The sequence below is a fragment of the Argiope bruennichi genome, chromosome 7 (genome assembly GCF_947563725.1).
Source record: "Argiope bruennichi chromosome 7, qqArgBrue1.1, whole genome shotgun sequence".
Classification (NCBI taxonomy): Eukaryota; Metazoa; Arthropoda; class Arachnida; order Araneae; family Araneidae; genus Argiope; species Argiope bruennichi.
Genome location: NC_079157.1, coordinates 11,441,493 through 11,729,850, shown reverse-complemented (window position 1 = coordinate 11,729,850; position 288,358 = coordinate 11,441,493). Strand labels below are relative to the sequence as shown.

The 288,358-nt window shown below is 30.4% G+C and overlaps 1 protein-coding gene across 3 annotated transcripts; it reads right to left on the bottom strand.

Moving 5' to 3' along the window:
- Positions 1-81,221: 81,221 nt before the first annotated feature.
- Positions 81,222-277,434, bottom strand: LOC129975179 (uncharacterized). 3 transcript variants are annotated; one of them, XM_056088151.1, is made up of 15 exons: positions 277,116-277,434; positions 111,100-111,290; positions 110,221-110,390; positions 100,680-100,785; positions 93,279-93,379; positions 93,006-93,164; positions 92,798-92,891; positions 92,413-92,476; positions 91,669-91,818; positions 90,737-90,876; positions 88,535-88,809; positions 88,319-88,376; positions 87,313-87,527; positions 87,004-87,212; positions 81,222-86,502 (listed from the first exon to the last, which is right to left on the bottom strand). In XM_056088151.1, exons 1-15 carry the CDS (start codon positions 277,298-277,300, stop codon positions 86,307-86,309), a joined length of 2,313 nt encoding a protein of 770 aa, XP_055944126.1. In that variant the 5' UTR covers positions 277,301-277,434; the 3' UTR covers positions 81,222-86,306. The 3 variants fall into 3 exon arrangements, with proteins under 3 accessions (XP_055944126.1, XP_055944128.1, XP_055944127.1); XM_056088153.1 differs by lacking the exon at positions 277,116-277,434 and adding an exon at positions 173,685-174,073; XM_056088152.1 differs by lacking the exon at positions 277,116-277,434 and adding an exon at positions 138,300-138,627.
- Positions 277,435-288,358: the final 10,924 nt, after the last annotated feature.

Genomic DNA, 288,358 nt, shown 5'->3' with positions numbered 1-288,358 from the left:
CTCAGTGGAAGAGACCAACGGGTATTAAAGCGGATTGTAATGTCTAAAATGCAAATAACTGCAGCAAAAGCGACCGCAGAGCTCAATATCCAGCTGGATTCTCCAGTTTCAGTGATTACAGTTAGAAGTCACAGTTCCAAGTCACTTGTCACAGATGCTAATGATAATCATCGTCTTCAGTGGTGTCACACTCACAAAACCTGGTCGGTTGATAAGTGGAAGAAGTAATATGGTCTGACGAATCGTTTTTCCACTTTTCCCTTGAACAGGACGGATGAACGTTTGGAGGACACCTGCACGAACGTATGATCAGGATTGTCTCCTTCCAACTGTCAAGCAGGGAGGTGGATCTGTGATGATATGGACAGCCATGTCATGGTTTTCTGAAACCATTCGTAATCCTGAAAAAAAAAATGATCACTCGGAAGAAGTATAGAGAAGTTTTACCTGACCAGGTCCATCCTATGTTGCAAACTTTGTTTCCTGCAAGAGATGGAATTTTCCAGGATGATAATGCACCAATCCATACAGCGAGACTTGTCCAATCATAGTTTAATGAACACGAGGATGAAGTTAAACATCTGTCACAGTCACCCGACCCTCAATATAATTGAACCGTTATTGGTCTAGTTTAGAGCGTTCAATACGGAATCGATATCCTCCACCAGCATCTCTCCAGGAAGAATGGTACGATATTACTCTGAAAACTATTCAACATTTGTATGAATCGAGTTGTCGAATACAAGCTGTATTACATGCCAAAGGCGGTTCTACACCATAATAATAAAAGATTTTTCCTTTATTTTGTTTTTCCTTTATTTTGATAACCACCTGTAAATGTCATTTATCTTCAAATACCCCGATTATAACTTCACTTTTTATTTGTCTTGTAGGCTGCACAAATATTAAAAAGAATACTTCTTTTTCAGCTTTCAACAATGGCAGAAAATTTATTCGATAACAGAATGAAAGCGTTTTGAATTACAAGGCTAAAATATAATCGATTGTTGAAAATCAAGTAAAAAAAAATATTTTTAAAGATTGCCAAATTCAATGAATATTTGTTCATTTATTAAGTCAAATTCATTAAAAAGGCAATTTTTTAAAATTTGAAACGATTTTAAATTAATTTGTCCCATAGAAATACCAAAATTCAGTTTAATTTTTAAATTACTGAATTACTGATTCCAAAATAATAATAAAAAAAAACTTTTGAATTCAATTTTAAAAATTAAAAACTTAAAAATTTCAACAAAAAAAATTATCTCCTACGGACGCATTTCATTTTTCCAAAGTATATCCAAGCCACATTTGGATCTGGTCTGTAGAGTGTAAACAAGGCTTTTAAATCACAGCAATGTGAAAGTATAAAACTTTTGCAAAGCGGGAGTTGTAGATAGTTCCTCTAGAATATTAACATAGCTTAAATGAGGGGATAAAACTTAACGGATTTTTAAAAAATTCGAATTATGAATTTGTGGCGTTTCTACAAGTAAAGTTGACAATGAAATTGTAAGAGTTTGAAGGCAATTGTAAGCGTTCATCTAAAATAGTTACATAGTTCCTCTAGAATATTAACATGGCGTAAGTGAGGCGATAAAAAGTATGAACGATTTCTTGGTGTTTAAAATCATGAAATAAGTTATTCGCATTTAATTCTAAAATAATAATTAAGCGACAAAATCTGCTCTCCTAATTCAAGGGCTTACAGCATTCCATATACAGGTTTTTAATTGTTGAGGTTTGAAATGCTCCGAAGAAAGTCGGTTTAGTTTAGTTATATTAACGTCCTGTTTATTAAACAACACTAGGGCTATTTTGGGACCGACCGCGCAATTTTCAACCGCGGTCAGATGACGAATACGACACCTGAGCTGGCACCACCACTCTCTTCAAACGTCCACACCATACCAGTGGAAGGATTCTTAGTTCAGGAACTAGACAATATAGTTGTTAAATTATCTGGAAAATTTTGAGCAGACTATTTGATTGATAAACTTTAAACATATTTTACTTTATACCTGGTTTTAGCCAAATACAGCAATATTTTTCCAAGTGAAAAAAATTATTTTTTAATTGGTGTATTTTTAGAAGCTTTTTCTTTTATCCATTTTATTCAAAATCTCAAATGCTCTCGCTGATGTGGTGTGGATGTGTAGAGAGAGGGTGCCAGCTCAGGTATCATCCTCGTCATCTGACCGCGGTTCAAATTTACGAGGTCCATCCCAAAAATAGCCCTAGTGTTTCTATAAAAACTGGGCGTTAATATAACTAAACTAAACTAAACTCATTTAATTGACATTTTTTTAATTTAACATTTTTTTAATTCCTCCTGAAAAGAGGGAATTAAATTCTTTTCAAAATATCAGGTCTTTCACATTTGTATATTGCTGCATTTTACACTTTATTATTATTACACTTTTTTTTGCCCAAATCCATTTTACTAAGTATATCGAATTCTTTTCAATCGAGTGTTTACTGTATTTAAAAATATGTCACTAATTAATTTTAACACATTTCTTTTTTCGCTTATTTAGATTTTTTGTGTTCAAGTTCAATTTCATTAAGTAAAAATCTAGTATTATTTGAAAATATTTATTCAAAGCATTAAAAAGTCGGAATTTTTCTCTACAAATCCAAGAAAATTAATCTAATTTTTATAAGAACCTTTCTCTACGAATTTAATTTGAAATTCAAAAACACTATCTGTTATCCACAGCTGCACAAACGAAAACTATTTTTGATTGATTCGAAATTGTTACTGATGATCACTTTTACAGTACAAGAAAGAAAGCCTTAAAATACTAGGTCCACAATGAGCAAACGATAATCCTTCAGTTTTGCACCATTTTCTTAATGCGTTTTAAATTGAGCAAATAATGGGTATCGCATGATCTGTAACCTTGCAGGAGAATTCAGCCACGAAATTTTTGCTTATTATATTAAGATTTACGATGTTTCTGTAAATCAGTAGCAGAATAATTTGTTAACTCTTTTTTTTTTTTTTTTTTTTTTTTCTTCTTCCTTTCGTTCAGCATTGCGAGGCACACGGTTTCACGAAGTATTTTTACCATCATTTTCACCGTCGACTGAAGGACGAATAAAATTCACTCTTGGCAAAGTTCCAATAGAAAAAAGAACTCAGCAATTTACATTTGGATACAATTTTAATAAAAATACATTATAGAGGTCTGCTGGTGACAATTTTTAGGATTCTTTTTCATTTTGCTTTTAAATAATTTTAATGGTAGCCACAGCAGTTGGGAAACCAAAGAGAATTTATAAGAAAAGAAAAGTTATTTAACTGTGACTGTACCTAAAAAACGGAAATGGATTAAAGAAGAATTAATTTGAATGGAAAAAATTGAGATTCTTATCTTCTCTTGATAAAAAATTAAATTGTTCTTACTCAAAAAGGAAAGGAATTTCTCTTTTTTTTAAGAATATGAAGAAGGTTTTGATAATTCTTTATTTGTCGGTTGAAGATTTTTTTTTTCAAACAATGGACAGTTTAGGTGAAAGAATGCTGCAAAAAATAATGCAGAATTCCTTAGCATATTTCGTTCATACAAATTGAAAAATAGTTTGGATGAAAAAACTGCTGAAATCGTTTTCAAATATTTCTTTCTACAAAAAAATCAGCCAAAATTGATTTAAAATGTGAATATTGTCAATAATACGATGGAAATCAAAAATGCCAATGTAAGTAAATAATGTGTTTCTAATTCTATATTATAAAATATTTCCTACATCGAAAAAAAATGCATTTCTAGACCTTTTACGAATAGAAGAAGAACAATTCTTTTAAATCTCAAACGAAGCTGCATTTTGCTATATTTCAGAAAATATCTGTATAAAACCTATTTTAATTTATCTATTTTTTTAACTAAAAAAATCTATCTTTAAATTATACCTATTTACTTATCCTTTTTTTTCCTTGAAATTTGGGCAATTTTTATTATTTTTTTAGATAATTTTTAAAGCTAATTTAATGTGTTTTCTGTCAAATATCTAATTGAATTTAATTTCTGTCACAAACTGATTCTTAAGACAACTTAATTCAAACAATTAAAATTAAATAAAACCACTATTTCAACAAACCAGATGGTCCCCAAAAGCGGATAGAATTCCATTAAGTATGCAAATATTTTCAAACATCATCATCGAACATTCCACAAGTTCTAATATGCAAACAGGAAATCAGTGAATGTGTCGGAATATAAGCCAGACCGTCAATTACAGCTACCAAATTTGGCACATATATACTTTAGAGAGTAACAATGTGCAACTCAGAGAAATGTTTTAAAATTTTTGACCAGAGTTTTGCTTAAATAAAAATTATGTAAAATTTGAAAAATTTTAATGCAACGACTTCCGAAAATATTATTGTCCAAAACTAAATTTACACCGCTTTTAAATTTAATAAAATGTTTTTAATGATATCAGTTCATTAATCATACTAATTTTCCTGATTTTTTGAAAATTTTAATTTTTTTTTTACTTTACTTTTTAATTTTACTTTACTTTTTACTTTATTTTAATTTTTTTCTTTTTTACTTTATTTACATTTCATAAAGTGCTATCATGTTATTGCTCATTTCAGTATCCTGAAACGACCACTTTTCGTTGATTCTATCCCACTGAGAGGTGAGATGGAGGAGGAAGTGAGCATTTCTGTAATCATGTCATCATGTCAAGTCGATTTTACCCTCGTTCATATTTTAACCGAATGCCCTGTTTTTAATGGCCACCGGCTGCATCATTTCGGAACATTGTACTTGAACATCCGTGACTTGGTAGGAGAATATCCTCACAAGAACATTTTTAAATTTTTAAAACAAATTGGGTTTTTACATCTTATCTAATTTTATAGTTCTTTAGTATACTTTCTGAAGATTTATATTTTTATAATTGATATTTCTTTTGACAAAAATTTTAACATCTAGATTAAAATTTTTAAATGTTTTTATCTCATTTTACCATATGCTTGGGGCAGTATAGCCAAACCTGGCTCTTGCGCCATAAACATCAAACTCGAACTCAAAATCCCCATATACGATAGATCTTAGTATTCACCAATCCGCATACTGTAAAATCCACTTTAACTGGTTGAAAAAATATTCCCATGCTAAGAAGCCAGATTTTCTTTCAATCATAGCAATTGTGACCCTTTCATATATTCATTTGATATTTTTTCTGTCTTCTTCCCTGCAAAACTCTCAATCTCTTCAAATTTTGTTATCGTTTTTTTCAATTCATTCTAAAACATAGGACATCTGAGCATCGATCATTCTCACAGGGCAATTAAATCCTTGGTTATTACTGCAGCTCTGTTAGTAATAATAAAGAATGACTAATGAAGCTCGATATTTCTTCTTTAAAGACATGATGAAGTTTATTTTACAGCATTGACCACTGGCATTTTAAACGTTCCTAATTTGCATAATTTTCCTACATTCCATGAAAAGTGCCATCTAGAGGTCAAATTTGAACTTTTTTGCGCTTTTCTTTTCTTTATGAATAAACAAATTTCTATGAAGTATATCATCCACAATGGGTTCTACCTGGATCTCAGTACGTTCACTTGTATATATATACTGAATATATATATTGTTATGGAATTTCCGGGGTTCGTTTGGATAGTGGGAGTTATATGGTGTGGAGAACACTCAATCAGCAAGCGGCAGTAGAAAATAAAACAACGACGTTTATTTACACGAAGACACACAGGACAGCACAAAGACGACAACTATATACAGCACAGAACACGATTATCTTCAGCCGAGACGTGCAGCATACAACAGTATACACAGCAGCTCTACTCCGTCGCTGCTCCGCTAGTCCCAGGAAGACGAGTTCTTCACCGTCGCTTCCGACTACTCTTCGACTCCACTGGTCCACGACTACTCAGCAGCGGCAGGACTGCTTCCTTTTATAGGCATCAGGGGACGGGGCTAGAAGCCTCTCAACCAATCAGGAACGTTCGAGGCGTAGCTCCGTTCCTACTGGACGAATTGGGAAAATTCTCTATGTTTCGGGTATAATCTATTTTGGCGCCAAAGTCGCCAAATGGTCGCCAAGTTTGTCGCCAAGCTCTGGGACCTTCTATGGAACTGACTATGCTGGGAAGCCACATCACAGATTCGTAACAATATACAAGTATACTGAGTACGGTGATATCACCATGTACTTCTAAATAAATGCGCTAAACTAACATCGAATCGTCATTTTTCGCAAATGTCCCTAACTGTTGAAATAATGCTGCTAACTTCCTCATTTTATCTCTAGAGGCACATTGAATGATCTGATTATGAAGTCTGTATTTATTTTCCTAACAGCATGTGCCTATTTTTTTACTTGTTCATATATTATACGTCTGCATAATTTATGTGTCCCTTCCATATGCTATACATCTTCATTTAAATATTTTCAGAAGCAAAAGGACATCAAATCTGATTATAATATAGGAGCATGCACTGTCTCCGAGATAACTCTGTTTCTCGTTCAATGGACCTCTCGAATGTAGTATGTCCCCTTACCTCCAGGTTTAATGGAATTCCCTGTCAATCATTGCGCTTCGTTTCAATCTAAACAGTGACACTAATTCGGTTTCTGTGAGCCGTAACAATGGAATCCCTGGCGGGATGATAATCTATGAGAATTTTGTTAATAATTGGAGGTTTATGGAACTTTTTATAATCTTCAAAATCCAGTGGATTGTGATTAACTTATCAGTTTGAGTTTCAGATCTCTTGCGTTGAGTTTTCCGGACATAGTTAACTGCCTGTTTATCGTTTCAATTGTTATTAGAAGAGGAGGAAAATATCTTCAGATTCGAATATACCTTTATCGTCCAAACTTAAACTCCAAGAACTAAGCCATCACTAATGCAGTTCCAAAATGGCATCATACATTGAGATCCAGAATAATACCTGGTTTCAATCAGAATCCCGCCTGTAGAGCACAAGGAGGTAAGTGCAACCATCAAAAATACAGTAGCTCCTTTTTTGAATATAGACAAATCTAAAATTTAATTCATTACAATTCTAAGATCGAGTTGTTATTGATTATAGAATTTTTTTCTTTATATATTTTATATATAAGTAAGGAAAAAAAGGCAATAAATGTTCTTCTATTACATGACGTTGTCTTCAAATTTCGCTACTATTTATCGTTTGTTTTCTTACTTTAAATTGAATAATCTCGAAAGAATCGTCTGAGTATCGTTTGGCATTTTCGAACATTTCCGTTTTAATTATTGCATTCTAGTAATGCGCAATTTATATTTATTCTTATGTTTAGATGTTTATATTAGAAGTTATTAGATGTTTATTAGTTGTTATGTTTTTAAGATGTTTATTTTTATGTTGTTATTTATGTTTTAGACTTTTAGTACTATTTGTAATCGCACTTTTACATCTTTAACAGCACTCTCACAAATGGTACATGTTTCTCAAAAAAATCTGTATATATGATGTTGTAATTAGAATATAATTTTAAAATATATAAACTGCGTTGTATTCATTGTATTTTATTATACAAACAGAAACTTCCAGAATATTCCATAAAATAGTGAACCAGCGATCGAATTATTTGTTACTAATTCCAACTCAAATAACAAATAAAAATATGAAATATTCCATTTTACAAGATCGTTTCTTCTAATATTGTAAGCAGCTTATCACAAGCCTATATTTATTTGTTATTATATTTACGTTATATTACGTTACTATATTAAGTTACTATATTATTTGTTACTATATAAACGGCACAAAAAAATATATTCCTATGCAGCTCTGAATGTGTAAAAACCAGCAACGTTCAAAACTTTCCAGAGCGATATTCCTATCCTATCAGGCACAACTACTATATGTTTTCCACACCATGGTGGAATCTACCGTCTTATGCCATAAAAATCCGCCAAATAAGGCAAGCAACTTCTGACAAAAGCAATAAAGCCATTTTTTCCCCTAATATCTACAAAAGTACGTTACGTAAGTTTCTTTTTTCTCTTATTTCTGCCTGACGTAGAAAACCATAGTTTTTCTAATAACGTTTCTTTTGCTTAATATTCTATATAATATGAAACAACCATTCCGTATTTTTTTTCTGAAATTTTTTTGAATGAAAGATCTTTTGACATATTCTCATATGTCCTATTTTTTATGGATACAACTATTGTTTATAGATCCGTTGCCCTCAAATGACTGTCAATGGAATAAAGGAATTTGATTGCATTAGAAATCGAACATAATATGATTAAATGCTAATCGCCTTTAAGGACTAGTTGGTTTATCTGAGATACTGGTTATTTTTATTTTCATTTATGCCATTTAGATATAGCCTTATGTCTATAGCTCTGTCAAGCCATGTTATTTCAATTGTTTATATGCATTATGTTCATTGTGTGTGTGAAATTTCTTATGGATAAGAGTCCTCTGACATCATGACGCTATTATAAACGTAGTTTAAGCGTGATTTTCTCAGTTTCACTAATGTTATTTAATGCTTTTATTCCTCTTATAAAGTACACAGGTATAAAATAGAATTTCTTCTTTCACAAAATTAAATATTTGATTAAACAAGGAAAACTGTTTGAATTTTAGGGATACAATGTAATACAGTGAGAAATTAGGCGAAAAAATATTTTTAAAATTTCACAATTTCTGAAAAAAATCTCATTACTTTTAAATTGGCTTTATTAAAAGGACATATTTTTTAATTTTTAAGCGGCATGGAATTCCTTTTTGCATAAATGTTATTTTCAAAAGATATTTCGGATAAAAAGCCACTTTAATTTTTAATTAATTAACATTACAATTCAAAAAAAATTGTTCCGATGTGACCATTTCCAGCCTCCAAAATTTAAAATTTGGTAGCTGTAGTTCAAACAATCTGCTCCTACCGTAATCATCTGGTTGGCTAGGAATATTAGTCATGTTTTCAATTAAATCTCTTAAGTATAACTTAGTTGCTCTGATTGCCTTAAAAAATACTTTTATGCATTGAATTGGATTAATAGAGTCCTGTTATTTTTCTTATCCTTGTCCAGCCATTTATACAAAGGAATGTTCTAAATGAAAACATATCCATAATGTGATAAAAAAAAAAGTTTATTCTACTGATAATCTTCACTCAGTAACTTTACATCCCCCCTCCGGGAGCATTTTTCAGATGTTTTAATTTTATTTTTGTTTTCTTTCCACTTTGCTTCAATTTCATTTTGCTGTGTCTTAACTTGGAAAGTCTACATGACAGTACTGGAGAACACGTTTTTCAATTTTAGGACGAATTCTTTTTCAAGCCAGGGAAAGTTCATAGTTTTAATTACAAATATATCCACCAATTTTGTAAATAATAGCTCCAGGAAATATTTCCTTATGTTTTCAATACTGTATAACGTATATTTCCTAATTAGACTGTTTTTTAGCCTGTCTCTTTGATTTTTTGAGTTACTTTTAGTAATTTCCTTATTTTGCCTCTAGGGACGCTGTAATTTATCTCAGTAAATACAATACTCAGTAAATACAAAATCACTTTACTACCGATATACATTACTTCCTTGAATATATTTGAATTTAAGGAACTTAAAAACCTTATTTTAATAATTATCCTGTATAATTATTGTTATGAATCTTTAAAATTGCTTTTCAGCGCAGTGACCTTCATTGTAAAGAAGAGAGCTTTACAGATATTCTTAATGGATGTTGTAGGTCAAGTCAATGAACTATGACCTCGGCGACAGAAATGAATTTGACAAGAATTTTGACGATATTCTCGTTCTGGTTCTTATTTTCTTATGGAATAAAGCATTGTTATTCTTTAAGAAGCCAATTGGATTTCTCATAATACAGCCACCGGTTGATTTTCTGCTATAATAGTTAACTGCCCCCTATTCAATCCACGCAATTTTGCTTTAGATACGAAGTAGTTAAATACATCCCCAGTATTCCTGAGAGCAGCCTGCTGGTAATTATACTCGCTAAAACTGTCACTGGAATTTAAAAATAGCCTTGATCTAAATGGTGAAAGAGTATTGCCGATTATATTAACTTTATAACTGGAAAATGGAAAAACACTAAATATAATTCGTTTCAAACAATTATTTTTGTATAATAGAATGGTTTTCAAAAATAGCGATTTGGGAAAAATGATTTTAAATGAAAGTACGAATTTAAAATAGTCTAAATAATTTTTATATTCAAGAAAAAGCTACATAAAACGTGGCAACACATTAGTAAATACAGTGGCTATTAAAAGTGATTCAAAATTTCAAAAAATTATAGAAATATTTTAGAACTAAATTTATAAAAATATTCTTTAAATAATTTTTCATGGCCTGTAATACCACTATGAGAAGTGTAAATTTCCGGACAATATCAGAATCCGTAAACAATAACCCATAACTTTCGACAATGGAAGAAAATAATTCTATTAAATATTTTATGAACAACGAAAACAGTTATAATTTCAATCCAACAGTGATATATATTGTAGAAGACAATGCAAAAAAATAATTTAAAAAATATATTTTTCGAAAATTAGAAAGATTCGAAAAAACTTACACGATAATTTAATTTTTGTTATTTAATTAAATTTTAAAATGGTATAGAAATCAAATTTTGCAATAATATTATTAATAATTATTACGGAATATTGCCAAAATCTCGCCCGCAGAACATCAATACACTTATAAATATACACACACACGAGAACTCAGAACCATGAGCCATAGTTGATTTTAGGAAGTGGAAATTCGTATATGATGCTTCACTTGAGATTTATGTTCCAATATTCAAACTGCACATAGTATATTTGAAAACTGAAATATAAATCCAACCGATTTGGAATATATAACACGTCGATTAACGCATTATAAACCTAATTTGAATATATAATATGTCGAATATATATTATATAATTGAAATAAAGAGAACGTATATAAAGTATACATGGAATTTTTAAAATTTATTATTAATTAAATATTAATGAACATAAATAAAATTAATATTCTGCAAACGATATATGTAGTTACTCAACTATTTAAAAAAAATAGTTGAATATCCATAAGCAAAAAAAAAATTATTTTAGTAAAAGTATGAATTTTAATCAAGAATTTTATCGTTTGTATTTTATTAGAGAATTTTATCGTTTGCAAAATAAGAATTTTAATAAAAAAGTTTTATGAAATTCTTATAAATAATATATCTTAATATATCCTTGAAAAAATAGCTGAATATCTATAAGCAAAAAAAAAATTATTTTAGTAAGAGTATGAATTTTAATCAAGAATTTTATCGTTTGTATTTTAATCAAGAATTTTATCGTTTGTATTTTATTAGAGAATTTTATCGTTTGCAAAATAAGAATTTTAATAAAAAAGTTTTATGAAATTCTTATAAATAATATATTTTAATATATCTTTAAAAAATAGCTGAATATCTATAAGCAAAAAAAAATATTTTAGTAAGAGTATGAATTTTAATCAAGAATTTTATCGTTTGTATTTTAATCAAGAATTTTATCGTTTGTATTTTAATCAAGAATTTTATCGTTTGTATTTTATTAGAGAATTTTATCGTTTGCAAAACAAGAATTTTAATAAAAAAAGTTTTATGAAGTTTTTATTTTGCAAGCAATCAGGATTATTCAATTATTTCTTTCTTGCATTTATTCTATAGAGTATTCGGATTGTAACAAAAGTATGTTAATATCATTTGTGATTTGTACTTATTTAATTTCAGAATTCAAAAATATATCAAATAGAAAAACTTAAAGTTGGTGTTTTTACATCTTTCTATATAAATAACATTCTATTAGATTTCCCAACTTATAATTTCAACTTTTTCAATTTAAGGTCCAAGATAAACAAATCCTGCATATATATCCCAATAACTCGCTATTGTTGTTGTTTTTTTTTAGTTATTACAATAATAAAAATGATTTAATATTTAATTTAGCTCCAATAATATGAAACAGACTAATGTTTATGGCAACCAATACTTTAGAAGTACTAAAGTACGCGTCTTTTATTTTTTTCCTCTACCTAAAGCAAAAAGTTATCTTTCCTCTGAAAACTATTTGTACATGTATTAAAAAATGCCTTTATGTGAAAAAAAGTTATCATCAATCTTAATGCTCTCATGAAATATACAAAAACTTCATAAAGTATATATATATATTTTTTTTCTTTAACAAAAATGATTCTCCAAAAATAACTCTATCGAGGTGAAAATTTCTGTTTTATTGATTTACAGTTAATATTATTTTGGGAAATCCTTTATCATCCTTTAAACTAGGAAAACAAATCTACCTAGGGACATGCAAAAAAAGTTTTTTTATAGTCTAGTATTAAACAGGTCCTGCGTCAAAAAAAATGTTAAACGTTCGATAAAAATTTCTTGTCAGCAAGCCGGAGGCCGATGGTAAATTCTTTTTCATCTAGGTTAATGTTTGCATGCCTTTTTTTTTATAAATAATAATATTAAAAAAACATTTTTCTATTTTCAGATGTCATCGATAAACCAACTTAATATATCGTACAAAAGAACTTATGATTTAAATATTTTTTGAAATATTTGAGAGACTTTTATTTGATCCAATATAATTTTTTTCAAATTATTCCAATCAAAAATTAATGTCTGTATCGGTATATCAGTATATTGTTACAAACCTATAATATTGCTACCCGGCATAATTGGGTCATCGTAAGAAAGACCGTTATACGATCGGTCCTGTACGTGCTGAGATCAATGAACTTAGAGCTTGGCGACAGACTTGGCGAGCATTTGGCGGCTTGGCGATAAATTTGGCGAGTTTGGCGACTAAATGGATAGTACCGGAAAGTTCGAGAACTTTCACGAACCATCCACTAACAACTGAGATGCAGCCAGGTACGCCCTGATTGGTCAGAAGATTCTGGCCCCGCCTCCCGGAACTATAAAAGACGGGCACTCAGAAGCTACGAAGTAGTTGTTGTTGTGTGGATCGTCCGGGAAGTCGAGTCGTGTGTATCGGAAGAAGTGGTGTGGATCGTCGTCGTCGTGTGTATCGGAAGAAGTTGTGTGTGTGAGAGTGGTCGGAGTCGCCGACGAGTAAACAGATTTGAGAGGATCAGACAGCAAGAAAGCTGCTGAATTAGCAATTAAATGTGCTGCGTCATTACGATATACTGGTGGTATTTGCAGTAGAAGAAAAATTTTGTAACAATATGTATGTTTACTGATGTAAAGACTTGGTAGAAACAAAAGTTTAGGACTAATTCAAGATTCTTGCAAAAACATATGGGTTTTAGTGCAAAACCTTAAGTTTGGCGGTAATTTCGGTCTTTTCTTTTCAAGTTCCAAATGTACATAACTTTACATTGCTTACTAATTACGCTTGTATTTTGATCCGTTCCTTAAACAGTATTATAAAAAAATTGTGTAACAAATCTCAAACAAGTGTCATAATTAGTATTTTATTAACCTTGTTTGAAAAATGAAAATCTATGAAAAAAGTCATATTTTTAGGAAAACTAATTTAAAGTTTATGTTTGTTTGTTTTTAAATTTTTAAGGAGATGAAATAATAATTTTTCTTCAAACTTTCCTAGATTTGTAATCTATTGCCTCTTTTTCTTGAGTAGGATGACTTTTTTTTGGGGGGGGATTTTGAAAATTATTTTTTCTTGATTTTTTCTATTAATGAGTATGTATAAAGATCAGATATCCAGCTAACACCGAAATGTTTCATTATTTCTTCAGCTATTTAAAATGACGCAGTATCTAAAAAAATCGAAATTTTGTTATTGACTCATACGATAAATTGAATCGTTCCAAATGCTTTTATAAAATTTCGAGCTGTATAGATATTTTTTATTAAGTTATCGAAAATTTGGACAAACTGTATTCAAAGGAAAACTATTTATCTGCTTATCCGATAATAAGTGAATAAGATGTCAGAACTCAGAAAACGAAAAGAATAAGATTTATTACACAGGCTTAACATAACAAATAAATCTGTAGTAAATTCTGAGCCAAATCCACCAAATACAAACTAAAGTTCAGCAAAGAAGTTTGATAAATAGTTTTAACATCTGCTAAATATATTGTTACGAAATTTCCAGGGGTTCGTTTGGATAGTGGTAATTATATTATATGGTGTGGAGAACGCTCAATCAGCAGGCGGCAGTAGAAGATGAAACAACGACGTTTATTTACACGAAGACACACAGGACAGCACAAAGACGACAACTATATACAGCACAGAAGACGATTATCTTCAGCCGAGACGTGCAGCATACAACAAGACTCTACTGCAGACAGTAGCGCACAGCTTAGTTCAGCACTATCTTGACTCCGTCGCTGCTCTGGTAATCTCTGGAAGACTCTTTCTTCACCGTCGATTCCAACCACTCTTCTCTGTCGCTTCCGACTGCTCTGCTCTGGCATCACAGACTGCCTCCTTTTATAGGTCTCAGGAGGCGGCGCTAGAAGCCTCTCAACCAATCAGGAACTTTCGACGCGTATCTCGGTTCCTACTGGACGGATCGGGAAAATTCCTGATGTGTCGGGTATAATATATTTTGACGCCAAAGTCGCCAAATTCGTCTCCAAGTCGCCAAGTTTGTCGCCAAGCTTTGGGACCTCCGACGCGACACCCAGACTCCGTCCAATGCAAATGACTGTAAAACAGTCTTTCTGATGATGGAACCAACTATGCTGGGAAGCCGCATTCACAGATTCGTAACAATACCCTTAAAAATTTCTGAATCAAATCCCTTAAAGTGTTGTCCGTCTGTTGGTCTGCACTTTTACATGCATGTAAATGCTGTTAATCTAAAACGTTAAGACTTGAATAAATGGAATTGGATACCTTCTTATATCAATATTTTAACTGTAGTTCTATGTCAAAAAAATTTTTTATTCACTCAAATAAAAGCTGTACAATATGCGTATTTGTTTTTCTTTGCTATACTACGAAGAGTAAAACTTTCATGAGCTGAAATTGAAAATAAAATTTTAAACACTCAGGGTGTTCACACATCCATGTCTAATATCGATAATTTTAAAAGAGAAAACAAATCTTTTGCAGATTATGCTACTAAGGTTGGGTTGCTGTGCCCGGATTTGCTATGTCAAAAATAGCTTGATACAGCATACACTATAGTACCTGAAACTTTTGTATCTGATACAGTCAGTAACAGTCTGTAGCGGATTAGTATGAGCGAGGATAGAACTTGGGGTCTTGTGGCTCTCAGCCGAGTAACAAGACAACAGCAATTGCCTGTGTTTCGTAGCTGTTATCTGAAGCAATTACCCGTGTTTCATATCTGTTATCTTACTTATAAGCTTTTCACCACAAGTCTCTTCACCCATCGCAATGAAACCGAGCAGTCGATGGATGTCGGTTCCCGCACTTGAGCAGATATTGGCAGCTAAAGTAATACGAATAGGATTCCAGATTGGAATTTCGCTTCTCTAGAAGAGGTACTGATGACGATAAGTTGGTGGCCTTGATTTCGACAGTGCTTGATGAATGGAGGAGAAGAAGGAAGGAAAACTTTGGTTGATATACTTAATATAGCAGATGGTAGGATTTCTTAAGTGATATGTAAACTATTAATGAGTAAATGGCAGTATTGGCTGGGAATGAATACATCTAATTAAAAAACATCACGCAAGCTCAAACAGTTATCGACAAGACAATAGCAATCGAATACTTTGAATCGATTAATAATATTAAGAATCTATGATATTACTTCCTCAAGCTTTTATGTATCCTGTATAGGAAAATAGCTCCATTAGGATTCGAGTTCCAGCATTTACTGAAGAAAAGTGAAGGACATAGAAAATTCGAGAATCTTATCGATTGCTCCAACAGGAATCGATGTTTCAGCTTTTGTTCTAGAACATCCGATGGCTATCACAGGATCTATAAAATTTGAATTGCACTAATGAGGATCAGTTTGTAATGAGTTGTCAGTAGCCGATAATGGTCAATGGAGAGGAGCTCAAATGAGTAGTTGAACGAAGTTTCTCCAGCAAGTTCTCTTTGTGCGCATTGAGATATTACGGTTGATTTTTACAGGTTGTTTTTTTTACTGCAATGTTATTTTTTAGAAATTGAATCTGAGTTTTGTTGCCTGTGTAACGGGTGTTCGTATAGAATAGCGAGACATTATTTGTTATTGAACCTTGACGTTCAACAAACCTGTTTAGATTTTATTTTTCAGTAACAGTATAATACCAACCAATCGAAAAGAAACTTGTTCGTGAATATTATCGATACGCATCAGTTGAATCCAAAAATTAATACCGTACTTGATATTCTTATTTTGTATCAGTTTTGATACCTGATACTTTTGCATACCTGATACAAAGTATCAGTATCATACGAAATCAACCAAATCTGTGCACAGTAAGGTTTCACGGAGTCCACTTCCACTGATTATTGGAAGCAACTCCAGATGTATATTGCTCTGGTTCCCTTTCGACTCCGGGAACAGTGCCAAAAGGGGCTTTTATTTATCCTTCAGAGGATTTCACAAATGTCGGTAAAAATGCTCCAGTGAAACCATGTGTCTCGAGTTGGCGAAAAAGAAAAAGTTAACAAATTGTGCTACTACCGATTTTCGGAAGCAATCATTAATCTTAACACAATAAGCAACAATTTCGTGGTTGAATTCCTTCGCGAATTACATATCACGAGGCAAACATCATTTGCTCGATTTAAAACCCATTAAGAAAATACTGTAAAAACAAAAGGATTATTTTTTTATCATTAAGAATCTATTTTATTCTTGCTCTAGCTAATGTTAAAAAATTGATAATTTGTAATGATTTAAAATAAAACAAAAACAAATTCTTCTTGGAGTTATAATGAGTAAAATATATAATTTTAAAATCCAAAATTTCATTTGATTTATAGAAAAGTAAAAAATCACGAATGAAAGTAGAATTATGTGACAAGTCTCTAAATTTTATATGATAAATTAAATACTCATTTGTTTAAATTAATTGAGTATGTTAGGAAAGTTAAATCTCTAATAAGTGAAAAATACTGAAAGCAGTTGTTGAGGAAAGAAACAGAGGAAATAATTCAGAATGACTAGATACACACTTTACGATATTTAAATTGTAACTTAATGAGATTTAGAATTGTTAACATAAATAATACACAGTATTTCACTTATTAATGATATGTATTTGTAATATTTAACATATTAATTTGTAACATATTGTAATGATATGTATTTGTACATATGATATGTATTTGTAAAAAGTTAAAACGATTTTTCGTTTCATTTGGAAAATTTTAGCCATAACGCACGAACTCAAACTGAGTTTAGTTTAGTTTCAGTTATATTAACGTCCCGTTTGAAGCAACACTAGGGCTATTTTGGGACAGACCTCGTAATTTTGAACCAGGGTCAAATGACGAGGACGACACCTGAGCTGGCACCCCCCTCTCCACACCACACCAGTGGGAGGACGTTTGGTCAGGACGGATTTAACGTGCAACAGACCCCTTACACGACGGTTCTTCAGTGGAATCGGGTCTCGAACCTAAAACCCTCCGGTTCCGAAGCCGACACCTAACCACCAGGCCACCGCGGCCAGAACTCAAACTGAAGCGAGTGTATTTTTCCTTTCTCGTATACGTAGTATAAAGAAAGTATAGTAATCGTCAAATCGAACTCGAGGTTTTGACGAATCTCCATTATTTTACACACCCCTAAGTGTGAAAAACACATTTTTTGAAAATGTCCATTTCTCTGCCTGTCTGTGACAAAGATAATCAAAAAAGATTTGCGCTTGACTTTTGAAATTTGATATATAGTCTATACGCCAAATGTGCACCTTTCTATCAGATTTTGAGTAAAATCTCTTCAGAGCAGTCCGCCATCTGACTCTCAGACCCGCCACGAAGGCACAACGATTTAAACCATAAAATTGAATGACCGGACAGCCGCAACAGCAACAATGGTGGGAACTGTGGTTGATTCCTAAGGGCCATCACCGGCCACGGCTCAACCCTCCCCAAAGGAAGTACGTCCAGTCATCGATGGGAGGAGTCAGATCCCCCACCTATTTGTGTACCCTCCAGGGTGACGCGATCCAACCACTATGCCGGAAGCATCTCATCCTCATTTCGAGGTGCCCCTCTGTGGTATCTCTTCAGAGCAAGTCCGTCTCTCTGGCTGTTGTTGTTCGAATATAAATTAACTCGATATTTACAAAACGAAAAGAGCTAGATAGATAAAATTCGGTGCAGCAGATCTGTCATCTATAGTGTAGGTACCTTTCAAATGTGTAGCGAAATCCATCAACGAGTTAACTATCTGTCGGTCTGTATTTTCAGAAACAAGTTACACGCAATAATTCAAGAATGCGGTGACTTAAATTATCAAATTTAGTAGTGGATTTTGTGACTACAAGTGTATTTTTAGGCAATTTGTTTTTTTTTTTTTAATCGGTTGAGCACAAAGTGCCTAAAACACAAATTCAATTTTCGGATGCTATTAATGTACTTGAGAGATAAATCGCCAAATATCTTGCCAAGAGCGACAAATAATGTTAAATTCACGCCAGAAGTTGATATTTTTTAACTGTACAACTGTACGCACAACGCGAAAAAGTTTTAGGGTGACATTCTCGCAGTCTTTAGATATTTTTTTTTCTCTTGTCACATTTATACTAATTGTGGGAAATATGTTTTAAAAATTGCTGGCGGCCTGGCTTATGGGTAGCGCATCTTCACCGTAATCTGGGCGTCCCGGGCTCGAATCCCGGTTCGGGCATGGTTGTCCTTCATCTGTGTTGCCAATGATATGGGGGTTTTAGAGAAGCTCGTAGGCTCGGTAGCCTTTTATCTTATATTCGGTTAAATTGATACATAAGTAACAGACAATATATATTGAATATAACTTTGAGGGTCTTATTATAATATTTATAATAATTATGAGGAATATATTGATAAAAGAAAGAAAAGAAAAGAAATAAAATTAAATAATAATAATAATTAATTTTATTAACTGTTAATTATTAATATTTTACCTAACGTCCTAATATCTGTGTACTAGAGTATGTGCATTGGACAATGGCAGGGAACTTTCATCTGTGTTCTATCTGTGAGATGTGTGAATATGCCCCCCTGTAAAAAGGGGTTGTGCAAGCGAATGTGTGTGTATCATCTTCATATGAGGTAGAAGTCAGACTTCTGCCCACAGGTGCTCAGGGGTCTTTACCCTCAGAAGCTACTGCACCCCCCAAAAAATACAAAATAAAATGTAAAAGAGGAGTTTAAAATTTTAAATGATCGTTATATCACAAGATTAAAAATAATTTTTTTAAAAATCATAAATTCATCGTGCAGACAGTTGAATTAAAATTTGATTCTGATTCGTTTCAAATAATACTAATTGTTTCTTTATTTGCTCTATTTATTGCCTAGTGGACATTTCGTTCCTGACTATAGACTGACATTCCGTCTCTGATTCCCCGTAGCTCCGAAATTAATTAAATTTAGGACCTTCCCATTCCGCTTCACTTCAATTAAATCGATGATACAAATTGAATCGTATACATTACGCAACAATGGCTTCCAGTATTTGAATGCGAGGTTATGAGCATTTTATTAATAATACGGCAATCACGAGTCTTGAGGAAGGCTACATGATCCCCGAGTTGTGAATGACTATTGATTCAGGGTTTATTATAAAAGTCAATAGATGGAATCGACGCTTTTCGTGTTTACGGACTGCTAACTAAGCAATTAATAGGGCGATATGAGCAAATGTTTTGCACCGTAAGTAATTGATTTGATACTCGGATCAAATTATGATGATATGGCGATTCATGAATGCATTCTAATGTCATGATAATAAGTATTATTTGTCTATGCTTAGATTCTTTTATTTGTCTATATATTAATAAAATAGGTAGATTAACAGAAAATTTTGAATGAAATTATTTCAATCGAAATTGTATTTAACTACATGTACAGGATAATCGGCAATGTTCTTTCAAGTCCTTTAAATTCAAAATTATATCTCGCAAGCTAGGGAAATAACTTATAAGTGGGGTAAAATCACTTGAAATGTCTTGATCTAGACTGATCAAATAACGAAGCAGAATTTCCAGACAATTCTTTATTTTACAGCCTTATATATACAAAAGAACAACTTGTTCTAATCTTGGTTAAATAAATAGTAATTTACACCTGTAGTAGGAGACACAACTGTCGAAGTCGAAGGTTTATCTTGAAACTTAGTTCTCCATCAATACGGAGAAACAACACCACAGGGAACTAACAGGTTGTTACTCAACACGACCACTCCAGGGGTAGTTCTCGGACTCCGAACTCGTGGGCGTAGTCCAACAGTCTGCCTGCAATTCGTTTCTTCTCCTCTCCCTAAAAAAAAAATCTCCGCACTTTATTTCGGCGACAATTTCCGCCTTTTAATTTACATTGGTCATTTAAGCTCTCTTTCGGCCAATCGGGGTTCAGCGATATGCTCCCTCAGCGGCGCCAGTCGGTCGTGGGAAGGTCCTTTTAGTGATGCACCTTTCATAACTGACTATTCTGGAACACGGAGTTATCATAGTCCTTTCACAATGATAAACATTTAGCATCCAGATGTTTGGACACCCCTTTCTCTTTGAAGATACCATCAATATCTCTTGGACGAGGAATTCCCACATGGTCTTTCACTGTAGTCGCTAATGAACAGATGCGAAACCACCCAGGTGAAAAGATCCACCATCTGGCTATCTCGAGGAGTTTAGTAATTAACAGCGACGACACAGCTGGCTGTAAATGTCTTATAAGTACTGAGAAACGGAGAATGTTACACACTGTATTGTATTTATTCAGAGCTCATTGAGGCGAAATAAGGAAATTACAAAAATAACTCAAGAATTAAAGGATGTTGGCCAAAATTTTCTAATTAGACTTTTTGACTGATATCCTTTAATTCTTAAGTCATTTTTTAATTTTCTTATTTCGCCGCTATGAGCTCTGTAAATATCTTAATATTTACAGAGCTCAAAGTATAGTATGGTCATTTATAGAAATCATATGTATAATAAGGACATTTATAGAGCTCATAGTTATGGATGTTTTTCCTCCATAAACTACCAAATAAACCATGATAGTAACACGTTTTATAAACGCTTTTGAATAATCACGTCTACGAATCTAGCGTTTTAAATAATCACGTCTACATGAAACGAAGACACAGGTGCCCTTTTTTTTCCGGTATACTGTGTCGTTGAATAACACGTGTTCCAGCTGATGGAATACTTGAGTTTGTCCAACGATTATATGTATGCTTTCTTTATAAAAAAGTTAAAAATATATAGAATAAATAGTTTAAGAAACAGCCAACAAAATAACATTGAAATTATTTTTCCAACAATTATTTTTACTTGAGAAAAATTAACAAAATTTCTTGAATGAATAGGTTTTAACATAGCTCGCTATAGCTGAAAATTATAAATCAGCTTGATTTAATTTTTCATGTCTTATTAAGAAAGAAAGTTAAAAAGGAATTTTAAACCCTTTTTCTTCATTTATTGTTGAATTTAACGGTTTTAAAAGCGAGAGAAGTTAAATGTTCCATGTAGTGGAAAAGGGTTATGAATTTCGAATTCACTTCTTGTTGACTCAATTTGATTTTAAAAATATTCACTTTTTTAAAATATATATTTCTTTCACTAAAAATATCTTCTTACCAAAAGGGCGTCGTTGATTTTCTAAAATATTATTTATACAAAACTTTTTTAAACATAACAATCAATTATTAATTTTACAATGAATCGTGCCGATTTTCAAAAACATTATGATTTTACAATAATTATGGTGTAAAAAAAACGAATATTCAAAAATACAAGTCGCTAAATGCTGAATTCGAACATTATTCTGGTTGAATTGGAACATTATTCTGGTTCAATTGGAACATTATTCTGGTTGAATTGGAACATTATTCTGGTTCAATTGGAACATTATTCTGGTTGAATTGGAACATTATTCTGGTTGAATTGGAACATTATTCTGGTTCAATTGGAACATTATTCTGGTTGAATTGGAACATTATTCTGGTTGAATTGGAACATTATTCTGAATTTGAACGTAGGCATGGTTAGTTATATCACTGTAAATTTTTTTCAAAATTCATTATTTTTTTTCATTGGTTACTTTATGGTGGAGATTATGCATGGACTCTTAATGATTGGGAATGATGTACCTATCCTAATATTCTTAAAAAAAGAAAAGCATGAAAGTTCTGGAAAGCACTTGGGAAATATAATACGTAAAACGGTGCGTGGTGTATACGAATTTCTTATCTGATTTTGAAATTTGAAAATTTGTTCTATTTATAGATAAAATAGCATTTTATAAAAAGGCGATTTCAAGATAAATATTCTTGCATCACTGTAAAGTTTTGATGTGACGTGCTGTCAAGTGCCTCGTTTTTAATCGTATTTTCTATTCTAACCATGAAAGGCTACTCCCCCAACAAAAGGCATTCAGATAAATCTGAATAACCCCTACCGCAGGTGCCCCGTAGAAAGTAGATAATCTCACACCAGTTCTGTTTCTACCAGGGCAACGAGAACCAACCACCATGCCGGATGGATCTCATCCTCATTTCTGGGATAACCCCCGAGGGAACACTTTATTATAAAAGTAAATTGTTTCTTAATACCTGATCTCTCATCAAAATTCACAAACAACTTTTCAGAACTCTCTATATAAATTTCATTATTTCCATTATTCGTAATAATTCATATTACACCAAAAGATTAACTATATGTAGATTCTGGGATGTTATGCCAACGATATGAAAGGAATGTTTACCGAAAAGTAACTTTTTGGTCTGTTTTCATCCAAAAAAACATTTGAAACTTTGTACTCATGAACTTATAATATCCAAGTAATAACACATTTCAATAAATAGCAATAGTAATTCAAGGTAATACAGATTTATTAAAACTAATAGTTGAAAACAAAATTTTCAGCATCAATAGGGGAACTAAGATATGATCATATGATTATCTTGACACACATCCTCACAGACTGACTACTTCGAACCGCCCGAAAACACACGGAAAAACTTGAATGACAGGGACGCCGCAACAGCAACACCGGTGGGAACTGTATTTGAGTCCTAAGGGCCATCATCGGCCACGATACAACCCTTCCCTGAGGAAGCACGTCGAGCCATCGATGAAAGTAGCCAACCCCCACCTTTTCATATATCCATAAGGGTGGCGAGAACGAACCACCATGCCGGAAGCTTCTCATACTCAATTAATAGGTCCCCCCCCGTGGCACTATCTTGACACACATAAAAAAATTAAATAATTAAAAATAAGATTAAACTTAAAACATATTCAACAGGATTATTAAAATCCATATTAACTGATTGCAAACAATTAAAATATTTGCACTGATTATATCCTTATTTAAGATAATCTTATATGAATCATATAATCTTACAAGAGTCTTATTCTAGGTATGATTCTATGATCTTCTATTGGCCGCGGTGGCTTGGTGATAAGGTTTCGGCTCGTGAGCCGTAGGGTTTCAGGTTCGATACCCGATTCCACCGAAGAACCGTCGTGTAAGGGGATCTGTTGCACGTTAAATCCGTCAAGGCCAAACGTCCTTCCACTGGTGTGGAGAAGGGGGTACCAGCTCAGGTGTCGTCCTCGTCATCTGATCATGGTTCAAAATTACGAGGTTCGTCCCAAAATAGCCCTAGTGTTGCTTAAAACAGGACGTTAATATAGCTAACTAAATAACTAATGATCTTTTATTAGTAAAAAAGGGTTTAGTGTTACTGCTATTTCTACCTTTTAATTTGTCTCTTTATTTTATAAATGTGTATTACTTTGTATTTCTTGTTTCGTATTCTTATGTATTTTATCTTTATCTTATTTTATATTGTTTTTTTTAATTGTTTTTCCTTTATATTTAGTACTTTATTGATTCTGTAAGTATAATGCAAATAAATGCGCACTTTGCTTTGAATTTACACCACTATTTAAATATCAAATTATTTTTATGTAAATATTCGGGTTATTCTTCATTTGGTGGAAGGGGGTGGGGGAAGGTAGTAGATCATCATTCTTTCGTGGGTAACAGAAAGGGAATGGAACTTTTCTCATATTGAAGCAGTATATGCTTACAGATTAAATTTAATTAACGGTTAATACTTTTGACATATCCTGTTCCGCTTTAGTTCGGAAATAGTTTGATCTATCCCCTCATCAATGCGTCTCGCCGTGGATTTTTGGTTTGTAATTCTTTTCGCTACCAGCGCTGCTTATATGTAAAAATAGTTTTCCATTAAACAATGAAAGGGTGTTTCCAATCTAGTTTAACTTCGAAAGCCCTTTCGTCAAAATCTGTTTTCTACTAAATTCAGCTTGTATCAATACATTTATTCTTCATGTTACAAATGCATACTTGTTACATGACAAAAATGAGGTAATAAAATCTAACAAAAATGAGGTAATAAAAATGAGAATTCTTGATGAACCTAAAATCTTACATTATAGTATTGGATCATTTTCGTGCATGTTTATAGAATTTGAAAATGAAAGTTTTTACACCCTATTTGAATATTAAATAAAATCTTATATTAATATTTACTTCCCTGGGGCATCTCGAAAAGAGGGTGAGAAGCTTCCGGCATGGTGGTTGGATCTCGCTACCCTGGAGGGTACACGAAAAGGTGGGGGATCTGGCTCCTCCCATCAATGATGGGACATACTTCCTTAGGGAAGAGTTGTACCGTGGCCGGTGATGGCCCTTAGGACTCAATCCAAATTCATGCTAGTGCTGCTGTTTCGACAGTCCGGTCATTCTGTATTATTTATCCGTATGCCTTCGGGCGGGCCGGAGAATCAGTGATATGACTTATATTAACATTTATGCAGTGTGAATTGTTTCTTTAAATTTGCTTTAACTTAGTGTCATTAAAGCGTCACTTAAGTGTCTGAATGTCATTTTTTTACCTATAAAGTCTGCATTAGGTAATACTGCATGAAATTAAAGAATTATCTCTTTAATAATACTAAAATTTGCATATATGTTACTAGATAACTCAAAAACGCAATTACTTAAATGTATGAAACTTTATATGTGATTTTGTACCACATTTGTAATACTGTATTAAATTTGGATTTCAATCGATCGGACAGAATACATCCTAAATAAACCTCCGGTGTTCTGGTGCTTCTGTATTAACAGCATCCCAGCGATCAATGGCCAAAAAATTTCGACGAAGTACATACGCTATTAGGTAACTGTTGCTTGCAAACGGCATATGGTTAACAATACACAAGAACATTTATTAGAAAGTAAGCGAGAAAAATTCAGAGAGGCATTCCACTGGTTTAAATTATAGTAATAAAATCATTTTACTTCTAAATTTTAGTAAATAAAATTTTAAAATTATTTTTGATTTATTTCTTAAACTGAACATGTACTTCTAAACATGTACCGTATTTCAAAAAAAAAAAAAAATGTCAGATCTAAAGTCAATGTTAAAACTTAAAAGAATTTCGAATAGAATATTTCCAATTCACTCATTATAAAAGAAAGATCTCAATTGTGAATGAATGAAGCATTATAATTCTTGATTAACAAATCTCAACTAAATAAATCCAAGGAAAATCCAACAAAGCATATTTAATCTTATAAATTGATGATATTTCAGACATCTCACAAGTTTTTATAAAAGCCAAACCCAAGATATCAACGGATTCATTAAAAATTTATCTCTCAAACGTCAGTTCAGTTTAGTCATATTAACGTCCCGTTTTAAAGCAACAGAAGTTGCCTCGTAATTTTGAACCGAGGTCAGTTAGCTTTCACATCTGAGCTTTCACCCCCTCTCCAAATTTCCATACTTCCAGGGAGTGAATGTTTGGCCCCGACGGATTTAACATGCACCAGCGCCCCTTACACGACGGTTCCTCGGTAGAATCGGGTCTCGAACCTGAAACGCTCCGCTCCGAGATTTTACCACCAGGCCATCGTGGCCCGTTTCAAGTGTCAGAAATTTGACAGAACTAGAATTTTGTTTCAATATTTAATGGGAAAAAAATCGCTCTTTTTAGAACAGTGAATATTTAAAACCCTTTCAATAATGTTTTGTTTGTAAGTTAGTTCTTTGTGAAAGTTGAATTTATTAAGGAATGATAATTGGACAAGAAAATAATTTTTTTGTGGCATTTTGGGGTATTTTTTTCTATTTATAAAAAAATCTGCATCATGACAAAGCGGAAAGAAATATTAAATCTTTTCCTCGATTTTTATTGGTTTACTTTCTTTTCTGTTTAAGTAAAAATTATTTAAATTTTTGTCAAGAGAACATTGGCTTTTTCTTCTATTTCTCATATGCCTGAGCTCCCCCAGTGAAACTCATAGTTAAATTAATTTTTTTTGATAATTAGTTTTGTTCTAGTTGCCGTTAAAAATTATTTAAAAATCCTTAAAAAAAACGTGCGATAATTCTTGTAAAACTTTTTTAGTAAGATCTTTTCTAAATGTAATTTGGGGAGCTGTTTTCTTCAACAAAGACGGTGCTTTTATTCATTTTTTATTAAAATGCAAATGGTGGCAAAAAGTCTCTAATGAAACCTGTGTCCCATTTTGGTTTAAGATATTAATTAAAATTTGTATTGCTACTAACTTGCAAATGCAATTATTAATTTTAATGTCGTATCAACAGTTTTGTTTTACACTCGTAAGGTTACATATCATGTGATATATCATTTGTCACTTCAAAATGCTTTTGGAAATTGGTGTAAAAAATTATTTTTGATCATTATGAGCTTACTTTAGTGTAGCTCTAATCGTATACTATTTATACTCAGTAACTATTCTGATGAAGACGAAAAACATTTTATCCTGTAAAATCTATCAACACATATGGATGAAAAAGTCTGTTTGTTTTGTAAGAAGTACACTGAAATCTCATGTTCTTGTATATCGGAAATTCTGATGTTTATTAATAGAAACTTTATTTAACCACTTTTACAGCTATGAGGAATATAATTAACCCCAATTCATAATATAAAACCCAACATGTTTTAGTTTCGTATTTCATCCTATAATGAAATATTTTGAGATTTTAATTAATTATTATATAGCCAAATTAATTCAAAATTAAATTACTTTATTTTAATAAGCTTAATGAATTATCTTTCTTAAACCTATTTAAATCCAAGAAATTTTTTATACCATTACTAAAAAAGAGTAATTCTTTAAAGGATTAAGAAATTGTGTACTGTGTTTGTTCAAGAGATTTGGATATTTAGGATATATAGGATATAGATATTTAGGATACTCCAGGTTACAAAGAATTAGTTGCTTAAATTTGTGTTGTAGATGAAGTATCAACTAATTTTTAAAATAATTAATGTCCAAATAGTAATAAAATGTAGTATCTAATTAGGAGTTTAAATTAATTCAAGGTTAATTGATAAATGTTTATCATTTTATTACATAAAATAATATTGGAGATAAAAATAATTTTTTTATTAATTATTATGTATTATTAATTAAATTTATATATATTATGTGTGATTTTGTGTAATTCTTTAACTCCATAAGATTATAATTAGTCCTCAGTTATTTCAGATTTTTCTGCTGTATCTAATGGTGAAAAAAAAATAAAAAATAAAAGTCTAGTGAGAAGATTATTCTGTTGGATTCTATTACTGACAGAACAACGAGAAAAAAACTCAGCAAGGTTGGACATTCATTTGTCCATCAACGTCGGATTGTTTTCTAAAGTAAAGATGCAACTATTCTCTGACCTGAGCGGGTTTCTTATCTGAGGAAGGTCATTGCTTCTGCTCATCAAAGCTCAGAAGCACGATAAGGAGCAAGTTATCCGAAATGGTGAGCTAACGGGAGAATTACTGCATCAGGTTGCTTTTCTCACCTTATATGGGACTTCGATATCTTCTGCAAAAACAAGCTTCAGTCTTATTTCGGAATACGAAATCCTATTCCAAGCTCTCATTCTTCTATTCTACATTCTATTGCAATTCACATTTCAGATATACAAACATACGCGAGGCATTAAAAAAAAAAACTTTATTTCAAAAAATAAAAATTGGTTAATTTATTTGAATAACAAGCCAAAGATGGAGAAATTAAAAGGAAATTAAAGATAAAGGAAATTAAAAACTTCTTCGTAGAAAAATTCACGCATTTGCGTTACCATAACTGGCGTTGAAAATTCACGCATGCGCATTGTGTTCTGATTGTTGACAACTATTATCAACGGATGAGGACTTGATTTAAATTATTTATAGGTTAGTTTTAAGCTTTTGTTATCAAATTGTATTTATGTTAGTCATATATTTTTTGTATATGCTTATAGTTTTAAGTGCATCGTTTTTTAAGTAGTTTTTTTTAACCTGATTTCGACCGATTATTTTAAAAGATTCTGTTTATTTTCTTAGTGTTTGATGCATTTAAAACTAAACATTGTTAATGAATCGATCCGTTCATGATGAATCTGAGAAAATTTTGTTGAAAAGCTTGAGATATTACATAATTAAGAAATATAATCTTTAGCGCCCATAAGGTTTAAACGCTCAGCGACTCTGTTATCAGTAATCATATTTAAAAGAAATACTTCGTTTCAGTAAAAAAAATATTCTTATATCAATTGCACTTTAATCATTTCCACTTTAACTTAAAACATAAATTCTACGGGAACTAACAGAAAATGAGAGAGATACATATCACGTTATGACTGAAGGTATTTATAATATTATGAGTGAATTATATGACTATCAAAATTTGAAGCTTTAAAATATTTTGATGAAGAAGCTATTAAAGTAGGAATTGCATAAAATACTTAATTATTAAAATTTTAACGAACATTAAGATTGGCAAACCAACTGGTCGCCAAAGGTGGCTAGTTATAAATAAAATGAAATTTTAAAACTTTTATTATAAGCAAGCTGCACTTTAGAATTCATTCAACTTGGAAAAATAAGCCGAATGTTCATACTTTGAGCATCAACAATAGGAAACCAACAGGATCTTTCTCGCATCCCTAATAAACTTGTCATGCCAGAGAACGCCTTACATGGCATTGGCGTACTATAGTTACGAAATATAAACCTTTGACGTGAATTTAACATTTTTATTGAATCATCATATGATCCTTGGCGAGTTATTTGGCGATTAATGCCTGGCATGTAGTTAACAGTATGCGACTTGAACTGAAACACGTCTATGAAGCCTCCTTCATCTTTTCTTCGAAAAAGGAATTATGCCGTTTAAATTAAATCAAAACTCCCTGTTTACGCTTTCACAATATAACAGCATTTGGGCGAGTTAACATAAGCGAATTATTGAAAAGCATCCTCTTGGGCACGAGTTTCAATGCCTAGCATATGTTGTATATTAAATTATGCTTATCTTGCTGCGTTTTTGTATCTGTTAATGTAAGTAACTATAAGAGATTTTGAAGCACCATGTATCTCCATTTAAGTAATTTTCCCTTAAGATAAAGAGTGCGGAGAAAATTAAAACCGTTTTCCGCAACCCAATGAGAGTGGAAACTCCAGTCTGAAGCAGAATACCCAACCAAATGGATGTGTAGATTAGGATTCGGTTGTAAGTCATTACAGTTATATTATAATTATATTTTTACTTTCTCCTATACAGGGTATTGAGGAAGTATTGTAATCGTCAAAAAATTCGAATTCGTGATTTCGACGAATCTTTATGTTTTAGACCCTCCTAAATTCGAAAAACCCATTTTTGGACAATTTTCTGTATATCTGTCTGTGACAAAAATAACTCTCCAATTTGGGCTAGAGAGATGAAATTTGGTTTGCGATCTTCACACAATATTTGCAGATTTCTGTCAAATTTTGAATGAAATCTGCTTAGTGGAAGTCCGTCTGTCCAGATTTTCGAATATAAGTTAACATGATAAGTACAAAACTTAGAGAGCTATATAGATGAAATTCAATACATAGGTTTAATATCTATAGTGTAGACATCTATGAAATTTCGAACCAAATTCAAATGTGGATTTATTGTCTGTCAGTCTGTCATTTCAGAAACATGTGAAAGCGATCGTTCAAAATGCAAAGACTTAAATATATCAAATTTGGCATGGCATTTTGTGATTACAAATGCCATTTTGTGTCAATTTTTTTTTAAAATCTACTGAGAGAAACTTGTCTAAAATTAAATCCGATTCTTGGATACTATAAGCGCATTCCAAGGATTAATCGCCAAATATGTTGTCAAGGATGACAGAATATATTGAATAAAAAAGGCACATTCAAGCAAATAGTTAACATTTCGTAGCTATTGTACCCCTGTGCCATGTAAAGCGTTCTTTGGCATGAAAAGTTTATTAGAGATTATGCAAGAAAGTTTTAGGGAGAAAAATCCGCCTGGTTTTCTAAGTTTAATGGTATAGTATTTTATGTTGGCCGCAGTGGCTTGGTGGTAAGGTTTCAGGTTCGAGACCCGATTCCACCGAAGAGCCGTCGCGTAAGGGGGCCTGATGCACGTTAAATCTGTCCTGACCAAACGTCCTCCCGCTGGTGTGGAGAGGGGGGTGCCAACTCAGATGTGGTCTTCGTCGTCTGACCGCGGTTCAAAATTACGAGGTCCGTCCCAAAATAGCCCTAGTGTTGCTTCACACGGGACGTTAATATAGCTAAACTAAAAAATAATGTTTTATGTTATTTTATTTAGTTAATAAATAATGGATAAATTTAAATCTCGAAATCATCTTTAAACCACATTTGATACAACATATCACAGCATTGTTGGACTAGTGACTAGGGATTGCAATACCTGTATACCAGGATACCGAATACCGGTATTTTGAGCCATTTGTACAATTTTGTAATACCGGTATTCACAAGTTTAAATACCGTTTTCTCGGTATTTACTTGAAATTTTTTAAATTGTCTCCATTATATGTTCAGGGATCGCAAACATAGCAAAATAGTATACGTTTTTGTTTTTATGTCTCCCTAACGGGCGAAATTAATTAGACTGTGAATACAAAGTTGTATCGTACAATCGTGAGAAGTGATAAAATACTGTTTGTCAAAGGATTGTAAAACCCTCCGAGCTTTTGCGCATGCGTTAGGATGGGTTTAATTTGACAAAATAGGGATGAAAGAAAAGATGAAAGGAGGAGATGTTTACATTTAGCAATGAAGACTCGCGGTTTTATGAGACGTAAACATTACAGATAATTAGTAATACAGAATGTCTTACGGTATTTACATAATTATAATGATTTTAAAAATGAAAATGAAAAAGAAGAAAAGAGATTAATCAATTCAAATCTGATCAAATTTATAGTAAATTTTCTTAAAATTTTTTACCCACAAACCTATCCAGATTTAGAAGAATTCGGTACAGTTATCGAAGATTATGATGATACTAATGTCGATCGTGAAAAGGAATTGTCTCTTGAGCAAAAATTAGAATTAGCGATAAATCAAAAAAATTTCAACAAACCAAAATACAATACAGAAATCAGCTATATCCGAAACCATCCGACGAAAAATCGATTTATTTGAAAATGAGGAATTTAGAGGTAAATACTTGGAAAAAGTATATTGCGCATTGCTAACAGTACCACCCACTAGCGTAGATGCCGAAAGAGCGTTTTCGACAGCTGACAATTTTTTGCACAAAATTACGTTCCAGGTTTAATGACTGTACAATTGATGCATTCTGTTTTTTAAGATCACATTTCAAAAATTTGTAATAGCACCACTGAATAGTGGTATTTACACTTTTTTGTGATTTAAATAAATAAGATGTTCCTTTATTTTATATATATATATATATATATATTTGCGATTCTTTATATACTGTTATAATAATATAATACAAATTAATTTTTATGATATTTACACTCTCTAATAAAATTGGCAAATAAAACAAAGAAACACCTGTGTTTTCTTTCTTTTCCTAAAATTTCTACTACCGGTATTAAAACCGGTATTCCGGTATTAAGATCTAAAAAATACCGAATACCGGTATTGAGCTTTTGGTCCGATATTGCAATCCCTACTAGTCAGTCACATCGCATTCCTTCGTCTTTTTACAGACTATAATTGGTATAAAATGGATGGAATTGATAAGTTCATTTGAAACCAAACAAACTTCAAGCACACACATATGATAGTGTTGCTTATGTGTTACAGCGCAAATCGACTTATTTGGTTATACCTAAATTACTCTTAAAGTTTTTCCCTGATTGAGAAAAATTAAAGTTTTCTCTTTGTAATACATGTTTCTTGCGTCCTTAGGAGAAAAATAATGATGGCATTACCTACATAACGAAATTATACTCAAAGACTCGATATTAATGTAACCTTGTTTACATGGCCTGTAGTGCGATAAATACAGCAATGACTGTGACCTACTTCCAATGTGGTAAAGGAAAGCTGAGGGGCTGCGTTGGTCTAGTGGTAAGGGCTAGGCTTCTGGTTCACAGGGTTCCATGTTCGAGACCTGATGACCGCAAAATCGTCATGTAAAGGGATCCGGTGCACGTTAAATCCGTCAGGGCCGAATATCCACACCCTTCTGAGGTGCGAAAGTTTGGCGAGAGTAGTTCTAGTACAGGCGCCGTCCTCGTATTCTGAGCGCGGTTAAAAATTAAGAGGATTGTCCCAAAATAACCCTAATAGCATAAAAATGGCAAGTTAATGCAACTTAACTTTTATTTTGGAGTTCTAATGAGGGAAGAAAAAAGATAAAAGATGAAAACAAAATAAATTTACTATCAAAAAATATATGTAGAATTAAGGGGGTTCTTTTCCGATATAGAAGCTATGGAGACATTTTCATATCGGTGGATCAGGTTTCTTATCCCTTTTCCAAAGATGTTACCACCCCATCCCCCTTGATTTAAGATGAATCTGAACATTCCTTTGAAGCTCCTCATTAGACTTGAGTTATTATACAGGCATCTTATCCAGTTATTCAATTCAGCGAACAGATGGAAACCACTCGGCTCTAAGCCACTTTCTCCGTGAAAGAGAACAAAGACGCAAGACTCTCGAAGCAGAAGATCGTGTTCAATCTATCAAGTATTTCGAAAAAAAAAAAAAAAAACAGGGAAGTAAAATTATAATTAACGATTTCGCTGATCAACAGGCCACAATTGCGAATCCGGAATGCGAATGTTCAGACATTCCTACTCCATATTTTTATCCTAAAGGAAAATAGGAAGAAATTCTAGACTAGTTAGAATTTTTAAAGGAACATTAAAACCTATTACATAACACTAGCGGAATGGTTCTTCGAAGAAGAAAGAGGGGACTTAGTATATAAATACTTGAATTTTTACGGCGATTATATCGAATAGTGACCATGACTGTACACAATATTGATTACACACAATTTGTTAATAAGTTCATTTAGTTCTCTAATCTTGCCTATTTCTTATGGCTTATTGGAGCTTTGAAGGAGCATACCCTTTTTATCCTGTGTTTTATGCCTTTTGTGTACATCGCAAAATAAATGAAATGGCGCCACCAGTCAGCTTGTAGTTTCATCACAGATTCTTAAGTATGAAGTTTGGCAATTCAATTCGTAAGCTGTATGAACAAGATAATAATATCAGAGAGGAGTTTGTAATGACCGACACCATAATAGAGGCTATTTTAAGCAGGTCACAATGCCTGCATTATTATCTCAGGCTCCCATTATTCATTGTTCTCGGATATTTCAGTAGGACAAAGTTACTTTCCTTACATTTTGTCGGAATCCATTTGAAAACCCTATATATAAATATGTACTATTTTTTTAGTAATTTACATTATGTAAGATACAGTAATATTTTTTAAAGGTGAACAGTGCGTTGTATATTCTATTGAGTTGTTCTAGTCAGTATTTCAACGATGATCAACAAAACCTAATGAAGAGTGCAGTAAGTCACTTTAGAAAAACTTTTTACTTTTACTTAGGGACTTTTTTTTGTTTGGGTTTGACGGCAAGTTCGAAAGAATTGTAACTTAAGAACTTTTTTAACAATTCCTCTAGATTTAGAAAATAAAGGGGGACTTTAAACGGTTTACTCGATTTTCCTTCAGGTCTACATATTATTTTTCAAAAATATTCAGAATGATGCCGACGTCCTGGCCTAGGGGTCGAACGTTTAGGGATTTGGGAGTTCTGGGTTCGAGACTTGCTTCGGGCATGGTTGTTCTTTACCCTGTGTTCGATCTGTGAGGTGTGTGAAAGTTCCCCCTGTAAAACAAGGTTGTGCAAGCGAGCATGTGAGTGACAGCTTCTTACGAGCTAGAAGTCAGACTTCTGCCTTCGAATGCTCAGGGGTCTTCCCCCTCACAAGCTACTGCACCCTCTTTCCGTTGTAACGCGGACACGACATCATCATCATTCAGAGTAATGAGTTGAAAATCGTTCTATGTCAGTTTATGTTGTCAAAAATATGTTACACGTTTTGAATTTCATTCTATGATTTATGAGTTTTAAGCATGTGATAGATAACATGTTATCTCACTCTTCCGCGTTGATTTTTCTTTTAGGAAAAAGGTATTTTTCTATTTTAGAAAAGTATACGAGAAATTGTGAAAAAGAAATTTCAAACCTTGGTCAGGTCTCAATATCGATTTTATTTATTCATTTGAGATCCTTACATCTTGCAGAAGTATTTGGTTTCAATGTTAAAATATTCATAATATTACATTCTTAAATTTAACTTATAATGAATATATAAATTGCCATTCGGGAATTGCCACCACGATTCAAAAGAGTTCACAACCATTAATTCTTAGATCTACTCACGTATTTTCTGTGTAAGAATGAGTAAGGTCATTCATTATTTCAAACAGCATTTACTTTTTTTTTTTCATAAATAAGTAAATGTATTTCATCTGCCCCTAATATTTTAGGAACAAAGGCTCTATGCAGATAACATCATTCTTATGTTGCATCTCGTGCATTCTGTTTAAAATTCTGTTCTGGTAAGAACAATTTATTTTGTCCTTAGAGCAGTTTCGTTCAATTTTACTTGAATAAGCATCTTACAATTGAAATAATATCAAAAATGCAAACAAAAATCAAATGATACGAACTATTGTTTTCCAGGAAATGAAAAATAAGAAAATAGGGAATCTAAATGTTTAATCGTTATTGCTTTTAATTGCAAATGTTCTTTTATAGTATACGCAAAAATTTCTGCCATCTTCTTGCACATAACACAAAACCGTAATAAATATATCCTTAGTATTGCATTTTATAACATTATTATTAACACGAAGGCAAGAATGCATAGACAACAAATGCACAGACGAGATGTACACGAGCAACACACAGAAGCACACAATAATAAGCAGTAGCCCACAAGTAGTAATCTGTAGTAATAACAACCACAGTACACAAAGCGGCCAGACAGAATTCAGCAGGAGGAAGGAATCTCTGTAGCTACTATCTACTGTCTCTCCAAAAGCCTGCAATTCTCCACTGTCTTTTCGCTTTAGTTATATTCAACTGCCGAATCACTACTACAAGACTGGCTACTCCTCACAGGACTCGATGCTGCTTCTACAATAAACATCAGGACTCGGCACACAGCTCGATTCATCAAAGCTCCACTCAATGCATTTCGCTGGACGGATGCTACTATTCACTGTTGACCTGCTATGTTACTTTAAACCTCTCGACGACTCTTCCCAAGACTGTCTTCAGCTTAGACCTTCTATGGTTCCCGGAACTGGCAGAGAAGATTCTGGAACAATCAAACATATATCGTTTCCTATGGATTCAATCACCGAAATTCTCGAAGATTCCAGTATTATGTATTTTGTCGCCACTCTAAATTCGTCTCCAATTAGCCAAATGGTAGCCAAGCCCTGGGGTCACTGATTCGGCATCTGATCAGCATATAACAGAACTGATCGTAAAACGGTCTTTCCAGTGATTGAACTAACCGTGCTGGAGAGCAACATTACGTATTCGTAACAATATATATGATCATTAGTATGTTAGAAAATAAAGGGTGTCCCAAAATTAACGCAAAATGTGAATTTTCCACCGTTCGTGTAGTAAAATCTTGGCAACTCTACTAAAAAAACCGTTTGACAGCTGATAAATTAGGGTTAGTAAAACTGGAGCGTTAGACAATGGAATAACGTGTTTTCATAGTTAAACAATATTTCAAAAATAATGAAAGCCTGGCGGCCACAGCTCAAAAATTTGAGAATTGGTTCCCTAGATCATGTGATTTAACACCATTCGATTTCTTTTTATGACGTTATTTGAAGTCAAAAGTTACGCTCCGTGCAAATAGGCACACAAGCAAGCGTGCATTGAAGGAGGAGATTCAACGTTGCATCAAAGAAATTCAGCCACATGTTCATTTCTGTTCTACTAGTTCGTGTTCAGCCACTATTCAATAAAATTGTAACAGTTTAGAAAAAAGAAAGAAAGAAGTTGTTTTTTTTATTTAATTCAAATTTTGCATTAACACGTTGTTCTATCGTGTAACGCTCCGTTTTTACCAACCCTAAACTATCAGCTGCCAAATGGTCTTTTTAATAGGTTTGCCAACATTTACTGCACGAACGCTTTGCTAAAAATCCATTTTAATGCTTTTTTATAATATAAGCATATCATATATTAAATCTTTATAAAATTTCTAAAAGATATGAAATTCTCTTTCTATGTTTCTGTAATTCTACAAAAAACTGCAATTTAGCATCTTATTCAAGAAAAAGTCACAAAGATAAAAATTTCAAAATTTGTTCCAGGAAAAAGAAAAATTTTCTATAATGTTATTTCTTATCTCTTCGCTTTAAAATTTGTGATAAACAAACTCAGAATAATAAGAAAAGCAATTCATAATTTTAGGATCTGCTCAAGGTTTTTTTCTACTTGTTTTAAATTTAATCAAACTTTTTCTGCCCTTTATTACAGGTTTCAAAACATTTTGATTCCATAGAAGTTTTACTACCAAGTTTGCAACCGATTTTTGTTCACATTGCAAATCAAGGTTTTTTGAAATTTATATTTTTCAGAAATACGATTTCCTATTATTCAAACTAAAGAAATTTTTTATGAAAGTAAAATCTTTTGAACTTATTTAGATATCGGAAAATATTTTAACCGTGAAATCTTTTCACTTTGAGAGAATCTTTTTTTTTAACAGACAAATTAATATTTACTTTAAAGGAATCTTTTCTCGGCTTTTTTTAAAACAAAAAGAAAATTATTAAACAAAACAAAAAAAAAACACGCAACTAATTAATATTTGCTTAAAGAAAATATCCACTTTTTGAAGTTATTATTGAAATCAATTCAATGTAATCACTGCGAACAATACAATATATCACAAACTTAAAAAAAAAATGTTATTTATGTATTAAAATCTTGAATCATGGTTTTATTTCTTTAGTTACTATCGTCATATTTTTTTTATATTTTTTATATTTCTGTTGTCAACATATCTTTATCTCAACTAATATTAAAACTAAAACGATTATACAGTAATCAATGACTAAGATTTTTTCAACTTTTTCAACTTGCACGCAAAATTTTTAGTATAACTTATTGTAAAATATAGATGCATACTCTTAATTTTAAAAGTTTATGATAAAGTTAAACTGATTCAAGACAAATTAGATTTTAGTTCCTCTTCCAATTATCTCCTAAATTTAAAATAAAAACATTTTTATTTGATTGTGCTATAACGAAAACAATAATTCTATTAAAAACTATATCCCTTAGGGCTTCTACTGCTTCTTAAATGATTATTAAATTCTGATTCTCTGTAATTGTTTCCGGAATGACTCGATGTCTCGGCCTGTGGACCTCTCGAATCTGACCTGTCCTCATATCTCCCAAATTAACTGAATTTATGTCAGCTTGACTTCAGTCAAACTATGACGCAAATTTGATTGCAAACATTCAGAACAATAGTACCCGATGGTTGGAAGCTTGTTCGCAATCTGACAAATGGGAGTTTTAAGCGATATTACAAAATACTAGCGTTCAAGAGGAATACAAATGCTTATTTATTCGATGTTTAATTGTAAATGGTAATAGACTGAACTGATACTGGCTGCACTATTTAAATAAAACAGTTAATAAGCGGATATCAGTAATAGTTTAACTCGTAAGGAATGATTGATGAATATATGAAATGAAAAGCTTTAAATCTCTACTGATAATAACGCAGAACGTGTGTGTGTGTGTGTGTGTGTGTGTGTGTGTGTGTGTGTGTGTGTGTGTGTGTGTGTGTGTGTGTGTGTGCATGGGTATTCCTGTACATGCGTGCGTGTGTGTGTGCACGGGTAAGCCTGTACGTGCATGCGTGTGTGTGTTAAATATGTACTAATAATAAAGTAGAATGTGTGTACATGTGCTTAAATCTCTATTTATAATACAGCAGAATGTGTGTATGCTTAAACCTCTACTAATAATAAAGCAGAATGTGTGTGCATGTGCTTAAATCTCTATTTATAATAAAGTAGAATGTGTGTACATATGCTTAAATCTCTATTTATAATACAGCAGAATGTGTGTATGCTTAAACCTCTACTAATAATAAGGCAGAATGTGTGTGCATGTGCTTAAATCTCTATTTATAATAAAACAGATTATGCGTGCATGTGCTTAAATCTCTATTTATAATAAAGCAGAATGTGTGCATGTGCTTAAATCTCTATTTATAATAAAGCAGAATTTGTGTGCATGTGCTTAAATCTCTATTTATAATAAAGCAGAATGTGTGTATGCTTAAACCTCTACTAATAATAGAGCAGAATGTGTGCATGTGCTTAAATCTCTATTTATAATAAAGCAGAATTTGTGTGCTTAAAGCTCTACTAATAATAAAGCAGAATGTGTGTGCATGTGGGCTCGCGAGCTCTACAGACCAATTGACCTGGAGCTGCCAAATTTGGCACATATATGCCTTAGAAAGTACAAATGTGCAGAATTTCAGATTTATTTTTTAATTTCTGTTAGAAGTTTAACCCTGTTTTTAATCGTTTAATTCTACAGATTCACACATATTTTACTTTATCATTAGCATAAATTTAAAGCCTATCATTTCATATATTCATCAGAATATTAACCATTTCTTGCGAGACAAACTCTTACTGATATCTGTTTATTAATAGTTATCGTTATCATTAATTTTTAATCATCTAATTAAACGGTTAAAATGGAACCGTTAATTGTTAACTTTTGAAAATATTGCATTACAAAAATTAATTTTTACTTCATCTTAACATCAAACCAAAATTATTTTTCTGTTTATTATTTTACCATATTTTTTTCTATTTTTAATCCATTTACAAAACCTATCATAAGCATATTTTACAACATCATTGTTGAAGTGAAATTGTAATTTTATTCATCACTGTTCACCCTTTCTAATTCTTTCATTGATGAGAGACAAAATATGAAAGTTTGGCTTATTTTCCTAATCTGAGCCAGTATGTGGGAGAGTCCATCATTCTGCGATAGATAATGGATAAGTTTCTTAAATCTTATAAAGAAGATAATTTTTATAAGGGGACGACAATTTTTATAAATAATTGCTTGTAAAAAACAATTAAAATTATGAATCATTTATTATACATAATATTTTATATTTATTTTTGGACAAATTTGATATTTATTGAACGGAATGGGCGGAAATAGAAGTTTGGGTGGAGAGGTTGTAATCCCGATGAATGTTGAATCCTCACTTCACTATTCAGATAATTTTTTATTAGCAAGACTAAGAAGAATTTATGTCATATACTAATATTTTTGAATAGCAACAAACTTCAGATCTGACTTTGAAATAAAAAATCTCATGTTGTTTATGTGTAAACTAATTTTATCTAAACTATAAATCATATACTGCTTATCTAATATTTTTGAATTCAACAAACGTCAGATCTGACTTTGAAATAAAAAAAATCTTATGCTGTTTATGTGTAAACTAATTTTATCTAAACTATATATCTATACTAGGGATTGCAATACCGGACCAAAATTTCAATACCGGTATTCGGTATTTTTTAAATCTTAATACCGGGATACCGGTTTTAATACCGGTATTAGAAATTTTGGAAAAAGAAAGAAAACACAGGTGTTTTTTTGTTTTATTTGCCAGTTTTGTTAGAGAGTGCAAATATCACAACAAATAATTTGTAACTTATAAATTATAACAGTATATAATCACAAAAAAAAGTAAAAAAACATCTTATTTATTTAAATCACAAAAAAAGTGTAAGTATCACTATTCAGTTTGTGGTACTATTACAAATTTTTGAAATGTGATCTAAAAAAACATAATGCCTCTATTGCACTGTCATTAAGCCTGAAAAGTAATTTTGTGTAAAAATTACCAGCTGTCGAAAACACTCTTCTGGCATCTACGCTAGTTGGCGGTACTGTCAGCAATGCGCGATATACTTTTTCCAAGTATTTACCTCTATATCCCTCATCTTCAAATTAATCGATTTCTGGTCGGATGGTTTTGGATATAGCTGATTTCTGTATTGTATTTTGGTTCGTTGAACTTTTTTTTATCGCTAATTCTAATTTTTGTTCAAGAGACAATTCCTTTTCACTATCGACAGTAGTGACATCATAATCTTCGATAATTGAACCGAATTCTGAATGTGGATAGGTTTGTGGGAAAAAAAAATTTTAGAAACTTTACTCTAACTTAATCAGATTTGAATTGGTTATTTTCTTTTCTTCTTTTCATTCTCATTTTTAAAATCATTAGAATTATGTAAATACCATAAGACATTTTCTATTTCGGTATGCCTTTCTTCTGTGCGATTTTTCAATGTAATATATAATTCTTCAGATACTAATGTGTGCTGTTCTTTCAGTGACTGCAACATGAAATTTATTGTTGCATTAGCTGTTAATAAATTAGAATCTCTACGATATAATGCCTCAATAGTCAGTTTTATTGGAAGTAGAGATGATATAGTTCTGGATATTAAGTCGAATTCACTATCTGAAAAATTAATTTACAGGTTTAAGTCGATTATTGCTTTTTGGATTGGATTTCTCAGTTTCAAAAATCGTTCCATCATTAGGAGTAAACTGTTCCAACTGTTTTTAAATCTAATATTAACATATATTCTGTTTTATTTTCAGTTGGTATGTATTTTAGTAATATATCCTTTTTATAGGGGAACGTTTAAATATCTTAACAATTTTTCGAACTTTGTAAATTATAGGAAGCAATTCTTGATAGGTTAATATTTCATCCTCATTAGCAATATCTTCTTCAACAATTACCTTGTTATTATCTTCATTTTCAATATCACTCTCACTCTTACTCTTTTCAAAGTTGGAATCCGAAATTTCTATATCCAGTATTTGGATTCTTCTGTTCTTTATATTTTTGGTATAATACATCTATTACTCCTAATTGAATTCTATGTGCATTGATTTGATCATTGCAAATGGAAAGGTAGGAATTTGCACCAATCAACTTTCCAACTTTTTTCATAATTGTTGCTCCATTAGTCGTTATGGATACAATATTTTCTTTCAGAGATAATCTATGCTTCGCTAATTTAGTTTTAAGCAATTAATTAAATCATTAATTAGCTAATTAATTTCGCCCGCTAGGGAGACATAAAAACAAAAACGTATACTATATTGCTATGTTCGCGATACCTGAACATATAGTGGAGACAATTTTAAAAATTTCTAGTAAATACCGAAAAACCGATATTTAAACTTGTGAATACCGGTATTACGAAATTGTACAAATGGCTCAAAATACCGGCATTCGGTATCCCGGTATACCGGTATTGCAATCCCTAATCTATACTGCTTATCTAATATTTTTGAATGGCAACAAACTTCAGATCTGACTTTGAAATAAAAAATCTCATGCCGTTTATGTGTAAACTAATTTTTTCTAAACTATAAATCATATACTGCTTATCTAATATTTTTGAATGGCACCAAACTTCAGATCTGACTTTGAAATAAAAAATCTTATATTATTTATGTGTCAAATAATTTTATCTAAACTGTATCTCTGCAGAAAGATCATTTGCAACAATATTCATTTCTGACCTAACAAACCATCAATTTGTACATGATATGGAGCTTTTCGAAAAACAATCAACTGCGAAGTATTTACTTTCTACGAATCAGTAACAGCGCAGTTTGTTCAATTTTTCCTACCGCGTATACATAGTAAAGATTTGGTTTGGTTATATTAACGTCGCGTTTGAAGCAACACTAGGGCTATTTTGGGACGGACCTCGTCATTTTGAACCGCGGTCAGATGACGAGGACTACACCTGAGCTGGCAACCCCCTCTCTACACCAGCGGGAGGACGTTTGGTCATGACGGATTTAACGTGCAACTGACCCCCTTACACGACGGTTCTTCGGTGGAATCGGGTCACGAACCTGAAACCCTCCGGTTCCGAAGCCGAGGCCTTACCACCAGTCCACCGCGGCCCACATGGTAAAGAGAAAGTATAGCAATCATCAAAAAATGCGAACTCGAAATTTTGATGAATCTTTACTTCTGAACTCGAGGAAAACATTTGTAGAGAATGTCCATCCGTCTATCTGTATGTGAAAAAGATAACTCAAAAACGCTTTGAGCTCGAAGGATGAAATTTGGTGTAAGGTCTTTATACCAAATTTCTTGATTTCTATCAAATTTTGAGGAAAACCCTCTAAGAGGAAGTTCGTCTGTCTGGCTATTCGAATATAATTTTATACAATAACTTTGTTTTCATTTTGTAATTTAAAAAATTAGATTAGTAAGATTCGATTCACAGATTTAACATCTATAGAATAGACAACTATCACGTTTAGCACCAAATTCAATACGGGGTTTACGGTCTGTCGGTGAAGCATTTAAATGCGATCAATCAGAAACGCAATGATTTAAATATATCAAATTTAGTATAGCATTTTGCAACTAAAATTGCAATTTTGTGTTAAAGTTTTTTTTTTTTTTCAATCGGTTGGGAAATATTCGTCTACTACACATATACTATACCTGGCACGCGGATAACCGCATGTCAGGGAATTAATTTCCAAAAAACTCGCCAAGAGGACCCGGTACATTCAATAAAAGTGCTAAATTCATGCCAAAGGTTAATATTTCGTAATTATTGTACGCTAATGTGATGCAAGTCGTTCTCTGGCATGAATCTTTAATAGAGAGTATGCGAGAAAATTTTAAGGAGACCACTCTCTGTTTGTTTTCTTTCATCTTTACGAGAGACACATGTTTCCGTTGGCACTTTTTTACCATCATTTGCACAGATAGCCAAAGAAACTATAAAATTCATTTTTGGCAAGGTTCCCTCAACGCAAGTGAAATATATATATGGATACATTTTTAATAAAAAGTCCTTACACAGATCGACACACGCTTGACAATTTTCTTTCATGTTTGATTAATTAAAATAAGCATCGCAGGAATTAAGAGTATAAAAAAAAATTTTGAATGAAAAAAGAAGTTATTTAACAGTGACTGAAACAGCCAAATCGCAAATTAAATGAAAAAAAAAGGATAATTTTGAATACAAATAAAATGGCGGTGCTCTCTTGACAAAATTTTTAATGGTTCTTATGCAAACAAAAAAATTTTTTTTTTCTTGATGGGGAAGACAGAATAAAGGAATTCATTTTTACATCTTGGTCATTTTTTTCCTCACGTCATTGTCAAGTTGCAAATTCGTTTATTTTTTATTTTATTTTTATTATTATTATTACGGAAATAACCATTCAGAGAAAAGAATTTTTCAAAGAATAATTGAAAAGACACAATACGCATTCCAAATGTTCCCTTTTTTATATATAAGTTAAAAAGAAATTTGCAGAGTAATTATTTTTAAAACTGTTTTTTTAAATATTTATTCTTCTAGAAAAAAATTTCTTTTTCATGCTATGTACTTCCCGCATTCTCAAATTTTCTGGCACTTTTTAATTCTTCAAATGGCTTAAAGATTGCTATTAAATAAAGCACTGGTGTTTAGAGCATGACTGTTCCATAAATTAATGAAATAATTTAGATTTCATGAATTGATAAAATTTAAATTGCATATTGAACTAGAAGTATGTACCGCTATAAACGAGATATTATCTTATTAACACTATTTCAAATCTAATTGTCACAGATTAACTAACGAAGTTGTAGTAGAAAGTATCAGTGCTGTGGGAACTGGGACGTCCTCCACAAAAAAAAAAAATAATTGAAATTTCAGTAGTTTATAAAGGAGGGGTATTTTTTTATAATTTAACTTTAATATCTAGTAGAAAAATTAGGACAAACAGAACGATTGATTCATTTTAACTACTGAACAATAGAAAAATATTTGTTTCTGAAAGTATTTGCTTCTTATTAAAAAATCGAATATACATAGTGATGTGATAGTTTTCAAATTTTTAATCTATGCTCAGAAAAAAAAATATCAGTAAAATTACTCCAAAATTAGTTTAATATATGAGCATAGGTTTAATAATTACAGTGAATTTAATTTTCATTTAAATGTGCAAATAATAAAATATTTTTTTCTAAAAATAAGGAATATCGTGGAACTTGTTAATCTAAATATATATATATATATATATATATATATATATATATATATATATATATATATATATATTAGTAGTTTAGTAAAATCATAATTTTGTAAATGTTGTTGTTAAAATTTGATACAATTGTAATTAACAGAATGTGTTCTATGCTTACCGAAATTTGAAAAAAAAAAATGTTTCGAAAAAAAACTCTTATCTTTCTATCGTAAGAGCTCCTGCTAGATTTATTATTAAAGGACAAATTATATATTTTCCCGACTTTTGAAACCTATGCAAAATACACAATTCTGAAATCAATGAAATTAGTTTAATATTTTATTAAGCTAAAATTGAAAAATCAATTTTTTGATAGTATAAATGTTCCCAATTTCCTTAAGAAATAAATATATACTCTTTGGATGTAAATATATAATAACGTTAGAGTTAATCCTAGCAAAGAGATCTTCTTTATCCATGATGTTCAGATCACACCTAATCACGTGAGTTCAAAACAAATTGTGAAAAACTAATAGAAAAAAATATAAAATAATTTCAAATTTTCATGCTATCTAGAAAAGGAATTCCTATTAACTGACAAATTAAAAGAAGATAAGGCTAAAATATACTTCTAGGAAAATATCAAACCATCTAATTTCTATAAAGCAGATAGAGCACTCGAAATTATATGTAATACAGCATCAAAAGTGTGGCAAATAATCTATACTTATATAAAGCTCAATGTATGTGTGTGTGTTGGCGCTCTATAGGCCACACCGTTTGACATACAGCTACCAAATTTGGTACATGTATACCTTAGAGGTCGGAAATGTGCACCTGGGGTCCCTTTTTTAAATTTTTAATTAGAATTTTAATTATTAATTAAAAACTAACTTTCCAGCCAAAAAAATCTTCATTTCCCCACCGTCAAATGAGTAAGTCTTCAGGGTTTTTTTCCCCACGCTAATAAGGTTAGGCTTAAGATTTTTCGACCGATTATTTCAAACGATTCCGTTTATTTTCTTAATGTTTGAAGCATATAAAATTAAACATTGTTAATGAATCGATCTTTCAGATTCATTCTGAAGTACTTTTGAATTAAAATAAAACAAAATAAGGGAAATTAAAAATATTTAATCTGCAGAGCGTTATCCCAACTGGCGTAGAAAAATTCACGCATTTGCGTAACCAACTGACGGTGAAAATTCACGCATGCGCATTGTGTTCTGATTGTTGACAACTATTTTAAACGGATGCGGACTTAATTTAAATTATTTTTAGGTTAGTTGTAAGTTTTGTATTATATTTATTGCAGATTAATCATTTCCACTTTAATTTAAAGCATAAATTCTACGGGAGCTAACAAAAAATTAGAGAGAATATTACGTTATGACTGAAGGCCTTTATAATATTATGAGTAAATTATATGACTATCAAAATTTGAAGTTTTAAAATATTTCGATGAAGAAGCTATTAAAGTAGGAATTACATACAATATTTAATTATTAAAAATTTTAACTGCATTAAGATTGGCGAACCGGCTGGGCGCTAAAGGCGGCTAGTATAAACATAAAGATAAAAAGTACTGAAGTCCAATTGATTCATTCAAATTCATTTTCTTTCATTAAAAAAAAACACATTCTAATGTTCTGTGTTTTTTTTGTTTTTTTTCTTCTCTCACTCTCTTTTTCTATTTTTCGGGAAGTCGGTTTTCAGAAAGAAAATAAACTTCCTGTTATTAGACTTTGGCCAAAATATTTTATTTACATTTTGAAATTGAGAACAAAATTCAAAATTTTATTTATCAGTTTCGTTTTAAGCTGTCATGTTCACAAAAAAAATAGTCCAAAAATACTTTTGGTTTTGTTGTTTTTTTCGGACTCAGTTAGGTCTCAAAAGAGGAGATGTTTCACAATCAAAAGGTGAAAATTTATGGCAATCAAATTTCCATACATGTTTGAAATGCAGTGAATAAATAAGAGCTGTTCTGTTTCTTGTTATCGATTCCTTTTACACTTTGAATACACACTGCATAAATTATAAAGTATTTTCAGCCGTCTATGCTGCTCCTATTATTTATTTCCCTTTAACAGTCTTTGATGACCAACTGGTTTGCAAAGAATTTTAGTTGGAATTACTTCCAATAAAATCCTCTTGTGTGTAACTTAATAATCACGATTTTTTCAAGGAAATTCTTTTAAACATCCAAATTAAATGACTATTACCTACTCCGTTTCCCTGTACACGAACCATCCTAATAAAATTAAATCAGTTAACATCATAAAACGTCATTGCCTTATTTGTCTATATTCTAACATAAATGCTTTTCTAATTTCACTTTCTTTTACATCATGTAAGCATCTAAAATATTAAGCACAATCCCTCTTTTTCAGTTTTCAACAACGAAAGAAAATCACATGATCAAATATTTGGTCAAACAATGAAATCGGTTTGAGTTTCACGACAACAATGTAATCTACTGCTGAAAATCAGACGAAGAAAATATCTATATATGTATAAAACACTAACGTACGTAGCTCAGAAATTGAAGTTATTATTAGCTATCGAATGGCAACAGTTAAATATAAACAAAATATCATTCGAGTTCCAGGCTGCTTCATTCATTGAGAATTTTACAGCTGTACTGAATCAAACGCTTCACTTAGCTAATCAATGGAGCTGCAAAATATTATTAGAAGTGTTCTGGAGAAAGTTCGTCATGTCACCAAAGAAAACATTTAGTCAGAGGAAAGAAGATATAAAAGAAATCAAGAAATAGGCTTCAAACAAAAAGTTCAATCAAGTGCAAAAATAGGCTTATCATCTGCCAGATAAGTAATCGTGGTAAGAATTAAAATGTATGTACCTTTTCTCGCCAAACACCTCAAAATCCTGCCAATCATCCAAAAACTCCACTGGAAGCCAGCAGTCTTGGGTAGATAGCTTAATGTTGTGATAAGAACTTATCACGATTATATTTGGCGTGAAATCAATCCAAAATGTTTCAATTTGGCGCAAGTATATTATTCTCAAGTCTAGCCGTAATCGTTGTGACTTGCCTACAGAAATTGATACTCATATCTTTCAATTTTCTTATAAAGAAGCTTTATGTATTATCTTAAGACTAAAAAATTACCTTTTTAATTATATCAATTTCATTTTCGTAAATTTTTTCATTTAACTTTAATAATATTTCAAATTCAATTCGATACATTATCAAAAACAATGTTTTTATGGAATTCAAACTGCTAATAGAGTTGTAAGAAGTACGAAGTTGTAGAACGTACTTTTGCCAATCATTCAATCCGTTGTAGGATTTTCACTTCCGTTTTTATTTAATACTAGCCGCCTTTGGCGACCAGCCGGTTCACCAATCTTAATGCTCGTTAAAATTTTAATAGTTAAATATTTTATGTAATTCCTACTTTAATAGCTTCTTCATTAAAATATTTCAAAATTTCCAATTTCAATTCATTCATATTATAAAGACCTTCAGTCATAACGTAATCTATATCTCTCTAATTTTCTGTTAGCTCCCGTAGAATTTATACTTTACATTAAATTAAAGTGTAAATGATTAATCTGCAATTAATATAATAATATTTTTTACTGAAACAAAGCATTTTTTTTAATAATATGATTACTGATAATAGAGTCACTGAGCGTTTAAACTTTATGGGCACTAAAGAATATCTTTCTTAATTTATGTATTATCTGAAGAATTTGTCAACAACATTTTCTCAGATTCATCATGAACAGATCGATTCATTAACAATGTTTCATTTTAAATGCATCAAGCACTAAGAAAATAAAATGAATCGTTTAAAATAATCGGTCGAAAACAGGTTTAAAAAAACTACTTAAAAAACGATGTACTTAAAACTATAAGCATATACAAAATATATATATAACTAACATAAATATTATTTACTTACAAAAGCATGAAACTAACCTAAAAGTAATTTAAATCGTCCGTTGATAATGGTTGTCATGGGAACAATCGGAACAGAATGCGCATGCTTGAATTTTCTTCGCCAATTACAGTAACGCAAATGCGTGAATTTTTCTACGCCAGTTGGGGTAACGCTATGCAGATTATACATTTTTAATTTCCTTTATTCTGTGTTATTTTAATTCAAAAGTATTTCAGAATGAATCTGAAACATGGATTCATTAACAATGTTTAATTTTAAATGCATAAAACATTAAGAAAATAAACAGAATCGTTTGAAATAATCTGCCGAAAAACGTTAACCCTAGCCTCATTTCTGTTGGGAGAAAAAAAAAACTGAACTCTTACTCATTTGGCGGTGGGAAAAAGGGAAGATTTTTTTTGGCGTAAAAGTTGGCGGTGGGGAAAATGGAAGATTTTATTGGCGGGAAAGTTAGTTTTTAATTAATAATTAAGATTCTAATTAAAATTTCAAAAAAAGGGACCCCAGGTGCACATTCCCGACCTCTAAGGTATGCATGTACCAAATTTGATAGCTGTATGTCAAATGACTTTGCCTGTAGAGCGCCAACACACACACACACACACACACATTGAGCTTTATTATAAGTATAAATTACACTTTATTATTTGAAGTAAACTGTTTTAATGGAATTCATGTGTTTCAATCGTATCAAATTCCAAGGTGAAATATTTTTAAAGAAATGCATCATATTAATAATTTAACAGCTTAAAACGTCTATAATCTAGGCGAACATATTGGTCGCCAAAGGCGGATAGTTCTTAAAAAATTACTAAATTCCGGGATGATTTTGCACGATTATTATGAAATGGGTTATCACTAAAAAAAATAACCTTTTTTAAAGTTTCATTACAGTAAAAATAATGTTAGTGTTGATTTTTGGAAGTTGTCCAGGTAAAACGGCGAAATTTTGCTCAATTTTTGATTAATTAAAATTTTTAAAAATCTTCAAAAAATTGTATTTTTTTATCCTCTTAAGTATACCTGAGCCAAACTCGATAATTCTCGGTTAAACAATATGGGCCGCAGAGCACCTACATGCTCATAAACGCACACCCTTCTTATCAGTTTATTTTCTCGTATATGAAGTACAGTAGAAGTCTTGTAATTGTCAAACATTTCGAATTCGAAATCTTGACGAATCTCTATGATTTATACCACCCGAAGTTTGGAAAACACATTTTTGGCGCTATGTCTATCTGCTACCGTCAATCTGCTTGTGTGCGTGTGACAAAGATAACTGAAAAACGCTTTGAGGTAGACGAATGAAATTTGGTATACGTTCTTCACTCCAAATTTGTAAGATTCTATCAAATTTTGAGCAAACTCTTTTTAGAAGAATTTTTCCTGCCTAGCTGCTTGAATATAAGTTATCATGATAACTACAAAATGAAAAGAGCTAGATAGATAAAATGTGGTACACAGATTAAACATCTACTTATCAAATTTTGAACCAAATCCATTCAGGCCTTGACCGTATGTCTGTATATTCTTCCAGCAGTAGGTAAACGCCATAACTGAACTGCGTTCTCTGGGTTACGTTTAGTTTAATTATATGAACGTCCAGTTTTTAAAGCAACACTAGGGCTATTTTGGGACGGACCTCGTAATTTTGAGCCATGGCCAAATAACGAGGACGACACCTGTGCTAGCACCTCCACAACAAACAAATGGAAGGACGTTTGACCCTGCGGATTTAAAGTGACCTAGGCCTATTTACACGACGGTTCTTAGGGGTGAATCAGGTTTCAAACTTGAAGCCCTACTGTTCTGAAGGCGAGACTTTACCACCAGAGCACCGCGGCCGTAGCGTTCTCTGCGATAACACCTTTATTAGAGTATATGCAAGAAAATTTTGAGGAAACCGCGACAGTTGCTTTTTAATATATATCTTTCCTTTAATTCTTGTTTTTCCAAACTTCTCTTTGGTATCTTTTAACAATGAAAAGATATCAAAGAGAGGTAGTATGCTCTACTTCAGACTGTTTTATTGAGAGAACTGTTTGTAAGAAATCTAAGAATAACAGGGATCTATTCACCCAAGTTTTTGTTCTGATGCACAGATACAACTGCTGTCTGACATGAATGGTTTTTCTTATCTGAGGTCATTACTTCCGGTCATCACAGCTGAGAGGCTCCCTAAGAAGAAAAGAATACGGGATTTTGACCGAAAGAATGGAGAGTTTGCATCCGTGCCCCCCCCCTTCCTGTTTTCTTTTTTTTTTCTTTTTTGTCTATCATTGATGGAAAGAAACACTACATCAAATGGAAGGGTAAAACATATTTTAATATGAAAATAATAGCGAACAATGTTACACCCTTTTATTACCCTTTTACATCCTTTTTTATCTCCTATGTTACATTCTTTTATTATTTCAATTTCGAATTAGGGCATATTTTCTTTCTCCTATACGAAATATCGATGAAGCATTGTAATCGCCAAAAAATTCAAACTCAAATTTTTGACAAACCTTCATGTTTCAAATCTCCCTCAGTCCAAAAAACACATTTTTGGTATTATATCTGTCTGTCTGTGAACACGATGATACATATTTTTAAGCTAGATGGCTGCAATTTGGCATATAGAACTACTGTCAAATTGACAGATTTCTATTAAATTTGGAACAAAATCCATTCATAGGAAACCAGTCTTCAAAGGAAGCCAGCTCGAAAATATGTAAACTCGACAACTCTAAAAAACAAAGAACTAGATATAATTTTGTACATATGTTTGGCATCTAAAATATAGATAACAAGTTTTGAATCAAACGGTTGGCCGTCTGTCTGTCTGCACTTTCGCATACATGTAAATACAATAAATCATGTATGTAATGGCATATATCAATAAAATTTGGTATATTATATTATGACTACAGCTATAGTTTTCTGTCAAATTTTGATACCAATCAGCCGGCAAAAAGCCTCAAAACTGCATATGCTCTAGATAGATTCAGTAAAATTGGTAGATTTATGACAAACATTTATATTGCATATATAGGGTGTCCCATAAATATTGGGACACCCTATATAAGCATATTAAAGGGAGGTAGGTGACATCACAAGGATTCAGATTTGCATAGCAACCGGTGGTCGGAAACGCCATGGGAAAGTAGTATGACAGGTACAAGAAATGAAGAGACACAAGATTGTGATCATCTGAAATGTTTTTTGGTCAAAGATCTAACATGTGCTGTGGTGCATGATATTTGAAAATGTCGTAAAAGATGTTCAAAGTTCCCACCATTGTTAGCGATGCATGTGTTACACCTTCGGACCACAGACTGGCGAACTCTCTCAAATACACCGGGATTTTGTTGCATATCCGCAGCAGCACAGACGATTCTTGCAACTAGATCTATTTCTGAATCCACAGGTGTTGCGTACACAGCTCTTTTCAGTGCACCCCAAAGAAAGAAATCGATGATGTTTAAATCAGGAGAGCATGGTGGCCAAGAAACGGGTCCACCACGACCAATCCATCGGTGACCAAACACCTGATTCGAATTTTCACAAACACAACTGCCATAATGGGGAGGTGCCCCATCATGTTGAAACCCCATATGGTGACTGATATGTTGTGGCACAGGGTCAAGTAATGTTGGTAGAACCTCTTGCAAAAAGATGAGATATTATGCAGATGTTAGTGGCGATGGCAACAAATAAGGTCCTTCTAAGATGTTACCAACTACACCAACCCAAACATTCACTGAAAAGCGATGTTGGGCAGCATGTGGTCTTATGCCATGGGGATTCTCGCCAGCCCATAAATGCGCATTGTGGTAGTTGAACATCCCATCTCGCGTTAAGTACGCTTCACCCGTCATTAAAACGTAGGATGGGTAATTCGCATCTTGGCAACATTGATCGAGACACCACCGTGAAAAACGTTCACGAGGTGAGTAATCTGCGGGGAGCAGTAACTGTATGCTTTGCAGATGGTATGGGTGTAAGCCTTCACGTTGCAAAACACGATGACCACTATTCCGAGATCCTCCAACGGCAGTAGCGACGGCTCGTACGCTGGCACTCGGATTCCTTCTAACGGTATCCAACACATTTTCTTCCATCCTGGGAGTTAAAGTCACTAGTGGCCTGTCCTCACTTTGTGTATTACCTCGCAACGACCCATATTCGCACAAATTGTGATTCAAATTACTGAACATCCGGGGGTCTGGTGCATCTCTCTGTGGGTACCTTTCCCGATACAACCTTTCAGCCGCTCTTGCAGTTCCTTCAGCCAATCCATAAATCAGGTGCATACCTGCCAGCTCCCTGTTCCATACTCCTCTACGGGCGGTCTTTAAATAGCAACGATGAGTTCCCGCCCGATGTGGGCTACAACATAGCAACGTGGATTGAAGCCTGGCTTGAGCTAGAATGACCTGGACTGGACTTTCTCCTAGGTATATATAAGATTTATCAGTGACCAATCAGGGACGTCTGGTAGGCGGCGTGTGGGGGAGGGTGCGGTATTCCAGCAAATCCGAAGCTCTCCTGTCAGATGTTCTGGATCGAGAATCTCTTTACAGTTCCAACTTTCTCCTCAGGATGTTGAGAGGGGTAGGGATGTGGGGTGGTTAACTGCTCAGCTTTCCCATTGGCTGCTTGCGTGGGCGAAATTTTTTATACCAGTATTAAGATTTAGTTTGATCAAACTGTTAATGTGATTTAATGGGCAATGTGATAACAGGTATACAAGAAACACAGAGATAGGTCGGAGGGGTGGATGTATTTAAATATCAATGTTTTTGGATTTAAATTAACAGAACATTGCGGGGTCTTTTGTATTTAGGATCAGGAGTATATGGTATTAGTTTATTTAATTCCTCATTTTCATGAGTGTCGAGGGATTTAAAGAAATTTGTTGCGAGTTTTTTAATTATTTCCTTGAAGGAAGGATAATTCAGTGTCTTCCTGATGTCGGTGTTTCTCATATACCATTTCGCGTTGGCTATTTTTCTAATTGTTAGATTATATTGCGTTTCTACAATTTTTAAGTTTGAATTTGCAGTGCAGCCCCAAACGGGACATGCATAAGTTAGTACTGGACGCCCTCTAGTATAAGTGCATAAGTTAGTACTGGCGGTCTACAGGTCTGCTTCCTTATATGCTACTGTGAACAACGCCACCTAGCGCCGAATGAAGGCGTTTCGTATCATGGGTTGCTATGGAAATCTGAATCCTTGTGATGTCCCCTACCTCCCCTTAAAGTTTGTCCCAATATTTATGGGACACCCTGTATATCGTTCACCAATGCTTGCAAGTTATTCATGGATTTATCCAAAGTAAGCGAGAAAAGTCCGGGGAGACCATTGTGGTTGGTTTATTTTGTCATAACAAAGATGCGTTCACTGTAGAGCCTATTCACTATAGAATAAAAGTTTCATGAGCGTGGAATCATGCTACTACCAGGAAGACCACAAAAGATATTACATCAGAATGGGCAATACATAATTCAACAAAACATTCATTCATTATAAGAAAATCGTCTGTCATTTTCATTAAAAAAAAAAGTAATTACTTTCCGAACAACCCAATAAGTATTTGAAACGAACTAAAAATGACAAAATAATTTCTCCTGGTCACATGCAGATTCACAAACTTGTAAGTAATGTCTGATTATTTTATACTTTTTAATCCATTAATCCATTTTTAATCCATAAAAGAGGCATATTAAAAAAACAGTTTTGTTTAAATAATTATTCCCTTCCTGTTTTTTTAGTCTTGTGTGTGTGTGAAATTTTGCGATCTACTTTAAACAAACTTTTTGATAAGCTACACCCTGTGACAGAATTTGAACGAAAAGACAAGAAAGTGAGTTAATATAACATTTTCGTCCAGTTCTCGGCTATATCTAAGGTTTTAAATCTCTAATTAAAAATGAAATTTCATAATATCAGATTAGTCTAAAATTGACTTCAGAATTTATACTGAACATACAAAAAGAAAACTGATAAGGATGTGATTTAATAAAAAAATAATTTAATGAAAAGTATCGTTGTAAAATATACCAAAACATAATTTTATGATATATTAAAACTCAGAAAAACAATTAAGGTAGCTGACTACGTTCGAAGCAATATTTTTGAAAAATTAGATTTTTTAAAAACTATTTATGGTTTTTAGATGTATTGTCAATTATAAACACTATATATACAAAAAAATTATTTGGAAATATAATATATTTTGAGAAATAGGAAAATTTGTAGTAAATTTTAATGAAATTTAACCTAAACGGCTAACACTCTACACAAAATTGTAATGCAGCTATCCTATTTTTCTTTGTACACAAGTTATAGAATATAATGAAGAATGAAATGAACCAAAATCTAAGAAACATTTTGAGATGCAAAGAAATTATGGGTAAAAACGTACGTATATATACATTTTTTACATAAATTTACAACTTAATTTTTCTAAAAACACCTATAAATGAAAAAGTATTTCACCAACAATAAAACTTTTGGTTCATTGCTGTTGTTCACACGCTGAATTTTTTATGTAAATACCTCAATTAGTTTTTGAGATATCATGTTAACGGTGGAGAATTTTTATAAAAATTAAAGTTTGAGAAAATTGAAGTTAAAGAAATATTTTAGCTAAAAAATTGTTTAAAATTATCCTGGATGATAGATCAGATCTTCCTTTTCCTAGAAAATACTATTTTGGAAAGAGGAAAGCCTGAACTACAAGAAATAATAATAAAAGAAGAATTCGCCAATGGGGTCGAAAACCAGTGTTTTTAACGTAGTCGGATACCTTAAATTGATATTTCTGATTTCAGTATCAGATAACAACAATTTTATAAGGTAATATATTCCGAAATTATTCAAAAAATAAAAGAATTTGATAGATTTAATGAAAAACCAAATTAAAATATGCCACATAAAAAAATGCATATAGTATCCAGCAATTTACATACAATATATTAGCTTATAAATATTATCAGATTAAGACAGATCAGCAATTTCTCTAAACACGAAATCAGATTATGTATTTGTGTAGAAAAAAATGTAGATACAGTCTTCTAAAGTGAAACCGTAATTGAATTCCATCGCATTATATCAAATATATTGCTTTTCCTGGAATAAACTAATGATCTAATCTTATTTCAAGAAAAATGATTTATCATTAATTGGATGACGAACGATTTATTGTTATCTGAATGTAAAAATTCGTCGCATCATCTTAATTCTGGGCGAATATTAAGTAAAATTAACTGGATTAAGAGACATACGTATCCTGTTTCGTAACTCAATTACATTGACTGGTAGACTGCGGTGCTATGATATTATTAAATTTGCCTCCAAAAATAAGTATTCAAAATACCGTTATTGGAATCCATCTGCAGAAAATCATTCCTTTTTATAAATTTTGAAACCATGTTCCTTAAATATCTGTTTTGCGTTAATTTATCTAAAAAAAATTTGTTTTTAAATATATTAGATTCTTGCCTTTGATTTTCATCCATTACTTTTTAAATTTAAAAAAATGTTTCTAATTATACTTTCTATGAGTTTTTAAACTGTTTAAATAAGATAAATTAAATAAAAAAAATTTTGAATAAAAAAGAGACATACATTCCAACTTTCCCTTCACGTTTGTAACTAAGAATTTAATATTTTATTTAAGAAACAATGTAAGGAAAAAAATTGGTTTTGTTTCATGTTTTTTGCAAAGATTGTTCATAAGAATTCTTTGGTGAATATTTTTGGTGCAAATTTTTTAAATTCTCTATAATTTGCCTTTCGCCTCATTACATCCCAAACAATAGTATGTCGAAGCCTCTTCAATGTCAAATATTTTTACGTGTATTATCCCATTATTATGAACCTTTAATATTACTCCCCTTCAATATCAGCATCAATGTTGAAAAAATATTTACAGATAGCCTTTGTAAATACTAAATGCCGTTGAAGTCAGTGACCTGTAACATTTTCAACAAATTTGGCGACTTACGAAACAAAAATGAAAACGCAGGATTTTCGGCGCTATCTCTAGTAAGAATCAAATTCGTAAACCCTTCTAGAAAATTATTTTCATTATTGGGAGATTATAAAAACGGAGACGCTCACACGAGTATCAGTTCCCTTTTTGGAATATTGATTGCGAAATAAGCTCGCTAGCTACTGCCTGAGCATTATTATGCTGTTGTTTAATAAAGATTTACTGTTTTCGCATGTGTTTTTGATTCCTGCAAGTGCTGTTCTTTGAACATGATACGTACGAATTTTGACACTTGTGATTCGTGTTTTCTTATAGAAGAATACGACGACATTTCTTATCAAGCTTTTGGGGCTTCTTACCATACATCAATTAGGAGATTTCCGTTTAGTTTAGTTTAGTTATATTATTGTCCCGTTTTAAAGCAACACTAGGGCTATTTCGGGACGAACCTCGTCATTTTGAACAGCTGTCAGATGACGAGGACGACCCCTGAGCTGGTACCTCCCTCTCCACATCACACCAACGGGAGGACATTTGGGCCAGACGGATTTAATGTGCACCAGTCCCGCTTAAACGACATTTCTTCGATGGAAGCGGGTCTCGAACCTGAAACCCTCCCACTCCGAAGCTGAGAAATTACCACCAGGCCACCGCGGCCCAGATGATTCCCGTAATGTTATGTACTACATGAACTTTAGTGTTCTTGTTTCTTTTTCATTCATCGGAATAAAGCATACTAAGTTTATTCATAGTGTTCTTCATTCGATTGGCCATAATCGAATAAATAATATAGAAAATCATTTAATTTAGCTCAAATTAAAGCACTTATACGTACTTTTATGTAGCAAGGAAACAAATATATGAAATATATCATCACAAGAAAGCAATGCATTTTCATATGTGATGACCGAGTGATACCTACTTCTGCAAATTTACATTCCACGCTAAAGCAAAGCGGTTGGCCCTCCATTGATTAAGCGTATAACAGGCCCACATACATAACATATTTATCACGGAATTGAGTGTCGAAATAGTGAGCCTCGAAATCAATGTTGAAAAATTTATCACGAGTCTCTGAGTGGAAGTTCAGTGAAACATCTTTACAGCTGCTACTTACAAATGCAAAAAAAAAAGGAAAAGAAAAAGAAAGAAAAGAGAAAAAAGAAAACGACCACTTAAGAAATGAACGCTCTAAAGTATTTTCATGTTAGAGAAAGAAAATATCGAATCAAACTATATCTATTTAAGAGGATTATCGTTCGTGTGTGCGATTTCCTTTTTATAACTTCCAGACAGAGTATGGAATTTTCTAGAAGGGTTCACGACTCTCGGCTCCTAACAGATGTATCAGTATTTAAACACATAAAATAAAAAGGTCGAAATGCTGATGGTTCTTATAAATTACTAGACAGATTAAATTTAACCAAGACATATTCTGTCATTTCCCTTATAGAGTAAATTTTAAGGATCATTTAAAGAAAAGCCTGTTTTATTTAATTTTTTTAATAATACCATTTCTGTTTTTCTGCGTTTTTTCGTATTTTCGAAGTAATTTTTAAATTTTATTTTTTTAATTTGAAAAATAAATTCCCGATCCATTTGTCGGTGATTACCGAAAAATAAAAACATCATTTTTTTATTTTTTATTATTTATTTATTTATTATTTATTTATTTTTATTTTTTTGCGTTAAATTTGTGTTTCCTGATTTTTCTAGATTTCAGATGATGTCATAATAGTTGATTTTTCAGTAGGAAGGTAGTGAAAAATAAATCTGAAATTTAATATTTTGCCACAATTATTAAGATAGAATTTATTTTCCACAAATCCTGTCGGTACGGCTACGTTCAGTGGTGGCGGGGTGGTCGGCTGTACGCAAGAAGCAAAAAGAATTTATTTTCCGATGATTGCTGCTTTTGCTAACAATACTTTTTAAAGTTTATCGAGAATTAGTTCTCCTTATAGTCTCCGCTTTTTTATTGAAATTAATTTAAACTTTTTTTTTCTTTTTTTGAAAAATCTGTTATAATAAAGGTTGGATTCGTAGGATAGCACTTTTAGTAAACGATTTTTTTTTCTCCTCTCTGAGAATTCAAACAAATAGAAAAGTACTAAAAACATTTTTCAATAATGTCAGTTTTTGAAAAATAAGGAGAAATCGATCTGAAATTTTTATCAAATAATTTCTTCTCTATAACATACATTTAATTGAAATGACAGAAGTTTAGCTGAATTTCAAAAAAAATAATAAATAAATAAATAATAAAAGTTAAAGATAATAATTATTTAATAATAATTAAAATTTCCAAATTTATAATTCTTATTAACTTTAATACAGGGTGTTGCACAAGATATGCAGCGTTTAATATTACAAATTCGAATAGAACACGTTAAGACTAGTATTTTGATGTATAACTAGTGGGATTCCGTAATACAGTGCCATAGCTTAATTACCTACGTGTTATACATCAAAATACTCTGCTTAACATGTTCTATTCAAATTTGTAAATATTGGACGCTGCATAACTTTTGGGACATCCTGTACTTACTATCACAATGTCAGACTGCGTATTTTAAAGGATTTTTCAATGCCTACAGTTTTTTAAATTAAAGTCTTTCTTGCGGATTTAAGGCTGCCTTAATAGCATTAAATTTAACCATTAAAATTCAGTTCCTATTTCCAACACCACCTTCTTCTTCAATAATTTGCAACGTATCCTAGTGCCTATAGGCAACATAGCCTGCTGTAAATAATCAAATCAGAATTTAAAACAAGTAAAATCTCTATTATATATTTTTTCCATTTCAAAATACAATTTCTCTTTACTACAAAGCAAAGGAAAAGTCCTGGTTTCGAAATGAAATCATGGCACACGCTAAAAAAGAAAGTTGATTTGCAAATTGTCTTAATAACATCTAGTTTCATTAATAAAACAATTAAGGAAAACAACTCCTAATTAGGGAAATTACTTTTAAGACATCCTTTTAGAAAAACTCCCGTTTCTTTCAATTGCTTTTTTTTTTTTTTATTCCTTTACGAAACATTTTGACTTTGTCCAGAAATTTTCGCGGGAACAACAAAATGATGAAAAGACATCTCACATTTTAAGTGTTTAGCCTTGTTTTCAGAATTTTTTTAATTAACTGAAGCCCTAAATTAATAAAGAAACAAACCTTAATAATGATTTCAGAGCCATTTCTATTTTGCTCAAGGACATTTCGGCATTTTTTTCCCCTCTCATATTCGCCATTTACTTCCCCTTCATTTTCATTAATGAATATCTTCAAGAAGAAAGGAAAAATTCCAAATGTTGTGTTCGCAATTAAGGCTTCGTTCGTAGCCTAGAATCTATGCTAAACTGTAAGGAATTCTATCAGAAAAATAAAAAGTAAATGGAAGCAATCTTTTTGTCCGCGTTTAAAAAGAAGCTTCGGGCGGTGCTAATTCGCAAGAGAGCTTCGGATGGTTCTAAATATAGCTTAAGACGAAGAACAAAGTGACTTTTATAACAAAGTTTTTGTCTTAAGGATCATGCAGTAAAATTCATTAAAACTTCCATGTTGCAGTAAATAATATAATAAAATAATTGTCTTTTTATGGCCAGCAGCCTTTCGCGATAAGCTGATTCATCAGGAATATTGAAAATGTTTGTTTCAAATAATTATCTTGCGTATAACTTGAAATTCATGGATCCTTCAACAAGATACTTTGAAATTTGAAATTTAAGCAGCGTTATCAAATATCTTTTCTGTTCTATGTATGTATAAACTTTCATATTGGAGTCAAGTTACATGTCAAAATCATATAGAAATTCTTACAATCCACTTTATCATATGTATAGTTTTTCATTTTGTAACTTTATTTCCTTGACAATCGTCTTCGACTACCAGTAGGTTCACCAGGGTGATTGGAATTCTTTGGTTATATTTTATTTCTAATAAATAGCTTAGACGTAACATAATGTCTTTGACTGTCAAAATGTCCGATATTAAAACTATGTTATTTTAATAACCATGCATGGACTTTCCTATTGGAAACTAGTCCCAAAATATCATAGCAGCATTAAATACGTAAATGTACTGTCCAACGATCTGATACTTTTCGGAGTACTGTACCTTTTTATTGATGATATAAACTGCATAATTAAACTGAATCCTTCCTCTTTAGTCATGATATTGAATATTTGATTTAACATCGAAAACGGTTTTTAATTTTATGGCAGCAATCTATTATTAAAAAAAAGTTCATTAAAAAAAACTTTTATTAAACTTTGAAACGGCGTAAAAAATTTTTTCATGCTACAGTATTTTCGGAAATTCGTATAACAGTAAAATCATGTTTGATTTTTTTAAGATCATGTTTAATTTTAATTAGGATTTCAAAAAATAGCTCCGGGGGGCTCATTCTCATCCTGGAAAGTATATATATATTGTTACGAAATTTCCGGGGTTCGTTTGGATAGTGGGAGTTATATGGTGTGGAGAACACTCAATCAGCAGGCGGCAGTAGAAAATGAAACAACGACGTTTATTTACACGAAGACACACAGGACAGCACAAAGACGACAACTATATACAGCACAGAATTATCTTCAGCCGACGAGACGTGCACACAACAGACTCTAATGCAGACCGTAGGGCACAACTTAATTCAGCACTCACTTGACTCCGTCGCTGCTCCGCTAATCTCTGGAAGGCCAATTCTTTCTATTCCGACTACTCTGCCTACTCTGCCCTAGCAGCTGCGACCGCTTCCTTTTATAGGTCTCAGGAGGCGTGACTAGACGCCTCTCAACCAATCAGGAACATTCGAGGCGTATCTCCGTTCCTACTGGACGGATCGGGAAAATTCGCGATGTTTCGGGTATAATCTATTTTGGCGCCATAGTCGCCAAATGGTCGCCAAGTTGCGGGACCCTCCGACGCGACACCGGACTGTCATAACATCTTAAAATACAAGCAGAATCCTCATTCTTTGGATTTTAAAAATGTAAGAAAAACATGTTATTAGATACGTCCCAGGTTGAGGGCACTCGTCATTGAAGATGAAAAGAATGGTGGTTGGTTCTAGCTACCCTTGTCCGTATGAAAGGGTAGGATTGGCGGGACGTACTTCCTTAGGGAAGGGTTGTACCGTGGCCGGTGATGATCCTTAGGACTGACCTAAAGTTTTCGCTAGTGTTGCTGTTGCGGCGGTCCCATCATTCAAGTTTTTCCATGTGCCTACTGGCGGGTCGGAGTAGTCAGTGGTGTCATTAAATATTAGATGAAGTATTGAAAGCGATTTTAATTTCACTGCATTAATAAGATTTATCATTGTAAATTATGCTCGAATATATTTTCCTTAGGGAAGAGTTGTACCGTGGCCGGTGATGATCTTTAGGACTGACCTAAAGTTTTCTCCAGTGTTGCTGTTGCGGCGGTCCCGTCATTCAAGTTTTTCCATGTGCCTTCTGAAGGGTCGGAGAGTAGTCAGTGGTATCATTAAATATTAGATGAAGTATTGAAAATGATTTTAATTTCACTGCATTAATAATAATTATCATTGTAAATTATATTCGAATATATTTTATTAATTTGAAGCTAAAGAGAAAAATGAATTACAATTTAATAGGCATGATTTAAAGTAATTTTTAAAATTTTGAATAGGTTTAAAGATAATTTTTTGTGTAATAATATTTTCGGAAGTTCTTATTAAAAAAAATACCAAAATCTCTCACAATTTTGGATTATATTAAATTCGCAAAAAATTTGCATTTTATAATTTACCCTCTCCTAGAAGTTAGTAAGCGTATTTCTGAAACACCCTGTGTAGTCCTATGGGATTAAAATTCTTCATGTATAAATTCATTCAATTATTGACGTTTTTCAATTAATTGAACAAAACATCAAAACACTATCTAAGAAACTAGATGCATAGTTTGTATGGCGCAGTTAATAATTTAATTAGAATGAAAATTTCTGGTATGCCATACCCTCCCGCTGGTGTGGTGTGGAAGCCTGGAAATGGAGGTGCCAGCTATCATCCTCATCACCTGACCGTGGTTCATTCCAAAATAGTCCTAATGTTGAATAATGTTAAAAATGGGACGCTAATATAACTAAACTAAACTAAAACTAAAGAAAAACCTAGTAGACCATTTCAGTTTGGACTTCTGAAAGATACTTGAGTTATATACTCATTCACTTTTACTGAAGGATTACATAACATTCAATAAAAGGTCCTATGCTTTTGTTTATTAACAAGGTGCTCAAAGATTTATTCATCCGGTGAATCCAATTGTTAAAGATTCTCTCCAATCAAATTTCCGTCGTCGTTTTGTAGGAACCGAAGCGGAATGGCTTGTAGTGAATTAATTCAATTAGTTCTAGGAGCACGAGAGGCATGTCATAGGCTCACTGGACAAGAAACAGAGCAATTTCGAAGTTAGTGCCTTCGTTTCTATAATTGGTTTGGATTTGATGTCCTTTTACTCCTTCTTTATTATTTATATAAAGATTGTTTAATAGAATATTAACAGGTGAATAGCCGTTTAGTTATTGAGTGGATGTGGCTATTATAGAGCTTCAACTATCCGAACTCTATTTATCCGGATCATCAATTATACGAATTATTTTGAGGGCGAAAAAGGAAACTGGTAAAGAAAATCTTGTCAGGCAAAAATGAGGAAAGATGACCTCGATTTTCTTATATTCAAAAAAAAAAAAAAAAATGATATTTTAATGCAGATTGTAAGTACGTAAATATTTTTAAAAATCATTGTTGTTTTTTTCTGTCATTAACCCGTTATAGGCATCTGAGTTTTGTTTAGTTATATTAACAAAACTCCCATTTTTTAAGCAACACTAGGGCTATTTTTGGGACGAACCTCGTCGTTTCAAACCACCATCAGATGACGAGGGCAACACCTGAGCTGGCACCCCCCTCCAAACTTCCACACCACACCAGTGGAAGGACGTGTGACCCCGACGGATTTAATGTGCACCAAACCCTCTTACAGTTCTTCGGAGGAATCAGGTCTCGAACCTGAAACCCTTCGGTTCCAAAACCGAGACCTCCCATCGTGGCCCTATAGACATATGAGATTGCTTATATTCTTCTATGTTTAATACGTATTCTGTAAAGATAGCATCTTTGCCAACAAAATTCAAAGTGTCTAGTCTTGATGACAGAAGTGGGAAAGTTGATCGAATACATGTAAATATCAGTAGAAGAAGCAACTTAGTTCTTCAGATATACTAAAGATGTTAATTTTGAATAATTTTTTAAAAATATGTTAAGCTTTTATTTTATTTTTTTTAAAAAAATTAATGAAATTTAATAAATGCATCATTTGCAAATGCATTTTGTTTCCGCTCTTTTAATAACTTTTTCTGATGTGTATATTATCTCTAAAGAAGGAATACGAGAAAATTCGCTCCCTCCCAATCTGAAATACGGTAAAATGACGTATGTCAATAAATTTGTCTTTTGGTATCTCAGTTAACTTTACAAAATGAAGAATGAAATTTTGTGTGACTATAGAATATTTTGTTCATTGTCAGTTATTCACTATGGAGGCCTGTAAAAGTTTAATTTTTGTAACTTCTAAATCTCAAAGTCAACAGAAGTCAAAATATTGACGAATATTTCAGTAGCTTATTTCATGAATCTTTGGAATTGGAAGTGTATGCCTTATAGAAATAAGTAAGAAAATAAACGCTAGCTCCATCTTTTTGTAACACCCTGTTTATATCCATGCCAACCATCTACAGAATAGCAGAAAGTACTAACTGTGTTTAATCTTCATTAAACTTTATGCATAACTTTGATACTCTGGCTTTCCTTAAAATGTATCTTTAAGCCCGAGATCATAATTGATATCTGAACAGTGCTATTTTATCAGCTCTGTGAATGTTATATTTATCGTGTAAATGAGCTGGAATCGCATCCTAATGGAGTAGAATTCCATGACGTCACATTGTCATTAAACATTGTAATTGTATAATCTATTTTTTAATAGCCCGTTATATTTACTTTCTTATTGAGCATACGATTTGCCTTGATCATACAGAATATCGTTTTTTATCGTTCCCAATAAAAGATAAGCACACGGTCAAATATTTGATGAAGCAATGGAAAGGGTTTGTATTTCATTACATCGTTGAAATATATTCTTGAAAATTATGCAAAACAAAAAAAAATATTTTCTTGAAACTGTCAAAAATTCAATATATATATATATATATATATATATATATATATATATATAATGATATTTAATTCTAATTTCAATTTAATTAACTTCCAAGATTTTATCTTAAATTAGCCCATAGTAACTTCATTCTAAAAATATTCTCTTATATCGTGATCCAATTCCGATTTAATTCATTCCTCTGTAAAACTAATGTGCCATCAGTACTACGTATCAAATGAAAGTGATACTTCCGTTACCCTTGTCAAAGGTCAACATAGTATTCCCTCGGCGCGTGGCCGGAAATCCCATCTTATATAAGACTAGTGATCATTTGTTCGTCCCTTTTTGCCTTTTCTTACTTCTGTTTTTGTGTCGCACAGCACCTTCTTGTAAATAATTATGCTTTCACGAAATGGATTTTAATATTAAATTAAAAATACAAAGTCTATTCACTGCTTGTTAAACCTGCTGAATCAACCAAAATAACTTTACATATTATAGCATAGGAGGTCCCAGAGCTTGGCGACCATTTGGCGACTTGGCGACGAATTTCGCGACTTTGGCGCCAAAATAGATTATACCCGAAACATCGAGAATCTTCCTGATCCGTCCAGTAGGAACGGAGATACGCCTCGAACGTTCCTGATTGGTTGAGAGGCTTCTAGCCCCGCCTCCCGAGACCTATAAAAGGAAGCCTGCCGGGCAGTGGTGAGTCGAGTGGTGAACCAGTGGTGAATTGAGGAGAAGTCGGAAGCGACAGAGCAGAGCAGAGTAGTGGTGGACCAGTGGTAAATTGGAGTCGTGGACCAGTGGAGTCGAAGAGTAGTCGAAAGCGACGGTGAAGAACTCGTCTTCCAGGGACTAGCGGAGCAGCGACGGAATAGAGCTGCTGTGTATACTGTTGTATGCTGCACGTCTCGGCTGAAGATAATCGTCCTATGTGCTGTATATAGTTGTCGTCTTTGTGCTGTCCTGTGTGTCTTCGTGTAAATAAACGTCGTTGTTTTATTTTCTACTTCCCATTTCTGATTGAGCGTTCTTCACACCCTATAACCCCCACTATCCAAACGAACCCCGGAAAATTTCGTAACAATATATATATATATTATACGACAAATAAATATGAATGTAAAATATGTTTTAATGTAATAATATTTTCGAAGGTACAGTGGAAAAATTCCAAAATATTGCTTTATTTTCACTTTATTAACTAATGCGTGATGAACGTCTATACACATATACAATCTCCTTTATTATTAGGAGCATTCATCTTTAAAATTAAATATTCGTATCTACTACCGAAATTTTTAAATAGTCTTTGGCTTTTTAAATAGTTTTTTAATAGTCTTTAGAAAAATAAAGACAGACGAATAGAACAGAATAAAATAATAGTTCCTTCTTTTTTCGACAACATGGTCGAATCATCTTTTTTTTTCTTTTCTTCTTTCTTTTTCTTTCTTTTTTTCTTAAGGCTTCCAAAAACAGTCGCATATTTTAATGCTAAATGTTTTAGAATATAAAATTAAGTCTTTTTAGCCTTTAGATTTAGATCTCCTAAAAAAGAAATATAAACTCGCATGGTATATTGAGTTTATACTAAAACGTTTATAAGAATTTTAGTAGAGAAGTATGAATATTTAAAGTGTGGATTAAAATTTTTATTGGAAAAATGAGCATCCCATTCGACCTCGGTTGCTCTAGGTAATAAATATTCCAAGTAAAGCAAAGTCAAATATTTTTCTTCTTTAGAGCTGTCCAAAGTTATCGAAAAATTTCCAACCACTTCTACTTAAAAATTCGTTTGCTGCCACTAAAGAAACGAAAAGGACTTTTTTTTTTCATCCATTAAGCCACTTTTCTTTAGTGCTTTCGATTTCTTGCCATTTGCAGTATTAAAATCATGTGTCGGTTGCTCCATATTTTGACGGCTTACATAACTGCAGAATTCCTTATAAACTACATTTCTTGTCATGGATTCGCTCGCAATTTTTGCATATATATTAAATACTCGGTATAATGAGTACAATTTACAACGGAAATGATGCTATAATGAATGATGATGATGTCGTGTCCGCGTTACCACGGAAAGGGGGTGCAGTAGCTTTTGAGGGTAAAGACCCCTGAGCACCCGAGGGCAGAAGTCTGACTTCTAGCTCCTATGAAGACGAAACTCCTACATTCGCTTGCTTGCAAAACCTCTTTTTACAGGGGAGCACATTCACACACCTCACAGATAGAACACAGATGAAGAACAAGCATGCCCCAACCGGGACTCGAACACAGGACGCCCAGGTCACGGGGAAGATGCGCTATCCCTATGCCAGGACGCCGGCTGCTATAACGAATGTTTTGCACTTTCACGTCAAGAAAATGTAAATAGACAAAAAGTGTAATTATTTAATATCCCCCCCCCCAAGAGCAGTGAGTTTAAAATTGATTATGGAAATATAGGACCATTTCCAATAATTATTCAGGCCTGCAAAAAAATGATTTTTGAAAATCATTTTAAGTTATTCAGTTGTTTTTAATATATTTCTCAATGATGAATCTAAAAATAAAATTCGTTTTTTTTTTTTTCCCCTTAGGTAAGTTATTTTAGAAAGCGATTTCATATTTTGGACGAAATAACTCATTGTTGATGACGTTCAAATGTATCGTGACATGCTGAAAGTAGAAGCAAACAGACGGTCAAACCCTTGGGAGATTTGGTTGGAATTTTATAAAAGGTCTATATTTTAAATGTTAAATCTCTCTACGAAATTTTACTTAGCTGGTTTTTTCGTTTTGTAGAAATTGTGTTGCCTTATGCTCTAACAACCAGGAAGACAGGCTGCCTCTAAATATATTTCATCCAAAATATTTTAGAAATTTACAAATTTCAACCAAATACATAGACGATAAACCAAATTTCATCTATCTAACTCGAAGTCATTTTGAGTTATCATGCTCACAGATAGATAAACATAATTGCGAAGGTCGTTAAGGAGCGGTTCTATAAAAAGTCCGAATGGGTGCAACAGTTATTTATTATGTTGCACACAGACAATTTACATACAATAGTTTGGAATAATTTTAAGATAAATATGTAAAAGAGTATGGATCAAAGCATGCGGCACATGCCATCGCCTGACCTGAATGGAGTCATTGAGCCACAAAGCATCAGAGGGCGCTGTCTCTGATATTATTGCATATTTGCATATCATATATATATATATATATATATATATATATTTGTGTGTGTGTGTAATGATATTTTAATTCTAATTTCAATTTAATTAATTTCAAAGATTTTATCTTAATTTAGTACATAGTAACTTCATTCTAAAAATATTCTCTTATTTCGTGATCCAGTGATAAAAGTGATACTTCCCTTGCCCTTGTCAAAGTCAACATATGTATTTCATCGGCACATGGCCGGAAATCTTATGTTATATGGGACTAGTGATCATTTGTTTCGCGCTTTTTCTTACTTCTGCTTTTGTGGCGCACTGCGCCTTCTTGTATCATGCCTGCCGAGAGAGAATAAAACGTCTCGTCTATGTTTTCAACCTGCATTCTAGCTTCAACCAAAATAGTATTATATATATATATATATATATATATATATATATATATATATATATATATATATATATATATATATATATATATATATATATATATATATATATATATATATATATATATATATATATTAATCAAGTAGCTTTAACAATGGAAAAAGAAGATGGAGTTAAAAAATTTGATGAAACAAGAAAACAGTTTAATTTTTATTATAAAAATTAAAAGTGCTGTAACAATTTATACTAAAATACAATTTTTTTAAAGGGTTTTTTTTTTATAATTACAGAAAAATTCTTACATCAGTAATGATAATATCGTGTAAGCCTAATATATATTTTTTTAATTTTAAAGTGATATGTAGAATTAATTTTACTCGATTGTATTTTTAAAAGATGTAATGTGAAAAGTTAAAAACTTGCTTTATCTTAAATGAATTGCTATTGCGATTTTTTTTCCCCCTTACTTTGAAAAGTTAACAAGAATTTTTCTCTCGTGTTTGAAGAGTACAGGTACGAAATTTTATCAAGATTGTACCAAAATTTAGATTTCTATAAGAAGCACTCACATATTCACACGTATGGACTTTACTTCTAATATGAAGATAAATTGCTTTTGTATGTTGTTCATTAATCTCCCCCCCCCCTTTCCCCTTTATATCAGCGGATCTAACAGAGAAACTGGCGAAAATTTAAGCGCGAAATCTCGAATGCGTCAAATATTTGCTTGGCAGGAATTTCCTTTCTATACTTGTTCTTTCATTAAAAAGAATACATTTTCATTGAACTCCTGAAGATTCCACTAAGGCTAAAGATATATAAAACAAGGCTAAATTTGAAAAATAAGTTATTAGGTACTGCTTTACTGCATACCGTGCAATTATTTTTGGGGGGGGGCCTTATTCTTCTTTGTAAGTGGATATTATTCTAAAATAATCACCTTTGATAATATTTTTATAATTTCTATCGCTTTAAGAGAGAAAGATATGAAGAAATGTCTTTGTTTTTCTCATTAAATTTATATATTTTTTAGTTATTTCCTATAGATGGCAGCACGATATTTCAATATATTTTTCGAATTATCTGAAATTTGTTACGGAAAATAATTTCAATGTGCAAAAGAATTTTTGCACATTGTAGTGTTAAAAATTTTCTTCACTATAATGACTATCAATAAATTATGTAGAAGTTTAAATGAATTTTTTTTTAATATTTTAGGCAAATATTTGATAAATTTGCACATGAGATTTATTATTTTCCGAATATCCTTAGAAAACCGGAATAGTAAAATTCAAATTCCTGTTAATGTTTCATCAAAGGGCAGTTATAAAACTTAAATATACTTTAATATTTCCTGTCGAATTTAAGTAGATAGCCTTTTGAAGTTCTGAAATCAATTTTCATTGTTTGATTGCTCACTACTTTCATTTATTTATTTACTTGTGCGCTAATTTAATATATTTGTAATGTATCCGTTTATTGTAAATAGTGAAATCCTTAACTTTATCTATCTGAAATAAGAATTACTCTTCATAAATGTTTTCAAATACTAGAATTATTCGAAATTTTCTAATCGCAACTAACAATATGCCCTTTAAATGGTAGAGTTATGATGATAATGTATGTTGAGACAGAGTTTATTTTTAAAGTGTGAGAGTCAAATTTGTCCATCTGAGCAATTGTTTCAATATTCGAGAGCAAATAATACATTTTTGAATAAAAAAGATGTCTGAAGCTATAGTTTTATACAATTAATAATAATAACGTAAATCTATTTTGTATGTCATAACAGTGTTGATATTATTACAATCATAATATAATTAAGCAAGTTTTAAAAAAATGAAAAGGCAACAATGACTGAAATTAGTTTTAATTAGTTGATCAACGACTTTGCATATTTACTGGGAAATTTTCTGCGAATATTTTATAACAAGTCATTTTTATTTTGAAATCTATTATCAAATGGTCATCAATATGTTTGATAACTCAAATTAAATTCTGCGTGAATCTTGTTGGAAAAACTCCATTCAAATATTAGTGGTATATATAATTTATTTGTGGCCCTAAGAAGTTCACATTACTTCCCTTCCTTTAATAAAATAGGCAATTTACTTTCACATTGCAGCGCATATTTTCAACACACTAATGATTTATTTCAGATTAATTATTTATTATTATTTATTTATTATTTGCTATTATTTATTTATTGTGACTAGAGATTGCAAGCTTATACGATTTCAGGCATTGTCATCGTTGCAGGTGACCGGTTTTATAAATACTCTATTGCGTAAATGAACGTAATTAAATGTATGAATATCTGATCAATTGTATTGATAAAGTGATAATATCATGTAATATTTTTTTCATTCATAGAATTTGAATGTTTTTACAGACTTATTTATTTAGCAATTAGGAAAACAATTAGGAAAATAAAAACTTTTAATTCACAGTTTGTGGCACCTTCTTAGCTGAGTGGGCAGCCTAGGCAGTTGCCTAGTTTAACCGTTCCTGACAAACATGAGAATCCGAAGACACTGAGAAAACTTGTCGAATATATTTGTTCTGTTATGATAACATGAGGTTGGTGAGTTCAGTAAGATTTTTCATCACATGATGTGATTTTCAATGGATCGAAAATTTTATTTTTGCGACACTTTTTTAAGGACAATAAAAAGAATTGGCTTTGAATACTCTATTGAGTAATTACTATGTAAAATTGAATTAGGGCCCCAAATGGCTTCTTGAACCTGGTCCCCTTCATAGAGAAGGCCGGCTCTGGTTGGCAAATAAACACACTGGAAATAGCAAATATTGTGCAAGAATATTGTGGTATATTGTGGAATGTGGGCATACATTCAATATTTGGCACAAATTATAACGTTCTTGGTAAAAAAAAAAATATGTGAGGGAAAAACACGAGGGATTTACCATAACAATGAAAAATCTTGATATTGGCAAACATGGCTATTTCTGGAAAAATATTGCCGAATTTCAAATTTGATTTTTTCAAAATAATATATTAATAAATACCTCTTTCATGATAATTATGTTACATGAAACAAAGAAAATACATGCGAAGAAGATTTAAATGACTTAGATGAAAATAAATTCCAATTTACTTTTATAAGAAATTAGTTTTCAGGTGTCCAGTCTGCAGCATGTAAATATTCCTTGGATTTTTCCGTGGAATTTTCCAAGGATTTCACGGATTTGTTAAGATGTTTTACGCTAGTAGAGGGATCCTATAAAACACAAGATATGATGAGCATCATCATGATGTTAAATAATCTAAATGTTATACAATATCGTGAAGAAATCTTAACGATATTATTGGTCATTTCATCTAATAGCGATTGCTGAAGTTTTGGTAACTTTTAAAATAAAAGACCATTTTATGAGTAATCTTTCATAAAAAATACAATAAATTTAATATTGATGATTTTCTTTACAATTGTTAATATTACTTTCTAATGAGTTGTTCATGTCCAAAAAGTCACAGTTTGCCAACCAGAGCCGGCCTTCTCTATGAAGGGGCCCGGGTGCAAGAAGCCAGTTGGGGCCCTAATATTTTGTGAAGTAAAAAAAAAAAAAAACACGAACACATACAGGGTGTTTATAAAGTCCCGGACCCATTTTGATGTTTAATAACTCATAAAATAATAAAGATATAAACACACTTATGACATTTATTGATGGAATAACTCATATATTTTCCTTTTCAGGTTTGAATATTTTTACTTTTATAAATATCGTCTGCGCGTGTGGTTAATTTCAGATAATTTCATTTTCCAGTCTAAATATCTGTACTTTTCTAAATATTGTCTGCTTATTAATCGCATTTTTCTCTCTTTTGTTTTTGTCAACTATTGCAATGTTATGTTTACTTTTGATGTGTTTGTTCTATGTAGTACTTTTGTATGTGATGTTTTATTCGAGCGGATATTAAGGAGAATGCATACACCACAAGAGAAAGCACAGATTTTATGGTGGTTCATAGAAATGAAATCGATAGTGCAAGCACAGAGAAATTTCAGAAGAATTTACCAAAAAGATCCTCCATCCAAAAACAGCATCTTGCGGTGGAAAAAGAATTTTCTAGAAATTAGAAGTGTCGAAGATAAGAAACGTTCCAGACTTCCTTGCACAAGTGATTTTGATGTTGAGCGTGTCAGAGAGACATTTTTACACAATCCTAGAATATCTGTGATATCAGCGGCAACAGAATTGGATATGCCAATTTCGACGGTGTACAAGGTTATTAAGAAAAAATTAAGACTGCGTGCATACAAAGTTCAAATTGTTCAAATTTTGTAACCGAACGATAGACCTAGGAGGATGGCCTTTGCAACAGATATGCTAAGGAGGATAGAAGATGCTGCTGATTTTCTGAAGAGCATAATGTTCTCCGATGAAGCATCCTTTCATGTTTCTGGCATTGTTAATCGCCATAAAGTGCGCAAATGGCTCTGTGGATGCCGACATGCTTGTCGCTACCTGGCGTGAAATTGACTATCGACTTGATATTCTCCGTGCGACGAAGGGGGCACACGTGGAAGTTCATTGACAAGGGTCATGAAACTTTTTGAGTCTATTTAACCATTTATGTTATTAATTTAAATCTATCTTTATTATTTTATGAGTTATTAAACATCAAAATGGGTCCGGGACTTTATAAACACCCTGTATTATTAATGCATGATTTTGTTTATGTTAATATAATAGCCAATTACTTCAGAAAAATTATAACTTTTTGCAATTACTTTTTCGGTGCTTAATATTGCAAGTGCATTTAAGCGTTCTGAACACATGATAGACCGAAGATAATTCTTTATTTATTATAATTTACTGAAGGAGCGCTCAGCACTTGTTGCAGTAACTGATAAAGTAAAGAATAATTTTAACAGAGTTAATATATTTAGAAACAACTCATTATAATTATTATTTAGCATATATTGCAACATGTCTTGTGCGTTACTACATTTCTTTCATTCAAAATCAAATTCCGTAGCAAACAAATTTCCTGAATTAATTTTTCATCTCGATCTTTGTTACAAAACTTTACAAAATTTTTGGAACATTTCTTTAATTTATGTTTTTCTAAAAAAATTATATCAGTGACTAATTTGAAATCAGAAATAATATATGGTACACTTTTAAATTTATCTTCTATTGTACAATAACACTATCAATTTCGGTGTTAAAAAATAGCACCTGAATTCCTTTACCGGGTTTTTTATAACTTCGTCTTCTGCTAATTCGGAATATAATCTTTTTCTGAATAAAAAGAATTAGGAAAGAGGTTTAAATGTAGTAGTCGGTGGATTTGGATATATAAGAAGTTCATAATATATATTATAGTCTTCTGCAAGTGTGCAAAATACTGTTAATATAAGGTAGATAGATTTACAATCCCTTACCTCACCTACTAGGTAATAGCTTATAGTATAGCATATAATAATTTGATAATTCATTCTATTAACTGCTTAATACTTTTAGGTACAACCATATACAAACCAAGGAAATATCCCTCTGAGTGTCAAAAAAGAAAATTACCAGAAAAGTAAAAAGAAGAAAAGCTAAACTTCAAGAAGTCACAAATAGATCTATTTTCTTACTACGAAATAATTCTGGCGAATAAATTGCTTCAACTTCAGAAATTACAATTCAAACTTCAACTGGGGAAGAACGTTCCGCGCAAAGTATACAGTCTAGCAATGAGATGTTGAAACGGTGAAATTTGTTGAAGAATCGTATGTTTACACAAATGTGACAGAATCAGATAATAATGACAATAAAAAATATGATCAAGACAGTATAAATGATCCTGGTTTATGGCCAAGTATTATCACTGATAAATTTAGAATGCTTTGTGTTAAAATCAGACCTGTGCAACATAAAGGATTTTTTGCTGAAAATACAAAAGGTAGATCATTTTCCACTACTACATACTGCTTTTAAAAAAATGCCAAATGGTGAAACTCAACTTAGCAGCTGGTTAATTTATTCAAAGACGCAAGACTCCGCATTTTGTTTTTGTTGTATACTGTTTTCCAAAACAAGCAGAAATGACCAAACTACACGATTTATAGGTGGCTATAATAACTGAAGAAAACTATCAACTGTAATCCAAGATCATGAACGCTCTAGTTGTCATATTAATTCGTTTATTGCTTGGAAAGAATTATTAAAACGACAAAATTTATGTTCGACTATTGATAAAAGAAATCAAGTTAATATAAGTAAGGAAACGGCACTATTCGAATTACTATTTCAAAGAAATGCAGATGCGATTCTATTTTTAGCTTGTAATAATCTTCCACTTCGAGAAACCTACAAAATAATAGGTAAGTTTAATAATGGAAATTGGTTTTGTTTAATCGAATTACTAAGTAAATATGATACTATGCTAATGGATCATATAAACAAAATAATAAATTCTAAAAGTAAAACTGTGCATCATTTTGCACATAGGTCACAAGAACAAATTATTTCTGCGTTAGGAAATGAAGTCCTTAACAAAATGAAACACGATATAAAAGCAGCCATATACTATATAGTGTCCAAATGGATTCTATTCCTGATATTTCCCATAAGGAGCAAACTTCAATCACTATTAGATATGTAAATTTTGAAGAGAAAAGGTTAACTATAAATGAATCATTTATAGGGTTTATTGAAGTAACTGATCTGACTGGTGAAGAACTAGCAAAAACTCTATTGGAAAGATTAAACGAACTTGATTTAGATATTCTGAATTGTGAAGGGTAACCATACGACAACAGTAACAACATGAAAGGGAAATATAAAGGTGTACAGACAAGAATACTTTCTCTAAATCCGCATACAGTTTATGTGCCTTGCATATTATACTCCTTTAATTTATTAATTTGTGATGCCGTTTCCAGCAGTATATATTGTAAAAAAATTAGGGATATTGCAACGCTTATATTACTTATTTTCTGCATCTACAAAAAGATGGGAAATTCTAAAAAAGCATTTAAACATTTTACTTAAACCCTTATATGACATTCGTTGTGAAGCCAATATAGATTCGTTTAAAGCTGTGTATACACAGTTTGAACAAACTTGTAGTGCCCTCGAAGAATTTATTGATGTAAGTAACGATAATACAGCGGTATCCGAAGCTAAAAGTTTATTAGATGCAATACAAGAAATGCCATTTATTTTATGTTTAATAGTATGGTTTGCAATATTGTCCAAAATTGATACTATCAATAAACTATTTCAAACAAAAACAATTGTTCTTGACTCGGCTTTCAATTTAGTCAATAAAATAAAAACTGAAATCCAAAATTTAAGAACGAAATTTAACACATTTTTAGACGAACCAAAAGTTCTAGCACATAATTTGAACATTTCAGAACATTTTCCTGTAAAACGAATTCGAAAAAGAAAAAGATTATATTCCGAATTAGCAGAAGACGAAGGTATAAAAAAACCCGGTAGAGGAATTCAGTTGTTATCTTTTTAACACTGTAATTGATACTGTTATTGTACAAATAGAAGATAGATTTAAAAGTATACCAAATATTATTTCTGATTTCAAATTAGTCACTGATATGAAATTTTTAGAAAAACATCAATTAGAGAAATGTTCCAAAAACTTTGTAAAGTTTTATAACAAAGATGTAGATGAAAATCGAATCCAGGAAATTTGTTTGCTACGGGATTTGATTTTAAATGAAAGAGATGTAGTAACGCACAAGACATGTTGCAATACATGCTAAATAATAATTAAAATGAATTGTTTCTAAATGTATTAACTGTGTTAAAACTATTCTTTACGTTGCCAGTTACTACAGCAAGTGCTGAGCGCTCTTTCAGTAAATTAAAATTAATAAAGAATTATCTTCGGTCTATCATGTGTTCAGAACGCTTAAATGCACTTGCTATATTAAACACCGAAAAAGAAGTTGCAAAGAGTTGTAATTTTTCTGAAATAATTGATTATTAGCAGAAACAAAATAACGCATTAAATAAACATGCATTAATAATATGTGCTCGTGTTTGTATTTTTTTTTTTTACCTCACAAAAAATTAGGGCCCCAACTGGCTTTTTGCACCGGGGCCCCTTCAAGCGAAGGCCGGTTCTGCATTTACCCTTCAGTTCCTCATTTTTTTAAAAATTGTTATCTTTCTATTATAGATATGTTTGTTTCTATATGACTGATATATTTAATGTTCGAGTTGTTGAAATAATTATACTATAAATAAAGAGATTTCTTTAATATTTTAAATAGTCTGAAATTTTCAAAAAAATCAAAGTTTTGAAGTTTAATTCTTAAAATATTTTTTTCCGCTGAATAAATGAGGTTAGAATTTAGTATACGTTTAACTAGTATTCAAAATATTTATTTTGTTATTTTTTTTTTTATTCTATAGTCTTAAATTAATGTCCATTTTTAGTAAGTTCCAAAAATGGATTGAAATTTTAAGAATACTTCATATTATTTTACTTTTTATTTTATTTAAAATTAAACAAAGAAAAACACGAAACAAAAACAATAAAATTGCAGGAATAGAAAAATGGTTATATTGCTGCGAGAATTTTACAACCGTAATGATAGATGGCAGCACTAAACACTTTGAAATTAATTTTTGAAAGTGTGTACATAGAATGTAATATTTTTTTTTTTTTTTAAATGATGAGTGGAATAGTTTTGAAATTTACAAATACTTTCTTTTTCATTATCACTCCCCCTTCCTCTCCACACGAATAAAAAATTATACTATTTCAAATCGTGTATTATTGATAGTGCAACTAAGAAATTTACCCAACAAGCATACAGATGGCAGCATGAGCTAAGTGAAAACTTTAAGAGATTTCTCCTCAAATGAGAACGAACTCTTACAAGAATTAATGGAAACCACGTTAAATGGAAAATGTGTTGTCCATATGGTATAAATTACCTTCCACTTACTTAGTTTCAACAAAAAAATTTCATGAAAAAAATGCTTTCTTTTTTGATAAAAACTTAATAAAATATTTTTAAAATCTTTATTAATTTTATGCTTTAAGAATAAACAGCAAGGAAAAAAATCAATAAAATCTTGTAGCTACATTCGGTTTCGTTCCACTTTATATAAATTCCATTTTAATTAAATATGAATTGTAATAACAATAATATTTATATTCATCCCAAGTATCACTTTTAATTCTAAAATGTTGGGAAAATGTGCAGTTTATTTATTTGTTACATTAAAATCCATTAATCATATAACTAATGACATTAGGTTAAAACAAAAGGGATCATTTTCAGTTAAAGAAAGTATTTTTCATTGGCATGAGAGCTTATTCAGTCTTAAAATTAAAAAAAAAAAATGTGGCATTTATTTTCCTATCATTTGCATAAACTTAAACACACCTATTGCCTTTTATCAGCGTTTTATAATTCAGAAAGAGTAGATTTGATAAACTATTGCATTAAGTTGTTATTATTTTACTTGACCTTTCGTTAATATTATCGCACTTTCAAAATAATATTCATTCTTTTATTAAAATTAATACAACTTTCATTGCTATCTTCTACGAGAAAAATTTAATTATTATAAATTTTATTATGAGTTGTTTTATTATTATTATTGTTTTGTTGTTTACAAACTTTCATCTAATTTTTGATATCGGCTTGGATCTGAATATCTTGGAATTTTACAATCTTTTAAATTTTTTTTAACCAAATGTTCAGTAATACTTCAATTTATTTTATAAAAATACAGTACAATATAATATTTTTCATTTTAAAATGATGCTTCGTTAAGTGTGAAATCTCAGAGCAGAAAACGTTAAATGCATGTTGATTAAATGATATATTGACAGCTATTTCTAAATTGTTTAAACAAAAATTTACATGGAAAATAACTCAAAAACTATGCAGCTAAATATACTTTATATTTGGTTGATTCAATACTTATACTATTGAAAAGATGCTAAATCTAAACGAAGTCTAAATTTTTATGCATTCTCCTGTTAATAAAATTTAGTAAAATATTCAAGACACATTAATTTTTTAGGGATAAAAAAAAATTCCACTCTTCTGTGGCAGAAACTAATCAAGTGAAAAAAGGTTTTAATGTCCTTTCTTTAAGTCAATCAACGGCCGCCTCGAGTCAGAGCAGGACTTTGAGTGGGCGGGGGGAGAGGGGTCTTCTTCAAAAAGGCATTGAAACAATCTAAAATAGTGATAGCAAAGCTTCAGGCGGGTTTTTTTTAATTATTATTACAAAAGAATGGAACTTTGTTTGTTTGTTTTTTAAATGTTAGTGTGTCATAATCACTTTTTCATTTATAGTTAATAGAACCGAGAAGCAGTATAAAAAAATTGGAATCCATAATTTGTTTAGCAGTTTGTTTATGACTGAGAATTTTTTTTATGTCATTTGGAACTTACTTCTAATTGGAAGTATTTGCTAGCTCTAATGATTTAGAAATAAGCAATTAAATAATGATTTGAATGTACATATTGTTTATGTAATGAAAAATTCATTATTAAAAATTTGTTTTATTTTTCTACCAATTTCACTACTTTTCATCTATCCTTTCACCAATAAAAATTAATTTTCTTTTCAACCAGATATATTTCTATGACTCAAGAAAAAAAGTAAGTGTCTGAAGAATTATGAATAATATAATTTTCATTAACTATAAAAATAAAATGCGCTTTCAGTTCATATTATCTTCTCATGCAATGTCAGTATTTAATCAGAAAAACTATGAAACTTTTAATAAATTATTATATTTAATTTTTAATTCGGCTTAAATTTTTAGCATAGTTTTTGCTGCATTTCATGACTGCTGTTGTATATAAACATTTTCAAAGTAATTTATTAATGATGAATATTAAAAAAAATTTCTTTTTAAAACTTCAGAAAGTTTTTTTAAAATTTTAAACTTTTCTCTCTCTTTTTATAAACTTTTGATCTTAAATGGGTTCCTTTACCCATTAAGATAACCTTATATTGATGCAATGAAAGAAAATTTTAAAAAAATAGAAATCGCATTTTAAACCCTTCTCAAATTGTATTATTGTGAGATTATTATTAGCGGAAAGAATAAAAACTTATTATCAGTGGATTATTACAGAATAGTGAGATATATCGCATCAATATATATCATTATTGTGGTAATAAAAAAAGACAGTTTTTATTATATTAAGGTCGTATTTGAAAAGGACAAAGACTGAAAATTTTAAATCTTTAACCAGTATTTCAATCAGAAAGTTTTAGACAAATTATTATATTGAAAATTCAAGTTCGTAACATTTTCATTTGAGCCGACATTATGTATCATTTGAACTTATTGCTGTTTTTCGCAATATGTGTAAGAATTCATTGCCATTCTTGAAATGAAACTTCTCTAACTCTAAAATGGCAGTAATAGATTATAATCAGTGGATTATTATACATTTGTTTTAAGGTTGGTTTGTTTTTTACGGTTTAAGGTTTGTTTTTTAAAAGTTGCGTTAGCCTTTTTGTATAAGCGATCGATATGTAAATACAAGACGTTGGACAACGTGAATTCTCGTGACGTCGTAATCACATGATAAATATAACAATGTACATCATCTAACTGCTCATTGTCAAGACCACGTCTTTTTTTCTCTTAAAAATATAAATCGTTTCCATTTTCTTTGTGTATCATTTCAAAATAAAGAAATTCAATGAAATGGGAAAACAAAAATTATATTATTTTCTAAAATTTAAAAAGTTTCATAAAATTTAACCAAAACCGAATTAGCTTGAGTCTTAAATAGCTATTAATGAGTGAAAAAGAATTAATACATAACGTATAAAGGTACGCAGAAATAACAATTTATTTTGTTTTAATAATTCTTATTTTTCATGCGGAAATAAATGAGGAATTCATTGTCATTCTTTTAGTGCTTTATTTATCGAAATCCTGTCAAATTCGTAGGAATTCAGTCATCCAAAATGAGTTGTCCAAATCAATTTAAAGGGGAAAAGAAAAATCATACCCGGAATAGTGTCTTCCTTAATAAAAATGAGTTGGAAAGCGATGCAACTTAATGACAGATACGAATTAAACAAGAATATTTTAATACAGCATGCAGGTACAGAAAACGTTAGCATTGTTTCTGTAGCCATTAAACGAATTCATTCTAAAAATATTTTTTTTTCTGGGTATCAGAAAGAAATTTACTTAAAATGTATATGACTTTAAAGATGTAAATTTTTTTCGTTAATTACCCAATGATATGATTATTTGATTACCTTGTCGGTTTTCTATCCCATTAAAAAATCGTTTCTATTATACCTAAACCAGTTTGCATTAACCACTAACAAAGCTACATCTAGCCACTTAATGATTTAATGAATGATGAATACTTAATGATTTTAATCAACCAATAATAGAGCTACAACTAGCCACTAAATGATTTAATGAATGATTTTAATTAACCGATAATAGAATTACAACTAGTCACTAAATGATTTAATGAATGATGAATACTTAATGATTTTAATTAACCAATAACAGAGCTACAACTAACCACTTAATGTTTAATCAACCACTATCAGAGCCAGAACTAGCTACTTAATGATTTAATGAATGATGAATACTTGAGGATTAACCACTTAATGTTTTTAATTAACCAATAACAGAGCTACAACTGGAAAATACCGAACTCAAATAAATTATTGTTCCATATTTAACTGTATTACCAATAAATCTTTTCAGGCTGCATTGCATTGATTGTATAAATTTCAAAATGCATGTATATTAAAATTTATAAATTTTACAGAGAAATAATATTTTAATATGATGCATCCTATATTTGATAGCATCAGGAGTTATTCTTTGTGTTCTAGTAAACAAAAATTATTCGTATCATAAAAAAAAAAAAAAAAAAATTAAATAATAAAGTGTGTAAAGGAACTATTAAAAAATCAATTTGAGAAATTTTATCACTGGTTTACAATAAATGTTTATAAAACGTGAAATAAGGAGACACAAACAAGTGAATGAAGTAAGAGCACTTTAATACTCAATATAAAGAGAACGAAAAAATCGATATGATGAAAAACGTACACAAAACACATAATGATATAAATTAGGCTGGCCTTTCACTTATAGGCAGTGGCAATAGTAAAGTGGTACGGAATCTTTTTCACAAATAAACTTTGGACCTTTCTTTTCATTCGAAACAAAGTTGTCATCGTGAATTCTCACAAAAAAAAGTAACATTCGTATGAAATAAATGATGGAAATTAAAGAATACATAAAATACAATAACAAAAAAATTCGTACAATTTTGCATCAAAATCTTCGCTCAGTTACTCTTACTTTCAATAAACACGTAAATATTCTTTCATATAAAATATATGTTTTTTTCCAAAATGGAGTTTGAGCCTTCTTTAATAGTTGGAAATTAAAAAACGGTGACAACTATTTAGTTTAATATTTAAAAAAAATTAAGAAAATTTGTGTTCATTTTGCAATCGATTTTTTACTAAGAAATAGTTAGTTAATTTTCACAAAAAATATGGAATATATGTTTATTTCTTACCACATTAACATTTATTAAAATGCATCGGAATTTTTTTAACAAAAAATGCAATTGTACTCTTTTTGTTACTAAGTTACAGTTTATAGATTTCTTTCAGTCAATTATGTTATGTAATGTAATATATGAACACTTTATCACGATGTAATAAAAACAGGCTAATACTTGAATCGGTTTTGGAGATCATTTTTCACAAAAATTCTTTCAAAAAGAGACACTACATTTAAAATGAAAAGATAATTTGTGAAATTAATACATATCTGCAGTTCTTCACGGGCAGATCGAACACACATAAGGATAAAACCTCGAAATAAAAATTGTGTAAAAATTGTTGGCAGTGCAAAATTGTTTTGTAGAAAGGAAATAATTATTAAATATTCTCAAGTTTATACATCCATCAGGTAATACCCCAGAGCATTCAACAGGCTTTATATACAAATTCTAAATTTCAAAATCGTCCATCTTTAGCTTTCAATAAGAATCAACAAGGTACTTTCAAGTTCGGAATCACCAGAACAATTGTAACAATCCAAGTTTTAAATGACGGAAAAAAACTGCATAAAAATCAGTTATATTCTCTATAATTGTGATAAAATATTAATATTTAAGAACTAAAAAATCGCAATATTAATAAAAAGCGATAGATTTTCTTATCTTCAAAAGAATATCATACTGAATTTTAACCAAAACAACACTTTAAAAGAGATAAAATAAGAAGATACATACATAGATAAATAAGGGAGGGATTCAAATAATCATAAAAGAAATCCCCAATTTAAAATCAAAAATGTTTGAAAATTATTAAAAGAATTACAAAAACACATAAATAATTTACGAATATCAAGTTTCAAATTTTACAAACGATTTTAAAAATCGTACAGCAAGAATTTCTTTTTTATGCCATAAAAATTCCAATCAATGGATGAAAAAGTGTGGTAATCATTAGCGATGCCACTAAAACACTGCGACATAATGCAACCCTAAAGATAATAAAAATCAAACAGAACATTCGAAAATAAAAATAAAAACTAAATTTTTCTACAGGAACCAAAAAGTTAATATACAATCTTTGATTTAGATAGGACTATGTCTTTTACAAAAATTATAGGAAATACAAGACACAAAACAAAAAAAAAAAGAAATTATAATAAAAACACTGTGAAAGGCTGCATTAGGATCACAAAGTCTGTACTGAAATTTATTAGCATAAGATTTTGGAATAGATAGATAACAGTCTCGATTAGCACCTCTAACGGTGATATCACAACAGTAGGAACGTTAACGTAGTATAAAAAAAAAGAGACTGTTTCTACTAGTTGTATCTTATTCTATAAAATAAGATTACAAGAGAGTGGTTACATTAGATATAATAGCATAAAAGATGAGATTTTCAGAAAATGAGGGAAAAAAAAGTTTAAAGAATATACGTAAAGTTTTATCACGATAAAGTAATCATTCGTTTTAAACAAAATCTTCAGATCTGAAATGACAATCTTGGTTTATATTAAAAACCGAATGACAATAAGTTAATAAAACTGGGTCACTTTATATTTGAATAATTTTCAAATCATAACATCATGTATAAAGCGATGCATTAATCAACCGTGGCTGTAGAGTAGAACTTCGATTATTCGGATTTTTACCAACGGACGTCTTTGATAACCAAACTCATTGCAAAAATAATAATAATAATAATAATAAAATTAAAGTATTTTTCAGAAAAAAAATTGAAGCATGCTTTGGTGCCAATGTTTTACCCACGAAAACGAATGGAAAATCTTCATTGTAAGATGATCATTTAAATTCAAAAAGAAGTTTGGAGCATTAAAAATATAAAACTAAAAAATCATTTACATTCTTAAGCAGTTGAATAGTGATCTCAAATTCCAGACATTTATCTGAAAAAGAAAATGGCATTCTAAATGTGTCAAAAAGTTTCGCATTCTTAAAAATGAAATATATATATTGAGAAAAAACGTCCTTGAAAAATCACTATGAAAAAGCAACGGAGAAAGAAAATGGTTATCAGAAACAATCTCAAATTCTTGGACAAGAAATATAATAATAAATAAAAAATAAACTCGTTAAAATGTTAATATACGGATTTAATTTTATAATTTCAAATTAAAATTTTTGTCAACAGCAAAGAAATTCCGATTTAAAATATTATTATAGTCTCTAGCAATTATAGTCGATCATAGTCTTTAGCAACTCGAATAATCGAAGTTCTACTGTAGTATTATATCAATAAAAGTGCACATATGTTCAAATACACATTCAAATAGAAAGCAATGTTAAAGTCATCATTTTTAAAAACATAGATATAAATTAAATTGGATTCATATATTTGCTAATAACTACAAAAAATAAAAAAAAAACTATAATTACTAAATCTCTCAGCCATAAAAAAAACTTAGTCATGAAAATATAAAAATGTTTTAAAAACATAACTTTTGCACATGATTTTTAAACTCTGTGTTGCAAACTTAAATATCATTTGCTTTATATACAACTAAAAATCTTATCTTAAATACAGCTTTCAAAAAAGTTTCCGAGATTATATTTCAATAACGCATAGACTTGTAAAAATAAATGATTACTCTATCGAAAATGTGTATTTCTGTATAGAAGACGCAATTTTTAAAGATAAATGCATTTTATCCATTATTTATTACTACATCTAATAATTTGATAATAAAAATATAATATAAATAATTCAACTTGAAGAATAAATAAATATGCAGTCATTTTTTTTTTCCAACATAATTTTCGACCATCCTTTTTCCCATCATAAACGAATACAAAGCCAAATAAATATATCATTCAAGACATTATAAAAATATAAATTTTTCCATCTACAAATACGTTCATTGCAGTTAGTGCGTAGCCACAAAGACACAGAAAGCATGAAACTTCTCTATGATCGTCGAAGTCACCCTCACAGAGTAGGCACTTGCTGTTGGTTACTACTAAAGAATCTAGCAATCTTTTATAAATATACTCTAAATCGTGCATACGCAAACTAACCACATAAATCGTTATAACACTGAAATACTTACAAAAATCGACAGTTATAAACTTTCCAAACGATGTTCTGCATTTACATCTGGCAAACGAAATCGTTTCTTTTCTCTCATAACAGAAAAAACATTTCAAAACCAATGGTATATATAAACTAGTCACAGGTATGGACAAACGTTTGGAATTTTTTTTTTTTAATTCAGATGAAAAATACCTTTTAAAAAAATATTCATTGATTATAATTTTTACACTGTTTCAGTGCAATAAAAATTGAAGAATAAATACTTATAGTTGATAAATGAGAAAAAAAAATTAAATAAACATAACATTTTAATGCAAATGTAGCTATAAATTGCATTTGTTTTCGATTAAATAAAGTAATATTAAAACTAATAAGAGAAAAATAATTATATACCCAATCGTGATTTTCATTTATCTATGATCCTTTTTTTTTTTTTTTTTGTCCATACCTTTTTATAAAAAAAAAATCATCCATTTGATAATGATACGATGTGTGCAAAATGACATTCTAAAATGGATGACAATTTGAACTTTAAAAAAAAAGATGTATATGAAATAATGATAAAGTCTCACACATAAAATTATTAACGCTATGAGATAATGATAAAAGTCTCACACATAAAATTATCAACACATAACGCACAACTACGGGTGAAGTAAATAAATCTAAACGGATCTTTGTGCATGAAGAATCGTCCATTCAGAGAGTTCTGTGAAAACTGATGGAATATATTCTCAAACATATATATATATTTTTTTAAAAAGACAAAAATAACCTCTTTTTATTAAAGAAAAACGAACAGATGTGATATCGAAGACAGCGTGACACTTCGCACTTCAACTCAAATGCAATACCGTTATAGTCTGGATGGAACAAGTAAAGAGTACTTCGAAAATGCTCGGCATTTTTCCGCCTTCCTCCAACACAATCAACTTTTGTTCTCTCTATCACAAGTAAGAAACGTCACTCGCACAAACACACTGCTCATTTCTCCCAGGCCTTTTCTTCCCGCTTCGACTGTTTTGTAATCATTTGGCACAAGGTACAGGTATCATCTAATAAAATTTCACTATTCGCTTTGTTCACTAGTTTATGTACAAATGAAGAAGAGAATCACATTGGCTATAGAGAGATATTGGTGATTGTTCACTTAGTGAACACAAGAATGTGAGTGACGCACCCTCACACGACTCCAGTTACTGAAATGCACCTCTTTCTTCTGAACACAATATCAGGTTGGTAACCCTGATGGTGAAATCTGCAACACAAACTGATAATAGATATGTCCTTTAAAGGTAGTTATATATATATACATATACAATCTGTGTAAAATAATATGAGGATCACTCAGGTTATCAGCCTGCTGCAAATTCGCATAAAAATAGTCCAGGAAAGTTCTTGACTGTTGGAGGATGAAGTGCAAGTACTAGAGATTGGAGGACCTATGAATGTTTCGGTGGTTGCTGGGTTGCCTTCCTCATGGAGGAGTGAGCTGAGGTGGTTATTTTGGTCTCCTGACGTATCTGAGGACGGCATAACCCAGGAATCTGAACACCACCAGGAACAGGATTAGGATGAGGGTGTTCGCCCACATGGGTAGTGGTTCTCCCGACTGGCTGATGATCTGTTCGAAGGGGATGTGGGTTGTGGAGTTGCTCTGTCGGCAGATCTCGAACATGGAATTGGATTCGGCACATCTACAAGGAATTAGAAGGCGAAAAAAATTAAATTTTGCAAGCTTTTTAAATCCTATTTGAATTCAAATAATAAATTTTAGACACTTGATTATTATTGTATTAATAAGAGAGTAAAAAAAAAATTGTACTTCTGAAGACTTCCTAATGAATTCATTTCTATTAGGAGAAATTTTAATATATGTCATTAATGATTTTTAAATGGCAATGGCAATATTTCTTGCAGATTCATTTTTTTTTGAAGAATATTATAATCATAATCATCTGAGAACCACAGACATCCTTGTCTCAACACCGCATATTCCTAGCAATATCATTTTAAGTTTCTTAGACTCGCTTAAAACTGCTAAAAGGTTCTTTGCGCATTTAAATTATATTAGTCAATAATTCCATTAGTTGTCACTTCACAAAACGGCATAATATAAGATGAATAGCATTCAAAAGCCATTTTTCTTAGTTTTTATCGACTACATATTTTATTATCAATTAAACATTTTTCATTACCTTATAGGCGGTCCACCACCAAATTCTATCATCTGCATATTCTGGAAAGCATAATGAACCATGGAGCAATACTGTAGCCACTGCAACCAGCTTGGCAATGTAGCAGCGTAATATCCACCAAACAACATCGTAGACAAGGAATACAAGGCAGATACTGTCACAGATACTTGGAGATCGACACAGGATGCGCCAACAAATAAACCAACACTCTGTATCGGAAAGAAAAAAGTGCCATAAATATCGCCATCGCAGATAAATTTAGAATCACATAAACAAACTTCTCCAAGTCGTTCCGACTCCTCTACTTACTTGTGCAACGACTGTACTCAACAACAGGAACCCCCAAAGACTGAAGAATGTTTCAGCAGAAGAGCAGCCCATCATGGGGTAGGAGATAATGTGGAAAACAGTGGGCAGTGTCATCACTAAAGGCAGTTCACCTATCATCTTGGCTAGATAGTAGGCAGATAACCGATAAGCTCCAGATGCTCTCTCTTTGTTTATCACTTCTCTTTCAGGTGGGACTGGAAAGGGAAAGGGAAACGCATTTATACAAAACGCTTTTAAGGCTTTCAACTTTCATTGATACAGAAGTCAGTACACAATATATACATATCAAAATTCAATCAACAACCTATAGTTTATGTAGCGCCAATGTCAGTGGCACTAGTGACTTTCTTTGTACTTTAATACTCCTCACTTGCCTTTCTGCAAATACCTGTGAGGCCGAATCGCTGAAATGCGAGTATTGAGAGACTATTGCATTGTAGGCTTTCACCTTTCTTCAAGTACCTAAGGGAAAGCATTACCGAAATGCCAGATTATGGAGAGACTATTGCATTTTAAGTTTTCGCTTTCTTAAAGATTTCTTCGCCAGATTGCCGAAATGCAGACTCTTGCATTTTAGGTTTACGCCTTTCTGTAAATACCACTGCAGCTGGATTGCCGAAATGCTAGAATATAGGGAGACTATTGCATCTTAGGTTTACGCCTTTCTGTAAATACCGTTGAGGTTAGATTGCCAAAATGCTCGATTATGAAGATTATGTTGCATTTTTGACTTTTACCTTTCTTAAAATACCGGTAGGACCAAATTGACGAAATGGCAGAACATGGAGAGACTATTGTATTTTAGTTTTTGTCCTTTTTGCGAATCCGATGAGGCCGGATTACCGAAATGCCAGAAAATGGAGAGATTATTGGATTTTAGATTTTCATTGTTATTAGTTTTAGGTAATAATTTTCGTAATGGAGGTTCATACATTAGTGATTGAGTTGTAAAAACTTGATCAATATATTTAGAAACAATACTTACAAGAAATCAGAGCTCCAAAAAGAGCGAAAAGCATCCAATACGTTGTACTAAAGAACATCTGGAAAAAAAAGAATAGAGTTATTAACACAATTGTAAAAGAAAATCTTCAATAAATTATAATTTTTACAATTCATTGACAAAAGCTAGCAAATATTTTCTATTACAAAAAAAAAACAGTATTCTAAAAAATTTTTAAAAAAATGAAAATTGTCTTACCCATCCTCTGATATCAGCAATTTTCGATTCTTCCCTGGGAACTTGGAACCAGATAGATCCGCAAATAAATCCCAACCCCAGAGTCTGAACCCAGTTGAGTTTTGAAAGCATTCTGGATTTGGCTTCCATGAAGTTCCTTTGGGTCAGTACTTTCATCTGAGTATAAAAAGAGGTAGGCCATTTTTTCTCTTCTTTCAAATCCACCTCACTGCTAAAGGTAGAGCTGGCCACTTCGGACCAAGAAGAACGACCAGAATCGTCATCATCTCTAGTTTCTGCAAGAAAAATATGTATCAATATAGAAAACAACAAGAAAAAGAAATGAACTGTACTATGTCACAGATAACATATTTATTGCTGAGCAGACAATTAATTTTAGGAATAATTTAATCTTTGTTGTACAAAACTGCACAGTTTTACATGAACAAAAAAAATCAAACATCCAAAAAAAAGTTAAAATTAACAGTTAAAGTTGTTTTAATTTTTATATATAAGATAAACAGGTATTAAATAACAGATAGATTCAGACAGCATATATAAACTTACTTTGCACTTAGTTATACAACTATCAAAAAATAACTAAATTTGTTTAATAGTTTACAAACAAAATAGTTTTTAAAATTATCTTACATCCAAACATTTGCAAGCAATCAAAAAAAAAGCAATGGCACAAAAGCACATTTAAATAAGTCATTCAAAAAATCATTTTTTTTTTCTTTTTATGAAATCAAACAAGCCAAATTATTTGAAGATAGGAGAATTAGTGAAAATATTTTTATTACACTGAATCTTCATGCGTCAAAAAAAAGACATTTAATTGAATTTCATACACAAGTACAAGATATTAACATCATGAACAGAAAACCCTCTAAGAACACTAAAAGAGTTAAATTTTTAAAAACAGTCAGCATGCAATTGAGCAAACACTTATAAGGAATCTACAGCTAATTTTTCTGAAACATAATTGTCCCCATAAAGTCCGTCAGGTGCTCTCTGCTCTACTGCTCAAGAGACTTCATGACGCAGTTTCTTTCGGCAGTTCGTCAAAAACAGAGTAAATTGTTCTTACTTAATACAAATACCTGCTATTAAAACAAAACAGGGTGCATTTAGTGATCAATCACCACACATAAAAACACAACACAAGCAAAGCAGCATGCAACAAAAACAAAAACAAAAATAAAAAAAAAACACGCACACACAAGAGAAACAAAACAAAAAGCTGAACAACAGTAAGCATATGTTAGGAACTATGAAAAACTTTCGTGCAAACATTGATACAAAGCATTAAACTTAACTATAATGATACATTTTAGCTTTACTCTAATATATTTCTTATTTTTAAAGCGATTTTATAATTAAAAATAATTTTTAAGCCTTCACTTAGGAATTTAATAAATTATAATTTTTGATTCTAAATGTATATTTTCTTTGAAGTAACCCAGGTAGCACAATATCGTGTGATAGTGTATGGTATTAAACAATATTAAACTATACTGCAAATACGGATCTATGGCGCACACTATTGAATAATATTTATGGGCTACAAGGAATAAAAGAAGTTAAAGATATTCTTAAACATTTATGACACCTAATAAATAACACTCAAATGTAAAGAAATAATAATCTTAAAAATAATTAGTTAAAATAAATAAAACTGTTCAGTTTTGTAAGACGTTTCAGTTTTAAAAGGATCAAATTGTTAATTAATGGTATATTATTTTTAAATATCTTGTAAATATCTTAAATAAATGCAAGTTTAAAAATAAGGGAAAACGAAGGCTTATGAACAAGCTTACCTTCAGTCCGGTTATGGAGTAATGGACTACAATTTAAACATTTTTTTAACACGCAAGTTATTTGACTCGAAATTTAAAAATAGACACACAAAAAAAAAAGAAGTTTGGATTCTTTTTAATACCAATAGGTGTTTGATAATATGTAATAAAAAAAGTTTTAAACTTATTTAATTTTGAAATGAACAACGAATTATATAAAAAAAATTATATTTTTTTCATTTAAATATTTTTTTATTGAAAACATAATTTTCTGTGCATTTAAGATCATTCTTTTTAAAATATTAAATCAACTATTAAGCTCAGCAAAATTTTAATTTTAATAGAACATTCTAAATTTTACTACATACTGGGAAACATTTAAGTACTACTTTAGTTCTTCATCTTAATATCGAAAGTTTCTTACCGACTTTACTGTACACTGTAGACAACTTCTTATCAGGATCGATCATCACACGGAGTTCGACGGGTTGCGCTTGATCCATGGATTCTTGAGACATATTCCAGACTAAGGAATGTGCGCAGGGTTCACACCTCTCATCATTTCTGCTCAAAATAGGAAAATCATTCGTAAGTCACTTTAGCAATTCAAATACATCAATATAAAATGAAATATACCGAAACATTTTGAAATTAGTAAAAAACTCTTTATTAAGAATCTATATATATATAACGCTAACATACGTGGCACAGAAAGCTAATGAATGGGGCTGCAAAATATTAGATGTGTTCTGGCGATAGTTCACCATGTGCCCAAAAAGGACATTAAGTCAAAGGAAAGAAGATATAAAAGAAATCAAGAAACAGATTTCAAATAGAAAGTTTAATCAAGCGCAAAAATAGACTTAGCCGTCGCTTGTTAAGAAATCGCAGTAAGACTTAAGATTCAGGTGCGGTTTCTCGCCAAACTCGTCACAATCGTGCGAGTTTGGCGAGAAACTTTCAAAGTTTTTGGACGATCCAAATTTAGATGTATACCAGAAATGCTCCTAAATGGTTTTTAAATTTGCAATAAAAAATTGGCAAGATTATATTTAACGAGAAATCGCTTTCAATAAAATTTTGACAATCATTAAATAAATCATTTAATGGATTTTCACTTTCGCTTCTGCTTCGTAAAATATACACTTAGTAATTTGCAGTAAACTATTTTAATCGAATTAATGTGTTTTAATCGTATCAAATGACAAGGTGAAATGTTTTTTAAAAAAATGCATCCTATGTTAATAATTAACATCCTAAAAACTCAATAATCTTGGCGAATAAATGGGTCGCCAAAAGTGGCTAGTATTCGACAATAATACATTTACGATTCCGTGGAAATCATATGCTACTTACCTGTGGTTGATACCGGGCCACATCTGTCTGTGGCAGTGGACACATTCCACGGACTTGCCACCGCTTCCCTCATAAGGGGATGAGGATTCAATGACCACAGATGGGCAGTAATAATCGTCTTGGAGCTCTTTGGGATAGTCGTGGTCTTTCCTGGAACACATTTTTTTTTTATTTATTTGCATGAAAAAATATATTAAGAAACTTAGCTATTTCATAGTGCAAGAAGTGTTAATACCTTCCAAATATTAAAAAAAAAAAAAAAAAAAATGTTATTTCTTGCTGGGTTTTTTTGTGACATTCGATATTATTGGTAAAAATGATAGTGAAAAAGGTGGGTATGCAAGGTTTATTTTATCAATTTCATTTTATCATGTCCATACGCCAATCATTATTTAATATGCATACATTCAACTACAAAAATAAAGTTGTTTTTTATACATAAATTTTCAAAAAAATCTCTATAAATTCTTAAATATCTTACATATTTTAACTACACAACACAAACACATACACAAACTGCGAAATACACAATACGAATTTTAATACACAAACTACGAAAGCAAAAAAGTGATTTATAGTTATTTGAAAAAGTTAAGAGATTACATAATGAACTATGGTTAATCATCAGTTATGTGACTAATTATCTAATAAAATAATAATTATATATATATATATATATATATCATTATTATTAAATTGATTAGATTTTGCTGCATTTAATTTTGACAATAAAGAAATATTTACCTTTGTTTAATAGCTGCATTGATAATTTTTTCTTGAACATCGGGACTACTCTTTACTTGTTCCACTAAAATAAAAATATACTTTTAAATAATGAAATATTTAACATCAAAGCCAATTAACTGATCATGAATTTAAACTGCATTTCCAAAAATAAACAGAAAGATCTTTCGTTTCATCTTGAAATGCAACTTCAAAGAAAAATTCTTTGAAAATGATGCATTTCATGTAACAAATTTACACAAAGAAGACATTAGAGGTGCAGATTGCTCTCTTAAACATGCTGATAGTTCTTGTGAACATGTTTTTCTACACCATAATGCTATTCAAAGTGTGAGCAAAAAAAAAAAAAAAAAAAGACTAAATAAAAGGGGAGAATAGCACTTACTGATGTAATCGGCAGGATTATAATGAGCAGATATCTGCATTCCAAGGGTGCTAAAAAAATCCACAACCTTCCCGGCTTCTCCAAAGTAAGCCACCTAGAAATAGAAAAAAAAAGGAATCATTTAGATATTTCGGCATGCGACCACAAATGACGAACACGCGCTTTCCACCGAGCGGAAAGCTCTAGAAGCAAGGGAAAAGGCACAGACCTGTCCGTTGCATAGCAACAGCAACTTGTCGAACATGTAGAAAATTTGGCTGGATGGTTGGTGAACAGTTACCACTAATGACTTGTTTTCTGCACAAAGTCTCTTCAAAGAGACCATCAGGGAATGAGCGGTGCACGAATCCAGACCCGAGGTGGGTTCCTACAAGAGGAGTTCATTAGTAAAGAAAGAAGTAAACATGCTCGACGTTATGACGAAAATAAGTAGCGAAATAATTTGATAGACCTAATAAAAAAAAACTAAATGTGTACTTACATCAAGTAACATGAGAGAAGGATTTTGTAGAAGCTCACAGGCAATGTTAGCTCGTTTTTTTTCACCACCAGATAATCCTCTTTTCAACATATCTCCAATAACTGAAATAAATCCAATTAAAATTATTAAACGCATTCATATAACTTTTAGGCTAAAAAAGACAATAAATTAATTAATAGAGATATTATCATTAGATCAAAACTTTATGAAAAACTAGCCGCCTTTGGCGACCCACTAGTTTCCCCAAACTAATGACATTTTAGACAGGAAAACGAATAATATGGAATGTATTTTTTAAAGTTTCATTTTGTTATTTGATGTGACTGGAAGATATAAATTTAATTAAATCAATTTGCTACAAATTATCCGTGCGTAATTTTTTTAAAATATGTATATATTAGAAAATAAAAGCAGAAGTGAAAATTCCACTAAATATTTAATATCAAAAGAAGAAAATCGTTTCAATCTTAATTTTACTAACTGGTAAAAGCATGCGATTGAAGGTTTTTATAGATGAATTTGAATTTCCTTATAGTATTGTTTCAGACTGATGCCACAGCAAATTAAAAAATAAATATGTTTTTAAAAAATGTATGAAAATAAAATTAATATCATTAAAAAGATAATTCTTGGAATTTTAAGATAAAGCGAAAATTATCTTGTGAAATAAAAGTTTAGGAAGATATGGACAACAGTTTCTATAGGTAAGTCGTACCTGTAGTGAATAGCTTATAAGCCAATTAATACATACCCATTATCCATCTGGCAACTGTTAAGCCTACTTTCGTGCTCGATTAACCGCCTAACTGTTTTGCCCGAGTGCCATACGTGCATCGATTTATCGGATTTTGTAAGCAAAAAATAAACCATTCATAACGATTATAATTTAATATTAAAATTATTTCGAATACATAGATAAGTCAAGTATTCAATGGATTTCCATTTGAATCAAAATAAGAAAATATTCTCAAAATAGGTGTCATCTTATTAGACAGTAAAGAGGGTTAAACTTTGTTTGACATCGATTTCTATCATCTTGACTTCTTTTACATTTTCTTTCCTCTGATTGAATGAAGTTTTTCGTGACCTGGCAAACTCACACTCGAGAAATTTTAATTATATTTTGGCAACTCCATTAATTATTATTCGAAGGGTTGAATTCAGTGAAACTGTAAAAATATTCAATGCATCAATCTGTTTTTAAACTTAATTGTTATCATTCGACAAGAAGCAATATGAGCGATTTCTCTGGCTCATACGTTAGCGTTTTATATAGAGAGATTTTCTATGTAAATTACATTGCATTCATAATTGATATAAAGACTTGTTTAAAATTTCCTAACTGGTATTAAAAAAATAAACCAACATAAGATTTGATTCACTTTCATGAATATATCTTCCCTTAAGCAATACAAATTGCAGAAAGTTTGTAAAATATTTTAACATGAACAATTCCTTCTTTGTACAACATAAATTACATATAGTTTTGAAACAAATTCAACAATATAATTGGGGAGGAAACTAAATAATAGTTTTAAAAAGCTTGATGCCAAATTTCATGATGAATCTTGTTTCCAGCTGAAATCTATGTAAATGAATTTCTGAAAATGCTTTTATTTTACAATAGTTCGAAAAAAAATGCCACATGCTACTTATTAGATATATAATATTATTAAAAATAAAATTTTAAAACTAATAATGAAAAGCGAGAACAACGTTTCCCCGTTTTATTACATAAAGGAATTCCTGGCATTATGACAAGTAGTTTTGGATTGATGTCTTCTTTAAGACTTCAGGAGTGAGTTATGTTTTTCAGCCCTGGACGACACCTCTGACGCAAACAGGCTGACAAGATGGGATCCGATAGAGTCACTACACCATGATATGCGTGGTTCAAAATCTACCAAATAAATGTTTAACTTCTTTTTTAGGTTTTTTTAGGTTTGGCACGCTGTCAAGTTCTGATATGAGAATGGCCACTGATGGCAAACATCGCGTTGTAATACAGGCAGGAATGCGGGAGAGAGAAAAACGAACGTAATATGGCGTTACGTCTTCGCCATCTCAGACAAAGGTGACATCTAATAAAAAGAAAAAAAGGAAGATTGATAGTCCTCGCCTAAGAACAATTTGTTTAAACTTTTTGCAACGGCACGACATTGGAAATGGAGAAGGTACGAGCATGAGATTGGGGATCTGCCAAACCACCTCAACGCCATTACACGGAGTCTAAAAACACACTAACCTTTCGTTCAAAGTTCATGAAACTTGGATCTTAGCCTTCAATTTCACTCAAGCTGTAAACAGAACTAGCTGCGTGTTTCCCCTCCAGAAGGAGAGTGAGTGACAAAGACACATTGCAATCGATCGATTCGCTTCTGTCAGGTTTGAAATGACAGCAGACGAAAGAGAAATAAAATTTAAATAGTTCGCAAATAAAAAATAATAAAAAATAAATTAGCGAAAAGTATTTCATCATTCGCAAATAAAAAAATAACTAAATTATAAACTTAATCCGTATGACGAACAGTGGACGTTTAGATATGTTGATCTGTGATTAAACTGAAAGTCGTATGTTGATTTTTTGGATATTGCAAGATTATAAGGATTTATAATAAAGAAATAAGAACCATAAGTAAATTTCATCACTACACCAAATTAATATCATTAAATAATCTGCATAATGATTTCACCAGTGACTCCAAATTTTGCAGTGACTCCAAATACAGTTCTTCGAATTTTTCGATTAGTTACTATAAAATTAGTTTTTAAATGGCAATAAAATTGCGCAACTCATTTTGGACTGTTTAAAAGTTGCTACCCAAAAAGAATTTCTTTTTTCCACTTAAAAGTGATTGAGATAAGTAAAAGCAGTTCCGAATAATGGCTTGAAGATAAGCAAAGCAAAACTGAACGGAACGCGTTTCAAGTCGTTTAACTAAAGCCATTGCTCCCTCGCTATTGCGTAAATGGAAGTCAATGGATCTTCACGTCATGCTGTTGCTGAAAGAAACCCTTTAAGTAATACTCCAAAGTTTTTTCAAAGTTGATAGCTTTAACGGCATATGGTTTCATCATTTTTAAACCCTTCGCTCAGCTCGATAACTGTAGCGATGCTGTATGAAGAGGGCCAATTTTATTTTAATTCTAAAACAGATACAAAAAATGCAAGGAACAAATTAAGGAAATATATCGTCCAGGCTGTTTCTTTTCGTTATGAATAACTTGAAAGTAAATGAATTTTGCTTAGTCATTTTGTTGGTTGTATGGGGAAGAAATTTTTCATCTTTGTTTCATGTTATATCATATATATTTTACAAGCATAATTTTAAGATTGGCAAAACTATATAAGAATCTACTGGAGATACTTGAGTGGAAGATATTAGGTACGATTTTCTTGCAATTCAGGCTCAGAAATGTCATTTGGAATAATTTTGTAGCATATATGTCTAAGAAATATGAAAGAAAGTAAACTTAACCTGAAAGGCCATCACAGTAAAAAAAAAAAAAAAAAAAAAGACAGAGAAAAACAATTACCAGAGATTGTTGATGTAGATTTTAAAATCCATTTGCATGTTTATCAGAACTCTGCATCGATAAACTTCCGAAGCTTTCCCAGTCTTGAAGATAATGATGAAACACTTCATCCCAAAAAAACAATAACCCAAAACAAGAAGAAAAGAACAGATGATAAAAGAGAAACTGATCGTCACAGGTAGGGCAAGAAGACGTGCAAGACGAAGGAGGTTCGAAACCACAGCGAGTCGAAACCAGTAAGTTAAACGTGTTTGACCTAAAAACCTTGGCCTGAAAACTTGGATTTCTATAAATGCACAAAGCATGGCGAGAAGAAAAAAAGAAGGGGGTGCATGGATGTTTCTGAAGGTCTTCTCAGGCTTAGGTGGGGGAAAATTGGGAAGTCAAAAACGTGTAAGCACAAAGCATTAACTGCAACCAACGGGTCATTAACATCGCAAAAGACAAGAGATGGAAAGCGAGGAGGCATCAAAAAAAAAATTGCGGTTTTTCATGTGCCCACTGGCTCAGAAGTTTTTCCAAGAACTTCAAAGAACGTTGCCCTGTTGTAACAATTTATTTCTCTTCCAGTGCATCTTATTTTTATAGCAGAGTCGTGGAGTTTTACAGGTATGAAAACGCGTAGGCTAAGAGAATCCCCGCTTACTATTACGACCATTGCTGTTTGCGGAGTGACTAATACGCAAAGAAATCGAGAAATAGAGCCAGCAGTGTTCGTGGACGCATTGAACCTATACGTCACTTCCCACGTTCGAAGCCAATTTCACTCATTACATGACTCGACAGAAACCTTTATCAGTTTTTTCGCTTTCGTTTTTTGTTCTTAACCATCAAAGCCACTAAGCCAATGACCTTTACCGAAATGAAACTTTAGTATTGGGAGTCAACTTCTCTTCCACTTTATCACGTCTGATATTGCAAACATTTTAAAAGTTTTATGAGAAATTTATGAAAGACCTGGATAGTTTTCGGGGTGATACCAGCAGTTAGAACTCGTAAAAGGTAAGAAAATTTATGTTCCAAACCCAATAGCAGCTCTCTTATTCGATTAAGGAATTAAATAAGAAATCATTATCATCTTACAGTGAATGGTAGACATGAAAGTTACAGGCCTGGTTTTAACAGGTGGCACAGGAAATTTTGATTCATTTCATTCATTGACATAAAGGCATTTCTAAGAAAATAACATGATGATCAATAAAAACTGTTTGGTCGTGAGAAAAGAACGCCCAATAAAAATAATTACTACGCAGGCTACACACCAAAACAATAAATGATGTTTCATTCTCGAGTTTAACACTTCTGGAACTGAAAACATTTGGTATTATAAATTAAGATCCAGACCTTCGAATTTCATTCCAAGTATTCTGGAATTTAATTTATAACTTTCATTCTCTTCTGCAGATTCCTTCCTTGACAAAAAACGAACGTGTCGCAATGCAGAACGCACAATCTATCCTTGAATCGCCCTGGAAAGCGGAGCGATTTCTCACTTTCGTCGAAAGAGAAAACAGTGGAACACCTGAACAAAGCACCTGAAAGGAGTGGCGTGAAAAATCGCTTGCGCAAGGAGTCTTAAAAAAATCTGATTAATGGGAACTTTTATCGCCAGATTGATGTGCGGTTGATGTGACACTTGCAGTAGGATCTACAAGATCTAACCTATTTACTTCAATCGTACACCTTTCATTTCCTCGGAAAGTAGCCGTTATAGCTGGCCTTGAACCCAACATCTACAGGAGAACTCCGCTGTCTACACACTTGTCCCTAAGACGAGTTCTGAGAAGGAAAGAGCATATAATATGGACATTTTGTGGCGCCTTGAACCCTACAGGGAAGGTCCTTTTTTATTAATGCACCACTACTCAGCATTCAGAGAATTTGTGTAAGTATCCCACAAGAAGACAGTTCTCAAAGTAAGCGGGGGGATGATTGCCATGCAAGGTACAACAAGCATTCATTCACTGAGGGTTAGATGAAAAGAGAGAGTTGCTTCATTTGCATGATAAATGTGTCATCGCTCAATCGCAGAAAAAAACTAATTGTCGCGTCCAGTCGCGTTGCATCATCATTAAGTTAGTTTCTGTTACATATTCACTGGTTACGGTATTCAAATGAGTGACGTGATTATTTCGGTGCGTGTCAACAGAGAGAAAATTAGCCCTTGAAAATAAGTTCCAGAAGAACTAAAATAAAAATAAAACGTTTTCATTGCTATTAAGCTTTAAGAGAGAAATTTAATTTAAAAAAAAAACTATATTTTTCCTGTCTAGTTTAATTTAATATTCTCTGGATGCCACACAAAAATACCATATTTTACCGACATCTTGCACTTTTTTCTTTCCTTCAAATATCATTTTGATCAAAAGTTGTTGGTTGATTTCTAGCCCTTCATTTCAATAACATCTATCAAAAAGGCTCTTGTTTCCAGGCAATGATTTAAAATCCTAGGTCATAGATAATCACTTCCGATGACAAATTCAAATGCATGGACCAATTCACTCAGCTTTGACTCATAAGCAGTCAACCGCACATAACACTTCCTAATTCCAGGCGACATTGTTCTATTATGCCATAAAAGTAGGCCAACGAAGAAAACGACCTTTAAAATAATATTAAAAAATGCAAAAGCCAAAATTTCAAATTGTATTTTTGTTCAAGAACTGTGGGAAATACGTATCTGAATTACTTTCATATAAAAGTAGTTTCTCGGAATGCTCCAAAAAAAAAAGGAAAAACTTGCACACACAAATCACCTGTTTTCTATTCGAAGGGTAAAAAGGAAGCGCACTTGCTACAAGTGCCAATCCACATTACTCACTTTTATTTATTGAAATTTGACGTCACTGAAATACGTAGCAGTAATTATTTATTTCATTTTAATGATTTCGTCCTCGTATTTTTTTACAATAAAAAGGACATAAAGAGAAGCTCCCTTGAATTTCACTAGTGGCTTCTTTATTTATTTCTCACTGTCTCGGTTCCTAAAATATTCATAAAGAAAACAAAGAAAACCCCGAGTCTTTAACGTAAATAAGAGCAAAAAACATTCTATATTTAAGTTTACAGCCCAGTTGATGTTAATCCTCTCTTGCGATTTAATTATTATACAAGGCTGGACTTTTAAAATACTTCAAATAAAAGGATACGAAAATTTTATTATATCAGACTTAATTAAGCCTTTCATTTTTATTGAAATCAGTTATTAAAAGATTTAATTAATATTGAAATCCTTAATTTTTTAATTACAAAGATCCAAATGAATTATGACAAAGAATTCGTATAACGAATATATACTTTCTTTTGTGATTTAAGAAATATAGAGTGTGGGAAATATCCAAGGTGAAGAGTTGCGCCAAAATTGAAACACATCACATTTAATTAAAATATTTATTTTTTAATTAAAATCCTTTATTAAAGCATTTAATTTATATTAAATGCCTGAATTTATAGACAAACGAAAAGATCCGATTGGAATGATGATAAACAATTGGTAAAATGATGTATTTCCAAATTTGATCTTAAAATTATTTCAATAAAAAAAGCAAATATGTATCTATAAAACTGATTTTAATTCATCACAAGATTCATTTAATATTTCTGCAATTAGCCACGAAATAATAAAAACGACATGCACACAACGATAAGAAAAATCACTTTATCAGGCATTTCTCTTTCACTGCTTTCTTATTCAACACAAAAGTAAATAAATACACATTAAGCAAACAAATGCGTTTAAAAATTTGTTTTGGCAAATAGTAGTTCTAAAGTTGACATCATAAAGTACCCAACAACTCGAAAAACATTTTCCCCCAAAAGCAAGCATCAGTGAGGGGCGTTAAGAGCAACAAACAGTGCACTCACTTGTGTTTTGGCATCCCCTGAGATCCAGGATGTCGATGATGCACTCCACATGTCGGATCTTCTCGGAATAAGGCATGCTGTCGGGAAGTCGCAAAAGGGCGGAATACTGCAAAGAAGACGAAATGATGCATTAGTGTCATGTTCAGTTACAACAGGCACATAATAAAAACAGAAGATTTAAAAATAGATGCAATAGAACCTCGATTATCCGAGGACTAAAGCAAGACTAGGAATATTTTGGAGCGGACCTCGTCATTTTGAACCGCGGTCAGATGACGAAGATGACACCTGAGATGATTGTAAATGCACCAGAAAGTTATGAGAGAATTACTCTTAAAGCATCATTGGGGAAAATGTAAAAGAAACAACGAAAATTAAGAAGGTTTTTAATTCTATATATACATATGTTATTTGATAAATATTAAAGAAATTTGGTGAAATATTATTACATGGTAATGCAACCTTGCGGACTTATTTTTTACAAATTCAAAAAAAATTCTAAAAATCCATATCGAAAGAAAGGAAATCACAATTTAAATATTTTATCTCTGTTAGCCGATTTTTTAAAATTAATATTCGTGCTGATAACTGGTCTAGAAAACAGTCACTGAATTCTTCTGTATTTAAGAATTTTTATTAACCAATTTCTATTATTTAATGATACATGGCAACATAACATCTTAAAACTGAACTACTTACTATAGGTGAGAAAATTTTATTCATGAATATTTAATTGCATCACATAAGCATGTTATTTTTTTGCTTTTAAAACGAAGACTATGTCCTTTAAAATCGCCAACGCAATACACATGATTGGAAAAGTAATAAAGAAGTTTCGATTTATAAAGATTTATTTATTGCCTTTTACAAGAATTCAGAATTGTCTATGTATTAGCAATTTGCAATTGTTAAATCCTTATTTCTTTTTATCATAGAATAACCATGAACTTTAAAATTGTTTTAAAGTTAAAAATAAATATCTTTTAACTCTTTCTTTCTTTCCTAGCTCAATTTAAGACAGCTGACCTCTGTCCTTTTCACTATCTCACTCTTTCCAGTATTGCAACACAATGGTAGTATTTCTTTTGAGGAGATCTCGCTGAGGAAACCACACCAGTGCCGTTTCCGTTCGCGAGTGTGAAACGCCAGCGTCATGCTACGCAAGTCAAGAACATTGCTCTCTGTGTTAGGATGCCATGCATCGTAAATTGCGCGACGCCTTCACTTCTAATTGGTAAACGTGTTACTAGGATTTTTTCTTCTTACATCCTTTTCCATTTTGTTTTTAGTCAATTAGGCAACTCAGTGTTACTAATGGCTATCGTAAAATAAAAAGAAAGGGATGTCTCGTGGCCCTACAATGAAAAGCCGTATCATTGCTTCCCCCTAGGTCCCAACCCTTGTTCTTTTAGGTTCCACTAACTGAATCTTAAAAGGGGAACCAGTTTACAGCTGTCATATTGAGGAAAACTTACATTACTTTTTTTTCACGGTAGAGACCAAAGACAGAGAAAATGTTCTTATTTCATTTTTTTTCTATGCACCTCACTCCCCTCCCCTTTTTTTCCTTCTCTTCTCCCTCCCCTTTGCGTCGCTTTCTTTTCTCAGTGGCGTCAGGGAGTCGCGGCTATTCCATAAATCCCTGCCCGTTTCTTGACCACTGACCCAAACGAGTGCATTCATACTCCACAAGAAACGTCGGATTCGTTCTGGAGGATTGTACCGAGTGCGGCCTTGAAAGAGCGAGCGCATATCTCGACCTTTTCTGGGCTATTGTTTCCCCCCGCGTAACCAAGGCATGACGTGCGAGAGGAACTCATAAAAAGAACGGTTTCTCCGGCACATGAAATGCTGATGACTTTATTTCTCTAATAACATGCTGATCTTATAAAAAGTAGCATTCGCTGTTTTTATGTCTCTATTTTTATAAGCTCCACGCAGAACTTATTATCATTAATGATGGATATTAAGAATCAGAATTAAAATATAAAAGAGCAATATAAATCCATTTTTACAGAGAATTATATAATTGCTATTCGAGGTTAAAAGAAAGACCTTGGATTTAACCCCTTCACTGACAGAGAAATTTATAAACGCTTCATTTTACAGCAGTTTCCTACGAGATATCTCGTAAATGGCAGTGAATGGGTTTAAAAAAGCAGCAGTCTAATGGATTCATTTTATAAATTATAATTAATTTAGTTCTGGGGAAAGGTCAAAATACCCTAATGTGTATCAATGATGGTAATAATTATTTTAAAATCTAACCAAGACAGAAGAAACAAAAGAAAATTAGAATTTCCCATAAAAACTCAGAAGTCATAAAACTTGTACAGTCTTTTGAGGTTTATTTTGAGAATCTAAAGCAATAACCTTTGTAAGGTCCGATTTCAGTCATAAATATTACCTATTTCGATATATTTAGAAGCCCGATGGCGTACCAACGTGCAGGTCTGAGGTTCGATCATCGGGCTGGGTAAGGTCGACTCAACCTTTTATCCCTTCAGTGGGTCGATATCAAGAATGCTTGGGAACTAAACATCGGGGGTTCCGCATCAAGCTGACCACCTAACCATGACATATGCATTGCTCCTCAGCGCTCTCGGTCAAGAAAGCAGATATGGACACTGTAGGTCTTGATCCATATGGACTGTCGTGCCACTGAGTTTAGTTTCTTTTTTTAGTATTTCAATATATTTAAAATATACTCACATTTCTTGCCACGAAAAGATTGTATGAGATATTATCACTAAATTTCTAATTCAGAGGGGGGGGGGAAGAGGCAATATTATTTTACTATATAAGGAAAAACGTTATTGTAGCAGTTGCATTACTCTATCTTTTCTTTTGTATAATAGATGGCGATACCTGATTAGGTACATATCCCATAGTGCATTGCGATTGTTATTAAAATGAGATGAGATGATGTTCTGTTAAGATGCGCGCATTCATGTCTTGTCTTTATGTTTGTTTTATGTGAAATGTGATCATTAAAGAAATGTTCCCTAAAACATACGTCCTCTTGCTTCCACTGCACGGATCTTGATCTTCGTTCTAATTTCATGAATTTTTATGGATGTTAGATAGTTGAAATGTATCCTAAACCAGAAACAATAACCATTTAATGAATGAATTATTTCCCCTTTAGAAGAGAGGAAACAAAATCGCCTAAAAGAATTTCTAAACTTTATACCCAAATTTATTGCATTCTCTTTAACTGCAATTTGCTGTACTGTAGAAAAATTTAAAAATAACGAAATAAAAAACTGAAAAAATTGAAATTATATGTATTTTTTTTTAGTAAGTGCAAATTACCTTTAACAAATGTTAGCATATACATAAAAATACAGGGAAGTTTCTTTTAATATTCGTAAAACTGTATTTACTATCATGCCGATATAGAACATAGTAACCGAATATTTTTCATCGGAACTCGCAAATAAAGAAGAAAAAAATGATAGAAACTGTAGGAAAAAAATGACTAAGACAACAAAAGGATTCTTTCCCAAGTAGCATCTCTAAGAACCCTTTGCGGTCGGAGCAAGCTACTTCTCGACAGAACAATTACCGGCAAGCACATCTGAAAGGACGCCATTGAAATGTCATTTCACAGAATGCAACAACAAAAAAAGGCATAAAGCTACAATAAACCTGCCATTTTTTTTCAGCTTGCTTTCTAATAAAACACATCAACTTTTGTAAGTCAGTAGAACTTGGCAAAATGTACATGTCTATATTTTTGTGAAGACATCTTACTTTACGGAAATCGAGGTAACAATAGGCGGCATACAACAGACAGAAAAAAGGTAACGACGCGTTTTCTTTTTAAAATTTAAATTCAAAATTCCATAAAATTGCTCTTCTTTCCGACTCGTCTTCGTTTTTATTTCTAACTTTAAAAAAAAAAAAAAATCTGTTTTATTCAAACTGGACATTTATGAAAGATTTTTAATCAAATAAACAATTTTTTACCAGCTGCAAAAAATTGATTTCAATCAATTGGAATAATTATGTTTAAACTAATAAGAAAAAGCCAAATGTGTTGAATTTTACAATTTAAGGTTGGTTCTTATTTTCCCTTGGTGTAACAGCATGATATAACAATTATTTATAAGGATTGATACAAAAGGTTGATTGATATATAAAAAATATCTGAAGATTCACAACAATGCAAAAATATTAGCATTAAAGAGAAGTTCAATCTTAATGTTTTATTGATACAGCCTCAGAGGTAGTTCTAGAAAATCGTTCTACAGATACAATATCTTTAGAAAACACGATGAAAAAGTTTAATAACATAAGACAATATGTAATGTTAATGCATTTTCCAAACCAATTATTGATCTGACTAATAGTAAATACTCACTACCAACAACCACTACCTCACTACCGTACTCGCAATCATCAATACCGTAATCAATACAATAAATGGGTCTTAGTTTAAAAAATATGCAATATGGCTTGCAGGTAAGATAAAAAAAATAACAAAACACTGCCTGCTTATCATTGTTTGAACAAGATATACACACTGACGGAATTCAACTATCATAAATGTCTATTTTCTATCAAACCCGCAAAGACTTTAGTACTGAGGTTTTAGCACAGTACCATTATCATCGCAGCTACTCAAATGTGCAGACAGTCGAGATAACCACGGAGAATTAATTTTAAGAAGGGAAGTCGTACATTAAGAAGCTATTTCCATGTAGTACTTGCTCACTGGGCACGAAGTAAAAAGAAAAGAAAACTCAAAAAAGGATGTAGAAAGAGGGGGAGGGGGGTCCACATTTGCATCAAAAAAACAAAAGAACTGCACGGGACAAGAAGTGTTCTGCATACTAATTGTATCAAATTCTGACGCAAGAAGTTGGTATTAACATTGACCTTGTCCAGGCTGTACGAAACACAGGCCGACACGTAATCATATTTCAAACGGACATTCTCATCAGATTAAGTGGGACTCGGAGACAGAACTGAGTGACCGATCGTCCGCATTTTCCATGCAGGACTAGATCACTGGTATTCTTTTTTTTTTCTCTCCCAAGTACAAGTACGCACACCTTAGTAACGAAATTCTGGACAATGTTGTTTTTGGCCGCCATCCAAAGGGAACAGTCTGCCCCGTCTTTTTTACCCATCACGTGCTTCGTTCCCCAACTGCTACAGAGTATAAGCATTTTGATTGATGACTAGCGTGGTTGTACGGCAATTTCAGTTATTAAATGTTACCGGTCCAATTTATGTTCGGTGAGGGTATGTGTGTGTTCTTTTCTTCTTTCTTCGGCACTTTTTAAGGTCAAGGGAATCTGTCCCTGGTGAATTTGGAACGTTTCGGATAAAAAAATATAGAGCAAGAGTAAAGAAAAAAAAATTGTAAAATTACTTTGTGATTTACAGAATATTTATAATATAAGAAACTATGGTGGAACTATAGTAAAAAAAAAAAAATGTTAAGTGCAAGTGTAAAACTATGGAATAAATATATGATATATTTTTAGCATTTAATTGGGTGGTTTTAAAATATTCAGAAGAAATTATTCTTTTTCTTTTCCAGTAAAATGATTGTTCTTGTTTTTGAAATAAAATTGCTTAATATAAAGCGATATATGGTAGTAACTTATAACTTAAGCGAGGTGTAAATCAATGCAACCACCTTATTGATACAGCGAATAAACAATAATACAAAAGTTAACTCTGTTTCAAAAAAGAAAACCTTTTTTAATACATCTAGGAAAAAAAAAGAAGAAAAAAAGATCACGATAAAAGTAGATGAAAAGAAAGATAACAATATGCCAACTCTTTAACAAATAATCAAATTCTGGAAGTCGAAATAATCAGAATATTAGAATTCAAATAATCGGAAATTCTATGACTACGTGAATAATGACTGACTGAGTTATAAACAATACAAATAACATAAAATGAATTTGATTGTAACTTATAAAAGTTTTTGTCTGATATAAATCAACACAATCTTTTTAAAAAAGTAAATAAATTATAATATAAAAATAAATATTGCTTCAAAAATTGGAAATTTTTTCAATGAATCGAAAAAAAAAAATTTGTGAAAATTATATATATATATAAAAAGAAAAGAATATGTGTTGAATCATTCATAATTCAAATGATCAGAAATTCTAGTGAGACTGCCATTTACGAAAGAATTAAATGTAAATTATTTTGCTAACAATATTCAAAACTTGAGAAGGTCGTTGAAGACAATCAACAAAGGCTTGCACTCACTGAACTCAAGACGGGCCCAACCCAATGTGGGTTAAAGAGAATGAAGATTGTAACTAAAAAAAAAATCGATTAACTCTTCCCAGCCTTCACCTTATGCGCCAATAATCCATCACACTTTATTCTTCAAGAAAAAAAAAAAAAAAAAAATTAGCAACCATCAACTATTCTCATAGACGTAGTAAAATTAACCACGCCCACCTTCAGTGCATCAGATACTAAGGAAAGGTCTGCGCATCCTTTTTGTTTCGAAACTATTGAAGTTATACCTTTGGACACGTTTACGACAAACATCATGACGATGTAATTAATATCTTTTCGGCATAATTAACACTTCTCCACCTTCAGTGCATCAGATACTAAGGAAAGGTCTGCGTATCCTTTTTGTTCCGAAACTATTGAAGTGATACCTTTGGACACGTTCACGACAAAGATCATGACGATGTAATTAATATCTTTTCGGCATAATTAACACTTCTCCACCTTCAGTGCATCAGATACTAAGGAAAGGTCTGCGCATCCTTTTTGTTTCGAAATAATTGAAGTTATACCTTTGGACACGTTCACGACAAACATCATGACGATGTAATTAATATCTTTTCGGCATAATTAACACTTCTCCACCTTCAGTGCATCAGATACTAAGGAAAGGTCTGCGCATCCTTTTTGTTTCGAAACTATTGAAGTTATACCTTTGGACACGTTCACGACAAACATCATGACGATGTAATTAATATCTTTTCGGCATAATTAACACTTCTCCACCTTCAGTGCATCAGATACTAAGGAAAGGTCTGCGCATCCTTTTTGTTTCGAAACTATTGAAGTTATACCTTTGGACAGGTTCACGACAAACATCATGACGATGTAATTAATATCTTTTCGGCATCATTAACACTTCTTGCTCGAAAGTAAGGTTCGACCCAAAGAATTGGACATAAAAATAAGACTTATCAAACATAAATTCAATGTCTTGAAAGACTATAAAAGATGACCGACTATTTTACCGATTGACCAAAGTACTTTAAACAAATGAGATACTCAAATTTCTTTATCATCATTTATGACCTACTCATCAGAATTTAGACTTTGTCTCAATATTGGCATGGAGAAAAATAATATGCACAACGCCAGCAAATATATTTAGTTTATATCTTTTCAATAAATGACTGGTAATTACCATCTATTACACGATGCATCAGAAAAGGGAAATCTTATGTTTTTCTCTACTATACTTCATAGGAAATTCCATCGAATAACAAACAAAAGAGCGATGCAGTAAACAATGTTAGCAAACTATTTAATGAGCCTCATACCACATTAAATCATAATTTATGATCTTACTCAGGGTAACACACACTATTTAAAACAAAACAAACCAAACAATAAAGACAGGAAGACTCGGAAATCTGAATCGAAAACAAAGAAAGATAAGAACTGATGAAATGTTAAAATCTTTATTTTTGTGATTTCTTTCGTTTTTATTTCTTTTACTATTTACAGAGACACACACTAACCGGAGAGCGAAATGAAATTTTACCTAACTACGTAATCTCCTCGAGGCATGGAAAACTAGTTTGGCAGCAAGCCGAGCACAGAAACAAGATTATGACTGGCAACAAACTACTGACACGGAGCGATTCTTTAAATTATTTGCTTTTACAACATCCAATGAGATTTTAATTTAGTCCAGGAGGGAAGAAATCAAACCTTCACATCAACAAAGCACTCGTCAGGAAGTTAAAAGAGGACTTACTAACTATTCCTCGTGTTTTTTTTAATAATTTAAATGTGCGTGTAGAAAAAAAAAAAGAAAAAAGAAGATTGACAGATTTAATTTAAAGAGGTTATCAACCGTGGAACTATTTAAGCCTTAACCTCACGCTGTATTTTTAAAAATTTATTTAAGTAAATCGTCTTTAAATTTTTATATGCAACCCAGGATGGACCTATGACCTGACTCAATTGAAAACATTGTTAAAATTTTATTTTTGGTATTAAATTATAACCCCGAAACTAATAAAGAGTTTTCAATAAAAATACTTGTTATACTACTTTTTACAAGTTGATCCAAGTCTTACATTCATTTGGGCCATAATTTATTTAATAAAACATAATGATATTTATTTGATATTTTGAACTGCTTTAAGTAGGAAGATTACAGCTTTGAACCAAACAATGAAGTTCGCTGGGTTGCAGTTTATTTTCTCATATTTTGTACTCTCTGTCAAGAGTGAGAAATCTATTACAGTGTTGAAATCACACAATTTTCCGCTGTGAACTTTTTTGTCCTTTATCATTTTTTTTTTTTTTTTTTTTACTCTGCCATCTGAAATTTTTGCCTCATGTTTCCGGTACAGTATCAATGACCATTGTCGAAGGACATACGTCTCCATCGACTAAGGAATGGACCATGGGTCAACGACCTAGCGGTCACCTGTCAAGGGATAAAAAAAACCACATTCGGCAACGATGGCACAACAAGGGTAACAACAGCACAATAACAACAAGGTCCCTCGCTATCACAGTGTCCCCGACAATGGCAGACACCCCCCATCCCTCTTCGGCGACAAAAGGGGGAGGAATTCCCTTCCTTTTCGACCAAAACTTTCTCCAGACATCCCCCGGAACAAGAAAAGGAATAAGAGATGGGGGAGAGCAATGGTAATAATAATAAAAGAATCAAAAACAGAATCCAGAAAATTACATCCCACAAAGGAATGCCTTCCTCTCACTTTCGGTCTAAGGTCACGAGGCTAGACTAACCCCTCACCCGCCCGACGAACAGTACTGGTAAAAGTTAAAAAATCACCTGTTATGAGGATTTCTAAAAATAACCGTAAGTGCGAGGTCCATTTTTTACCCGCAAAGCAAGGGCGTTTCGGATCCTCTTTTTTTTTTTCTCTCTCATTTTCTTATTTCTTTTTCTTTTCATGCTTATTTTTTCCTTCTTCTTCTTCCCTGTTTTGTTGCTTTTCTTTGCAACGGCATATTACGGGAGAAAGTTGGCATAATCTTTCTCTCTATTTTTTTCCGCGATGGACCGCTATTTATAAATACATACAAAATAAACATAACAGTACGTCTCGTCAAGCAAAGAACTCTGTAGGGGGCGAAAACAGAAAACGTGGAATTTCCGGCTATTTGGATCGGACAGAAACAAGGTGTCGGATTGGATGTTCCCCGACAGCGATGACAAATTGCCTTGTATACAGGAAGAAGACCGACAGCCGGTCAGAGATTTATTTCTTTATAGCATCGAACAAGCAGGATGATTCCTGTAAAAGTGTAATGAACTTACTATGAGAGTCTGTCTGAGGGTGAGGTCTGTGAAGAAGACGTCTTGTTGGAGGACATAGCAGATCTTTCTTCTCAATTGCTTGTTGAGTTCCTCTCCATTCATAGTCACAATTCCGCTGTCCATAGGGGTTCGTCCTCCAATAGCATTAAGCAATGTAGTCTTTCCAGAACCTGGAAAGAAGCAAACGTTTTAAAGAAATGCAATATTGAAGCTTTAGAGATTTGAAGAATATTAGGAAAAAACTTCAGTAGAAATAAAAATCGATTAGACAGCACAACTGCAAGTTGCACCCTAGCCGAGAGCAACATAATCAGGATACGTTGATATACCTCCGGGGCGCGATAATTTTCACATTCCCTCTACCTTTTAAAACATCTCCCTAGCCAGAAACATATCTTCAAACTCATCTAGCGCAAATGAAAGGCACTTAATATTGCTATATTTTAAATGTGGTAAACAATTTAGTGTATTAACATAGCCTTGTGATTGCAGCACAAAGCAACCTTCACCATGACATGATTCGAATGGCAACAAATTTAATAAAAGTAGTTTCAAAATTCACTTTTATTTGACAATTTTTTTATCTATTTAATTATTTTCCACTTTTTAATGTATTTGTAATTTATTATTATTAATAGAATGGACTCTCCAAAGCTTTCTTTATGAAATTCACTTATAGATGGCGCCATGCGTATAAATTCAAAATTAAATTTATTAATCGATTCTTTTTTACATTAAAGTAGTGTGATGTTATGGAGAACAAGCATGTGCACAAAAACTACAATATACTAGTACAGCGGAAATGAATGACAGATGAGTTTCGAAATTCTGTCTTTATAAATACGAAACAAATCAAGTTAAATAAAAGTGTTTAATTACCACTTGGCCCCATGATAGCCAGTAATTCTCCAGGTCGAACCATTCCACTGACATCCCTGAGAATGGATTTACCTTCGTAGGAGACACACACATCTTTAAAGAGCAGTTCCACTGGCTTTTGTCTGCCAGTGGGGCTGTTGCTGCCTTCTCCAGAACCATTTAGTTGTCCTAATGATTCTTCTGGTTTCAACCTATCAAAGAAAGAAAAATGCATACATAAGTCTTGGAAAAATAATATTATTCAAAAAATGTTATTGAAATGACACAAATATGGTTATTTAAAGACGTAAGTATTTTATTGAATAAAGTAAAAAAAATTGTTAGGAAATTAAAAGAATTAAGGAAACATATAAGAGCAAAATTGCGCATACTGCTTTTGAATATTAATGCGTATGAGTGCAAACCAGTTTATGCTTATTTTCCTATATGTTTCACTTTCTTTTGGATTAAAAGTGATCTTTCGATTACTTTGGCTCCAGTGTACCATAAAATCCTTAAATGGAAGACAAAGAGCGAAGTAATATATTTTAGAGCGTGGGTTTCAAGAAGTGAATGTAAAAAGGCGAGCGAATAAGTTGACAGCAGATCAGCTAAATTGCCGATGTGAAGCAATGAGCAAGAAAATGAATATGAGCATGCTGATTCAATAAATCAGTCATGACATCACAAAGACAAAGAGCCGGGAAGAGTGACGTCAAACCAAAGCAAGTATTCTACGGGCTATTAGCTCAGCGCATTATGTGATGAAAGCAAATGACTTTTTTTTTTTATTATTTAATTCAATAGTTTTCAAAACTGTGTCATAAAAAGGGGAACTACTTACACTTCTGTTCATTAACTACTAACAGATACAATAATTACAGTCGTTAAAAAACTATTAAAACAACAAATATAATAATTTATTTCTAATATATGTGATTACTTCATTATGGTAGGAAACTAATAATTAGAATGGCAACACTTGCCAATTATATGTTTAGCACGTACATTTTTCTCTTAAAATGCATACATAGAAAAATGTAGTTCTATAATTTAAAATTATTTAATTATTATAATGCATTTAGTAATTGTTTTATGGTATATAATCTCTCTGGCACATTCAAAGAATTTTGATTGCTAGAAATGAATGGAGAATATACGATTACATACAGGACATAATTTTATTTCCCCTTAAAAGTATAAATTTTGAAACTTATTCCTGAAAAAGTATTCTTAGCTTTACAAATAAAATTTCATAAGTGTTCCAGTTTCTAACAAGATTCAGAATGTCGAGGTCATTCCAACAGCACAGAAACAATAATCTTAAAAATGAGATTTTTATAACGTAACAATCGTATCGCCATGTAGCCTATTTCATCTACAACACTCCTACAAGGACATACCAGGGGGAAAAAATCGACTTCATGGTATGGTGGTCGAAAATTTTTTTTGAGAGGGAAGAGCGCGAAAAAAAAATATTTCAAGTGTGAGTCACGTATTCAAAGAATGAAAAAAAAAAAAAAAAAAGCGGGACACGATTCTGTCGTGTCGCATAAAGGTGGCGGCAGAAAGGGGAAATGCAGCGCTACTTGTTTGGGAGAAATAAAAAACTAGGTTAAGTTACCGAGCAGCGAAAGTAAAACTGAGAACAACCATTAAGATACCCGAAGGGGGAAAAAAATTTATCAGTGAAAGAATAATATCAAAAGGGGAAAAAATAAAATATTCATATCCATTTTGGAGGCTATTTAATTAATGCTAAAAGAAAAAGGATAAATGGCAAACATTCCGCTAGAATGAATTAAAAATGACTTTCATTAGAAGAGCAGGTAGATATGAAATATCATTTTTATATATGCAAATTATGATGTAATATTTTACAATTAATAATAACACAAATAGGAATTTTAACATAAATTATTGCACCAGAGGCATAATATCTTTATTCCCTGATCATATCCAATTGTAAAATATGATAAAAAGTTGTAATTGTTTGCGGCGCTCGTAAAGGTTTTTTTCGCAATACAGCGATGTCTTTGTTGTTTATAATTCGTTAGGGTTGCTATCGAAATTTTACAATTGTACAATCAGGATTTAGCCGCTTTTTACCACCACTAAGGTATATTATTATAATAGTAAACTCCAATAAGTGTAGTTTGTAAAGAAAAATTGAATTAATTTCAACATGCTGAATAAAAAAATCATTTGTATTGCAATAATTAATAGTAGAAAACAGTGAGGTATAATTTTCTTCGTAATATTTTTTTTTGAAAAGCAGTTAAATAAAGAGTTCTTAAATTTGCTCTATTTGCAATTCCATTGCATCTACGAAATTCTTGTTACGCTCAAGAATTTATTTTTTATGTCAACAAATGCATATAAAAATAAAAAAATACGATAAAATGAGTAAACTATTGACCAAAGATACACATATAAATAGTTAGTTTGAAATTTCAAGGATATTATTCAGATAATCATAAAATGAGTCATCCATTTTGCCAGGTAAATCTGAAGGGTCTGACAGACGCACAGGTAAAATACGAATCCACAGGGGGTAAGGACCCATAGTTTAAAAGCGCTGAGGTAAACCTCAAAATGTATATTTGGTTGATGATGCCATTACATATTAACGCCCATATAACCAATTTGTGGTGATGCTCTGTGTACTATGTTCTAAAAACCACAGCAATGAAGCGATGAGAGAAGAGAAAGTGTTCTATAATTAGCGTAAGATTAAGTAACACGTAACCACAACGGTTCCATGGATTTTGGGTTATTTCAAGGACAGCATTCAAAACCGTTATAATTACTTCAAATGATATGTCAAATCAAGAAAGCCTTCACATAAGAAGGTCTCAAAAGATTTAAAAGAAAATATTTAACACACTTTAAACAATCATTTCAAGGATTTTTTTAAAAAAATTTTGAAAAAGGCCATCACATATCGCAAGCTTAATGCAGCTTGAAAATATAATCATATGTTCCAATATCTTTTCTCCAATTAAGGAAGGGAAAAAAAAGTTAAGAATTTTGTCGGTTTCAGAAATTCCGAAGAGTGGAAAATGTTGCGATTGAGTGGTAATTTTTTTTCTTGGTGGCGACGAGGAAAATGAACCGCTGCGCGATATTGACATAACGGATTGAACACAAGGTTGTATTTATCATAAAGAAGAGAAAAGAAATCGAGGACTGTCAGAGAGAAAGGAGGTTAACTGTTCATGTAATCACGAAACAGATACTTTGCACCAAGGTCGAATTGATCTGCGGTAAAAGCATTACATTTATGAACATACAGCAAATAGTGCAATTTGGTGAACGACGCAAATGATGACAGCAGAAATAAAAAAAGTTATTAAGAAATCGAATAAATATATTACAAAACAGATAAATGTAAACAACATCATTAGACTTGTTTACAACATTCCACTAAGAATTTATTGAAAACTTATTGAAAAATCATATAAAAAATCTTTGCATTCATATTTCAAAAAGGGGGTAAAAATTAAAATTGTTACAACATAATTGAAAGAATTCTGGTCAAATAACTTTTAAAATTAACAAACACCGCATGAAGTATAATATTAATTTACTATTGTAACCCAATAAATAATATGGAGAAAAAAAATATTTTTTTAAGCAATCTAAAAACTCTTTACGTAATTTCATCTTATTGGGGATTAGATAGAATTGGTTAAATAACCTGGTGATAATATTTTATATCAGGAATAGTATTTTACATCATGAACTTTTTTAATAAGTAACAAAAGGGAAATTTTATCTAAAAAAATATTGGCAAACTCTAAAAGAAAAACTATATTTTGGAACAATAAAGAATTTTTTTCTCATTACAATTCATTGCACTTTATTACAATCCAAAGAAAATTTAAGACCGAAAAATCAAAATAATATGAATAGCTACAAATATTAATAATATTAAAGACCATCATTATAATGGCTGACAAATCAATACAAACGCAATAATAATAGTTATTATCATCGCAACAATACTAGTTTGTAAAATTCTTTTACTACAATATATCAGTTGCTGCTACTTCAGAGGAAACTTTTGCTCATCAGCTGGTTAAACGAATTTCGAAACTGAAGCAGAAACATCTATCCATGGAATAAGTCATTGAAATAATAACAGATTATGATTATAGTAATTCTTTTTCATCGATATCTGAGCCGTTACTTCAGTGAGTACTTGTTCACCAACTGGTTCTAATGAATTTCACAATAGGAACAGAAACATTTAACCATAGGATAAAATTTTAAAAGTATATGTTTCAATTCGGTTCCTTTCACGAAATCTTGCTATAATCAAGCTGTGTTCACACTCGAACTGTATTTAAAAAACACTTGAAAGTGCGAAGACCGAATAGGAAAATGGTTAAATGGTGCATGCTGCTGTTACTTCAGTAGGAACTTGTTCATCAACTGATTTTTTCGCAAAAGGAATAGAAACATCTAGCCATAGAATAAGCTTTTTAAAAGAAAATGTGTTTTAACCTCAGTTCCTTTCACAAAATCTTTCTAGAATCAGGTCCCATTCATAATTGAAAGATTTTTTAGGGAAAAAAAAAAAAACACTGAAATTGCAATGACCGAATATGAAAATGGTTAAATAGAGTATGCTGCTGTTATTTCAATAAAAACTTGTTCACCAACTAACTCTTTCGCAAAAAGAATAGAAACATTATATCATAGAATAAATGTCTAAAAATGTAATTTCAGATTGGTTTCTTTCAAAAAACTCTTTCTAGCATCAGGTTCCATCCCTGATCGAGCTTCATTAAAAAACACACTCTGAAATTGCAAAGATCGAATATGATTATGGTTAAATGGAATATGTTGCTGTTACTTCAGTAGGAACCTGTTCACCAACTAATTTCTTCGCAAAAGGAATAGAAACATTTAATCATAGAATAAATGTTTAAAAATATGTTTTTAAATTGGTTTCTTTCAAAAAACTCTTTCTAGAATCAGGTTCCATTCGTAATCGAACTTCATTAAAAAATGCACCTGAACTGCGGAGAGCCGAGAGTGGAAAAAATGTCTCATTGATCAGTCCGCCTCGAAACAATGGACACAGAGATGTAATGCAACGGCATCGCATAGTTCGTATACTCAGGCAGCTGTAAACACGGGTAGTTCGGTTTTTTGCCCGCGTTTTATGTTTGAGCACGAAACCCTAACTCAATAAAAGGACGGAGACATCTGTGTAATAATAACTTACCATTCACTGTTTCAAGGTCACATTTCAATCATCTGCTTTTGACTGTATGTGAACGACCTAATATACTTAGACTTTTTTTTTAATAATTTTTTTTTTCTATCTTGTCTTTTTATTCTTAAAAAACAAGTATGAGAAAAACAAGTCAGGTGGTATCCCACGTGACAAAGAAATCAGAAGTGAATTCAGTGGGAATATCTAATTTAGAGACAAGTTCTTTTTTCTTTCTTGGTTCTTTCTATATTAACTAGTTTTTAACTTGCTTTAACATTGTAATTTAAAGTATTGTTCGCTTGCTGCAACATATTTATTATTATACTTACATTGCAGGTGCATTTTTCAGTACGTTATCAGCAGCAAAATGCAGATAATTTTATAAGAAAAGAAAAATTGAACGTGGCACTTTGCATTTTTTTGAAGTGGAAATAATCTATGAATATGACTTTTGGCGCAATCATCATTTTGATCAATTTTCATAAAACGGGAAAGAAAAAAAAAAAACCCTCACGTTTTTCAAATAGCATTGTATTTTTGGAAAAGTAAAAGCTATTAAAATGACAAGGTATATATTTCAAAGATATAAAATTAAATTGACAAGGTATATATTTCAAAGATATAAAATTAAATTGACAAGGTATATATTTCAAAGATATAAAATTAAATTGACAAGGTATATATTTCAAAGATATAAAATTAAATTGACAAGGTATATATTTCAAAGATATAAAATTAAATTAAACAAGAAATAAAAGTGCCTGAAGAATCCATGTTAAATTTTGGTGAGTCTACGAATCAGTTTTTAACAGGAATCTATAAATAATCTGGCTAAACGAAAATATCAAATAAATTCCTATTCAAGTTCCGAAGCAGTTTTGATTTTATATTATTTCATATTAAATGTTAAAAGCCAACTCTGCTTGTCACAAAAATTCCAATAAATATCAATGAATTTTGACAAAATGTATATTTTTTCATTCATGTAAATGCCCAAATAATCAACTGCGCAGAAGTTACTTGAAGCATTGATTACTTTACAGTAATTTCTGTTTCTTTCATTTGTCTTGACAAACATGCACCTATCTTCAATAAGCAACAATCAACTGAATAAATTAAGACGTTCGTTCACATCTTATGAGAGAAAGGTCTTTTGTCTCATACTTGTGGCGACAACAGGAACTCTGTGTTCGCTAAAAGAGTCATAAAATTTCTAATCCTCTTATTATACTACTTCTACTTTTATGGATGGATGGCGTTTTATAACAAGCGAAAGTAGCATAGAAATCCATTTGCTTATTTTCAGTGGAGGCATTAAAATTCTCGTGCTGGTTAAATACGCCACAGCTTACCGGTAGCAAAAAAAAGATTTTGATAAATTAACACATTGGAAAAATAGTTTGCTTTTGAATGCCTTCACGTTTAGTTTAAGTGACTATTACGTTATATGGTTTGAACTTTAACCTAAGTAAAGTAGGAAAAAAGTTACTGTATAGTGAAAACATGTAACCTGGAAACGAATGAATTAAAATAAGTAAAAAGCACTTAATTGCCATTAATGTAATTTACATATGACATTTTTTTTTTGATAAAAATACAATGTTTTTCAATAAAAAAATAAAAGTTAATGTTCAAAGATTTAATATCAGGAGCTTTTCCCATCACTGTAGACTTGAATATCATCTAGAAATATTTTTATTCATTTAATATTAATATTTATTTAAAAATCACCGTTATTTCTTTACATCTACAAAAACAAAAAGAAACTAACACAAAGTATAAAAGTATACTGTTTGAATTTATTCGCAAACACCAACCATGATTAGTTTAATATTAATACTTATTTAAAAATCACCGTTATTTCTTTACATCCACAAAAACAAAAAGAAACTAATACAAAGTATAGAAGTATACTGTTTGAATTTATTCGCAAACACCAACCATCATTAGTTTAATATTAATATTTATTTAAAAATCACCGTTATTTCTTTACATCCACAAAAACAAAAAGAAACTAATTCAAAGTATAGAAGTATACTGTTTGAATTTATTCGCAAACACCAACCATCATTAGTTTAATATTAATTTTTTTTTTTAAATCACCGTTATTTCTTTACATCTACAAAAACAAAAAGAAACTAATACAAAGTATCAAAGTATACTGTTTGAATTTATTCGCAAACACCAACTATCATTAGTTTAATATTAAATTTTTTTAAAAAAATCACCGTTATTTCTTTACATCTACAAAAACAAAAAGAAACTAACACAAAGTATCAAAGTATACTGTTTGAATTTATTCGCAGACACCAACCATCATTAGTTGCGCATTAGTTTCGAGAGAACTGGCGTAAGCATCGATCAGAAATGCAACGTCATTTGTTGCCACCCGAATTGTCTGAATTTAATGATCACGTCTCTGACGATTAGTGCTTGTGAAAAGAACTGCTTTTAACGGCGCTTCGCATTAAAAATAAGCCAAACGATAAGAGCAAGCGAGTGATCGGGTGTCCCAGTTGTTGCGCGGTCGGATAAAAGCGAGACCACGGCCAATCCGCATAGACAGCGGATGTCCATTTCCGAGGTCAACGACCCAGTTGCATTGGTAAGCGAAGGGAATAGGTGAAAGTGGCAAGGAAGAAACGCTGTTTCGGTGGAGAATTAAAATTAGGTGAGCGCTTTTTCTTGCGCCTTCTAGAACGGGTTGAATTAGAGCGATCGTTCTCTGCGGTTTGCACTGCTTTCCCTCTCTTGCTGTTTGTTGAATGCCTCGCCTAGTTTGTATAATTCCTGGTTATCTTTGTCGTTAAGCGTTATAATCCATGCTAAAAAACAAGGGATTGCGTAATGCGAGCAGAATTATAACCCTTTTGTTATGAATAACTACTCTGATCTAGACTTATATAAGTTCGAGGAAGTTCATAGCTCTTTTAATGAATGGAAGTTGTTAACTGTTTCGAGAAATACGATTAGCAAATTGTCTAACTTATTTGACACATAAACAGATCGGGCGTTTCATAATAGCCAGTGAACATTCATCTTATGTATTCGTATTATTACTTAAATGCACGTAGGAATTCTTTATATATAACTCGCATTGTGTTTGAATAAGATTTGTTAAATATAATTTGACATTTGAATCAAAATACAAGAATAACATAAATAGAATGATACATAAACAGATTAGATGTTCATTCTTATAAAAGTTGAATATAAAGCAATCATTTTAAACAGACAGTAAACTATTATTCGTCGTTATTTCCAAAAATGAATTTGAATTATTTCCTTAAAAAGAAGTTCTATAAAATGAGTTATTAAAAACTGATATAACAATGAAACCATCATCCAAAAAATATAAAATCATATTTCACAATTTCTTATATGAGGAACGACAGATAAATAAAAACGGTAAACCAAAATGAATTCAAAGTCTCCTCTAATAGCGACATAAATATAATTTCTCAGCATTATGTCCTTTCTATAATAATATTAGCAAATTATAAAAATTTGTATTTTGCTGTAACACCAATGCCATTTAGGTAGTTGTTTTGTAAAAAATAACAAGAATATCAGATTTGCTGCAACCACTAGCTTGTTAAATAATCGGATATCTTAAATTAAGAGTATCAATTTCAATAAATAGTAAAAATTAATTGGAATTCAATTAAATTATTTTTCTTCGAAATACAATCCACTTAATTAAGAAGAACTAAACAAATTCCTTATGAAATAAATATAACGTTAATGTAAAGAGTCCATTGTCATGAACTACAGTGGCACTGAAAAAAAAGAATCGAATTTTTTTTAAAAAAAGGGGGGAACAAAATTCATTCTGAAAACTAAAAGACAAAAAGAATACCGTATTAGTGTGATTCACTGCATTTATTCTTGGAATGATTATTCCAAGAAAGTTAAGTAGAGATCGTCGACCTACCTTCCCCATATTATGTCTATAGGAATGACCCACTTAACACCGCGCCTCAGCCAAGGAAGCGTGGGAAATTCCACGATGGACGCCAAAATCTTCTATATATAAACAAACGGCTACGCCCAGCGCTCGAAAAGAAATGCATCGTAAAAATGTATTGGGGGGGGGGGGTATACCGCTCCGACCGATACCCTTATTCTTGGCGTGGGAGGGGGAAGGAGGCAGCAGAACACCCCTCCAAGGTGAAGACTAGTTTTTTTTTTAACGTTACTTTCAGTTATTACTTCCAAACGGTATTTGGGTCAAGAGAAGATAATGCAGGTAGGGGGGGGGGAGCGATATTTATATAGATGAAGGTGCAGTTTACATCCGGGTACCTTAGAGTGGAGAGATGATAGCTGTGAGAGCAAGGGGAGGGAGGAGAAGAAAAAAAAGTCCTGCAATTTAGATGTCAAGGTGCTATAACCTTTCTTATTTAGGATACGTTCGGAGTACAGGTCGCCGAACAATTCTGGGGTATTTATTCCTTGAGGTTGACGAATTGAAGGGGAGGTAGACGAACAGGTTTCCCTTATCGGCAAGTGTCACTGATTTAATGTGATAGAATGCCTGTTTATTAGTCTTGTGTTTGTTCACCGTATTTTAAAGGTGGAGTGCCGAAAGAAGACTGAAATAATTTTTTTTTCCAATGATAAGAAACAAAAATGCGATCAAAAAAAAGAAAAAGAAAAAGAAATGTGTGTCACAGGTAAGAATATAGAACATCACTAATTTACAGCGTAGCTAAGGTTCTAAAAAGTAATCGAGAAATATATGTTTTCCTTCTTTTTTTATGTCCAATAGGGTCGCTAAATGTATTTTTAGAAAAGTTCATCCAAATCCATCTTTTTTTCACATAATCAAAGCTTTTTACAGGAAAAGGAACGGTGGCATAATATACTGACATGAAAAAAGACTTAGAATGCACATCACATCACCTTAAATTTAAACATTTATTATGAAAACAACATTCTTTTGAATCACGAAAAGAGTAAAACTAGGTTATACGTTTTTAAATGGAGGCATGTTTACCATAAAACTAAACTCAAAGCTTTTTAATTAAAAAGCATGAATTTTATCTCTGAGGGGGGGACTTCCTAAAATTAAAATCACATTGACAAATAGACTACAAAATGTTATTCAAATCGAATTTTTGTGAAGAAAAAAAATGAAACTGAATACAAGGTTATAATACAAAATGAAACATCAAAAGAAACACAAAACACAATGGTAAACAAATCTGAAATTGCAAATCTCAAAATACATCTTTTAAGTGACAAAACTCTTAACATCGGCTGCAATTTCGAAACAAAACTACATCATTATTACAGAGAACACATATTGTTATCTATTCCTTCTTAAGTTCCTGCACCTGATGAAGAGCCTGGACTAGTTTCAAGCCGAAATATTTTTCTCCAGTTAGCTGAACAATCTATGTCAAGGATTTTTGTATTACTACATATACTGTACAGCAGGGCGATATGTGCAAGGAAATAAACACAAATCTCAAATGAAGTGAAAGGAAAGAGTCAAACAGTGATGAAATATCATCCTGGATTACTTCCCTTAACCTTGACGCCTCCAAATGAGAAGAATCATGCTTCTAACAGAAATACAGTAGAAAAAAGTTTTGTTAATAAAACACACACACACACACACCCATGTTTATGTTTCTGATCCGTAAAAAAAAAAAAAAAAGAGTAAAGAGTCACGTTTTGCCAATCAGATTAATGCCCATGAGCTTCAAAAAAAAAAAAAAAAAAAACTAATTCGTGTGATGTCATAATTACATGACAAAAATAACATTCACCACCCTTTCACCTCCATTTTCATGCTTTTTTGTATGCAATATATGCAATACATTCCAAAATATCATTAAAATATACATTTTTATTGTAAAAACTTTTTTTCTCTATAGAACACTCATTTTGAGATAAAATAATAATGAAGTCCTTAATTTTATTATATCCGCTTTCACCAATCATGCTTATAAAATGTTTCAATTTATTTAACAAAATAAAATAAAAATTCATATTAACAATGTGAATAGAATTATAAAAAAATAATTCATCTGTTTTCGAGGTATAATTATACCACACACGAGACAGTTTTCTAGAGACAATTTTAATCAGTTGAGTCCCTCTGTAAAACATATTCCCAGTTAAAAAATGAAAGAGGGGCAAGGGGTGAAGTGAAAAAAATCCGCGTAACGGAAATCCAAACAAATTCCAAGTCATGTGAGCGGAAACATCTCCAGCAATTTTTTTTTTACCGCCGTCCCCCGAGTTCCTGCAGGAAAACCGAAAGTAAAAACTTGAAGAAGAAAAAATACGAGTATGAAGGGGGAAAAAATCCTAAAAATAAGTGACAAACGCAAAATAAAAACGTCGGAAAAAAAAAAAACCAACACCAGCTGATTGAATTGCGACAAATGTTTCCGTTATTTTTCACATTTCAAATCTAATTTTCCTCTTTAACTGTAATGGCATATAAAACAATACATTTTTGTAACATATATTCATAACGGAGATTAAATTCAAATGCAAACTACATTCGGATCATTAACTTCTGACCAGATAATTGATCACGTTGCTTGAAAACCGCAGCCGATTCTATCCTATCCTTGTCATGCATCAAGTATTCCTAACAAGAGATATTTTGACAAGTATCTCGAAGTGCATAGAATAAATGAATGCAAATCGATGCTAATAGCACACAGTTAAAATATCTTTGCAATCGAACTAGGAATATCTACATAATTTATTTCCTAGTATACATTATACATCGCCCATGGCATACAGCTCGTACACTTTTTCTTTGTTTGTAGATTCATACAGATAGCAAAACCGTTATACAGACGTGTTTAGATTGATATAAAAAGAATCGAGATATGAAACACTAGCACATTATAATAATGAAACTGAAGAACTAAATCTTTTCGACAGGAAAAACAGAAAAAATGTCAAATGCAGCTCGCTTTTTTAAAAGATAAATAACAAGACCTCTTTAGTAAGAATAACTATGTGCTATCCAATTTTGGATCAAAGTGTGACGTATCTTTACTTTAGTTTCAAAATATACAGTACAGGTCTATGTTGTATAAGGTTTTAAAATCCAACTATATCATAATAAGTGCTATTACTATATTGATAAATTAATGATTGTTACTATATTAATCATTATTATAATGTTAAACATCCCATCTAAACATTTTTACCCTATACAAAGATATGCTGTTATTGAATTCTCCTATCTTTCTTATGATGTTGTTACAAATTTAGATGTGACATCTATCTTTAGTCAAATTTAATTGATATGATGTATTTTCATTTTCTTAATAGATAAAAACTCCGGCTTATATTAGTTTTTACTTATAGAACATGGTTTTGTTTATTTATTGAGTTTAAACGCGAAAGATCTGTGTTTGCTACTTTTAATCACTAAGCGCCGGTAGGTGAAACTCCACGTGTTTGGGAAACATACATAAATCTCGATTTTCTTCTTTATGTAAGTACTGCTTCTTTTTGCAATCTTTCAGGTATTCGCTACCCTTCCATTAAGATAAGCACCTCGGTGATATTCACCTTTAGGTTTGCGCCATTCCACCACCAATCACACGGAACCACTATCGATCCGTGCCTAACCTCGTGCGACCATTAAAACTTGTTATGCAATTCTGGAAAGTTCGAACTTTAATCTAAAATTCTATTATTCCGACAACAGTCGATGCCTTTTTCTGAAACTGAATCAACAACCGCCATCCGAAACAAGTTCAACGTAACATATCTCAGTTACGACATGTTTATAACACCACTTAACGAAGAAACGTGCGGATATACCTGCAAGATCATTTACATTTGATACAAAATAACCAAAACTTTCGTAAAAAAGTATCCGTCTCACAAGGCACGTGAAATAAAAAAATAAAATAAAAAGAAGATTTTCGATAAAAATCGATTTTCTACCTCGTGACAAACAGTTCACATGGAGGCTCAACTTTTCAAAGATATTTGTAAGTCTCCGCATGCAAGTGGCATACGTAATTTAAAGCAGCACTTACAATAACCGATATCGTTTAGTTTTAGATTAGTAATAACGAAGGCGGCAGGAAAGAATTATTATCAAGAAATGAGTAATCCATTCTTGGGACCAGAATATTCCATGGGGGATTCTCAATCTAGCTTGGGAGCCTTTCTTGTCACAAAGTAATAACCATTGGGCGCAGGTAAGAGATCTATAAGCCAAAAAAGAATTATTAATATTTTTTTTTTCATTTCCTTTTTTTCTTTCAAGGCTATGTCAATAACTTGTGAAGCAGGGAGGAGGGATACCCAGGAACCTCCTTACCCTAGGATGTGTTCAACCCTTACAGCTGTAGCCAGGAAAAAAAACCCGAAGGTCGCAGATGTAATTACACGAATTGCAAATGCCGACACTGAATAATGATGGGTACCGTTAGAAGCAGTTTGGAAAAAAGGGCTTTCCTGAATGGACTCTGGTTCATAAAGAATACTTAGTGAATAAATTTATTATTTTTGATTTAAAAAAAACAAATATCTTGTGTACAATAATATGGTTATTAATGCTGACAAATAAAAAGCATATGATTCTAATATTTCAAGATATTAAATTCAGATAAAATGTGTTATGTCAATCAGTACGGTATTGAAAAGATGTTAAATCATATGATATCTATTTCAAATGAGGACAGACTTAATAAACGTTGTAAGTTTCCTATATGTAAGAATGATATCAGTACAGATTATTTTTAGAGCAAAACATTTTACTGGGTTCGGACTTTTTGTAGTAATAATATCATTAAAATTTTATTTCATAAATTGGAAAGTAATCGGAAGATGATTTCAAGTAAAACCTTCAACAAAAAGGGAACAGGAAAAAATCGCCCATTTCAAAATAGGATACATTTAATAAGTACGTTATAAACTTCCTATATACAAAAATGAATCACGCATTGAGCCCAGTACAATGCTATGTTGAACTAGATGTGTACATATTTCATTGAATTAGGTCGGCCAAGAACACTAAACTTCCTGAAAGGGATGGTCAACATTATCACAAAAAAAAGAGCTTCTAAACTGTAATGACGGAAAGGTTTATCATAACTATAAAAGATACCTCCGTTGCAGAAAACAATTCCAGAAAGGGTGAACAAGTAAGGGAAAAGTTCAAACCAGCTATTAGCAATCAATGACAAAAGTAAGAAAAAAAAATTTACTCTTAAAAGAGTTTTTTGAAATCTAGGTCAAGTTTTGAAGTAAATAAGTGCACTAAGAGTCACCCTATGAAAAAATTTGAAGCAGTAACAAACTATTGTTCCTTCTATTTAGGCTACCTATATTTTATTGCCTTATGTTGTTAAGTTTACGCAGAAAACTTTTAACGGGAGGGGGGGGGGGGTAAAAATAGGCTAACATCTTTGTAAAGACAAGAAATTATTTACATCACTCCTAAGAAGCAAACAAATGCTATGTAATAAGAACGGATATCCGAGTGAAAGGTTTTTCAAAAAAAGGTAGTCACAAAACTACTCACCACTTCAGAAAGATAAAAAAAGGGCAATGATAGAACATACAAAAAGTGAAATTTTTCCCCCCCACTGTAATTTGAACGAGTGATAATTTTGTCACCAATAATCAAAAGTAGGAAAATCTTTTATTCTTCGTTTTTCAAAAGAAAAAAAAAGTGATCCCATTGTTCAAAAATTCCCAAAAGTAGGCCAATGTTGTTTATTCAGAAAAAGTGTTTCAAAAAAGAAAAGTTTTTCAAGCTTTTCTTATGAAAAAAAAAAAGAGTAAACGGATATCCAATTGTCTTCTTCTTTTCAGAGATGTCAGCCTTCAGTTATACACGGGCAGTTAACCATACATCTCGTTCAAAAACCAATGCAGCAAGATGCTCCAGGTGACAACGGATTTTAAATTTCATAGCATCTAAGACCTAAAAAATTCAGGTGGTGACTGGTCAACACCTGGAACTTCAGAAGAGGTGGGGCACATCAGACAAAATCTTTTAAAAAAAATTTCTCTCAGAGCAGAAATCTATATCAGTGAAAGGTTAAAGCTAAAGTATAGCTTTCTCTTTTAAATGAAGTAAGCGGAAATGTTGTTGTTCGTTGCTATCTCAATAGTCTGACCCAAAATATGACATAGTTGATGAAAGTAAAAAATCTGCTTCAGGACTCACCATAAGCAATAAACAAATGTTAAAGCTTGCCGACAAAAAAAAAATTATCCGAAGTATAACAGATGTCCTAAAAGTGAATTTCGCATACCATCTGGTTTTTAAGTAGGCATACATTTTATGAGTAAAAGAAGACTTTCGCTCTTAAAAGTAGCGACCGGATATCCTGTTGCCCGTTCCTTCTGATTCTAGAGAATGTTTGATATTGAAATAAGTATTCTGCTTAAATTTCATCATCAGTCAATCTTGTTCAAAATCGAACGGATATCCTAAAAGTGAATTTTTACCAACACAATGTTTCCTAATAGTCAAAACTTCTAAAGTTTCAGAAAAAAAAATATACCTTTCTCTTTTAAAATCAGAAAGCGGATATCCTGTTGTCCGTGGCTGTTCAATGTGTTGCCCCAAAAATTCGACCAAACTAGTTCAAAGTAAAAGTAAGTTTTAGAACACCATTGCTTTGAACAATGTTTCTTATTCAGTCAATACAATGTTTAAATTTCACCATCAGTCAATTTTATTCAAAATCGAACGGATGTCCTAAAAGTGAATTTTTACCAACATCAGGCTCCCTAATAGACATAACCTCTAGTTTCAGAAAAAATACACCTTTCTCTTTTAAAATCAGCAAGCGGATATCCTGTTGTCCGTTGCTATTCAATATGCTGACCCCAAAAATTCGACCAAACTAGATCAAAGTAAAAGTAAGTTTTAGAACACCATTGCTTTGAACAATATTTGTTATTCAGTCAATACAATGTTTAAATTTCACTATAAATCCATTTATTCTAAGTATAACGGATATCCTAAAAGTGAATTTCTCTTAGCACCTGGTTCCTTAATAGACATACCTATACCCCCTCCCCCCAAAAAAAGAAAAATCGAAAGTGGGCTTTCATTTAAAGCCGCGCCTCTAAACAATCTAGGACAATACTGTTGTTAATCCAGTAAAAGTTATTGTGCTAAAAGACAGTCCCAACCCCCCTTCAAAAATCTTGAACGGATATCCGATTGTTGCCTCTTCATCTCAGTATGGCGATCGACCGCTCCATGAAAAAGAACATCATCGGGGCCAAGCATCTCTGCGGACAAATTCACCCAACATGAAATTTCACTGCTCTTAAAATTCGAACGGATATCCTAAAAGTGAAGTTTTGCTAACCACCTGGGGAAGAGGTGCGTCCAAATGCCAACCAAGAAGTAAAATTTTCGAAAGTGAACTTTATGTGGACCTCATAAATAATGGCAGAGCAAAAGGAAAATCGTGTTTTCCCTTTCTAAAAAGGTGATGGAACAGGAAAAAGGTGTAGCCTCCAACTGGGTCACCGATTTTACAAACTATTTGATCTAAGATGATACACTTTTTCGTGTGTTCTTCAATATCGAACGGATATCCGAAGACACAAGGTGACGTCACACACTTAAAAGAACATTGAAACAGGGTGGGGGGAATAGATGAGAGATTTTTTTAAAGGCGTCATGGTCGGAAGTTGGGGAAAAGGAAATGTGGAAGTGTTCACTTTCACCAAGACACCTTGATGCCCTAAAAACGCAAGTGGGTCGCCGGGCTTCTGAGCTGGTATTACCAGCTTTACCTAGCGACATGGTGGCTGTCTTCACGAAAGCAAGTCGACACTCCATCCGAGCCCGTTTCTTTAATAGAGAACGTTGAAATTGAAATGAGGGGTTTGTCAGCCCCCCACCCCAAATCTGAAGCAAAATTTAGACGAAATAACAAACCTTATACAATAGTGTTGCTCTGAAAACAAATTTTAGAAGAAACTTAAAGGGTACTAACGTAACAGAAAATTATTCAATTACCATTTTTTTAAAAGTTGAAAATGAAAAATGAATTTTTTCTATAATTATAAATATATATTTTGTTTCTGCTCTTTGAGCATTTAACTAAAGTTAAAATTTTTAAAAATCTTTTTTTTTTTTTTTTGAAAAAGTGGTGTATTTGGGAAGAAATTTTAAAATCCATTACTGTTTATTTTTCAAAACAATATTTTCATGATAAAAAAGATAGTATGAATCTTTTTAAAACGACCTTTGAAACAGGGCTTAACTTTTCCGCAAAATTTAATAATCTCAGGGGTTTCTTTTCTTAATTTTCTGAGAATAAGGTACTAAGAGAAAATCTTTTCTATGACATAAAAGTAGTTATTCTTATCTTTTATGATAGATTTAAGAGATATCACAATCTAAATAATAATAATTTTATGAATGTTAACAATTTTAGGTTATTTTCGCGTCAGCTTTTTCTATCATCTCAATATGTTTTATTATACCAAAGCATGAATCACGGCTAAAATTTTTAAAAATTCAAGAAATTGAAATTCAGAAGAGAACTAACAATATAGTCATTTCATCAGGCAGAAGCAATAAAAGAACTCGCAGTATTAATTCTAATAAGCATTTCTAAAAGATCCCTATTAATATGCATTGTATAATCGGAGCTTTCCAGCAGAGAGCGTCTCATGGCCATGAGTAATAAAGTACAAAGACCACGCTAACATGTGTCAAGGACCCATAAAGGACGACCTTGAAATATAAAAAACGAATTCCCAATATGGCCCCAAGTCACCATGGGGCTCGGGTACCCTTTACACCCCGATATTACTGCACGCACGTTAACCGACCATGAACTAGGAAGGATTGGAAAAATTATTTTCCGTAAGTGTGTCAACCAAAAGGATGGCCTCCAAATGTGCCCCGTCAGGCCCCGAGATCTCTGCGCTGTTCAAAAAGGTAAGCTACGACTCCTATAATCCGAAACTTTGCTCATCTAAAGAGAAATTCGAAAATATTGACTCAGATTTCCACAAAAAACGCAGACGAAAAACTACTTAGATCTTCAAATGATACTAAGTAAATCTACACTAAATTATTATTAAATATTACAGTAGTTCGGGTTTTTGAGATGTATTATCTTGAGCTCGCTGAATGATACAAATCCGGACGAAGTTGGAATTAACAAGCGAAAAGGAAACCAGATAAAATCAAGTTATTAAGTCTTAGAAGTAAATAATTTTAATGTTAAATATTTCGGCCAAAAACTGAATTTTTAAAAACTTCGTTTCGGTGAATCCTTGTACAAATTGCCAGCAGTGGGTTCTTCCACAACATGGTTCTGGATTCTTAAGTGGGAAACATGATTAATTGTCAGTTTCTCATCGACAGCTTTGAAGTTTTTTTTTTCCTTAATCTGCAGGTAATGTTTTAGACCACAGAATGGAAAAATTATCGAGAGACCTTCAACCAAGATGTCCACTATCACGAAAATGTCAAATAAAATCAGAACACGTGGAAGAAGCGGTGCGATTTCAAGGTAAAAAGTAATGTTTTACTAAGTTCACGCCCACGGGTAGGAATTTTACTACTGACCAAGTACACACGTGGATTTTTCTCATGGCATTGAGATCTCGACAGGTCCGTCCTTGGGATCTACCACAGTTTAGCCTTGGTGAAAAAAGAAAAGTGTAAACAATCAACATCCAATTTATTTTTTCGCATCGCACTTCCCAAGACACGTGCCGTTTTCCAGATGTATTCAGGAAAAAAGCGCGGTTTCGGGCTCCCCCTTTTTTTTATCAATGGAAATCAAACACATCTCATTTCTGCAGGGCTGACCTTCAGAAACGAAAGATTAAAGCATCAACAAAGCTTGTTTGTTTGGAGAAAATACATAAATGGTACATAATTTTAGATTTCCTGTTTCGACCACATGTTGCTTTATATAACCGAAAGTGCACATGTCCTCAGCAAACGGATCCATTCATTAAAGGGCGTGACTATACTAGTCAGGTTTCTTATAATGAACTTTTGTTTCTACTTCTATAGCATTAAATTAATTGGGAAAATACAACTTCCAAGTAAAATGAAAGGCAACATATCAATAGTCCTGTTACCATATGACAATAGTGACTCAAAAAAAATTCCTTGCCTCCACTGATTTATCATTTTCTTACAAAATGCAAAGGAACAGTTAGTTTAGAAAATTCGAGAAATTTCCGAAGCACTCATTTACAATATTATAAATCATATTTATTAATTATAAATAGCTTTAAAATCAATAAAATATAATCGTTGATCAATGTGATAAGGCTTCTCTTCAAGAACGCTTCGAGATTTGTTGTAACCGCCGTCTGGTAGTCTGATGCTTAATGATAAAGTTAGAATTTCGCATCAGTGCTATAATCGAATGCTTTGAATATTTGTATGTTTCTCCAGCGTTTTACTATTATCCTTCTTTTTTATTGATAGTTGAGTTCGGGAGAAGATCCAAGAGAAAGTACTCCACTCAACGGGGTGACTAAGATATTGAAGCGCAGGATGAAAGGCAATCAAATCCCTAACAAGAAGATAGCTGATAATAAAAATGAAAAGAATTTGTCTTAGCCGATGAAAGCGAAAAAGAATACCCTTTATCTTCTGATAATGATATTGGTGATGCCCACTCAAGAAAAAATAAAATGGACAATTTTGATAACTGCAACGACACCACTATGGAGTATTTGATCAATCACTAAATAGTTAAATGTTTTAACAATAAATATTATAATAATTCTCTGTTTGTTAGCTTGTTTAAAATGAAGAAAAAAGATGCAAATATATACATATTTTTAATTCAAACGATTAGTTGCAGTTACCTCTGGTAAATAAAAGTAGAATGAATGCTACATGACCATCAGGTCATTGTCTGTCCTTTTTGCTATCCCCCCCCCAGCTAAGAGCTTCCATATTGTAAGTAAATCAGAAAACCCACACAGTACCCCTCCCTACTAGTGGGCCCCAGACCTTTCTGACCCTTTATAAGATATTTTCTGGAGGTTTTTTTTTTTTTACCACTTTTTTTATCCTCCCCCTTAAAGGCCCTTTTTGCAGTTCTCAGGGAATATGCAAAATAAGAGGTAAAAGAGGGGGGAGGATGTAAAAATTGGTAGAAACAGGACAAAAAGGGATAAAGTGGAAGGACCTCCATGGGAAAAAACGCCAAGTACCGAGCAGCTCTTGGTGTCTGTGCCTCTCTCTCTCTCTCTCCAGATGTTATACAGATATCTAGAAAGTGAATGCGTTTTTCGATTTGGGAGATCACAGTGCGGGAGCAGTTAAGCGAGGTTCCAAGTTGGGTAAGGCAGAAGAGCAAAGAAAAAAAAAGGGTGCACAGGGGTTCCCTCCCCCCGCGACAGATGCAGTAGATTGAATAGGGGGCGCTCCACACCCAGAAAACCAAGGGTAACGCCCGCGTTGTTTTTTTTTTGCTAAGGTTGAGCCCCTCCTGAGGAGGTAACGGGAAAAAACAGGTACAGGGTATCGGCGAGAAAAGAAAAACACTTCTCAACCCCTGACTTCTTCCATATATGTTGTTATTTATTTCGGCTTGGGACGTAAGAGTATCATGGTATTTTTCTTTAGTTTGAGAAAAATGAACAAATACAATTTTCCTATAATTCATACAGGAAAAGGGGGAGGGATTATAAAGGGAGTGACAACATATGGGTGTAAAGGGTTTATAAAAAAAGGGGTGAGCTGCCAAGGCCATACATCCAATACGACCTTGGGAAAACACACAGATGTGATAAATTATAAATCAGTCGGAAAAAGGTTAAATGACGAACCGGTTGGAAAAAAATAACTTTTTTGAGTTCATCGATTTTCTACATGAGTATTAGCTTTCAAAAAATCGATCACAAGATTATTTAAACGATCATCTAGCATTGAAATTTTAAAACAAATCATTGCAATATGGTGATATGCTTGATAAAATCATAATATATATTTAAAGAATCTAACTCTGGTTATTAAATAGAAATTGACAAAATATGACAACTATCCTAAAATTTTATATCATTATTCTTTGTATAAAAATAGTAAATTAATTTTAACTCTGAATGATCGGGGTTTAATTCCTTTGACATTTACTATTTGTTAAATAGATTTACGAAATGCTTTGAATTCTTACCATATTTCGGAATGGATAATAACTTTTTTTTAGTTTGTTTTGCCAAAATATATTAAAAATAAAAAATACATATAAGAGAAAACTGTAAACATCACACTATTTATTCATGATGCGTTTCTTTTATATAAGGTTAAAAGGAAAGGTGCAAGGTTAAAAGTGAAAAAAAAAAAAAGATCTTTGCAATAAATGACAATGGATCTTGACTTAATAAACATACCTCTAAAACAAAACAAAAAAAGTTATGGAATAAATAAAGAAAAATTAATAAATAAATAAAGCCATAACACAGGATGTGCATGTTTTCCTCACAATGAGCAGACCAGACCTTGAAAGACAAGGTTTTTGACATAATCAAAACGCAAGTTCAGTGTAATGCCATAACACAACAGCATTAAAGCTAAGACAAACACAATCATTTATTAATAATACAGTTTAACTTTGGCGAAGGGCAGTCTCCTAAAATCATCAAATTTATTGCATTCTATTTTTAGAAATTGAGCATAAAAACTGCTCATGCACCTACATCTCATAAAAGACCAGCAGAAACAGCTTGAATTGATGTAAACAAGAGATAGCTTTTCCAGGCGAATGGAAAATATCTGAAATGGTAAATATTACGGTTGATTTCATAACATCGAAAAATAAAAATGAATATTAAATCGTTTTCAGTTTTTCTGATTTCCAGACGATTAAACATGAGCAAAATGGAAATGTAATCTTTAATGATTTAGATATGTGTACGTATTATTGAGTGCTTAAACGCCGTTTCGTATAACAATTTTTTACAAAATGACAGCTATGGGAAGATTTAAAAATTTTCGATATTAGTTATTTTTGATATTATTTCAAATATTTAACTTCAAAGCTTATAAATTACATTAAAATTTCACGAATGCAATCCAAATTCAAGTTGTTACTTCTAGAAACATTATTTTATCCATGATGGGAACATATGTGATTAAAATGTCTTTAAAGTTGAATATGATATATTTTGTAATTGTTCGTTCTCGAAATTTACCATTAAAAAGTATTAAGAGAGCTTTTTTATTATGGTATATTTCCATTTTTTTATACTTTTGTAAATGATAAAAGAGCATAAAATGTAAAAAAAAGTTTTAAAATTTCAGGACTTTTAAAGTTATAAAGAAATTCTTACAAAAAAAGCCGCTTCTGTTTTTTAAAAAAAATATTTCTCAGCAAATCTACAATACATATTTTAAAAATATTCTTTAAATGGAGTAGTTGCTACAAGCTACTCCTATTCCTTAATTATATTATTTGTTATATTGAAATTCAAACGCCTCAATTAACTGATTTTTTCATAAGTAAAAAAAAAAAAATCATCATTAGGGGAATTCTATATATATATGCATAAAAGTTGCATTGCAAGTTAATTACAGAATTGCTTAGGTGCTAGACTAAAAATCAAAAATTTTAAAACGATTTTAAGATTTGGAAAGGGAACGTGCAGAAATATTTCTAACTTTCCGTGCTAAAAAAAATTTGTTTTAGTACCTTATTTTTTTAACAATTAAGAAAAGAAATTAAATACACAATGCGAAAACGATCTTCGTTTTAAATTTTTTTTTAACTTAGCTACATATTTATTTTAATTGAATTTTTCTCTTAGTCAATTGCTACATTTTCTATTTTAATTTAAATCTTAGGGTTTTTTTCCCCTCCCACCAACAGTGAATTAATAAATAAAAAAAACTGTATCAGATTTTGAGCATTTTAAGTTTTCTTTATATTAAAACTCAAGAATCCACATAGTTTTAAGAAATACGATCTCATAAAAGAACTAAATTTCTTAAGTGGAAAAACCGCTCTCCTCATCGCCAGGGCCAGGAGAAAACCAATTCCCTCGCCGAACCCAATCCTTTTCTACCTCCAGTAAACCGAGTGAAGTTTTTCAAGGTTAGATTTCTTCTCTCTATCCCCCTCCCCCCTTTTATGCTAACGTCTTTTCGTTTTCTCTCCTGCAAGCAGCAAGCACACGTGCCCTCACCTTCTCTCGTTTCCACAGAAAGAGATGGAACGAAGCGAATAAAAAGTAGATGATGTCATCCGTAAATGTCATGAAGGCTGATTGGATGAATGCGATCCAGGTAGGCGTGGAAAGGAGAGGAGGGGCTCTTAAAAGCACGTGACCTTGAAATACTTGTTTCATTCTTCAGAAATCGTAAAATAAAACTAACCCTTTTCATTTTTATTATTATTATTGTTATTTTTTTTTTCTTTCTTTATTCGGTAAATATTCAAGAGTATGTAAAAATGTTTTACTTCTTACCAATTTCTAAGGTTCATTATTTTTTTTTCAGCCTGAAATTTTTAAAAAATGCTACTTTTTATGCTTTTTTATTACAAAATATCATAATGATAAAAATCAACTATCCTTGTATTACGAGTGTTGTTTTTTTTCATTTGCATTTAATCTGATCTGTTCAAATAATAAAATAAATAAGTTTTTGATATTACTTAAAAATTATCTTTTCGAGAATCAGAGGAGGTTGGAAATATTTCATATAATTTATAACGCTTAAAATAATTCTTAATTTGATATTTACTATAAATTATTTAAAATTATTTCAATTAAATATACAACAACAGAATTTAGAATATTAAATGACTATAAAATAGGTATTCGGTTTCTGAAGTTATTACAGGAGTTCCAAATTCACAGAATAAGATTACGTAATTATTTCAAGGCTGTGTCCAAGTTCCCATAATTTGTTACAGATTATATATTATTATTTTTTTGTTGAAGAAACATTTATAAAATATTTCGAAAAATGATACTTTCAAAAGTTACTTTAATTATAAATTTTCGAGTCTTTCTAATTTTGAATTCGCTCTAAATTAAAAAGTGAAATGTGTTTTTTTTTATTAATTTATTAAGTTAAATTAATTAGCTGTCTTTTATTATATAAAATAACAAAAAGTTATTAAAGCTTCATCACTGTAATTTAATATACAATAAAACCTTCATCTTCAAAAAATTACGCAAAATATGCCCTAACTCACAAACTCTTAGAATTAAAAACAATCTAGTAATTAATTCAAGACGAAATTAATTGATATTTTATCAGTGGTTCCAATCCTTTTCTGAAGATATACTGAAACGAACTTTCGCCTTTTTCCCTGATAACCCACCCGTAAACATCATTAACCCCATAGTTAAATAAGAAGGGCAACATAACAAAGGAAAAAAGATTTCTTTAAAAATACACTTTTTCTAGGCACACTGCTTATGTAAAAGAAGGGGAAAAAATAATAAGGCAGCAAACGATTAAATGAAAATAAACGAGACAGCCTTCCTGAGCGGAAGAAACGCGACGTTATTTCTTGATAAATGGTCTTTCTTCAGAGGTTCGTATCTGAATTTATAAACACTGTAATTTTTAAGAAAACTATTAAGTAACTATTATCACGTGGCCACCTGGTTGGCGAGTATTTCAGTCTGAGTGCTACTCAGGATGAGTTTTGTTTAATCTGCGCCTAAAGGAGAAAATTATATTGAAGGATATGAAAAGATAAAAGCTTTTATTGGGCGAAAATTAATAAATAAAATCGAACAAGTTAAATTCAAAAGACTTGTTTTTGAATATATATATATATTCGACATGATAGGTTTTTTGATAAGGAAATGATGTTGGGTGAATGATTATATCAAAAAATTTAAAAGGATTCTAATTTTTACATCCAAACATAGCAGCATGAAAATATCTAAGATAAGATTCATTTATCTTTATTTTTTTAAAATAATCACTCTTAATTATATAAAAATGTAACAGAATATAAATCTAATAACTAATAAAAGAAAAGTACTGCTGTTAAATATGTTTAAATAGTTTTTAAATTTGTTAAAGTTAAGAGCAAAATTCTTCTTCTAAAGTGAGAGAAAATGAAATTGATAACGCGGAAAAACGTTTCTATTTTTATTATACATAGATGGGAAATGGTTTTGTTGAATGAAATATTTAAAATAAATTAAAAATATAATTGAAATTTTTAATATGTAACCCCTACACAAGAAGTAACGACGCTCTGAATTTGACAACTTCAAAAATCCAACAGTCTACTCTATAGAGTGTTTTGAATGAATTTTTTTCAAACTGTTTTTTTTGTTACATCAGGGAATTTTTAAATAATGAGCCAATCAAATTTAAAATTCTTCTATACTTTCAATTCGTCCTATACTAAACATATTTTTCGTTCAAATTTTACTAACTGCTATGAATATTTAGAAAAATTAAAGAAATTCTTCAGTAACCAACCATTTTATAAACATCTCATATACATTTTTTTTACAAAATATTTTTTTTTGGTTTTATTTTATCATTTATGAAGATATCATTTACTGTGACAATGAAGCCAAATCCGAAATGAAGAATCAATTCTAATGATTTATTAGGTGACAAATTTATGTTTTATGTTTTCAGTTTGGTATGCAAATTAAGATAATTATTTTAAAATTACCTCAACTTAAACAAAAGATTAGTTAGCCGGTTCTAATTCTAATTTGCTACTAAAGTCTAAAAACAGAACATCATCAAAAGTCAAAATGTTACCAAAGTTACTAAAATCTATAACAGAAATCAAACTGTCGAAAAGAACCACGAAAGTATAAACGATTACACAGATTTCAATACAAAATGGAAGATAAAGAAAGCAAATGAAATTAGTTTTGCATAAAATTCTACTTTTGGTTATAATTCAGAGACGTGAATCGGCTACTGAGTTCACTTATTAAATTCAATAAATATTGGACACTTAAAATATACCATTAATATTATGAATTACCGACACATTTTGCAAAAAAATCGGTGGATTTTATGCCAATGAGTTCAATGCATGCATGTAAGGTTTGCAGCAATCTACCCTGCCTCACTCCACCCCTAGAGATGAGCTGCGACCTTGGTTTCCATGATAACCATCTTCAAATAGAACACACAGTTATTCTTTGTCAGTCACTTTTGGCGCAACTTTCGGATGGATGTCAAACAGATAACGTTGCATTTCAACAAACGCTTTGCGTGTTAGCTCTCTTTCCATCACCTTTAGTACTGGATCAATTTAGAGGGTGTCAAAAAATTGTTTATTAATTATTAAATGCCACCAGATCATAAATACTGGCAAATTTCCCACGAAGAAGACAAGATGATACTAAATTATCAATATAGTTTTAAATTTCGAAAAATTTATATGCAGCCATATTCCGGAATTTATTTTATCCAGCACTAATGCATTTAAATTGATAGAATAAGGGTTATATGTCAAAATGTTCATATTAAGCATTTACTAATATAATTTAAAATTAAGTTTGGATGAAAATTAAAACGCCTTAAAGAAGGTTTGTCCTAAAGAAACATATAAAAAATAATACAATTTTTTCAAGCTTTCGAAATTTTGATTACATTTTTACAATAAGATACACATCGGGCTGATTTACAACGTTAGTGTTCGTTACTGACAAGTGATAATTCAAAAATAATTTCTCTAATTGAACATATAATTATAAAATAAACAAAACAGAAAAAGCACCAAAGAAAACTCTAAAGATTGATTAATAAGTCTTATCTTTTTTTTTCTCAATAAAATTCATGCATAAATGTCAATCTCATCATTTAAAGAAATGAGTGAATTCACATTATCCCACACAATGGTAATGAAACAATTATACCATCTTTTTCAATACCCCCATAGAATTAAGATTATTCGAACATAATCCGATCACTGACAAAGATTCATCACCCCCTTCCTTCCAAAATCCGGCCTAGCATGAAAAATCCATCGACGAGACAAGATTGCGTCATTGCTACGACATAATAATAACACGACTAAAAAAAGCAGGGCCTTACCTCTTTGGAGAATCTTGGGACCGTATCGTCGGTCTGTTGTGATGTGGATGCTCCAAGAAATGTATGACTTCCAACCCATAGCTGAGTGGTAACATAGTCACAATAGTTATTTGAACCTAAAACGGTTGCTAAATGATACAAATGGTGCTGAAATTCACCCACAAGCTGCTTCCCCCGATGCCGAGAAATTGCTCCACAAATGCTGATGCTACCTAGCACGCGGCCTGTGACAACTGGGTACACCGCGGCTGCTCAAAAGGTCCGTCTCGACAGCGGGTTGCTCTCTCTGCATATGAGCGAAGAATGAAGGCGAGAAATTGGTTGGCTCAGTCAAGTTCAATGACTGATAGGGCTTGGCTTAGCTTTATCTAGCCACGCTCCACTCACAACCTGTCTCGATACGATCAGCGCCATCTAATGGTGCGTGAGGAAAGCAATAGTTGGGCTCCGGTTTCAAATGGAAGGAGATGTTCAATTTTTTTTTTCATATATTACAATCTAAATAATATCGAATAATATGTAAAATCATATAGAATTTAAAAAAATTACTCATATTTTAACTTTGGTGGAAAGTTCCAAGCATTTATTATTTTTTTTATTTATCTATGAATTAAATATAGAATTTATCATCATTTAAGGCATTGATTATAATATTGGAAATCACACTTTAAATATTAAAAATTTACAGGCAAAAATATTATTATTTCTTCAAAAAACATTCGATTAGTAACACATTTATAGTATTTAATTGTGATGATTAGTTTGCTGTCTAAAATGCCTTTCCTGTTTAATTTTGATCGAATTGATATTGTGAGGCATTAAAGTTAATAGAACAAGAGAAAATAAGAACTTAAAAAAATCATAACCTGTATTAAAATTGATAGCAATTATTAAACAGGAAATAAACTCAAAATTCACTATTTGAGATTGACTGATTGATTGATTTTTTTTGTCGTCCACAAAAAAAAAAAAAAAAAAAAAATCAGAAAAAATTTAACACAGCATTTTTCCAGAATTATTAATTACATTATAAATAGGCTCTGTGCAACGACTTATTTATTTATTTATTTGCTCACAATAATAAATTGCATTCAAGTGTCATTCGTAATAGAGAGCCCGAAACAGGTTGATAACTGATTCCTTAACTACGCAATTACAATTCAGTATTTTCAAAAAAAAAAAAAAAATCTTATTCTGTATTAGTAAGCATTGAAATAGATTAAGACGCATCTACTGACTCAAAACTAAAAAGCAAGACTGAAAACATGAAATATTAGATAACCACTGTCAGTCAGTATGCATTCATTTTTTTCTCTCTTTTTAAAGTGTAACATTTTGCAAAATCGTTAACCTGATAAAGCAAACTATAAAACTATTTTACGATTCTGACATAAGCTGCTTAGCTAAGCAACTTCTTGGGAAACTATCCAAACAAAGCTCTTACAACTGGTTACTGTCAAACTACGCTCTTTTTTTCTTCTTTGTACCCTCTAACCGACTGTTCCCAGCCGCTGAATATGCAGACATCCGCTTTCACGATAGTAGAGCAGCAAAATCTCTCGGCCAGTAGCTCATCGATTCAGATTTGATAGAAGATGTCTCGAGATGCAAAAAATAGGCAACCCAAGTCGGTCCTCCACGTGTTTGGGTCACAAGGACGGCACAGATCCTGAGGTGATTTGCCTCTCGCATCTCCCCACACTTAAATAAGCATGCAAAAGAACACACACACGAAAAAAAAGATGCCTATATGATGGTTTGATTTTAGCATGCATTCAATGAATGACTCACTTTTTGCCAAACGATTTTCGTATTTACAAATCAGTGCCCAAAAAACGCACGAGATATTTCTATTCGTTTGATTTGAATGTTGGTCATTCGGTGGGATTTGGAAAAAAAGGACCGAAAGTAGGCTCCTTTAAAAGAAGTAAAAATAATGAAAAAGTGCCGCCAGCCATTCATATGTATTTTGCCGTTGGATGTACTTTAAAATGATTATCAGAAGCTATTAAGCCAGTAGCAGGATTTTCAGTTTAAAATTCTCATCCTGTATAGGTAATTTCTTGAACACAAAAGGATATTCGCAGGTAAACTACATTTACAGAAAATGAGTAAAAACAATTTTAAGCGCGATTATCAGAATACTAATGAAAACTTAATATTCTTAAAAAGCAATTCGATGAATTTTGATGACTAGCTGCTAATTAAAAAGCAATTCGATGAATTAAAATGACTAACTGCTAAAATTTCCATGTTTAAAATTAAAAAATAATATATATATGTATATGATTTTTTTTTTTTTTTGAAATTCTACTATTGCTATAGCATAAAGGTTAATCACCCTGATTTAAGGTTTCGAATTATATGCATCTGAAAATCTCCATGCAAAAAAAGAAGAACGACAAACCAGTTGTCAAATATAAAAAGTAACCTTTTAAAAAACTTTTTTAATACTTTCTTTGTGTCTACCCCTCCCCTTCCCCCCTACAAAATCCACTTGAGACCAACACACTTACAGCACAGGTGTGCTAACTACTACGCCGGCACATCTTATTATCTTTCTTAAAAAACATTTTTCTTATCTTTAGAAAATTCTTCAGCAAGAGCCCTTGAGAAAAAGCTGCTGAAAAGGATTCGATTAATTTTTTAACTTAAGAGCACCCCGTTCTTTATCCTCCACAACTAAGATGAGGCATGCCACAGGAACACTACTAACCCATCTTTAAAAAAATGTGCACACACTCCTCTCTGTATTTATAACTCTTTTGAGCAGGTGGTAGGGTTAATTTGTAAAGGGATGATGAAAAAGGAGTTCTCACGGTAAAAGGGGGGGATGGTAGGAAAAAAAATGTCTAACACAGTAACCAAAAGGCTTATATTTCCTCCCTTTTTTAACTCCCCCCCTTTAGAACAGAACATCAGTGTAAAAAGGGGTTAGGAGTTGTGCAACTTTTTTTTCATGCTACATATGTTAAGCAGATTTTTCAGCTGACCTTGAAATTTTTTTCATTTTTATTTCATCTCCCCCCTTTTTTTTAATAAGGGCTGAAAGGCTTTGTTAGAAAGACCGTGTCACTTTTTACGGGAACGATGATGAATGTTTTATTATCATGTCATGCTCTTCAAAAAAAAAAAAAAAGAAAGAAAGAAAGAAAAAGGTACTCATTTAGCATGGTGCATTTTAGCAGCACATTTGACAAATGAAATTAAATATTACTTAAAATGATGAACAGGTGGGTTTTTTTTTTCAGAATTTTTTGACTTTTTGCTAATTTATTAATTTTTATTACTGAAATTGAATTTATCTTTTTGAAATAAAACGATCCATAAATCTGGCTTTATTAAGACTAAATGGGCTAGTACAAAGATGTAAACTTTTTCGATAGCAGACTTAAAAAAAAAACAGAAAGAAAAATTACGATGAGCCAATATATATTTATTATAAAATTCAGTAAGATCTTACATTTTTTTTAATATTGATACGATTAAAGAAGTGGGATTACATATCTGGAAATTCTTCATTATCTAGTTCGAACTTGAATTTATTGATTATACCATTATTTTAAATTTTAAAATTTCCTCTCAGCGCTCCACATATGTCCCGCTAGATTAGTATTCATATTTTAGAATATCGTACTCTTTTTATGTGTCATGAAAAATTACATTTCAAAATAAACCATAGATTCTTAACTGAATTGCAAGTTTTCAAGTTTGTAATTTAAGTGTGATATATTGCATAATAATTATTCTTCTGATTTTAAATTTTTAACTAAAGACAAATTACAATTTAAGATCTGTTTCTATACATCAGATACATTCTGTTAAATATTGTATGCAAATTAAATATTACTTAAAATTATGAACATCTTTTTTAGAATTTTTTCAGTAACAATACATGTGCCAATACTTTAATTTTAATTTTCTCATGTACAAAGTATAAAGATAATATTGTAATCGTCGAAAAATTCAAAATCGAGGTTTTGATGGAACTGCACTTTTCAGACTTCCCTGGATCGGAAAAACACATGTCTGGAATCATGTCAGCTTATGAAAACGATAACTCATAAACGCTTTAAACTAAACTGATGAAATTTGGTATACGATCTTTACGCCAAATTTGTAGAGTTCTTTCAAATGTTGAGTCAAATCGAATAAAGAATTGAACGTCTGCCGATATGTACTTTCAGAAGCATGTAAACGCAATGACTTAAACATGTCAAATTTGGCATGTGATTTAATAACTGACATTGTAATTCTATGTCAAATGTTGGCTTCATTTGGTAAGACAACTGAAAGGCAAATTCATCTTTATTAGAGAGCACGCGAGAAAGTTTGAGGGAGACCACTGCCGCTGGTTACCAGCGAAATCGAATTTTATCTTTTGGAATAAAACTAACAATAAATTAGGCTTAGTTAAAACTAAATGACAAACACAGTAGGATGCATTCCATCCGAATTATTTCTCTGCTAGTAAATTTTTAATTAAAGATAAATTACAATTTCAGATCTATTTCGATACATTGTATAAGTGGATATTTAATGGCATTCGTTTGAGTATTGAATGGCTGAAAGGTTCCACAGAACTGTTCAATAACAAGCTGGCTTTTCTCGCAAGCGAACAAAGAGGGGCGAAACCGAGCATTTCGTATGAATAGAGATTAGGTTGTTTTTACGATTCCTACGCCATTGTATCTATCAGTGTGGCGCGTAGAGGTAGAGAAATCGTATTGGTTATTCGCAAGTAATAAAACCCAGAAATCGAAAATCAGCTTCTGATAAAAGAAGCTTTACTATTGTCCATTCACATAAGCTGTAACAAAACAATATGACGAAACTAAATGTCAAACTTCCAAACGGCGTACATCATTCAAAGTCAAATAAGAACAAAGCAAAGGCAAAATAGTGTGTGCACGCATATGAAACGAAGGAAAACCACGGTGCACCGGTACCTCAATGTAAGTTTTGAACAATATCCTTTCTCCCTAGCTCTCTTCTTTGATTTCAGCGTCTTGTTTTTCGCCTTTTACTAACACATTTTTACTTCTACTTTTAGGCGGTCAAATTTCTGTTTGTTCCAATCGCCTTTCATTTACTGACTAATTAAAGATGCGCAAATGTTTGAAGTGCGGCCTTGAATTGCGCCAAGAGAATATTTGCCTCATATGACGTGAAAAGACTGAATGAACGACGCCGCCTGCTTAATATTTTAGTTCTTTCAGTTCTTTATATGGAATGTTGCTTAAGCGGCAGCCACCTGTGAAGTATTTAACCAGTGGTTATAAATAAGAAGCTCTAAATTCAGATTGCGTCACAGAAACTGGAATTTAGCAGTCGTTATTTTTTATTTATTTTTTTCTGATGAAAATATATGTCCTTGTAGATATAAATTATGAAAAATTTGAAATAAAATTTTTAAATAAAGAAAAATTTTACTATGCCAACTAGGCAGCTGCCTAGAGTCACTGAGCAAAGAAGGGTCTCAAGTAAATCGATTAATAAGAAGTCACTAGCCTATTAGCCTATTTACCAAATAATTAAAAGTGCAAGTAATATAGATATTCCGAATTAAAAATGGTAATGTTAACATTTTATCAAGTATAATTAACCATGTTCTTATAGATTACAATAAGGTCTCTTAGTTATGACAGCATTTATTGTACACAGCCACTCTATCATGTGTCACAATAAATTAGTTAATAAAAACGTTTAGAATTTTCACAAAAGTATTAAAATTAATAATTAAACAAAATAAATTTGCATACTGATTAAATTTTTAAAAAATGGAATGAAATATGTAATTTAGTTGATGTAAAATTCTTAAGTATAAATTTAATAAATTCTTCAACATATTTTAAAGTATTTTTAAAAAACTATTTTCACAGTTGTGAATGAATCCTGATCTATTTTTATTGTTTCATTAAATATTTAATTTAATTTTGCATTGTTGAAAGCAAAGGAAGAAGAATTGTGTTTAGTATTCGTATGGTTTACATTTCGAATATTTGTAGAAAAACTAGATTTCAGTATTAGATATTCAATATCTTCATAATTTTTTTTATTTCTTTTTATTTATAATGAAGTTTTAATGTCAGAATAAAGCAATGACGAAAGTGAATGAAAGTTCTTTCATTTCTAAAACATTGTTAGTCTTTTTTCTGTTATATAAACTATGTATAAATATAATTGTATAAAAAATGTATAAAAATTTTGTATAATGTATAAAACTATGTATAATGTATAAAAATTTTGTTTGAAAACTAGTGAATTGCATAATATAATAAGTAGAACTTTTAAAATAGTATGTATCTTATCAAAGCATGTTACATAAAATATTTAATTGGAACTTTTAGCAACCACTGATCCCAGTGAATTAACTGGTGCTCTGACAATAAATGTTTCTCGCTCTCTCTATATATATATTTCAAGCAAGAGAAACTTTTGAAACTTTTTAGTTAACTATTGCTCAAATGAGTTGCCCAATGAGCAACTGAAATGAAATTGGAAAAGGGGAAAAAATGTCTTTTCGACAATGCCAAGTATCTAACAAAAATAGGGGGAAACGTATACACATTTAACGCATGGAACAATATATCAAGGAAAAAGAAAACCAAAAGAAATAACGGCTGAAGGATCAATGGCTATATGGCGCACTTTATGCACTCTTGATTCCAAAGAACATTACCTGCGCGAAAAATCATGCAGCGCCACCTATTTTCCTCTTCCGGATACTAAATGGATCAACGAGAACAGAAATACGTCAAAACAAAGGAAAAAGAATTAAATGTCATACATAATGCAAAGTCTCCAGGTTCCTTGTTTTAATTCAAAATAGAATTAGTATTCGTTCCTTTTAAAAGAAAAAGATATTTAGATTTGAGAATTTTGGCAATTTAAACTTTCAAAATATTATTAAAATTTTGAAAACAGTATTAATCATTAAAAAAACCATTCCTCCTCTCCTCAAAGTTAAATAAAATATATAATGGAAATACTTCACGTGATAAGCATAACAATACAGATATTCAACATAAAATTGTGGGTATTAACTGAAATTGTGCTGTAACGTTTGCCTGCTAGAAAACGCACAATGAATTCCAAAATAATATTTTCGCGCGGAATCACTTAAGCATTAAATTATTATTACATTTTTTTTCTTTATTGAGCGTTTATATGTAATTTCCTAGGAGTAAACATATATAGTATAATATTGTACGATATTTCAAATTATTCACAATGTTGCATCATATTATTGAAACTATAATATCACATAACATATTGCAATACTATGCAACTGGTTGAGCTGTCTGAGATCATGAAAATTCAGTGTGATAACTTAACAACGTAATTACTTAAAGTTAGCTCATAACACTTAAAATACCATACACATATTATTCAAAATTTAGCCCTACATCTTTAAAAGAAATTAGACATTCTTTAAGAGTTTTACTGATATAAGAGTTATACAATTTTTTTCAGGACTTTTTCTTTCCTATTCATCAACATCAATAAGACTAATTAATATTATTGAGAACCATGGTTTTAGATCAACACATTTTATCAAAATCTGTTATGTTTAGAGTTAAACTAATTTTTTTTCATTAATGTAAATTTATTTAATTTGGAAATATTGATTTTAATTAACAATATTTTTTTTAAAAAAAATCAGATTAAAAAACGTTGGAAAAGAAAAAAGTACATTAATAAAGAATTATCTATAAAAATTTAACAAAACGAAAAAAAAGCTAAGAAATCAATGGTTTAAAGAAAGATTTCGGAAAAATGCTTTAATTGCTTCAATTAAATTATAACAATCCCTTTTTTTTAAAAAAAAAAACAAAATTCAGATTTTCCTCTTATTAAATGGATAGAGGCTAATGGCTTTAAACTGCATCTAAAAAATCTAACCCACAGCTTCTCTATCTGTACGCGGAAGTGAAGTTTGTGTCGGAAAAAAGCACAGAGCACCGCTCTCCCCTTTATATCTATCCTGTGTGCACTTTTTCAAAAAAGTCTCGGGTCAATGTTCCGCACCCCCGTATTCCGCATGCACATAACTATGCATTAGTTATGCCTGTTCGTTGCTAGCAGCCAGACTCACTTTCTCGAAACGGAAGTTTTAAAAGCAGATTTTTTTTAATGCTGCTTTTCAACGAACGTTCTTTTCAAGCAAGGCTGAGTTTTGTTTATTTATCCGAAGTCTAGGAGCGGGGAGGGGGGTTCTGACTCTCCCATGGGGAAACCCTACAAGGGGGGAGGGGTGGAATAATACCTAGCCCTCTGTTCAGCCTTTCCAGCGAAACTAAGGGTCTAATTTTGAAAGGAATTCGCGTTTTTCAACTGAGATAGGGTGTCTTGGGTGTTTTATGTACCGTTCTTTTTTACTTTGGGTGGTTTATGACGACTAAAGTTCATCAGAAAAGAACACGTGGATCTAAATGTTGTCGTTAAGCGAAGTGAAAGATGGTCAAAATACCTTCTCACGCTTTTTTTTTTAAATTTTTTTTCTTATAAATTTAAAAATAAAATTGTTATCAGAATTTTTAACGGGTTAATAAGAAGAAAAAAAAAATAGAAACAACAAAATCAATGAAAAATACATAATATAAAGAAAAGACAGGGCAAAACCATATATTGTATTAACTGATTTGATATGTCAAACCAAGTGTTTAAAATGCTTGGACGATAGTCGAAATTCTGTTCTTAAAAAATGGCGATTATTAATACGACGACAATAGATTAGTTAAGAAAATATAGTCATATTTTAATTTATTAAATTAATTTTAAATAATAAATTTAGTTTTAATTAATTTTTTTAATAATTAACTTAATTTTTTATTGATTTACAATACTGATCTTCCTTTTTGGACATTCATATCACATTTGTTTACATATAAACAATTTGTATCAATTCCAATGCTTATTTGAATACAAGTTATTATCTAAACCCGAATACTGTAATTCACATTTCGAAAAAAAAAATTCTTAAGACTAAGAATACTTCAATCTAGTAAATCATTATTCTATTTAACTGTCTAAATAGCCAATTGTTTCAATTTTAAAGTCTGAAAAATTGGAATATAAACAGAGCAGACAAAACCATTTTGTGTTTAATTGAGCTGCTGAAATCGTAAAAATATTTTATGCTTGGAATTTCAAGAAAATATACATATAAATAAGGATCGTCGTCTACTTTTCAATTGCCCATGTAAAGCACAAAATGCGAGAGTAACTGCTCATATATATTTAATTCTGCTAGCCATTTTAAGTTCGGTCAAATGCATTATTTAAAAAAAAAATCATATTGTTATTCGTTTAATAATAATAATAATAAGAAGAAGAAAAAAAAAAAAAAAAAAAAAAAACGTTATTGAATCTTTAAAGAGACATTAAACTCTTTCAAACCTTTTTGAAAATTGTTGTGTTAGCGTTACGAAATTTCTTTTTGTGTATATATATCAGAATATAAATACGTCAAATAGCTTTAAAGAACTCTTTAAAACAAAATAAATTATCTTTCAAAAAATTATAAGAGTTTTTTTTTTTTTTTTTTTTACATTTAAGCAATTTTTAAATTCTTTCTGTATTTTTCTATATTATCGCATAAAATAGTATTTGGAACAAAATTGTGCATTTTTTTGTAATTATATTCAAAAGTTATCATTTAGAAATATTTTTATGAGAAACACATGAATTTCGTAAAATTTAATTTCAGTACTTTTCTGAATTAAAATTCTTTCTTTCTTTTAACTACTTAAAAGAACTCGGAAACGCAAAATGCATGCCAAATTTTATTTTAATGTTTAGCACTAACATAACATTTATGACTTTTTCTCAAAAATTTCTATTTGGAGCATTTCAAAAGCATTTAAATCTGAAAAGAATGTCGTTTAAAGAATAACTCGTTAAAAATATACTTATTCATCAAAAACCATTCAATAATAATTTTATTTAAAATTCACTTTCTAAAAGCTATAATAGTTTTATAATTATAGATAGTAAAGTTATAAAATATAGTATTTTATAGCTGTAAAGTTTTATAATAGCTATACATTTTATAATTGTTTCAAAAGCTATTCTGAAGACAAAACGTTAAAAATGAAATTTCATCTTTTGATTATTTTTTTTTCTGTTTAAAACTTCGTTTCCATATCATTTTTATATTATAAAAATTAAACGTACAAATACTTATTTAAACATTAATACAGAAAATTGTTTACGATATCTAAAGCAGCCAAAGGCGGAACTGTGTTCAAAGTCGTTTATCATTCTTGTCCACAGCCCCCCCCCCCCATGAACAGCAAGCAGATCTGTAAAAGGATTCATTTCCACCTTTTAAACGGAAGACAAACAACTCAAACGATATCCAATATTATTCATGCCGACAATACACTCTGCGTGTCGGACGAGGAAAAATATTTTCGAAGAGAGGGAGGGGCATATTACGCCGTTAGTCAGGAACCGGTGAATTTTCCCTAGGACCCGTTACAAACAACCCCCCATCAGCACTCCCTTAGCTCTCCCCCTTCATAAACAGTTTTGGTCCGAAGGGCTTGTTTACGCGCTGCGAAACCCCATTAGCAATAACAGAGAAGGTCAACGAACCTCGGGCTAACTTCCTCCAATTATACGATTTTACACGACGCACCAGATATACAAATATTTATTTACGTATGTGCAAGTACAGATCTCATTTCGGAAAAGAAGAATCTATCAGAAGATACGACTCGGGGAAGCATATAGAACATATTAGCTGAAGAACTCTTCTCTGGGTCGATGACCTCCTCTACGATAGCAACTTTGAACCCTTCAAAAGAATTTTTTAAATGAATTCGCTGGACGGTAGACGAAAACGAGGAGAAGGAAAAAAAAAATTGTTGTGCTGAATGCTGATGCTATTACAATTTTTTTTAGATATTTATCTTCAGTTTTTCGGAGAATATGTTAAGATATTGAAAGCAATTCGTTAATGTTAATCGCCAAAGCTCTGGCTTGTATCAAATGCCTTTGGATATAAACTTTGAATGTAACTCTTTAGAGGCATTAGAGGGTTTCTGAAGTGTTTTCCAAATGCGGTTCCTTTTTCAACTAAAACTCGTTTTCTCAAAACGTTTTTAGCGCAATCGTAAACGGAAAGATACAAAAAAAGGAAAGAGAATGAATTCTGTTATGAAATGATAAATACAATGATAGTTTTTTTAACGAAGTTCCATGGTAAGTTTTATTGTATTATTTTAAAATGGGAAAGCTAAATAGATTTTGTTTACTTATAAAATATATCGACGTAACAGACTACAACAGCAAGAAGAAAAATTCGCAACTTTTCTTCACAACTTAAACCCAAATATTGTTCAAGTTCACAATCTATGAACATAAGAACCTCGGTTCAGAAGTTTTCAACTAACTTCCGGATAACCGGAAAACTGCTTAGGTCTTCACAGACAGGAAATTATAGATATATATAACATTTTCTTTATTAAAATCATGTTCCATTCGGCAAAATATGTACAGAATTGAGTCAGAATGTTTTACAGTTTTGAGCATTATTCCTTCATAAGCCATTAGCATATGTACCAATTATTCGTTTAGATAATTTCATTTGCTTTTTTCCATTAGAAATATAGTTTTGTTTTTATGAAATGTTGTCTGCCAAATCTATTTAATGTGGATATTCCAATGATTTAAGTTATCTTATTTGCTTACCAGTTTAAAAATATCAGTAAAATAGCGCACTCGATAGCTTAAATTTGAAATATTGAATTTGTTCCACTGCTATAAAAATTGGATGCAACAACAGAAAATTTTAAAAATTAAAAAAAAAATTAAATAATTTCTTTTTTTTTCATCAAAAAACACCCTTACAAACGCATATAAATTTCATTCTATTTATTTTGAATCTCCTTTTCTCTCTATATAAATCATTTGCGAGAGATCCTCCGCTAATATTTATAATTTCTAATGAGAAATTAATTTCCGTCACTAAAACTTCACATTTTCATAGTAAACAAGAAAGAACGGTTCGAAATTTCGCGCACTAAACACTGCTCCCAACAGTCGCCGTCGTGCAAAATTTTGCGGAAAACCCTCTCCGTTTTATTACATGGATGATTGCACAGGCATTATTTTCCATCCGTTATTGCTGGTTACTGCTAGCACAGAGAAGCGATTTTATGTGTCAGTGTTGCGCTTGCGTTCTCAGGGGTCAGTGACCGGCAAAGTCACGTGAACTCGGCGTCTCCCAAACGCATCTACCCCATCCCTCCTCATTCAGTCAATCGGGCAAGAGAAATAGTGCTGTTCTCCAGGAACGAGTTGCCGCTGCTGCTGCTGCTGTTTTTTATTTCGGCCTTTTTCGGAATCTTTTCTTTTCCTGTTTAGTCGTGGAAAAAAAAAATGAACTTGAAACATTCGAGGTGTTATCTCCGGCACGCTCCGGCTAAGAGGGTTGAATCGCAGGCCCGACCTGATAGCGAAGGAAGCTAACTTGTATCGACTCAATTGCAAGTAGTTATTATTTGTTCTGCTGCAGGACAAAAAAAAAAAAAAAAAAAAAAAGGAGTTTGCAGGATGATAAGAATATCATAAAGAAGGTTGTTAACTTATTTGAATCCGTGTTACACAGGTAAAAATCGAATGTATAAATGTTGAACCGCATTTCCTTATTCGTCCAACGTGTTATCTCAGTGATTTTTTTTAATGCCAATAAAATTTGTTTCATTTCGAAATGCTATGTTTATATCTATAATCTTAAGTCACGTGTACCCCTACCTGCAGTATAATTTGAGGTTTATAAGTCACATATATTTACTTACCTTCTCCATTTTCTTTAAAGCACGTGTATTCACATGCAACAAAATTTCTAATCATTATAAAACAATTTGTTTATCTTTGTAATTATAAGTTCTTAATTTATAATTTAGCTACCTTTAATAACTTTATAATATAGACGTTTATTTTAACAAGCTTGTAATTATTTAGCTACCTTTAGCAAGTTTACAATTTAGAAGTTTATTTCAGTGAAAAGTTTATAATTATTTTGTAAGTTAAAAGTTTATATTTGTGGAAAAATATTGAAGAAAGTGTGATAAATCCTAATTTAAAAAGCCTCAATCATTTTTTCATAAACATATCACTTTCATCAAAAAAGAATTTTTTTTAATACATAGTATCAATAAATAAATGAAAGGTGTAAAAAAATATGAATAAACATTATGCAAATTTTGCTTCAAAGGCATAGGTGATTAAGATGCTTACTTTCATTAACAGTATCCTTGAATAATTCATAGAATTGAGATACTTCGGGTATGTGTCATTTTTCAAAAATGTGAATGTTATTTTTTAAATGAACCAAAATATTGAGAATAAATAGTTAGCCAAATAGTGAGAATAAATATTAAACGATTGATTTGTTGTGTTTGATATTCGGTAATTTTTCATGCGGTACATTTGAGTTCAAGTACGTAAAAACAAATCAAATATCAAATTATGTTCTTAAAAATAAAATTCAGCAATATTATATGTTATGATAAATATAAAATTATTATTTAAGTATATGATTACAACATAATAAATTATCCAAAATTTGGAATCAAATTCTTATAAATAATATAGTATTAAATATGGGAAAACACCTTCGATCATATCAAATAACTTATTGAATTTAAAATCAGTAAATGTTATAGGAAACCAACACTATAACATATTATTTTACTCTCTCAGTGTTTAAGTTTTTTTTTTTTCTACTTTATCTTTATAAAGACGAACAAAATGAGTAAAAATAAATACAATAAATGTTGCAAATAATTATTAAGCACTGACCATAAACTTAAAGCGAAATACTTTTTAAATTTTTTAATATCTGAATGATCAACAAATATGAATTGGGATACAAACACATCAGAACGAGATTTTTTTAAAGTTCATTCACCCACCCCCACCCCCATCTATGAAAAGAAAAGCATTTTAAATTGAATTTTCTCATATTGTATTTCAAGAGCATGTGGACGTCTCTCGTTTCACGCTAAAAGCGGGCGCAAAAAGGACTCAACAATTTAAATCTCGAGGCAGTTTTTGCATATTTTTTGTATTGTTTGAACAAACCTCCACCCAGAGTCGTGGGAATTGCGTGGGCTGGGGCACATGCCCCGTGTATGTCCTCCCGTGAACTCACCAAAGGGTCGAGCCTGTAAAAAAGAGAGTGAAAAAAAATCGCATATCCCTTTAAACAAAATAAAAAAGCAAAAAAGTATTGCGACCAATGGGAGACAGGATCCCCCACCCCACAGCATCACAAGGGTTGAAGGATATATTATTGATCGATCCGACCGTTGGATGTTACTTTCACTAGAATTTCGCAGGCACCCCCCACCCCCGTTCTTGCCTTTGATGTGTGGCTCGAAAGCGGTATTACCTTGTCAGGTATGAAGGCTGGGACGTTAATAAAAGCGTTCATTTGCTTCACTTGCTCGCATCCATTGGTTTACTTTTTTTTTTCCATACTTCGAATGGCGTTCTCGACATTTTTAATACCTCTTATTCATGCGATAATTAAAAAGTGAAGGATTTACATCCATATAAAAATGAAAGGATTTATTATTATATAAAATAATGAAGATTTATATCCTTATTGATGATTCTAATATTAAATTTATTTATTAAGTAGAATGAGAAGAATAATTTTTTCTTTTTCTGGGCTTAGCGTGTTTAATTTCAAAATTCAGAACACATGTACATTTTCAAAAAACTAATTCTAAATTTTAACTGTGCTTGCGCGATGTTTTTATAACTTCTAATTCTATATTGCATACGAATATTTAAAAATAGCCGTTAAAATAAGGTTTAGTTACATAAAAGATTTTGATTATTTTTATATAAGTAATTTCAAATAAAGTACTTCGAAACGCTATAAAACTTCCTGAAAATAACGAAATATTTTTAAATGAAATTTCGATGTTCTAAATATAATATTAAAAGTACACTATAAATTTTTTCATGTAGAGAAATAAATTCGTTTGTATAAATCGGCATCTCGCTTTTCTTCTTAGTCTTATATTTTGTTTCTTAATATGAACCTTAAAAACTGCGTTCCACAACAATTCTTTTCATTTCAAAAACAACAACTGAAAAATGAATTTTTGCAACATATAGTTTGAAATTTATTTTTTATAAATCTGTCTGTACACTGTGTTTTAAGAAAATAAATGCAAATTAAATCAGAAAAGTTATTATTCCATATATTTAAAAAATGTAAAACCCAAATCAAATGTTTGAAATTTTATATTAGAGTTCAACAACTTTACCTAACAGCGAAAAAAATAGACTGAAAAAAATTGGGAAAAAAATCACCGTAGGGGCAATAACCCCACAAACCACCTTCGCTGTTCGATGAAGAAAAAAAGGGAAAAGGCACCGATCAAAAAATCGTATTTTTCCCCTTTTTTTATTTAACTTTTTACGCTTTAGGAAAAAAATTCTACGTTTTCAAGGGGTGACATAAAACGGCCCCTGTATGCTGACCTCACTGCTAGAGCTCTATTCACCCCTCCCCCGCTCTGATCGATCGCACGACCCTCCCCCTTAACTCCCCAGGGGAGGGGAGGAAAAAAAATCTATATGTTTCTCATAACAGTGATCTTTCCCCCACCCCACGTTGAAAACTTTTTTTTCAATAGAGTCGATAATGTCGCTGGTATAATGGAAACTGAAACAAGAGAGGGATACAATTTTCGCTAGGGGGAGGGGGTATTTTTTTTTTATTATTATCGATCCCTTATTGTGATTTTTTTCTGTTGAATTTTGTTTAACACAAGTGGTGAATTTAACTCCACCCGGATAACAGATACAAACTGTTGCTTATTATCAATTCCAAAAACAGACTGTTCAGCATTTTCGTATAATTTTAGCAATGCAAAATAATGTTAAATTTAGAAACCATGATATTTATCGAAAAAATGCGTGCCAAAGTAATATTCTTCTGATTATATTAATATATTTCTAAAAATGTTAATTTCGATTGTAAAAAATAAAAAATAAGCCATTTTTAGCTGATAAATATTATTATCAACAAAATAAATTATAAGAAAATAAAACATGAATACATGAAAACACTAATAGAAAACTTCAATTAAATAACATGCCGGCGAAAATTTTAGACATTTTCTTTTTCTTTTTTTTTTCTTTCTTTGATTCCTTTTTTGATTAATAATAATTTTATTCCAGTTTAATAATTAAAAAAAAATTTCAACTACTTTGAAATTCTTGAAAAAGTTTTCTTCGGATTTCGCAATGAAAGTCTGATTTCAAATATATCTATATTATTTTTCTTTGCATACAATATTTGAGATTGAATATAAACTTTTTTATTTTTATTTTGCTTTTGTTTCTTTTTAGTTAAATTTACAACGTTGGCCAATTTCAGTCTTTCGATAGAAACCTTACAAAGACCAGCATTCTCCAGTACAAAAGAGAAGAAAAAAAAAGTGTTAACAATTGCATGTTCTTTCTACATATAACACAAGAAAGGCGAAAAAAAAAAAAAAACGTTGTTTTGGTATGTCACTGGGCCATACATTTATCCCACAAACTCAGTATGAATGTTTTTCAAGCAATTCGGCAAATATGTAAACAATTTAGCAGATTAATCTCCTAATGAAGTCCATCTGAATCAATTTAAGGTGATTGTTCGCGCTTCATTTATCTCTGACCTTGAACTACAGTCGGACTAATTTTCTTCATGTGGAAGTATGACGTAACGGAGAATTAAAAACAGAAACACGGTTGGGCAATTAACTGTCTGGGATGGAATGGGGAGATAATTTATTATCCTTTATTTATTTTTTATTAACCTCTGCAGTTGTAGTAAAGTCTATGAAGAAGCCCTGTTGGAGAGCAGCAATTAAAAACTTGTACGCCATTTTATTAAACAAGCTTTTTATACTAATGGCACGCAATAATTACATAAGAAATGAATATTATTATTTCCTTTTTACTATAATCAATATACTAAAGTTTTATTATTAATATTTATCTCCAAAAAAAAAAGGTAATTATTTAATGAGTTTATATTTCCAATGCTGTTTTGATACTATAGCTCCACATTTCTTATTTAATTTTCGTTATTAAGATTGAATCAGTAAGATTTTTTTTTAAAAATCATAGTTCATTTTTCTGTCCTTTTAAACTATTATTTTAAATGCAAAACTTAAGAAAAGTAAACCCCAAAATGAAATAAAACTGATTAAAACATTTTGAAGAAAAATTTAGGCGGCTATTTTAGGAAAAAAGCAAGGATCTTTTTAAAATCTGTCAATACTTAGAAAGAAAACGATTCTACAAACTGCTACTTTAATGAACACACTAACTAATCTTTCGACATAATCCCATACCTACGCTGAAGACTTCCTCTTTTGCACACTATTTATTTAATAGTTCTAACCATCATTTGCGCTCTTTTTCTTTCTTGTGGAGGTACCTAATGCCAAACTTCAGCAACTAATAAAACAATCTCAATTGCTTTTTCCTGCGTGTGTATCATGGTAATGAAAATTTCGTTTATCAGTTGCGTAACAATGAAAAGAAAAGAAAAGTAAAAATGCAGGGGTGCTTCGAATAAATGACTAAACAACAGTTACAGCAATGGTATCGGTAGACTGGCAGTTGCGGTCAACGACCCTACTCATGACAAAACGATCGAACGGCGAGAAAGAGCGCAAGATTTGGCACTTCATCGCCAATTTGAGAGTGTGCGTTTTTTTTTTTTTTTCAGCGGACCTTTTGTTATGCTTCATTACTTAAATTAAAGATATATATATATATATATAAAATTAATACCACAATCTAAGAGGGAAAATTAAAATAGAAGTTTAACATATAAAAATAAATATTTTCACCAGTTTTTTTTAAAAAAATTGCAGACAAAAGCTTTCGAATCTATTTACAAATAATATTTAATTTTCACAAAAAAAAAAAAAAAAAAAATCTTGTTGATGCATATAGAAGCTTGATATTTTTAATAATTAAAATCTATTTGTTTATTTGATACCTGCAAATTAAAAAGATTAAAGATGTCATATTTATAATGAAATATACTTCAAGGGAAATATTTCTGGATAAATACTACATATACGTCCTTATTTGTTTTACTAAATTTTATTTCAATAGAGTTACGCTTTCACATGCCATCTCTAGATGATAGGGCATAAACTGAAATAAAAAAAAAAAAATCATAAAACTTACTTTACTTTAAAACTTTATTTAATTTTAAAGCTGTTTGTTTATAGTGACTGTTAGAGCAATTTCGTGACTATCAAATTAGCGATACATTTTACCATGTGTTTGAATTTATAACAAGAATTTTTCCCCCTAAACATTTAATTTCTTGGCTTATTATTTTTTTTAATATTTACTTTTTATTTAACTGTAACTTTAAAATGTGTCAAGTACATTTTACATCTACTTTAGATTTTATTTGAAATAAATATTCATATTTCTGATTAGTATGAATGTAAAACTTATTGTACTGAGAAAATTATTTCCGTGACAGAAATTGGGTATTTACATATCCCCCCTCCTTTTTTTTAAAAATTTATATCGTTATCAAAATCAACTGCTTACACAAGATAGCATGCGTTATTTTTTCATAGCTTTAAAATAACCAGATTTTTACTGCATTTAAAAAATTAATTCTAATTTTTTAGTACTTTTTAGACGGGATATCTCTGGAGAAAACTTTGATAAACCGGTCGCCAAATCTGTCACCTGGGCGACAATCAGTTCACTTGGCGATTTCTAGCAACCTTTACGAAAGATACGGAGAGGTGGAGGAGAGGGTGCTGTGAGAATATATGTCAGTAGAGAGAGACAAAAATTCCTAGTCCCTCCCTCCCCCTCTACACACCATTTTCGGGAAACTTGTTAGACTCGCCAAAAACGTTTACATCGTGAAGAAATTACTGATAACAGAGTACCCGTCGTCGTATAATTTTCACTCAATTCTTTAGGTTTTAGTTTTATTTATGAATAATATAGTAGGAGATGGGTGCTTTGGTGCTAAAAAGTAAACAGAATGCAAATATCTGGCTGTTTTAAAGAATGCCTTCCCTGATTTTCATAAGAAACAATATTTTAAATTCCATATCATTATTCATTAGTGGATTTTGGTGAGCAGCTTAAAAAATTTTTTATTGTCCCTATAGATTAAAATTACTTGACAATAAATGTATAAAGTCCCCCCCCCCCGCTTATGTCATAATTCTTACGCTTTTGAAAAGTGTAAAAGCAGGATAATACTGTTATTTTTAGGAAGTGGGTGAATCTAGTTAATCACATATATAATTTAATCGGATACATTTCAAAGAAGTAGTAGTAGTGTGTGTGTGTGTGTGTATGTGTGTGCATGCATGTGTTAAAAGTATTTTAAAAATAAGTATCGTAATGGTTGCCTACATTTTTTTTATACTGGTCATTATTAAAGTCCAGATTTTAAACGTTAATAAAAAAAACTTATTTTAAATTTTAATCACACGTTTTTGAATTAATATCACTTCTTTACATATCTGAAAGGAGGTGCAAAATTTAATTTATAGATGAAGCAATCATGGAATACAAAATGCTCTTTAAAGAAATGTTGTTACATCTTTTGCTTATGAATATTTTTTTTTTCTTGTTACAAAGAACTTATTTTATAATGACAGATTCAGATCTTGAAATACATTCTGCACCATAAAATATATATGTCAAACTCCACTCGTCATTATGTGAAAAAATTAAAATTTTAACCGGTTATTTTTAATTTATAAGCGAGGAAACAACATTAGTAGCGTTGGAGGGGACATGGCATAATACAACACACGAAAAAGAAGGAATTAAACTAGTCTTTTTTTCCCCCGTCTGAACTGATTTCAGATAAAAGTAAGTATTTAAAAATTATAACACGTTTCTAATATAATTAGAGATTTTAAAAAAGTGGTTTAAAGAATTTTTCTATTCGTCATTACCAGCATAAAAAATGGAGCCATTATTTAGAAATTCCAAGGGAATTAATCATAATTAATTTGTAAGTTCGGTTAGAATGCATTCAAGAAAATTCAAATTTCATATAAAAATGAATTAATGTTATCATGTTTACTAAATTTAATGAATAGTATTTGCAGTCTATCCTTAAACTAGCGGGAGTGGTCTCCCACAAACTTTCTCGCCTACTCTCTAATAAACTTGCCAGAGAAGTTATTTTTAGTTATCTTTGATACAGACAGACAGACATTTTCCAAGAATGCATTTTTGCGAACTCAAGGGAGGTCTAAAATGTGGAGATTCGCCAAAATCTCCAATTCAATTTTTTTGACGATTACCATATTTTTTCTATACTACGTATACAAGAAAGCTAAAAAATCATATTCAAAAAGTTTTCGTTAGTCTTTTTTTTTTCAAATTTATAATGTGCTATAATAATCAATTTTATATTTGCATTTACATACTTTTAATGCCATTTTTTTAACTTCTAATCTTTGGTTGAATTTTCTAATAAAAAACCATCAATTAAAATCTAACGCATATTTTGCATAAAAATTTGATATAATAATTGCTCAATATTTTTTGCAAGTTTCTGAACTAGAGAAAAAACAATCTGTTTATTTAAAATTATTTTACAATTGTTTTAGTGTTTCACAATGTGAAAAAAAATTGTAAATCTCATGTTACTTCTCAGTTGAATACCAATATTTAAAAAGTAGGTAAGAATACGGTTAAATTTTTAATCCAGGAACTAGATAATAAATTTTATAAAATATGCAAAATTTTAAGCAAATCAATTGATAAATCTTTAATCTAGACAACTTTTTCTTCATACCTCTTTTTATCCAGAAAAATTACTTTTTTTTCCAAATTTAAAAAAAAAACAACTTTTATCACTGAACTGATATATTTTGGTTTTATATGTGTTTTTATTAATCTTTTTTATCCTAACATTTAAAAAATCTAACTATTTTAGAGGGTATTTCAAAAAATTCATACCAAACATAGTCACATATCTTAAATTCCCTTTTAAATCTATTTGAAACTCAAAAGATATTTTATAAAATTTGAGCTTTAAATAAAATCGTTTCTAAAAAAAAGATTGTTTTCACCTCATACAAAAAATCTTAAAAATGTTTTTGAAAAAAAAAAAAAAAACTTTTATTTTACACGAACAAAGTATTTGCTTCAAAATTAAATCAACCGTTCCGTCGTTGCAGACGTTGCCGAACAAAAGAGAATGAAAAGCAATCTGCTGTAGCATGCTGTGAACGCAACTCATTATCATGCGGTGCCTAATTTAGATTCAGCAGCTGCTGAAAACAAGTGAAACGAACGCAGAGAACAAAAAGATCCGAAGAAGAAAAAGAAAACATTTGATCTGGTAGAATTAGCAGTTAGTCACTGGGTCTTCTTGGATTCACCCAAGGTCGCTCTCAATAGAGTGGGACAGGGAAAATATGACGGACTAATTAAGAAAGGCAAGGCATTCACTTCTTGTTTTGCATTTCTCATTTCTTTTTATGATTTGACAAGTAGAAATAAGATTTCGCGCGCTAACTTACGAAGAATGTGTTGGCGTTGGCTTATTCTTTTGTTCGAATTCGTTGATCCTATTTCTGAGCATGATAGCACGTTAAATGAGGGGGTTTGCTTCTCAAGTTTGACTGACATTCGATTTTAATGCGAAGAAACTTCAAAACCTGCGCAAGAATTGGAGTTTATAATTTAAATTGTTTATTGTCTCCTGAAATGTGTATCAAAACAAGTTCATTTCGAATATCGAGTTTAGTTAAATTTTCATGATAAATTTTTTTTTAATACGCACATGAATATCTAATTTAATTTTAGTCAAAACCAAATTAATGTCTATGTATAAATTTTTTTATAATTGATTCTTATCAAAGAAAAGAAATAGTTCTAAAAAATTTGAAAATAGAATACAAGAGTAAATGTAATGAGAAATTTGACACTTCGAAAATTGTGTAAATTTAATGAATTATAGACACTCCATTCTTTTTCTTCTGCTTTTTTGTGCTTATTTTTAGTATTTTAGCTAACAAGCTATATACGTTTAAATATGAAACACGATTTCTGAAAATTATTTATTCACAATTTAGTTCTGTTTCTCTTTCTCCTGTACTTACCCTCCATCTCCCCATCCTTCTGATGAAAAAGAAAAGTACAGGTTGCTGCGCCATCTATCGCCGTACATCAGAAATTCCAGTTCCCTCGACAAATCAAATTAATAAAGGTCTTGGACTATTTTATGTATATAGCATCAAAAAAGATATTTAAAGGCAATGGAAGAACATGATTATACTCCTGTTAGAGTACTTCTAGCAGAAATTATAACTTAAAATACATAACTTTTCAAAAAACATGTGTATTATTGTTCATTTATATAGTATTATGTTGCCGACAAACCAAAGGCGATGTACTAAAACTATCCATAATTTTTTTATCAACTTTTTCATTTATAAAAGTAGGCTTTTCTGTATCAAATAAAAATTTTTGAGAAAATAATAATGTGAAGCGAAGTTGTTGGATGCACTTTAAGATATCTATGCATTCCATAGAATATCTAATGACAAAACGCTTAAATAAAAGTTTCAAATACCGCTCACTCTAAAACATCAAAATAACATAAAGCCCTCAAGTCATTGTCATTTACACGAGGCAAGCATTTTTATTACTTGAATAGATTGTCGACAAAACTACCATGTCATTCACTAGCATGATGACAAAGGATGATATTAAGTTCAGTTTAGTTAAGTTAGTCCAATGTTTCAATTTCAGATTAAAAGGGGTTTTTTTTGGGACAATCCTTGTAATTTTAAATAAATATTTCGAGTTCATTTAAGGAGGAAAACACCTGGGCAATAATATTAGAGGAATGCAATGCAAGCTTTTTGATAAAAATTGCTTCATTATTTAAAATATTGAAACACATCTAAAAAGAATATTTTTTTTTTCTGCATGTTATTGAAAATGTGAAAGGCTTTTCTAATCTTTTTTGAACAAATAAATCGGTTCTCTAACGACTTATAATGGCATCACAATGTACTTTTCTAGCATTTTTCAATAACTTTAATATGCATCTTATAAACACAATTCTATTTTATTATATCGAAGCACTTTGTTTAAGAGAAATTGTTTATAATTCGAATTAAAAAATAACAGCTAAATTATTACTCACAAATCCAAGCTTTGTGCTGAAATTTAATTATTTCACACTCAAATTCATCTGACATTTTCTAGTTTTCTCACACAGCGGATAACACAGACGTGCAAAAAATTTTTTCCCAAATTTTGCTTCTGTTAATCTATAACTATTCTCCAGAAATTTGAATTTTTGATAACTTTTCATTACATTTCACATAACGATTCTCCCACCATTCACTATATTTTTCCCACATTTAAACGTCCCATTTCCGCTTCTCTCCTACAAGTGGCCAAATAAGAATTCTTTGATAAACAAATCCAGCCATTTCATTCTGACCCCCATTCACTGCTGGAACATATTTCTCCCTGGCAAACAACACACAACGGGAAAAATGCTTCACACGGAGTCTAACGGCGGGAATCCATCCCACCTGCTGTAATTGCAATCCAAACAGAGATTAATCTCGGTAAAACAAAAACCCCAGCGAAGTCGGTTAAGGTCACTGACCCATCGGGGCTGCTGTGGATGCATAGTGTTATGATGTATATCGGGTCACACGTGTGCCGGCTCAACTTGTAGGTTAGTAGATACAGCCGCGGTCAACCATTCCGAAGGCAAGGACAGCGGAAGTGACTCAGGGCTGCACCTTCGGATACTTCCGGAATAGTTTTGATTTCGATTATATATGAGGGTCTTCTTTTCAGATTCCTTCCCCCCTTGCTTCCCGCCAAAGTTCACCGGCGGAACAACAACTATTGTCAGTCAGCAAAGGGTGAAGTTCTCTCTCATTCGTGTGAAGTCCACGAACCAGGGATTGAAAATGCTCTCACCGTTAGCATTATAAAGAGAGGGTATTTTTATTATTATTATTTTGCATATGCCTAAGTTAAAGATCTACACACATAAGCGAAAGAGTCCGAGGTGTAAAATTGATAAGAACGGAAGTTGAATTCATTCAGAGATTTATTACAGAGACCAGAAACAAACAAAAAAAAAAGACTTCAATCTGCTAATGAATCAAATTGCAACGTCCAAAGATTCTCTGAAATGCATTTGTCAAAAGTTAGAAATGCAATTCAGAATTATATATCTAAGATTTTTTCTCACTCACATACTTACCCTCTCGTAATTCCAGTGTGCGCCGGTGCATTCTGGGAAGTCCCAACATCGCTTACGAGGGCCATGGTGTATTAAAAAATTTTAATATCTATTAAATCTTAGAGGATTTTGGTCTTATTTGGTGCCATATGAAATAAGACTGCCGGTAGTTGCTGTCATGAAATTAAAGTAATGTTAATTTATAGGAAAAAGAAAATGAGAGTATTTGAGTCGAATTTATTTCCTAGAAAAGGGAAAATGTAAAGTGAATAACAGGTTCATACATCACACTAAATTATTATAAAAATCTCAGACTATTCAATAAATTTTTATGAGAACTAAAATAATTTTTATTTATTTTTATCTTTTCTATACAAAAATGATTGCCTTTTTTCCTAAAAAATACTTATCGGAGTCTTAAACAGGGCATCAGTGGAAAGATTGTGATTTCGCAAAAGTGCCGCGAGGTGATTCGGGAATCATTAAATTAATAATTCTCTAATGTTATTTTAGTATAAGCAAAAAAATTGAGAAAAAACAATGCTATTTAACCATTTTTTATTACGAAATCAAAATATTTTTGGAATGAAAAAATTTAGCATTTTTCTCAAACTCAGATATAAAATAAATGTATTTTTTTAAAAAAATAAAGATTTATTTAATTATTTTTTGCTTATTAAAATTAATTAAATTAATTAAATTCAAATTAATTTAAATAAGACAAATTTAAATTAATTTGAATTGATAATATAAAGGTATTAAAAATGCTTATTGACCAAAGGCTCATAAACCAATACGAAATAAGTTTAATTGCTTACTAAATGAATTAATGGGTTTTGTTTCAAATTCATTTTTGATTAAATATCTGCTTTATTAGACCTCCTTATCTATTAATTTATCATTTAAATTTTGCTTATCAAATTTTATTCCATATTGAATTTCTCTCGGAAGTCTAAGTTCAAAATAGAAATTCATTATTAATTATTGAATTAATTTTATAGTTAATAATTAATTCCTTAAACTTTTAAATAATAGAGAATAATACGAAATGCATAAGCTATTTCTATTGTTTATTTTTAAGTTTTGCAATTGATAGATGTGCATTAGAAAATTAATATTGGCCTTACATGATAGATGGCAGCACCGTCAACAATACAGTACGTACAGTGAAGTTTACTTTGGAGAAAATGTCAAAAATTTATCTACAATTAGTAATGTTTTTTGCAATAGTTTATTTGATAATAAGCATTTGCATTTAATTTAGGGTTGTTTGTACACTTTAGAATCGTCATTTATAAAAGATTGCAATGAAATCATATTCAATGGAAGATATAAATATTCGTAGTAATAAATTATATTTTAGTCGATTCTTATGCATTTTTGAAACGTGGAACTTTAAATAAAACTAGAAACTTTTTCAAAATACAGAATCCTATATATATATACATTCATTTATTAGAAAAATACAGCTCCAAAATTATGTCTTTTAATAAATATCATAGGAGTCCTAGGCATTTGAAGAAGAAGATACCTATCATAACTCATTCTCTTGGGACGCAAATCAATCAAGTCAAAAAAAGGAAGAAAATTAATAATCCGAATATGATGAAAGAAGAACACTGGAACATAAGGTGACTGGGTAAAACATATTACGAAGGTTAGTCGGCGTGTGACACAGTGATGCCAAAACTAGAAGCACTAGCGGAACTAAACACCACGTGTTCCCTACCTTAATGACATGTTAATGGTAAACCTCCGTCTCCGCTGGGCATAAAGGGTTACAAAGATTGGAGCAACGTATTCAGATACAGGTCTCGGATGAATATGTAAAGCATGGCGGAAGGATATTGGCGCCATCTGTCAGGGAACCCATGAACTAACGACTAAGGAGAATCGTAAACCAAAAGTGGAAATAATAACGAACGTAAATATTCCCCTTATCCGAAATACATTTTTACATATACACTGATCAGAAAAACATATTCTTTCAACTTAAATGTATAGCATATTTTTTGCCAAGCATAATCAATGTTATAACAACAAAAGTCATTAGCGACACACGATGTCCACGCTCTCGACGGCTATATTGGAATGACATACAGATATTCCAAAAATTCTGAAATATACATAAGATAGGTAGGTGCCCATAGAACAGTTAGGTTTATGATTTATTGAATTTCCAAGATTTCGCATAGCTCAATATTTGTCTACAGAATTAATTCAGAGCTATGACTTTATTATGGTTATTGCTTGAATATATAATTTGTAAGCGATTTTATTTATACTGTGTTTAACAAAACACTTTTTAAACTGTTCCTTTCTCTTCATAAGGAAAAAAAAAATCTCCTCCATTCTAGAAAACTACAAAAATGCCTATTATTTATTTAAATCAGTAATTATATTTTGATTAAATACAAATTGTGAGCATATAATTTTTTCGGCTTAGGGATTTAATGATATATATGTTAATAAGTTTACCACTAATATTCATTATATTTTACAGAAAAATGTGACACTGCATATTAAGAAAAAGATACTTTTATTTTTAATGTGATGTTACTTAAACATCACCATTTAAGGAAACATTCAAGAAACCAAATGATACGTCGTCATGATTTTTAATAAATATCTAAAATATAGAGAACAGCTGAGGATTAAATTAGTATTCTAATTAATTAGTTCAAATTTAATTCAGTCAGAATTCTTTTATACATAAATAACACCAAGCAAAATGCAACAGAATATCAGCCATTGTGGAAACACTTCACCAAAAACAGAAAAAACAGACGATTCACCAAAATCGTCTGCCCCCTTCAAGGTGCCTCTTCTTGGGGGAGTCGTAAGTGTCAAGAGAACCACTCCAGACAGTAAGAATGTTTCTACAGGGGTGTCCAGACAGTTCCATTATTCTGATGCCCTAAAACTCTCATTAAGTGGCAAGGAGAGAGGGAATGTAGAGGTATTTCTTATCGAAATCACTCAGGTCGGAAACCCTAGACGCCAAACCAGCCTCAATATTTGTCTTAGTGACTTATCTCGTGAAAATTGAGGGGTGGGGTGGAATAGGAAGACTGCCAGACAGTGGGCCACTAGGTAAGTGGGACTTCTTTCTGAGGGGGGACAATTTTTATTTTTTTATTCTATTCGATGTCTGGTGGTTGACTGCTCGTCTAGGCATCATTCATACCTTGTTTTAGAAATAAATTTTCAGCGCAATATATTTGAGTATAACTTTGTAATAACTGTCCTTATATCTTTAAAAGTATATTTTGCTTTTGACAGTTAACAGTTACTAGGCACCTAAATAAACTCTCATTGATATTATAATGTAAAATAAGTTTTTAAAAGTTAATGTTCCTGCGAATTTTTTACTAATTGCTGAATTATTGGTACAATTATCATATACCAATTTCTGAATTATTTTCCAGTGATTCGTATATGATAATTTATAAATAATCTAATAGATGTCAGTGGGTTTTATTTAAAGAGCCAGATATTATTAAATTTACAAATAGAAATAGAGAGGATTAAATGAACAGAACCCTTAATAAGATCGGATGACAATCGAGCCATTAAATGGATTTTCTTTCTTTTTTTGGGGGGGGGATCCAAACCATTTGGTACACAAAAAAGAGGAAGATCAACATTTAGGTAGATTGAATGTCTGGAAACAGTTTTTAAAATCATTAATGTGATGAATGCGAAAACCTTAATCAATAGAAAAGATTCATGGATTGGAATTCTGAGAAGGGCCAGCGTCCAACGAGAAAGTGAAGAAGAAAGTGACTGGTGTTTCATGGGTAGGTTCATTTTTTTAAAGTCCACTTCATTTTATCTACTTTTAAAAAATAATATATAATAATTAAAAATAAAGCTAAATATAACAGCGAAATATATTAATATTATTGAATCAATATTTTTATGCATTAAAAATATGTACCAATTTCAAGTATCACATTTATGTAAAATCATAATTATCGATTAAAATACTCTGCATCAAAACAAGGTATTTATTTTCAATTTTTTAAGACATAATTATATTACTAAATAAACATTTTGCATGCATTTTTTTTCTTTCTTTTTCTTAAAGAAAAGCAGAAACTTATGTAAAATATAAACAACAGCAGTCTTTTAAAGTAATCGAATAAACAAAACCCATTTGAAATTTAGACAGTTCTTCTAAACAAGGTATGTCTTAATATCTTTCTGAATAGAAAATATTTTTGTTGGTAGTGTCACTAAGAGCCAGGATAAAAAAAATGGTTCTAACCACGCATGCTTCCACAATCAAGAGCCTACCTACAAATATGGCATCGGGCTGACATGGAAGGGGGCCAGTGAACATTCACGCCTGACAGACCCAAACCGAGCGATGGCCTTGGAAACATCAAGTATAACGATGCAAAACAAGAATCAGAATGGATGCAAACCCACTGCAGATGTCACGGTGATCAAATATAGGTGGTGACATGTCAAGTCGGTTACAACACAGTTTGGATACCGAACATCCTTTCTCTCCCCCCCCCCCTATCAACTGATCATACATATAAACGCCCATCACACCCATTCATAATCACGCCTCAGTGCGGCGTCACAATCTTCTTCGAAATCCTCTTCCGTTGATAATAACATTTATGTGAAAATATTTTTTAAGGAAAATTAATGCAATTTTTATTTTAGTTGGGAAGGTGGATTGATTGAAGTTATTAGATTTTATATTTATTACCAGTAACACTTTGTTTAAAGATATAATTAGATTTGTAGTATCAGAAGCATTGATCTGTAATTCATGGATTATACATTCTGAATGAATTTTTTTTATTTCATTAATTAAATTACACGCAATACTGAATGTAAAACAAATAATACATGATTAACCGATGGCCTTGTTGGCTATATTTCATTCTAACCGGCATATTTTTCATATTTTCTAGCACCATCACATCTGGACTGACTACTTTTTTAACATGTAATACTATACTGAATTGGGGGCGTCTCGGTGCTTAATAGAAAGAAAACAAAACGTGTCGAGCGAAACTAAACAAACTCTCCTTCTCACAGAAAGGAATCAGTGAGCTGTCAACAAATCAGAAAGGAATTAGTGAGCTGTCCCAGTCCTAAACTTTTCAGTTTCAAACAGTCAGTGTCTATTTCTAACTTTTTCATCAATGACTGATACTGACACAATTATTAACGTAAATTGAATTTTAAAAAATATTCTAGTGATTTTTTTAAAAAATTTTTTTATTTGCACCATATCAACAGCATGCATTCATATATGAGCTAAGAAACAAGATAGAACAGTTCTCAGTTTCGTGTGAACAGCTTAATATTAGAAAAACCCATTTCATTAAGAAAAGTAACTCAACACTCGGCTGAAAATTTTCGATCGTTGTTACCTTTTTTTCTGAAACACGGTGTCCTTGAGTGGGAAAAAAAAGTAGGTATGACAGAGCAGAGCGGCCTTGACACAGTAGAATCCGAAAGTCCCCTCGTCTCTTCCCATTCTACCCCCTGAAGGGATCAAGCATAATATCGTTTTTGGTGAATAACCACGTGTGCGTGCTGTATACGATTGACACTATTTCTATGAAACCAGATACCACATACGTCAAGCTTCAAGTTGATACAAAGCCAAAAAATTCTATGAACCCCATGACAAGAATTGAGAAATATGAGTACACTTTCACTCTATTGTTGAATTTCGTATAATGACTCAATACGACTAATAACTGTAATATGATTCTGTCAGTTTATAGCTTTACAAAATCGATGGAAGCTTTAGAAACTTTCCTTAACCCATTGACATAGGTAAGGGTAGGGTGGAAGGTTATCGATTTACTACATTTATGACCAGAATTGGTTGCAGAAATGTCTGAACAAAGGAATAATATTTGAAAAGGTATTACAGACTTTTCCATGACACTAAAATAAATAGTCTGTTATCTTTAAATATTGAAACAAGAGCAAAGCTAGGAAAAGGATTAGTTTTGCCACCGTCACCAAAATGTTCCATCTGACGGTATTTTGTTGAAGGATATTAAAATTAAATTCAATATAACTCAATATACTTTACACAAAAAGGGAGAATATTAATTTGCTCTTTATAAGAGCTGAAACTTGGAAAAAAATGATCGCTTTTACTGGAAAATTTACAATAAAAATTAAAATATGACATAATCCTACAAATATTTAACTATAAAATTCTTGTTATAAGTTAATAAAAACAAAGAAAGAGTTTAAGAAGTGATTATATGTCCTTTTTGTGATAAGGATTTCTTCTTTCAAAAAGGTCAAAATTTTGTATACAAAAGATTAATAACCTTTCAAAAAGTATCAAGAGATTGTCCCAGTTTAAGCAAAAATACAAGAAAGGCAGAAACTTTAATCCGTTTTTAAACAGCCACAGGAGTCTGTTTATGTACAAAATGCCTGTGTCACATTTTCTCTACAGTGGCTTTAGTTTTAAGTTATGCAAACATTACATAATACCGCAGTTTCCCGCATCACTATTACGTACGCAGCCAAGGCTGCAAAGGCTCACCGTCATCGAAACCCTAGTCTCAGTATCCCAGCAATAAATAGGCTCCTCCGTGGTCAAGTGCGTCTGATCAGGTCAAGGGCAACTCAACGACAAATACGGCAACTTAAGAAAGGGAGCCTTGACATTGATTTGAATTAAAGCCTTTATCTCACTAGCACGAGTACTTATTTATTTACAACCCTTTACATAAAGATGACCTTGCAGCAGACCTCGGTGATAAAAAGAGTTAAATGGCAGTCATTCAACTTTCTGAATATTCTTTTGATGTGAAATCAAAGATTAATTAAAAGGAGAAAAATACTTTCTACCGCATGCGCTCAGGCATTTTACAAACATCCTCGTATTAATAAGCTATTAATATTGTGATATAAAATCATATACTTCTAAAAATTACTAATTAGATTTACGTGCATAAATAATTAAGGAACAAATAGAAACCCATTACGAGAAATTCATTCAATATCATTCTTTAGGAAATTAGCTCGAATTTGAGATATATTATTAGCTTAATTCAAAAACCAGTCTTAAATATCAACTTTGAATACTTCGTGTTCCCCTAAAAACTGCAGTAAAAACACTTTTTTTTTTGTACAAAAATTCCACAGCCATACTGAAAAGAATGCGAAAATTTGGTAACATGCGGCATAGGATTTCAAAAAAAAATGCACTGATGGATTACAACTTCTATGTAATTATGACCTATCTAAAATATTGTACCACATGCTTATTGTTTAACTTCTGCACAAATGGCAAATATTTTGAGAATAATTACCACGTAAAATTTCATTAAAAAAAGTAATGAAATACTTAGGAAAAAAAAAGTTAACTAGTTAAATCTTTATTGCAATTTAATAAAAAAAGCTCACAATAATCCTTTTTAATATGCAAAATTTCGATCAAATATTAAAAAACCAAAATATGTCTTCAATTGATTGAGAAGAATTGAGAAATACTTTAATGATTTAAACACCAATCCCATTTAAACAAACAATACTTGAGGAAAGAACAAATTATAACATCAAAATGCTATGTTTTTAAAATGAGGAGACTTTGAGCCCAATCACACCATTTTTAAATTGCCTTAAAATGAAGGAAAAAAAAAATGCCTTATAAAAACTCACAACGTGCACTCAAGATATATGACCAGATAGTTGCCAGTTACTTAAACATTTCGTCAATTTTCTACATTTTCATTAAAATCCTCCAAAAATTAAAAAAATAGGAAGTTAATTTGTTTCACAACGTCATAACTAAACGTGATAAAAAGACCCTACTTAAAATATGAGATAGGAGACATGTTATTTGTCAACGGCAGTTTACTTTCAAAACAGTTCGTCTAATTGCTGAGACGACGGTTTGTTTATGTAACAAGATCTTTTGTGCGATACGTAAGAAGTTGAAAAACAAAATGTTTTATTTTTGTTCGGAGAACCTCTTCAAAGCTGCACAACAAGTAAAAATCTTTTCGAGCCACTAAAAATAAAGTATTTAGATGACCTTTTAATTGTCTTTCCATTTTACAATAACTGTAGCAACAAATTGTGGAAACATCAATGTACAATTAATAAATATTTCTCTGTATCAAAGATAATTAAGCATGCCAGATAATTTATAAAAGTAAATAAAATCAGAATTTTAACAAACTTAATAATCTTAATAAATTTATTATATTAACTTAAATAATACACTTCTTAAACAATATAACAATATTGATATGCTATAATTTTAATATAACAAATGCATAAACAAACTCTCTACAGTATAAATATTTTTAGCATGAAACTATTTCCTAATTAATTGTATTTAATGCTGGAACAAAACTCATGTTACTGAATGTAATTAATAATAGGTTACTTTTGAATTTATTTTTTAAAATACGAAAGTAAAACTTGCTGCTTTTCAATGATGAGATATCTTTTTTTGTTTCCAATTTTAAGGTAGAAGATGACTACGTTAAAAAGTCAATTTTTTTTACGAAATTATAATTTTTTTTAAATTTAAAATTTTAAATGTTTGAACAAATTTCTTTATAAAGCCATTAGAATTTTGTTTTTATGTCTATTTTTTGGGAAGTTACACTGACTTTTATATTTGTATTTACATATGTGTTAACGCTATTTTACGTCTATAGATGCTTTTCTCAAATTTTAATCTTTGATAGAATCTTCTTATAAAAAACCCTCATAAATTAAAATCTAATGCATATTTTTTGTTCACTTTGGTATAATAATTTCTCAATATTTTCTGCATCTCCTGAACTAGAGAGTAAATAATCTATTCATTTAGAAATATTTTATAGTTGATTTAGTGCTTGAAAACGTGAAAAAATTGAAAATTTCGTATTATTTGTTAGTCGAACTCCAATATTTAAAAAATGGATAGAAATACAGTTTATTTTTTTACTTCATAAACTAGATAATATATTTCTTACGTTTTTTGCATAATTTTAGGCAAATCATTTGATAAGCCTCCGAACTAGAAGAATTTTGCTTCATATCGTGTTTTAGCCACAAAAAAGCCATTTTTTTAAAAATCAATTTTGATAAAACTTTTGGCTCTTAACAAGTATATTTTGGTTTCATAAATGTTTTCTTCTGTCATTTTTTATGCAAATATAAAGAAAAAAAAGTATTTTCGAACATATTTCAAAAAATTCATTTCTAATGTAGTCAATCACATACCTTAACCGAACAAAGAATAAGACAAAAAATAATATTCGAATATTGTGATAATAAATAGTAGAAGTTTTTGATGAATGTTCTATTTGTAATTAGAATGAATGCTTTCTTTATAAAAGTAAACAGTTAAAAAGTAATAAAAAAATTGTAAGATGACAGACAGAACCATCATAAATCGACAAAAGAAAAATCATTTTATGCAGATTTTAATTTAAAAAGAAAATAAAAAGGATTAATTAATTAATTAGAAAATTGTAGTAGCGGTATATTAAAACATTTCTTAGATTAGGGGAATAGATGTAAGATGACATCTATTCCGCTATTTATAATTATTCTATTAGATATTTTAAAAGTTATATCAATTTCTCGAACTTATCTCTTAATTTTAGAAACAAATCAAAGCGATGATAATCTAGATTCAATCATCTAATCACTTTTTCCTACAGCAGAAAATAGATGACATTTCTCACTATCAGTCACTGAAAACTGTAAAACTCATTTGAGAGGCTTGATATTGATTCGGAAAACAAGAAGTTAAACACTTAAAAATTCAGTGAAGCGTCGCGGTATGCAGTGAAGAAGCTTTCATAGCATCTTGCTTCCTACCTGCGATACAATAAAACATCGCTAATAAACCTGTCGGAGGTTTTTCTTCCCGCAGGGCAGCTCTGAGCGTGTGAGAAAAATCCGTCTAACGGAACACGCCGGATGCTCAGTCACTCGTGGAGTTTCGGATTATGTCACGGAAATTACGAGAATATTAATATTTTGTTCTAATAACATCATTTAATTATGTTAAGAGGCCACTGTATAAATGTGGTGTAACGATGCGTTCGTTATAAAAATAAACACTAAAAAAAGTGAGTTTTAGAGCTTTGCTAAACTATTAACGCTGTACAATTTCTGGAAGGAATCTTACAGCTTGAGAAAGCAAACTCAATATGAAATTATTTTTATAAAATTAAAGTTCTTCTTTCCTCTACCAGCCTGTAAAAAAACATTATGATTCTAAGTGTGCGTGTGAAATCCTTATGTAATTATTATTCATTAAAAATTAGTTCAATTGAATTTATTTTTAAATGCAATGTTTGTTTTAAGATATAGTTTAAGCAAAAATAGTTATCTCAATCTTTTGATTATTTTTATTAAAGACTTTCGCAAATTCCATGCTGTCCAAGTCTGCAATATTGGTATCAATAGTTTTAGAATTATTGCCATTACGTTTAAAAAATATTCTGTTTCAGACTAAATTAATTAAGTGAAGTAATTGTTATAATAGAGCAATATTAATACATCAACTGCCTTTTTCAATGCTTCACCATTTTCCACGGAAAAAAAGGGAAAGATAATTTGAAAGATTGCCAAAAAGTTTAATCTTTCATTAATCATTGCTTTTTTAAAAAATAATGGCATCACAATTATTGCAAAACCAGAGAGGAAAGAGAATTATTTAAGAACTAACAGTACAACATTTGTCACAAAATATATCATTCTAGAATATGTTTAAAATATTTTTAAGATGAAGATATTCATTGGAAATTTCTGAACACATACGTAGGTTAAAATCCTACAAATATACTATAGAGAAATGCTTTATATATTTAATTTTAATAGCACCTGTTACTCAAAAAAAAATTTTCTCATAATTTATTATGCTTTGATTTTATTTAAAATTCAAGAATGAATACTGAATGCTTGTAAAAACATTCAAGATAAACAAATAATTTTTATGTAATTAATTTACATTCATTAAAATAATTTCCTTGTTGAAGGTTATTATTAAAATCATGCTATAAAAATTTACAAAGATATCACAATCTTTCTAACCATAAACTTAAATTTTGCAAATAGAGAAAACAATTAGCACATATAATTAACAAATCATCACTTACTCCGCAAGTTCCTTCATGACTTTTTCTTGTCTCCTCAAATTCAGATACTGCTGGCCTAACACTAACAGATCTTTCGATATGAGCATCGCAGTTATCACTTATCAAAACAAAAAAAATTAACTAAAATTTAGTTTCTTTTCTGATTTAATTCTTCTGACAAAATCTTCCAAATCTTAAAAAGGAACAAAGTTTTTTTTTTATATAATTAAGAACTATCTAACCCCCTTGAGGGGGTGGTCGATTCAGTCCTTGACTTTTTTTTCTAAGTCTGAATTTTTTTTCTTGCTTGATCGGCAGACGTAACCGCAGAATCTTGGCCAATATCGCCGGAGTGGACAGGGGTACCTCTCGGCAGTGCTTCTCGTGGAGGAAAGAAAGCAAGCGTTGCTCTGGCGCACAGTGGCGAATGAGTGAATGAGCGGGCCACGCGACAGCCAGATCCTTTGGCGATCGGATAATAAAGGAAGGAGGGGACGGGGGGGAAGGGATCTCTTCTCTTCTCTTCCCGGCTCCTTCCAGCTGTTGAAAATATACAATTTCGTAGGCTCTCGGTTGCCCAACGGGGAAAGAGATGAGTTTCGGCAAGTGTCCGGTGGGTTGGCACATACAGGCGGACGTATGAGAGAGCGGAAAAGATTTCATGCAGCATGCATCGCAAAGTCCATGGCATCTCGGACTTCATAGCTTTGTTTGACATTAATGGGATGTCGGACTTGAGCGATTAAAAAAAAGCGTGAGAATGGATGCAATTCCTTTTGTGATTTATTTTAGAAACTAGAGGTGTGTGTGTGTGTTTTTAAATATGTAATATTCAATAAGAGTATTAAAAAGGGGTTCGTTATGTTTTGTGGAATTTTACGCAATTCGTACTTTTATTACTAAGCTACATCAACCACAGTTCCTGACAGTGGCGGACTTAAGCGTTTTAGGCAGAACACATGATAAGGCCTCTCTTTATTAAAATGGTCAATGAATGATTTATTTTATTTTAATCTTTTTTTTTATTTTACTAACTTTGTGAAACATTAATTAAATTTTATTTTCCTATTCTGATTGAGGGCTGACCGGCATCCATCCATATTTATTATTGACTCAGAGGTTCGTGCTTATAATTATCCTTATAAGTCAGCGAGCGTAATGATACATACTCGAATCTGACAAATGATGCTTGGTATATTGTTTATATAATCCTGATATTTTATAATTCACAATATTTTATACACAATATGTATATGTATCCTAATATTTTATATTTTTACAAGCTTATAAACCTCTCACCCATTAATTCCTAAGCAACACATCGGAAATTTGCCACTGATTAAGAGTATTAATCGGATTCTTTATTTTTTTGTTAAAAAACAATTCTACCTTTTATAACAAGGCTACTTCAAATATACCTCCTGCCCTTCATGGGTCGCAAAAACATGAGCAGCAAGAGTTTCTATCTGACACAACGACATTAATAAAAAGGCATTTTGATTCGGATCATTTCGCTGCACTTGAATGCATTAATGCGTTTAATTAAATTAACTTTCTCTCCGCATCAATTATGTTTTACTTTTTTGTACTCAGTTGAGTAATTGAAGCTCTCTAGAATGCCAGGGGGTCCCGCCCAGACAAATTAGAATCATGCTAGCACACAAAAATTATAATTCTTTTATTCACCAGGAACGAAAAGTAGGGCAATTCTAACCATTTCCCAAGTAGGGCAATTCCAACCATTCTACAATGCCTAATTGTACCATTGCTTTTTGTATTTTCTTATGTCGGATTCAGAAATGTTATTATCATAACTACTGGGATCGCAAAACAAAATTTTTGTGCATGGCTGGGGGCGTGGAACATTTTTTTTTACCAATTCAACATGGATTTACGAGTTTAAAAATATTTAAAAAAAAGATCTTTAACAAAAATTTAAATATTTCCCTTTATTTAAGTTTCGGACTTTCTAAGACAAATTAGTGAAGAATATTGCAGGCAAAATAACATTTATATTGAAGAATAGTGAAGAATATTAGAGACAGCATAACATTTATATTGAAGAATATTAGAGACAACATGACATTTATATTGAAGAATAGTGAAGAATATTAGGGACAACATAACATTTATATTGAAGAATAGTGAAAAATATTAGAGACAGCATAACATTTATATTGAAGAATATTAGAGACAACATGACATTTATATTGAAGAATAGTGAAGAATATTAGGGACAACATAACATTTATATTGAAAAATAGTGAAGAATATTAGAGACAACGTAACATTTATATTGGAGAATAGCGAAAAATATTAGAGACAGCATAACATTTATATTGAAGAATATTAGAGACAACATGACATTTATATTGAAGAATAGTGAAGAATATTGCAGGCAACATAACATTTATATTGAAGAATAGTGAAGAATATTAGAGACAACGTAACATTTATATTGAAGAATAGCGAAAAATATTAGAGACAGCATAACATTTATATTGAAGAATATTAGAGACAACATGACATTTATATAACATTAAAATATATTTACGTATCCCATTGGTGAACAGTTCATTTTTAAAAATATTTGCTTTCTCTTAAATAAATCGGGTTTTTTTTCGTTCGCCCTCATAGTTTTTCCACTCTATAACGCAGTTCGCTCTTTAAAATGATGCGATTACTTTAATTAGTATATTTATTTATAATACATCACTAACTAAAAAAAATAAAAGAATTAGTGATTTTTTAATAAAATCTCTTATCTGTGCATATGTATATAAATCATATTAATAATAAAACATGTATTTAGAGAATTCTGAAAAAAAATATTTAAAAAGTGATTTCAAATTTAGTATGAAAACTCTTTTCATAGTAGTATTACTATAAGCAGGAAATTGGGTTTTTTTTTACAGCTTTAAAATCCATTTGTCAGATCCTGAAATGACGCTCTTTAAACTGAAAATTGCAATTACAGAATTACAATTATTTGAAAATTGCAATTAAAGAATTACAATTACTTGAAAATTGCTTTTTAAAAACTTTTTATAGTACTTTTATTTCCTTAAATTTAGATTATCCTTTAGATTTCCTTAAATTTCTATACACTAAAAAAATATTTTAGAAGTATAAATATAGGTAAACATTTTAAATGAAAAAAATGTCTTCACTGCACATTACCTAAGCATTTTCCCTTGCTTAACAATGTACATTTTGTAACTCACAACTGCGTAAATGTGATCTAAAGTATTTAAAAACAGCAAAAAGATAATTTGCCGTTAATTTAATATTAATAAAAAATAATTTAGAGATAATTAGTATTTTATTTACCTTTTATAATTTTTAATTTATCCATGCTAGTAATAGAAATGTGATATTTCTCATTATAGGCATCACATAAATATTTAAGCTAGTTTCTAAAATAAAATTAAGAACAATTTATGAATGAAAACTTTATGCAATGTACTGAATTTCGCTTATTTAATTTAAATTATTCATTAATTCCAATTAATAAAATAAATCAACTTATAATATTCACTTTTCAATTATTGTATACATTCAAGAGACTAATTTGAATAATTAATAATATTCTAAATGCAATTAAATAATAAATTGGGGAAATACAATTATTTAGGCGCACATTCAGTGTATAATTAGTTAAAATTCATATGAAAAGTTTCGTTGACATTTTTTAAAATCATTTATGGTCACTTTTTTTATTAACTTGATTTATTTCATATTTGTAAAGATGGAATTTTACAATGGTTTTTTTCATAAACTTCTTGATTTTTCAAAGTTTTGAAATTTTATAGATATATTCTTTTTTATTCTTAAAGGCAATGCAATATTTTTATATTTTCAAAGCTTAGTTATCAGCTCATTTGATTAAATTTTGATTTCATACTAGTGACGCCACCTACTAGTAATTTTTTGAAATAATTCATTTCAATTTTTCTCATAATATTTATAATAAAGAATTACAACTTTAAAACAAAAAAAGAAGTTATTTTAATAATTTAATTCCTTACTTTTTAATACACTAATAAACGTATATTTTTGAAATATTTTACGACATATATTTCATACCAAATTCCGTTGTTATACAGTTTCTTTTATCGTTGATAATTAAATTAATTATATCTTTTAACCCTTTTAGATATTAATGACAGTTTATTTAATTTAATATCCATTAATAATCTGAAGTAGAGTGATCCTGTGATTGATAACAGAATGCTTTCATAAAATATGATTCAGTGTCGCAAATATCCGGGCTGATGACTCCCCTTTTAATCAACCTTTTTAATGGTATACAAGATAATCAGGTGTGCAAACACGATTTCGTAGCTGCATATATTGCAGCAGTATTGCAGAGTCGGTGCTAATGACCGAACGTGAAATGAAGTCCTATGCACTTATATTAAGAAATGCGTGGATAATTATCATAAAACGTGCCCTTGAAGTGAAAAAAGCAAGTGGATTAGAAACTTTTGGCGAAGTGAAAGCATGTGGCTGTAGAAAGTAAATCAAAACTATTCGCTAAATGTAAAGAATGTTAAATTTAATGGTACTCCTTTTTATTCATCATAAAATAAAAAATACTTTGAACGCATTCTTTAAATCTCTGAAGAGGAGATTTAATATTAATAACAAAATGGAAAAAGTATAACAAATTATTTCTGAATTTATTTTGGTGTGATATAAAATTGGCAGCACACAGGCCAGGAAGGTAGACCGTTTTCTACTGTAACAAAAAACGCAAAAATTAAATTAAATATTTATTTTTTTAAATTTAGTTAAAGTCAGCGTGAGATTCAACAAGAGTCTGTTTTAATTTTGAATATGTTTTATCAGCTAAAAATTTAAAGAAGTACATCCAAAGAAAATTCAATATATACTTATGAAGAACTAAGGGTCAAAAATTTTATTCCTGTAAGTAGAAGCAAAACAATATGGCTATATAAGAAGCTATTTCTAAATAATTGATATATAAGAAGTAAAAATATCCATGAATTGTTTGAATGAATTGCATGTTAGTACACGTACAACATATATAGATACATACATGTATATAACGCCAACGTATGTTGTAGAGAAATCAATCATTATTTATTACCGAGTGGAAAAATCAAGTGTAAGCAAAACTTTTATGAATTTCAGATTGTTTTATTTAATGTTTTTAAAGCTGCATTGAATTCAAATCTTTGATAAAGTTACATGCAATGTTCAGAAGTGGTTTAAAAGGTTTGCTCAGTTAGAAGAAAGAAGACGTAAAAAATATTAAGAAACCAATTCCAAACAAAAGGTTTAACCGAGCACAAAAAAGGCAAAACTGACGTTAGACGGGTAATCACTATGATTAGCCTAAGGAAATTAATGCTCATATGTTTCAAAATAATTATCTTAAGGAATAAGCTTTTTATTATCCTAAGATTCAAAAATTATCTTTATATTGATATCAATTCTATATCATACAATTTTTCTCTTAATTTTAATAATATTCTTTAATTTAATTCAATATACTATTCATAGCAATGTTTTTAAAAGTTATGATAAAATGCAGACGAATCCATCTAAACATTCAATTGCTACTTTTGCCTGTCTTTAATTCTTCAATCGGATTTTTACTTCAGCTTTTAAACTTTTTAATTAGCAGTAAACAAATTCAATTCAATTCATGCTTTTCAGTCGCACCAAATAACAACGTAAAAAATAAAAAAAACATTCTATATTAATCATTTGGCAACCTAAAAGTCAATAATTCGGACGGACAAACTGAACTCCCAAAGCGTTTATGTAAACAATACATAAATAAATGCGATTTTTCTTGTTACGAAACTGACATTTTTCAACAAATTAAATGTATTCATTCACTTTTCTTTTTCTTTTGAGTTGGTCATTTTTAGCTGCGTACCGAAAATATATTCTGATTCTCCCTTTTTACAATAATTTGAAAATTAATCGCACTGTAAAATGAAAGGCAATTTTAAAAATGAAAAAAAAAAAAAAAAAAATTTAAGCAAATTTTCATGCTTAAAATTATAAAACAATATTTTAAATCGCAGTATTTTAAACTCGTACACAAAAATTTGCCCGTAATTATTTGCAGTATGAAACTACTTTAACGCAGAAAGCCAGTTGAGTTAACAAAAAAAAAATGTGCAAATGCAAAGAATGCATCCTATAAATTTTTGAATGGAAAATAACCAACAATTAATTTTACAAACAATGATTTATTTCGTAATTCAATAGACAAAAGCATGTCTATATTTATAAAACTGGATTTAAAAGTAAAATAGATAATCTTATTTTTCAGTATCAAAACAAAAAAAACTTTTCGTTTCACTCCAGTAACAAGCAAAAAGGTGGGGGCACCACAAAATATCTTAAAAAGGCAAAAGAATTATGCCTCGGACACCATCTATATTAATTAAACAATCTAAGGATGGCGGAGAAATAAAGACTCACAGTACGCCTCAGGTACCTGGTGGCAAAGCCTCGGCTTCGAAAACGGAGTGTTTCAGGTTCGAGGCCCGATTCCACCAATGAACCGTCGTGTAAGCGGGTCTAGAACACGCTAAATTCGTCTGGGCCAAACGGCCTCCGGCTGGTGTGGGGTAAAAGTTTGGAGAGGGGGTACCAGCTCAGGTGTCGTCCTCGTCATCTCACCACGAATCAAAATTACAAGGTCCATCCAAAAATAGCCCTAGTACTACTTTAAAAACAAGATTTTAATATAACTAACCTTACCTAACTAGTAACAAGCAAAAAACTGAGTTGAGCAATAAGTAAGTTGTACAAATGCAAGTTTTTGGAATCATATATATTTGTTCATCTCAGTTCTCAATTTCATTTTGGCGTCTAGCAACTGATACAGTTTTTTTTTAATTAAATGTTTAGGCTTGATTGATTCACCAATGTACGAAGAAATTTAATCACGACTAAGTAGCAAAGATCAAAGAGCTGATGCTTCAATTTTCATGATATATATTTATATATTTATATATATGCTGATTCAATAAGCTCTCCCTTCACGAATTAAACCGAATGCCAATGCAAATATTTTCTTTTAATATTTTCTTTTTAAGTTTATATTCAGAGTTTCATATTTTTTCTTCTAGTTTTCCGTTTCGATTTCAGTATTTGCAAACATTATGGATAGAGATTCCCACTGCAAGAAAACAAAACTTTTGATGTTATTTTGTATTTACATTTAATATGCATTACAAATAATATTTTTTTATTTTTATTTTTATGCACTCTGCCAATGTGCATGATATTTTCTACTAAAACTTCCACTAGTTAATCTATGACAATTATATATATTATTTTTATCTTATTGCAAAGGTGCGGATCTTACTTTTGAAATGTATGTTAGTGTTAAGAGTTGTTAACCTCAAACTTTGTTTCACTTATTTTCCCCCGAAGATATATTATTGTACTTAGGGACGAATAATGTTTTTCCTCTGGATTTTCCAAAGTATAGCAGTGTTGCATTAAGTGTTTTCATTATATTCAAACACCGTCATACCTTTAATAACAGTTTTTGTATGAAATATCTGATTAAACACATGAGCTAATCTTTATATGCAACTTTAAAAAAAAAAACATTGTAAAAAATTTGAAGTATTGAGGAAAGTAAAAGAAGATAATACATTCTTTAGATTGCCGAACACTTCAAAACTGTTAATAAAAATGTTAAAATTTTTTTTATTATGACTCTTAACAAAGCTGTAAACGAATACCCCTCCCCTCGTCCTTAAAAAAGGATAATTTTTTTAAGAAATATTTTTTTTCTTTCCCCCAAGTCACAAATTAATGTAAAAAAGGCGAACATATTACACCCTTTATAACTGAGACACAATGAATTTAAAAGTTGCAACTCATTTCTTCAATGATTGGCTTTAATAGAATTTAAATGGCAAAATGCTAAACTTCATATAAGTATTAAAAAAAATTAAACTACTCTAAGTACAATACCTTTCCATATTACAAATGAACTTTCAAAAATAAGTAAATAGATAAAATGATCAATAAAGAAAGAAACTGTTTTATATAACTGCAACTCATTTATAAATGGGATAAATATTCCTTTCGTCTCTCTTGAGAACTTAAATAAGTAAATAAAAAGAAACAACGACGAATGAAACTATTTTTGGATTTAAAACCTAAATATTTTAGTATTTTTTAAAGCAAAAAAAAAAAAAACGTCTGCAAGACTATATTGTTTCACAAAGAAGGATCACGTTTAAAGCTTTAAGGCGAAGTGTGATGTCTTTTAAAATAGAATACCAACTTTTATTATTATTATTATTATTTCTGAAAGCGAATTTGAAGAGACTGGGACACTTTTGCTTTTTCCTTCGATCTTTTTTTTTTTTTTTTTTTTTTTTTTTTCCAAAAATCACTGAAAACACTTCCTTTTTTTCAAAGTCAAACAGAAGGTTACGAGTTTCTTTTATTGACCTCATTTCGGCAGCTCTGAGATCATGACCAGAGTTGCACAAATGCACGTGTGAAATGAAAGAGAAAGGGGGAAGCAGCATTCTCAAAGAACCCATGCTGTGGCTATCGAACACAAAATGGTTCCTTGCCGAAAACAATGAAAGACCCATTCCAGCCCCGCAGCAGGAAACAAAAAACTGTCCACGCCACTTTTCAACAGATTCTGCCGACGGACAGGACAGCGTAACTCTTTTCTTATGACTATTGTATAATGGAAACGTGAGCTGTGTGAAGAAATAAGTCATTACTTACGAACAACAACAAGGCATGCTGCTTGTTTGGAGACAGACGTGAGATCTGTCACTTTTGAGGAAGAGAGTGGGCGCTTTTTGCATAAGTTCAGGCTATGCAGAAAAAGATGGATATCATTCGACACTGATTTACAATTTCCGTTCTTTGAGTGCTCGTCTGGCCACGGAAGGATTAAACTTTCTTTCTTTTTTTTCATATATATATATAAGAGAGAGAGGGAGAGCAATTTTCATTCAAAGTTCACTGCCATGATGTCTCTGAAACACAAGGAGTGGTCTCTTTTTCATTGGAAAATTGCACCAGAATTGGAGACAAGTACTCACGCATACGAAATAAAGATACAAATTCTTGATAACTTCAAACAATTTTACTATTTGGAGAGAAGGAAGCAGTAGCCAGTAGAGGATACACTTTAACAAGGTTGGTTGCCCAACCGTTTGAAGGAGTGATGGTTATAAGTACTGGTTAGGCTGATGCGTTTTAAAGTAGTTCTCTTGAAAAAAAAAATGTGACTCATAAACATTTAAAAAAAGTAGAGAACGGTTTTAATTCATGAAATCGGAATTAAACTGACAGTAAAATAAATGCATTTTCCACTTAAATTTCCAAATTAAACAGCCAAGTTTAGCTTAGTTTAGTTATATTAACGCCCCGGTTTAAAGCAACATGAGATCTATTTTAGGACAGACCTCGTCATTTTGAACCACGGTCAGATGACGAGGACGACACCTCAGCTGGCACCTATTCTCCAAACTTCCACACCAAACCAACGGGAGGACGTTTGGCCTCGACGGATTTAACATGTATCAGACCAGCTTGCATGACGGTTCTTCAGTGGAATCAGGATTCTACTCTGAAACCCTCCGGTTCCGAAGTTGAGAAGGTTTGTTGAGTTGAGAAGTTTAAAAGGTGAAGAAAAGAAGAAACGCCAAAGCTTACAAAAACAAAAATAACGTTTAATCAAATTTCATGAAAATCCGATGTCCATTGTGATATTTTGAACCAACATATGAAAAAAAAATGAATTTCTTAATAATTTTTTTAAACTTAATAATTATGTTCAATGAAAACAACATGTTATTAAAATTAATCTTCTGTGAATCTTAATAACATATTTTTTATTCAAATCTGAAAAATTGTATGCCTATCTCCAAATATTCAATAAATTATTGGAAAAGTTTTAATTAAATTTTCTTTTGGATACTTATTCTTTCTTTTTTTTAATTATTCATTCAATACTTACTACAAATAAATGTATTTGATAAAAATAATTCATATTTTAAGTATTATGATTAATAAAAAGAAAATCATAATTTCTTACAGGGAAAAAGAACTGGACTTTGGAAAAACAGATTACTGATATACAAATCATTTTTTGACGATTCTTAAATTTGTTTCATCTAACCTAAGCTCTTTTCTTTATTTCAATTCACAGCATTTTTTTTTTTTTTTTTGCTTTTGTTCATCATTTTTGAAAATAAATCACTTTTTTAAACTTTGCTCTCGTAAATCATATTCTGTATATCAACGCATTTGAAAATACATGTACTTTAGAAAATTATTCATTTTTCCTTATGAAACTTTCCATGATATACTGGATGTATTTTATACGCCTTTTTTGTAATTCATAGAAAGTAATTCATTTTTTGTAATTCATTATTCTAAAAGTGTATTATTTTTATGTATGGGACTTATTTATCTTTAAAATAAGCTAACTCATTCAATTTTGCATGCAATTTGGTGAAATTCATTTATTAAAATTTAAATTCTAGATTTTTGCTTTAGAGAGAAAACAACTGTGTAGTTCGTTTTACTGCCAAGGCAGGAGTGTAAAGGGAAAAAAATGATGATATGGCTAAAAAATTGTATATTTTATAGAAATTTCCCTTCTTTTATTTGTAGAACTGATTTAATGTTTACATTTTAAGGTTATTTTTTCAAATTCATATATTTAATAATAAATAAATGACTCTACTTTTCTTTAACATCACGCACGTGACACTTATTGCTATTTTAATAATTGATATAGAATACGAGAAAAGATTTTATTAAAGACAGACGATAATCTGCAAAATACATTGTTTAAATTGAATTCTTAAAATTTATCTCACGGATATGAGTTTCATGAAATGTCATTCTTTAAGTGAGAAAAACAATTTTTGAGGTATTAATTAATAAAAAAAATGAGTACTGGATAGTAAAGAATAAAAAAATGGGAAAATAAAGCATGCTTACTTATTTAATAATTGTTTGGTATGAAAAAATACTTATTACGAAAGATATGAGTATGATAGATATAACATATGACATTTTAGATGAAATTTTCATTTTGAAATATCTCATTTTTGTTGAAACTCTTTATTATACTTTCCTCTAATCTATTTTTAAGGAATGAATCCTTTAATTGTTTTGTAGCATTCATTTCACTAAAAATATATATAAGGACTTCCAAGTACACAGAAATTCTTTGTGATAAATGTAAAAAGGTTGATCATTTACAGAACAAAAAATTTTTCAAGCTTATAAAGACAATCCGCTTATTGCCATGCAGGATAATCTCTCGCGGAATTTTCGAAACCTCACTGTAGATGGCGCGACTTCAAAGAATGAAGCATAAACCACTACCTCACGTGACTTCCACACCTTGAATAATACCAATAAAAAAAGAAGCAGACAAAGAAAAAAAACTCTAAATAACAGCAACCAAACAGAAAACAAAGAAAGAAACGGTGCTCTGCGCAGGAAACTTGGTCAAGTAAAGTCAATGAACCCGCCGCAGTAGTAGCCCCAATTGCCACCATTGTAGTAGCTTGACCCTGAAGCCTACTGATCGGAGACTGCTTGCAGTTTTGCCACCCGTAGATGCATCAGAGAATAAAAAGTAACGCGGAGGCATAACAAATAAAAAGGTACGATGAAGTAGTTCCGGAAACTGAATAATTCCTCTCTGCATTCATTACATTATTATTCTAATTGATTTAAGCATTTGATATGCTTTGGTTGCAGATCCTGAGATGCTTACTTCGGGTCACGGTATTCACAATGAGAAAAATAGCTTCTCATTTCTCAGGGAGCAGTGATCTCTGGTGATGAGGGCCCGTTAGAATGCTCCCCTGTAGAGAGAGACATCGTGACGATGCCCATTGCAGTTTTTCATCAGTGCGTCTTTGTTCACGTTGTACGCAAATAGCTTTTTTAATCCCCAGACAAGAATGTATTGTTTTTAATGCAATTTATTACTGGCTGAATAAGTCTATCTTTCGGTTAAGTATATTATATCCCACATACTGTTATAATGTTTTCAACTCATATTCTTACTTCTTAAATAAAGCTTTAATTTAGAATCCTTGTTTTAGAAATGGTCTGTTTAGAGGAATACAGGCAGTTGCTTATACCGAACTTCATCAATAAAAAGTGGTTTTATTTTTAACTAGTCGCCTCAGGTGTCTGTCTGGTTTGTTGGTAATATCGGTTATATTTAATTTCAGATAAAATCCATGATTCCACTAAATTGTCAACGTTAACGCCTTGTTATCTGAACTGTCTTAATAAAGTTCTGTTCATTTAATACCTAAACCTTTCTAATGAAGACAGTCACATAATATGGTAGCGACATTAAAAACGTAAATGCCCGGTTCTTCCATTTTCTAAATTTCGCGATAAAGTAATTTCACTTTTTAATTTGTCTTGAAAACTACACAGAAATGAAATAGAATCCTTCTGTTTTAACTTCCAGTAAAGGAAGAAAATCACGCGTTGAATATTTGATGAAACAATGAAAACGGTTTGAATTTCAGGGCAACAATCTTATCGATTGTTTAAAATTAGGCAAAAAAAAAAATGTCAAAATTCAGCAAAAATTCGCACTACTATTACGTTAGCATCATTAAAAAAACATTTTTTTAACATCATTAAAAAACATTTTTTTTAAAAAAAATTTCAAATTTTTTTGTTCAATAATATTTTTGGAAATCATCGTGAAAAAACTCCAACATTTTGCTTAATTTTTAGTTAATTAAAAATATTTAAAAATCTCTCTCCAAGATGCGCAGTTCTACCCTTCAAAGTATATATGTACCAACTTTGATAGCTTATTGCCAATCGGTCTGGCATATAGTGTGTTAACACACACATACATACATTTTCATTTTTATTGTTAGTAAAGATAATATTTTTCTCATGTAATATTTTTAACGTTGTGTTTGATTTACGAAAAATATTGAAAAACTATATATCTGTTACGTTTAGGGGTGATAAATGTTTTTTAAGTATAAAACCTTTATATAAATGCAATACGAAGAAGGCCCAGTTAGCTATTAAGAATATATAAATGAAACTGTATGCGCACTGTGTAACAGCTATGCAGAAAAGTTTTTCGAATTTCGAAATACTAAGGCTAAATTTACATTGCCATTCATTATTTTTTAATTCAAAAGAGTATATCATTATTTGCATTGCTTTTATCCTTATCATTCACTGATGGAAGACGTGCTAAGGTTCTTTTTTCAAATCTATTGTGATTAAGAATGGGAATTCTACTATAATTTTATTTTAATTCATTAAAATAAACGAAAAAAAATGAAATTAAAATATTATTACCTGCAGTTATTATTTCTAATTAGCCGCCTTTGGCGACAAGCTGACTCGCCGATTGGTTCTCAATTGAATTTCTTATGCATAATTTGATGTTCATTATTCCCTCAACAAAATATTTTTAAGCATCAAATTACAATGGACATTAAAATTCATATTATTCTAATAATTTTAATCAGCTTTGTTTATGTGTAAATGAACCTTCTTAATGGAATCGAGTTCCATAGTATCACATTGATAATAAATAAAAGCTGAATGTCCATGTAATGTAGCTTCCATATGCAAGTTATAATACAGGAATAATAGATGCACTTTATTATTCAACGCAAATTTCAGAAATAGTGAACATCTAGAACAAAACCTTTCTTCTCTGACTTTCAACAAGGGCCGTGGTGGCCTGGTGGTAAGGTCTCGGCTCGGAGCCGGAGGGTTTCAGGTTCGAGACCCTATTCCACCGAAGAACCGCCGTGTAAGGGGGTCTGTTGCACGTTAAATCTGTCATGAACAAACGTCCTCCCGCTGGTGTGGTGTGGTGTGGAGAGGAGGGTGCCAGCTCAGGTGTCGTCCTCGTCATCTGACCAAGGTTCAAAATTACGAGGTCCGTCCCAAAATAGCCCTTGTGTTGCTTCAAACGGGACGTTAATATAACTAAACTAAACTGACTTTCAACAAATAAAAAAAATCGTATAAATAGAAAAAACAGTATGAATTTGATTTCAACAATGAAATCTGTTGAAAATTTAGCAAAAAGAAAGATATTTTTAAAAAATTGTTAAAATACAGGGGGTGGGGAGGGAATTCTACGGGAATAAAGTTATTATCATTAAAAAGATAATGTTTTAGATTGTAGAACGGATTTTTAAAAAAATGCGTATTTTTTCTATGCAATAATATAATTTGAAATTATCGATAATAGGTTCAGAAATTATTGCTTTTGAAATTATCATTAAGTTTCATTTAATTTCTAATTAATTAAAAATTTAAAAAATCACTTCATAGCCTTTAATTTCACCCTCTAAAGTATTTGTGCGCCAAATTTGATAGCTATAAGTCAGATGGTGTATGCTTTAGAACGCAAACACATACACACATGTTCTTCCTTTTTTTTATCAGTCAATATTAAGTTGTATCAATGATAATATTTTAACTGATTTATTATGAATGTTCATTTTCTCTTTCCCTCTATTAGAGACTTGAAATCAATGAACAGCTTAGTTTTTCCATTTCTCAGTTCTTAAATTAAAATTCAAGAAATATTTTTTTCACTCATTGGCTTTGGCGGCCAACTGGAATAATGGTTCATTTTAAATCCAGTTAATTCAGTCATGTCCGTAATTCCCTCAAACTGTCAGATATTAAAGGCACGGTAATTTAATTATTTTTTTCTATGTTCCGTCCATTTTGTAGGTGGACCTTCCCAATGATAAATATGAAGATCACCCATCTTCTAAATGTTACGGTATTGTAACTCCGTTTTCTTTTCAATTCGTCTTTGAAAAACTTGCAGTTATTGAACAGAATCCTTCTTCCTCGGCTTTCAACAATGGAAGAAAATCATGTGATGAAATATTTGACAACGCAATCAAAACAACTAACATTTCAGGACAACAGTTAATTTATTGTTGAAAATAAAGGGGAAAAAAATCCTAGAATTAAGACAAAATTTGTAACCCAATTGTATCATCAAAAGGACAATTTCACGAATTTTGAAATCGTATGAAATTCATTTTTACTTTCTCATGTACGTAATATAGAGAAAGTATCAAAGTCGTCAAAATATTCGACTTTGAGAGATTTCGATGAAGCTGCACATTTTAGATCTCCTTGAGTTTGGAAAATGCATTTTTGGCATCCTGTCTGCATGTCTGTCAGTAACAAAGATAACTCCAAAACACTTTGAGATAGAAACATGAAATTTGATATATGGCCTTTAAACCTAATGTGTGGATTTCTATTAAAATTTGAGTAAAATCCGTTCAAAGAAAGTCTGTCCGTCCAGTTGTTCGATTATAAGCAAACATGATAACTATTAAATGAAAACTGCTCACTCAATAAAATTCAGTATATAGATTTAACATCCATAGTGTAAACGCCTACCAACTTTTCAGGTAAATCTTACATGGGGTTAGCCGTTTGTTGGTCTTTACTTTCACAAATATGTATATGCGATAGCTCAAAAACGTAATGATTTGAATATATCAAATTTGGTACGGGATTTTGTGACTACAAGTATAGTTTTGTGCCAAATTTTAGTTTTTGGCTGTGAAAAACGCGACTAAAACAAAAATTTGATTTTTGGATTCTAATTAGTAAATGCCAGGAATGGATCGTCAAAATGCTCGGCAAGGATTTCATGATAGACTCAGAAAAAATGCAAAATTCACACCAAATATCAGTGTTTCTTAACTATTGTACTCTAATGCTATGCGTAAGGCTTTCTCTGGAGGAATATCCTTTTTAGCGAAAAAGTTGTGGGGAAAAACTCCGCTGGTTGGGCAATAACATATTCGGAAGACATCGAAATTTCACTTAGTTTTTAATTAATTAAAGTTCTGCTTACAATTCAGAAAAACTCGGGCGCTGTAAGTCAAATTGTTTGGCCTACAGAGCAACAACACACACATTAAACTTTATTGTTTGTAGAGATAATTCATAAAAAACAAATTTTTTCGCATTTATACAATGTTTTATAAAGATGAAGTTCTGGAATCAATCATTTTTAATTTATTATACACAATGAAATAAGCATTGTTGTAGTTGCATTCACACAAGAGAACCCAGCAAGGAGATCTGAAATAAACAAACGGCCTGTCCAGCTGCGTTTACCCTGTTTACGTCATCATTTATCCAGTTAACTTTCGCAACGAAAGTAACTGTATCCTATTGTGTTTCTCTTCTTTTGACAGGTTGGCCTTTGTCTCTCACTTTGATCCGTTTAATTACTTTAGGCGCTATTTCGTAAGTTTCGCAAACAGGAGACCTCATTCGTGAAATTTTCCTCGTAAAAAACCTTTTACTCCTCACAAATACATGGTCAAAATGAGGACACTAATTGATAAAGATTATCAAAAATCAGGTGAAAAGGTTTGTTACAGTAAGTTTGGATTATAGCTTGTTCCAGAGAGTTTTTCAATGTTTTAAAATTGCAAAACATGTAACGGTATTCCGTAAACAAAGTAACGATTCTTTTTAAACCAAGTGATTTTCCAAATAACATGGAATTTTTTTAAAAAAAATTTCAATATAGTGTGATTGTTAGTAAAAAAGAGAGAGAGTGAATTTAAATCGATTGAAAGCTACCATAAAATCCAAATTTTAATTACTCACTTTCATTAATAAATATACTTATTAAAGAAAAATGGCAAAGAAAGCTAAAATATTAATAACTATTAAATATTTGTAGAAGTGATTAAATAATTTTACATTTTTTTCTTATAATAAATGATACAGAACAATTTCATAAATAACTTTAATTTTAAAAAGAAAATAAGATTCTTTAAATTACAATGTAATTGTGTTTTAGATCATTTACGGAATAGTAATGAAATCATAAGATGCTAACATATCAAATTATGTAGATTGATTAACTATTGATTAATTATTAATATTGATTGATTATTATTTTTATAGCTTATTAAAATCGTTATATAGTACTGCATCCATCTAAATTTTGATTCGAATATCGTAACGCGAAGTACAGTTAGCTTTCTTATAATTTAATTGTTATATAATATAAATTCGCATAAAAATACTCTAAATGGAAAATGAAATAATTTTTTACATTAGTTTTCTATAAATTTGAGCCTTGAAGTTAATTTAAGCTTTTAAGTTAGAAAAATTGGAAACAAAATCAAAATTAAAGAATGACATATTGTGTGCAAAAATTTCAAAATTGCAAGTGAAAATTAGTTATTATTTCTTGTGAATTATTTAATAATATTGTACTTTTTAAAAGTTTTTATCAATTTTTCTTAGATCAGACTTTTAAAATAGAGAATGTCAACGCCAATTATGGTCGTTTTGAGCAATAACACTGTTAAAGAAATTTGATTCCAGCTTTTTAAAAATTTCCAATATTTGTATGGATAAATGAAAACAAAAATTCTAACTTGAAGCATTATTACAAATAACTACTGATTTTGTTTCAATTTATTTATTTTTTAATATTTCATTTCCTTATTCATTTTCGAATTGATATAACTCTTGATTTATGAAATATTTTTTTAATTTGGTCTTGGCGAGTTTTTTTTTTCTTTAGATCTTATTCATTTCTTTATGGGATGAATAAAAGAAAATTGTTCTCTTCCCATTTACCCTATTATGAGTCATGAATAAAAAAAAAAACTCTTTCCCAAATAAGTAATAGGAAAACCATTCAGTAGGCTCACATTATTACAACTAAATATTGAAACTATCAAATACACAAATTTTAGTTTCATTTAAAAAATTATTTTAATTTAGAAGCAAAATTTGGAGCAATCCAATTTTAACTATATCTCCGGTAACTATACCAAAACAAAACTGTCTAAATTTGTTTTTAGATAAAAGTCTATTTAACGCCAAAGATGTCAAACTCGACGCACACAGAATATCTTTGCAATAGAACAAACAGAACAATGTGTAACAAAAATACTGTGGATTATTTAAAAAAAATTCTTAATAATGGAGCACTGCTTTTGCAATTACAAAAACATTTAAGGCCTAGAACTGAATTTGAAACAAAATTTAAATATTTTAAATCCTTGAAAGAAAAATTTTGTTCTTTTCTTTTGATTTTCTATCAAAGATATAAAATATTATAGAAGACAACATACAAACGAAAGTAATCGATTGAAGACGAAAATCAATGAAGTTCGGACATCTGAATTTTGTATATTTGTCAGCCAGGTTTTAAAATATTAAAAAATTGCTATATAAAATGAGTTCCATGTTTGGAAACACTAAATGGTGCCACCATTGTTTTCATTTTCGAAAGAAAATAAGTCTCTTGTGAAATCAGTGATGTTGTATTTTTATATTAATTCAATAATGAAAATAATTACTGCAATGAGATACCTTCCAAGTTGGACAAATGGTAGTAAACAGAAGATTCAAATGTCAAGGGTAAAAAAACATTAACTTTACTTTTACATTTTTTTTACTGCAATACTGTCGAAATAATCCTCCGTTTTGACACAAATTGATCTTGTTGTTTTCTTGTAACCCACGTAAACTTAGGCCTTCTTTATTTGGAATGTGACTTTGACATACTTGCATTGCACTGCAAATGAATTAGAAATTCTGCAATCATATCAGTACATTCAGCGATTTTAAAAGTTTTTGCTCCTGTTTTCGTAAGTTTCAATGAGAAGAATAACAGGAATGCCTTATTTATTGCCTGAATGAGAAAGTGAGATGAGTAATCATAAAGAATAAACTTTAACTATAAACCTAATTCAGAATGGTTCGCTGCTTTATCGTACCTTTCTATTAATCTATTGTTACTCGCATCATGAATTTTCCATAAATAATTTCTAAGATTTCCAAATTACAAAGCTGATTTAAAATTTGTCACCCTCTTTCAAAGATTCGTGGAACGACTCTTGTGCAGTTGAAAATATTATGAATTAAATAATGCTCATAAGTATTGAAAGAGTTGTGAATTGTTGGATAGATTTAATTTTCACAAGCAAAAATAATTGTTTGAAAAAAAAGATTTGGATCTTTATCAAAATTCTTTAAATTAAGAGTCAAAAATATTATAAACAAAGTGACAAGATATACTAAACTTCCTAGAACATAAAACTAATGCTCTCAAGATATTGAAAAAAGAAAAACGAAAAGCGAAAGATAAACGAAATTAGTATAGTAAACCCCGAGTCGGAGTGTTCCAATTCATCTCAAACACATGTGATCATTTCACATATAATTCTTCTTAAAAAATAAATACTTCTAAACATCAGCGATGGGTTAAATATCACATAAAGTCCAATTATCAAGAATCAGAATCTTTCAGTTAATCGGGCTCTTGTGGTCACTTTATGTGGTTTAATTCTAAAACTTAAATATTTCTTGACGTAAGCAATGCTTAAGAAACCAATATGCTGATCAATTTATTTTTCGCCCCTTTTTTTTCTATGTCTTATTATTACAGCTATACATATTTTTTTTTAAATTTCGAATTATAAAAAACATGGTTGGAGGCAGAAAAAAATTTCACACTCGCTACGGCCAGATTACGGTAGCCATTTGCTTAGTATTGTAAAATTTCTTCAGAATCTAACATGTTAGTAAACTAACTCGTAATAATTTTTTCATTGATTAAAAACATGTTATTAATTAGTAAGTGAAAAAAATATTCTCTGAGACAGTTAATTCAATTTCGGGACATACAATCGAAATTGTTCCGCATACAATCCATTTCCACACAATCGAAATTGTTGATCATGTTATGATCATAGGTGAATTTCAGACTAAGCAGCCAAGACATTTGCCTAGGGGCGCTAAACTGAGAAGGAGCCACAAACAGGCTAAAAAAAACATTTTTTTTGAGGTTGCAAAATAAATAAGTTCGTAAAAAAGGCAAATCCAATCAGTATAAAGTATAATCAAGTATATCAAGCATATCAAGTATATAAAGTATAATCAAATATCAGTATAAAGTATAATCAAGTATCAGTATAAAGTATAATCAAGTATCAGTATAAAGTATAATCAAGTATCAGTATAAAGTATAATCAAGTATAAATTATAATCAAGTACAATTGGTTCTTATATGTTTCATTACGTTCAATTTGTTCTTGAAATGTTTATAAACACTCAATATCTTCCTGAATAATATTATGTGTAAACATGGACGCCAGAAAGTCGTGAGTAGTAAAATTAAGAATATCTATATAAATATTCGATAAGTTAAAAAAATTTAAAAGGTAAACTTATAAAAATATAAAATTAAAATCCACTATCGCAAATTTCAAGTTATCGTGTGAGAACGTTATTACTTTTTACGTCTCTGTTTGTCTTAATTAATTTATCATTGACCGGTTTAAACGGGTTTGAAACAATCACGTGACTATCAGATTACACATGCGTCGATATTTAGAAAAATGATGGTATTTCTTTTTTCCATCTCAAAATTTTTCGAACTCTAAAACTTTTTTTGTTGGCTAAAAATTGAAAATGAAAGTTTAAAATATGTATATATACACACCTTTCGATACCGCTCCTCCCTGTTATGTGTTCATTCCCGTTTTCTTCGAGCGATAAATTCTTACGACCCATTATTTTCTGCCCGCATATTTTGGGGCTTCAAAAACCCCAAACCAAAACAGCATCATATTCTCAAATTTTTACATATGATAATAAATCATTTACACGATTTAAAAAATTGTTAAAATATGAAATATAATTGTTCAATTCCTAAAAAGAGAGGCCTAATAAAGTAGCAAAATAAAACAAAAATAATAAAAAATTAAAAAAATTCGTTATGTTTGTAATATTTGCTTAGATTTTATTTTTAAAAGCAATTTTCAAGACTTCTAAGATAATATGAGATTTTCTTCTTCAGTATTGTTACGCCTTTCAAGAAATTCCACTGTCCGATTATTTCATTACCTGAAAGACCGCGAGTAAAAATTCAAAACTAGTCATGCGATGCGCTATGAGGACTCGGATTTTCAAGTAATTGCTACCAGTTTTGGGTGAGAATGGTACTCCCGAATTAATGAGTTTCAAAGGGCAAATCAATTTTCAAGCACGCGAAAGGAAAGGGACAGGATAAAAAAACCACTAGATAATTCAAACTGTCAACCAACCATATACTGGCTCCCTGTTTCATATGGAACGATTCTCGCTAAGTTTTATGGATGGGGCTAGTGCATTATTCCCCAATAGGAGATATGGTTCAGTAAACACTGTTAATCTCTAGCAAATCCTCATGAAGAGACAAAAATGACCATAGTTAAGTCAATGTGCAAGGAAATTGGGTCAGACCCGTTAGAAAAAAAACCTATCAACAATGAAAAAAAGTGTTTCACTTACAGGAAGTCCTGAAATGAAAGCAAACGCTATCGAAATGGTAAAAAAAATCGAGAAAGTAAATAAGGTTGCATGGGGCCCTTTAAGGGTATCAGTAAAAAAACAAATAACAAATTCAAGTGAAACCAGAAATATAGCGGCCAGTCCTTCCATTGGCTGGCTATATAGGTTGAGCTATGAGGTCAACATTACCTCAGACATTTGGAACCTAAGAGAAATTTATATATTGAGGTTGAAATGTAATGCTGAATGCATTTTTTTAATCAGTTTCCTGGAGATAAGGCTCAAAAAATCTAGTTCTCATAGCTTTTTGGAAAGTATTTTAGATCACTCATTTTGAAAATTCTCAAGATCCGTCTATAGAATGCCATTCAATTTTTTAAAAGTTCTCTTTGAAGTATATTCTTGAATGCTTAAAAAATAAAATATGAAGATATAGAAGTTAATGCATTGAGAAAGCTCTGTAACATGTGTGTTGCGACACAAAGCAGTCATCTTTAATTACCACTATTATTTTTAGTTTTTTTTTCTGTATTTAAACTAGTATGCACTTATATAGACTTACACCATCTTCAGAAAGATTAAATAAATTATATACTGTCTCTTTCTTAATTTCGAAAGAATTATCTTTCAATCGTTTTATATATATATATTCGTAATAATTTTACCAAATTATTGCACTCATAAAATGAATTTGAGCCTTAAAACTGTTTACAACCAATAGAAAAGCTTTGACCTTCATACACGCCGTGGTTTCCTAAGGATTAACCTTGGAAATCCTTATGAAATTACGGCGTGCTTTAAAGGTCACTTTTTTGCTGTTGCTTGCAAGCAATTAAATAAAGAATTCCAAACATGCTAAAACAACCTATAAAGTAAACTCGTTTCGACGGAAATTATTTCTCTACATTCAAAAATCATTTTAAATAAGTCATACTAAGTAAATTTGAAATCAACGCCAACATCCTCTATTAACACATACTATTACTGTAGATTTTGCATAACCCATCTAAAGTGAAGTGAATTGAGAATTCTTTAAACAAACAAACGCTTCTTATTCGGTAGTTATATAAAGTGCAAGTTTAAAGTTGAAAAATAAAAAGAAGTCAATTGTTTTGGTTCATGAAAGAACGATCGTGAGAGCAAAACAACGTGGGCATTTTATGTGCTGTTCTATATGAACCCACGGAAGTAAACTGACTTCAACCCACACGGAACACAATTCTGACATTCTTTTCAGTTTCTATACGAATTGCCCACGTGGAAAAAAATTCTCGTAAATAGTCATGTTGAAATCAACCAGTTAGATATAAAAATCAATTCTCCTCGGCGATTTAACTTCTAAAAGTCATTTGTAGAAAAGAGGAAATTTAAAAATTAAATAAAATTGTGGTGTTACACATATGTCCATAAACATGCAGTTACCATCACGATATTTGAAACAATTGACAGTTTATTGTTGATATAGCATCCGATGTTTATTTTGAAGGGCAAATAATGCTGAAAATAAAAATGAATTGCAGAAAATTATACGAAAAAGACGGATTTAAAATTTCAATATCAATTTACAAAATACTTCATTAGCAACGGGGTATTTCAACTAATGAACAATTTTAAATTATAAACATTGAAAGAATTAAAATGTAAAAGATTTTGTAAAATTCATATCATAAACTAACTAATTTCATTTAAATATTCTTTTGAAATTATATGATTATATAATTATTTTATATGATGATTTATGACATATTGCATCGATATCCTTTACAGACATTTTATATTATACATATTTATAACTGTATACATATAAACGTTATGATATATACTTCCTTTTTTATTTAATTTTATAAATATTTGTCTACTATTAACCAATGATACTTGCTAATTTTAATTAGTGTTATTCATATATTTTCAATACAAAATATTTTATATTTCTTAAGCTCAGAAATTGTTCCTTGTTCGGCATCTGAATTTCATTTTCCTCAAAGATGTTTGAAGAATTAATAATGTATTTATTTTTCAGCCACACATGATTTCCATCTTAATTTTTTAAAAAAAAAATACGTATAATTTATTAATATAATTCATTTGCGTTTAAAGATATAAATCTCTCACCTAACTGCTTGTGCTATTTTATTTTTATAAGGAAAAAAATATTTTTAGCACATGATGAAAATTTCAATTTTAGAACATTACACGAATTAATTGTTTTTATCATAAATTTAAAATTGATAGAGTAATTACTAATTTTTTTATATTAGAATTTTATAATTAAATGTCAATTACTACTTCCGATTATTCTACTTAAATTCATTAATTACTTGGCAAATAAAAATTAAATTATATTTACTAATCAGCACTTAGCAATGTGAATTGACATACACTTTTCAGTCAGTCACACTATTAAAAAAGGAAATTATTTAAACATTTCTTTTGAATGTGATTAATGAATGTGTGATGATTGAATAAATTTTAAACATTTATTTAAACATTTCTTTTGAATGTGAAAAAGAAAGAAAAAATTAATAAACTGCTTTTGCAATCAAGTTTAGAGCATCCAAAGCATTTCTTAGAAATAGTAGTTGGGGGGAAAAAAAACTAATACATGCCCAAGTTATTTCATTCCTAGAATTAAAATTTTAAATCTTTTTTTTTTTTTTTTTTTTTTTAAATACGCCGTACTTTGGTGAGGAAAGAAATGAAGACATAAAAAGTTTTTTCTTGTCTCCAAGAGCTGATTTCATCGAATTTTTATCTTTAGTATGAAAATTTAAGAAAGAAGAGGAATCATTTTGCGTTTGGACTTTCAGCCCAAAAATTGATAAGTTAAAAATATCAAAACTTGTTATTTGAATGAAATAAATTTTAGGCGAAATGGTGGATTTTTCAGTTTTAAAGAAATTTTCAAGCCAAAGTTTCTTAAACTTTTCTTTCCAGTATTCTCATTTCAACTGTAAAAGCTCTTAACAATCCCAGAATGAGAAACAAAATTAAATTAATTGATTCTCAAGCAGTTATTTAGGAAATTTTAATAATATTCTATAAGCCAAATTGATTTTTTAATCTGGTTTTTATTTCTAATATTGATAAATGAAAAAAACGTTTGATTAATACTCAACTATTATTAATATTAACCGTTATTACCGTTATTATTATTATTTATTAATATTAACCGTTATTACCATTATTATTATTATTTATTACCGTTATTATTATTATTTATTACCGTTATTATTATTATTTATTACCGTTATTATTTATTAATATTAACCGTTATTATTAATATTAACTATTTATTGACTAAAAAGCTGTGCTATAAATGACTGAATTACGCATGGCGGTCTTTTGCGCTTCATCTCTTTACCTTGTATCTTAAGATACCTTGTTACCTCAGGCTACTATACCTTTTGTAAATTGTGTGATATAAAAATCGTAACTTGCATAAAGATTTTTCAACATTTCATTTAAATTTTTAAATCATTAAGAATAAAAATTCTTCTCGAATAGCTTCGGAGCTTTTCATAGAACAAAAACCATTTTAAAATTCAAGAAACTAACTTTTCCGCTGCTACTACAATTTTGAGTACGATTATTTCAGCAAATTTAATAAAATTTCAAAAAATATATTTTAAATACAGTTTGTTACAAAGCCTTTTATTATTATAATAAAACAAAAAAATTTTTTTTATTGTTTAGTCAAAATTTTCTTTCATATGTTTTTGCAAATATTAAAATTATGATTAAAATGTTATTCCTCCTTTAGTCCTTTATTCTTTAATTTCAAAGTGGAACAAGTATTTAAAAAGTATAATTCTTCTTTAAACTGCAAGATGTATAAAATCGTTAAGCGCAGAATGTAGCCCTATTGCATGCAAGACACACGAATATAAGCAAGGCAAATGAAATATAAAGCATTATCTAATGATATTTCGACAAATGTTTAAAATTTAAAAATATTTTTTTTCTTTAATATACACAATGAAATTTAAATGTGAGAAAAATCAAATCAAATCATTATTGAAATGTATTTTCTTTTAATTCGATCGCTCAAAGCTTTTCCTATTTCTATGCTCTAAGGAAAGTTATTTTGATTCGTGTAATTGATACTTTATTTCAAAACGATCTATTAAGTTGTGAAAACAGACCGCCATTAAGTAATGAGATCTCCTCTTTATTCTCTTTAATCAGCTTTAATCAACAGCAGGCTTACGGATTTCTGACTTTTTTTCTACGACGGATTTTACGAACAAGCGAAGTATGTTTAAGATTATAAAGCACAATCCAGAAAACGGAAAATTTTGTTATTATTATTTTATTCGAATAAAAGTTTCTCTAAATTAAGAGTTAATATGGTAATAAAGAAATGGTAATAAAAGATTGGAGACAAACGTTTTTCTGTCACATATGTAAAGTGATACTGCTTTTCAAAACAATTTATTTTCCTTGCTATTTTTGTAATTTTTTTTCGATAATATATTGATGAAACTCGGAAATTTCTTTTTCTTATCAGTTGCTTGAGCTTACCGCAAGAATTCTCAAACTTTTAAAATATTATATTGCATATTCAATTGTTGTGATAAAAACATTTTACATTAAAATAAAATACAAATATGTTATATATTACAGTAAATAGTTGGTAATAATGTATTATAGTAAATATTAAGAATTCCCAAATTAAATTCTTAGAAAAATCTATTGTTTCAGTATCAACGCCAGTTTCCATATTAGCGAAGAGAATATATAAGTATATGAATGTTACAGATTAAAACAAATTGTTGAAAGGAATGTCGTTTAATATTGTTTATATTGCTTCGATTTAAAGAAAATTACCAAAAATCACATATTGATCACCAACTGTGAAGTGGGTCTTGGAGCATTGCAGAAACATTTTTGGTCAGAATGAATTCATTAAAATAAAAAAAAAACACTGTATTTATTTGAATGGCAAAAAAAAAGAAAAAAAAAAGCAGATACATTTACACTGTACTGAAACTGAAAACAAACTTAATGTCTGTCCCCAGGATATAATTTTTCTTGAATTTTACTATATGAATTAAAATTTTTTAAAGCTGTGCCCCAGAATTTATAGAGCAGCACATCGTCTTGCTTGAAAGAAACGCTTTCATCCCCCAAAGAGTGAACTGCATTCAATCATGTATACCCTGCAGGAATGTCTCTTATGTAAGTAAACGAAATCACCCGCTTTCTCATCCGAAATCCTGACCAGGCAGTACTGTGCTGTCTGTTTTGAATATTTCCACGAAATCGTTCCCAAGAGGCATAAGATTTCCACTTTTGCACGCGGATTAAAATTCTGGTTGGTAGAGGTCATTGACTGTTTCCACGGCAACGGTTCATCCTTTTGCTCCTCTCGCTTTGTAACTGGGCAACCAGGAATAGTTTAGTTACCAGAGAGTGATGCTGTTATTAACAAGATCCTGTTACGTGAGCGGTGCAGTTCAAGGACGAGCTCTCGTTTCAGTTTCAGAGCCTCGAGGTGGCTCTTCCTCGTTGGAGCACGCTTCGTCCAAGTACCGCAGGGAAAGAAAACACATGAAGAAATATGTCGCGTGTGGCAACAAAGTTTGTTTACTTGCAACTCGCTCGTGAATGAAATTTCAAACGGGAAGCAACCCAGGCATTTACCCTTTCTTCAGAACATTTCTGATTCAACACATACTGCCTTTTTTATTTCTTTTTTCATGTTCGTTGTTTACAAGGTAGATATTTCTGATTAGTTACCAATTTCTTAAAATAGATTTCTCAACAAATTAGGAATACAATTAGAAGTGGCTTCTCTTTTAATTTAAAGTCACGTGTCTATGGAACGGTCAGAGATCACGTGACAACGTTCTTCATAATGCATCTTCATAATTAATATCATTTCTTCGATTTCATGGGTTGAATAAAGATTTTTTTTAAACTATCAAACACATTTTATAAGACTAGGTAATTTTAAGTACTGCAGCACGCTAGCCATATAGATATCTTATTGAAGGAACATTCATCCATGAGTTTTGCTTCTATTTAAAATAAAGCTCACAGCAGTACATTCCCTACAATTTTTCCGAATTTCTAAATCTTAAACCCCATTTTGTATTTTTGAACTATTTTGCATACCTTGAAAAATTATAACACTCTAAACATTTCGTATAAAAATAACTATGAATATTATAGAAAATATTTCGATCTTTCTGTGTAGATAATAAATAAAATAAGTATTAATTCGAAATGAGTGTAATTATAGATCAACTGTTCAAATAATAATGGATTATAATTTATCATATATTTAATTTATAATCGATGATGTAGATTTTATGTTGTTTCTTCTTTATGTTCATCGAATCTTTCCTTTTTCTTTACAGAATTTCCCACAAATTTGTTGAATACTTGAAAGCATCTAATGGAACTATCAGAATTCTGTAATTAATCATACAAAATCGAAGGAAAAAAATTTTAGTGTCATGATATGTAAACCATGTTTATAATCCTGCCATGGAAGAATTTCCCACAAATTTGTTGAATACTTGAAAGCATCTAATGGAACTATCAGAATTCTGTAATTAATCATACAAAATCGAAGGAAAAAAATTTTAGTGTCATGATATGTAAACCATGTTTATAATCCTGCCATGGAAGAATTTCCCACAAATTTGTTGAATACTTGAAAGCATCTAATGGAACTATCAGAATTCTGTAATTAATCATACAAAATCGAAGGACAAAAATTTTAGTGTCATGATATGTAAACCATGTTTATAATCCTGCCATGGAAGAATTTCCCACAAATTTGTTGAATACTTGAAAGCATCTAATGGAACTATCAGAATTCTGTAATTAATCATACAAAATCGAAGGAAAAAAATTTTAGTGTCATGATATGTAAACCATGTTTATAATCCTGCCATGGAAGAATTTCCCACAAATTTGTTGAATACTTGAAAGCATCTAATGGAACTATCAGAATTTTGTAATTAATCATACAAAATCGAAGGAAAAAAAAATTTAGTGTCATGATATGTAAACCATGTTTATAATCCTGCCATGGAAGAATTTCCCACAAATTTGTTGAATACTTGAAAGCATCTAATGGAACTATCAGAATTCTGTAATTAATCATACAAAATCGAAGGACAAAAATTTTTAGTCGCATGATATGTAAACCATGTTTATAATCCTGCCATGGAAGGTTATATGGAAGTACTGAGAGCAGATTTTAAAAATATCTTCATGTTAATTTCTCTGCAATGAAATAACAAGTCAAAGAAAGAAAAAAAAAGGAGGAAAAAAGATCGAATTTTAATAACTGAGGACCTCAATTCAATCACCTTCTCCTAAAATGTTGATTACAGTCAAAAGCACAATCGAACATCCGAAAAGTGACAGCTAAAAAGTAGAATCGGTATCGAAAGGTCATTGAACTCCTTGAACCAGGGCTAGAAGATATTATTTTCGTCATATTATCTCTGAAGTCTCCTTTCACACATGCCAGAAGAAGTAAAGGAAAAAACCCCGGAAATGGATTTTTTTTTTCCTTGCCATCCCCACCAGCTTTTGCATTGTTTTTATTTTCTACTCCTTTGGGGTTTTTTCTTACTTTTTTCGGCGATAATCTTTTAAAAAAAGAAGGCCGTCATGCAGCGAAAGCACTTTAAGGAGAAATGTGAAGGGGAAAATAAAGACAGAAAAAATATATAACCAAGAGTCTCGGTCTATTCATGCAACCATATGCAGTATCTCAAGAATAACTCTTGGATTGCATTTCTTATATCATATATACCTAAAAAAAATTCCTGTAAACATCGCGTTTTATTCTCTTTGTGATTGGTAGATGACGAGTCACCTGACCCATGACGTTTTAGGTTTGTTTCATCAGTATTGTTAGTAATATTTAATAAAAGTTATTATTACATCATAGTAAGGTTATTTATATTGCACTCGATTATGATGAAAAAGAAAAGAAAAACAAAGATTTAATCGACAGCAAATACGTGAAACCTATTCACTGCCATTTACGAGATATCTCGTAGGAAACTTTTGTAAAATTAGGCGCCTCTAAATTTCTATGCCAGTGAGTGGGTTAAAACAATATGTTTTGTTAATTCTTTTTGATGCATCAATTGTGGCGACATTAATGAGTAACTTTCTTGTTAACTTACCTTTTCCGAGTCACGGAAATTTTTCGTCTCTTAGCTGGCAATCGTCTGAGTATCTAAGCAATACACGTAATAATCTGGCATTGTTTTTTTAAAAATAGTAATAAGGTCAGTAATATAAGATGAAGAAAAAATGCAAAGAAAAACCTACAGAGAACTTGCCAATTTGAAAAGAAAAGCTGATTGTGAAACTTCTAAACTTGATTCAATATTTAGATATTGGAAATATGAATGAAGAGTGTTCTCATTGTGGGGCTTTAAGTTTTAAATATGAAATAGGTCGATCGGGAAATGTATGTTCTCATCAAGGAAAGGTTAAGCTTCTAGCATTGAATGAATGGCCAGTGGAGTTTAAAAACTTGTTAACTGGAACTGATGAAAAACCTGTACAGTATCGGAAAACATCAGAGTTGACGAGGAATATAGTGTTAAAAAGTTATTCATGCAGTTTGTGTAATGTTTTAGTGACACAGATTATATTAGTTCTACAACATACTTCTCACCAGTTGAAAAATCTTCAGATAACTCTATAGATTTGTTAATTTATCTATAGCTTTTCAGGGCTATCTATTTGGCCAAGTACTTACATATTTGTTGCACTTTCTTAGCGACAGAGCTTAATTTATATGTCGATAAATCGATTTGTTCTTAACCATCTATTAAGTTATAACCCCCAAAAATAAATAAATTGTTTTTTCACAACTGGAAACACTCTGATGAAATTGAGAAGTGACTGTAATTGTAGACATTGGTAATCATATATAAAGATAAATCTTTTGCAATCATTCAACAAAAAATGATCACGTCATTTATATTTTTTTCGAATCGAACGTCAGCGTACATTTAAAATATGCATATAAGAGTTAAAAAAATAAAAAAAATTACAGGTCCAGTGTGGGTATATCTGTACTATTCAAGGTCAAATTTCATGTTTTCTATGAGAAACATTTTTTGTAATACAAGAATATGGTATTAGCAGGAAGAGAATGATAAATACCTTAAGAATAAACATTATTCTTTCTAAAGTATTTTTAAATATTTTTCCATTTAAAGCTTTTTAGTAAGATAAATGGTTAGCAGTAGCATTATATTTTTTTCCTATATGATTTCATTAAATCGAACCATATTAATTAAGTAAATCTATATCTCAAATAGTTTGGTACAGATACTAACCCATTCATTTGAATAACTCAGCCCTAAAATATATTCAAGAAAGATTGTTCATTTGACATAATTTTCAATAGAAACTAAATTAGATCACTACACAGAAGGAAAACTATGAAAGTATACATTAAAGCAGCATGATCGCATCGACAGTTTACTAATTATTACATTTATTATCGGTTCTGTAATAGTCGTAGATGATTCCAATTTATACTTCTGATCCGGTCCTTTAAAATTTGTAGCAGAATATTGGTACAGTGACTTAAATAATGCATAACAAATAATTTAAAAAATATTATTAATTTTATGTAGGGAAATGTTGCCTATGCAACAATGGAATTACAAGGAAGTCACTGTCATTAAATTTAACAAAGAAATCTTTAGCTTTAATATAACACTTCAAGGCCTCTCTTAACCATTCATTGTGAATTGTTAAAGCAACAAGACCTCGTTTCAACTGAAATCATCTTTGATAGCCATCTTTATTAGATGATTGGATTGCCGATTCCTGAAGATATTTTATGCGCATGAAGGCCAAAACCTATTCTAATCGTACCATTTACAGAATAGATACATTTTACATGATTGAGAGCACGAATTCAAAATCACGATCTTAACTGAATAGTCTTCTTATACAAAATCAAAACTTTTATTAAATGATCTTTAAATCCCTCTTCAAAGAAATGATATTTATTTTGTTGAATGATGCATTTATAATGTTATTCTAAGAAAAGAAAATCGTAAATGATATTAATGATAAAAATAAAATAAAGAATGCAAAATATTTTTAATAAGTAAAAAAAAAAATGTATTTGCTGCATTCTAGTAATTAGGAAATAAATTAGAAATAATAATTCACTAATTAATGTAATCAGCAGTTACTACATTTTCAGTTAGGAGAAAAGAAATAACGAATTTGAATAAATAACATGATCATGTCATTTTCTCTCGCCCCCCCCCACCTCCTGAAACTTAAAAGAGGAAGAGATGGAGTATTAAATGAAATGCAACGAAGTTATTGATTTTTTTTCCTCGTTTCTTTTTATTTCTTGTTGAACTTTTAATGACTGTAAGTGCTACTTTTAGTTCTCTCATTTTTCACGACACTTAAAGCCAGCTATAAAACGAGCCGGCGCACACACAAAGCGTGACCAGAAACCAGAAAACAACATCTCTAACCAATCTTGGAAACGCCGCATCTTATCGGAAAACTTCGCACCAGTTAGTTGCCACCATTTTTACGGGCATTATCATCCTATCTCATTAGATACCAGAAAAAAAGAAATGTACTATACGATACTGTCAAAGGAAAGGCGTCAGTATCGACAGCCGATTGGGTTGAATAACCGACCTTTGAACATTCCGTCTTTGCAGAGGGGCACAAGGTCAACAATTTGTGCAATCGCAGTGGAGGAAAAACTTTTATAGGAATACTTCATTTGGAAGGGCAAAGAAAAAAAATAAGAAAAGAAAAAGCAAATCACATACCAGCGCTTCAGCTTAGGTCAACCCGTTTAAAACGCTCGCTGACGAGTGGCATCGACGCCTAAAAGGACACAAGGTATCTCTTACCATAAGTCTAGGTAAGATAAATGTTGTTGACAATAACCTGGGAACGTTTTTCCCTCAACTGACGCTTATTAATCAAGGCGAGAGAGATGTTGCTATCGACTCGCCAGAGTCATCGAAAAATTCCGAAATCGTCTTCCAACTCCATTAGCCAAGCAAAAAAATCAATATAAAATGTATTAAAACCTGTATTGTAGATGTATCTGTGAAGTGAAAATAAATATCGAGCTAAAATGCGAATTAGATCGTGTGTCTTTTGCTGTTGTGTAAGGATCACGTGTTTTTCATTTTAATTGCCAGTTTATTTCTTTTAAATGTTCCTCTATATTTGCTTCTTTCCCCAAACATCCTTTTTACTTTTTTCTTTCTTTCTGGATGTATGAGTCTATCTTTGTCTGCAATAAAAGCTCTAAAGCTCTTGACGAGAATATAAAATAGCTCATTTAGAAATACGAGCAAAGGAGTGGCCAGTGGATCACGGAAAAAAAATCATTAGACTGAATATATCTATTTTTTACCGCTTAAAGTTGAAAATGAGTCACTATCAAATTATTTGCGGAATATATATTATATAAAAAAAATCGATATTCCACAGAAAAAAATAAAAAAAAACTGCTCCTTCCTGAAGAAAATTCCAATATTAGCAGAAAAAAAAAATTAGAAAATTTTATTAATTATTTATTTTGAAATGAAGGATGCATCCTAGAACTATACATATTCTTAGAATCAATCCAATATATTTCCAAAGTAAGCCATGTAAAAACTTGTATCTTTATTTTGTCTTCAAATACACTTTATATTAGATCAAAAATGATCTCAGACAAAATGTCTACTCATTTATTTTAAAGAGCGGGAAATATATTCCGAAGAGAGGTTTTTTCCAGGTGTTACTGTCAGTATTTGGCAACCTTCAAAATATCAATACAATTATGTAGCTAATACTTATTTTCTGTGATAAAAGGATGGGATTAGATTCTGTTTCTGAGATTGACAGGCTTTTTAATTGATCTAATTTATATTTAAATTAATATTATGTAATTAAACCAATTATTTTTATTATTTATATATTATGAATTATATATTTCCTAAATATGCGGCGGGAATGTATGTATTTCCATGGAGCTCTTGAAGAGAATAAGATCTGGAAGCTTGGATTCGATATTATCCAATGGAATTAAAGCACATGGATATGATAGTATATCATTTTACAAGATTAAGCCATTTTCTTCTATATGAAATTCCAATATTTGCATTTAATTTATATATATATATATATATATATATATATATATATATATATAGCTATGCATCAATAACATTTATTGTAAAAACAAACTAAAATATTTATATATATATATATATATATATATTTAACTTAGATGGAAAACAAATGAAACTTAAGCTAGTGACAGTCTCAAAAAGTGACATTTTTTTCAAATCTGCTAATGTTAAATTGAAATAATAATATTTTATTCTGTTTCCAATTCATATCAACGTGTTTTCTCATAAAAACATAAATATGAGGAACAAGACTGGTCGTTCTTTATACTTTGAAATACGCAATAAAGTTTTAAATTTTTTAAAAATTCCGAATCATTTCAAAACAAACTGGTGAGGCCAGAATATTAGAAGCGTGTATTTTCATCTGAACATTCCAAATGATTTGGCTCTTTATTTTGAAAAAATCTGAAAGAAATCTCAAATTTTAAATATTTCCATTTTTTTTCTGAAAAGATGTGGGTTTTTAAAAGGAATATCAATATGAGCCTAAGTATAAATCATCAGATAAGAAACATATTCAGCATATCATATTAATTTTTATTATTGCGTATAATAAATGCTTTCTTTTAATCGTTGCTTTGAAGTTTATATTAATAATCGTAATCTTTGCATAGTTATTTATAATTTTTCAAACTGCTATTTTGCTACTGCTGTTAGTATTTTTTTGATCATAAATTATGATTAAATGATAAGAAATTTTTCCCTGGTCCTTTATTGTTTTTTTTCATCAATCTATCTTATAATAAATCGATTCAGTTCCGATAGTATACAGAGTCACTTATAAAAATATTTTACAATTTTGTTTCACTTCGTTTGTCGTCTTCCATTTTGCAGGGGATTAATTGTTTAATTTTGAAAATAACTCTAGCGAAAAATATTAAGTTTCATCCATTGCTTTATTTTTGAAAGCAGTAATCAATAATTTTATCAAATTCGATTTTGTTTCCGCTCTGGCAGCGCCATCTATTGGGTTCTCATAGGTCCATCTTTTAAAACACTTTTTGTATTGTTAAAATATCTTATCAGAGGGAAAATCTGAAATGCCAACCGTAATTCACTTTTCTCCGAAGCTATTCCTCAGTCATGTTCGTTGGCTGACGGATGGGATAAGTCCCCAACCGGAAAGGGGTCCATCGGGCGTCCCGAGCGGTTCTGGTTTAAAAGAGCGACCGGATACCACAAGGGAAGACAATCTTTGTTTTAATAAAATGCTCACGGGTCAAGATCAACCTCCAAGTATCTGAATTACAAATCCCGCCCAGCGAGAAGAAAAGAAAAACCAAAATAACAACAGTGAGAAAGAGAAGAAATCACCCTTTTCCTTCTGACCGTTACGTTAGAGTGAAGAATGCCGATGCCAACAGGAAGCCAGCAAAAACACTTTATTCAAAAGAATCACAATGGCGTAATAAAAGAAGAATAAAAAAAGAAAAAGTTGCATGTATTGAAGCAAAACTAAAATGTGTACAACTAGAAATAAAAAATAAAAGAAAAAGATGAAAAATTCTAGTCGCCATGCCCTCGTGAGATTCGCTCTCAGGACGGAGGTCATTAACCCTCGAGAAGGCCACTCGGCCATGTTACAGCTCATCGAGGAGGAAGGGAAGGGGAAAAAAATGGTGGCGACTAAAACCGCAAAAGCATCAAGACACAACACTAAGTAACTAGTAGTAAAATAAAGAAATGTGTTTAGACTGAGGATCTAACCCATTGCGGATAACTATTTCAGTCAGACTTCGCGGTCCAGATGTCAATTAGGGCATTGATTAAATAGGAAATAGGAATATAGGATTTCTAAACGAACTTAGTTGGAAATGAGAAACTGCTAAGAAAAAAAAAACTTATTACTCGTTTAATAAAAATGGATACACCCACGAAGTGGATGTGGGACCAAGACGACCTTGAATTTTCAGTCTAACAATGCAGAGGGAGAGAGGGCGGCGTCTAAACACATGTTACAGCATATGACATGCTTGTTCGTGAACATTGTAGGCAGAATTAATATTTAAAATTTGTTTGGATAAAAATTCAATTGGAATATATAGTAATTCGAAATCTTTACGAAGGCGATTAAAATCAATGGACTTAACTGTTCTGTTAGGTAGCCATATTTAATTTCCCATCTAAAATTAGCTAAAAATTCAAAGTTTGAAATGATTTTTATGTATTGTTATTTAAAAAGTTAAAGATAAAAATATTTATTAATTTTTGGACTGGGACTTTTAATTTCTTATAAATACATTTAAAAAAAGGGTACGAGAAGAGATACATTTAAAAATTATTCCATTTGAAGTAGTTCCATCCTGTGTAAAATGTTCTGTTTAAAAAATTCAGTACAGCAAAATAGGAAATTCTGGAAACAATGACAATTCTGTTAAACTCCATATATGAGTATTTATAAAACAAAAATATTTTAATCGTTTTATATAATTAATCCTTAAATACAAAATTCGTCTCTTCCTTTACCAATTAGCATATTTTGAAAATTTCTAACTAATTATTGAAGCGTGTAATAGTCTCGATCAGAATCAGGCAATTTTCTAGTATGTTTAAACAATCTGGAAAAGAACCAGCGAAAGTTGTCTCCCGAAATTTGTTCATATACTTTTTAATAAAGGTTATCCTCTCCCCCAGTATCGCATGAAATTGTGGGTCTTTAACAAGAATTTGAAGAGTGCTCTGAATTTTATTTGAAGACCCTCGCAAATGAGAGTTGTATGTTTTGTATTATAGTAAAGAAAACTGGTTCTAGTGTATCATTAAGTATATGCTAATTTGTAAACAATAGTTACAAAAATTTCAACAACCTATTCGTGTTCAATCTTTGGTGATTAATCATAGGGACGCGATCCATACCTAAGTACCAGAAAACTGAATATGTATTTGGACAAATTTTGTTGATCGACTGAAACCATAATCTGATGCAGAATTATAATTGTAATCACAAGATCACATATCAAGCATCATCATTTAAATCATTCTGTTTTACAGTTACCGCGCTTACGTGCATTTGAAAGGGTAGATCGACGGACTGCCAATCATTTGACAAATTTGGCCAAAGCTTTTTTTTTTTTTTTTTCATAATTTACGTTTTAGATGCTAAAATTGTAAACTAAATTCTGCTTATATAAGTTATTAAGTTTTTCAATTGTCGCTTTTATAAGCATGCGAAAGTACAGATTATCAGAAGATCAATCATTTGACAGATGTGATTCCAAATCTAATGCTATCTACTCTTCACATGTTCAACGTGCGAACTAAATTTTATCTTTCTAAATCTCTGTGATTTGTAGTTATAGTATAGGCGGAAAACCGAACAGACAAACAAAAATTTACAAATTTCCATCAAATAATTTAACACATTTCATCTTTTTAGTTCAAAGTATTTTTGAATTATTGTTTTCGCAGTCAAAAGAAATTCCAAAAATGTGTTTTTTTTTTTATCCAGGGGCGTCTGAAAGGTGGACGTTCGTTCAAAATCACGAGTAAAAATGTCAGTACAATTGCAGTAATCTCTGTTTGTACGCTTCCTATAAGAGAAAGTGTACATTCTAGTGTTGGAAAGTTTCAGGATTTTTAAACTGTATAAGTATGCAGTAAAGTGCGGAGTCTCCAAAGATCGAAAAAAGAAAAGACAAATCAGACTGTTTCTAAAAGGCGGATTTCCAATTAAATCGATTAAGAAGTTGCATAGAGCCGCTAGTCTGAGGTAAGAGGGGGCTGGGAGGAGTAAAAACAAATTGATCAAAGAACTTTATCTTCCTTGTTGCCAAATAAATAATTTGTAAAAATTACAAATTCTATGAAAGATATTACGTTAGTACTACACTTTATTAAGTATGTTTGGTTAAGTTGCTATACGTTTCATTATAGGTTATTAAGTTTTATAAAACCAAGCCTCTGTTTCAATAATATTACGAACGAAATTAGATGCCCGGCAGTCTGGAGTCATAACAGATACATAAAAATAGTAATACAAGAATAAAAAGTATTAATCTAAAATAAATCTTTAACAATATAAAAAAATGTGATACTTTTTATTATTGATGGACATTATAAATGTCCACTGCATAGCCCCGCTAAATACCTAAATCATCCACCCTATTTCAATAATAATATTATTTCTATCGTGGAGATGTAATTATTCATTAACAAAATTTTAATGAATCGAACGAAACGTTGGTACCTAAGTAATTTTTATACATTATTACACAGTTTCAGTTTTTATCAAAGCTATCGTTATTACATAATTTCTAATGATTTTTTAAAGAAGTTTCCAGCTTCCAACAGAATGATCGAATTGCATGCCTCATCAGTTATGGGTATAATTATTTCTGGTGAATGACTCATTTTTTTATCACGGTTACAAGTTCCCATTCGTGTTTGTTATTCTATCCTAAATTCGTCACAAAATAAATAAATAAAATAAGAATCACATCCCTTAAAAAAAAATATTTGTCTCATTCTTTCAGATGTAGCAATTATAAAATTAACATTTTTTGTTTATTTTTCGATAGGTAGTGAGTGTTTCTGTAATGTAATGTTGTTTCATTCATATTATTTCATCTCTTAATATGAGTTCGATAACTTTTATTTCTTACTTAATATTCGATCACTGCCACATTTAACGACGTGTGCTTTAATAGCTAATTAAAAGCTCTTGATAGAGTTGTGTTAATTACGTGTTAAGCCATGGGCGGCACCGAGAATAACTAAACAACTCATTAGTCAACATGAAGTGGACGACAGATAAAACAATTACATTTCTTGTTCGAAAATGCAATTATGTAACAGCCCGTGCATAAAAATGTAATTATTCTTGTAACTAGATGGCGCTAAAAAAATGTCTTTGGGTGAATAGCAAAGGAAACTAATATCGGAACTATAAAAAAAATGATAAAAAAGAATTAAATTCTTGACAAGATTGAAAAGAAGTGATCTGCATGAATTACCTTGTATATCTCATGAATGTAATTGCATGCTGTTCTTGTCAAACGTTACGAATTAGTTTCATATACCTAAAATATGCTACCATGGTAACTGTCTTTACCAGTCACGAATTTTTTTTTCTTTCTTTTTCCTCGCCGAACATCTTATTCCTTTGCGAAGAAACTTGACCTTGTCATGACAATCCGCTGTTAAAGTCAAGGTCAAGGTGAGCGCGAACTGAGCGCTTTTAAACGAGATGAACGCCTTCAAATAAAGGTGAAGACCTGATTTATTGGCGTTTAATACACGATCAACTTTAATACTGGTTGAACCAGAGCAGCTACAAGAATCTCGTGAACTTACGCATAGATAGTTCGAAAACATTTGTTATCAGTGTAGCTGAAAGCTGCTAAATTTAAATTTGGAGGAAAAGCGTTCGTTGCTAAGCTAAATAACTAAATGATAATACCACATCGATGGGAATGAAGGAACATTCCATATTATACCTAAAAATACTATCAAAAGAAGGCAAGGAAACCTGACTGCTATGTACAGAATCCATACGTGAGAGGAAAAAAATATTTGCTATTTTTATTTAAAAAAAGTATATTTACACTATAAATCCAAGGTAAAGAAACCCTGCCGATCCATAATCGATATGCGGATTTTTTTTTTTTTTTAATGAGAACAAGATGTTGTTTTGGTTAGGGGGTTTTGAAGCTCGAAATCACGTAGACAATGAATAAAGCATAAATGGCAATTTTCACCATCATCTTTTAATCGCATCTATTTTTTTACCTGCTTTTACCAGTATTGCATTATTATTAAGTATGCTTCTTTGACAGCAGATGCGTTTTTAAAAGGTTGACGAAGAACTATGACATGATAGCTGTTATTTCATCTCAAAATCGGTCGAGCTCCAATACTTTGTTTACCAGCTAGAAAAATTGAAAATGAAAGTTTAAAAAATGATATATATCAAATGATTCATAATGATTCTCATTTTGCTTGGAAGGATCCATTTCTTTCACAGAATTTTTTTTTTTAGCTTTCTACATATGTTTGTAACAAAGTTAAGTTCTACTATTTAAGAGATTCTTGTAACTGCAACTTAAATATGAAATCTTTTCCAAACTATAAAATAGGGAGTAAGTTACAAATGTGTTTTGAAAATTGCCAGCTAAATATCAGAACTTGCATTTCCATTTTTTACAATTATGTCAAAAATATTTTAGAATCAGGTATCAGAACAAAATAAATAAAGTGAAAAATGTATTTAATTTAAAATACAATATTGAGTACGAAGAAAGAATGAGTAAAATGAAGAATTAAACATCGTTTAAACTAAATGATGAGAAATGAGCAATTATTTAAATGAAAAAGAAATGTTAAATGTATTAATACAAATTTATAAAAATTAAAGATATTAAATAGCTATAAAATTAATCGGATAACTTATTTGAAATTTTCTTACCCCTTCTTTTCTAATTTTTTAAAAAAAATTCATTTAAAAAAAAACTTAAAAGAAGAAAGTAAAGAAAACAAAACATATTTTGTATGTTGAAAAAATGTGCCATCTTTAACAATTAGGGAAAATAATATTAAACTTTCACTAATAATAAGTGTGTGTGTGTGTGTGTGTGCTGTGTGCTTAAACTTTATCGACAGGTATTACAATTCAAGCCATCAAATTTGGATTAGATATACTCTGGAAAATGAAAATGTGCAACCTTCAAACGATTTTTTAAACATTCTGAAAAATGTTGACGTTTTTCATAAATTTCGAAAGTATTTTTGCAAAAAAATAATAATCTTACATCATTTTATTTAGTTGCAGTAGAAATTTTTCTAATGGTAACTCATTTTTGAAAGTTTTTCTAAATATATTTTGAAACAATATCTTCAAAGATGAAATAGAACTCAAATCAGCTTTCACAGTCTGCACATTTTTCATCATAGTATATTTCTTCTATTCTGAATAATCAAAATGTGAAGATGCTGCTTATTTATTTATTTCAGCTGTAATTACTGCTAGATTTTAATATTAGAAGAAAACAATGCTGGAAAGTTTTGTAAGTATTTCCATTTCTAAATATTGTTTTAAAAGTTCAACCATTTTGTTCCTGTTATATTTAATCCAGCTCTTAACCTTCCTTTCTCACTATAATGCGGTGAAATTTATATTGAATGCGAGAAATTTTCATTGAATAATTCTTTGAGATCTTGCAATGTATTCATGAAATACAGTCAGTAGTGAACTCAAAATTTCAATGCTTGATGATTTCATTTTCTGCGCTTCCATTTGAGAGCATGTGAATGATCCTATCCTCATATTTTTCATGAATGGGCTTCCATTCAGCAAGAATGTGACTGGGTTATTTAAAGTTTAAACACTTCCCGTTTAAAATAAAGTTCAAATTTTAAATGGCAGTAAGTTCAGAAGGAAAATATCACAATGAGGCCAACTGAATAAATCTTTTAAAGTATGCGCGCTAACATTTATGAAAGTCTGATGTTTAAAAAATAATTTGTCCAGGAAACTATTAAAATTAAATTGCGTATGAAATTTTTATTTGAAATTTTTCCACAGCCAATAACATATTTGGGGAACCAGCTGTTCACCAAACATGGCTAGTAAGCAGCGGAACTTGGTTTATCTTTAAAGTGATAAGAAAGATACGGAATAATACCAAATATTCGATCCTTATCCCTAGAGTTTTACAAAGATAACACTACAGAGAAATTAAATGGAAAATTTTTAATAATTTTCCGCCATATTTGATAGCTGCATTCATCTTTCTTTAGAAACAATAAAATTATTTCATTTAAAAGTTAGAATTTAAAAATAAAAATAAAATATCTCAAAAGTTTTTCAGAAAGAACTTTAAAATTGAAAAGAATTTTAATAATTTAAGATAAGTCATTTCATAATTTGAGCGATTTAATAAGCTACACTGTTTAACATCAAAACCGTTTAGATGTTTAAAATTTGTCACAGTATTTTCATGGACTAGTTCCTATTTTGAAATAACCTTGAGTTCCTGAGTAACCAACTTCCGGATTTGGTTGGAATGTTATCTAGGCATTGACAGAAACAAAGATTCAACTTCACGGAAATACAAAAATATCTTTTTTCGGAAGATTTCAGCTGAGTTTCTGCTAAATATTGTTATACCGTTTTCAAAGTTGAAACTTTTTTCAGCAATAAATGTTTATATAATAATGCCAATGATATTATACCTTGTAAAGAATTGTTGTGCAGGAGAAATATTTCTCTTATGTCCGACACAAAATTCAGATTGTGTTGCAAAACTATACAAAATCTTTTTATCTATTCGGCACTCATTTTACGACAAGAAAAGTCATGCATACAAAAAACTTTCGCTAGTGAACATCGGTAAATATATGAGAATAATATGAGAAAAAATATGAGAATAAAGATTAATCAAATGAAATTTATGCGAATATTCAAAATATTTTACGTAAATGTTATATTCTGAAATATACCTAATCTATTTTTTTAAGGTTTTCCAAAGCAGCTTTAAAAAATTTAATGGAAAAAAAATTTGATTATGTACGAGCTTCTGTCACCAAAATATTACTAAAATAATTTCGATCACAAATGGAAAAGTGTTGTTTTAACTAGACAATTTATCGATTTAAAAATTCAATAAGCCAACAAGCTTAAAGCTTGTAAATGCAAAAATATACTGCTGATTAAGTTGATGTACGTGCAAGTTTTCTTACTTTAAATACAAACTGGCTAAAGGCATTTCCGATGGTTTCTGTTCTTTTTCGATCATTTTCAGATTATTCTCTGTTGTCGCGCCATCCAATCTGGGTTCAGGAACTTACAGCATTTCGAAATTTACCAATAAAATTTCGAATGAAATATTCAATACAAGTCCTGATTCAATTATGTTAAAAAAACTTTTTATCAAGATTTGAAATCACATTAAACTAAGCAAAATATGCACATATAGGAGCATAATCTTTCTAAACTTTTCAAAAAAAAATTTTTTTTTTCAATATTTTGTAGAAAAAATATTTTTTATAGGAAAAAAAACAAATTTTCTGGTCAGTTTAAATATAACGAATGCAGAACTTTAGGGCAAAAAAGGATCTATAATTGAAAATAAAATATTTTGATATATTCTAGATCTTACAGAGAATTCAAATGACACAAATTTGACCAGTGGTAAAAGTAATTCACTCATCTTCACAAATCATCAAATTTTGAAACCATTATTGGCAGGAAGAATATAAAACTACTTTTAATCTGCTCTTTTTAAAATTTTTTCTTTAGTATCAAAAAATAGTTTAGGCTAGTTATAAAGAAAAATAAAACTGATTTTCCTGCTGAACTTTGTCAAGCCGGTCATCGGAAACGACTTTAAGTAAACGGAACTACGTGACGAGAATCATATCTAAATATAGCCAAGAAGATAAGACCTCCCCTCTCTCCCCCATTCCCTTGAAATTTTAGTTCCTCAAGTAACTATAACAATGTCTTTAATATGTTTTTCTCTAATACTTTTTTTTTGCTATTATACAATTGCCTGGTCAATGTGAAATTCTCGAATTTTAATCGACTTTCCCTTGCGGTTCTTGAGGCTGACCACACGGTCCACTTTTCCCGAAAAGAAAACTATGAATCTGCCCTTTTCATGGCGATATTGACAATGACCGAGAAAAACAGTGTTTATTTATACGAGATAAGTGAGGTGTCGAAGGATACGTGCAACTGTAGAAATAGTTCTTTGCTCCCAGAATAAGACAAGTGGTGCTTTGTTATGATACTCGATACGTCCACTAACCTCTAATTTATCATGTCTTCATCAATAATAATGCGATTTCCGTCGGGGGGGGGGAGAAGGAGCATCTGTTATCTGGATTACAGGCGTTTATGATATCAACAGTTCTTCAAGAATATATCTCAAGGCGCTGTTTTTAAAATGATGCCCGCGAGAGGAGATAATATCTCATTCATGACTTGCATCGAGATGATAAATATATGACGCAAAATGTGTACAGCATACCGTCAATTAGATAGTCTGGAACAAGTCGGAGACTACTTGTATGGACTTATATAATTGATATCTCCATTAAGCAGTTTCATTTTTTTTAAAAACTGAAATCAGAGAGCGAATTTGTTAATCAGTGACTGTTTCGAAACTATGTATGCGCTTTAGAAACATTAAATAGCGGTAATGAGAAACATAAAACAGTGGCAGTTAAGCTACAAGTTAAGCAGACATAGATACAAAGTGTAATTGAAATATTTTCTGAAAAATAGTCTTAGGAAATTTTGCACTAATTGATAATTAAAGGTGTTTCTAAGTTACATCAAATAGGGGTGTTCCTGTCATAAATTGCTTAATTATTTACATCTGACTGATGATAATTATTTTGAAAATTGCTTGATAGCTACAAAAAAAAAGCATGATAATCGGAAAATAATGAAAAATTTTAACATTTTCCATTTTTATATTTATTATTATTTACCGAATTAAGTAATGATGATGCTGTAAAATGTATGTAATCTGTCAATTTCTGAATTTTAATTTGATATTAGAGAAAAATGTGAAAATAAATTTTTTTTGAAGACAACTTATTTGCATCGTAAGTTTCAATAGTTTCCATCACCATTCTGTTCAGTTCTGGGAGGGTTAGTTAGTTCTATTAACATCCCATTTTTAAAGCAACACTAGTGCTATTTGGGTACGGACCTTATAATGTTGAACTGCGGTCAGGTGACGAGAATGACACTTGAGTTGGACCCCCCCCTCCAAACTTCCACACCACATTATACCAGCGGGGCTAAGTTTGGACCCGATTGATTTAACGTGCACCAGACCGGCTTACACAAGGGTTCTTTTGGTGGAATCCGGTCTCGAACCTGAAAGCCCTCCAGTTCCTAAGCCGAGACGTTGCCACCAGGCCAAGGTATCTGAGACGTAATATAATTCTTTATTCCTCAGTCATCTTTAAATTATTTAGTTAATTTAGATGGTGTTCGAGGCATAATTCTTTCGCCGTTTTATGATATTTTAATGTCAATAATAGCGGGACTCTCTAATATTTCGTCGCATTCTACACCATAAAGTACTGGAGGCAGTAATACCTCCATGTCCCTCTCGCTACTCCACTATAACCATTTTCTTTATATGACTTTTATAATAATCTAATCTCTTTTTTTATGTAACAAGAAAATAAAGGCGATGCATCATTTAAAATATAGTGCATCAGACTTGCCATATAAATGCAAAAGTTTGAATAACACGAATAACACCAAATAGCAGAAATAGAATGCATAAAAGAAAAACTAACTAATTCGAAATTTAAATGGAAATTTTCCGAAGAATTAATATTCTTTGAAGATCATATATTCTAAATTCTGTAGTATTTATACAAAGTTCCATACAACAATTCAAAATATTTCTCAAATCCTTTATGTCGTTGCTATCTGAAAGACTCTAAATTTGTACCCATAGGGTTAGACAAACAACGGCGAAGGACAGAAGGTACTTTCGATTTCACATACAGTTGGGATTAGCTCTTTTTCTTTGTGTTATTGCTTTTTCTCTCCTTTTCGTTTTCCTTCTCCTTTTTCATTTCCTTTTCGTCGACCTCTTTTCTTCCTTTTCAGGCATTTGTGACGTTTTCTTTTCTTCTCCACTCAAGCCTGTTTTCTGAAAATTTCCAGCTGCTGCTACGATTACCAGAAAGGAAAGGGGAAAGAAAGGGAAATGCGAGAATTTTTCCTTATTTTAAGAAACTTGACCAGTGCAACCGAGCACTTTTACTTTTTCTTGGAAGCCCCGGAATGTTTTTGTTTCTCCGACGATAATATGAACTGAATGCTTTTTCTATATTTGTCTAAATATGAGAAGTTTGGGTTAAATACTAACTGAGCATGCATAAGACAGCGATTCTGATTATTTTCATAATTTAGGATCTAATTTACCGAAATAATTTTAGAAAATCTCCTACCTCTTCTGTATTTTGGAATATTAAAGAGTTAATTCAATTTTTTTTTCGTATTAGGTAGGCGTACAATTGATTATTCTTAAAGGCTAAACTTCATATTAAAATACTGTTCGCTTTTATAATTTATTTCACTAATTAGTATTCATTCATTAATTAGTACTAGTTCACTAATTTCGATTTCCTTAATGAACCTTTTTTTCTTCTAATAGATATCTATTTTTGTTTTTCCGTGCTCCCCAAAAGTGAGGGCTAGAATCATAAGCATAATGTATAATCAAACACTTCATTAAAAGTCAGACAAAAGGAAAATCAATAACAAGACATTCTTAAACGTCTAATCAACAGTGGATTCGGGAACCTAGGCAGTACACAATATGTACCCTTCTTTTATTAAACTAATCAAATTAGTTTTCACGTTTCAGTACATCTTTAATCAACATATTAATGATTTATTTTAAATTAATTATTCTTATTTTATTGAATATATAATAACGTATTAGTTTTTAGCAATTTATTATGACTCAGAATTACCCGGCTACCATGTTTACACATAATCTTATCAATACAGATATCAATGTTTAAAAATGATAATTAATTAAGTGAGCGTAATAAACTATATAAAAATCTGTCCTATTATACTTGATAAAGGATTAATACATACTAATATTTTATAATTCATTCAATTGGTATTTTAAAAAATATATTTATTTTCAATTATAAAAATTAGGGGTTTTTTTATTGTCTTGCTTACAGCCTAATTTGCTTAATTGGAAATCCACCACTGCAACCAATCATTTATATAAATACTGTTACAATATGTATTATGTATACAGAGAGGAAGAGTTAAGGGAAGTAGTTTTAGTCTGCAAAAATACAATTGTTAAAATTATTTATATGTCTAAATATTTAAATTTCTTTATTTTAATTTTATTTCTGATGTCATTTGCAACACAGAAAAAAACATCATAGTATTGTTTTGAATCTCATACAAGTTAAAATTTTGATGATATGACATTTTAAATACGAAATTGTTAAAATTATATTATTAGTAAAAATATGGTATTTTAATTTAAATGCATTATTTATAATTAATTGTTTCATATCAAATTAATTTTTAAATAGTGATCCAAACGCGATTTTCTTTCTTTCTTTTTTAAGGAAAAAGGCGGAATTATTTATGACACAAATCGTTTTATAATTTTGTAACATTCTTAACACGAACAAAATTTTTATATCACAAGTTATATACAATTGTTGAAAAAAAATTTAGCATAAAATATGGCGAGAAATTCTATTCAAAATTAAAATAAGGATCTAACTATAGTTTAACAAACATGTTAAACACTAGTGTAAAGCGGGGGGGGTGGGGTGGAGAAAAAAAACATTTATTCGAATGGAATTCTGATAGCAGACTTTCTAAAAATTCTAACTCTACCAAATAAGAAACTATACAGCTTCATCATAAATCTAAGCCTTTCGTTCAGGTACAAACCTAATTTATATTGTACAAAAGAATTATTTATTTTTCTAAACACTCTTTCGGGTCAGAATTCTAATCAACAATGTCAGGTTGATGAATCTAACATCCCATTTTCTAGTTTCCTGTGAAATAAGGGAACTATAATTTAGATACCAATTGTGATTCATATGTGCTGTAGTTTCGCCCCTTCATTTTCGTTTGACGGACCATACCCCAATTTAGAGAGAAAAAAATTTTCAGTAAAAAAGGGAGAAAGAAAAGGAAAGGAAAGAAAAAAGTTAAAAGAAAATAAATAAACCTTGGTCTTTTGTTAAACGCCTGTAGCCACTAAATCTACATTGAAAGGGGGGGGGCACCTAGGTTCAGGTGGCATATGAGAAAGTTGTGTGGTTATACGAAATGGCTTTGACCTCTGCTGCTACTTATTATCTCGATATGTAAAGGTCTGAATGAGATTTACTAGACACGCTAGGAGAGATTTCGCCGAAAGTGAGGTCCACGGAGGGGCCAGATACGCCCCCTTCCAGCGGCCATGACCTCAGCAATGACCATAACGGCCGTAAAAAGCGGGTACCTTCCACTGACCGCAACGCTCTCTCAACCGGAATGGATGATAACACACATGAGATAACTGGGCACTATTCATCGTGAGGTTTAATTGCTCACACTAAACTGAGGAACAATGAATCTGAAGTTTCCCCTCTGAAAACACTGAAGATTGTGCAAAGGATATAACAGCTTATCTGTGAATCATCGCCCGAAGTTTGAAATGAAGAAAGGAATTATTAAAAAAAAGAAAGAAAGAAAGAAAGAAAGCGGGGCTGTTATTTTTTTTTTAATCGATTTCTTTTCTTTTTTGAAATAATACTTCTCATTTTAAAAACTGGAAAGCTACTTGACGTTTTATAATAATGAGAATTATTAAAATTTGACCTCTGTATTTATTGGTTTATTTACTAAAGAAGTGATTAAGAGACTCATATTTTTTTTGTTGGAAAAGTAATACAGTAATTCACTTATATAAAATATTGCAATTTTTTTTTTAATCTTTTTAAAATCCTTATTTTCAAAAAAGAAGCAACTGCAAAGAGCTCTGAATTATTTAGATAAAAAAAGGATAATTTCTGAAAGTGGTTGTGATTTAATTTAGTCTAGCTTATCTAATCAAGAGTTCTAAATGAAGGTGAAACAAGTGACAGTTTTACGCATAATCAAGTTTTTAACGGCTCTTGATTAAAAATAGTACTTAGGTGTCGAAGAGTCTAGATTTAATTCTCAGATACCGCTCATACGAATGAATTTTATCATTAGAGTAAATCTTCTATTATCCGCGGTTGATAATCCCAAAACATTGCTTAAAAAAACTTGAAGTGCAAATTTAAAAAAGAGTTTAACACTAAAAAAACAGAACACAAAATGACCAATTAAAAAAAATAGTCAATTAAATACTTGTAAGTTCAGAACGTTATTATTTATTAAGTCATAATTACATGCGCAGCTATCCCCCTTAATCTACATAAAAAAATATTCAAAAGCATTTTTATATTCTTTTGTCTCCTTTCGAGACTTCACCGATTAGAATTTTCCATGACATTCACTCCCGCGGATCAATTAATTGGATGCTTACTGTTTTGTTTTATTTTCATTTGCCCCAAAAATATTGAAATTAAGTTATTAATTTTAGCATGCGATAAACTTAATATTTTTTCCATAGTCTTAGTTAAGCCTGATCACTTTAAAATGTGTACCAGGCTTATAGTTTTCTAAAATAACATAAATTTGTATTTTGGTATTTATTTCATAACGACTAAAGAGTCACTTACGTTGAGAACAATTTTTATTTACGAAGCTCGTTTATAAATCTGTTTTTGACAGACATAGCCGATTATTCTATTGTTCCATCTCATACATTTGGTGAATTATCTCCCCCTCCCGCTTTTTTTTTTTTTTTTGCTTCTTTGTATATGAAGTATGCAAAGATAAAGTAATGTAATCGTCATAAAAATTCAAACTCGAGAATTGGATGAATCTGCAAGTTCCAGAATCCTCGAGTTCGAAAAACATATTTTTGGAATTATGTCTATCTGTGAATGCGATACCTCAAAAATGCCTTGAGAGCCAAATGAATGAAATTTTAGTATGTGGTCTTCATACCAATTTTGAACATCAATTACCTCAAAAATGCCTTGAGAGAAAAATGAATGAAATTTTAGTATGTGGTCTTCATACCAATTTTGAACATCAATTACCTCAAAAATGCCTTGAGAGCCAAATGAATGAAATTTTAGTATGTGGTCTTCATACTAATTTTGAACATCAATTACCTCAAAAATGCCTTGAGAGAAAAATGAATGAAATTTTAGTATGTGGTCTTCATACCAATTTTGAACATCAATTACCTCAAAAATGCCTTGAGAGAAAAATGAATGAAATTTTAGTATGTGGTCTTCATACCAATTTTGAACATCAATTACCTCAAAAATGCCTTGAGAGCCAAATGAATGAAATTTTAGTATGTGGTCTTCATATCAATTTTGAACATCAATTACCTCAAAAATGCCTTGAGAGCCAAATGAATGAAATTTTAGTATGTGGTCTTCATATCAACTTTGAACATCAATTACCTCAAAAATGCCTTGCGAGCCAAATGAATGAAATTTTAGTATGTGGTCTTCATACTAATTTTGAACATCAATTACCTCAAAAATGCCTTGAGAGAAAAATGAATGAAATTTTAGTATATGGTCTTCATATCAATTTTGAACAATTACCTCAAAAATGCCTTGAGAGCCAAATGAGTGAAATTTTAGTATGTGGTCTTCATACCAATTTTGAACATCAACTCACGGCAAATCTGTTGGTTTGACTGTCCGAATAAAAGTAAACACGGTATCAATTTAGCTTATTAAGTTAAGTAAATCAAATCTGACATATTGATGTAGCTTCATCACATCTGTATCACATTTTAAATCATGTCTTCAAAGGATTAATTATCTGTTTTATTATGTAAATGCAGCAAGCAATTCAAAAATGAAATGACTTTGATAAAAGAAATTTAGTACACAGTTTCAACATCTAAAGTGTAGATATTTATCTGATTTTTAGACAAATCTAAGTTCAGTTTAATTTAGTTTAAATCAGTTTATTTTTTCTTTCGCATAAATATAAACGAAACAACTCTAAAAACGTAACGATTTAAATAAAGGAAAATTTCGTATCTCATCTTGCTCCAATGCAAATTTTGGTTTCAAGTAGCAGAAAATAAATTTGTCTAACAATCTAAAATATAGATACAGTTTTTTAAAAAAAATATATTACGAAGCACAAAAACCAAAAATATACGAAAAATTAAATCCAAAATTAAAAATATAAACTCATGCTGTTCGGAGCCTTGCCCAAGGTTCAAAACCTTCCCTTTCTAAAAATGTGAACCTACACCTTTATTAAATATTAGGCAAGAACGTTTCGAGGGAACTTGTAAAGGTGATTTTTCTTTACATCTCTAAATTTTGATGATATTATTAAAAACATAATTTTTAGAAGGAGTCTGTTCACATTGAAAAGTAAACAAAAATATTTTTTATTATATTCTATAAACGTCGGATGTATATGCTAATTTTTTTTGCCTGCATGGCTATTCCATCGTATGTCTCAGTTTCATCCTTTTTCTTTACCTTAAATATACTGAGAATTTGGGAGGAAACTGTTTAATGTGCCCCACAGAATGTGTTTAACACTAACGCTATATTTTATCGCGTCCAGATCACGAGATTTCCCGTTTTTGGCAGGCCGGACGTTGCGACTAGGACACGAGATATCTCGTTTTCGTGTCTTTCCGGCTGAATCGATGCATAACCAACCAGAGGCAAATATTTTTGCTACGTTACCATAGTAACGAAGTCTTACGCTTTCTTATGACAAATGATTAGCAAAATAACTAAATGCCGACATGCAAATATAATACTAATTGCAAATTAAAATATGCATATAAGCATCCTATTGCTTGCCAAGCATGCTTCTAGAGCCTTCAAAAAAGAGCACGCAGAACGTCGTATACAAGTGATATATACATGATTTGAGTTTTGATAGGACCAAGACCCTTATTTTTCACTTTTCCATATGTAAAGGACTGATGGATGTATCTTAAATGTACTTTTCAAAAAATATAAATATGCGCAGAATTTGCTGTAGAGAATAATAGTAGATTTAGATACAAAACGAATATAATTTAGTATATCATTTTATCTAAAAAATTTGAAAATATATTCACCTATGCGTTGCAATATACTGCTAATAACATAAGCATAACGAAGTAAGGCTTCACGGAGACAAAAGGCAAGTGCGTTTATGGCACTTTGTTAGGCAAATTATGATAAGAGGTGAAGAAAATAATACCATTTTCATTTGTTCAGTTACTGATATTAACTGGGTGCGGAAATGTCAAATTATGCAAATGACGCCCCTATGTCACCGACTAATTGTTAAAAATATTCTTCTGTTCTATAAATCTCTTAAAATGCAATAAAACCTTAAAAAGATCAATACTGCTTTTTTTACCATGTACAGAATGAAAAGAAAAGATCGTTCAGCACCGTGACTTGATTGTTAATTCCCACTTGTTTTCGATTTAATAAGGTATCAGTGGAGTGATTAACTCCATTAAATGGAATCTGCAGTAGGTATGCAGTGCTTTTAGGGTTTGATCAAAGGCGTGTCTGTTCACTTTTATCAAAAAAAAAATGAGGATATATAGTGTTTATTTCTTGTGGTAGGTTGACGCGACAGCCCGGTGACGTTTACGACCCTCTGGATTTATTCCCAATGCTCAAAGAAAGGGCACTTTTGGTAAGTACAGACACCGACCCAATCGAGTTGCACTTGACAGTCATCAGCGGTATATCTCTGGCAGCAGTCGCGAAAGCCATCTGCTTCTTTCCTAAATCTAACCGTTTCGGAGCAGATGGTTCTTGATTCTTTCCACTTCAATGTCCCTATTCACCAGTTTCTTCGATTGTATGAATGTGGACAATCCACCAGACACGTGCCCACCTTTCTTTTGTTGGCGGCAGGTTTTTGGAGAAGAAATTAAGGGTCTTTCGCCGAAAGCCCCTGTGAAATGGCACCAGATTTGAGGAGTCTGATGGAATAAGAAGTTATAGTTCGACAACTTAGCCATTATATAAATATAGGAGGAGGGAAATATGAAGTAGTCGGTCGTGTGACCCGAAATATGGGACAGAAATGATTAATGGAACATTTGCTTGGTGTCGGTCGATTTTCTCAGCTAAATTATAGCTTATGAAAAGCACGTGTTAAATTCGCCAATTTTTTAAATATTTAAGCAAACAAAGCAAAAGTAAGTACGTAAGAAAACGGAATGAGTTAAATCGGATTTAAAAAAAACAAATAAACTATTGCAAAATTATTATTTGCGGGGTATTCAAGAATTTAAAAAATATCTTTAATCATTAATTACAGGATATATTGATAAAAGTTAAAAACAAATATTTATCTTTATAATGATTTACTTTTCTGCAAAATAACCACAGCTTAATACTATTTGTTTAAAATAATCATATTGCTTTAAAAGATCAGATAAATGTTTTTGATATATTGTTGTTGAAAGCTTATTTATATTCAGAAGCAGAAAATTTCTGGCACAGTCGTTCCAATTGATTCATTTGGATCTACACATATCTAGATTCATTTCTTGATTATCTGTTGACATTAGTTGTTGTCAATATTTTATGCTTCATTATTAAAGCTTCATATTTATAATTTAAGAATTTTGAACCAACTAGCTTACTTTTTGAAAATTTCATAAACGAGAGAAAGGACGAAGAGTGATTAGTTCGAAGATCCTCGAACTATAATAGATCAGGCAAGAAAGTATTCTACTATGCTTAAACGGTCCCTAAAGTCCTACTGATGTTTTCAGCGGTTATTTATGTTTGGCCTTGACACATAACCCACTTTTGATATTTTTTTTTTATACAGATGAAGAATTTGAATGTGCGATGTGATGCACTGAGGCATATTTTCCTGTCAACAATACCTTATTGTATTATCCTTCAATTCTTAAATTTACAAAAAATTACATAGCGGAACATCTGCTTTTAATGGAAATTGTCTCTTAGGTGACGCGCATTTTTTCAGAATTTGTTCTTTATTTCTCCTCAGCAAATACCGGCAAGCTTTGAAGATACATTTGCAATAAATAATTTTATATCATATGTCGAGTTACTAAATTGTCATCAATCTTATAAATGTATTTGTAAAATTGATTGATTGATTATTTGTAAAATTGATAGAATTTTCCGTCCAAAAATATTTACTTCTAACATTTAAACACAATCTGATGTTAAAATAGATGCTTTAAATGAATGCTTTAAAAATGCATCAAATTTATCAACAGAAGATGTAAAAAAAAAAAAAAAAATGTGGTTTAGTTTTGTTACATTAACGTTCCGTTTTTAAAGCAACACTAGAGCTATTTTAGGACGGACCTCATAATTCTGAACCGCGTCAGATGACGAGGACGGCACCTGAGCTCTCCAAACATCCACACCACGGCCGGGGAAGACGTTTAACCCCGACGGATTTAGCGTGCACCAGGCACGCTTACAAGACGGGTCTTCGGTGGAATCGGGTTTCGAGCCTGAAACCATCCGGTTCCGAAGTCGAGACCTTACCACCAGTCCACTGCGGTCTAAATAAGTGTGGACAAAAGTGTTGTATTAGGATATAAGTAAAACTGAAATAAGCGAAACCTATACGACAACAATTTTAAGATTTAAATATAAGAAATTAATATTTCAAAGTTTTAAAGAGAAAGTAGAAGAAATGTTTGGGCATAAAGGAGTAAGAATTTTATTTCTCAATTATCTACTCGAGAAAAGGAGAAAAAAGTAAAAGAAAGCAATGCTGCAAGGAATATTAAAAGTAATTTTTCAAATTTTTAATAAAAATTGCCATCTGGCGCACATTTTCCAAATCCACTATTTCTCTTGGTCTTTTTCCACGTCACATATTTATACTCCTTTACAAATACTCAAGGACCGGAAATACCAGAGGATTCCCCCACCCCCTGGACACATAGAATTGAACTTGTTTACATTTTTGGTCCAAGGTGTATCGGTGTAAATAGTGGGCAGCGACCAGTGAAAGTTCAGACAGAACTTTCTCCTGGCCATTGATGGGGTGAAAGTGCATCCTAACATGAATGAAAGAGGGGTCGAATGGTCAGTCCCATTCTTTCCACAAACCCGCAACACACGCTCCGGTGGTTAGGAAATTTTTTTCGAGACCGTACGCCGAGCGGGTGTTCGCTTTGTTGCCGCTTTTGCTACGGCGGCAGCAGGCTTACAGCTGCAGAGGTCATTGGGTCAGGGATTCTTCTCTCGTAGCGGTCATGTAAGTTGACTCGCACCACCTGCGGCCGAGTATGTTGAAAAGTTATTAATCTACCACTGCAGCCAACACATCATTATTCGATAACTGTACGAAGATGACCCTAATACGTGATAGGGTTCGAAGATATTAAATTTCGAATGAAAATTATAAAATAAAGCATACATCAGCTGCATTTAACTAAGGATTGATGCTTATATATATATATGTGTGTGTGTGTGTGTGTGTGTGTGTGTGTGTGTGTGTGTGTGTGTGTGTGTGTGTGTGTGTGTGTGTGTATACAAGACGTAGATAAAATTAAAAGTTATTAAAAGATTTCGTCTTTAATTGATTTTTTTGTTACAAATTAATAAAAATAACTGTTTTTATCATGTACAAGAAAATTTGATGCATATATAGAACATTAGTCGATAAAAACTCACCATTTACATTTTTGATGAAAACCTCAAATAATTTAAATCAGGCATATTATATTATTGAAATAAAAGATAATTTTGGTTTGGTTTGATTTAGTTTAATTATATTAATTATTATAATTTAATTAATTATATTCATTAAAATAATATAATTAGTTTAATTATATTATTTTGAATGAACATGAATGTTACTTTTGGGACTAACCATGCAGTTTAAAACCTTGGTCAGATGACGAGAAAGGCACTAGAATTGGCTACAACAGAATCTCATGATTGCACCATCGTTTTTTATATTGCATCAGTATTGGCTATGGAATATGACGAAATCTAATTTGATTTGATTCTGTTGGCAGTTACTACATATATAACAACGAGCGATTGAAATAATAATATGTAAACGAAATATGCAAAAACATATATAGATAAACCAATAATGACTAGATTTTCTGAATTTCAATATTAAACATCTAAACCTTGGAGGAAGGTGCCAAGTTGATGTAGATAGTAAAAATCCGGGATACTTCCATCTAATCCGAAACGTCTGATTAACGTTGTAATTAACAATAGTGATTGCATAACCTTTTACCTGAAGGTTAAAGCCATTCAAAAAATTAAGCAATGGAATAAAGGATTATTTAATAAAGGGGGCTGTGTTTTCTATTCTCTAAAATTATGGAGGAAAAATATTTCAGAAACTTTCTAGTTAAATCCATTTTTTAAAAAAAAATTTTGCATGAATTATTTTATTATAGTTTTAGGAGTGATATAGTTTGGGACTTCTCTTCAAAATGGGTCAATTTCATAGCAAAGAGATAGGATAATTAAAAAAAAAATTAGTTAATAGTTTTCGATAGTTGCCTGCTTATTTTTTAAAGAATTAAATGATGATGAAATTTCAAAGTATAAACAAAGTAGATAAATAAAGAAAGACAGCAATCAAATGAAAACTCTTTGATGATTGAAAATAAATTTCTAGCTTCCTGGTTAACTTTTTTTTCCCTTAAAATCTTATCTTCCTAAAAATAACTGAAGGCTTTTCGATAGATGTGTTGACGGAACTTTCAAGATATGAAATTCTTCTGAGAAATCTAGAAATAATCAAACTGATTACTTACAGGAAAAGGATACTGCAATGAATATTAATTGCATTACTTGATTATTTACTCTAACGATAAAATGTCTTTGTCTGAACAAAAGAAGAAAAAAAGCAACTTCTTTTGTAAAATAAAAATATATATATATATTCTCTAATACAGTGTAAGCAAATGTAAAAAATATCTCAAAGAATGAAGAAAAGAAAATTAAATTCAGTAAAGTCGAGGAAAAATGCGAAAGTAAATATTAAATATATTCTAGCTCAATCTGTAAATAACTAGAATTTTACATTCTCTTTTTTTTTTTATTGTTTACTTTTTAATCGGAATTTCAATCTGCTACCATACTTCCATTAATTTATTCTAATTTTTTTATTTCAATAAAAATGCATATTAATTTTTTGAAATATAACAGATCTTAAGAAAATATCTTTACCTATAAATTCAAATATCTTAAGAGATTACTTCAGTCTGAAACTGATCTACGCTTCACGACTAGGGTAGAATCCATGCAGTAAAACACGTTTCGTAGGAAAAGCATTAGTAAATGATGCGCCGACTAATCAGAACTGTAAACTCTATTAAAAAGTAGACATTTCGGTGAGCAAATGATCGGTGATCAAATTCTTGAGTTGTTTTTATAAAAACAACTCAAGAATTTAAGATCTTAAACATTAATAATCATAGTGAAACATATAGTGCAGAATAGGAAATTTAGAAAATAATAATAATTTGCAATGTAATTTTACCATATTTTGTACATTTAGATCACTATTCTTTTTTACGGCTCTCAGTTTCTCAATAAGATTTGCTACTATTAGGATTAGTAGTCAACTTAATTATTCATTGCACTCTCGCGACTGATTGTAAAGATATGCGCACTTCCATTCTAGTTTATCCTACTTTTTTAAATGTCTCTAGTCATTTTTCAATTATTTTCTTTATATTACTTTTAAATAGGAAGCAGAGGTCTTGATAATATGTTTCATAAAATATGTTTTCTATATTGTCTTCACACTATTTTTGCTAAATAGTGTTTAAGTTCTAGATACGATAATCTCAAACAAAAAGAATAAAAATAATGGCAGCGATTTTCAATTGTTAATGTTTCATCTAGAACTGATTAATTATTTAAATTCTCAATTAGTTTATTTTACAAAATGCATTTTGTTTCGGAAAATTTAAATTTTCTTAAAAAGTTAATCATTGAGATTCCTTGTGAATGTTATATGCAATATAATTAGAAATAAAATCTTATTTGTTTAGTAAATGCCGCAATATTTAAAAAAATATATAATAATCATTTTTAAAAAGTTATTAATATTCCACATAATATGAATTACAACAAAATGCACCAAAGTCATGAAACTTTTATGCATCGAATTGTTAGTTAATGAAAAATAAAAATATGCTAAAAAGAAAAATTTCGAGAATTATTTGCACAAATTGGTCATTTCTGAAAAGAATTATTATGATTATTGTCAGATTTGAAGTTATTTTCGTACTATTTCGGGGGAATTTTGAATTTTGTTTAATGCTTTAAATAAAAAAAATATATTAAATCAATATTTCACTTCCTAAAAATAAAAAATATACTATCAAGAAGATCCTGGGGAAAAAAAGCCAGCAATAATGGCAATCGAATTTTTAAAAATTTTTTAAGCTCCGGTGCCGTCCTCGTCATTTGACCGCGGTTCAAAATTACGAGGCCCGTCCCAAAATAGCCCTAGTGTTGCTTTAAAACGGGACGTTAATATAAACTAAACTAAGTACTTAATTTTATGCAAATTACCACATGAGGAAAGATTATTGAATTTTAGGAGTGCATTATATATATCAAACACTCTTTATTATCTGATCTGATATGAGAAACATACACTGATATATATATATATATATAATATCGAAAAAGCTCTCGAAGGGCATTCCGAACAAAAGGAAGAATAAAATAATTCAAAAAAGAGATGGTTAAAACGATGAAAGATCAAGTCAAAACGCAGCTATAAATGTCAACTAAATTGATTCGATATGTTAATACTCGTGAGAATTGATCAGTACGCGCAAGTTTTGCATAAGCTTCTCTAAACCATCTTTCTCACAATAAATTATGCCACATCTGTAAAAAAGTATTTATGTTGCATTGAAATATTTGAATGATTATTCAATCGCAAACAGAAGAATTCCAGAGTACTGTAGTTCACTGACCTGATAAATAATGAAACAGAAAAAAAATAGAGAAAGTAACATTATATTAGAGTTGATTGAAAACTGCAATCAATGTCAATAACCTTTGAAATTCGCTCGTTGGTCTTTCGAAACATTCTTTATCTTTAAAACATGTGAAATCATACCGAACTGAATTCTAATAAACCAATCAAGTTGTAGGAAAAATCCTATTGCAAAAAAAAAAAAAAAAAAAAAAAAAAAAAGAAAGAAAGAAAGAAAAAGGACAAGCGATTTGTTACATTAACTATGGATACTAATTGTAGATTATCTGATCAATAGATATTTTAAAAAATCCATTTCGTAGATTTATTGATAACTCATATTAATGAATTGTCAGCATTACGTAACTTTAATGCTTAATAAAGAGAAACGGATGGTATATTAAGCTTATTTTTCATTATTTATTATGAAGTTTATAAATAACTATATACCTTTTTATTAAATGAGAGAAAGTTCAAACTTAAACAGATGAAAAGTATTTCTCTAATCGAAAAAATTGTTTTTGTTTTGTTTGATTACAAAGAATGAGTTAACTCTAATCTCTTCTAGTATTTTTACAAATAAAAAAAAAATCTTCTATCAATGATATGAAATAATTTTTAATAAGAATGAAACATTTTTTTTTTCTTCATTAACTCTAAAAGGGATTTTTAAAAATTTACATGTTTCATGAAAAAATTAATTTAAAATTTTCTCCTCCATATATTAAAATTTTTACTTAAAATGAATCTGAGGGTCTTTTTATGTCAACAATCATTCTAAGTCACTGCTTTCATATTTTTTATTCAGTGCATCTATCTGAAGTCATATTAGAATCGGTCACTTTTCAATTAATTTGGCATTCAAAATAAATTGTTTAGAAAGATTAGAAAGTTATTGATATTAGTTACACATACTCACGGATTAAATATTTTTTTTTTTGTCAAATATTCATTAGGAGTGAGTTTTCATGTTTTTGTGCATTATGCCTTGGAACATTTTCATGCATTTATCTTCATTAACCTTCAATAAATATTTTACATAAATTTTTCAAAATAAATATATTTTATTATTTAATTACAAAAAAATCCATGTGATCTAAGAGACTACTCCACTCAATATATATGGGCACCTAAAGGGATTTAAATGGGTTCCAATGGTAATGAATTCAAAGTAGTGATGATACGGTAAAAATATCCAAAACAGAAACTAATATTACGTATAATGTTAGTTTTTTGGAAAGATTCTATTTCTTAATAAGTATATTGATAAGGGAAAAATATCTATGATTCAAACTGAAACAATAATTCTTGCATTCTCCAGATTTTGAAAAGTGATCTTTTTATAATTCCATTTTTTAAAACTCCATTTTCATTTCGCTCACTTTTTAAAATCTTTGGTCTTTAAGTTTGGTTTTATTAATTAAATTAATAAAACCTGTTAGTTTTGGTTTTAATTGGTTTTATTAAAAATTAGCACCATTACTGATGGCTTTGTTCAGCTTATAGCCGTACAAGAAAAAATGGAATTCATAAAAATTATATTTAAATTAACTTGAAATACTGATTAAAATTCAGAAAAAAAAGCAATACGGTAATGAACTATAAAGATAATTTTTTGTTACTATAAACTAATTTTTTGAATTTTGAAACTGTGTAAAAATAATATTTATACAATGATTTGTTCAGAAATTACGACAGAAAAACCCACAGTCTTTTAACCTCTACTTCAATCTCCCTTAGAGGGATGTAAATTTTTTTAATAATTCAGTTTTTTTTCTCTTAGTACAAAGTAAATACGTTTGCGAAATTTATCTATCAATAGCTGTGGAATTGTAAAACAATAAAGAAACAAATAAGCAGATATTCAGTTACAGAATATATATAAAGCCTCAATTATTATGTATGAAATACTTTTATTGTACACTATAGTATCAGCGGCGGATTTAAATGCCCTGTGTTCATAGGCAGCTTATATTATAAGGCTCCTCTTTTAATAAAGTAGGCAGTATTGTTTCATATTTCAACACATTTTTAGCACATTTATAATTTTTATTAATTTTTTATTTAATTGATTTTATGCAAATGAACTAGTATTTTTAATCTGTTATAACTTAAGACGTTCCACATTTGTATACAATATCATTGAAGCATATGTTTGGTTTTATAAACTTTAGAATAACTAAGTGAATGAAGTGAAGCGTATAGGAAATTTGATATAGTATTAATATTATTCTAATAGTTTGTAATTCATAGAATTTGTAATTTTCATAAACTTATTTATTTGAGAACTAGGACATTAAAGCTTTTTGCTGGACCCTCTCGCCCAGGCAGTTGCCCAGTTGGAAATTCGCTATCACACAGCCTACCAGAGTTTCCATATTTAAATGGCTGAATTATTATTAGTTTGAGCTGTGTGTTTACCACAAATATCTCCAAAATTTTATTCATTACCTTAAGTAGGTTAATTAATCTCCAAGCTTTTATTCATTGCCTTATGAAAGCTAATTAATCTCCAAGCTTCTATTCATTACCTTAAGAAAGCTGATTAATCAATAAGCTTCTATTAATTACCTTAAGAAAGCTAATTAATCACCAAGCTTCTATTCATTGCCTTAAGAAAGCTAATTAATCTCCAAGCTTCTATTTATTATCTTAAGAAAGCTAATTAATTTCAAAGCTTTTATTCATTACCTTAAGAAAGCTAATTAATCTCCAAGCTTTTATGCATTACCTTAAGACAGATTATTAATCTCCAAGCTTCTTTTCATTACCTTAAGAAAATTAATTAATCTCATATCGTCCATGTCATCCAGTGACAGCAGATGACATTCTTTTTCGAAATCAGCCATCAATGAACTTCAACTTTCTGGCTAGGCAGATCTATCAATGGACAGAGAACTTCTATATGGGTCATCTGGAGTACGGAGCGGTCTTGTAAAAAAAGGTGATACCAGGCATTGACCTGTGAAGGCATTTAGAAAAATAGATCCAGACCCCCTTCTTAAGCAATCCCTCGTTGACCCCCGATAAACAACTCACCTTCCACTCCTCTGAGGTTTTTTCCTCCCATTGAGGAGTCGGAACAAACAGAGACCTGACTTGAGCCAGGTTACTGGATTCACAGGGGCAGCGGCGGAAGATGAGGGTGTGTGTGGAAGGAAACACAGGAGAATGGAGAGGAAAGTCTATTGTTAAAGTATCGGGAAGTCCAAAGGGTGGTCGAGAGGGCGCAGTTCAAGGATCATTAATATTGCGGTATTTTGAGTGGGCAATAAACATTGCGTTACTCGAGATTTAAATGGCAGACACACGGTATAGTATCATTCGGTATCAGGCAAATTAGTATTTTAAATAAATAGCGTCCCTACTTTAGAAAAAATGGGAGGCGAGGAAGAAGACTTTTATGATTATACATCTACTTTTAATGAATTTTATATCGCAGGATTTCTCAGAATTTGACATGCCACTAATGATGCATCGCATTATTTTCGTTATATAATTTTAACATAATTTTTTTTATAAAATGTAGAATGGCTTTTTTGACAACATCTTATTCCAAGTTTAAATTATTTATGGAAATATTTAAAAACATTTAATCATTTTGCAAAATTTAAGTTTATTATTGATTTTTATAACTCTATAAGTAATTATTGATGATTTATCCAAAACTTTTTAATAGCTTCAAGTTTCTTCTTATTTTCTTTTAAATTGTAATTAAATTGAGAATTTCCGAATTTTTATCCCGAAAAATGTGTCATGAATCAACAAAAATCGAAATCCCTCCCCTCCCTCCAAGCCTAGCAAGACGTTTTTTTTACCTTATTGTTTGTTCCAGAAGTATTTAAATTTCGTAATAATTATAATAAAAGGCCATTGGCAGATTTCTAACTAGACAGATTAAGCAGCTGCCCAGTGCTGTTAAACCATAAGGAAGTTTTTTTTTTATTAGGGCGGGTCGGTGGAGGGAGGGTTCGATCAAAAACATTTTATTTTCTTTTTTGCCAAATAAATATTTTGTCAAAGATTCAAACTGCACGAATAATAAAATATTAGGATAATATCTAAATTCATTGATTATAATTGATCAAATTTTTGTAAATTTCATTATGTGATTTTAGTTGTTAAAAATTTTATAAAGCCGAAACATTGCTTCAATAATATCGTAACGAACGCGGATTCTAGATAGTTTTGAGTCATAATAGATAAATAAATACAAATAAATATTCACAGGTAAATAAAATAAAAACATATTAATCTGTTAAAAAAGTGCTGAATTGTAAAATTAAACGAGGAACCTCGTAATGTGCAGCATAAATCCGTCGCTGCTAACGCCACTAACACATACTACTGGCAACAGCATCCATTCAGAATCTCTCTGGAGGATTGTGTAATCCTATGAATCTCACGAACAGAAGCTTTTCTTTACCAGCGCGGAACTTTAGAAAGAGGAAAAGGGCCAATAAAATGGATACAATTACAGCAGTAAACGAAGGAAATTGGGAAACTGATTTCTGATTCATATTTCTCCCGGAGCAAAGCAAAACGCTACAGAGGATAATGCTCAAATTATATACTTGATTGAGTCTTCAGAAACTAACTAAAAGATCAGGAAACGAAAGTTATTGCATGCGTACTTCAAAAAGAAAGAGACAAATGTCATGAAGAACTCTTTATTCTACAATCTTTATGATATTACGTTATTGAAATCAGAAATCCCATACTATCATAAACTTTACTCTGCCATAAAATAACACTGTATTAGCAGTGGACCGAAAGGAACTAGTTATTCGGCAAGAGGCGTAACATCAGTTTTTCCTTTGTTATAACTGCATATGTTGTTTACACTTTTTTGAGACTCGAGACTTTTTTATCACCAAGTCTGCCAGAGGGGGTTGTTTACTCCGTTTTTTTAACCCCAGTGATTCAGGTGAGAGTGTTTTTGACAATATTCCGGGAGCAATTCCCGCGGTCAAGCGTATAGTTCAGGTAGGGTTACAATCGATTTCATTCCATGGCGCCAAAAGAAATCTTTTTCCAGTTTCATTCATTTACAGACAGAAATAGTAAGAAAAAAATGTAATATTTGATGAAAATAAGGACTAAACACATAATGTCGCTCATTTTTTTTTTTTTTTTTTTTTTTTTGTAAAATTTCATATTTATAGTGATCTTTGTCTTTCTTAAAATATCTTGTGAAAAATACAAGTTGAAATAGACTAAAATTACCGATTGATGTAGATATAGATATTAGTTTAATGGGTAATCTCTTAATTAATCTTTTGGAATTCATCAATACTTGCAATATGTGAACATCGTTTTGGTATATTCTTTGAAAATTCTTTCTGTTAAATTTTCATCGAATGTAAACTTCTCCAAATGAATCTTATTTTTTTCTTGAACCTATCTAATTCTTAGTATTTATTTTACAACCAGATACTTAGAAAGATTTTAACTTTGGGGTCCTTAACACTCTTTCTTTAGATGGCATTTACGGAAGTTGTAAATCGATTTTTCAACTTCTGAAACCTATAGGCGATCTTTTGAAGTTATACTATATGCCCTCAAACGACAAATGTATCTCACTTTAAAAGTGATCAGGAAACCTAGCTGTTTAAGGTATTCATGTTTAATCACTGATTGGAGAGCTCTTAGATCAGAGATATTCAAAATAATGGCACCTATTATAAATGGTTATAATTCAACTACATCAAATATAGGAAGAAAACTTTGAATGCAATATAAACAGTGGCGTAATGACTGGGAATAAGGGGTTCTTGATGCCCCGAGTAGAAGTTTTATGGGGCTCCATTAGAAGGAAACCCTAATGCCTTCATGCCATTTTTTTTAAATGAAATTTCATACAGGGGCGAAAAATAATGACATCATTCGGGTGCCATTAACATTTATTAAACCACTGATATCAGTTGGTGTCAAAAAAATTCTGGATCCTGATGCTCTTGACATCACTGAACGCAGGTGAAATTTTCTTTAAGTACTTAATACGTGATAGTCCTTGGTCAAATGGCAATATCCATGCGGTAGTTCATTTTATACCAGTTACTGGGAAATATGTTCACAGTCTATGGTGTGTATTTTAGGCTAATAACCTTAAATATCTTGAAATTACAATTTGTATCTTCATTTCATTGAGATGTTTTTTAGACTTAGCCTTAATGCAACCTTTGTATAGTGACTGAACTATGTAGAGAATGCTTCAAACGGCAACGAAATGGGTTATGAAACCATTGTTATCCGTGTGACCATAGGAAGTGAAATAAGGCAATTATTACGTACTAAAATAAAACAAAAAAGTCATATTTTCTGATATATTGTATTCAGATTATTTCTTTCTGTTGCTGTTGAGAGAGAAGTTATACCATTTGTAGTTGTTTCAATTGGTTTGAATATTTCTGTATTTTAAGGGTAAAATATTATTCATTCAATAACAAAAACTCTTATTTCATTTTGTACAATGTCACTGCACCATTTTTAGCGATTGAATGCCGTTTCGGGTAACCCTTCGTAAGATTGTTGTAAGGATGCTTGATAAGTAAACAAATCGGGGAACTTTTTAGTCCATCTCGGTGAAAAACACATGAACGGACCCTCCGGTTTTTTGGATTCCTTATTTATATTTTATTTTTTTACCTACTCTTTGCCACCCCTCTTCGTGTCTCGGGGTCAACAGGGAGGGGTCTTTAAAGGATTCAAAAGGAAGGGGAAAAAAGCAAGAGCGAACCAGGTGGAAGAAAAAAAGTAGTGGGGGCAGACATATTTTGCGCAATGTATTGATAACTCTGTGTCAACATCTTCACATCTGCTGTTTGTTGTGTATCGCAGTCTTCAGACAAAAAAACAAGTTTTCAATCTTAGTTCCGGTGTTTTTGTTTCCGTGCCTTAAAATGTTTTCATCTTCCAAATGGGAATGGAAGTTAATAAAAAGTTTGAACAGATTGACCCTCAGTATGCTAAAGAAGAACCAATACAGTTCGTGATCAGTCAAAAACAAAATTGACCGCGGCATCCATTGTGCAGACTGGAGGTCTGTAAGATGTTTAACAAAGTATTTCTGGAATAACAGTCATCAATTTTATGCCATTAATTCAGTTGTGCCTTTCCAAGAAGAGTCATTAGAGTAATATAGAAGAAATCACAAAGAGGCTGCATCCTTTATCGAATGCAGAACTTTATCACGACATCAACCAAAAAAAGGTAAAATAGTTGTTTAAGAGAGCAGAAATAGTAAAAGGGTTTAAATGAACCATTTTCATCAATCTGAAACTTTTGGGAAAACGAGAGGAGGGGGGGGGAGGGTTGTTTTCTTGAAAATGCGATCCTTTTCTAATTTTTCTTCTTGGAATATCTTTTCGTAATTAATTTCTATATCTATCCCTCTCATTGGATTATTGATTAATTCTCAGAAATTTAGGAATCATTCATCAAATGTTCGTAAAAACACAACTCGGCTAAATACAAGTATGTTTCAATACACTAAGACTCGTTTACTGGGAAAATCCCACGCGCTTTTAACTGCAAACAAATTATATTTCAACTATTTAGGAAGTTTTACTACTTTCAATATTTTTATTAATTTTTCATACCATCGTAATACTCCACCCTGGAAAACTACCTTCCATTATTTTTTTTCTGTATAGATATATTCTTATAGAAAATTTTAAAAATAGGTTTAAAAAATCAAATATATTTATAAAACGCATTTTAATGAACAGTATTGATGAACAAATTGCATTTTGCATATTTACTGAAAGATTTTTGATTTATCAGTCATTTTTTTACTAGCCACATAAGGCTTACTCTTGAATATTTTCTATTTACTCTGAAGATCGCACCACTCTAACCTTAAAGTTTTTTTTTTTTTAATGTTCATTGCTGCACGCTACACTGCCCTTGCAGGAGGGGGCGGGGGGGTGCTTCCCTCGTCTCTGAAGACATGTTAATGGCTGTCAATTAAATATTCTAAAATTAACTTTAGTTAATTTAAAATTCAGCGTTGTAAAAAAATACTAATCATTTTTTTAAAAATCTGAATGTTTTGGCGTTTTTTAACAAACGCCGAATGTTGTATTTGAAATTGTAATATCAATAATTATAATCAGGCAAATAATCGAATCACCTCTCCTTAAAATATTCTAATTCGTATGCAATTAAAACGTCTCGTTTTCATTTTAGAGAAAAAAAAATCCTCTCATCAAGCTAGAAGGCAAAGGTAGGTTCCTTTTCATTTATATTACTGTTTTCAAATTCCTTTCAATCATGCTTACCTTCCAATTAATTTCCTTCGTCTCGCATAAATTTCTGGACATTGAATAAGGCCGCGAATACCTTGCATGACGTTCATCCTCGCCTTTCAAGGTAATCATAAAATACATATCTGGTGATAGTTACAAAGTGCAAATCTTTGATATGAATCTAGCATTTTAATTGAACCTATTTTGGAATTACGTAGTTTTAGACGGTTTTTTTTTTTCAGACCGATCACAGCAAAATTTGACACGAAATTACAATTGTAGTCACAAGAGAACATAATTAATTTTATTGATTTAAGTCTTTGTGTTTATGAATGATCGCGTTTTATATGCATAAGAAGTACGGACCGACAGATGGTCAACCGCTTGACAGATTTGGTTCAGAATTTGATACGAATCTTCATTTTCGATTCGAAATATGTATGACAAATTTATTTATACAACACTTTGTGTCTTGTTATTAGGGAGTTCATTTGAACTCAAAAAGCCAGGCAGGCAGATTTTATCAGAACGGATTTAACTCAAAATTTGATAAAAATCTATAAATTTGGTGAAAAATTCGTATATGAAATTCCATCCGTTTACCTCAAAGCGTGTTTTACTTATTTTTGTCACAGACAGATAGACAGACAGCCATAAGGCCGAAAAAATATGTTTTTCGGTCTCAGGGCTATCTGAAATGAGGAGTTTAATCAAAATCTCGAGATTGAATTTTTTTGGCGATTACCTTCTCTATACTTCGTATACGATTAAATAACCAGTGGGAGTGGTCTACCCAAAACTTCATCACATTTCTGCAATAAAAGTGTTATCTCAAGGATAGCCTTGCATGGTATTGGCGTGGAAGATTACTATTAAATATTATAATTTGGCATGAATTTAGGATTTTTACTGACCTTCGCACATTTTTACCAATCGACTGACACCAATATTTGACACGGAAGTACAACTGTCGTCTCAAAATCATATCCAAATTTGATATAATAAGTCATTGAATTTTTGAGTTATCGCTTTTACATGTTTCTTATGGTACAGACCGACAGACATTCAACACTTAATTGGATTTGGTACTTATAAATTAAGTAAAGTGTAATACGTAGTGAACTATAGTATAGATACGTATATAAATTTTGATACTATCTACACGATAGGTGTTAAATCTGTGTACTGATATTTAAAAATTTTTTCTTCGTAGTTATCGTATTAACGTATATTCGAACAACCGGACAAACAGACTTCCTCTAAGTGGATTTTTCTCAAAATTTGACAAAAATATAAAAAATGTGGTGGAAAGACCATATACTAAATTTCATTCGTGTAGCTCAAAGCAGTTTTGAGTTATCGTCGCTACATATAAACAAATTTTCCAAAAATTTAGCTTCGAACTCGGGAAGGTCTAAAAAGTGGATCTCAAATAGTGAAATGATTTCTTAAACTCAAGAAAGTGACAATTCATTTTTTTTTTTACAATTACAAAACTTTCTCTATACTTTGATTCGAGAAAACAAAAATGAAATATTATGTATTGAACCAACCACAGGTAATGTTTTTATTGCTATCGACAAATTCAATATTTATCGGAAAAGAAATATATCAAATTACAAATATTATAAAAATAATGTATAAATCTAAGCTTATTACGAATTATTATTGACACACACACACACACACACACACACATATATATATATAAAATAATTTTTCAAGCAGAATCGTGGCCGAAGAGAGAGCCGAGTCTTTGAATTTTTACACGTAATTTTAATCCCCCCGGGAAGCATGGTATATTTACAAGAGGCGCAGACAGGGCACGTCGGCTCACAGCAAATTAGCAAACTCACAAGAACAAATTAGCGTAAAAAGAGGGAGAAATTAATTATCCCTGGTGTTATATACCATTAAGATTCTGATAGGGATTTCTCTACATGCGCCGATTTAGACAAGGGAAATACAGGGATCTTTTAAAAAGAATTCTTTTAGATCAGCAATTTTTATCCTTTCACTCTGAACGTGGGAATCACTGATTAAAGCATTTTCACAGATCTTTTGTTGCATTAATTAAATAGTAAAAGTGGAATGGGATCAGGAAATAAAAGAATATTTTAGAATGAAGTTAATATGGACTGAGTTACGATAAAACTTTGGAAATTAATTAGAATTGAAATTATTTAAAATATCATTACATATATATATGCACACACACAAAATAAAGAGCACTTTTCCCTATATAATGACAACAAGTTAAAATTTTTTCGTTAAATTAGGGATCATGACTCTAACTTTATCAGATAGAGTGGTGCTTTCCGAAACACATTCAAGTAAGTAACGTTACTCATGTATTTCGATGGCATGTGCCGAGGCTCTCATATTATTAAAACCTTTCGGAGGTATGGAGGTATTAGAACTTTTGCAATAAGCAATTCTAACAGCAATTATTGAAAAAGCAAAGCAAATGCACTTGGCAGCAGTAGTGCACGTTCATTATAACTTCTCATTACTTCATAAAAGTTGTTTTAGGCTCTTTTTAGAATATGATACTTACTGGCCGTTTCATTCCTATCCCCCGAAATCGAAATTTTTACTTTCTAGTATACGAAATATAGAAAATGTATTGTCAAAAAAATTTGAAATTCAGATATTGAAGAATCTTTACGTTTCAGGCCTCCCTGATTAAAAAAAAAAAAAAAAAAAAAAAAAAAACCATTTTTGACATTATGTCTGTTTGAGAGTGAACACGAGAGCTCAAAAGCGTTTAAAACTCGATAAAAAAAATTGCATATGGATTTCAGAATATATATGTAGATTTCTATCGAATATTGAACGAAATCCATCCTACTTGGCTGTTCGATTGCAAGTGAACTCAATGATTACAAAATGCAAGGAATCAGACAAAATTTAGAATACAAATTTAGCATTTAAAATATAAATTCTTATCAAATTCTAAACCAGATCTGTCGAAATTTGACCGTTCTGTCGGTCTGTGCTTACGCATGCATGTAAATTGAATAATTCATAAACGGAATGACTTAAATCAATGAAATCGTACGATAGATTCAGTAAAAATGTTAGATTCATGCCAAAGATCTATACGGCATAACTTATCTTTGCTATTTCTCGCTGAGGATACTCAAACAACTTAAGGGATTGAATATAAAAAAGAAAATTCAAAAATTGTACGATGAAAAATTATTTGTATCTTGCTTATTCTTTGATACAGGCTGGTCATAAAATCCTTCCCTGATTACAAAAATTTATAGTAAAAAAAACTATTACCATTTGGCATACGGTTGTTTCTGTATTTATAAACATGTTAATAAAGGTTTTATTAAACACCACTTACGTCACTTTTGCAGTGAGTATTCTTGTTAGTTTCAAGAATATCCCGTTTCTCACCAAATATTGTCCACCATTTCAGCTATAACACAAGACACAGCAATTTAGTTCTTAACTTTGAGTGTGTGAATACCCTCAGCTGGCGATGCAAAATATTCTGTCCTTTATTGAACCCGAAAATTTACACTGAACTATAATGGCCAATTTGAATTCATGGAATGAAAGAATACGTAGAATTCTTTTCTCCGTTGACGCCATTTTGATTAAACTCGTATGTAAAATCACTGTTTCTTCATTAGTTGCGCTATCAGTTGGACTAAAAAAACGATGGGAAACATGTGCAGGGAACAACTTTAAGACTACAGTGTATATATAGAACAAATAAAGGCAACCGAAACTGCTGTGACAGCGGCTTGCAACGGATAAATATTTTTACTTTTTTGTATACAAACAGACGTCCAAAATAAGCATTCTTTTTTTTTCTGCTTATGTAACGGCCGCATTCCAACGATATCGGGCACAAATAGATCCTTTATTATTCACCAATGGAATTAATTAATAATACGCAAATGCATTTATTTAAAGAGTATGCAAGAAAGTTTCAGGGTGACCTCTCCTCTGGTTTTCATATGATTTGTTGCTCGATCAAAATCCAAGCACATATCTATTCCAAGAGTAAAATACATGATTTTTTTTATCCAACTTATTTGTTACGTTGCATGTGCCGTTGAGCCCGTTAGAAAGATAAAGCGAGCTATTATGGGGTAGGGGAGATCTGCATAAACAAATGAGGTGGATGTGTGCAATATTTCAACGGAATTCTTCACAGTATCGATAAGCTCAGTGGAATAGGTAAAGCGCAAACAACGCTATCACGTGGCTTCGTTAGAAGTGTTACAAGGCCAGAAGTCTGGGCGGCTGGTTTACTTCATCTTTATAGATCAGAGCAGAAAACCATGTGTTTAACGCATAAACGACTTCAACAAGTCGGTCAATATTTGTTGCCTCTATCACAAGCTGCCAGCAAATCGAACACACTGCATGGAATGCTAGAACTTCACTACGCAGTTATTTGGATTTTCTATTTATCTTCGAATTTATCTATCCCCGGCGCACAACTTGACTCGATGAGGCAACTGAAGAGAGATATTCGAGAATGCTACTTTTGCATCGCAACCTCTTCACCGCCATGTTTTATTCAAAAGAGGTTTCGGCTTTTGTCAAATAATAATTATTTTTCCTTTTCAGGATTTTCATTGAATAATCAATCAATTAAATCAAAATTGATAAAAAAAAAATCTTTTTCTGAACTAAAGAATTTTTTTCAGATACATTTTAAAATGTTCAGAGAAAACTACTAGGTTAAAATGGTCTTTTAAATAGGAATAAAAAATGTTCCATTTTGTAGACATTTTTTTTTTTTTTATTAAGATGATTTCTGGTTTAAAAATTTATGTTATTTTATTATCCTCATAGACATCTTTTTAAATGTTCACGTTAAAGAAATGCTCTTCTTTAAATAACAACAACTGATTTTTCACCCAATTTTTGAAAAAGTTGCAACATATTTTCTTCCAAAATGACAATATATTTCAATAGCCATAAATCATATTACAATCCTATTGCTTGTTAAACAAGTGGCAGTGGTCTCCCCAAAACTCTCTCGCATACTCTCTAAAAATTGTCATTTCAGAGAACGCCTTACATGGCATACAATATGAACGAGTAACTATTGTACGAGAAAGCATGAATTTAGCATTTTTATTGAATTTAGCACTTTTGGTGCTAAAGTGTGAATTTTTGAAAATTTGGTGAAAATTGAAATGTGAATTTGGTAAAAGCATGAATTTAGCACTATTGGCATGAATTTAGCATTTTTATTGAATTTAGCACTTTTGGTGCTACAGTGTGAATTTTTGAAAATTTGGTGAAAATTGAAATGTGAATTTGGTAAAAGCATGAATTTAGCATTTTTATTGAATTTAGCACTTTTGGTGCTAAAGTGTGAATTTTTGAAAATTTGGTGAAAATTGAAATGTGAATTTGGTAAAAGCATGAATTTAGCACTATTGGCATGAATTTAGCATTTTTATTGAATTTAGCACTTTTGGTGCTACAGTGTGAATTTTTGAAAATTTGGTGAAAATTGAAATGTGAATTTGGTAAAAGCATGAATTTAGCATTTTTATTGAATTTAGCACTTTTGGTGCTAAAGTGTGAATTTTTGAAAATTTGGTGAAAATTGAAATGTGAATTTGGTAAAAGCATGAATTTAGCACTATTGGCATGAATTTAGCATTTTTATTGAATTTAGCACTTTTGGTGCTACAGTGTGAATTTTTGAAAATTTGGTGAAAATTGAAATGTGAATTTGGTAAAAGCATGAATTTAGCATTTTTATTGAATTTAGCACTTTTGGTGCTAAAGTGTGAATTTTTGAAAATTTGGTGAAAATTGAAATGTGAATTTGGTAAAAGCATGAATTTAGCACTATTGGCATGAATTTAGCATTTTTATTGAATTTAGCACTTTTGGTGCTACAGTGTGAATTTTTGAAAATTTGGTGAAAATTGAAATGTGAATTTGGTAAAAGCATGAATTTAGCATTTTTATTGAATTTAGCACTTTTGGTGCTAAAGTGTGAATTTTTGAAAATTTGGTGAAAATTGAAATGTGAATTTGGTAAAAGCATGAATTTAGCATTTTTATTGAATTTAGCACTTTTGGTGCTAAAGTGTGAATTTTTGAAAATTTGGTGAAAATTGAAATGTGAATTTGGTAAAAGCATGAATTTAGCATTTTTATTGAATTTAGCACTTTTGGTGCTACAGTGTGAATTTTTGAAAATTTGGTGAAAATTGAAATGTGAATTTGGTAAAAGCATGAATTTAGCATTTTTATTGAATTTAGCACTTTTGGTGCTAAAGTGTGAATTTTTGAAAATTTGGTGAAAATTGAAATGTGAATTTGGTAAAAGCATGAATTTAGCACTATTGGCATGAATTTAGCATTTTTATTGAATTTAGCACTTTTGGTGCTACAGTGTGAATTTTTGAAAATTTGGTGAAAATTGAAATGTGAATTTGGTAAAAGCATGAATTTAGCACTATTGGCATGAATTTAGCATTTTTATTGAATCTGTCGTGTCACCCGTGGCGAGTTATTTTGTGATTAATCCTTGGCATGCGTTAAAAGTTTCCAAAAATCGAATTTCTGTTTTAGACATGTTTTTCTCAACCGATTGAAACCGAAATTTGACACAAAACTGCACTTGTAGTCACAAATTTTCATACCAGATTCGATACATTTAAGTCATTTTTTTGAGTTATCGTGTTTAACTGCTTCTGAACGTACAGACCGACTGACATCCCTTACTGGATTTGGTTCAAAATTTGGTGCGTATCTTCACTATACATGTTAAATCTGTGCACCGATTTTTATCTATCTAGCTCAGCTCATTTTGTAGCTTACTTCGATCAGACAGATTTCTTTTCAACGGATCTTCTCTAAATTTGACGTAAAGACTGTATATTAAATTTCATTCGTCTAGCTCAAAGCATTTTCTTGTTAGGTTTGTTATAGACAGACAGACGGACATTTTCCAGAAACGTGTTTTTCGAACTCAGAGAGGTAAAAAACCTGGGGATTCATCACAATCTCGAAATTGAATTTTTTGACGATTATTGTACTTTCTCTAAACTACGTATACGAGAAAGTAAGAATTACGAAACATTGCTGATTACTTATAGACGGGTAGATTTTTCTGAAATACGTGGCGTTTTCTTTACAGCCTTCTTCAGAAGAAATTTCTGCATTTAGGCAAGTTATCGAGTTTATTCGGTTTACAAATTTGTCTCATGTTGAGAGACAAATTTAAAAAAAAAAATGAAAAATTCTATAATGTTAAATAACAGAAATTACCTTAAATAACAATGAGAAGAAATATATAGTTTATATATATATATATATATATATATATAGTTTAGGAAAAAATTGCCTAGATAGTGAAATTTTAGCTACATTTTAATGTTAAGAAAAACAGCATAAATAAAAAATAATGTAAACATATTTAATTTTCATTTCATAAATATGTACTTCTCAAACTAACTAGAATATAGTAGATGATAGGAATTATTTTAATGAATGAATATATGAAGAGAGCATTAATGATTATTTTGTCGAAATGTATCTATGTTTTAAACAAGAAGAAACTGTAAAATATGAATAATTGAAACTGTCTATTGCGCCCTGGGACATGAGGAATGCTTAACAAATTTCATTAAATTTTATTAATTTGTTTTTGAGGTATCACATTTTCCGTGAATAAATCATAGTGAAAAAATGATTTTTCAGAAAATAAATTTTTAAAAATACATTTGAAATGTAATTCATATACACACTCTAGGAAAAAAAAAAGTGCTAGTTTTAGTTTTTTTACCAGAATTTCTCCTTTAAAGCAAACTTTAGCTGGGTAAGTGGACAGTTAATATAAACATTTCAAATATTATTTTCGGGGAGTTTTGCTGTAAAAATAAAATAAATCATTCACTTCCGGTTTAAAATAACACTGCTTCCGGTTTTGTTTTTATATTTTGTGTATCATTGAAACTGCTGTTATTTATAGTTCCATCTTACATAGATTAAAAATAATGATGTTTTCTAATCTATGAAGTCACGGCTTCGTTTTTAAATCATAAAATAAAATTCGAATTTTTTTCACTGCTAAACATTTTCTCAACCTACTTGAATAGGAAATTATTCATCTTATTTTTAGATACCATTTACTTTTATATACAGCTGCTTCAAGTTGAAGAAAATACTACATTTAATTACTTCCTTTAAGTGGAACTTCAAAATTGGTATTCATTTCTGTCGCCTTAGCTATTCCACTGTTTCACAAATTCAATTTCAGAATTATTGGTTTTCTTATTCATGAAATACCCAATTTTAAATTTTTTTAAATGGTGTAAATTAGCTCGTAGCCATTCCGCTGCAAGAAAAGTACTCTAATATTTTATATCCGAAATATTTATATGCATTGCTTGTCAGTCATAAAAGGCAAAAACTCCTCTTTATATAAAATAAATGTTATTTTATTTCCGAACATCTGTTTTATCCTTCGATTGTAGGATTATTAACTTTGCTCTCCTTTTTTTCACTCTCGCACCTACATATAAATAGCGGTTCAATTTTATAGATGTTAGTTAAAAAAAACCTGGAAAAATGAAATTTGTTTTCTGAATATAGAAAGGAGTTATCAGATTATGTTATTATCCATACTATTATTAATGACTTTATACACGGAGAGAAGAGTTGTGTATATATTATTAATAAGAGAGAAAAGTTTTATATATATTATTAATAAAAGAGTAGCGTTTTATACAAATTGAATAAGTGAGAATGTTAAAAGCATAATTAAACTATACAAGATGGGGGGGGGGAATTCTACTAATCCATAACAAAAAATCACTAAAATACTTAATAGATTATTAAAACATAAAATAAATCCATAGCGGATAATAATTAAAATACATTAATTAAAAGTTAACTTTCATTTAAAAAAATGCTATATTTAATAAATATTAACTTTGCTTTATGTAGTAACGAAGTAGCATTCAATGGTGTGGAAAATCGTGCAGCAATTAAGGTCGCATAGTTAGAAAATTATTAATAAAAACTTTTATACGATTTGTAATATGACCACCGAGAAAATCAATATACATCCATTCATGCATATCTTTTCGAAGTAGTTGTTATCATTTCTATCGTTGAAATTAAATCATGTTGATTGTTTAAATGCAAAAAAAAAGACTTGTAATAGGAATAAACATCACAAAGAGCTATGATCTAATCTTCACGAATTCAGGTAATCCGGATAGAGTTTCTTATTCAAGTGGGAAATAATACATTTAAATTTGGAAAACATTAAACAATCTTCATACCCGAAATATGTATTTATTTAAAAGTTTCAGTTGAAAAACAAAGAAAATTTTAACCATATTATTGCTATTTTTTTCTCAATTGCAATTAATTATAAAAGAAACTGTTATTGCAGCGGACTATTTGGTGCACTACATTAAAATTACACACACACACACACACACACACACACACACACACACATACAAAGAACATATTCGAGATTGAGTTAAATTTCTAAAATTTAGACTCTAGCCACTAAGAAGATATAACTAATTATAACGAAAATAAATATATCCATCAGCATCCGAAAATGTTGACTGAATTCATTGAATGGAGTTTATATAGGTAAAATATAAAATGGATTGAGAAATATTCAAATATGAGAGAATTTAGAGTTTATTTATGCTTGAACAATGCTTTGAATCAACTGAAATTTCTAGATAAAATTTTTCATTAAAAAAAATCGTTTAAACAATTTCGGAGAAAGTTAAGATTTCAAATATCCTAATAAGATTAGTATGAAATGAACTTGTACTTGAAATGGTTTTAAAAGAACAATATATTTTCCTGCATTCTTTAGAACACAATATTTTAAGGAGTTATAACGGTTTTATAAATGTTAAAGCTTGGACCTAATACTTTTTATTCTAAATGTTGTAAATCGCTAATTTGTGGATTTAAACTGGTCATGCAAATGAGTTATCTATAAAACTGTTGCTCTTTGAAATCTACATCATTAAAAAAAGAAGATTCATTCAAATAAATTATTGTTGAAAAGAAATAAACGAAACTACAGCAATTAAAATGAATCCTTAAAGGACAGTAAGTAGGTAAAAAAAAGAAAACGAAAAAAAGAATAAAGAGTGGAAATGTACATGCCTGCTCGATTATGGGGGGGGGGGAGAAGAAAGCTCAATCACCTTTGAGACCAGTTATTTAAATATGTATCTTTAGAAAAAAAAAGGCGAATGATGTAACTATTCATTGACCATTTAGTGCGGATGCTGGCGCAATGCTCTCCTCCCAAATGTGGTTGGTCATGAATGCAATGATTTATGATCCCTCTTGCGAATGCGATGCATCCGTTTTCGCAAATATCCTTTAATAACTTAAATATTAAACAAAGATTTCATCATTCTGGAGCACATTCTCTGCTCTTCCACTCACTCTTTCTGTTTGCATTTCACAAACTCAAGGTGAACGAACTGCTGCCGATTCTCTGTTCGATTTCACCATTCTTGTTGTCTATGAAGGATGTCCTTGCAAACGATACTTTTCCAAAGGTTGCCATATTTCTTCCCTTTTTTCCTTCAGTTTTTTTTTCAGTGCGTGTGACATCATCTGTTAAATGCTAAAAAGAAAATAACAAATACATCTCTTCGATTTAATCGCATAAAAATGCGTTAATTAAAATCGTGCGCGGCCATTCTTTTCGGTCGTGAGCTGTCACGAAATGGTTGATGCTCGTGTCCTAGCGTATGCATTCTCGATATCTGGTGCTCCTGCGGTCATTGAACCCCTTCCGTCACTTCGGCATGGCCAGGGTGTAAAAGATGCAAAAGTACTCGCATTTGCAATGTTGTGTAAACTTTGGAGGCTTTTGGAACTTGTCTCATCCGATCTCGGCAGACATGAGTAAATATATACTGTGGGATTTTTTTCCGCTTGCCTTCGCATGTATATCAAATGGCGAGGCAGTCGCGAAATTTGTTTCGCTTATCTAGTTAATGAATGCATGTGGAGATGAGTCAGTGAACCCATATTCATCTGCACGAATGTTTATTAAAACAGTTATTCACTGCTTAATGTTGATTAGAATTTCATAGTTGAGAAAGAATAATGTAATTTTGTTCTCAATGCATTTGCATGCTATATTCCTTTTCACGTTTACAAAGAGACGCTGTATTATGTTTCAATCAATGAAATTATTTTTATTTGGTGATAAAGCATCGCTCTGTTTTGTCTGTTCAATATAAATGTCATATTATTTTAAATACACTATCAAATGGCAACAATGAAAATGAAAGCATTTTTTAAAATTTATATTCATCGTTTCATATTTTTAATAAGGCGTAAAATATTTTGTTACTTTGAAATGTTAAAATTGAAATTCTGCATTTAAAAATTCTTATTTAATTGAAATTTTTTTAATACAAAAATCAACTTAGCAGTTATCAAAGCTACACTTGTATGCACACTTTCATCTTTTAAAATTATGCTTAAACTTTGAAATGTTAAAGCTGAAATTCTGCTTTTAAAAATTCTTATTTCATTGAAGTCTTTAAAAAAAAAACTTTGCAACTATCAAATTGCTATCCTTGAATGCACACTTTCATCTTTTAAAATCATGTTTAAAAATTATTTTGTGATTCTCGGATATTTGTTTAATTATTTTAATAGTTTTTCACGGTTTATTTTTGAATTGAAAAAAATATATTAATGAAACATTAAACTTATCTCATTCAATTTAAGATATAATTATAAAAAACACGACATTTCAATATAATTCTGTTATATTTAAAGTAATATAAGCGAATTAAATTAAAATATAAAGAACTCTGTGCTGACTGAATGTATATTTTCTTGATGTAAGAAAAATAATTTATATTAATATGTAAATCAAACTGATGCTTTTGTTCTGGATCCATGCAAAAGCTTCCTGGTAAGTACAGACAGCACATTTCAATCTGGGAAATCCTCTTCGGGGATTTTTTTCTTACCATTTCTTAAAGTTATTATTTCTTAAAGTTATAATATTTTTTTAATTTTTTTACTCTGATAATAAAAAATATTCATGGGCTGCACTCGAATATTTCAGCTAAAAATTATTTGGAAATTTAAAGTAGATTGTTATTCTTTAAGAAAAAAAAAAGATTATACGAAGTTTTATTTTATTAACTAATTATAACCCATTAAAAGAAAAATACAAATTTGTAAGGATCAACTCAGTAAAAAAAATTATTCAGATTTTTATAAACAAAAATATACTAATCACCCAAAACTGCAGAGAGATATGCCGTTCTCTTAGAAAACCTTCTGCCGAACTTAATGGTTTAAAAGCAATCTGATTAAAATATAGTATAATTGTATTTTCTTCAAGAACAAATAATAATAAAAAACAATGATTTCTAATCTCATATATTAAATTCGAAAAGATCAAATATTTACAGATATTTAGAAAAAAAAAACCATACATTTCATAAAAAAAAAAAAAAAAAACATGTACATATATCAGGTTTGAGAATAGCAACTGGTGCATAAAGATAATTAGAATGGTTTTTATTTAATTATTTTTTCCCTTCATATCTTTCGATGCAAGGGAATTCAAAGGCCCCCCAAAGAAATTTTTTTCGAACCCGTCACCAGTATGACCCCTGATGGTCCCTCCTTCCTTATTAGAAACGGCATCATTCTGGACTTCTTGCTGGTTTGAGTGAGGTCAATGTCCTTATTTATAATGAAAAAAATTGCCCCTTAACTAAAAGCGTGTCTCCTAGGGACCTCCTGTGTAGGGCCCCTTCATTTATTCCGGAAACCGTCAAAGACAATAAAGCCGAAACATAGCTTTTTGGGAGAAAAAAGAGATTCATTTATACTAGGAACATGAAAGACATTCAACTCATTTTTTATGTGCTTTACTGAGAGAAAAATAGTTTCAGGACGGATGTATAACGTTAGAGGAAATTGTTAAAAAGCAGCGATAAATTTTCTTGTTTAATTAGAAGCTTATTGCTTCAAGATGATTTTAGATTTTTCCTAGAAATATATTTGTAGGGGGAAAAAGCAGTTTCTTTATAAATTTTTAAAGGATATAATATTTATTTATTTATTTATATTCTCATGTTTTTGAAATTTCAGCTAGTTAAGAGTAGGTAATGAGCGAATTAATTAAATTTCTTTTTGCAGTCGCGGAAATTTTCCAGTCTAAAACTAATTAAATGCTTTTAAAAACATGTTAGAATGGCCAAAAAAATATACATACTGGGAAAAAGTTTCCAAATTGTCATTGGATGAATTTGCTTAACGATTTACTGTATAAGTTAACTTCCCAATAATTAACCCTAATAATTTTCTACGAATATATTAGCCACAACATTAGTAAAATTTGCAATGACATTTTACTCATTTAACGACTCAAAGTTTATACTAAGGTTTTCTGGAGATTCATTCCTTAATTTTATTCTTCTTTAAATAATGAATAGATAAAAAGAAGGAATCAAGAAAATTTATTTATTTATATATATATATATATATATATATCATCTCTAAATTAGCGAAGTTCAAAAACGGATATTTTTTGCGTACGTGGTTAGACTCAGACAAAATGAAACTTCCTTCGAAGATATTAACTACCTGCATTGCAATACTAGAGGCAGTGCAATAGATGGGAAAAAAGAAGGGAAAAAAAAAACATTAATTTTTTGTATAGAATCTTATATTTCGCTAAGAACAGTTTGTCTAGAATAAAAAGAGCTTCCTTGAAGAATATTTCCACTCCAAATAATAAATGTTCTGTAAATTAGTAAATAAGAATTGGTCCAATTTATGGCAAAAATATTTTTAAAAGTTCTATTTTTTAGTAAAGTTTCTATGAAAGCTATAATAGACACTAATACCGACTAATAGTAATATAATAATTAGTAATATAATAGACACTAATACTAACTAATACCGACGCTATAATAGACATGTCTGCTTTCAATAAATAGATGCAAATGAATACAACTGCCATAAGTTAATTTCTTTAAAAAGAAAAGTTAGTTTCTTTAAGAATAAGGATTCCTTCCGAATGATGATGATTTTTTTTATAATTTTAAAGTTGATTTTTAATAATATTTCTAATAAAATAGTTAAATTAAGATCAATTTTTAATAAATACCCTAAACTGAAAATAAAAGTAATTAATCAGATAATAAAAACAAATGCAGTTTATGGATAAACTAGATCATCAATCGTTTCCTTAAACAATCTCATTAGAATATCCAATTGTCTTTTGGGTGCATTAATTAAATCATTCTTTTAAATAACAACTTTTTTAATTAAATAATTATATCACTTTCATGTTTGCCTTTAGTAAAGCTCTGTATGAAACACATTTACAACCTTCCAGACCTTAATAAAATCAGATTGCTATAAATTAATTCTTTAAAAAAATGTTAGCTCTTTATGGTTTAAATTTTTTCTAAATACTTTCATAATTAATTATTTAAATATTTTTAATTAATGAAATATTTAATTTGGAAGTGAATCAAATTTATACTTCAATAACGTCTATACTTGCCGATTAGAATGAATACCTCTCTCTGCTGAAACTTTCTACCCATCTATAAAGTGGTGCTGCCATCTAGCGGACATTTTTGAGACTAAACCATTAAGCAGGCATTTTTTTTTTAACTTTATATACTTTTTTTTATTACACAGAATGGTCACGAAAGTTAATAATGAAGGAATAATGAAATGTTTTAGATATTAAACTGATAATGGTAATTCTTATTATAAATATTTAGAATTATTTTGCATCATGACACGCAAACGTTATCAAAAAAAAAAAAAAAAGGTTAATCAAATTGTCAATTCACACAAAGTTTATAAAATGCAACTCCATGAATGTGTAATACCCAAAATATATATCCTTCATTTTGTCACAAAAACACAAAGAAGCAAGAATTATCTCATTGAGATTAAGTCAATACTTTTCAAAAAAAATTTTAAAGTATTTTAAATATATAATTCTTGCCGTCAAGATAACTTTAGTGAATAATAATAATAAAAAAGAACACAAAAAATGGAAGTATTTAAAGTTAAATATAAATATTTATATGCATTTTCTATAGTTTTCTGCATGTCATTTGCTAAAATTTTTATCATGTCATCATGTGTTTTCTGCATGTCATATATGCTAAACAAATCGGAGTGACTATATTCGTCGCACTTTCGTTTTTCTCCCCCTACTTTCATATGGCTGTGTAGAAAAAAAATATATATGTATGATAAAAAATGTTAAAAAAATTTCTAATTAACAAAAGAATGAATAAAAGTAAGAAAAACGTTAAAGCTTAGTTAATGCATTTTAACGCTTTGAACACGCTTTTTAACTCTTTGTCTGTTAAAAATTGTAAGTTACATCGGTTTAGCAAATACAATCAGTATTGATAAAATGTAACAAGTTTCTGATTTATCGTGTTTAAATAACTTACAAAGCACTAGCGCAAAATTTGTAGGAGTTCATCAATTTCAAGAGTGAGATTCTATTCCCCCTTTATTAAATTTTAGGTTAATCTTTTAATTTTACCCAGGTTTTTTTTTTCAGTGACATAAATACAATAATCTTTGTTCTCTCGTAAACCTTTAGCATAATAAAATTACAAGTGAATTTCTTTTTAATATTCTATATTTCAATTAAATATAATAATTCTATATTTTTACATATCTATATTTCAATTAAAGATATGAAGTAACATTGCTACTTTTATTTTAACTGCAATGATGTTTAGAAAAAAGGTTTGCTCCCAAAAAATTTTAAAATGTATTCCCAAAGTGCTCAAGAAAGAAGTAGGGTTTCTTTTACTTTTTACTATTTACGTCATTTTTGATTCATAATGTTATTTTCTCTAAAGAATAAATACATGAACAACAGATTTTGATTATATACTTTAAATTAACTTAATGACTTACATATTAGATACTTAATAATAACTTAACACAAAAGGTAGAATTAGGTACAATTAGAATTAGCTTTACAAAATTTGAATTTAGTTTTTCTTGAGCAGTAAGTACTCGTTAACAAGTTTTTTTTTCAAAATTAATAAAGAGATTAATTTTTTTTTCAAAAAGTTTAGATACATATTATAACACAAAACAACGTTTTACCTAACTTTAAAAATCAAAAAATTAGTTTTTTAATGATATCATTTTATCTTCTATAAGTTTTTTTTAAATTTAATTTTTAACAAATTTTTCAAATTATTTTGAAGTATATTTTACAACAATGCTTTTCATTTTTTTTTAACTTTACTGGATTTATAATCATAGGTTAAATCCTTTTTTACATTTGTAAGACATTTTTTGTGTTTTTATAATTGAATGTAAAATTTAAAAATAAAATAAAAATGAATGAATCAAGTATTCATTATCATGCTACGATGTTTTGGACTAGATGTTTCAATATTCGTAATTTTACTTTTAATATTCCATTTGAAACTATTCAAGTTATTGAAAGAATCAATTGATTTCTCTATTCATTTACTGTTAATTATGAGACATTATTCAAGGGAAAGTAGTAAAATAAGTTTATTTTCTAGTACTTCAGTACAGTTCAACAATTTTTGGGGAATCGTAACACGATATTATCTCACGTAAAAAATTAAATACTAAAAGAGGGAGCATTATGAAACCTAAATATTACACCTGAACTTTTTTTATATAAAACCAAATATTTGTATTTCAGATGTAATATCGTAATAATTATTCAAAAATTTTTCTTCCTATCAGGCGTTATTAACCAGTTAATCGGGTAATTAACTTATATTAAATTCGTTTTACATTGAAATATTTCATCATACCCAGTTAATAGACTAAACTAAACCTAAATGGAAATTCATCGGCTTATTTACACCCACAAAATTTGTAAACAAATAAAAAAATTAATAAAATGGACTTTAATTTTCATTTTTGGAGTATTACAGTGGTGTTTTATTCGAAAGTCACTCTAATGTCACCATAATCAAATTTTATTAAATGCTGGAAAAGGCATATTTGAGTAGTTTTAAACAACCTAATAAGTAATCTTTTTTTCCTTATCATTTTTAGAAAAAGAATGCATACATAAGGTGGTTTTTTTTTCCATCCCATAAGATTGATAGTATGTTTTGTGTTAAGAATGCACTAAATAAAACATTAATCACTTAACGCAATCAAGAAAGTTTTACGTAAAAAAAATTATGCTTTTCTTGTAAATTTTTTCACCATATTATCTGAATGTCGTCTGACAGCGAATTCAGCATTTTCCCCTACACTTGTAAAAGTTTCTGTTTTAATAATTTAACAATAAATATATTATTTGTTATAGTGCCATCAAAATCATGAATTGTGATCTTTATAAAGTTCTATGAGTATAAACTATGACTTTTTGCGATTCCAGAATAGTTTCATGTAATCACAAATCATGTAAACATGCAAATTCTTGAATACGTAAAATCTCTTATATATTGAAATTGAAGATATTTTTAAATAAATTGATCCTTTGATTTAAATTAATTATAAACGGGTTTTTTTAGTGAATAAGGTAAAAAGAAAACATTCGAATCAACTGATAACTCGAAAACATTCAATACTTACAGAAGAAGGAACAAAAGTATAAGATATCATATTAAATTTCAAATTATTAATTGGATATATCGCTACACGAAGAAAAAGTCGGACCTGTTAAAGAAAAATTTGAAAAATTTCAAAAGAGACACCAAAAAAATTTACAATGCAATTTATTTCATCGTCAATTACTCGCACTGCACTTAATTTCAAAATTATGTTTGTGTAAATATTGCTTTTTTCTGAAACCAAAATATTAGAGATGATGGAAATTTATATTATATTGAGAAAGAATGTAATTACTGTTTAAAAGAGAAAACTGTTTTCAGGTGATAAGATATATTACTTGAAAAATTCTGACAGATTGGGCCTATTGCAAAAAAAGTTTTTCGTGACTATAAAATTTGAGGATATTTAATGCATGCAAGTATTGAATTTTGCGAGGGAAACGCAGAGATAAAAAAGCAATATATATATATATATATATATATATATATATATATATATATATATTACTATTTAAATGAATATATTGACAATAATTAAAAAATTTCTTTGTTCGTGGAACAAAATTGAAACGAATGATGTATCGAAGTTCAGTATTTTTATGAAATAATTTTTTCGCATTTAATTAAAGTTGATTTAAACTGAAGGTACTTCATGTCTAGATTTCTTTCAACATTTTAAAAATTATTCTTTTATCATACTAAATCTGCTCCATTGTATTTATCTGCTAAAAGAAACATGGACATTTATATAATTTGGTACGAAGATTTTGATTCTATCTCTTCTCTTTTACTGCAAAATGTGTTAAGCAAACACCTTCAAGGATGATCGGAGAGGCCGAGTGTTGCCTTCCTTTCTGACAAATTTGGACATCTGCCGAGATGTGATGGAACAGGCCGACAACAAAAACCCCTTTCCCCCATCTGTCAACTCTTCGTACACTTCGGTCTCAGCCTCGAATCGACCATCCACGATACCAATAAAGGTAAAGAAATAAAAACTAAAATTCTTACATCGAAAACGAAAACCGAATAAAAAAAAGAGAGAGATTTCGATCCCATTATAGCATTGAATAATAGGAGGAAAGAGACAGAATGGGAGAAAAAAATGTTCTGAGAAGGATCGAATATAGAAGAAGCGTTTGAAATTTGGGTCAAGGTTACTCGCGCTAACAGAGGGGGGAAGAGAATCAAAACAACAAAGGGTGACGCATAGGGTTCGAACAGCAAGAATAGTAAGCCCTTTCCGGTCAATACTTTATATTACATTATATAGAGTTGGGAGCAGATTTTCATGCACCTATTTTATTCTTATTAAGAGAGAGAGAGAGAGAGGATAGCGGAGAAGTTGACCTACTTTTCCCAAAATTTTTTACTGTTATTTTTGTCCATTTCCCCTTTATTATTACAATGACGAATGGAGGAGGGGTTGATTGTTGGGAGCGAGTTATCAACCAATACGGACAGCCTCACGTAATCGTTGGTGGGATAGTTCGATCAAGGTGGAGAAGGACTGAATTGCCGTTGCACGGAGCCAAGATCAAATGGAACAATAGGGCATCGGACAGCAGGCGAAGGATGCATACTGTTTGAAAGGGGAGAATGTATTTTCAAAAATATTTCAAAACAAGAACATAGAATGCAAGGGATTTATTATCTATTTTTCAAATGAGGCATTCAATAAAATATCATATATTCTTCAAAAGTAGAAAATGAGGAAGCAAGAACCACTGACAATCATTTTTGAAAAACACTGAATGGAATTAAATGCTTCGGTTATGAAAAATAATATTACCGTAAGGCTTATAACTAACCTGAATTGAAATCAAAAATATTTTCATTTGATTCTTCCATTGAAGAAAGTTTTAAAAAAATATCGTGTTATTTGAGTTTTCAAGTAGCAATTCTACAAAACTGAAATATCGCGGCTAGTTGACCAATAATATTCTATTATTCGAAATCAATCCTTTAGTTGAAGCATTAAGCATTTTCTGGAATTAAATTAAATAGTGGTAGAATTTCTATTACTTTGCACTTAGATTGTTGTTCTAGCACAAATGGAGAATAAGTCACTTGAAAAAGTTCAGAACTTTGAATTGCAACATATAAACTAGCTTAATATAATTTCTCTGAATCGGTTCGAATTTTTCCAAAAAGTTATTTGATTACTTTTTAATATATAATATTAAGAAATCCACCCGAATGGAATATTTTGATCCTTACAGCCCATATCAATTCTATATCCTTTGATTAATATAGTAAAGGAGATTTGATAGACGAAATGTTACAAAAATGTACCAAACGAAAGAGAAATACCAGCCAAAGCAATAGGTGAGAAAAATGAAGATTTATTGAAACAGTTAAACATTCTGGAACTCGGTGAACAATGTGAAAACTTGTTAAAGAAAAAAAATTCTGTCATAGTAGCCGAATGAATTGTAAAACCACACGCATGGCTCACAGAATTTCAAGAACTTAATTGGGTACATAGAGAGGTCCTTGAACGAAAGGCCGATCCTGTTACCACAAGGGATCATACAAAAATTAACAAAATTAAATCAATGAGCATACATCCGTTTCTGAATCATTCAAATGTCTCTTTTACGATATATAAGACTTCCTTCTTTCTAAACTGCATGGGAGGTAGTTACATAATCTCTTTTCTGAGATAAAAGAAAACATTCTTAAAAAAGTAATTTAAATTTTAAAATTCATTATTAAACAGAACAATGCTATGAATGCATGTATTCACGTATTCATATATTCACATAAAATCGCAGATGCCGAAAAAATAATTCATTCTTTTCAGAAATGGATCTGTATAGGCTTTAAAAAATTCGATGGTTAAATAGAAAACTAGAATACAGTTTTCTAATGAATTTTTATGATTTTTTTTCTTTATCTTACGAAATTGTGCTTTCAATGAATGGATATATGCTACTTTTTAATGCTTAGCAAAGAAAAAAAAAGAGCAATTTTTCACTAACTTTAAAATACAGCGAAGATTTCTGAAGCTATCAGCTATAAATATCTGCAATTTATATATACTAAAGAAAGTTCATCTTTATTTTAAAGAAATTTGGCAGCAATCCTAAAGGCAACAATATGGAGAAAATTTTGGCTGATAAAAGTTGAGGCATCTTGTTGCCTTTAAAAGTGGAGGATGATAAAGGCCTCTTGTAGCATTGCTTGTTTTTTAAGATGGCTGAAATTCCAATGCTTTGAAGTGAGACATCTTAAGCACAATAACATGTAGTGTTTAGAGAGTTTTCACAACATTTGCTTTTTTTTTAGATTGTTTAGTTATCAAAACATATAAAAAATGATCCAGATTTCTGAAATTTCATTAAAATTTTGTTCTTCTTGTTCAAGAAATTATAAATTGGTAATTCAAATAATTTTATAAAAAAGATGGGAAAACTGAAGAATAGTACTAGTAATAGTAATAGTAGTAAGAATGCTAACGAATAGAAAATTATTCGTTAGTAATCATTAATATTAGCGAAAATCCGTCTAGCGAAAATTATTTATTAACAGTAGAACAAATCTTTTTGTCTTCAAAGTCTCTGAAGATAACTTTCTTAATTTATTTTTCAATTTAAATGGAGCGAATTTTTAATTTAGCTTAAAACCATAAGCAACAATGAAAATGGAGTGGTTAAATCTTGCCCCATATGTTTCATATATACGTCATAGAACACTTGTTAAAAACTTAAATTACGAGGAAAAAAATATAATTAATATGAGATTAAGAATCATTTGCAAAATATTTACTTTCAAAGGTTAAATACCGCAAGATGCACTTAGTAAACTAAAAAGTTGGTTTGAATCCTTGATTTGATATAAGTCCAAAGTTAAAACTGGCTATCCATATATAATTTTATAATAGAGGTCACGCTAAATTTTTTTGTATAATTCTTATTCACAGCAACACATTTATTGCTTCTTCTTCTCTCTTTTCCTGTGATTACGTATTTTCCAGAACTAAGCTTTAATCTTTCTATTTTTAAACTGTAAATTTCTGTATCAGATTTAAATAATTTAGGATTAGTAAATCTATTCCTAGAGATACCTTTAATTGCATCATTTTATGTTAAAACCAGAATTTCTTAAGCTTGTTTCTGTTGTAACGCTTTTCTGAGTAGAAAAAAAAATCCAATTTCTGTTACAATGATTTTGCTACAATCTGTAGTTTGCATTTAAATCAGATTAAAGAATAAATTATAAATAAAATTTAATTAAAAGCAGCTTTTAAGAATTTCTAATGAAATCTTTTGAGTCATGATGATTTTCGTGCTTTTTTGCCGATAAATATTAAAGGAATTGAAATAGGGTTTTTATAAAATTCTCACAGCCTTAATACACCTTCTAAGCGATCTTACTGGATTGCGAACAGTAGTTTAAAAAATCCTTGTTTAATCAATATATCTCAGGTATAGAATCTTTCACTAACAGATAAAATAATTTTGTTTCTACAATTTAAATTTCAAATGCCAATTAGACATAGTATTCAAAAATTATTTGAATATGTATATGGTCCCCGAATCTTCCGGTCAAAGACTCGCAGTTGGACATAGAAAAGAAACAATTTTAAAATAATTTACATAAAGCTTACCGCCGCCAACTTTTCACGCATGTACACGTTCTAGTATCCCCAATTTAACTCCACCAACACTCCCCGCATCGAAACTTTCTTTACAGCCCCATACTGTAACGATGGGGTTATAGACCGGGGAGTAATGGGTTACGAGGGAATGAGAGGGGGGAGGTGCAAGTAAAGCAAATACTTCTACCCCTTTCCTTTTTTTACTAGTGCTTCAAAGCTCTGCGTTCCAACGCCCACTTGTTTCCTGTCCCCCCCTTTCCCTTAGAGAAAAAAACTGCCAAAATAGCCACCTGACTGATCAACCCCTTCGCGTGACCCCCTAACCCGATCCTCACTTCATCTATTGAAATGGAAGAGTAACTTTGTGAGAGGGTTATAAAAAACTATACCGGAGAATTCCGCCTCCCTTCTACTGTTTGAGTTCGGCTCAACCCTTTTATTGACGCCGTCTTTTTTGATATTCATCGTCCTGCCTCCCCCTCCCCTCGCAGTTTGCAACGGATCTCAGTTGATGAAGGGTAGGATCACCTCTGGAATTTTACGACCGACGGAGCTGCCCCTGAAAGGATGCTAATTAATTTGAGTTTCGAAATGTTAAAATCTTCTTTTGACTGAAAGGATTACCTGGAGCGTGGCAGGATTTTCCTTTTTTTATGGCCGTCGCAAGAGTTGGCTGTGGCGTAAGAATTTCTCTAAGTTGATTTTTAAAAAGGTGTATAATTTTTTATTTGACTTAATTTGGACTAAAAAATATGTACATGGCTTGTGAAAAAAAGAATAAAAACGAGCGAAGATTTATAATATTTTCATTGTTTTTCCTAATATTAAGATTTTTCAATGAGATTTTAAGAAGGTATCGGAACTTTTATCCGTTTTAACTTGATAAAAATAAGAAAAAAAAATTGAAAATGGAAAGAAAGAGAAGTGCGAATATTTCAAGATTTCCACTGACATGTGTTTGTGTTTTAAAGTATTGCAAATACGATGCTGATTATTTTCTGATAATTTTTTTTCCTTTTAATTAAACAGTTTTGACAGAAGAATACAAACATTTTCTGTATGAAGAATACTTTTTTTACTTTGTTTTAGAACACTTTTCATTTATTATTTAATTTAAACATTCAATTTAACATATATACATAAACAATGACATTTTAATTTAAGGATCTAGTTTCCCAGATATTTATTTAAGATAAGTAAACTTAAATTTACATGCTTTTTACTGAAATCGCAATTAATATTGATCAAGAATTTGAAAATGATATTCTTCACTAAATCTCAAAAAGATGCATTTGTATACTATGCACTCACTTATTGCGAGAATTATGTTAAGCACCTGAAAACGTTAAATAAATCCTATGTGTATTACAAATTTAACATTTTCGCCTTTTTCTCCTGTATTTTTTAAGCTATAGATTTAATTATTTCTACATTGCAAAAATATTTCAATTCATCGCAATCCATAATTTCTTTCATAACATAAATGATTACTCTGCAATAATTAATACTCTAAAAGCAGTTTATCGAAGAAATTAACTCAAGACTGTCTTTAGAAAGAAAATGGAAGCAAAATTCTCAAATACCTGTCAATGAACCAAATGCAGAATGACTAAGTGTCAACACGTGTTTGAAAACGAGCAGTTTCACTGAAAAAATTACTCTGCTCACAATGTTTCTTTCGCATGCGTTTTGATCTGCAACTCTGGAAATTCCTGTCTGTCATGAAGCAATAGCCTTTGAAGTCATCCCATTACACTATTTCGGATCATCCGTTCATGCATCTTTCACAGAAAATCTTCTAGTTCCCTCCTCTGCACAATCATTATTGATATTTTGCCGTAATGACAACCACCGGGAGTTATGCTTTTAATACCTTGCTTTGGTCTAAGCAAAATTGCTAGTCTACATGATCAAATGGCTTGTTCCGGGAAAAAGGGTTGCTTGTATTAAGATCAAGATTTCCATTCAGAAAAGCTTTAACGCTAGTGATTTCAGATTTTAACTTGCGATCATTATATCTTTTGTCTGAGAAGGTTTACTTGCGGTTTTTCAAGCCGGTGACATTGACCTTTGCGGTTTCTTAAAAAAAGACTTTTCCCATGGAAGGAAATACAGCTCGAAGACTCAAAATGAAAGAGAAAGTGGAATGAGATGAAGAAAGAAAAAGGTGATTCAACTTCGCTGATGATTTAGAAAACACGTGTATTGAATCTGAAATGAATGATTTCTTGCCTTCAAAACACTGACCTTGAAATTTCAAGTCGAGTGAACTTACGATCTAAGCAGTTACGATGGTTATGAAAGAGGGATTTAAAATAAGAAACAAATGACCAATTATTTAATAAATTGGTTTTTATTTTCTTTTACCTTATAAAAGAGTGAAAAAAACAAGAACTTCCTATAAAAAATCCATATAAAATAAATATTTTTTAAATTAAAAAAAAAAGCCTTTTTTTTTTCTTCAGACTCACAGTGTTTCTGTTATACAAACAATGTTTAAATATATATTTACGGAAAGGATTTCAAGTTGTTAATTCCCAACTTTCATTAAAAATAGCCTTTTTATATTAACTTTTACTCCCCCTTTCTTTTTCGATTATATTCCCTCAAGCTGAAAATTTTTATTATTTTCTTTTTATATCAGTTCCTTCAAAATTTCGATGCTACTACTTATTTATTGATATCTATGAAAGCTTACCCCTACCCCCTCGCTCTATCTTACGCTAAACAGCCCTTATTTTATTTTGAAGAAAAATTTTAAATCTTAACATATGCTGGAAATAGAATAAGGAGAAAAATAAAATGCTTGAAAAAATCTTTTGCACATTTAAGCAAAATATTCGAGAGATACAATTTCATCGAAGTTTACACAGCTGCTGGTATCAGGATCCCCATCATATTACCGAAGCACATTTGTGTTTCTCTATTGTAATTATTTTGTCAGCTACCTTCTACGATTGAAGGTGCTTCAAACTGACAATACTACAATAACAGATAGTTCCAAAGGAAGCTCTGCGATTGAATGGGAAGATCCCAGCTGCGCAGACAAAATTAGATTACTTTAAACTGAACACTGGTTCGATTTCCTAATTTGAAATCTGTTTTTAGTGTGTCTGTAAAAAAAGTGAGAAACTACCAAACTAAAGAATTGTACACAATATTATGTATTGACTCACTGCACCAACTGTTATCTAGTATCCGTGGGATTCGTTTTCATCATTTTTTTTTTCAAAAATGTTATATTAATGTTCACTTTGACACAAGTTTTTCCCTTCCCATACCGACCGATTATTGATTTTTTAGGACCCCTTATGATCTGTCCTCTCGACAGATTGGATAAAAATAAATCGGTAAAGAGAAGGGGGGACGGACATTTTGAAAACGACCTTGGCCCAATTTTCTCCCCCAAACTTTTTTTCGCTCTCTGGTCCCTTTCACTTTCACTCGGAAAATCCCCTTTCTACCCAGTTCCCTCCTCGTTTTCGCTCTTCCCCATTGAAATGTTTTTTGATTTACTTTTTTTTAGCAGCGGTAATACTTTGAAGTTTGCGGAATCTATCTTTTTTTTTTTTTTTCCACCCTTTTTTCAAAGCTTTCTCCGAAATCCTCAAAAAATGAACTTGGGTTTTGTGGACTCATGTGGAGAAAACGAACAAATAATTTCTTTTAATCGAAATTTTAAGAGTGTGGGAAACTACTGGAATCGGCAGTGAATGAAATCGATTTCACGAGAATTACAATTTGGGGATATTCAAGATTCCTTTGAAATCTAACTGAATCAGATAATATGTGTGCAATGGATTGTATGCAATGAATTTAATCCATCCATACTGTGAGAAGAATTGTTACTTTGGTAGTTTCTTTTATTTTTTTTCAAAATTACACGAAATGTTATTGAAAGATCTATCGGATGTAAAATATTATTCGATCCCTAGTCGGGGCGAAAGATTGGTTTGAAGAAGTTGTTGATTTTTTACACAAGTGAACGGTAAAATTGTTTTAAGTGTTATGAAATATACCAATTTTAATGCAAACAAAAGTCATTGTGATTAGGTATCTACGTATATTCCACATTTCTTCTAAAATAATTGAGCCGATTTCAATTAAATTTTACACACATATTTGAGGTAAGAGAAAAGAAGCTGTCGAGATTAATTAAATATTCAGTGAATTAGAAACTAACCTAAAGATTGTCATTTTTCCTGAATTACTTTAGAGCAAGTTATTTTACAAGAAATATTTTAATACATCTGAAAATACCGAATTGTACTTTTGAATTGATACCAAATTCCTCAAAGTACCTTTTTTTCTTAAATTGTGACCAATTCTTTAAAAATTTAATTCATATAGTTTCTAAATATGGTAGCAGTAAGATTGATCTATTCTACCGGTATTTTAAAAAAAATTCTGTATCATATTTCTTAGAAAACTTTTTATTGATTGAAAGCAGTTGTTTAGCGGTGCCTAAAAATAAATGAAAGAAAAACCTGATATATCCTTCGTCTATCTTACAAGCGACCCATTCAATCAAGTGGTTCAATATAATAAAAAGATTATATGTATTACAATAATTTAAACAAAATTAATTTTTCCATTTAAATATTGTATATGAAAATATTTTGATTCCGAGCAACGCATCAACTAGTTAAGCCAATAAAGATTATCTTCAAAATAGTAATAATCGAAAAAGAAAAATATATTTGAAGAAAAACAAGTGGTATCGTTAAACATTTCCTAATGCTTATAAATTTTACAACAGTGAAATGATATTTAAAAATAAAAACCAACAATTGAGAAAGATAAATGTTCTCCCTTTGTCTTTGAAAGGCTGTTCTATGTTTCTTATATTCTGAGGCATCACATAAATGGCAATGGATCTGAATATATATATATATATATATTACATTTTTGCCTGAAAGCATATTACAAGGAGCATTTAGTTGCCACTTCTCACTCGGAGAAGGAAAGATAAAATAAATAATCAATTTTCATATTGCAGTTCTCAGTGAATTTAAATTTCTTGCTTGCCATTTTAAACAATTTTTATTGATAAATGTTACAATTAAAATTAAGATATAAAGAAATGATCTGACAAAAGACTAATTATCAAATTACATAGAGGTATTTTGAGACACCAATCCAAGCTCATTTTATATTATATTTCAAATTAATTTGACGGAAATAACTATTTTTACAGGACGTCTGAAAAACTTCTAACATTCTCCTTGTAAAATATCTTAAAATTGTCATATTTGAAACATTTTTTATATCAAAAATGTTTCCAACATATACGATGACTGTAATTAATAATAAATGAAACGATTTATTGTCATTAAAAGAATAAGCAATTTAAATCTACGTTTTTCTAGCAACAATTGGAGTAAGATTTGCTGTTGTTAACATAGTTTTCTAATGAACTGAAGTCTTTATAAGGTTACAGAAAGTTAAAGTTTCTTTAGATTAATATAATAAAAGAGTCACTCTGGTTCTTCAGTTTTCATTTGTGATCTTCAGTTTTTAATTTGTGAGTTCTGGAATTTAATATTTTTACGCATTCAAGAATTACAATTTAAATATTTGATGTATCAGTCTTTTCTCTAACATTTATCTACTCGAATTTATATTTTAAATCTGCATGTGGAATGACAGAAGTCCGAAAAGTGCTGCAGTTGCTTTCATTTGAATTTGAAGCAAACATTTTTACTTTCTTTTTTTAAACGATTTTATTTTGTAACCACACCCCGGTAGGAGTGGTTTCAATGCATGTAACGTTTTCCGTTACAGTTAGAGGGATCGACCGGTATTTAATGGGAGATTGAGGGGGGAGGGTTCAGCCCCCTTTGGACTAACACTACAGGAAGAGAAAATTAGGTCGAATACGGGGAGGAAAAGGAAGATATAAATGCGAAAAAACCCCAAAGGCGATTTTGTTTGATACTTTATATTAAATCTGTTTATTGATCAGTTATTCAACAGCTAAGGGAAACTTAATAAAATGCTAATGGTAACATTAGTGGAAATATGAATTTAAATTATTTTCAAATATTCTTTCTCTGTTTTTCAAGTTGAACATTTCTTCCATGGCTTTCACGCTTTTCGATGAATTAGTACTTTTGATTGAAAGAAAGTGAGAGAGAGAGAGAGAAATATTTACATTTAATCAATATTCTTTCATGAAAAATTATTTTATTACATTTATCCAAGATAGTTTTTTACAGTGAGTTTATCTGATATATTGAATTGTTAAACAATTTAATCAGTTAATTTAATTGAATAAAAAATTTTATTCTGAAAAATAATTCTTCGTTTTTTCATTAATTCTTCATTGGTTTATTTTTTATTCATTTATTTCCTTCATCGGTTCCTTCATTTTAAATTCGGATACTCTCATTAATTGAGCAGACATTATATTCTGTGTGAACAATATAATAGAATACTGAATTTTTAAAATAGAAACATGCACATAAAAAATTTTGAAATTATTTGTACGTAACTTGTAACGGCATGTCATTTGGGATAATATGGAAATTTTTGAGTAAATCATAGATTTTATCGTATTGAATTGTGTATTATTTATTTATCATTCATCAAAAAACAAGTAACCTTTATAATTTCCATAATAATTAAGTAATTTAATTTTATAAATAATTTTATACTTTAAGAAAAGTAAAACTTTGAAAATTATGGATTAATCGAAATTTTCTTTATTAAAAATTACTAACTTAAACATTATCAAATGTGCATTATCAGAGAAATTATTTGATATATATATATTCATTTAACACGACAACAAATATTTCTGGTAGCACTGGTTGTTCTACTTGAATCAATTATGTATATTTTAATAATAATATAATTAAAAAAGATAAACGATAAATAATGCAGTTGATTGAAAATTTCTGAGTATTTAAAATTATAACAACCCAAAGTACAGTCATTGGTTTATTGCTTATTTACTAATATCCCATTGCAAATGTAAATTCTTTTTCTAACTATTTGCGAGGCGTAAAGTAAATTAGAAAAAAGTATAAAAAGAAAATACCGGTAGAATTTCCAATTTCTTTATACATGAATTTACTAGACTTTTCTCTATTTTTAAAAGGAAAATTTATGATGTAATGCTTTTATTTTACTCGAAACCTACCTACTAGTTTAAAATGTTCCCAACATTTTCATCTGATGGTATTTCTAGTATACATTGCTCTCGCTAGATGGCACAATGTTCAAGACAGTTGCTGCAGCTTACTAAACGTTAACCGCAAAATTCTTTAAGCACCTCTCGCAAAAATCAGTCATTTTAGGATAAAACATATAAATAATTTATGTAAATACTATTTTAATTTCAAGGACATAAAATTCAATGAATTTATATCGTAATGCAAGTCCTCTTCCAAAAAAAAAAAAAAATGCTTCTAGTTGTTCTAAAAATGCACACTGAGAAGCATTAATTAAAATATTACCCGATATAAATCTGAGATTTACTTCCTTTCTTGACAATATTTTTCAGAGTGGAAATAAATAAATATATAAAAATAACTAATGAAAAGCCGATTAAATGCGAAGTTTTGTCATTAAAAACGAGGACAAAAAATTTTGATATATACCTAAAGAATTATAAGAAGGATTCTCTTACAAATACATGAAGGTTAAAGAAAACTTTAAAAAAAAGAATACATTATTCAAATTTTAGAAAAAAAAATTTCTGCTAAATGTATTTTATTTTATGCTTTTGACGGATGAAAATAAAATACACTACAAATGTCAATTTATTATGCTTCCAAACATTTCTATTGTGAAGGTGATGAGTTTGTGCATGAAAACAAAAATGATCAAAAATAATCTTTAAAATATTATCCAAACACGACTTTTAATAGAGATCAGGAAGGAGATACAAATAATGAGAAGTCATAATAAACTTTTTTTTTATAAAATGTTGCGCCACCATTTCAAGATAAAAAAAAATCTTTTAAAAGATAAAGAAATAAACAGAAAAATGTCTTTAATGATATCTTATTTTTGAGATATATATATTTATTTCAGCGAGGCATTCTATTATAATACGTTTTCTTTTTTAATCTTACGATTTAAAGCGCCATCTTTTGAGTAAAACATAAAATTGGCCGCAATCCTCTTGTTAATTTGAGAAGTTAAGGCATATCAGTTATTACAAATTGAAAGCTTTGTATTTATCAAATCTAAATGTTCATTCTGTTTCATATTGAACAGAATAAAAATTGGAAAATAGTTTCACGTTATTAAATTACAATTTTCGTTGTAATTCAAATATTAGTAAATTATGCGTGTTTTTTTCAGGGTGAAGGGTTTCAGTTCTATTAACATTAACACTTCTAAAAAAAATAAAGAATTTGTGATGAAGACTTGAGTTCTAAGGCGTCAAAAAAGTATGAAAAATATTTAATTTTATAATTAAAAAAAAGAAATTAATAAATTCTGGAAAAACAAAAATCATGCGTAAAAGGACAAAACATAAAGGAAAGGATTTCTTTTCTCAAATAATCCTGTTTTCTGTTCAGGAATCAAATTTTCTCAACAGATATTTTAATTTTATATCAAAATTATTTATTTTATCATATATAAATTTATATTTGGATTTAAAAAAATTGTTCAATGCGCACATTTTGCAATTCATACACAAACAAAATACTGCACTATAACAAACATTTATCAGATGTAAAAGTATTTGCAGAATAATAATATTTTGAAAGAAATCTCTAGGCATTCTCTTTTGACTCTGATTCTTTCTCTGAAAATATTAAAAATGCCGAGAAAAATTCAAAGAATGAAAAATAAATTTATAAAATACATAACTCAAACCTATATACCTCTGGATTAAATAAATTTTATTTTTAATTTATGGAGAGTGTAAAGCATATAGATGGTCCAATTAAAAAAGGCAAGCACAGAAAATTCTAAGTGTTGAATGCTGCCATTTGAGATTTTGACAACGCTTTAAAAATCCAGTTCCCGCTTTTCCGATTCGGAACTCATACTCCGATTCGGAACTCATAAAGGCTCATTTGAAAATTTAGCTATTTTTTTTATAGATAAAGGAATCGATTGGTCTTCTTGAAATCTAATTTAAAAATAAGATTACCGGTTTTTTAACGGATTTATTTGGATCGAATTTTATAGGTTGCATAATGGTTTTAAAATGCTCACCTTAAGCTAACAATCACAAATAATAAGGCACTTCACATGTCTGAATTTTGCTGCCTTAAACAGACAGAAATTGTGAGAAATGCACAATAGAAATTTATACTCTTTGCTCATAAGTTTCTTAATTAATGAAACTTTTATGTTAATAATTGAAATAAACAAATTTATTCAAATTCTCTCCCTCCCCCCCTCTTTCTTTTCGTATTTACATATTAAAGGGGAATGAGTTCACTTCCTATGTATCATTCTAAGTATTTGGATATTCTTAAAAAGGAATGTTTCCAACTACAATCATTTCCTAATTTTGAAATATTTCTGATTTACTTTATTCTGAAATTCTTATTGTTTATATTATATTATATCTTAAAATTGCCTTTATTTAAACGATGTAATGGGAGATAGATTAATTCCAAGTCATGAAAAGTTTAACTCTAAGTTTCCTGCACTTTCCCTTTAAATATTAAATACAATTTAGAAGTGCATTTGACACTCACTAAGAATTAATAGAATCATTTCATTGGGAAATATTTTCTTAATATTATTGCAAGTCTTCCTAAATTTAAACAAAAAAAAAAAATGCAAGCCGCTGTTTTAATGGTATAGTTAAAAATAGAAATACTAAATATGTATTTATTTTTACCTTAAAGTATTAAATATTTATAAATTTAAAACAGTGATAAGGTTTAAAAAGTGAATTCTGATGAATGACGAATCATAAAACTGAAAGAAGGCATGGAAAAAAAAATGAACGTGAATCAATAATGTTCTTATATTCATAGAAGGGAAAATGATGATAAAGAAGTCATAAAATTATTTTTTATTTTCATTAAAACCTTCTATTTTCTAAAAATTATATTTTAATGTTTCTTTAAGGGAGTAATAAAACTAATGAAAATTTTTCAAGAATCAAAGAGAAAATTGATTTCACAGTCCGGAAAAAAAGAATATTGCATTATTTGGAATATTACATTGAAAGTGTTAATTCTCAGCTTCTAAAACTCTTGATTGTATTTCAGTGATTAATCTAGAACTTGATATTTTAAGACCAGCTAAATTTTTTGATAAATAAAAACATTTGTTTAAAGATTCGCAGTACTATATCAAATGATAAGACATTCGATTAGTGCAACGTGATGAAGTTTGATGCTTTCGGCATAAAAACTTAATAAAAACTGACCATAAAAAAGAAAACGATACATATGTGATACATTCCGTTTTAAATGATTTAAATTACTGTTTATGTTTGACTTAAAATATTAGTATAAGTTTTGTGTGTGTGTGTGTGTTTTTAATTATCAAAGATAAAAACTTTTACTTCTTTGGAAAAATACAGACCAATATAAAAAAAAAATCCATATTTTATTGTTCAAAACACCAAAAGTACTATTGTCAAGATATTTTATGAATTCTATTATATTTTCCTTAGATAATAACAATATATTTCCTGTAATATATGTTAAAATGTATTCTATAAGCTCCTGATAAAAACCGTTGGATGATATCGTTGCTTTCTGGATCATTCTAGAATCTGCAATTTTAAACGTACAAAACTTTTTAATAAGAAAAAGACTATCTTTAATTTTATTTGGCACTTTTCGATTGTAGTTGAATTTTATGACTAAAATACTGGAGGAACGAATCCTGATTTCCCAGAAAGCATAAAATGCATAAAGAAATAACTTGAATAGAAAGTATTATAAATCTAATCTCCTTTCAAGGTATAACTTAGCTTTCACTCTTGAAATAAATTCTTTTAAATTTTGAAGTATACACTTCAGTTATAGAATATATATACTACATTTCTAAATTTGCAACAGAAAATTTAGGGCTAATTTTACAAGGAGTGAATTTTAAATGTATTCCAAATAATGCTGTATTATTTTAATCTTGAAAGTACAAAAATGAATAGTCTCTATTTATGATCATTGCATAATCAAAGAACTGCTAAGCTTTAAAAACCTCTGACTGATATTTTTTTCTGTTGAAACTCAGAATAAATAATCAGAACCTAAAATTTAGATTGCTTTCTGATGGGAGTAAATGTATAAATGCTTTGTTGTAACAATAAAAAAGAAAAGTCAAAGAAATTCAAATTACTTTGTTCTGTATAATAGAGTGACTCACATTTAACAAACGTGGATTTAACTGCTAATTCTTCAAATTTTAAGTAAAAAGTTGTCATATTTTTTTCTAACGTTCTCTTTTTATTTCTAACTTATCGAAATTTCGTCATTCATAGCAAAAAATAAATCTATAAAATGAATTCATTTTTTTTTTCAATTTTAGATTGGAAAATTCCTTAAAATGGAACTTATAAAAACTTCTTATGATCCTTTTTTGAAAATTTTCAATTTAATATACTCATGCAACTCTCAAAAGAAATTACATTTGCAGAAATTTTTTTTATTGAAATTTGGAAATTTTAATTCCTTTTTTAACAAAATTTTCTGAAAAGTAATAGTTTTTTTGTATAATTCAAAAAAGGAAATCCATTTTGTAGATGTAGAAAGATATTATATAGTTTATTTGTATTAAATTTTATTCCTGGTGATTATCTTATAGCTTTTAGAGTGCTATAAAGAATTTAATAATTCTCAATTATAAAATTATCGCCAAAATTGCAAAGAACATAAGAATATAGTAAAAAAGAAGAGTAAAAGAATTAGAATTTATAGAAGATATTGATGAATAAAATAGATTTAGTTGAATGGATACCCCTTCAGTACTGTTCATCATCATATAAGATTACTTTTGTGGCTAATTCTATTTATGAAAGTTGTTTGCGAAAATAATTTCGTTTGTTTGTATCTATCAATATCTCAGGTTCTTGTTTATTAATCTTGTTTATTATCTCAGGTTCTTGTTGGAGTTTAAAATGAATATTCTAGACTAACATTTGCACAAATGACTTATTTACAAGTTAAAAAAAGGCCAAAGGCAATGCATTTTTGGTTTTCGAATTGGCGTTTTGGAAACTGTAAATGAATATATAAAAACTCCGAAAATAAGAAGTAATATAATTTCTGAATACATATTATTCAGAAATAATAATTAAAATAATAATTCTGACATTCTGTGAATAGCAATGACATGAAGTTAACCAAAGGCACATATTTTCTGAGAACTTTGAGTAGGATATTTAAAAAAAAATATTTTTCAATGCACAAAAAGTTGAATTAAATTAGTTTAAAACAGATCAGATTCAGTAGGTGTTAATGCGTAGGTTTCAATAGACATTTGATTTTCGTCCTATCCCTCTTTGATGCAATAAAATTCTTTGAATGCAAATATTTCTTTTAAATTTGCCAATTAAATACAAAGAATTAAAAACAAACGTTTAAAAAAATCTACACAAAACGCAAGCATGTCCACTAAAAGGAGATTCTATAGAAACAGCGTTAAACATTTTCAGTTATATGTTTTCCTTGTTCTAGAAGCAATATAAATTTAAAGTTAATTTTTCATAATTTAAGGAACATAGAGATAAAGCAAAATACAAGAAAGTCTTAATGGATTTATTTTGCAAAGATTAAACGAAAATTTAGTGTAGCACTTTTATAAATGCCGCATTTTTTAATACCTGTTAAAAAAGTTTATTTCAAATGATGAGCGGAAAGAAAACGTCAAATGCAAAGTAATCATTTTGCTAACATTAAAAAGTTTTCGTAAAGCAAATGAAATAATAATTTTTTCATTGTTTTTGTCTGTAATTAATATGCGATATTTAAATAACGAAGAGGCGATTTTGCGATAAGAGATTTTTTAAGAAAATATAATTGGAAAATTTGAAGATAGAAAATATAAAATTGTATCGTTCAAAAAAATTGTTAAAAGATGCTTTGTGACATGCAGTTAAAAGATAATCGAACTGAAAATTATCCAGCTTGCATTTGCATAAAAAATAGAACCAAAAATTCACTAAGTAGAAAAACTATTTTCATATTTAAAGTTGCTTCAAAGAAGTAAAAGGGGGATCAAAAGCTGCGTTTCCTTCACGTTTACATAATTATAGTTTGTGTTTATAAAAAAATATTTCATTGTTAATAAGTACATTTATTAAACTTATTTGGTTATTTAAAATAGCCTTGCAATCTTAAAATATGGAATTAGGCGTGTTTCATCTATAATTTTTATTGTAAATGAAATACGTGCGAGATCAGAATTACCTTATTTCAGATGCGAATTTAATTAAGGTATGTAATTTTTTACGATAAAAACAATTAGTAAGAAAAGTAGTCGATAAAAATTCAACATGAATTCACTCCCTTTTTTAAAAAAGATTGCGCTAACTGGAGGAAGAAAATACGTCGCCTTTATTTCTAGGGCAATCGAAACGTGCCAGCTGAATCTTATTGGTTTAATTAATTTTATTACAATTTCTTTAGCTTTCAGCGTGATAAAAAATTTTTTGGAAAGGAAGTTATCTTCAAAATTGTTCATAAAAATTATATTAACTAATTATAAAATGCCATGGTTCTATCAGGATAATATGCAACCACCGGTGAATGCAATTCAAGGTGATGTTTTAAGAGTCGAGAATTACTTTACTGAAATCGTGAAACAATTTAAAACTTTTTTCTTTTTTGATCAATGGAAATCGGCTAACAGAATTGTCTGCTTTGTTTATTAAGTAAAATAAACAATACTTCAGTTTATAATAGTACATAAAAGAAAATTTGAAAAAACTCGGTAACAGCCATTGTTCTGGAAGATTGTTGTAAAATTTATAATCTTTAATTTGAAACATATATTTCTGAAAAGTAAAACACAGTAATCAAGATTCTATGGATTACTTTAATTCAAGCGAATTGCTTATGAACGAAACGATTAACATTTTCTAAAATCAGAAGGAAGGAAATCTTTGATAGTTTACAGATACTTTTAGAAACTGCACTTGTCCATAATCTTTCTTTATTATTGTACGTTGATCAGACAAAAAATTGTCCTCTTATATATTTTTCTAAAAGGTTTTTCATTTTTAGATAGGTTTTAATATTACGTTTCATTATATTATGCTATCCAAATTAACAAACTTAAGTTTAAAATATATTTAGAAAATGAATTCGCCTTCTTCAGAAATAAATAAAATTTAAATAGCAACAAATAAATAGAATATATTTATAAATTTTAATTAATAATTTAATTTTGATAGACTATCTGGAAAGAGAATCCACGAAAAAAATGAGCTGATTTAAATTCATTCATGTGTACGGCAGCTTTTCAATTCGAAACATCGCTATTTTGTGTGTTTGAAAATTTTAACGCATAACTTTTTTTTAAAAAAACAAAACATTATTTTGATTTTAGTTTTGTTTTGTTTGTAACAAAACAAAAAACATTTATATCCGATTTTTTTGTGAATATATCCGAGTTTTTTATGAGCACATATGTGATTTTTAATTCTTCCTTAATTGACATATCATGTGTGAGAACTCAATTTACAACATATTTTTCTTTCGACATATAAGTCGGTAACCTTTGTTTTCCACTTTTATACTTAATAATAAACAAATTTACCTTCACATTCATCGAATATTTCCTATTTAAAATTTTGTAAACTCAAGAGTGTAAACAGATTTTTAATTTCAATTTTTACTTTTTAAAAAATTTAAATAAAAAGTATAAATTTAAAAATTATGATTTCAGTTAAATGTTTCTCTTTCTCTTTGATTTATTTGTATAAAACGTATATGCAAATAAATCAATGGATTTCATTGCATCTGTGTTTCATGAAGCTTCTCTTTTACAGTGAAAGAATAAGCTAAAGGCAAACACTTACTTCTGAGCAGCATTCCTTGAATGTGGCCTTTCCTGGTGGTTTGAGGCGTCAATGGTGAACACTTCCTGGACTCCACTTTGATGTCTGTGTGGCGAGCGGTGGCGATCGCTCGGGATTTTCTTCTTTTCGGCCTTTTGACCATTCTTGTGCTTTTGCTTCCTTTTATTTTTGTCCTTTCGATCCATATTGTTTCCCCGGAACTAGATTTAAAAGCCAGAAAATTTGGTGATAAGAAGAAGCAGATTCAATGTTTGTCAAACGTCTTTAAGCACATGAGCAAGATTTGATTAAATCACTGTTCATGTCACCATGGGTTTTATTATTTTATATTATGAGTTCAGTACTTCTATCTCAATGCAGAAATTTTCTTGAATTATAAGTAATTCCTCTGCAAAAAAGGCTGCTTATAAATGATTTTTGCTGCACATACTCAGATTATGAGAATAACTTCCGGGAATCACACTTTCGGATATCTTCCAACAGTTTTTCACAGGAAGAGGTATATGTTTTGAAAAAAAAGCGTCACTACGTATAGAGAATTGAAAATAAACTTTTTAGTGTCGTTCTACTATCAATAAAATTAATTAAAGTTAAGGTAATAGAATGTTCCTGTGAAATGTTAAGTCCTATATTTAAATCGGCTAGCGGTGTGAAGATCCAAATAGATTCTCTAACTTCTTGGTGATTGGTAATCCAAATATTAGTATTTTTTCTAAATAACAATGGATCAAATGATTAGATATTTCAGACACAACGTCACTAGTCTCTTTACAGAACTTCCTGAAATATTTCCGGTATCACTTAATTTAATCGGATGTTATGTTTCATGTAAAGAATCGAATAATGAATAGTATTAATTTTACACGCTATATATGAATTATCCCAGAATTATTGTTGTTAGGTTAACATAGAAATCCATTAATTGTGTGCCGAGATATTTCACACCTATATATCCATCCGAATGAAATAAATGCGGCTAATATTGGAGTTTCTAACCAAGCACAACGATGTGTTAAAAAGCACCTTTCACGGCATGATGATTCAAATTATTTCTCTTCTAGCTGTTATTCGCGACTGTCCGCTCTATAATGTTGCTTTTTGACCATTAAATTGACCCGTTAGATTTTGGTGGGAGGAAGAATATGGTATCCTCTATTCTGGACTGGATTCGCTTCCGCGCGCGCGCTCGATCTCAAGCTATACGCCTTGTAAAACTTCCAGGAGTTGCTCTCGGTTGTCCCCCGGGTCGGGCCGAATAAAAAACATTCTCATTTTTTTCTACCCTTGTTCCCTATTTATATACCCGACCCCACACCCCAACCCTTACCCCCGGCATCTCCCAGGGGTTGGGATTCGAGGATACGGGACGTCTAAAAAAATAGCCCGAGAGAAGAGATGGCTGGAGGCAGAAAAAAAAAATCACATTTGATGGCAGTTTTTTTTTATCATTATCATTGGTTGCGTTCGTGGCATAAATGTAGGTGGGGCTTATATCAGGCCACAAGAGTGGTTTATGTATTATTGGAGTTTGAATTTAACATTTGAATTAGAATACTGCATAAAATAATTTTCTTCTTTAACATTATAAATTTTGTTTTTTATTTATCATGTGCTAAAGATCAGAAATTTAAAAATTAAATAAACTCATAAAAATGCCATGACATTCAAGAACAGTTTTGATTATGTCTTCAAAAAACAAACTAAACATGGAAAATACTAGAAAAGTAACTATGATTTCAATTTACGAGAATATGATCCTCAGTAAGAGTCCAATAAATAAAATAAAATATCACATTTTTATACGAAATTGGAAAATTCCTATAGCAGTAACATTCTTTCCAATAGCAAAAATTCCTTCTTATTAGCCTTCCGCATCTTCTGTTGTAAGTTATTTAGAAAAGAAAATATTTATATATGTAGTAAAAATGTTAAAAAACAGTCACGTGTCATTATGAAATAAATAAATTCTTAGAGACTGACATACATATTACTTCCATGAGCTTGAGCAATTTGCAAATTTTAATCATCCTCCTTAATTGCTTCACTCGGCATAGTTTAAAGAAGAAAATTATGTGATTAACAAGCAGAAAATTTTAGCTTTATTTTATTAAATTTACATCCTTTTTATTGATGTCATGCAATTGTTTCCAATTATATCTGAATCTCAAAAATAATAATAATAATTATTATTATTTGTTAAAAAGATTCTTTACCTGATCTTTTTGCAAAAAAAAAAAAAAAAAAAAAAAAAAAAAAAAAAAAAAACAGAAATTTAGAATAAACTGTACAAAATTTATGCTTAAGTGTTTAGAGAAAGCTATCGAGGATGCAAGAATTGTGGTATCTAAGTATTTATTTACTGTCTAAAATAACCAAAAATCTTTTATATCTTTTAACTACATGGTAAAGGTAAAAGCTATAAGTTATGGGATAATTAAATATATTTGATCTTTGCTAATTGAAAACTTTATTCTTTCTTACCGAATGCTTTTATGGAAATCTAGAATAGTCCTTATTATAGAAATGTTTTGGGAAGTAATAGGTCTTAACAAATAATAGAATCTAAATTTACATAATAATTTTATAAAACACATTTATTTGCTTACATGAAAGAAAATGAAGGGCGTTGGAAATATTTCATTGTAAAATTGCTACGACAGTGAAAATTTTAATACTTTTGAAATATTTTTTCAGCTAGAATGCCTCGAGGATGAACATAAGAACATTCAGGCAATATGTGATGCTAATGTTCAAAAAATTCATGACAATCCACAAATCTATTTGAAATTATTCATGATATAAAGTAGCACTTCCTCTCCTTTTATTAACTTTCCTTTTACTAAATCAATAATTTTTGTGACTCAGTATATAAACTAATATTTTTGAGCCTCAGTAAACATACTAGCATATAATATAATCTAAAACTGAAACGCCTACATTTCAGTTTGTCAATAGAATGCTATCGACTGATTAAATTTTCTTCGCATTTTTTTCACAAGTACTATGAAGCATAACAAAGTTTTAATGAATGTTTTGTAATAATTAATTTTTTTAATAATTAAAAAGTTACCATTTTGCATATGCAATACTATGCAAAAAAAAAACAGCATTGTGGAACCAAATAACTAGTTAGTAAAATTGATTTAAAGTATCTAAAAGCGTGGGAAAAGAGTTATTTAAATAAAACTTATTTTATCTTGTTGATGCAAAAAAATATTTCTTCTAAATTACAAAATAATCTCAAGATTCCAGTTTTTTTTTAAAAAATTAATTGAAAATTTGATTATTTGTTTTTAAAGTACGACAAAAATTGAAATTGACTGTTGAAAATATCATACTACGTCATATTCTTTTGGATTATTGCCATTTATTATTATTTAAATTGCCACTAGAAATAATTAACTGATTTCCATTGTATAATTTAAAAAAATAAATAAATTAAATAACATACGGAAGAAATTATGTTTTTGCGATTTTGTTTTCAAGACAAGCATCGTCCTATGCAGCATTTTTTAAAATTTTCCTTTTAGATTTATGAAAATTTTGCATATGCATCAAAAAATAAGTATGGTAATTATTAAAAAAATCTTTATATATTATTGAAATAAATTATTTTTAAAGTATTAAAAAATATACTTTCCTTAAATTTCAAAGTATTCCATACAACTTAATTTCTAATTTTTCCCTTTTTTCCCCCCTGAATAAATTAGTTTAGAACAAGAATGGAAATTTCCAATTTTTATCTGCTATTTTGTAAACCGAATTAAAAATTTATTTAAAAAATATTTTTATTTTCACGCGTTGAATTTTCATTGCTTTCTAAACTGAAATTGATTTTTAACTCTTTAATAGAATTCGGAACATAAAATGCACGCTCAGTTTTTCATTTTATAGAACAATATCTTTTCTAATGTTATTTTAGATTAATATAAATGTAGGTAAGGGTGATGAAACAATGAAATGAAATTTCATATTTTTATTATTTTTTATTTATTTCAAAAATATATTTGAAATTAAAATCATTTAAGGATGTCTATTTTTTCGACAAACTACAAGGTATTAAAATCTGAACATATTTCCTCATTTTAATTAAAATAAATTTGCAAATAATAGAAAAATCTAGCATACTATAATTTTGATATAAAGGAATCTATTACACAAAAAATAGTGTATGTATATTCTAATTTTTTTACATGTGATAATTTTAGTTTTGTTATAAATATTTTTAATGATAGAAATGCTGAAAACTTTGCACGATAGTAGTGAAGTAAAAAAAGTGAAGTTAAAATTGGGAACCTTTTGAATCAATCGTAGTGAGCAAAAATATAGGACTTTCTTGTAATATTTAAAAAAATAATTAAGATTTTGCTTATAACAGATATTAAATTTGCAAAATATTAAAAAAATGAAATTCAAAAAAAGCAAAGGATTAAAAAAATGTAATGTACTTCTTTTTAATAAGATTCTTGGTAATACTTCTATTTTTAGGGTGCCTTCGTTTCAAAATAAATAATTAATCATGAATTCTTCCATTTAATTTTCTTTTTAAATGAATGAAAGAAATTTCATCCATTGTCTTTTTCAGGTAAATATATCGATATAAAAAATTATCTGAGAGAAACTACTTTTTTAACAGAAAATTCTTGAGAGAAATAGCTTTTTTAAACATTCATATATCAAAGTCAAAAATATAAAAGATAATTTTTAGTTGAAAAAAAAAAAAAAAAAAAAAACGGAGATCAGAAGAAGAGGAATTAAAATGAAAAGGAAAAAATATAAGTAATCAGTTTTATATCATGAATATCATAAATTTTTAATATTTTTAAAGTTTCTACGTATAAAATATATATCCTTCAATAGGAAGTTAAATTAATAAATCATGTTTTAAAGAATGAACTTAATTATCAACTTACCAAAGTTCTTAGAAAATAAAACTATTAGTCAGTTTTATATCTATTTTTTCAAAATATTTTATGAAAAAAAATAATTCAAAAATTTTATTTCGATTTTAGAAAAAAATGTTAAAATATCCTGAAACAAAAATCACACAAACGTCAAAAAAAATGTTATAATTCCGAAAATATATTACAAATAAAATGAAATTTTGGTAAACGTTTAAATATTAGAAATCCGAAAGAAAATATTTTATTTTGATCAGTTTTCTGCTATATAATGTAATCACTTACCTATATAAATACAAATAGTGTTTGTATGTTTTGATCCATTTTCATACTTCCCTTACATTACATCAAAAATATTATTTAATAAAATTTATTAAATGCAAATTAAAATAGAATTTATGTATAACAAACAATTTAATATTCTTGTGAAATTAAAAGGTTTTAACACTGTGAATAAAATTTTGGCTGTTTATAATCTTCAAAATAACCATTTCAATTATTTTTAAGAATAATTACACAAGTTATAATATGTTTTTTTTATTTCAGTTATAACCAAGGCTTATTTTTGTGTCTAGTTCGTAATCGACAATAGATTTATATCTGGCTTATAATCAACAAAAGGTAAATATTTCCGAATTAATATTTTCGAAGAATTTTAATCCTCAGAATTTTTTTATTCTTAAATTGTTAAAGCGGGTGGCTGGAAACACAAATTTTTTGAATTCACAGTGGCCATATTATTCTAAGTGAAGCTTTTTCTTTGTTTTAAAACAAATGCTCCTATACGCAATTGTTAAAAATTAGAACTGCAAAAAAAATAACAATAACTCAAGTAATAACGCTTTCATATTTGCATCAATTCTACTGTAAGCATCCAAGATCATTCTCCGTATAACTTTCAAGAAGTCAGAAAAAAATTCATAGGCAGAAAAAAAAGAAGCATAGGAATAAGCAGTATTTATGAGCATTCAAAACTAATGAGAGGGACCGAAGTTTTCAACAAAATTACTTTCGTAATAAATGCAAGAAATTTAAAAACAAGAATCATTCTCATATCATTGAATGTCGTTTTCCTGCTATCATTTTTATACTGTAATTATCTACCTGATATATTTGAAAATTTTATAATCACACACACGTACACACATTTCGAAATGAAATGCTCTTGGAGTAGAGAATACATATATTTCCTAAATATTTAAATAATTTTACAAAAACACTTTTAGGTTAAAAAAATGCGATTGAACCTTTGCAAAATTAGGGAAAAAATTAAAACAACTGTTAAAAAAACCTCTCTAAATAAAATAAAAAAAATGGTTATGTTCTTTTCAAAAAATTTCTCAATCGCAGCAGTCTGAAAAGAGAGAGATATAAACAAAATTCTGACACTCTTGATTGCAGGTTCTTAACTCAGTTCAAAAAGAAATTTACAGAATTCTCGAGATTTTTACATAATTTGGCTTTTAGGAAAAAAAAACATATAAGAAAACGGGAACGAAAGAATTTCCAATGTTAGCTACCGCCGGTCAATGTGGTTATCAGTAAGAAAATGGGAAGATAAATTTTATACTCTAAGATATCACTGCAATTATTCTGAATCAAAAAATTACAGTTCATTTATTTGTTCTGAAATCTTTTTTTTTTTAATTTCCTTCAAAAATTTTAGAATGAAATTAAGCCCTTGAAAAACTAAAACTCATTTTATAATAAATATTTGTCTAAATCTGAATTTTAAAATATGATGTTTATTATTTTTCAGTCCTTTGTAAACTTAGGTGTATTAATAAAAATCTAATTAAAAATAAATTATTAAAAATTAGTTAATTAAACTATTCATATTTATTTAAATTTGAAGAAAACTTTAAACTGGCTTTCAGAAAAGGTAAATAAAATAATATGATCGCAACTTCCATGTACTGGAAATACTATTAACTCTAAATCTGAGAGATATCTAATCTGTACCGAAACCAAATATCAGTTTCTTCTCATTTTTTCCCAAAAGTATTTTCTTTCAATATAAGATTAAATTTGATGTGTAGCTGAAAAAAGATTTTAATTTTAATGTACTCGCGAGATATACACACTTAAATATATAAAAGTTTTGAGACACGAAGAAATTATACTTTGCATAGTTTTCATATACACGCTTAAATAGCAGAGATTTAAAAAAGTGAAAAATTATTTATTTTTGTTAATTTTATGTGCAAACTTGCTTATGTATATATTTTTTTTAGTTTACTGTTGAAAACTTCGATATTCCGAATATTTTATTTATTTATTTTTTTATATGAATCTTTATTTTCATGTGAACTACTTTATATATAAAACGATTTACAAGGTAATATTGATAAAACGTTTTTATTCGTAAGAGACAGTATTTTCAAATAATAAGTAATGAAACTGTTATTCTTATGATAAAATCTCAGAAAATTACTTGCGTCGATTTTTCCTGATTAAGTCTAATTTTTTGTTTTAAAAAAGAAATGTAATAGTGCATTCATTTTAGAGAAAGAAAAATTACACTTCATCATTACGTTTCCTTAAACTTGCTTATTTCAAATTAACAAATAAAAATTTTGAGAGCAAGATAAATTTCATAAGAAGTGCTAAAATATCAGTTTTATAAGCAAGCTTTATGTAAATGCTTTAATTTACAAAAAGCGAAATGTTAGAAAATAGGTATGTTAGAAATTATACCAAAAAATATTTTTTATCATGTGAGAAAATGTTATTTTGGTTAGAGGGTTTTGAAGCTCAAAATCGCGTAGGCAATGAATAAAATATAAATGACAATTTTCATCATCATCTTTTAATCGAATATATTTTTTTACCTGCTTTTACCAGTATTGCATTATTATTATGTAGGCTTCTTTGAAAGCAGATGCGTTTTTAAAAGGCTGGCTTGCTTTTACCAGTATTTCTTTATTACTACGTATGTTTCTTCGACAGCAAATGCGTTTTTAAAAGGATGACATAGAACTATGACATCATAGCTGTTCATCTCAAAATCGTTCCAGCTTGGGAAATTGAAAATGAAAATTTAAAAAAATATCAGAGAGAGAGAGAGAGAGAGATAGAGACCCCTCTATTTTATTCAACCGGTTTCAATCATGTTTCAAACCGGTTTAAACTGGTTAATGACTTAAATTAATTAAGACAAATAATGACTTAAAAAGTAATAACGTTCTCACATGATAATTTGAAATTTGCGATCGTAGATTTCATTTAAATTTTTTAATAATAATATTTTAATTTAGTTTTTTAAATAATGATTGCATCATTCATTTATATTTTTTAAAATGGTTTTATAATTTATAAATTTCAATTTCAATGTATTTTAAGAATTTTATGCCTTCAAAATTCAGCTTTAATTAAAAATATATAAAAACCATTTGTTCAAGGGTTTTAAGAATTTTTGATCAGAACCGGTATTTTATATAGCCATCAAAGCGTTGATTTTTTTAGTATTCTGTTCTACTTTTTATAGTCTATTTCCACTTTATACTTCCCTTTTAAGTAATTCTATGAATAAAACATTCTAAATGTAACACCATAGATAAAAACATATTGAAATCCTATAAAAGAATAGAAAATGACCAACGAATTAACGAAAAATTAACTGCGTAATTCTACAGAAAGGGCAAGACAATTAATTATTTAGAAATAAAGTCTAAAATTTAAAAAAAATTGTAATTTAATTTAAATATAATATGAGGTAATGGAAAAAACATTTAAAACTGAATACAACATTTTATAAAGGTACTGTTCATATATTGATTTGATATATCATATAAAAACTTCAACTGAAATTGAATTTTAATTTATTTTAACGCCGTTTGACTTTTAAACAATAAATGATACTTAAAACAACTACTAAAAGTTATTCTTATTCTACTTACTATATCTATGATAGTTCTACATTACTTTCTGTAGAATAACTATTCTACTATAAAAGTTATTCTACAGAAAATAATTCTACCGAGAATTATGATTTACAAATATTAAAAATACATATAAAAAGCTTACCCATTGTTAAAATCTTTCATATTTGTCATCATCTTAAAAGTTAAATTCAATTGTTAATTTCTATATAACGCAATTCGATTATATTAGCTTTGAATTAGGGAAATAAAATATCGTTTTCCTTTCTGCATAATTGAAATTACTTGGTATTTCTAAGAAATTCCATTTAAATCACCAATGTTTCCAAAAAATTGCTTTTGAAAATAAAATAAATTTTATGTAATGCAGTATTTTCTTCAAATCGTTTGCTTATCTCTTGCTTAAAATAATTCACCATTAATATTAAAAATATTTTTTTAGATACTTATTTTTGAAAAATTGAGCAAAGTATTTTATTATTATAATTCATTTTTTAATTTATGACAGTTTGTTAAATTGGCAGATTTTTTCTGTTACTAAATTTCAAATCAAAGATCATGATATGAGCATGAATCTCTTTTTAAACGATAATATATGTTCTGAATCTCTTATGGACGAATATGATTTTTATTTTGAAAGTGTAACTGTGACTGGACTTTATATAAAAAAGAAGATAAACACTTATTAGCAGATTTTAATTCCTAGTTCGAAATATCGCTGCATGATTGAATGGATTAATCTATTTTGCTTTAAAAATTTATTCTTAACTAGCCGCCTTTGGCGACCAGCCGGTTCACCAATCTTAATGTTCGTTAAAATTTTAATAATTAAATATTTTATGCAACTTCTACTTTAATAGCTTCTTCGTCAAAATATTTTAAAACTTCAAATTTTGATTATCATATAATTCATTCATAATATTATAAAGGCCTTCAGTCATAACGTAATATGTATCTAACTCATTTTCTGTTAGCACCCGTAGAATTTATGCTTTAAATTAAAGTGGAAAGAATTTATCTTCAATTAATATAATAATATTTTTTACTGAAACAAAGCATTTTTTTATAATCTGATTACTGAAAATAGAGTCACTCAGCGTTTAAACTTTATGGGCACTAAAGAATATCTTTTTTAATTTATGTAATATCTCAAGAGTTGGTCAACAAAATTTTCTTAGATTCATTATGAGCAGATCGATTAATTAACAATGTTTAAATTTAAATGCATCAAACACTAAGAAAATAAAACGAATCGTTTAAAATAAACGGTTGAAAACAGGTTTTAAAAAAACTACTTAAAAAACGATGTACTTAAAAATATAAGCATATACAAAAAATATATATAACTAACATAAATATTATTTACTTACAAAAGCATGCAACTAACCCAAAAATAATTTAAATCATCCATTGATAACGTTGTCATGGCAACAATCAGAACAGAATGCGCATGCGTAAATTTTCTTCGCCGGTTACGTAACGCAAATACGTGATTTTTTCTACGCCAGTTGGGGTAACGCTATGCGGATTAGAAATTTTTAATTTCCTTTATTCTGTTTTATTTTAATTCAAAAGTACTTCAGAATGAATCTGAAAGATTGATTCATTAACAATGTTTAATTTTAAATGCATCAAACATTAAGAAAATAAACAGAACCGATTGAAATAATCCGCCGAAAAATTTTAACCCTAGCCTCATTACTGTTGGGAGAAAAAAAAAACTGAAGCCTTTCTCGTTTGGCGCTGGGGATAATGGAAGATTTTTTTGGCGGAAAAGTTGGCGGTGGGGAAAATGGAAGATTTTTTTGGCGGGAAAGTTAGTTTTTAACTAATAATTAAAATTCTAATTAAAAATTCGAAAAAAGAAACCCCAGGTGCACATTCCCAACCTCCAAGGTATACATGTACCAAATTTGGTAGCTGTATGTCAAACGGTCTGGCCTATAGAGCGCCAACACACACACACACACACACACACACACACACACACACACACACACACACACACATTGAGCTTTATTATAAGTATATAGATTATTTAGTTGCGTTGACTTACACTAAAAAAATATATTTCCGGAATACGAGTACATAAATCCAATAATTGAAATAATAAAAAATATTGTAAGATATATTTAAAAATGATAAAAATTTATTAAAACTGGAATAAATATTGATCAGAAATAGAACCAACACTTCTGAAAGACTTATTTTATGAATTTTAAAATGGTGCAAAAGTGGATTTTGAACAATAATATGCATTCAAATTATTGAAGGACAGTGTTACAACTTTGAATAATTTTTTAATTAAAAGATCTATTTAAAATTCTGAAAACCCTTTTGATTGGGAGCACTTATTCAGCATTAAACAGCTACTTATCAAATTTGAATTTAGTTTTTTATGGTCAAATGGTCAACCTTCTAGAGAATTTCAAATAATTTAATTTTCATCATGCATGTTGCA

Excerpts from the sequence above, each read along its gene's own strand:
- LOC129975179 (XM_056088151.1), bottom strand. The coding sequence starts at position 277,300 with ATGGATCGAAAGGACAAAAATAAAAGGAAGCAAAAGCACAAGAATGGT. Across the intron at positions 111,291-277,115 it reads TCAAGGAATGCTGCTCAGAA|GTTGAAACCAGAAGAATCAT; the intron begins GTAAGTGTTTGC and ends TTTCTTTGATAG. Across the intron at positions 88,377-88,534 it reads TTGCTGATATCAGAGGATGG|ATGTTCTTTAGTACAACGTA; the intron begins GTAAGACAATTT and ends TTTTTTTTCCAG.